At 36.9% G+C, this 272,174-nt stretch overlaps 13 protein-coding genes and 1 pseudogene across 33 annotated transcripts in view; 5 read left to right on the forward strand and 9 right to left on the reverse strand.

Moving 5' to 3' along the window:
- The first annotated feature begins 21,473 nt into the window (after window positions 1–21,473).
- Window positions 21,474–23,268, forward strand: LOC113061572 (uncharacterized). Of its 5 annotated transcripts, none has more exons than XM_026230769.1 (7): window positions 21,474–21,876; window positions 21,987–22,057; window positions 22,154–22,330; window positions 22,495–22,535; window positions 22,596–22,667; window positions 22,750–22,800; window positions 22,872–23,268. In XM_026230769.1, the coding sequence occupies exons 1-7, from the start codon at window positions 21,707–21,709 to the stop codon at window positions 23,121–23,123; spliced, it is 834 nt and encodes a 277-aa protein (XP_026086554.1). In that variant the 5' UTR covers window positions 21,474–21,706; the 3' UTR covers window positions 23,124–23,268. The 5 variants fall into 5 exon arrangements, with proteins under 5 accessions (XP_026086554.1, XP_026086556.1, XP_026086557.1 ...); XM_026230771.1 differs by having other exon boundaries at window positions 22,605–22,667; XM_026230772.1 differs by having other exon boundaries at window positions 22,154–22,315.
- LOC113061571 (putative nuclease HARBI1) lies at window positions 23,204–24,721 on the reverse strand. The gene is made up of 4 exons (XM_026230768.1): window positions 24,132–24,721; window positions 23,932–24,047; window positions 23,693–23,804; window positions 23,204–23,602 (listed from the first exon to the last, which is right to left on the reverse strand). Exons 1-4 carry the CDS (start codon window positions 24,562–24,564, stop codon window positions 23,229–23,231), a joined length of 1,035 nt encoding a protein of 344 aa, XP_026086553.1. The 5' UTR covers window positions 24,565–24,721; the 3' UTR covers window positions 23,204–23,228.
- Window positions 24,722–27,937: 3,216 nt separating this feature from the next.
- LOC113061573 (transmembrane protein 263-like) lies at window positions 27,938–31,887 on the reverse strand. Its single transcript, XM_026230775.1, has 3 exons — window positions 31,641–31,887; window positions 30,187–30,257; window positions 27,938–29,031 (listed from the first exon to the last, which is right to left on the reverse strand). The coding sequence occupies exons 2-3, from the start codon at window positions 30,248–30,250 to the stop codon at window positions 28,733–28,735; spliced, it is 363 nt and encodes a 120-aa protein (XP_026086560.1). The 5' UTR covers window positions 30,251–30,257; window positions 31,641–31,887; the 3' UTR covers window positions 27,938–28,732.
- Window positions 31,888–38,657: 6,770 nt separating this feature from the next.
- LOC113061574 (synembryn-B-like) lies at window positions 38,658–49,496 on the reverse strand. Its single transcript, XM_026230776.1, has 10 exons — window positions 49,321–49,496; window positions 48,057–48,104; window positions 47,301–47,918; window positions 46,086–46,180; window positions 44,574–44,724; window positions 44,389–44,484; window positions 43,433–43,577; window positions 43,169–43,313; window positions 42,926–43,045; window positions 38,658–39,657 (listed from the first exon to the last, which is right to left on the reverse strand). The coding sequence occupies exons 1-10, from the start codon at window positions 49,402–49,404 to the stop codon at window positions 39,546–39,548; spliced, it is 1,614 nt and encodes a 537-aa protein (XP_026086561.1). The 5' UTR covers window positions 49,405–49,496; the 3' UTR covers window positions 38,658–39,545.
- Window positions 49,497–50,092: 596 nt separating this feature from the next.
- LOC113061575 (transcription factor RFX4-like) lies at window positions 50,093–68,529 on the reverse strand. Of its 4 annotated transcripts, none has more exons than XM_026230778.1 (18): window positions 67,751–68,529; window positions 65,039–65,125; window positions 64,642–64,702; window positions 63,629–63,752; window positions 62,731–62,792; window positions 61,953–62,166; window positions 61,378–61,455; window positions 61,118–61,281; window positions 60,100–60,200; window positions 59,948–60,006; window positions 59,657–59,801; window positions 58,945–59,039; window positions 58,139–58,256; window positions 56,948–57,067; window positions 55,342–55,500; window positions 54,997–55,162; window positions 54,748–54,886; window positions 50,093–51,308 (listed from the first exon to the last, which is right to left on the reverse strand). In XM_026230778.1, exons 1-18 carry the CDS (start codon window positions 67,791–67,793, stop codon window positions 51,039–51,041), a joined length of 2,205 nt encoding a protein of 734 aa, XP_026086563.1. In that variant the 5' UTR covers window positions 67,794–68,529; the 3' UTR covers window positions 50,093–51,038. The 4 variants fall into 4 exon arrangements, with proteins under 4 accessions (XP_026086563.1, XP_026086564.1, XP_026086562.1 ...); XM_026230779.1 differs by having other exon boundaries at window positions 54,997–55,123; window positions 55,342–55,503; window positions 67,751–68,519; XM_026230777.1 differs by having other exon boundaries at window positions 55,342–55,503; window positions 67,751–68,515.
- Window positions 68,530–70,295: 1,766 nt separating this feature from the next.
- LOC113061223 (DNA-directed RNA polymerase III subunit RPC2-like) lies at window positions 70,296–82,320 on the reverse strand (annotated as a pseudogene).
- Window positions 82,321–85,573: 3,253 nt separating this feature from the next.
- LOC113061576 (liprin-beta-1-like) lies at window positions 85,574–108,534 on the reverse strand. Of its 11 annotated transcripts, none has more exons than XM_026230784.1 (29): window positions 108,387–108,534; window positions 103,113–103,196; window positions 102,240–102,445; window positions 101,491–101,577; window positions 100,881–100,994; window positions 100,550–100,681; window positions 98,171–98,263; window positions 97,916–98,008; window positions 96,952–97,069; window positions 96,420–96,464; window positions 95,718–95,779; window positions 95,543–95,627; window positions 94,734–94,873; window positions 93,464–93,570; window positions 92,959–93,018; window positions 92,681–92,741; window positions 92,541–92,570; window positions 92,124–92,295; window positions 90,786–90,927; window positions 90,028–90,159; window positions 89,648–89,798; window positions 89,400–89,511; window positions 89,199–89,287; window positions 88,770–88,892; window positions 88,552–88,677; window positions 88,026–88,214; window positions 87,752–87,919; window positions 86,748–86,813; window positions 85,574–86,651 (listed from the first exon to the last, which is right to left on the reverse strand). In XM_026230784.1, exons 2-29 carry the CDS (start codon window positions 103,174–103,176, stop codon window positions 86,565–86,567), a joined length of 3,054 nt encoding a protein of 1,017 aa, XP_026086569.1. In that variant the 5' UTR covers window positions 103,177–103,196; window positions 108,387–108,534; the 3' UTR covers window positions 85,574–86,564. The 11 variants fall into 11 exon arrangements, with proteins under 11 accessions (XP_026086569.1, XP_026086566.1, XP_026086568.1 ...); XM_026230781.1 differs by having other exon boundaries at window positions 96,420–96,467; XM_026230783.1 differs by having other exon boundaries at window positions 96,420–96,467; window positions 103,113–103,213; window positions 108,387–108,532.
- Window positions 108,535–110,141: 1,607 nt separating this feature from the next.
- Window positions 110,142–112,851, reverse strand: LOC113061264 (guanylyl cyclase inhibitory protein). Its single transcript, XM_026230301.1, has 5 exons — window positions 112,588–112,851; window positions 111,591–111,723; window positions 110,738–110,887; window positions 110,475–110,580; window positions 110,142–110,360 (listed from the first exon to the last, which is right to left on the reverse strand). The coding sequence occupies exons 1-5, from the start codon at window positions 112,662–112,664 to the stop codon at window positions 110,236–110,238; spliced, it is 591 nt and encodes a 196-aa protein (XP_026086086.1). The 5' UTR covers window positions 112,665–112,851; the 3' UTR covers window positions 110,142–110,235.
- A 1,195-nt stretch (window positions 112,852–114,046) lies between these two features.
- On the reverse strand, window positions 114,047–139,453 carry LOC113061577 (aryl hydrocarbon receptor nuclear translocator-like protein 1). 2 transcript variants are annotated; one of them, XM_026230794.1, is made up of 17 exons: window positions 138,904–139,452; window positions 127,045–127,174; window positions 125,684–125,737; window positions 125,551–125,592; window positions 125,244–125,401; window positions 124,997–125,076; window positions 124,722–124,814; window positions 124,262–124,379; window positions 123,240–123,386; window positions 122,208–122,448; window positions 121,199–121,305; window positions 120,737–120,887; window positions 120,540–120,607; window positions 119,984–120,101; window positions 119,544–119,634; window positions 119,338–119,437; window positions 114,047–118,802 (listed from the first exon to the last, which is right to left on the reverse strand). In XM_026230794.1, exons 1-17 carry the CDS (start codon window positions 138,959–138,961, stop codon window positions 118,651–118,653), a joined length of 1,908 nt encoding a protein of 635 aa, XP_026086579.1. In that variant the 5' UTR covers window positions 138,962–139,452; the 3' UTR covers window positions 114,047–118,650. The 2 variants fall into 2 exon arrangements, with proteins under 2 accessions (XP_026086579.1, XP_026086580.1); XM_026230795.1 differs by lacking the exon at window positions 124,722–124,814 and having other exon boundaries at window positions 138,904–139,453.
- Window positions 139,454–142,384: 2,931 nt separating this feature from the next.
- LOC113061265 (vesicular glutamate transporter 3-like) lies at window positions 142,385–152,969 on the forward strand. Its single transcript, XM_026230302.1, has 12 exons — window positions 142,385–143,170; window positions 145,173–145,428; window positions 146,357–146,475; window positions 147,846–147,960; window positions 148,327–148,414; window positions 149,779–149,865; window positions 149,993–150,135; window positions 150,245–150,394; window positions 150,503–150,635; window positions 150,883–150,993; window positions 151,237–151,364; window positions 152,277–152,969. The coding sequence occupies exons 1-12, from the start codon at window positions 143,073–143,075 to the stop codon at window positions 152,619–152,621; spliced, it is 1,773 nt and encodes a 590-aa protein (XP_026086087.1). The 5' UTR covers window positions 142,385–143,072; the 3' UTR covers window positions 152,622–152,969.
- Window positions 152,970–158,024: 5,055 nt separating this feature from the next.
- On the forward strand, window positions 158,025–171,253 carry LOC113061578 (bile acid receptor-like). Of its 3 annotated transcripts, XM_026230796.1 has the most exons (10): window positions 158,025–158,137; window positions 160,006–160,177; window positions 162,100–162,477; window positions 165,853–165,993; window positions 166,487–166,623; window positions 167,069–167,167; window positions 167,392–167,491; window positions 167,694–167,840; window positions 169,990–170,103; window positions 170,421–171,253. In XM_026230796.1, exons 2-10 carry the CDS (start codon window positions 160,081–160,083, stop codon window positions 170,657–170,659), a joined length of 1,452 nt encoding a protein of 483 aa, XP_026086581.1. In that variant the 5' UTR covers window positions 158,025–158,137; window positions 160,006–160,080; the 3' UTR covers window positions 170,660–171,253. The 3 variants fall into 3 exon arrangements, with proteins under 3 accessions (XP_026086581.1, XP_026086582.1, XP_026086583.1); XM_026230797.1 differs by lacking the exons at window positions 158,025–158,137; window positions 160,006–160,177 and adding an exon at window positions 160,230–160,641; XM_026230798.1 differs by lacking the exons at window positions 158,025–158,137; window positions 160,006–160,177 and adding an exon at window positions 161,916–161,938.
- Window positions 171,254–176,555: 5,302 nt separating this feature from the next.
- Window positions 176,556–182,464, forward strand: LOC113061224 (chitin synthase chs-1-like). The gene is given in 4 exon segments (XM_026230263.1): window positions 176,556–176,766; window positions 176,850–177,010; window positions 177,013–177,094; window positions 182,418–182,464. Coding segments are annotated over 4 exon segments (501 nt in total).
- A 24,151-nt stretch (window positions 182,465–206,615) lies between these two features.
- LOC113061225 (chitin synthase chs-1-like) lies at window positions 206,616–215,666 on the forward strand. Its single transcript, XM_026230264.1, has 11 exons — window positions 206,616–206,726; window positions 206,992–207,998; window positions 208,516–208,605; window positions 208,700–208,849; window positions 208,924–209,098; window positions 209,180–209,281; window positions 209,382–209,523; window positions 213,209–213,409; window positions 213,493–213,777; window positions 214,377–214,556; window positions 215,311–215,666. The coding sequence occupies exons 1-11, from the start codon at window positions 206,700–206,702 to the stop codon at window positions 215,664–215,666; spliced, it is 2,715 nt and encodes a 904-aa protein (XP_026086049.1). The 5' UTR covers window positions 206,616–206,699.
- Window positions 215,667–272,019: 56,353 nt separating this feature from the next.
- Window positions 272,020–272,174, reverse strand: part of LOC113061226 (C-Maf-inducing protein-like) — a 19,873-nt gene continuing 19,718 nt past the window's right edge. The window contains exon 10 of the mRNA XM_026230265.1: window positions 272,020–272,051. Coding sequence (XP_026086050.1) covers window positions 272,020–272,051 — 32 coding nt within the window. The remainder of the gene's footprint in view (window positions 272,052–272,174) is intronic.

Genomic DNA, 272,174 nt, shown 5'->3' on the forward strand with positions numbered 1-272,174 from the left:
CGGTTCGTTTGCGTCATCAAGGCGGCACAGGAGAAGGCGGCAAATGCATAACATTGCTCTCTACACTTTTATATATTTACATTTTTGAACCATTAGTTTTGTTTACAAAGCTTCAGTAACATAACAACACTTACGTCTGTCTTACGAATGTACTGCAAATGATCTGAAGTACACTGAAGGTGAACAGAAATGAGACATACAGCATGTCAGTCATGCTTGTCCGGAAAGTGAGTGAAACACACACAAACACAATCTGATAAAACGTCATTAATAGCGGTTCACTTCCGCGATTTGGTACGATTGCGTTCACACCAGCAGCAACTGTACCAGAGTTCACATGAACCGTACCCCAGACCACCCTTTTTTAAGAGGACTCTGGTACGGTTCACGGGTGCGCACCTGAGTTCGGAAGACAGCGTTCACATCATCCAAACGAACTGAACTATGACGTCAATCGAACCCGGGTGCGCACCAAAAGTGCTAGTGTGAAAGTACCCTAAAATACATATATTTTGAAAATGACCACACAATGGAAGTCAAAGATTACCAAAATGGTCTGATTACTAAAATTCTTAAAAATAATTTATTTTGTGTCCTGCGGAAGAAAGTAAGTCCGGTTTGGAACAGTGTGAGGGTGACATTTTTTTTTGGATGAACTATCCTTTTAAGCATACTGTATAAAGTTCTTAAAATCCATGAGCCAGGCATCTAGAATAGTATGATGCTAAATAAGCACACAGGCCCACAATATTTAGCCTGTAAATGTGCATTTATGTGACCCCCAACTTAAAAAAATATCTCCCTTTGATGGCTTACTGAGTGTTTATTTCAGTGCAGAGTCAACATTGAGAAAGGCACTTTGGCGCTATGCATCCACTGCAATTTGTGGATAACAGATATGAAACTACACAAATAAAAATCCTCATTTAATTAATATGCTATCTCTTGTTCACATGGCCCCCTTGAGGTTGAGCATTTGGCTGCAGCCCATGTGATCCCTTGGGTTAAAGTGGCCCTGCTAATTTCTGTTTTAATTCATATCATGGACAAAATTACTAAACCCATGAACACAGCACATTTTGGAAGTCTGAGCTCAAATACCTGCCGATATGTAATCACAATTGCATTTCATTGCCTACATGTGTTGCATACTTCATAGAAATGCAGCGATTATGAGTCTTGGGTATATTGAATTGTGTCAGTCTTTAGCCTTAAAATACTCATCCATGCTGTCATTTACATTAAGAAATGTATTACTTCTCTGTAAAACATGCCCTTAAACCTTAACACTAACACATATTGGAAATATGCTGTGTAAACAGTTCCTCATCTCAGGTATATGATGACAATTCTTCAGCCGCACTGCCAGTTAATAAATATGCAGAGAAAAGACGAAAACTATATGGTTGAATAAATTATTCCTCTTCATATTATTTCAGTCCCTCGGAATCAGTGGTTCACAATGATATAATGAGTTTTATTCATTCAATTATTTATTTATGGCAAATTATTTATTTATGGAAAAGGTACAGAATTATGTGAGACACTGTGCAACTGGTATTTTGTAGCAGTATTAATGATAGGTTCTGAGTGCTTATTTATCTATATGAAAGCTTTCTATTTTACACATGAACACACTGACCTGTGTTATTAATATTTAAGCATGAGTGGTGGCAAATGGAAATGAATCTGATGCACTAGGTTAGATATAGGTGTTTGTTGCTGTATGGTATTCTCTATGGTCTGCTATTCTCAACAGTTTTCCCCCTTTCTTTTAATACTTGACATTTGTGGTGTTCTGCTGAGGCTGGAGCATTTGGTGAAGTGCTAAACATCTTCTCAATGTCAGCAGTCCAGCGTTAGCTTGAAATCGAAAAAGTGACTACCAAGGGACATGGCCATAATTCAGACTTTCTTCTTGTCGGTTCCTTTTGTTTTTAAAGCAAGGATGCCTGACGTTAACATATTTAATGGATGTTAAGCTTTGGATTGATGAGTGGCCTACCATTTCCTCAGATATTGTCATTAAGCACATAAATACAAATTCATCAAAAATATTTTATTGATTTTGAAAAGATATATAGTGAAAGCAGCTGGATTTAGCATAACAGATACTGCGCATACAACATAACTGCTACGGATATAGGAGGTATTGCGCAATGAAGTGTGAATTGTGATTCATTCATTGACATGCAGCAGTTAAAATGAACTCATTCATTAAAATGATTAAGACTTCATGAAAACACAATACAGCTCAAGTGAGATTAGTTTATGATTAACTAGCTCTCTTGGTTCTTCTAATGCTTTGGGAGCTGCTTTTCAGAGACACTGTTATGAACGGAGAGAACCAGCTGCTGAACAATGCCATTTATTAGCTAGTATTAGTTGCTATTTTTAGTTTGTTACTCTCCAGCGTAGTCTACTTTTGTAAGTGGCAGAAAAAAAATATTTATCATGAGAAATGTTATTACTTCCAGTTTTGGAAAGAAAGAGGCATTGGCATGGCATGTTCAAGAGAGGCATTATGAGTAAATGGTTGCAAAACACCTTACCACACGGATACTGTGAGATGAGTCCCTATCTTCTAAAGAAAGCACAAGTAAATGTAACCACTGGGTTCTATGCCAGGACACACCTTCTACCCAGAATCCTAGGGGTTAAAAGCACCCTGAACGAGTAATCCTCCCTCATTTACAATCACTCTCTGCCCTGCAGCTGCTGACTGCAGGGTTATTTCTCAGAGGTCCTGAGAATATATCCATAGAAGAAATTCAATAGAAACGGGATTTAAGATGGAGGGAGAAGAGAAGCCATCTCTCTTTGAACTTAATCTGCAAAGGCAACACAAACCGGCAATAAAGCAGAGTTTATGACACCCTCTGAGAACTGTTTCATTGGCTTTTCCATCGCACCCTGACATACAAAGACACCAGCAGCCTGAGTCAGCCACACAGTTAATCGCCCATCTCTTCACAGCCAATATCAGCCCCCTCTGTCCCTCTTAACCCCGCTGACAAATTTAGACCTCCGAGGATGGTGGTAACTTATGTTCAGAGCAAATCCACAATGTGTGGGGGTGTACAGTGTGCTTTCGTACATGTGAGTAATGTATTAGCATGAAGAGATGGTGAAGTGAAGTGGCCACAGGTCAAGAGTCTAACATATGCTCAGCTGCCAAGAGAGAAACAAAAGGGGGAAAAAAACCAACCTGCTCTCTACGAATGACCCCTTTTATCTTAGAAAATGGTCACATAAAGGCCAGACACAGACTTGTGGGAAATAAAAATGAGTCTACTGCAGAAATCAAGAATACGAGAGCTGGGTGCAGGAAACGTTATGGAGATAAATATTGTTTCTTTTAAACAGGTCTGCTGTCACTGCTCAAAATATGAGTTACTATATTTACATTTTCCTTTACATCTACATCTTTCCTTATCACTATGGCTGCTAAAAGATATGTTTTTTGTATTTTTTTATTTACTTGTACAGTAGCGTGATTTAATAGTTTAAGGCTGTCGACTCTTATATCAAATATTGATCATCATTTGAAATCATTTTTAGTCAGTTCCAAAGGTGTGAAACCAACAATGAAAATATTTATAGTTTTTTATTTTTTATTTATTTAATACAATATTCTATATTACAGAATCTCTTCTTAGCATTTGAATAAATTTAACTGAACTGAACTCTCTAATTTGAAAATAAATTAGTCAATGTGGTTTAAGGCTTTTGGACCCCAATGCAGTCTTCAAATACATAAATAAATGGCAGCCAGGTTTTACTGAAATAAGCGATGAATAAATATACTCATCCTTAAAAATTTACATAAATCCTATATTTTCTGTCCCCCTCCATCGTACCAGTCTGAAAATGCATCTCCATCCATCTCACTCTCAGATTTTCAATATCCACAGTAAAACTTAAGATGAATCACTCTCCTAGCTAACTGTGTTTAACACTGTGATTCACCAAGACTGATTTGACAAGTACTGTGCAGGCAATAATCTATACGAGTAGGGTACAAATAAAAATCTGTATAATTTATGAATGGCCCAAGACATAATCTTTAAATTTCTCTGTATAATGACGTTGCTTTGAGAAAAAAAAAAAAAAAATTTGTTTTATCTATCTCGCTTGTCTCCTTTACAGAACAGACAGATACATCTGGAAAGCTTTACAAAATGTATTCAGTACCCTTGAGGAAAGCAAAGCCTAACGAAAGACTTTCAAATCGCCTTGTTCTCTCCGTCTGCAAAGGTAAATCATAAGTCCACATAATTAAAATAATGAAATGCTCAATTGACTCCCCTCAGGTGCCATTTGCTTGAAATTTCGTCTGATGGGGCCATGAGACAATTGCTGAAGCAATCCTACACGGCGAGGAGTAATTAGCCATATTACAATTTGCAGTAATGGGCACCATAAAATTGAATCCCGAACACTCTCTATATTTCATGAGCCTGTATCTTTTTATAGTCTCTGGTGGGCCCAGGGCCATAGGAGGAGGGCATGATGTTTCACTGCCAAAAAAGTAGAGAATCTGAGTGCTGCAATGGAAGAAATGCAGCTTGAGTGGACTGAGTGGTAAAAGGGTGTGTGGGTGTATGTATGTGTGCATGTGTGAGTTTGCATGTGCATATACGACTATGCAAACTTAGCATCTGTTCTGTCAGTGTTCTTCAGCAAACCCGGTATTTTCACTCCTCCCACACTTTATTTTCTCTAAAACTCACATTCCAGTCATTTCAAGACAATTTTTCCTTCATGGAAAAGATGATTACCCGCAAGTCAACTATACAAACTGTAATATTCTCCAAAGTGCAAATACAGTAGTGGGTTAGTAAATGTGTTCCACTCTGACTGTCAGTGTATTGGTAACTTAAGTAATGTGCATTTGTTACAGTAAATTGCATTGTTTAGCAGGAACTCATGCTTCATTTTGACCATTATACCATGAACACTGTGTCAAAAATAGCTATGCTGCAAGCATTATATGCTTGTGAACCATATCATGCAGTGAGGCAATGCATTCTGACAGCATACCAGTCAGTCTGTTTCCAATATTACCCCCTTTTCCACAGTTCATGTTGTTTAAATATTCTTGGGTTTCTTTGTTGATGTTGTTTTGTACAGAACACTTAAAATAACCAGGATTTTATATTGCCAGTAGATTAAAAAGTTATTTCTTGCGACTATGTATTGTAATCAGAGTTTTACTGTAAGGCTAGTTCATTATGTGTCATAAGTAGTATAAAAACAATTATATTATGCTGCATTGTTGGATAATACTGTGAAGAGTTTAGTTTGAAGTCACCATTATGGTGATTAGTGTTATCTCTGGCTGGGAAGTTTGTATTTACTTTTAATTAATTGAGCCCAGCAGACGTGTAACAGAACAAAAATAGTTACACTTGTTACATGGATAAAATAAATCAAGTCACCTTTATTTATATAGCGCTTTTAACAATACCGTTAAAATGGCAATAGTAAACACTACATTTTCAGTTAAAAGCGTTTTAAAAAGCAGTAAAATTCATCATTGAATTCAGTGATGTCATCATCCAGCTCAGTTCAGTTTCAATAGTATCTGTGCAGTCAAGTCAATGATATCGCTGGATATTAAGTGTCCAAAACTAAGCAAGCCAGAGGCGACAACGACAAGGACACAAAAGTCCAACGGTGACAGAATGGAGAAAAAACTTTGGGAGAAACCAGACTCAGTCAGGGGGCCTGTTCTCCTCTGGCCATAAGCTCTGATTATAGGCTAGCTTGCAGTCTACAATGTTACAGAAACAATATTATCTTTTTGAAATAATTTAGGGTTGCTGAGGTGTTTACAATGCTGTACTAGTGTGGTGAGCTGAGTGGTAGGTTTTTTTTTTTTGTTTTTTTTTTTGTATTTTAGTATGTATTGTCAACCAGGAATACAAAGATCAACAGTTGACAGTTGACAGATGACCTGTATCAACAATGATTTTAGATAAAAAAAAAAAAAAATCAACATTACAAAGAAAGTCACTTAAAGTAACAAAAACAGAAGCAAAATAAACAATCAAATAGCCTAGTTAATTTTAAAGTATTAATTTATAAAGACATCTGTGTGAAATTATTAAATGTCACATTCAGCAAGCAAGCAGTCAAGTGTCACAACGTGCCACACAAATATTTATGTAATGCCAGTTTTTATGATAGATCTGTGATATGTAAATCTGTAATATATAAATAATATTAGTATTTTTCATGCTTGATCATGCTAATGTCTAAGAAAAGTGAATGAACAGCTTAATGCTGCTATGTTTACCTTATCTGGCGAACACAATTTATGTTTATTATAGCGTCTATTTTGATGACAGGCAGAAACACATACTGTGACATACTTTCAAAATTACTGGATCAATTGAAAACTGTTGTTGAAATATATATGCACTTGTATTAAGTTAATCTGTGTTAATAGCCAAAAATTCAGATTGTTATTGCAATATATGTACAGTACATTATTGGTCAAAATTGAAGGTAGATAACTACTTTCAATGAATATACCCAACTGTAAACTCTTACAGTACATTTTTTAGACTGTACATTCTAGTATGTACTTCAGTTGTATATGAAAATGAATGTGGAGAAATGGCAGGATCCCAGAGGCTGGTATGTAGTGGGAGAAGATCACGTTCATTTGTGTTTTTTATTTATTCCTCTTCATTATCAGATTATTTTATCCACCAAACATATGCACCACAGGGGATGAAACGATTGGACGGACTAGTGAAGGGTTTGCACTATATCGCAGTGACTATTGTATGATGAAGGGGAGAGGATTTACAGTACTTCTCTTCCCAAATGTTCTCTCTTTCTCTCTCGCTCTCTCCCACTGGATCAAGGTGCACTAGAACTGTCAGCAAATCCACAATGAATTCAATACAGCGCTCATTTTTTGAGTGAACTCATCCATAATTCAGCCTCAACGTCAACACACAACTTCACTCACAGAAGTCATTCGTCCACATATACCTTGTGTCTGTTAGCCCAGATGATACACACATGAGAAAGGAAAGCTCTCGGACTGAAATGTGTCTCTGGGGGAGTGATGGGTGATGTGAAATATTTGGAATGATTATAAAGGACATGTTTTATGGTTAAAGGAGCCCATGAAATCAGAACTGGAGTTTTCAGTGTCTCATTGTCTTTGAGGCCATATGCCAAAAATGAAGCATATACTGTATGCATTTTGCAGACTTTGTCTTTCATGTAGCATATTTTTGTTCCCATCAACCTTCTGCCCTTAAGAAGGATATGCTAATGAATGTCTCTCTCCAGGAATGCCTTGCAACTAAACACAATTATGGTTTACTGTAATATGTATATATAGTGATGGTGATAAAACTGTCAAGGATTATTCCTGAGCCTTTTAGAGGACAGTAAATTTCACTAATAATTTATAATCAAGCCCAATAGGACTTTTTTATGGGAATGTTTATTTTTGGTGTCCTCAAGCACCTGCTATTAGCTGCATCTAGTAAATGGTGATGACCTCCGGTGAGCAGGAAGGCAAGCCAGTAATTGTTCTGCGCTTGAATGCTGTTTAGTGTAAGCTAAATTGTTCACTGTGCTTACAAATCTAACTTTGAGTTAAAAAAAAAGTGCTTTTTCATTTATAGACTCATTTTAAGAAGATAGCCTATCTAAGGGGGCATTTAAACTGTACATTTACATCAGCTAATAACAGCAAAGGTTTTATGAGCTTTTGCTATTCATTGTTGATTCAGTTCTATCCAAGAATTGTCAAGTCAAAATGATATTTATATTTTTTTCTTATAGCGTGAGGAGGACAATTGTGTCATTATCCAGCCTCAAGTTTTTATGTTCTCATCCCAGTGTAGTTCAGTCAGATCTATAATAAAGGTATCAAGGTTTGACAAGCATTCTTCCTCCCTTTTAAACATTGATACATTTATTTTGCTATTCTAACTGCATGATTACATGAATTACATTACATGATTACATGCGTTGTTGCATTTTATTGAGAATTTAGCCACTTTCAAAAGAGATCTGCAACTCATTTCTGGCTCTCCTGCAGTTGAGATCCAGTAAATAATACATTTGTAACATTAATTATCATGAACTATTAGACATCACAGGGAAGACTTTCATAAATACAGTAAATATGAGCTTATTATGTAAGTATAATAACAGTGCATCAGTTAGCAATTTGATTAGAACAATTTGAAAGAACTTTATGTTCATTTGCAGCCACAGAAGTTGAGTTTCAGAAGCCCTTCAGCCTGACACAACTGTTGACGGTAACAAATGACAGGCCTCTCTTGGACAAGGAGTCCATCTGTCTTTGTCAGAATAATTGAATTCCGTAAATATAATCAGAGAGCTCTGTTGTGATACATTTAGAATGATTCCTATCTTTGTAGTCTGTTTTATGAAGGGTATGACACATATATGATTCAGACAGATATAAAGATATGAAACAGCCTTGTGGTAAAAATAGGCCAGTAATCTTTCACAGCCACAGTCATGTCTCTATTTGTTCACAGTGATTACCAGATTGAGTATAGGGTCATTTTATCTAAGAACTTCTGTGTATGTTTATATCTGAGATGATCTGCTATTGGCCAAACACTTGGTTCTTCAAATTTGATTGGGCGAGAGGCATTTCCAGAGTGCTGATATAAAGTATGATATAGGCTATGAAGTAGATAACAGTTGCATTCTCTGAAAAGAGTTTGCTTGTGAACTAAAGCTGCTTATAAGTATATTCAGTTAAATATATCAAGCTGAAGGCAGTAACAGAGAGAAGAAAATATGATGTTTGTTTAGATCTATGGCTAATTAGATCATCTGAATATCTGTCCATTTTCAGGCAGATTCCGGTGAATATTTATACTCCATCTGCTTTAGACTTAATTTCATTAGTTGTAGCTTCCAGCTTCACATACAGCTTTTTTCTGATACATTTTCTCAAACCATGATAAACATTAGTGCTAATTGTGCACCTTTATTATAATTAAGCTTACAGCCTTAGCAAATGAGTTTGAAGCCATGCTATAAAAAAATTACTTAAAAGTTCAAATTAGTTCATTTTACTTTGCATTAACCATAATACCCTCTGTATCTGACCATTTCTGACCATCATTCATTTTCATTGTTTAAAAGCCAGCCCATTAATTAGGGTTTACTCTAGGCTGGCTCAAAGCAAGTCCCAACACTGATAATCCCATCTGATGCATCTAAGCTAGATAGCTCATTGATTGAGAAGCCCAGCTTTTGTACATGGGAACACAATCGACCAGACTACCAGAGCTTCAATGCAGTTAGTTGGTGAGGACAGACTGACAACAAAGGCACAATTGATGTTCTGTGGAGCTTCTACAGTGGTGTTTAATTAGCCTATGTTGAAAGACGAGTGAAAGCATGCTTTACTTGGTGAGATATTTTCACAAAAATCTCAAGTGATCTAGATTTCTTTACACTCTGCTTTTAGTTTTAGCATTGAATGCATGTCATGTTAAGATCAATCTAGTGCATTCATTTTCATTGTTTTGTTTTTTTCAGTATGTGATGTGTGGGCGTTATCTAAAACAAACCTCTGATGTAAGCCATAAACTCAATCTGTGATCTGTTCCCAGTGGAGCTTCATTGGCTCAACCATCATCACAGCTCCTCGGTTTTTCTCCTTCAAACCTAGTTAAACCAGAAGCACATCATATAAACGAAATCCCCCAATACATCAGTGTGCATAGTTATGTGTTACATTATCAAAGAAAGTGTTTCTCTGAGCCTGTATGCCATTTTAGGAGCACAGGAGCATATGGCACATTTAATTAGTGCAAGCTCATTTAATTTACAGACACACCTTGGTCTATGGGACCCAGTTTTTTGTGCTCTGGTTCTTTTGTGCTCGATAACAGGGCTTCAGTGGGGTTTTCAGACTAGTGAACCAGCTTTGTCTTTGTGATATTGCATTAATTTGAGCCACCTGAGCTAGTCTCACACTCACAGTTCCTGCTCAGTTTTTTATCTCAATGTCTGTTTAGGTCGGGAGACACTAGGAGTAAAGGTTTGATTGGTTAGCTCGGTCCAGTTTAATATGGCTGCAAAAAACAAACAAACATATTTTATGACCATTAGAAAGAATAAGTGTTTTGATTGCAATGTTTTGTCAAGCAACACACAAATCCTAAATATTTCTGTATTACAGTTGATGTTTTAGAGGTGTCATATTTTTTGAAAGACCCTTAAAAGAGCAAAATGGAACAGTCAGCGCTATCTTGCATCATTTTCCTTCAGCTCTGGAGTAATTCAGCACAGGGCAATTTTTAGGGTGCCGTAGTACTGTAGTTATCACATGACATAAGAGTTTTTAATATATTTAGGTATTTGTTGATATTGAATATGACATTCTGAAAATGGCATTTTAATTACTTCAAATTAATTTACAACATTACAATGATTTTGCTTCACGACATTGTAATGTATAATATATAAAAAAATATATAATATGCATTTTTAGATATACTATGTTAATGTTAAGAAACTGCCCTTGTTAATATTACAAATGACTTGCTTCTTGTGTCAGACCAAGGCTGCATCTCATTGCTATTTTTACTTGATCTTAGTGCTATGTTCGACATAATAGATTATTTCAGGGGCAGGCTTTAAGATGGTTTAGATCCTACCTGTTCAATCACTACAACTATGTTTATTTAAACGGGGAGTCATCTCTATTATCTCCTGTAAAGTATGGAGTGCAAGGATCTGTCCTAGGTTCTCTGCTGTTTTCAGTATACATGTTTCCTGTCTGTAATATTATTAGAAAATATGGGATTAGTTTTTTTTACTATTATACTGATGATACTCAACTATATCTCGACAAAACCAGATTAATTATCTAAATTATCTAAGCTATTAGAGTGTGTTAAAAATGTAAAAGATTGAATGACCAAACAAATTTTCTCCTATTAACTTTGGATAAGAAAGAGATATTAATTATTGGACCAAAAAACTGTACACAGAATCTTTTGGATTACAGTTTGCAACTAGACGGATGTATTGTTACTTCCTCTACAGTCAAAAATCTGGGTGTTATATTAGACAGCAAATTGTCTTTTGAAAATCATATTTCTCATGTTATGTAAAAAAAAAACGGCATTCTTCCATCTTAGAAAAACTGCCAAGCTACAATACACGTTATCTGTTTCTGATGCAGAAAAGCTAGTTTATGCATTCATGACCTCTAGACTGGACTATCCTAATGCTCTGCTAGGTGGTTGTCCTGCTTCTTCAATAAACAAGCTACAGATGTGCAAAATGCAGCTGCTAGACTCTTTTCCAGGTCAAGGAAATATGATCATATTACCCCAATTTTACAGTCTCTGCACTGGCTACCTATTAAGTACCGTATCAGTTACAAAATATTAACCTAAACCCTTAATGGGTTAGCTCCAGCATACCTTTTTTGCATTTGGTTCCCAAACTCTGGAATAGCCTTCCTTATAACGTTTGGGGTTCAGACACACTCTCTGTTTAAATCTAGATTAAAAACTCTTTGGCCAAGCATTCAAATAATGCATCTCATAATCTTGGGTTAAACAAATAAATTTTAGCTCGGTTTGAACAGCAGCTAAGCTAATTATGTCTCTGTGTGTTTCTCTGTTTCTGCCACAGGATTCACATCCCATGGTGACTAGGATTTACACAAGCTTCAGTCTGGATCCAGAACACCTGAGAAGAGATGGTGCAAACCCCTCAGAGGACCTCAGATGATGTCAACCCTGAAACAACATATACTATCAAAATTTGCTTTAAGTTTGATTGCAACATATAATAATTGATGTTAATAGTGTTCACAGTCTGATTTATTACATCTTTAATTGATTTTTCTGTAAAATCTCTGCCATATGTACATTTACTAACAGTTACCACTGATAAACTGCTATTTTGTCGAAACATATATTGTACATCTGTTTTGTAACTATTTGTATTGTGAAACGTGCTATACAAATAAACTTAAATTTAGTAAATTGATTCCAGAAAATTGAATAAATTGAATAAAAATCTCTAAGTGACAGATAACTGATATGGTATAGTGATTGTCTTAGTATCTAGATGTGTTTTACATATCACTCAATTCTTTTTAAACAATAATTTTCAAATGAAAGTATTGACTTAAGTGTTATATTGTTGTAGTGACTTTTTTGGATAATGAAAGAAGCAACAGTCCCTTACTATCTATTCAATCCTATTCTAGCCTCATACTCTAATCTTCAGATGAAAACAAATACAAACACATCTGTTATCCTTTTACATTACTTGATAGTGCTGTGAGATGGACATGCTATCTGCTTTTTTAAAGGGCATCTTTTTCCAGGAGCTCAGTAATGGATCTAAATAGATCAAGGGAAGTTTATTGGATTAACTAAGCACATATTTGGCTGAAAGCATGTGTATATGAAAGGGGTCTTAAAACAGTTATAGTTATCTTTAATGGGAAAGATTAAATGGTCCTGCCCCATTCTGACAATTTGATATAGGCAAAGTCAATGGAAAGATATGGCAAAAAAAGCAAAACACAACTGCAGGCTTCCTCCCAAGCTTTTATGTAATCAATTTGTGTGTGATTCCGTTTTGTCACTTTTTCACACAATTTGTCAGAAAGTGTTGCGAGAGGCAGGTGACCAGGCAGCTCAACTGTCTTAATTGGGAGGAACAGCTAACAGCTCCTGACTTTACTCCTAAAGTAAAATCAGGAGAGAACAAAAGAAAGACAGTTGGAGACTGACACATGAATGACAGAATCATGAGTGTAAAAAGCCATTCATTAAGCCTACATAAGGCTTGATGAAACAAAAGTGGCTGCGAAGATGCACCAACTGTTCAATGGCCCTATGTTTAATCATAAAAATGATAGAAATATTTGTTATTTTTAACCAGACAATGATAAAAAAAAATCAAATAGTTAACAGGTAATTGTAGTCTTCTGTCATGACTCAATTCAACTAACCAGCTTATTGCTTTTTATAGGAGGTTTAGGGACAGTTTCTTTTTCTTTAGTGAATATTAATATATTACAATTATAGACTGACATGAAAAAAATATTTGCATAATGGCAAGGCAGTCTCCTTGAACAAACTTGTAGAAAACAGCAGAAAAATGGCAGAAAAAGTGAATTTTTTTTTCATAATTTAATCAAATAAATCTGAAAAAGTACACTGTTCAAAGGTTTTCGGGACTGTAAGATTTTTTTAAAATGTTTTTGGAATAAATCTTTTTTGCATTAAAATTAAGGAGCCCCCCAAAAAAATATAAAGCTAAATCATGTGCACGATTTACTAATTCGTTCCCTCAATGCTAAAACGTGCAATACATTGAGGGAACAAATTAGTAAATCGTGTGCACAGTTTATTTATTTTTCTCTTGCATGTCATGTGCGGGGCTCCGTAAAAAATATAGTAAAAACATAATTGTAAAATAATATTACAATTTGCAATAACTGTTTTATATATGAGTATATTTAAATAAAATCAGCAGCCATTACCCCAGTCTTCAGTATCACATCTGAAAGACTGGAGTGTTTTATAACCTTACATAAATCTCTTTACTGTCACTTTTGATCAGTTTGATGCATCCTTGCAGAATTTATTCCTTTAAAAATATATACATTTAAAAGGTAGTGTACATATACATAAATCAACATTATAGAGCTATTTAAATGACATTTATCACATACCACCACAGAATAATACAGAATGGGTGTAATGAATGTAAAAACCATATATTTATATGGGTAGATGCAAATTCGACCGCTCAAGACATGTTGGCGTGTCCACCATCTTGGAACATGAATGTGTCATCACTCACAATTAAAATCAATGAGTTTTCCCAGATGCAACAACACTGTGGAGCGTCTGGTTGAAAAAGCTGTCGAAATTTAAATTCCCCCCAAAAAAGGAGATAAACTTTCATTGATGATATTGAGGTTTAAATGCCTGACCCACATTTCCATCATGTAGCTGTTTTCAGATGTGGAGAATCAAATATGCCAAAAGCAAGTTTGTCAGTCTCTTGTCACGCTAGACACACTTCCCTGGAGAATCAAAAGACACTGTAGCCTGTGAGCGATGGTCTTTGATCTTTCATTCAATATTTTAAATTTAGATGAACTCTTACGTTTAAATCAAGAAATTGATTAATAAAACAACAACAAAAATTGGGGGGATAAATCACATAAACATTTACATAATAGACCTTTCCAGAAACTTTGGAGCTCAGAATTTTACACCTATCCATATTGACTTAGACCATTGATTCTGAGTATTGATTAGGATCCTGCTTTCCCTCAAATATGCTGTGGAAGCACAAAGAATCAGATGTGTAAATAATATATTTCAACAATCTTTCATTCATTATTATTATTATTTTAATTAATTTATTTTCTGCCTGTGCAAGATTTTATTCAGTATTACCAGAACAATTTATTATTTGTTCCTTGTATTAAACAATTCAAATTTCCATTGATTTTAAGCAATAAAAACAGTAAAATACGCAGCAGCATTGAATGCAATGCTCAAGGGTGCAGAGCTCTAGCTTGAATATGGATTGTAGCATCAGGGCTATGTCTCCCAATGGAAGAAAGTAGCTTTAGCATTTTTGTGACAAAAAAAGCATATTCTGCAGTACTTATGTATTCTTCACATTCAACTTCTGTATATATAATGACCACTATGCTTTCATACGCAAATCATCAGTCTCTTTTTGGGTTGAAATGACTAGATAATGGCTACCCATAGGAAAGAAAAATCAAAAGTGAGATCTCTTTAACATTTAAAAACATTTCTTCAAGAGAGAAATGAGGTTACTTTAAGATCGAATGGAGATTATTGCTTGAGGCTCCTGCTTCTCAAACTCTAACAGTATCACAGTGGTCTCTTTTAAAGCTTTAGAATAGATCTGAAACAACATCACAAACTGTACTCATATATTTTTCTTTAGTTTAATAATCTGGGGGTCACATGTTTGTCTCCTGTAATCCTTAAGAAGAGATCGCAACTACTTTACAAAGTGTGCATCAAGTACTAGAAAGGCACTAAATAAGGGGGGTTATATCGAGAGAGAAAGTATGCAGGAATAAGGATAATGTTACTTTTTATAAGACAATGTTAATGTACTTAGGCACATCATTTATCGTTGGAAATAGTAATGTACCGGATGCCTTAACCAAAACTGATCTACAGAAAATGTAACCCTGGAGCTTTCTTTGCTGAAATGGACATAAATGGCTAAAAGTCTTGATTATTAATTGACTAATTTGATTATTAATACGTATTATATGGAAGAAATGTTGGAGCTCATTATGAAGCATTTGAGTTGGTGCACATTTCATCACTTCTGAAAATTAGAGGAGACAAATGTGAGAGCTCTCAAGCCTTTAGGAGCAAAATCTGAGCACATTGTGTGATGTTGTCGAGATCTCTTCTAAAGCTTTAAAGAAGACCATTGTGAGAGTGTTAGAGGTTTTTTCTCAGGAGACAAGTTTAAGAAGCAGGAGACTCAAGCAAAAGTTTCAATTCAATCTTAAGATAACCTCATTTCTGTCTAGGAGAAAGTTTTAAAATGGGCTTTTTCACTTTTTTTCCCCTTTGCTCTGGTAAGCTTCATTGCCATTTATCTATACCATTTCAATCAAAGACAATACATGCATTGTCATATTTGACGTTTTTTAAACAGTGTTTTATTGCATAGTGATTTAACAGAGGAAACCATAACGCGCTCCCGTATAGCTGAGCACTGAGAGGCTGAGCACAGACTCACTGATCAGAGGGAGAGCGTCGCCAAAAGTCACAAAACAAGTGTGTTTTTGGTTGCCAGGGCAAGACAACCCTGCACAGATTACCAAAAGAGAAACAGCATTAAGGGACCAGTGGATGGAGTTTATTTTTACAGAGCATCAACGGAGTTGTGCAAGTGTTTTTGTTTGTTCCCTGCATTTCGAAGATGCTTGTTTTAGAAACAAGGCCCAGTTTGATGCTGGATTTGCACATCGTTTATTTCTTAAGGATAATGCAGTACCAATGAAAAAGGGTCACGATCGTGTATTGGAACCGCATGCGGTGAGTAAAACTGCTTCAAACATCTCTGTGTTGTTAACTTAGCTATCCACGTGTAAGCACATCAAGTAAACAACATGCGATGTTGGCATCAAACTGCACTTTCCACATGTACAGCTTAAAAAAAAAAAAAAAAAGACGACATAAAGTGGAACTTAGTCATTTTCCAAAACCGCTAAGCAAACATATAGAGTTTCAGTACATACCACATAGAGACGCCTTGGCTGATACTGCTCTTGTTAAATTTCAGCCTCTGGATCTGTGTCACAGCTTCCAAACGCTCTCAACGCAAAAGCCTACTGGCGCTCGTGATTCTTTAGCTCCGCCCACACTTCACGCCCCCAGGCGCTCGTGTTTTTCCGGAAAAGTCAGTACAGACTATCTTTCTCTTATAAATATAATAAAAATAAAGACTCTTTGGAGTTATGAAGGATGCAGTACTACTCTATAGGTACTCGAGATTAACAGGATTAACCCCCCCCCCCCCCAGGATTAACAAGATTAACCCCTGCACCGGTGCACGCCTTTCCAGGAAACATGACGTTCAACACAGAAACCGTAGCAAAACGTTGCGCACCGTTTTGAACTTGAACATGCCCGTTTTCTACTTCCACTCCCAGAGTGATGCGGGAAGGAGACATGGAATAATTCAATTCAATTCAAGTTTATTTATATAGCACTTTTTTTTTTTACGATAAAAATCATTGCAAATCAACTTTACAGAAAATTTAGTTTTTTTACAAAAAGAAACTAATAAAGATTTCTTGACCTGCTGTCCATGAATATATATGATTCATCCATGATGTTTGGAGGAATTCAGCATTTCATCACCAATGGATCCTCTGAAGTAAATGGGTGCCATCAGAATGAGAGTCCAAACAGCTGATAAAAACATCACAATAATCCACAAGTGATTCACACATCCTTAGTCAATCAATTAATGTCTTGTTAAGTGAAAAGTATGTTCAGATATGTTCAGATTAAAAATATATATTTTCATTATATATTTATTTATTTATTTGACATTTTGGAGCTTGACAAACCCAGTTTTGATTCACATTCATTATACTGATATTATCATTATTACCTGTAGATGGGGACATTCATTATCAGATTAATGCAGAAAACTACATGTGTATATTTTTATAAACTATTCGCATTCAAGACCTCAAAGCTTAAAGCATTAATCTGTATATGCAGATTATAAGATACTATATATAAACTAGTATATGCAGAGATGTTTTCCAAAAGATCTGGCAGAGTTTTTCTTTTCCTTCATAGTGATGACCCCAACAAAATCATATTTCGCTCCAGACTTTTGTGTGTTGCATAAGTAGCCTAAATGCATTAGTGCTAAGAGAATTTCTTTTTCAGAGCTCTGTTCATAAGCAAGCCCAACAGATCTCAAGGATGTGATGCTTTTCAAAGCACCTTTCATCTCTTAAGAGTTAATGTAAAATGACAAAAAACATCACGAGATTGCTAAAAGCCACATGGGAGCTGGTGGATGCTCATGAGAGCATTTAGATGGAATAGGTCTAAAGTAGCTATGGAATACGCTTAATGACTTGTGTATGGTATGAATACAGCATAGAAAAACAACAATTTGCCAAAAATACATCAGTGAAGTTGTATTCAGGTTAATCCTGTTCTTTGAATAATTAGTACATGGCTCTATAGACTTATAGGTACATCCTGAACTTTGATAAGCTTGAGTCGCTGATGTAACATATAGTATTTAATGAGAGAAAGGGGAAAAGTTGCGTAAAAGAAGCCTGGGGAAAAAGGTGACCACTCCATGACACTGTAGATTAAAGATCTGCCAAAATGATTGTCAAGTTATTATTATATATTAGGACTTTGATTGAGAAATGAAATCACAGTTGTCGTCATTTGTTTAAAACATTATGTGAATCCTATTGACAAATACATTTTTCAATAATAGTTTTAGAAATGTATGTATGTTTATGATCAGTTGTAATATTTTAAAACTGAAAGTCTATTTAATGTGATCTTCATAAAACAAAAAGTAAAGACCGTGTTAGATCAACTCATGGGACATAAAAGTGGCTGAAACCGAAGAAACACTTAGAAACAGACTGTGAACTCAACCGGAGAAGCCAAATTGGATAAGCTAAAAATGTATTACAAGAACGACAAAAAGAGAAAATAACAGGGAGGCACCTTGAAATACAGAAAATTGGTCTCTGAAACTCAGTTACTATGCAGATGTCAAAAATCTCATATCCATAAATAAAATTAGTCAAATACGTCTGTACATTACTATACCTTTGGGTTTCACATGTATCCATGAATCTTCTTGTTGTATTACTGTTGGAGGCAATAGAGAGAATCTTGCTAACAAGATTTGGCCTTTTATATTTATTTCAGATCAGTCCTTGGATCATGTATTCAGACAAACTAAAGTATCAGGTCCTTTGGAGTATCCATTTGGCAAACTAAAATTACAGTGACCCCAAAGATTCCTCCAAGGCTAGAAAACAAAGAAATGTATATTACACCATACTGTTGTGAATGGATTGTAACAAGTTACAACAGCTGTCACTTGGGTGGTACACTTTTGTTCTAATATGTACACTTTAAGTATAAATATGTACCAAGGTACCGCCATAGTGACAGCTATTGTACCTTTATTTCTAATATATAATGTATATATATTTATATATCAGTAACGTGTAATATGCACATAACAATATAAATACAGACACATTAGCATATTTATGTTAAGACACACTTAAACATAATTTCCTTTTGGTTTGACCAATGTAGAAATGTCCACACTAACATTCTAACCTAGACTTTATATTATACACGAGTAATTTCAAGTAATGGACTCGATTGGATAATTTTTTCCAGACATAATATCAGTAAAGGTTTTTGTTCTCACCTTATCGTTACAATGTTTACAACCCCCAAACCTAAAATTACCTGTTGACAACAAAGCCGTGTTTTATTCTGAAGGGCAGGAAGATAACTACGTACCACCTTATTTCTTATCCACTATTTCTTCTGGAAAAACTTTCCTAGGAGTGCGGTCACTTGAGCTGGCTATGTGGCATATTCTCAATCAGCCAAGGTGGATGAAAACTGTTAGCTCTAAGAATGGTGTTTCCGTTTAATTTCTTAAAAATCAAAGTGTGTAACACAGCATTAAAATTAATTATTTTTAGATCAAGGATATTCATTTCGGACCCTGAGTACTCCAGGCTCAATTTCAAATTATGATTTATGCCATTGATATATTCATGAAACGTGTAATTCAGACTCTGAACCACAACGTCCTCAAGTCCTTCTGTATGATCAATGTTAGTGTACAAAGATTGAACATCTATTGTTACCATCAGCAGTTCCCCTACATTTTTATGTCATTAATATTATTACGCACATGAGCACTGTCTTGAAGATAAGAAGGTTTAATATATATATATAAAAAAGTCAACATACTGTTATGCCAGTTCTTTCAATGAAGCATTTCCACTGATTATGGGCCAACCTGGTGGAGTCTCTAAATTCTTGTGTATCTTTGGCAACATATAAAATGATGGAATATGAGGGTCTTTGCAGAGTAGAAAATCATATTCCTTCTGGGACATCCAATTGTTGTCCTTAGCAAGATTGACATCATTACAAACATGCTGTTTTTTTGTTGTTGTTTTTTCACTTCACAAGAAGTTAATTGATGGGCTGGAGTCATGTGGATTACTTGTGGATTATTTAGAAGTTTTTATCAGCTGTTGTGACGGCACCCATTCACTGGAGAGGATCTACTGGTGAGCAAGTGATGAAATTAAACATTTCTCCCAATTCGAAACAAACTCATCTCCATCTTGAATGGCCATAGGGTGTGTAAATTAGGACAGGAAAAAGCCATTTAATTTCTCACACTGTTATACTGTCATTGTTAGCAGAGGATGTTCCTTTAAATGAGGAAAAATGACCTTCTTCTAGTTTCTCACATTAACATTGTAATTATTTGCATTGTAAACAGTTACGCTGCCATCTCATTATGGTTCTAAATTATTAGAAGTTAAGAACAAACAAGGCAGCAACATAAAATTGATAATCTCCTTTCTTCGGGGCAATTAAACATATCACTCTACGACAGCCATGCTCCGATCAGAAAACATGACATGTATTTTCTAGATCAAAGCCAAGCAAACTCTTTGATTGTTTCTTGTGCTGTTGGTTGAAAAGAGAAATTATAAAAAAAAAAATCACTTCCCTATTGTCTGTTGTTTTAGACTACTTTAATCAAAGAGCAGACATGTAAATAAATTATGTTTTCCTCAATTTCATGTGTAGTGTTTCGCAGGCCCACTGTAACTGATTCAAGACTATGATGCATCTCGGTGGAATGGGTGGATGTGTATGTCGACAGAGCTTGTATGTCTTGTGAGTCTGATGCTAAACATGGCTGACAATGTGATAAATCCTTTAACAGTCTCTTTCACAAGAGGCAACTCACATATAAATCATATATCATTGTTATTGAAGTATGTATTTTGATATTTTGTCAATTATGGTGCATGTTTTATATATTTGTTGTTGTTTTGTCTATATCTCTCAGCGCAGATCTTTTGCATCAAAAGTTTTTATCTTAAAAAAGAATTTGATTAAATACCTTTCAAAGCCTAAAGGATTTAAACTTCCAATCTGTCTGTCAAAGTGTGACAATGGGAAGAAAGCAAGCTTTTATACATTAAGACATGGGTATTAAAGCTAAAGAACAGAGTGAAATGCCAGTGATGAATTATGCAGAGGTTTTTACAAGCAACAAGAATTGTTTTATTCTGATTTTGTTTGTCTGGTGATCTGATAAGCAAGGTTTCTTTGAGGAACCTGTTTTCTTTTTTTATTCTTATTCAAAACTTAAAACTATTGAAAAACTTTTTTGTTTACTTAAATACAACTGAATTAAAATAAACATTTAAATAATAGAAGAAGAAGAATACACAAACTAAATGAAAATTCAAAATGTTGATTTGGCAACTACCCAAAATAAAATAAGTATTCACGTATTGTACAAGAACCACTAAAACTAGAACAAAACAAATTTAAACTAAAATAAAATAAAATCGAATTCAAAATATTAATAAAAGCTACCTAAATGTTAAATAGAAATATTGAATATAATATTTAAAGAATATTATTTAATTTAGGAAGAAATACTATTTAAAAAGTTTATAATACTAAAAAAACACTGTAACATGGAAAATTATTCTCCTAATTTATGATAATTTATTTTTTAACAACATCTCACTATTACGGCGTCACAAATTCAGGCATAGAAATAATTAATGCACCTCTCAAGGGAAATGTGGATGCTTGTAGATGTACCTGGGGGCTGTTCCATAAAAGCAGCTTAGAAAAGCGGGGATTAAAATCCAAAACCTGACTTGAATGAGCCGAGCTAAACATCCGCGCTTAAATTGGTTCCATAACAGTAAGTTGAGGATCATGTGATTTTACTAATTTGAGTCAGGTTTAAATAGTCTAGATAATTGCGCGTGCACGCCATTGTTTAAAAGTCCTGAAAAGTCGAGCATGGGTCAATCGATTTACTGTGGGCTACCATGGCAACAAAAGGAAAAGATAGAGCAGCGATGTTCACGGCAACGGAACAGCGTTTGCTATTGGAAACATATGAAGAATTTAAAGATGTCATCACCAAAAAAGGCAATACAGCGGCAATAAATAAAGCAAGAGAGAAAGGTTGGCAGGAAATTGCTGATCGTCTCAATGCGTAAGTAGCGGTGTAAGTTATTTAAAATAATTTATCAACATTGAATGTGTGTCACAATACATTGCAAAGTTTGTGTGTGAATAACAGTAACGTTAATTGCTTTCACGCAGCAGCAACTTAAGTGAAGGAAAAAGAACCTGGCAGCAGGTGAAAATAAAATATAAAAATATAGTTCAGAATGGTAAGTAAATCTAATGGGATGTATAGATGTAATCAATGTCAGCTTGAAGTTACAACTATTCAGGGTTTTTTTTTATGTATTTTTTTTTAATTGCAGCGACCAAAAAGAAGACTGAGGTTGCTGGCACTGGGGGAGGGCCACCACCAGCCAGCTTCACTCCTGCAGAGGAGCTGGCTTTGGAAATTAATAAAGGGAGGCCCGTCCTTGAGGGAATAGAGGGGGGGACATCATCTAAAATGATATCACGTAGTATAAGGAGTGAGTATATAAAAGGTGTGTGTGTGTTTTATTAGCATTATTCCTTCCTGACTAACTGATTTCCTCCTTCCTTAAGCATTGTAAACCTAAGTACATCATAGCAGTAATGTCACGTAGAAGTACTTGTGCTACTGTAATGGTGCATTTTGGTAAAAAAAATATATATTTTTTCTATCAAGATTCTGTATGCTGTATGGATCCACCAGACATCATGTTGCCTGTGAGTATGAGACCTTTTAAAAAGACATGTAAGCTAATGATTTTAACTGAGTTTAATCAGTGGTCACAGGGAGAAGTGATGGGAGTTGAGGAGGATGAGGAGACTGTGTCTGTATGTTCAAGGAGGCCTGAGGTAGTCACAGGTTCCATGTGATACTTTATTGAATATAAAAAAAGTGTACTTGTGTGATAAAATGATCATAATGTGTTTTCAGGATGCTGACACTGTTCTAGAGCCCTCTCAGTCTGGGACCACATGTGACAAAGTGAGTATTAAGAAATGAAAACAATGTGACAAGAGTATTCAATGAAATAACTTAAATCTATGTTGCTACAGAACCCAGAAAACATAAAAGGAGTGTATAAACGCTACCTCCTTAAACAAATGGAAGCGATTGATATCGACATCCAGTATAAAAAACTGAAGATGAGGAAGTTGGAGTTGGAAATTCAACAGCTACAGAAAAATGCAAGTAGAACTACCATTTTTAAAAAAGGAAAAGGAAAAAAAAAAAAGACCTTTTTGATCACTTTCCACAACATTTATTTGTGTGTTTTCACCCCTAACAGGCAGATTCACTCTGAATAAAGACAAATCACATTATATACTTTGACTTCTGTGTGTTTGTTCAACTAAGGAGAAAGTTGAGGGGCCAGTGGAACATTTTAAAGGCTACACATGGTTTAGATCATATTAAGCAAAATAATTATTTGCATATGTGTCTCGTATAAGTCTGCCTGTTTCGTTTTCTTCCAATACTGCCTCATTGCCCCAGTCTTCCTCTTCAGCAATCCTTGGTTGCCTCTCTCTCCTCAGACAAGCAATGTCATGGAGCACTACACAAGCAACTACAATGTCACATGCCCTAGGTGGAGTCACTCTGAGGTGCTTCAGGCACTGAAACCTTGACTTTATCAGCCCAAATGCCATCTCTATACGACCTCTTGTGCGTGCATGGGCAATGTTGTAGTGGTCCTGTGCCTCTGTCTGGGGCTCCTGATAGGGAGTCAAGAGGTAAGGCAGGCATGGGTATCCCTTGTCTCCCAGCAAAACTCCTGAGAATTCTCCTGCATAGACAGAATGAATATATAGATATATAATGTTTTTTTTTTTCTTTTTATAAGACTTTTTGCAATTTTAAGTGATTACTAGCATACCTCTTGCTAGTTGCTGGTAGAGAGATGAGGCTCTAAAGATTCTGGAGTCATGCACAGAGCCTGGCCATTTGGCCTCTACATTTGTGATGATGCAATCTGCATCACTAATCATCTAAAATAAATTTAAACCTGTAGGTCACTACATTTTAATTGCAATGAACTAAACACTGGTGCCCAGCTTACTACAGAACACTCAGTGCTAGAGCATAGCCTTCAATATCATCTCAGTGGGACAGTACCTGTACATTGATGCTGTGTACTGATTTCCTATTCACAAAGTCCGCTTCATGTGGACCAGACGGACACTTAATACGCACATGGGTGCAGTCCAATGCACCGATAACATTTGGGAAACCTAGGAAAATTATTTTTTTAAATTTTCCCATGTAAAATCAACAGTCAAGAAATATTTCCATGTTTTATAGTTATTTGAACTTACCAGCTATTCCATAAAAGGTATGTTTAATGGTACGAATAGCTTTGTGGCCAGGGAATGTGATGAACACATTGAGTAGTCTTTTTAAAGAAAGGTACACAGTTCGTACAGAGCGGCAAACTGATGCTTTGCTGATATTCTCTGCATCTCCAACTGTGTACAAAAATGTTCCACTGGCAAAAAAGCGAAGTGCAATGCACACCATCTGTGGGACTGTGAGCGCTCTGTTGCGGTGTGTATTATTTGCAATGTATGGGCTTAGTAATCTACAAATATACGCAATCCCATCTCTTGAGAACCTATATCGCTCATACAGGTAGCTGTCATTAAAAGCCAATGGGTCTGACCTGTCTCTGAAAGTTCTCTCTCTTTGAAATGCCCTCCGCAAGACTATAGCTCCCTCATCCACCACCTCTTCTATGAAAGGACATGCCATGATTAAGTTTGGAGACGAGTTCAGCTCCCTATTTATATACTTTTAATTAATTACCAAACTCATTAACCAAACTCACCAATTAAACACACAAGTTTTGAACATTTCTTAGTGTATTTATACCTTATAATTTCTTACATTTATTAGTAAAGTACATTTCCTTATTTATTTATATTTTAAAAAAAAATATTAATAGTGGTTAAGTAAAATAAAATGACATCGAAATACCAGCAGGTGAGTATAAATGGTATGCTCGTTAAGTCTGAACTCAGACTTAGCCTGACAGTTAGCCTGCCCCGGACCAGGTTAATTTGCCAGCATAAGTTGCCGGGGGAACTGAGTTTGAACTTTTTTAAGTTTGATTTATGAAACCGAATCTACCAAAAATAAGCCTGACTAACCGAAATAAGCCTGGCTTATACTCTAATCTTGGTTTATGGAACAGCCCCCTGGTCTCCTTTTTTTTTGCCCTCCTATACCAGACTAAACTAAAGAAACCATAGAACTTGGCCAGGCACACATAGCTTGGAAAAAGTAGCAATTTACTGTCTAATTTAATGCTGTTGTTATGTATGCACACTATCCTGTGTGGGAGTGTGCTTCCCTGTGTGTGTGTGTGCTATTATTGTTAAAAATCAATAAACGTAAAAAAAAAAAAAACTAAGCAAATTCAGGCATAAGAAGCAAAAGTCCCTCATCTAAAGGTGGATTATAGCATGTATTTGTCTAATGGGAATGATACAGGAAAAAGCAACATTCATTCTCTTCTCACATACATTTTTAATTAGCCTACAAGTTTTTATAAGTAACAAAAAACACACAGTATTCTGAACTGTGCATTTTTTTTAGCCAAAGCATATATAATAGTTTTTTAAAACAGTCAGCGTGTTTTATTTATTTATTTAAAGTACAGAAAGCACTTACACCACCTCCTGTAAAAACTCAAACACTTATATTTGGTTTTTGAAGTGTAAAGCCCCTTCAGTTCATGGTGAGTTACATATAGGCTCACTATTGATTTGCCTGAATCATGGAGGATTGTAAGTGGATGTGGGGAAAAAGAAAATAAAAATTGGGACCTGAATGTCTCATTCTTTCCCTCTGCACACTGTCACCATTGATTCACACTTGCCGGCTCAAGCTCACGGCTCTTTTTTGGACATGGCCCTATATTTTTTAAGACTATAGCAACAAATAGCTACAAGGCCTTCTCTGAATCTGGGTGCATCGGATTTCCCTTTAACCTTCGTTGCCCTAGCTAGACAAGCTCTAAAATCTTTCATCAACACTGACATGCATATGTACAGCCTACGAATAAGTAAAAACATACACTATGTATCCTTCACAGGGTATTCATAACTCAGTTAAGAAGAATGAGCACCGTCTACCATTCCAGTATCAAAAGGCTAAAGTCAATGATTGTGGCTCCTCCAGAGTGAGTTTCACTGTCTACTTTTGATTTAAAGTGTTTACTGAAAGAGAAGCTGCAGGAGTGTGAGGAATTAATTTGTTCCAGGAGGTGACAGAGTGGGGAAGACCCCTGTCGCCTCATTCCCTAAGCATTAGACACTGACATCCAGCATGACCTTGGGACTGGAACTTGATTGCAAGTGTTTTTTCACCACTGACAGGCTTTACCGCCACCTCTCCCTGTAAGGTACAGACACCCATATAAGGAAAAATCACTTTTCCTGCACAAAAGGGACATATTGTGCTCTAAATTGTTTTATTCGATTTTTCTTTTTTTTTTTTTTTTCAACTGATGCATTGGTTAAGGTTTACTCTGTAGACAAAACCCTTTAGGAAGGCCATGGATCTGTCCATTGTTCATATACTCCACGGCCACAAAAATAAATACCCCACATTGTTTAATCAATAGGTTTGTTTATATTAGCTACATCCATTACTAATAGGTTAGACAAACATTTTAAGTAAAGTGGGGCCTTTTCTGTTCCAGCATTACAATTGGCCATGTGCACAAAGCCAAGCAGGTCCGTAAAACAATAGAGGACCCCTTCCTCAACTCTTTATCCTGCTTTAAACATCAACAGCCAAATTGACAAAAAATAAACGACTGAATGAATTAATGACTTGACTGGCTGACATTTAATGCAAAAAAAAAAAAAATCTGGGTACCAATTTCTAATCAAATGAGGCAGTGGATGCCATGGGGCAATGGCACAGTCAATAATCTAGTGGTATTTAACTTCATACACAGGATAAATCAGAACAGTAACTACAAACTGGACTAGATTACACTAAGAATTAAATGATGAAAGTGTAACAATAACGATAACTTTACAAGTATCCACACCAGCAGACAAGAATGTTTATTCTAAGAGCACTTCAGTTATGGTCTGTGAGCATAATTTCAGTGCATGCCTTAAAGTAGGAAGGATTTTGATTAGCTATCAGTGTCAGCTTATAAAGCTGGGGAAGTTGTGGCCTAGTGGTTAGAGAGTTTGACACCTAACCCTTGTGAGTTGTGGGTTTGAATCTCGGGCCGACAATACCACGATTTAGGTGCCCTTGAGCAAGGCACTGAACCCCCAACTGCTCCCTGGGCGCCGCAGCATAAATGGCTGCCCACTGCTCCGGATGTGTGTGTGTGTGTGTGTGTTCACTGCTGAGTGTGTGCACTTCGGATGGGTTAAATGCAGAGCACGGATTCTGAGTATGGGTCACCATACTTGGCTGAATGTCACCTTCACTTCAGCTGCTATATTAGTATTTTAATTATCTTTTTGCATTTTTATTTACCATTATAGTTTTTATTAATACTAATATTATTATTTAGAATGAGCTTTTTTCATATAGTAGTACATCTAATATATTTCGGTTTAGATTTTTTTTCTTTTTAATCCTTCTTGGTGTGACTGGACCTTAAATTTCATTTGGCCATTTTGTGCATTTTGTTCAAATTCAGCTACTGTACTTTCCACAAGAGTTAGAATTGGAAGCAACTGTGGTGTCTCTTTATTCAGGTCCTTGGAATTCACATTAATGCACTGAAATATGGATTGTCTCAAATCAAAAAAACAACACCACATTAATATATATATATATATATATATATATATATATATATATATATATATATATATATATATATATATATATATATATATTTGATAACTATCTATCTAAAAATAGCATAAAGTATACTGCATATTAACATTAACAAAACAAAAACAGTCTGCAAATGATTTTTCCAATCTTAATCTTTGGTAAACGGAACACAAATATTTGACAGAAGAAAATACTATATTACACTTTTCCACTTAATGTGGTTCTTTGTTGGCCCATAAAACAAAACAAATTCACATTAAATATTTAAAAGAGCAAACGGGATAAAGAAGCAAAAGCACAGATAGAATGACTTACAGAAAAGAAAATGTAATTGGGTATTGCAATACAGCTATTGTCATCAAAACAGAAAGACTTGCATTTTGATGGAGATAATCATGCATGTTTCCCTAAAACAAACAAACAGAAAAAAAAAACGAACGCAGTTCTATCAGCATTCAGATTTGTGGCTCACAATTGTAATTTTGGAGTTGTTTGGTGAATTCTAAACACACCAGCCCTTAATGTGTGAGTTTATATGTGTGGGATTGTGCTTTCTCTGTTTTTCAGGGAGACACAGAGAGTGATCGCTAGAGTTCAGCATGGACCAAAGAGGCTCAAAGTAAGTAATCTCACAAACAATCAATCGGATGGAGCACCACAGTCTGAGATCTCCCCCCACAGCACCTAAAGGGACACTTGATTGATCTTCATCCCTACAACTGGCTTGGAGCAATTCAACTGTAAGGTCTATTTAAAGCATGTGATTCTTTGTGTGTACAGTGAGGCACAAGTGTGTGCCTTTGTGTGCTCAGTAAAGCATTAACGGAACATTTAGAGGTCCACGTATCCAACTCTAGTCAGATATTTAATACTTCATACATAAACAATTCAACTTAATGTCGTATTCCAATAGAACACGAAAACAAAGGTTCTTGCGTGGAGGACCCAGCTTGCGAATGTCGTCTTGTTGGTCCGGTCAGGCACACGGATATGGTCCAAATATGCTGTTAACACAAGCAGGATCTCCACAATCAACTCACTCTGGAGTCTAAGAAGACATGATGCAGACGCCTCTGACAAAAGTACCTTCGAGTCACGTGATTCAATCAGACTTATCCTTCTTCTTGCCTCCGCCAATGGGAACTTTACTGGCGACAGCGGAGCCGACGGCGGTCACACCACCAGCCACGGCAGACACACTGCCCTTCACGAGCCCTACTCCCATTGCTGGAACAGCTGCAACTGAGCTTACAGCGGTTTTTGTGAGATCCAGGCTTTTCCCTCCGACCCAGGCGACTCCACCCACTGTGGCCCCAACGGCTCCCTTTGTGACACTGAACAGACCACCGGCCACCCTGGAGAATATGCCAGGCTGGGGTTGAGGATGATCTTTGCTGGTATCTACAGGTTATAAAATGAAATGTTAATATTGCAAATATTAAACCGATAAGATAATGGTGCAGCTGTCTAAAATGAAATAAAATTCTAATAAAAGGTGAAAAACTATACAATTAAAAACACTAGCCATATTTTTATTAAAAGTAATTATTCAATGGATTAGCTTCATAGTTCATTTAAAGCATTCACTTACAATTAAAACTAAATAAAAACAAATGTATAAAGTGAAGAACTCATATTTTAGTAATTATTATTTCATTTAATTTTATAAGTCAATTAAAGATTTTGCTTTAATTAGATTAAAATAAAACCGTATTAGGTCAAGAACTCTGTCTGTACAATTAAAAATACTAACCACTTTTTAAAAGTAATTATTAATTAGAATAATTAATAATCCTGCTTCAATTGAAGTGTTCACTTTCAGTTAATAAAATAAAAAAAAATATATTAGGCAAAGACCTTCCAACAATTAAAAATACTAGCCACATTTAATTGTTAATTAATAATTAAAATGAATTACGATTTAATTTGATGTTATACTTTAAAGGCTTTACTTTCAATGAGCAGAACAGAGTATCTGACAAAAGAATTGCAAATGAGCTACTCCATTTAATTTATTTCTGGATATAACTATTGTGGATATTTTTCATAATTTACCTTTTTTTTTGTTTGTTTGTTTTTTGTATCATTTTATTAATTAAAATTCAAAATGACAGTATTGAGTGAAATTTTTATCTTGAAAAGTGTGCTTTTGCATTTAGCTTTAAAATAACTGCCACTTGATTAGAATTGTTATCATCTACATTGGTGCCAGTCATACATTTTTTAAGTGTCTTAAACACTTTTTGAGGAACAATTTTACAACCAATATCTACTAATATAACCACATTTACAATTTTATAGCCAAATCTAGTAAGTTGGATAATTAAGAGTGGGAAATAAGTAGGGCAATGGCCTAGTGTCAGTCTTGGATTGTGCAAGAGCACCACTTTGTGGCACAAACCGTTATCATTCTCTTGCATGAAGATGTACCAATGACAGCTGTATAAAATTATTCATTTGGCATGACTGAACTAAAATAAAAAGCTTGATTGTTGTAAAAAGGAATAACTGTTGCAAGTCACTTTCACAATGAAATGTCAGCATTAATTGCAGTACCTGCTGGGGGCTCATCCTTCAAGTATTCAGGCAACTCATCCCGTTGCTGATTGTTTTCACTCATTTCAACTCTACATAAAAAAATACAAACAATACATGGCAGTTAGAATACCTTTCTTGGTTTTTCACAGAAGAATTTTTAAGAATTTGGGAAGGAGACGACACATAAAAGAAGGGGAAAGACTGGGACTAAAAATGGGCTTTAACCCAACAAGCACTGATAGAACAAGGCAGACCGGTTTACTCTGTAAACAAAAAGAAACCTGCAACACCCTGCCAACATTGCGAACAGGTAGACTGGACTATTTAAGGACAAATCAAATTATTACATATCAGACCTTCCATACCAAAGTTCATAAATTTGAAGCAATAATTTGGACAAAATGACTATTACACTTAAATTATAAATCTTTATTTGAGTGGAATTAAGAAATAATTAAATATTAACGCACAGCAGATGCAATATGAAATGCTGTGATGCAATATTTCAATTTAATCATTTATTATCCTTTAGTCATACCTAAAGGGACATTTACTAAGGACAATAAAGATAAACAGTTACACGTAAGCAATCATTGAGTGCAACGAATCAGGGTTTTGAATCAACTTTATGACGTAACAAACAAGTGCATCATTAATATCAAGTTTTTCTAAAGCGAACTTTGGTAAAGGGTGGTCAGATTCATATCATTGAATCGACTCTTTAGCATTTTAAAGATCCGGTTCAAAAGAAGAAGAAGAAAAAAAACGACTTAAATACATTTATTTAATGAACTATTACGTGTAAAACTAAAATAAACATTTCCAGTGTGTGTATTTGTAATATTTCTACTAATACTATTTCACACATGTTAAAGACGGTTGAGGGGAATCGTTAACTTGAGGACGACTCGAGAATCGATTAATCCGAATTTGTGAACGGTTTTAAACGATTCATTAAAACGACTCAAACGAATGATTCAATTGTGAATCGAACATCGTTATAAACCTTAGCTGTTTTTGAATCTGACGTGGCACTTTTGTGAAAAGTATTTTCTTTCCATAGCAATATATAATAATTATCTGCACTTAAATTAATTGCATTTTATAGGCCTACTATATTTAAGCGTTAGGTGAGAAAGTCATAATTATAAATAGCCTAGTCATTTTTTGTAACGTTAGTCACCTTTACGAAATAAACAAGTTAACCAAGCGGATAAAACTTCGACTTGGGAAACTGTAATTTGCCAGAAGCAGATCCAGCTTTGAAGACATTTATAAGAAAACAGGACAGCAGCTCATCAAACGACAGTTACAGTTACATGACGTTAGCTTAGAGATGCTTAGACAATCCAGCCATTGTCTCAATAAAGCTCTATTCATCCCATAATATAACTTATATAATAAATCAACAACTCCCCGGAAAACATGCAAGAGGAAAACGTTGCCAGCTGTCTTGTATATTGGCTACTTACTGTGTTACAAGTTTGCTTCTCTAAACTCCTGCAGATCAAGTTGGAAACTTCTGTCTCCACCCCTTGTTTCAAATGAAAAATGTGCTGCTCCCTTCGGCGATTTTAGAAAGACACGCTAAAATGACGCTGGATCTGCGACTTGAGGAGACTTTTCTTTAAAAGACCTACGGTATCTTTTCATAATGTGTACGTGGCGCCCTTGCTGTTTTTAACCACGTACCAATGTAGCCACATAGAAGAGGAAGTGACGTTTCTGGTTACCCCTCTGTGTGAAATGACTTCACTATACTCTGCCTGTGTGTGGAGTATGATAAAAGGAGTATTTGTGCTCGATCCACCTGAGTTCTTTGATTTTTTTTATCGACTGGGACCTGATAATGGATATGGCAGCACAGATCAAGTGCAAAGCAATTTTCACTTGATAACTAAACATGACTTCAGTGCCTTTTAAAATATACTGTAAGAAATGTCAGTAAAAATAGAGCCCAATGTAGGCTACTGTGTTAATAAGGAATTGTCCCTATTGATTTTCCCTGTGTGTTTTATGCGAATCTCGATATAAGCATTGCATTGTGTTGTATTTTAGGGTTTAAAAAAATGCACTTTACGAATAATGTCCTGGAAGAATATTACAGCAGCTTATAACAGTCGATTTTTTTTTCTATGTGTAGGTGATCCATAAAGCATTAAATGATTGTTAGCAAAATGGTTGTGTGCAATTATGAGTTTGAACGTGGTGCAGAATTGTAGGCTAATTTCTATTTACATTTTGGGGGAAATTGAATGAAATTCAAAGAAATCAATATCACTGCTTTAAAATGTAGTTTTCAAATAATTAATTTTATTTCCAGTTACCCATACACTATACACGTTTATTTTTGTTATCATACACACAACATGGTATTTCTGAAAATATTATGACATTAATAATTCATCACAACACAATTAATCACAACAGTGAAATATTTCAATATATTTTTCTTATTGTCCAAGACAACACTGTGTAACTATAAATTGTGTAAATGACTGCGTATTCCTACATGGTCGATCTCTATGCTAATACAATAATTTCATATTAATATTTAATGTCTATATATTTAAGTAGCTTTGTAAAAAGTGGGATAATGTACATATATAATGAGCTGTTCATTATTTTGAAATTAACACCTTCAGCATGATAGATGATGGATGATGACTTTGTCATGGATGCATTTCCACTGTCATTCATTTTTAATAGGTTAAGTCCTTAACATTTTCTTACTTAATAATCAATATTTGAAATTCCACATTTGTATATTTATGTTGTAAAAAAACACATGCTCTAATTTACCCAAAAGTCTTAAGTATGAACCTACTGGATTGTCGGTTGTTGTAACTCCTCTGTTGTGCGACTGTGTTGAATTTCTTGATTTGCTGTTCTGTAAATTCCACTTCATCCTGTGACATGTGGCCAGTTTACTCATTAAATGAAATCAATACTTAAATCTGAAATTTGCCCCACTGTGTAAAGCAAAAGCTGTTATATGTTTTACACAGGGATCCTGCCCTGTACTCTTCAATATAGAGACTTTAACTGTGTTTAGGCCTAGTTAGTACATTACAGTAACTCCAGTAAACTGTGGATTGTATGTGAAGAGGTGTTTTAATTATTAATACAAATTAAGCTATAGCATATTGGCTGTTAATCTGCAGCAGCTGTAACAGGGGTGTTTCCCGCTCTTATTACTTTTATGTTCTGTTTACTCAATGCTCGTAACCTTTGAAAAGCTTTTTCCAAGTTATTAACCAATATCAGAATATGGTTTTGATGCGAGGTCATGTATTTAATGCAGTGTTTTATCATTGGCAGATCTGTAGCCAGATAATAAAATATAATATTTACTTGCAACTCATCACTTAATGTATGAATGTGCAGATTATTGTGTAAAAAAGGGACATGGGGTTATTATTACGATATAAAGAACACGCCTTGGAGCGATGATCTGCTTATGTAGTAATGCACCATGTTATTATTATTATTCACTTATTTATTTAGATTGAAAACACATCAGACTTTAAGGCTTATGCTTATGGGATTCACTTGACTTTACATTAGCAATTAGGTATTTCGTCCCCCAACACATTCCAAATGTTTAAATCACAAGTATTTAATAAATTGGGGTCATAAAACTTGGTTCCAATATTATACCCTTTTCCCTCATTCACTGTACTTAGGCAAATGGGTGGCAGCATTTAATAACACTGCCTACACAGTGTGCTGATAGTTATTGGTATTAGTTTGTGACATATTTACTGCACTGCAATATAAATTTAATTGAATGTGGTGAAAAAAAATACACATTTAGACATTGCATAAAAGATTTGCATGAGTCTGTTTTTGTATGACTTATTAAAAAGAACGGCCCAAAGTTATGGGTTTGAATCAATCAGTCTATGAATGAACTATTGAATCATAGGGATAACTGTAACTTTTGCTGATGTTTTAATGATAGTAAAAAAAAGAAACATGCTATATGTAGACTAGTTTTCAAACATTTGGGGCTGGTAAGATTTTTAAATGTTTTTTAAAAAAGTATTTTATGGCTTCTAACCATGTCATTTTCTTTTCCTTTAATGGCAATGAAATTTTAGCAGCCATATATTTCTCCTATCACATGATCATTTTATCTTATATGCTAATTTGGTGCTATGATCACATCTATGGTAACAATGATGAAAACTTTTGTGCTTATTAATATTTTTTCTCAAGTAGATTTTTTGATTAATAGAAAGTGTAAAATATTTTATGAATTGGTTTCCTTGTCTTTTACAGCTATGACCAAAAGGGGGCGCTAAAACACAGGCCCTTATCCATGAGGTGGAGAAACTGCTCTTTGGATGAGGTCCACATTAACTCATGTAACTGTAACTGTGTGTCCTCATCATCTATAGGGGGCAGCAGACATCAAAAACTAGCTGTATACAATACAAGAGTGTATTATTTCCCTTTCATGTATAGTTTTATAGCTGCTTCTGAACAAACAGCTGAACTAATTAAGCTCAATTTGTCAGCAGTGAGAGGTCAGAGATGTGAGACTCTGTGCTGTCTTACGATGTCTGACAGCCAGCTCATTCCTGCCCTGACTGCCGTTGCTAGCCTCTTCTCCATGGTTTCAGTCACACCATGCTCATGTTGGTTTTTGCCTCCTCTTTGGCGTGAAGCCCCTGTGTCTATGATCAGTGAAGTGAAGAATTGTTTATATTTAATATTATTATATTTTTAATATTTTACAATAATTATTTACACAAATGATTTAATATTAAAGCATTTAAATGAAGAGTTTTCTGAATTCAACAAAATACTTTGTCAAGTTTGTCCAATTTTGCTCATTTGGAGGGAAAAGCAACTAGTGTTGAATCATTACAATATTTATTATTGCTCAGAACATTAAAACAAGAAGAGCAATGCAAAGTGAGACCAATGCTCTGAGCAATATCACTATCACAAACTAAGAGGGATGTTTCTTTTTTGTGTTTAAACATCCATCCTTTGAAATTAATGTTTCATGAGTGCCTCCTGAAATTCACCCTTTCTAGAGCTTGCTGTTTATTTGTTAAAAAAAAAAAAAATATATATATATATATATATATATATATATATATATAAGTTTTCATGCATTTAGAGTCCCTGATTGTGACTGAACAGAGAAACACTTTGTAATGTAGACTTCTCCATGCTGTTAGTGCGAGTCTTAATAAGCTCAGCTGTGAAATATTGGATGTGCGCAGCAGTGTGTCTGTGGTTAGCAGGGAGACAAAAGCAGTGACCTCCCATCCCCTGTAGTTTTTAATAGTTCTGTGGGAGTAGACAATACGGCAGTGGAGGTGAGGGGGGATCTCATAAGGACCAGCCTTGATGTGCTTAAAAAGATTAAACCAACAACAAATGCCTAATTCAGTTTCATCTGCAGCTCGTTTGTCTGTTAAGACACCGGTGAGTTGAAATGAGTTCTAGACGCTTATTGTTTTGGTTTGCAGGTTGCCAGATTTTGTTCACACCATCTGCATCCTACAGACTCTGGTAGTTGTGTTATCACTTCACACACTGACCCATTATCACATTTGTATGCTGTGACGCAGGCCTTGTTTTATTGTATGTATCTCTTTGTATCCACTCCTCTCACCTTTTATTATCTTTCCCTCCTTTTCTGTCTCAGTTGTTGTCCGTCATTCATCCTTAGAAGACGTCAAAGGCTTGAGAAATGGCCTCTCTTGGCTCCAGGCATCTTCCTCACCTCTTGCTTCCCACAAACTCTTTATTGGATTCTACCTCTGCATCATCTATCTCTATTCACTCTCCCTTTTTTAGGTCTAAATGGCCTCCTCCTTTCTCCTCCAGCTGGGTTTGTTGACACACAGTCAATCCTGGACACTTTCAGCCCAACACCCCGTTACGTTCCCCTTCCCTGCGTCGTAAAGCTGCCACAGCTGTGGGCTGTTGAACCAAAGTGGAGGGACACATTAAATGTATTACAACCATTAGCTTTGTTGGGGCTTGGCTGTTTTAATACGCTGAAATTTTACGCCAGCCAAAGGCAGGACACAGCAGAGCTCTGCTGCTGATTTGAATTACTCTTAAATGCTGCATTGAACCTAAACTGGAAATGAATATTAAAAATGGCAACAAGCAATAATGTCATCTTGATTTACCAAAAAAAAAAAAAAAAAGACGTGTAACTTTATTAATTAATATTATTATTATTATTAGCATTCGTTCTTTAGCATTTTCTGCAAATAATTTCACTCAAATTGCTTAACATTACTGTATCAGTTTTATTCAACTTTGTGATTATAAAAGTAATGTTTTTTTTAGATCTTTAAAAAGTGTCTTGTATCCCAGCTTTAAGACATTTATAATTTTAATTGTGCTCAAGACACATTTCTTATATCAGCGTTAAAAGCGGTTGTGCTGCTTCATATTTTTGTGGAAACTGTGATGCATTTTTCAGGATTCCCTAAAGAATATAAAGTCAAAAACATCATTTATTTGAAATAAAGACTTTGCTACAAAAGATTTCTATAGTCACTTTTAATAAATTAAATGCATCATTGCATTATTTCTGTATGATATAGTTAAATATATTTACCTTACCGCTATCGAGGGAAATCTCTTGCGTCATGCTTAATTTTGTAAGTCTTCTTGCTTTGTGGCAGATCGAGCCCTTCTCCAGTCTGGTAGACACAGTGAAGTCTACAGTGCCTCGTCTGCTGCTGAACCGGGATCCAGTTGGGCCCTTTGAACAGTGGCCCCTGAAGAGGGGTGACTACCTGGAGCTGGGAGATCTCTCAGATTCAGTCCAAAAACTTGCTGAGATCCTGAGGTGGCATACTGAGATCCAAGACCTTATGAACAGCCATGAAAATGGGCATTGTTCTTATCCTGACCCCAGCAATAGCAGCGGTGAGGACAGTTACTCCTCTGAGACTGACAGCATTCACTAATGTCAGCCACAGACATGCTCTGTATTTTAAAATTTTCACTGGATAAAGCAATGAAGGCCTGGCAAGGGTTCAGATCTCAGAGTGATGTTTATGCATATCATATCATTCATCTGAATGTTTTATGCATGTCATTGTTCTTAGTAACAGCCAGTTTGACAGTATCTGGGCAGTCTTTCCTGATCAGATAAACAGCAGCCATGGCTGATCAGACCATGGTGGGTTTAGACTCCAACAGAAATGATATGCATACTGTCTGCTGCTCATTTTGACTGAAAACCTACATCTGGATATCTTAAATTCTGGCCCTCATGCTTTCCACAGAAAGGTCGTAATGAATAAGCAGTGAATTGTGATTACGTCACATCTGCATATCCTGATTCAAACATATGGATGATTTAGTATGCCAAAATGTCTACTCTTGGCAGATAAATTCCTGTAGTTTTACATTTTTATCAGGAATTGTTACTGCAGGGAAAAGAAACTAGAGACATGGCACTTTTGGACAAGATTAAATGTGTTATATTAAGGCTCCTTTTCCATTCTACAAACTGTAGTCAAGATTTTAACCTTTGTTTGGAAAGGTTGGTAGAATATATGGAGTCAATGTGTAAGACTGGTTTGGGAATAATGTTAATTTGTATATAAATGTGTGTCTATTTATTTGTTTGCTAGTTCATTTGGTTTCCAGCGAGTCATGATTTGGCCCCAGTGAGTGAACGGTGCTAAATTAGCATGGAAGCCGTGACCTCCCAAGTGTGCAGTGCCCCCACTGTGTGTTTTCACAGGCACTGCAGCCTCTGAGCTGGAGCTCCAACCCCCCAACACTCTAATAAATGTCTTTGGTCAGCAACAAAGAACCCCAATATCCTGCTGTGTGTGTGTGTTTGTGAGGTTCTGCGTATGAGAGCGGCTGTGAAGGCTATTTGATTTTGCACAGGATCAGTGAAGTAGCTGGTAATTACCACACTGCTGTGATCATATCTCTTCATGTCCCTCAGGGAATTTGGCATATTTTTGAGAAATATGGACAAAAAGCCAGAATGTCTATTAAATGTTTCAGTTCATCTAATTTATTTTATTCATATGTGCAGTGTGGCATGTTTGTGTTTGTTAGAGTTTGGTTGAAACAAACCAGCTCTTTTAAATCAGTTTTTTCTGATTCATGGAACGGTTGCAGAATATTAAAATGCTATTTTTATGAAGTTGTGCAAGGTTTTTATTATTATTATTATTTTATCCCATTAATAAAAATAGCATCTTATGGTTTTTATTCAATAAATTCATATCGGTCTCGTTTTTGTTTGAGATGTTTTTACACCACATCTGTTCAGTTAGGGAATATGTAATTTTCCCATTTTAATTGAAAACAAAATTCAATATTTAATACAACTACTTGATCATCTAATATCTTTTCTTTTTTTCGTTTGTGATATCTTGCAGTATTATACTCAACATTAGTTGTGTGATTAGCATTTTTCTAGATTTTTATAGACAACATTTTATATTTTTTTCTGCATGCAATAAGCAAATGAGACATTAAGGTTGTTGTTTTTTATTGCAAGTGATTGTCTGAAACAAAAATGTAAGAAAATAAAAATGAAAAAGATTTTACAAAGCCCCTTAATTCTGCTGATCCCAGTGGTTATAGAAGATGAGTTCTGGGGATTGTGAAAGATATTCTCGAGCTATTAAATCAATGATAGTAACCAGAAATATTTAGAAAATAAAAGAGTTTCTCACATGCTTTACTTTATCATTTCTTATAAAAAGGAAACAAAAAAAAAAGGGGGGGGGGGCTATTTATAGACAATCGTGTAGCTAAAAATAACATAGAGCATTAGAAAAGACCCTAGTTTGAGACTCCAGGCATAAGTGGTGGAGAAAAAGATTTCAATGCACATTTTGCAAAAACAATTAAGTGCAAGACAAATAATTTCTTAACATAACTGATCTCATGGCATTTATCATTTCAAAAGACACTTGAGTATTTTGAAGAAATTGTGGAACTGGTTTCTTTAATCTGTGAACCAGCAACAGACGGTTTAATAAATACAAACTAGATCAACAGCTTTTCTTAAGGGGGAATCTCATCAAGCCTTTATACTTCATTTTTGAAGACCAAGTGCATTGATTGTTCACAGAGTGTCGAAGACATGTGAAAAAGTTGTGTAACTTCCTACTTAACATTACCATCTTATACAGTCATTGTGATCATATCTGATGCCCAATGACAATTGTATATCTATTTAAACATTTGCTTCCTCTTCTTCTTCTCACTCTATAGTTTACCACACATGTCCCAATTAGAAAGACATGCCTTCGTGCAACAAAAGAACCCCCTGTGCAAGGGACAGTTGGTAAGACAGTGGCAGTCAGCCAGCAGCAGCAGCGGTGCCTGAAGGATTCGAGTGAACTAAACTCCTGCTAGTCTGAGTCCGAGTCACTGCTGGGTGGAGGGCTGCACTCATGGATAGCTTCTCCTAGGGGCGCTAGAGTGCCATCCTTCCTCACTCCCATTGGTCTGATCAGTTGTTTCCTGAAAGTGAGAGCAGAACACAGCTCAGTACTTTTGCATGTTGTGTCAGACTACTGCTTTGCTTGCTCACAATGTCACATGCAAATAATGCGATAGGGAGATACAACCAGCAGAAAGGACCAACCTCAGTAGAAACTTCTATTCTTTTTGTACACATAAAAGGAAATGACAATCTATTTGTGTACTCTCTATGCATGTTTGTAACATAATATAGAACTACATATAAAATAATATTTTTATAACAAAAATGTAAACATTTTAAAAGCCTTGGGTCAGACAGCCCCATCCGCAGAAATTCTGTTCTGCAAGGATGCCTTAAACTGATCAAATATGACAGTAAAAATTCAATAATAATAATAATAAATATATATAAATAATAATAATATTGAAAATAATAATAATATCATATATATATATATAGATATATATAGATATATATATATGTTTTTTTTTTTTTTCATTGAAGTATCCTGAAAAAAAAAAATGATGCAGCACAACTGGTTTCAACACTGATAAAGAATCACGTGACACTGAAGACTGGAGAAATGACTGCAGATAATTCACAGGAACACAAATATATTCAAACATAAATGGTTCTTTAAAAAAATAAAATAAAAGTCTGAAGGCTTATTAATTGCAAAAGTGGTATTAAACGTGAAATTAGTAAAATAAGCACAAACTCCAGAATCCAGTGACAATCAATTCCACTATTTCATGTCTTGTCGATCACCACAATCCACCTGTCCTTTGAAAGAAACCCTTTGCACTGATCATTATAGCTGCATTCAGTTCTGTTCTCTAAAGAGGCCTGTTGATGTGTAGAACATCTTTCTTAGCCTTTACATCTGGCCACATAAGAGCCCTTGGAATCACAACCCTAAGAACCCCAATCCTCCCGTCCCTCCACCCCCACCAAGAGCCTGCAGTTTAATTACAGGATCAGTGCTCATTCTAATCTCGTCAAAGCCTCGGCAGCTCCTCCACGCTAATCCAATTATACCTGCACTGTGTGTCACCAGCGCACCCTGAGATGATTCATCAGAGAATCATCCAATCAAAGCACAGCCAATGATGATTTATAAGAGCATGATCCAATCAAAGCCGTAGAAAGCTCATTTGCATTAATTTATGTCATTCATTAACACATACATTTGAACTTTCATAAAGAGCTACTACATGGTAAAACAACTTATATAAGTTCCCAACAAAAGCACAAGGAAACATATGACATTTCCAAGAGGGCTGTAACGGTTCACATATTCATACTGACATTTTCAGTATAGGTCTTTCGGTTCTCCAGTCCAATAATTGCTGTCATGAAAACAAGCTGTGTAAATTATTATATTTCAATAATTAATCGGAGAAATGTAATTTTATTAGATTTATAAAGATAATGTATAAATGGACTTATGTGCAATTTACGCTTGCATAACATTTTTTTATTGGAGTGTTGATTATTATATCTAAAAAATAAAATAAATCTGAAATATAAACTAAATAAAAAAATAAATGAAAATAAACTTAAATATAAAAATATCAAATATAGTAATAGGGTTCCCTATATAGTTCACAGCATTAGCTGAGAGATGTTTTTATTCTTTCAGAAAATTTGAAATTAGAATTCAGTTTATTTTAATATATGATATATTGTATATTAAGACAAAGCATGTGTTCAGTAAACCACTGTTTAGTAAATAAAAGTAAAAGGCAGCAATTGTATGTTCAATTTCTCTCTCACCTGCTACACCAAAAAAAAAAGCACAGAACCGTGACTTTAACATTAACTGTTAGATCTCTAATTTCCAACTATTTTTTTTCCCAGGCATTGACTGCATTTCTGTCTGCCATAGAACTCCTTGATGACAAACGCAGGTCATGATGAGTGTAAACAAAGATATTTAGTTGACAAGAAGGAAACAAAGACATTTCCTCTGAATCCCTTGAAAATGCAAACCAAAATCCAAGACAGTCTCTTATCTAATCAAAAGCACATGTGCTGATAGCAGCCAGAGCAATTGTGAGTTTACTTAGGGTTTTGTGTGTGTGTGTGTGTGTGTGTGTAATATACAGGGTGGAGAGTCAGTACTAATTGGACTGCAAGTCAAGCAGCAGACATAGGGAGGGACATTCCTCCATGGACGTGTTGCGTCTCCCAGCAGCCGTAGTGGGGAGCACCAGTGCCCTCCCTCTCCCACACAACACCTCCTTCATCCTGATGAAAAGAATAGGAGGAAAACAGAAGGAACGAGGATCCATTCTCAAAGAGAGGAATCTGCCTCTCCTGGGCACACGCTTCTCATTACGACTCAGACACCCAATGGACGGACAATGGCGCGTCCTCTTGTGTTTGCAAACTTATTTAACATCGCCCGGCAGCTAACGTACATACCCACACCACTAATTGAGCCAGTGTCTCAAACCACTTCACGCCAAGGACAATGTCTGGCACCCCGGCTTAATAAAACTGCTGGCGTATGAAAGAGGACCACGTATATGTATTATAAAACCTCAGTGTATTGTACAAAAGAGCCTGAGCCTGCGACCCCACTGTGTGCACCAATTAGCTGGTAATTAATGCAGCGGGGCTGCGGTGGCTGGTTGGTGTGCATTGACTCCTGCTGAATGTGGAAGGCCAGCTGTAAATGAGGCACAGGATTGTGGAGGATTCTTGTCTTAATGAAGCGGTTGGTAAGGAGCGCGAACAGAGCAACGGCGCTACACCTCTTACTGGTGTCTCGCTAGTTTACGCCACCGGAAAAGGTCAATGTGAACGCGGCCCCACACATATCGAGCCTCTAAAGAGGGTGATGAGAAAGCAACCACAATGCATCTAGAGGATGGAGTCAACTATGAGAGCATTATGAACAGGCTCAAACAAGATAATGAAAGACAGAAAGAGAAACGGACTGATATTAGTGCGCAAGACTAAAAACACAAAGCTTAGAATTAACACTGCAGTAAATACAATGGAAAAGGCATGCATTAAAATAAAAATGTGAAAGAGCCAATTGGAGGAGCCAAACAATATCTGCATGTCTAAACGACCAAAGTAATGGAATTCACCTGAATAAAAATCTTAATTTCAGTGCTTAAATTCAATTATTTAAACCAAATTAAATCTGATAGCCAAAAAATCTGATAGCCAAGTTAAAACATAAGTAAAACACTATAAGAAAAAACAATTATTAAAAATAATTATCATGTATTTGTTAAAAATATTTCCCCAATATTTACATACTTTTAAATATTTAAATATATAAAAACCCACCTTGATAATTCATCAATCATACTGACAAGCTTCTGAGCTTCATATTCCTTTTGCTCCTCTGTCATCTCCTCCATAGGGTTTGGCACTGGGTGCTCGATGTGACCTGTGATGGGGTTAATGCTGAAAAACACAAATGACTATCAACACAAATGAGAAAACCATAATGCTACACAAAATGATAAAAAAATATTAACTTTGTTAAGAAAATAAGAACAGCAGTTCTGCATTCATAAAGACACTTACAATGGTTTGACTGACTTGTATTCCTCTGTGTCAGAGTCCTCATCAGATGAGTACTGCGTCTCTCCTCTGCCTCCGGCCAGCAACCCTCGTGCCATCAGCAGTCCCGCAGCATTACCATATCCAGTGTACTTCAACAGATTATCCACTGCATCACATGAACAACAGGAGAAAAAGATGTGCAACATTTTTTTGCTCAATATTAATTCTTGTATTTTGAACAGTTTCATATACTTTAGAAACATTAAAAACAAGCAGAACTCTCACCGCTCTCCTTGCAGAGCACAAAGAGAAACTCAGCTGCCCCCTGTTTCACTGCCATGTCTACATGCGTCATGAGACGCACCAGTTTGTTTCGAACGGTGCCGCCGATTTCTGGCCTTTCCTTCACGTCCTTCAGTGGAGGCAACACCTGTACAAAAAAGAAAAGCTTTAATCAGCAAATAAAATTTACTTTAAAAGAATAGTTCACTAAAAATGAAAATATACTCGCCCTCAGGCCATCCAATATATAGATGAGTTTGTTTTGTCATTGGAAAAGATTTGGAGAAATTTAGCATTATGTCACTTGCTCACCAGTGGATCCTATGCAGTGAATGGGTGCCGTCAGACTGCAAGTTTAAACAGCTGATAAAAACATCAGAATAATTCACAACTAATCGACACGCCTCCATTCCACATCAACACCATGCCAAGTGAAAAGTTGTGCATTTGTAAGAAACAAATCGATCATTAAGATGTTATTAACTTTAAACCGTTGTTACTGGCTAAAATTTAAGTTCTCTATTCATAATATTGTTTCCTCCAGTGCAAAAGTCATCTCGTCTGATTCCGAAGATGAATATGCACAGATTAAGCACAGTTTACAAGTGAAAACAGTCTTAATAGTTCTAAACAAATACGTTAGTGGAGTTTGATGTGAGAAGACAACTTGGACAAGTGTTACTATGGATTATGGACTTTTTAATTTGGGCAGAAAGGACCTTAATTTTAGATTAGTTTCTTACAAATACACACTTTTTCTCTCACAAGGATTACTGCAATTTTTATTGGATTAGAGCTGTTTGGTCTCTCATTCTGATGGCACCCATTCATTGCAAGAGGATCCATTTCTCCATATCTTTTCAGATGAAGAAAGAAACTCATCTTCATCTTGAATGGCCTGAGGGGGAGTTGAATATAAGCAAAAGTAAATTGGACTGAGAATGGACTCAACCCTGCACCTGGGCCTTGAGGTATCTGCGGATTTCCCTGTGGTATCTAGAGCTCTCGGTCATCAGACTCAGCACAGGTGTCAAGCTTTCTTTATAGTTGATCCCCTGAGTGGATAAATACACAAAGCATGAACAAATGCAACAATTGGAATGGCTGAGTACCAGCTTGCAGGTGTTCATCTGAAGCGTAATACCTTGTCTATCCTCTTTTCCATAAAATCTAGCAGCATCTGCACGGTGTCCATGTTCTTCCCACCATACGTTTCCATCCCACCTTGGACAGGGACGTCTATCAGAACATCCAGGCACCGCACAGGAAGGTTACTCAGGAGATTTATGGCATGACTAGAAGAAATGACAAATGATAAAGGTTCAGCACACAATGCATGAACATAGTATGCAACTCCTGGAATGAGGTATTTTTCTGTGAAGTTGGTTGTTGACTGCACAGTTTCACATAGAAATTAATATTGTCTGATAACCAATATGCAGAACCTATTTAAATTAATTCAATAAATTAATATTTGTACTTTTTTTTAATAGCTTCATGATCACTGCAGTATGTCAATAAACTACTAAACAACTACTATTAAATGAAAATAATATTCATTTATTTAAAAACATTTTTACAAATAATAATAATTGTTGTTTTTAAGCAACATTTTGCAATCTAAATATTTAATCTAAATTATTGTATAAATTAAAATGAAATACTTTACAGATTAATAGTATTAGAGTGAGATTTCTTGATTGATTTATTTTTCATAATAAATAAATAAATGTGTTTTCCCAGTGTGTTTTTCTTGTTTTCATTTAATAATGCACATAGTTTCATGGCCAGTAAAAAAAAAAAAAAAAAGGCCCTGTATGAGAATGACTTATTTAGAAAAATGAAACCAAATTTAAATCAATTGCTTGACCTGTTAACATAATTGCTGGGTTTTTTTTTTCTTACAAACCCACCAAATTGTGCCAAATGAAAATTCTAAATAACCAATAACTGATTGAACATCATTTAAAAAAATGGTCAAACTGATTATTGGTCTGTCAGTAGGTCTCCCATGTGCATGGATGCAATTTTGTGTCATTAAAACAAACTGCTTCTCACATGGAGGCACCTAATACAAAAGGATATTACATATTTGTATGCTACTTTCATTTGTTCATTTTATAATCTTCTCTGGTGCAAAAGAACATTCAGCATACACACGTCACAATTCAGGAATGTGATGTTGACGGACAAACATGAGGAGGCATTCTGAAAACACTGAAGAGGTGGGGGGACCTTCAGTCCGTGGGCATTATTAGAATAACAAAGACACATCTACTGACTGGTTCAGCACATTCACTGCACTTTGTTAAAGGGGGAGCATAGAGTTAGTCATTTCAGAGTGCTGTAGAATGCATAGAGAGGGGGTAGCATTCCAAAAGCGTGAAAGGGCTGGTGACGGCACAACTGCGGACACAATGAGTCAAGCCCAAATAAACGGGTGGGAGTTTCAGAATGCGTTGAGCTGCCTCTTCAGGGCAAAGAGGTGTGTCATTAATCACTTGGAGAAGACATCTCATCATTCAAATTCACTGCACTTGCATTTCTTTTGCTTTCTGGCTCACTGGAATACTGGTTTTGAAGCAAATATAATAGACACAGGCCTAGTATACAGAGTGGACTAGATTCAGCTGTCAATTTTCAAGTGTTGAAGTACCTGTGAGCCTCCTCTGTTTTATCTTCACTGTTTGTCTTGAGCATTAGGAGATGTCTCATGATGCCTGCAATCAGCCGAAGCTGGTGGTCATTGTCCTATCAAAATAAAAGGAAAAAATGTGTTAGTGTTAAACTAAAAGGCTTTTTTCACAACAACTGCAGTAAAGAAAGCGTCTTATGACATGATTGGGCTTTATTTACAAATAAACGAAGTGAAAGCTTGGAACCAATGGAGAGATTTAGAACCACTGGCTTGAGAAAATAAAGTCCATCTTACGTCAAGGTGATCCTGACCATACTGAGACCAACAAAAGTTCAGGCAATTGAGACACACTTAGTCTTACTTCAATGATCATTCAAAGCGCTGAGAACACTGGAATGCACACAAGTTGGAATGCACCTAACCCCAACCCTAACCCTAACTCTATTTGATGAAATGGTGGGAGTAGGAGCTTTTAGCATTTAAAATATAGTAAACCTCTCCATCAAAAAGCAAAATTACTTGAGGTATAATTAAAGCACATTTTAAGGAAAAAAAAGAATAAAAGAAAAGAAGAATCCAAAGAAGGCAGCTGGGGTGATGCACTGACTTTATCAATTAGCTATTAAAACTTTTATTTAGAACGCAGGACTTATGACCATATTACGCATAAACCGAGAGTTTGTAGATGTCAAACAACAGTGATCATAATGATGCAGAGACATAAGATTCTTGTCAAAGAATAAGAAAAAGAGGACAAAGGACTACCGAAGATATTATAAAGCTAGATAGTCTGTTAAAATAATGCCAATGAACCGATGACCTATTTAAGAGAAAGAAACCTCTCTTCCTTCACTGTGATGGGGGCAAAAGCACTGGCTCCACTCAACATCAATTATTCAACAGAAGTATAACAGGAAACCAATTTTCTGTCTAAATTGCATGCATGCACTTCTAATGTAAGAACTTATATGCCATTTTATTTTAAATGCAAAGCCATTTGATTGAATTCTAGTAAATGTGAAATAATTGCATGCTCGGGCAAACAGCTATAGAGTTAGTGTCGCCATAGGGTTAGAACTGGTGACTGCCATTTACAGGTTTCATAGAATGTGTGCTAAATGAGTCACTGTAGAAATTGAATACTTTAATGTTTGAGGTCGAAATAGCTCAACACGCGAGCCAGTCAAATGCAATGACATGTGAAATAAAACATCACTGTACTGTTACTCTCACCTCACCGCTGGAATCAGACATAGTGATGTTGAAAAGAACTTTAAGGGCTTCCATGGCAAGCTCGTTGTTTTCTCGGGAAAGGGGCAGGGATTCTGGTTTAGGGGGTGTGGCCTCATATGGCCCCACCCATTGGACGTCAAGGGTGCGTTCCAGTATGTCAGTCAGTAGCCTCACTGCCCCCGCCTCCTTCCGAAGCATGCCACGCACATCTGTCCGCAGGGCGGAAAGCAGAAACAGCAGCCGAAGGGAGAACAGGCCCACCTCGTGATGGGACGAGCTGACCAAATGTAAGTGGGCACACAGGCCCTCCGCCAACTTCACGTCTGTGCCCACCTGCTGTGCCGGCACACTGTTAAACACCAGGTTGCACAGGCACTTGAGGGCTTCCACCACAACCCTTTCCTCCTCTGCTGACTGTGGCTCATCTAACAGCTCACCGTTGTGTCCCGCCACATGGATCCGGGCCAGTCCAGCTAGAGTTAGGATGCCCTCTTTGGTGGCTACGGGTCCGAGTACACGTTTGTCTCTGGACAGGATGCGCAGGGTTTCCAGGCAGGTGCTTTGGCAAAGTGGATGATCTGATCGACGGAGGACTGTAAGAAGACCCTGACACAATTTCTGCAGAAGGGAACACAAAGCAAAAGGGGTCGTTGATCTTTTTCAATAAAACACTGGAGGCACTGAAATGACAATAAACATATTAAACTGAGATCGCTTTGAAATACAAAACAAAAAAACTTTAAATCTGTTACTCACAATTCGTGCATCCTCCTCTTTGTGGTCAAAGGCAAACGTGTGGCTGTTCTGAAATGAAATGTCAACAGGACATGAGACAATATAAATCTGAGATAAACAGATCCCATGCTTGGATCCATCTCAAAACAGCGGAGTAAAACAGTTCACTTAAATTCTGTGCTGGTAGCTGGTTTCTGTCTTGTCAGTGCTGGTTGATCAGCTATAATGTTCCATAAACCAGCTTAGCCACTTTAAGGAAAGCCATTGCAGGCTTTTTTTATGCACAGACTCAGAATTAACCAATTCAGTAGGAATTATGCCTACATATACAAAAATTTGCTCTGAGACTTTTAAACAGGGAGGTTTGTTAATATATGATTTGATTTCACTCCTAAAAACTTCTCTCTCTCTCTCTCTCTCTAGCTGTTGACAGTGTTATCTGATGTATGAAATGATAAAAAGATATCCAAAATTAAACAGTATTATATTTGGCTATTATATTATTGTATGGATTCGATAGACCGTGATGAATTTCACTTAGTAACAGTACCAGCCTCTTTCTGAAAACAGTTAACTACAACTTAACTATCAATGGTTTACTTTACCAAAGGCTGTTCGTAACGTTGCAAGACAATCTTGTTCTCTTGAGATTTCATCCAATAAAACATTCAGCATCATTAAAATCATAAGGTAAAATCTAATGGGTGTCTAAAATTGCTGTTCATATCAGATAAATTCTTAAAGACGTTGATAACCCTGTTATAACAACATTATTTCCATCAGTATTTTCTGCTTTTAACGTTATGTAGTGTATCTGACAGCTGTCAAGCTTAAATAATTTAGCCTTTCATAACTATTAACATCCAAAACAACAGTTAATTTATACTCTATTCGTCTGCAATTACCATTTTTCTTAACAGATTTCACACACGGGTCATTCATGGGGCAAAATATGGCATGTTTGTTTGAAATAGTCAAGCTGGGTGTTTCAAATTGGTATTATGGCTAACAGCTGGAAGATGCTAACATAGTTTACGATCCCAATGCGAGTTCCTCTGTTTTAATCAAGTACGAAGCAAATACACATTTAAAGTTCAGAAGCAAATACACATTTAAAGTTCAGAAGCAAATCATTTTTGCACAGAGATCATCTATCTTTTTGTAGGTTCATACACACACCGGGTAAGTTATAGTGAGATCAACGAGCGGCTAACTCGCTAATATCTCCACTGCTAGCGCGCATGAAAACAACAGGAAAAAGTATGCTAACAGCAGCCTTTTTTACCTCCGTGTTATACTTCTGCAAAAGCTTTTCAGCTGCCTTGTCATCTCCACCGTCGATCTCTGACAGAATAGTAGTCAAACTCATCTCTGAATGTTGCTTTTGCCGTCCACTTACAAACACTGGCAGCCCCTCTTACAACAACAGTAAGGATGAGCGTTACACACCTCCGTTTGTCTCAGCTGTTCAACTTTCACCCGACAAACGTCACGTTTCTCGACAACACGCTTTTACAAGAGTCCTTAAAGGGTAAGTTAACCCAAAAATGAAAATTAGCCCATAAATTACTCACCCTCAAGTCATCCCAGGTGTATATGACTTTCTTCTTTCAGATGAATATATATAAAAAATTGTCTTTTAACTTTCAAGCTGTTTAATGCCACTCAGCGGGTGTTGCGCTGCATCTGTCCAAAATAAGTTAAATAAAAAAGCACCAATCCATAAAAAGAAAAAAAAGAGGGGGGGGGGGGGGTGCTATAATTACTCATGGGGGTGAACAAAGACCTCCTGTAGCAAAATGATGCATTTTTGTAAGAAAAATATCCATATTCAAAACGTAATAATCACTTTAATGTAGCTTGCACCAACAGTTGTACACTGAAACAGCTCCGGATGAGGTCTGCATTGCGGCGTTGTGTCCATGTAAGTATTTTATTGCTGTATATATAGCTATAGCAGTATGTGTACAATTAAATTCTTATATATTCCAAACATAGACATACAGAGTAAAATAATAATAATAATAATAATAATAATAATGAGATATAATATGTACTGAGTTTAAAAAATCTTTATGTGGCAACAAATAAATCCACATATATCATTTACATGGTAACAGCTGTCCCCACAGAAGTTACTGAGTGCTTTTATTTACAAGAGAAAGTGACTAAAGATAATAAATGTTACATTTTCATATTCTTTCCTTTTTATTCCTACCCATAGGGTAATAGGTCCACAGTACCTTTGAGTGCATTCAAGAACACACAAACCTAGGTTAACACTTTTCGGTTCCTAAAATCATACGAAACTGGATATACAGTTCAGACACAGATAAACAATTCAAAGGGACACAATGTTACAAAGCTACAGAAAAGATTTCTAATATTTTCTCAGCTTCGCACTGAAGTAATTCTGCATTTGTGTAAAATGAGAGGTCTTTATTTGTTTTTAACTCCTATGATGAACGTATTGTGGCAGCTGACCAAGAGGGCGTTCTGAGATAAAATATTAAGGCATTTCTTCCTGGTGCTGAGAATGTGGTGTGCTTATGCTAGGAAAGTAGCAAACTTTGATGTTGAAAAGAAACCCTACTGTGGTCTCATTAATATCACTGACGTCAAAAACCCAGTCTGTGGTAACAGAACACTGTAGGATGCATACATATTTACTTTTAAATAAGGTAAGCAACCAAAGTTTTTGCACAGTAAATTACTGAGTGGCCTATAATGACCACGAGAGATAAATGAGAAACAGGCAGGGAAAGGCACAACTGGGACACTGCCTTTTGCACTCTCACAATGATCGCAATTCCAAAAGAGTTTCGTTGGCAGCTTGCACTGTAAACACAGACCACACCAATAAAAACATCTCTGAAACAATGTCATTCCCACTCAAATACATTCTCTGTAATTATGTTAAATATGGGCTGCTGCTGGTTTTATCTGTCCAGCTTTGCACATGCAGACATCGCCTCTTGGACGGAGACTCTCGGAAGGGTACAATCATTTTGCCCACCCAGTCGTTGCCTCCCCATTAATATAGGCAAATCCTGGAAAATGTTGTGCATGCTCATATTCAGAGTTCCTGCGTGGGGCGAGAGGGGAGTACATGTCTCCGGTGGAGTAGCGTGACGTGTGGACAGTGGGGCTGGTGTAACAGCTGTTGGCCGCGGACATATCCGGCCATCGTGGGGTAACCGCGCTCGAGTGTAAAAGCGGAGACCCACTCATCAAACAGGACTCCATTCTGGACATCTGGCTGTTGAGTGGATACTAAAGACAGAAAGAAACATGGATAATATCAGAAGTGGCTCATGTGGTGCATTTCCTAAACAAACCTCATTTTCTTTGTGTATATTGTGGAATGCCTAAAACACCCTTAACCACTGTCAAATCACTGTATCAAATGTTTTCTTTATTAATAAATATTTATAATTATAACAATACTTATAATAATAATTTGACACAACATAAATATGCAATAATAAAGTGATGAAAATGATTATAATATAATTAATAATAATGACTAACAGTAACAGCAAATAAAAAACAATTAGCTGTAATAACAATAATTTTATATATAAGTAGTAGTAATAATAAATAGTATTAATGTTAGTATTAGTAGTATAGCATTTCTATAGCATTCTTTTTATTAATAATAATAATAATAATAATAATAATAATAATAATAATAATAATAATATCAGCAATATCAGTAAAATAAACAACAATAAAAACATTAACAACAACACTACTACTAGTAATAATAATAGTATGGCATTTCTTTATTTTTTATTTAATATATAATAAGACGACAATGAATTATAAGTATTTATTAACATTATTATTTTATTTTATTTTTGCTATTATTATTATTATCATCATCATAAATCAAAATTAAGGAATGCCATACTACTACTACTAATAGCAATAATCAATAATATATTTGCTGCTAATGTTATTATTATAATTATTATTTAAATGTAGAAACTTCTGACAGGACCAACTGACCTAACAGGACATAAATTCTTCCCCAAAGTTATGTTATTCAATCACATTTTTTAACTGTTTAAATGATCATGCCAGACTATCTAGTGATTAACTAGAAATACAAAAATTCAGCATAATTTGAACATCTGTTCTTGATGCATAGAAGAAAAAGGCCTTTTAAGTTAACATGGCACTATTTCTTAAAAGACCCCCAAAAAGGCATTTTTGTTACTGTGTGTAAAAGACCAAAAACAAAACTGAGCACAAGATATGTGTCTATCTAAAACACTCTGTTCTCTCATTGGAAGTCAGCATAATCTTCATTTGTCTCCTCTACACTGATTCCTTCAGTGTAGCTATATCAAACAAAGCATGGGCATTGTATCTATTTTAAGTTTATGGAAAATAAGTGGAAGTCAAAATCTATAAGTGTTCTCTAAATAGAAACAATCTACAGTTAGAGCTTTTATGAATGACTATGGCATGGAAAAAAGTCAGACGGGGTCAGAGACCAAGATGTGCTGCTTGGTGACCTCTTGTTCATGCAGAGAGAAGAAACCATTGAATAACAATATTTTAATAAACGCCTTTCCATCTGGATCTCTAGTCATGTCAGACTCTGTTTCTGTCTTGTGTTGTGTTCTCCTCCCCTACGTGCTCCATGACCCAGTTTTCCCTCATGTCTGATGATGTTCATTTGTCCCAGGTGTTTCCTATGTTTATTATGTAATTGATTTCAGGTGATCTTCACTGTGTCCCTCCTTTTGCCTTGTGTATTTATAATGAGCCCTTTTCTGAGCTTCTTTGTCCGGTTTTGAATATCGTCTTACCCGCTACTTGTGTGATTTCCTGATTCCTTGGATGTTCATTAAAGTCTGTTCGTGTGAAGTTTACACCTCGTCTCCTCGTTCCCTCAAAGAAGCGAACGTGACAAAAAATCGGACCAAAACATTAAGCGGCGCCCCCTCTCCCTGTATTTGTTTTCCTTTTTGAAAAGTCTTTTGTTTTCCCGTTTTTTCTGAAACTCTGAGGCCCAGCTGATCCCCAATTACAAAGGCAGACTAGGCCAGAGAGCTCCTGACAGGAAATTACCATCACACCCGCTTTGACTTTCAATATATGTAATGCAGATCCCTGCCTCTCCATCCACAGAAAAATAGTTGAATCCAACCTTGCACGCTCCCTCTATCTCAAGTACTATACAGGATACTTCAACTATGCACTCAGTTTCTGAGCTAGTACTATGCAGCATGAATATTTTGTATACACTAGGTATATCTAAAATGAACATTTCACACACTGATAAACCATCGTGCTTGTCCACAATTCTGTAAACCACTGCAAATATTTTTGTATCTCCTAGAGCTTTCAGGCCACATCCACTAAACTTGGCACAGGCCTACAGACTGTTCGTAGAGTACCATATTTTTCCTAACTGAACAGACTAATGGTTTTCCTGTACCTAATAATCAAATCAAAGGCCATAAACATGTAATAAAAAAGGTTACCTACAATCCAGAACACTAAAGCAACCACAAATAGCTTTTAAACTTCAACTCTCTCTTAAAAATGAATCAGTTATTCAAACTACATACTGTTCTAACATATCCTTTAAATTTCATATATTCAAACATTCTAAGTTCTCCAACTACATAACATCTAAATAAACTTATCAAGGAAATGTTAACTACTTAAAGCTTTTCCAAGCCAGCATTCAAAATTTTCAAAAAATCTTAATGGAAAATGTTGCTTTTGCTAATTTATAATAAAGCAATAAGAGCATTTTGAGATTTAGCAATTGTTTTTTTCAATAAACTTTAACCAGAGGGCTCTCTAGAGGTTTAACAAAGACAATTAACTAAGCTTTTTCTTTTTTACATATATATATATATATATATATATATATATATATATATATATATATATATATATATATATATATATATCTCATCCACTTTACATGGAAATGCTAAATGACCTGTCCTTCTGATCAGGAGTTCAGCCTATTACCTCAGTGTATACTGAGCTAAGCAAACATTATCTTTCCATAAACCTCAGTGGATAACAGTTACCAGAACATTTCAGATGCTAATGACTGTAATACATCAAGCACCATTCACATTCACACAAGTATTCTTCTCTCAGTTACAAACCCTGTAAAAGAGACAAGGCTGGAATACACTTCCACTCTAAAAACTGGGGAATACACAACTATTTACATCTGTTATAAGGTTTATTTAGTTAATGTTCATTCCTGGCCTCTTTGTACATGATTCATCTTTGATTAAAATAGTTTGCTTTGGTTTTCGCTTTAATCAAAATAGATTTTCTTAACTTTACTCTTATATTTTTAAGTCCAGTCCAAAATGTGTTTTTTTTTCATGTTAGTTAATAATAATAATAATTTCTCATTATTTTTTATTTTATATCACATAATTGTGGCTTAGTATGTAATAATTTTGATTGCAATTATGAAAATTGACAACAAGTTGATTTTTTGTTACAATTTTGACTTTACCTCAGAATTATGCCAGTTTCTGATTTGCATCATAATTATGATTTATCATAACTGTGATAAAACTTTATTTCAGACCAAGTGACCAAATTGTGAAACTATATTCTATAATCATGTGTTTTAGAAGTAGTTCAGAGCTTGTGGATAAATAGTATCATATTAAAATAGTACTGTATGATTTTACAATTTTGGTGGGAGGAGCCTAACCTGTGCTGAGGTCCGGTGGTATGATGAATAGTGCAGAGGGGTGGGCAGCCCTGGTTCGTGGGTCAAACTGGAGTACTGACTCTGGATTGCATGATGGTGCTGGTTTGCGTAGCTGCTGTAATTATAGCTGCCAGTATAGCTAGAAAAAAAAGGTACTCAGTAAAAATCTCTCAAAACATTTCATAATCCATACTGTAATGTCATATTCAGTACATCATTTAATGTCATATCATTCATTTGGGAGCTTACCCATGCTCATCCCGATGTGGGTAAACTGGCATCCTGTGGACAGATGAGGAGCTATGTAGAGGGGGTCCGTCTCTCATGCAGGAAAGCTGGGATCCAGTTTCGGGTGGGCTGCCACCTGATGTTGTCACTGTGTATGTAAGGGACCAGGTATATGACTGAACAGCTCCTGGCACATACACAGACATACATGTACAGAGAAACGTGTTTGGCTTATTAATTAATTGATCTTACTGTGAGATTTAATGGATGCATGAAATGGGCTGTGCCAAATGTACAGTTGAATGTGATACTGTGTTGTGTGGATTGAGATTTAGAATCAGTTTAGAGTCAATCTACACTATTTACCTGTGGTAGCTGATATGCTGGTGTACTCTGGAGACTGGGCTGAATTGGGGGATACTACTGCCGGTACACCCACTGAGTTAACAGACTTGGCAGGAGAGTAGGGTCCAGGTGACGTAGATGTGGGGGTGGAACCCATAAGCATCAGCTCTTCCCCAGAATCTGCTATAGTAGTACAAAATAAAAGTCAAAAGTTAAGACATTTTCGTGATTCTTTGTTGCAATCTTTGTGGGCTGTTGTGGCCTAATGGTTAGAGAGTTGGACTTGTAACCTGAAGGTTGCAGGTTCGAGTCTCAGGTCTGGTGGGAATTGTTGCTGGGGGGAGTGTATGTACAGCGATCTCTTCCACCCTCAATACCACGACTGAGGTGAGACCCATTGAGCAAGGTGAGTGAGTGAGCGTCACAGTGTGTGTATGTGTGCACATGGATTGGTTAAATGCAGAGCAAAAATACAGAGTATAAGTCACCACACTTCACTTCAACCACAATTTTTTGCATGCTGGTGTAAGATTCCCCAGCAGATCGGATGTGACGTTCCCGGTCAACCAGCTTAGACAACCTCTTCCACCAGTTAGATCAGCACTAAACCAAGACTAACTACCATAAGATACACAAATGATCTTTCATATGAAACAATAGTCAGAAATATCTTTATATTGAACCTATAGACAAAATATAAATCTTTTAAAAAAGAAATGTTTCCATAGGTGTTTTTGCAGCTTTTGTGGCTCATATAGTAGGATATTAGAAAATATGGAGCTCATACTCAAAGAGCTGCTGATATTCATATAGACAAAAATTAAGATGAAACTGATCCTTTGTAATTTAAATCCATAAGATCAGTTTAGCAGACTACTTCTATATAATTAATATGAATATCATTTGTCACTCCATATGTCCCAAGGCCAATTTAGACTCCACCAACAGACACAAACTATTTCTGACAGCTGACCGAGTACAGCACTTCACTTTCAAAACCCGATGTTCAACAATGAATCTAGTTTTACAATCAAAGCTCTGTTTGTTTCCAAAAGCTTGATGTGTCATATTTGATACTTGCATGGATAATCAGGTAAACATAGGTTGCTTCAAACCAGTTACCAGGAAGTGTACATTCTGAAATATCACTAATAATATAAACTTATTTATATTTTAAATTATAAAAATCTTTACATTTCATAGTGAACCTGCATACAAACCTCGACCTGAAAGAGTACATTTATAGAATTATACTAAAAGGCCTTTTACTTGCTGAAAAAGTATGAACTATAAATCACACAACAGAAGATATGTAGAATGTGTATTACAATGTACAGAGTTGTATACATAAGGAAGGTATATGTACAACCATTTTGTTTTTATCGTTTTGATCATTTATAAAGGCCTTATAGAAGTTTGTGTATCAAATTTAAAATAATAGGCTCTATAGGCTTAATTTTATCTGAGGTTTGACTGTGCCATTTATGTTGTAGAATCTCCCTTCAAGTGAAGTCACCCACAGAACTAATGAAAACTATTATTTTAATGACAAATTAGCTTTCTGTTTTAGTCTCCAAACTGATGCCATGGGTGATCAGCTCTATTTCTTCTTTCAAATGGATCTCACCTGGTGTCCCCTCTGCTTTCATAGCCCTCATGAGTTCATTGGCTCTCTCCTGGCAGTGCAGAGACTCAAGCAGGTATAGTATGTAGTCATCAAACATGAGGTGGATCAGATGGAATGAGCCTATAAATACAAAAAAAATCCATTTACCATAAAAAGTTAAAGTGAAGTGACATACAGCCAAGTATGGTGATCCATACTCAGAATTCGTGCTCTGCATTTAACCCGTCCAAAGTGCACACACACAGCAGTGAACACACACACACACACACTGTGAACACACACCGGGAGCAGTGGGCAGCCATTTATGCAGTGACACCCGGGGAGCAGTTGGGGGTTCGGTGCCTTGCTCAAGGACACCTAAGTCATGGTATTGCCGGCTGAAACTCGAACCCACAACCCTAGGGTTAGGAATCAAACTCTTTAACCACTAGGCCACGACTTCCCTTTCTACCAATTCAAGTCTCCTGCCCAATTAATAAATGTAGTTTTTGTGGACCATAAAGCATTAACCATCAAATGCAATTCAATTTGAATCTTGAATCGAAGCCTCAAGTGAACAAAATGATTCGATGTTGTTAATTAGAGCAAAACTGAACCACATTTAAATGGTAAAAGTCCAAAACCAAGTCAGAACCAATCTAACAGTCCAACCATAAACTCTACAGAGTTACTAAAGCATATGATGCTTTGAGTTGATGTTCTGAATCAGATGGGGGAAAGAATTCATAAGGAGCATGGCACAATCCTTGCATTGTGTTAGCAACTCCAGCCACTATGTGCATAATAAACATTGTGGCTTTTCAGAGGACTGGGCGCAATACTGCCCGGTCATAAAATGGGAAGAAGGGGGAAAGACTTGGTGGGGGTTAGCCTTTGTTAATTAGCTGTTTTGTACAGAGAGCTGCATTATCAAAACACTATAACCAACTGTGCCTTTGATATTCACAGACAGTGCTGACAAGGAGGGGGCCTTTACCTCTTTTATGGCCCTTCTTTCAATTACTTTGCTATAGACAGCTAGGTGGTGTAAGCCAAGAGTTAGCAAAGCTGCCATTTTAGTTCAAAGTTGACAGTTGGTGTTGTGGGTTGAGAAACTTTTAGTTAACATGACAAACCAAATCAATTAAAAGAAGATTCATATCTACTTTCCCAAATAGGATGATTTTGAAAAAATGGTGCAGCCTGACTCACCGAAGCTGGGTGCGCTATGCAGCGTCATATCCCGGATAACTCTGGTCCCGAAACACGACCACATGAGGAGGAACTGCTGAGCTACTCTCTTCAGACATCCGGGTCTCTTCCCTGCCACCTAAATGGAGAATTACCATGAGAAAAGCCTGGGGGAGGGCACAGGGGCCTTAACCTTCAGGTCCAAACTGGGGTCTAACCCCCAAGAATGAAAAACATGTCAACAAGTCAACTTTTGATTTGCCCCTGAGGAAACACCCTCCCATTGAACTATTGTTTGGTAGGTAGTAGAAGTTCCCATGGAAACCAGATTTACAAGCCCATTTCTGGACTATAATGGGCATGAAAAGGGGCAATGAAGACATTATTAAGTTGGGGAATTGCATCACGAGAGGTCTTAAGTATGTTGTGACGGCATTTAGAGTTGCATGGGTTGGACACCTGCAGTTTGGATTTGAAGAACATAAACAGGGCTTGAAAAGGGCTATGAAAATCTACTGCTATTTACATCTCTATAATGAATAAATCTAATTGTAATGATACAAATTACAATATTAGATTATTAATAACAAAAATAAATAATTTAGCAATAATTCATATATATTTTTAAATGGCAAAATGTCAATAACATTTTGTTAAATAAATTATTACTTTTATTCAGCAAGGACTCATTAAATGAATCAAAAGTGTCAGTTAAGACATTTATAACATATATATATATATAACAAAATATCTAGTTTTATAATCATCATACAGCAAATTAAGTGTAAATTAAGCATAAAATGAATTTTCATGGCCTGTACACTTACCCTCACGACACATCTCTCCACCATAGAGTCCAGCCATTCGATGTAGGCTTCAATGGGTGACTGGTCCTCCAGCAGTCTGTCAAATTCTTGATAGACTTAAAAAAAGAAAGAAAACGAAAAGAAAACAGATAGATAGACAGATTAACAATACATTTGAGTAGAAAGAAAAAAAAAAAAAAAATCACATGCACCCAAAATTTTAATTCTTTTTTTTTTTTGAAGCATTAATTTCACAATATCAGTTTTTATTTCTTGAAAAAGTTGCAAAAATACGACTGGCAAAGACTTGAGATCTCGGTATGAAACATAGAGAGAGAGAGAGAGAGAGAGAGAGGAGCTCAGAATCCTCTTTCGAAGATGACATGACAGAATCTTTGAACTTTGACCTGATCAGTCATGTGAGAGGTTGACGCTGAAATGAATTTGAAATGCTCTTCAGGGTGTCAAACTGTGAGTGTTAACCTCTCAGTGTCTGTGGTTAAAGCTCGACTCTCATGGTCGTGGGAATGATTCAGCGCCGGTTGACAGCTACTGTGTGAAATCTGAATCATAATCCAGCAGGGCTTTGAACACAGCGCTGCATGTGATTCTGCTGCAATAACACTACGGTACAAGCAAACTACTCTAAACTAGTACAACACAGAAACACTAATAAATCATTCTGAATGAAACCGGCTAGGTCTCATCTAAAACCTTTTCATTGAAATCTTACACTGGATGATAAGTCTCCTCTGGTCCTCTCTGGAGTCTTCCATTGTATAAAGAGTCTGTTTAGTGATGCTGTTAAGGTCTACGTTCCTCCAATCCTCAAGCATCTGAAAGGTGATGTCTGCACTGTGGATCACAGTTCGAGAAGCCTGCAAGAGAAAGTATATAACTAAAATTTCAGCTTGCACTGTGACTAATCATATGTATTTGTGAAAACATGATTCAAACATGATGGAGAATTGGAGACAAAGAGAAAAATGTTAAATATTAAAAACAAAGTTGCTGTATAAGCTACCTGACAGAGATGGTTTAATGATGTCTGTCGTTTAAGTATCTGGGAAAATCTTCTTGACACTGAGAATAAAACATATTTATTCAAAAATAGCCTTAGAATACCAGCGAGATTAATTTTGTTGTTTTTTTATTCTTGAATATCTTAGCACATACATTCAAACTTTATGTTGCGCAAGTTCTCAGGCAGGTCATGTAATGCCACTTTCAGCCACTCGTCCAGCTGCTTGGCAAACTTTCTGATCACCTGAGTGAGGCTGCATTATCCAAAACACACAAACAAGGATATAGTGTAGTACAGTATGCATAAGTACATTACACAGTACAAAGGATGCTCTGACGCATTAAAATTTTTGACCTTTTACCTGGGGCAATACAAACAGGAGTCATGCGTCATTTATGGGAAATCTTCCCAAACCCTTAACCATCAGTTAATTACACTGATGTAAATGTTTGATATGCAAATGCCAGCAATGATCCCACAGTATTAAGGGTATTTATTTAGCTTGAAGACAAAATTCCATTTGACCAATGTTGATGGGTGTTTTAATGCCATGCCAGCTTTCTTGTCTATTTTCAAGACAATGCCGCACGTTCAATTTAAAAACCTACTAAAGGACTCTACTCTGGCATGAGGATCTTCATTTGATATGAAGAATTTGTGTGTGATACTGTAATGTCTATTCGGCATTGTGTATATATGATCTGATTCCAGCTATTACTGAAAATAAAGTTGTGGCTTTTACCACCAGTAGGGTTAATTTCATACAGTTTGTTGTTCTTACTGAGGCAGTTCTGATTATGTTAAATGTGAGATATAATGTTCAAATATGCACATAAAAAATATTTATAAGCTTGAAAAATCTTTGTTATCCTATTAATATGTGCTTTTACTTGACTTTAACTTTCTACTGTCACCAAGCCCTATTATTTTGTCAAATTCTCCTTTTACTTTCCAATTTTCCGTATAGGTACAACTTTTCAAAATCAAACCCTGTCATAGTGTTATGGTTTTTTTCTAAATATCCAATTTCACTCAGAATTATGTCACAACAAGGAAATAAAAAAGGTTGCATTTAGTTCTAGGTACTGCAGAACTTTCCAAAACTGCAAGTGCATAAATTGTGATATGCACTTTAAAAAAAAAATCTAAATAGACAGGAATGGGACTCACCTGTCAGGCAGAGCCTGTAGGACGGAGGGCATGAGGACTCCTGAGATGGCCTTGTACAATATGGAGTCACACACACCAACTATATTAACCACTGTAGAAGAGCCCAAGACAGGGAGCATGTGTGGCGGCATGCCTTGCCAAAAGTGCAACAGGAAGCTCTGGACCTAGGCATATACACAAACACAAATAAACAATGCGATAACGCATAATGCCAACAGATGAAAAAGCTTGAAAAAAACAAAACAATTCAGAATGCAGACCTCATCAAAGTTGGCTCGTATGACCGTATCCAGTATCCTCTGGCAATGAGTTCTGTACATCATGATAAAGGTTGAGACCTTGTAGTGGAAAAAAGCTAATTTAAATGACTTTTTGTAATACTTTCCCTCAGAGAACAATTCACTTAGTGTTAATGATGCCATACCAAATTCATTCCTGACTCATGGTCATGCATTAATAAGACACTAAAAGACTCTAACACTAAAGAAGGAGGATACAAATACCAAACAACCAAGCTGCTTTCATGAACAATGCCTATTTACAAGGTCTTGCCAAAGCAGTGTATAAAAAGAGGCTTTAAAGATCAGAAACTCACAAACCATTTAAAATTACAGGCACCTTTTTAAAGCGAGACAGCTAGTGCCCATCCTTTGTCCAATGCGAGATCTTATTATCTACTCGAAAGATTAAGAGTTCGCTAGGAACCAACACATAAATCCTCCAGGTCCTCATCTAATTCAGGCCCAGGGTCTGACACATGAAAGCAGGAGGGGTGGGGAGCAGGCAGGAGGAGAGAGAGGGAGGTTAGCAGTTAAAGTTTTAGGGATCTGTTTACCTTCTCCTCTGGCAGACTGGCGGGCAGATTTAAGTCTTTGACATTTGGAAAGTCTGGCAGGAGAGTGCCCAGCTTGGAGCGCGGTGAATACGCCACTGTCTGTTTGGTGACCTCTTTCTTCCCCGTCTCGTTCACCCACGCAGCGCCCTTTTTAGAGTACATCACATCATAGTACTGAGAGCTCTCTTTCACAGCGATTCCATAGTAGTGATACCTAAGAGGGACAAGCGCGTGCCAAGTTGAAAATTATACATGAGTTGCAGTTTGTTTGCTGACTAAAACGTTTTTACTGAAAAAGTGTTCACAATCTCTGCACCGGTACTTTTTTATACACAAGAATAACATTTTGTCACATCATCTATGGAGCGTAAACGGATAACTGCATTTTGGGCCGTAGGTGAGATAAAGCATGAACAAATGTACTTTTTGTTTGGAATGAAATAATACAATTTCATACATTATAAATAATATAATCTCTCTCTCTCTCTCTCTCTATCTATCTATCTATCTATCTATCTATCTATCTATATATATATATATATATATATATATATATTTGAAAAAGTATCATATATTTTGTTGTAAATTTAAAAGTAATGCGTTACTTTACAAGTTACTTGAAAAAAAGTAATCTGATTATGTTACTCGAGTTGTAATAAATTACCCCCAACACTGCTTGTGGACTTCTGACTGTGACCTTCTTGACAAAACATATTTAAAGTGACATGACAAATGTAAAAAGTTAGAAATGTTTTCGGAAATTGAATAAGGAACTTACTTTGACTGGCCTCTGGTTCCTAGCCTCCGTGTAGTTAATTGAGGAAACTGTTGTCTTATTATCTGTTTGGATCAGGTAAAAAGAAAAATAAATACTCATGTATTAAGCTTTTCTGGGCACATATTTAGCGACATCAGTGTGTTATCTGTTACAACTATCACAAAAATATCTTCTCAATCATCTTGTTAGATTCATACACGTCCAAAGACATTTCTTTTCTCGCCAATCTCTCGTTCTCTCTCTACTTTTTGTCCATGAGCTCCTTGGTCCAGCTCCCGGTGCAGAAAACTTTGCAAACAGTGAAACTCTCTATTGTGTGGGATGAAAAAAAGAGGCCAAGCTGTGAAGTTTCTGTCAGGCTTGGCTTGATAAATGAGCAGACAGGGAGGCAGGTCCAACTCTCTCTCTCTTTTTTGTCCCGAATCAATGAAGCCTTCCTAAAGGACACCCCACGCTGCTCCAGCCACTGATCTAACATTCCGCAACATCTCACCCTTCCAAATTTCCTTTAATTACACATTAATCCAGGCCCCTTCTCTTTTTCAATATCCTCCGACAGGACCCGGGGGAGCAGGGTAAGGGTGTGTCGGGGGGGTGGCTATATGAGTAGTTGGGTTGAAGGGTTGTGGGAACAAGGGTGAACATGTTCATTGTTTATATTGTCCAGCTATGAGTTTGCAGAAGAGGTGTAAGAAAAGGCCACTGGCTGTGGCTCTTTATAATACCCAGTATTATGTCATGCTTTTTTTTTGTAACAGATGTTTTCCTTCCTCTTTCATGTGAACATGCATGTTTATAGGATCTTTGATGAGAGAAAACTCCATGATTACCTCATCAAAACTTGACTATCAGAAAAGGTGGAATATTTTACTTAATCACTGAAGCGTTGAATATTTACCTTCCCGAAGCTTGCAGCGTTGACCGGCTGAGAATCAAGTTTCTCACAGAAGTCCAAATAATGCATGTACAGTGCACTGCGAGGAATACAAACACCCTCTGCGATCTCATAGTTCTCCTCCAACCTGATGAAAACACAGTTCAGTCAGTGCACATGGAAGCTAGTGACTAGAAAACACTTCTCAAAAAATCATAAGTCAATACTAAACTCTGTAATTAAACATGGAGAAAACATAATAGTAGTTCTAAAACAAATATCATTGCCTTATCATCCAGTTACACAATTCAAGAATTGGCCAACATGAAATTTTAGTTTATTTTACATACTTTCAAGTAGTGCTTTCATAATTATATGCCAAATGTTCTTGCACTTACAATTTTGTTGTGATATGTGACCTTGGACCACAAAAGCATTCATAAGGGCAAATGTCTTGAATTGAGATGTATACATAATCTGAAAGTGGAATAAATAAGTGTTGCATTGATGTATGGTTTGTTATGATGGGACAATATTTGGACGAGATACAGCTATTTGGAAATCTGGAATCTAATAAAAAAGTGTGGTTTAGTGAATATTTCAAAAGAGAGAAACAAGTCAGACAAAAAGGGCTTGAAAATAAACATATAAACTGTTTGCGTGTGTGTGTGTGTGTGTGTGTGTTTTGCTAGTAAACTAGATTGAAAAACATGATTTTTTGAAGAAGCAATTTCTCTGTGAGGTTGTAAGTCTGTTTTCCTTTCTGATACTTGAATGCTGACAAATTAACAAACTGTTTATTACTGTTTATTAAACTAACAAGCTATGTGACATTTTACAAAATTGAGCCCTGAAACTATACACTGATAGTTAAATTTCTCAAAAACATTTTATTTCACAGACTGAAGTCAATTGTTGCTACTGGATGTAACTTAAAATATCAAAGCTAATTAAATTAAATATATATATATACACACACACACACATACACACACACACACACACAATTATATGATTAAGTGACATTTCTGACTCACCATTGTAATGTGGCAGGTGTTGAATGTGGCTTGGATGCTCGGTTGTTTTCCTTCTCCTCGTCTTATATAAGAAGAAAAACACAACAATCAGGTTCATAATTTCTATTTAATAAAGATTACATATAAATGTCTTAAATATTATATAATAAATTTAGCATTATATATATATATATATATATATATATATATATATATATATATATATATATATATATATATATATATATATATATATATACACACACATGTACATAAAATTGTATGTCGGAGTTTTACAAAGGTGCCCTTTAAAGACATGTTCTATCATAATACTCACATTACCTATGAAATAGTTGTTCATGTTTCATGTTGTTATATAGTTTCATTTCATTTATTCATGAATATTCCTTATACTTACTTTCGTCGTTGGACATATTTCCAGTAGAAGAGTGGCTGGAGAACCGTTTGCTTTCGTTTTCGTTCAGACATCTTTCAATCCAGCTCTCTGCAAAAGTAAAACATATACTAGACTTTTGTTTTAGAAGTTATTTGACAGCCATCAGACAACTAACTCAAACGGCAGGTGAGAAGCACTTTCGACTTGATTCAAATATTATTTTAGGGATGATTTGATGAAATTATTAACACTTAAATCTACATGGAGAACTGCTTGCTCTCGCATTCGCTAAGACATCTTTCAATCCAGCGCTCTGAACAATTAAGGCGTAATGTAGGCTATATACATATTTATACACACACACACACACACACACACACACACACACACATATATACGCCTTATTTATTGTAGGCATATATGGCTGTCTTCACAGTATTTGTTAAGACCAATCTTTTTCTTCTGCAAAGAAACAATATAACAATTAAACGTTTTAAACCACAAGTGTTTCATTTAGCTTGTTTTAATTGAATATATTTTTTTCTGTTCCATTCTATTTGTATTTATTTAAACATCGCCTACATTTCAACGCCATTTATCTTATTCTTCCCCATCAGCAGAAGCAACAGGTGCATGACCTCGCTATTTCTAAACTTAACTATTGTTTTTCTCCCCACAGCTTAGAAAAAAAAATTGAGAAGGGTTGAACTGTAATTGTTCATTTGTAAATTCTATATAACGTGAATTATTCTTGTTCACACGTTATTGCAGCCGCTGTCTATGGAGTTGAGGGCCATAATAATGACGGTGCAATTCAATTACAATCGATTGTGCGGATCTTTGGGCAGCTCGGATTCTATTTGAAATGTTTTCAGCAGAACTACAGGAATCCAGCATTGTCCCCGAGGCGAATTACAAGCGCGCGCACGCTCAATTTATTCCGCGCGCTCCTCCATAGTGGTGTCGTCATAATCGAACCTTTTTAGCGGGTTTTCGTTTCTGCTATGTAAGTAAACCTGCTCGTGTCCTTACATCACGAAACAGAAACACTTATAATATAATTCGATTCGAACTTATGTCAGTCATGTTGTCCTGCACTGGCCATGGCAACGGTCACTATAGCATCGGTTGCCAAGACTGCGAGTCGATTGGGAAACCAAATGGCGGCTGAAGTTATAGTGATAGTTATCAGACTTAAAACTTCTGTTGTTGAAGTCATTTGACAGCCATTAGACAACTAACTACTCAAACGGCAGGTGTAAAGTGAGAGGCAGCTTCGACTTGATTCAAATATTATTGCAGGTCTTAATTTTGGGAGCTAAAAAATACTTGAATGTGGCCTAGCTTTAATGCGTCATAATAATCAAATCCTCATGATCAGTTTCATCAGGAGACAAACAAGCAGAATTAATAATAATAATAATAATAATAATAATTCCTCACAGTAGCCTATTAGCCTACAAGGCATCTAATAAGTGGGTTAAGGCCAATTATTATTATTATTTATTCAAGTTCTTGAAGTTGATTTATTTTTTACAAACTAGAAAACTAATTTTCCACAGTTATTGAGAGGCAAAATAAAGCTGAAGTGAGATAAACTAGTTAAATTGACTTAAAACGTGAAATATCCCTCACATTAAAAAATATATTTTATGAGGTAGCCTAGTTTTTTAAAGGTCACTATCAGTGATGACACAAGATAATAAAAGGCTGTCTAAACGATTTATTTGACTTTTGAAATAGTATTAACATGCTTTGAAATGCCACCAATGGTTATTTTTACTTTTAACAACATAGTCAAGTTTATTTTTGCTGACATTTTATTTTAAATGTATTATTATAATATAATTATTATTATTATTATGCAGCTGTTAATATGAAGTAGCCTATATTTAAAAAAAAATCTCAGAAACTAATCTCTGTTAAGATTGGCCCAGTCAATTGAAATCAGATTTTCTGTCTGTAATTTAATTTTTTGCCCTCTGAACAGTTCTCTAAATAATTGGATTAAATCCAATTTAAAAGCGAGACTGATCCGAGATCATTTATAATCATGCATTGAATATATGCGTGTAAATATATATAAGCGTGTAAAAGTGTCATCTGAATATGGCAACTATTCAATAATTAACTTCTTTTTTTTTCATAAAAAATTGCATTGAACAGAATTGAACAGAGTAACTGCTTTTTTAGGCCACATGGAACACTTTTAAAAACAAAATTAGTAAAAAAAAAAATTTGGATCAAAACACTACAGCAAGACATCTGTTTTCTAAATATTTTGTATGAATTATCACGTTTTCTTCAGAGTTTACGTATATCTTCAGAAGAAGCCATTTTATAGTTACCAGCAGTATAGTGCGGTTTCACTCAAGTCAAAACTTGGCTTGAGCAGGTGCATCATTTTCAGAAAACTGCGACAAACTCAGTACCTTATGCAAGTTTAGTTAAATTTAGGACTAACTTGCCATCAGTCCAATTGACCGAATCCCAAAACGGTATAAAACAATAATCTCAGCAAAAGAACACCCATCCCGAGCAATTAAAAACGAGGCCAAAAAAACATGCCAACTTATCTCTTGGTGAACTAGATTAAAGAGCTTCCCTTACGGAAGGTTAAAAAACTTTTTCTGATGCCAATCTCGGGTCACACAATCCCAAGGCCTGTTTCATGTTCCAAAAGAGCCCAGATCCCAAGCGTCTCAATGTCACAGCGGTACACCAGGAACCAACCTGTGGAATCCATGTCAGGCTCTTCCAGCAGCCCACAATGCATCCTCTTCCCAAGTACGTTCCAGGGGCTCCTCTGAGAAAATGGCTCCGTGCAGGACTCCCCCTCCTCAGCTCCCTCTGTCTCTCCGAGAGAACTGCCCGGCGCTGAGATGCATAAGATGTGAGGTCCGTGGAGAGGGTGGCGGTGGTGATGGAGGTGGGGGTTGTAGGAGCGGGTGGGGTGGAGACAGGGTCACAGACTCCAGAGATCCAGCGGGGGAAAAGCCAGAGCCGTCAAAATGTTTGCTGATGTTTCATGGGAAAGGGGCTGATTTTATAGGAGCCCTGATGGGGGACATGTCATTGATAGGCTCGGCAGGCTGATGAATGGCTTCGAGTCAGATGGGGATGTGGCAAGGCTCACTGGAAGTCTTTTGTGGGGCTGTTTTGAATAAGAAAAGCTCCCTTCCCAGAAAAAAAAGAGGCTTAGATCTACGCAATCCCAGCACTGTGGCCTCCCCGTCTCCCATTATAGCATTTAATACATTTTCGTACCCTCTTCGTACACACACACACACACACACTGCCCCCACTGCTTCAGTTTTAAAGTTCTCCATCCAAAGGCCACTTTCTGGCCCATTGCAGATTTTTTTGCTGTCTTTGATGCCGTTAATTGATCTCAAAATGGCAATGTCAAAGTTGCGTTCATTTAAAATCAGTGCAAAAAAAACAAAACACTGAACTCTCACACAAATGTTCATCATCATTTTGGATGCTTTTGACATCAAATGCCCATTAAGGCCATTGGCAAAACTGGAAAGAGAAAGTTTGGTGGACCCCCCTCCCCTTCTTGCTCTCTCCTTGAAGCAACCTTATTTTAGTGTGCCGGGAGGAGAGTGCGGCCACAAAAGCGGGAAGTAAAAGTGTAGAGCCTGAGGCTGGGAGGGCTCTGATGGAGTGCCTACAAACTGCAGAAGGGAAAGCTGTGATTAGAATATGAATGGAACCACGGGGGAAAGAGAGAGCAAGTAGGAGAAAGGGGGATTATGGTGGAACTGCTCCCCACTTGCTGGATGGCAGAGGAACGCTCGATACTACACCTATAACGATGCCAGGATGGGGTCCTCACTGCGAGGTGGTCAGACTTCAGCTAGAGATATTTGTCATTTGAGGTTTAGATGGAACTAGAGTACGGTGTCCCTCAAAACATGTTTGAACACCTAATTTAAGATTTGATCATTGCATTACATACAAAATATAAAACCAACTTGAGCAAATCATTGTTAAAAAGGCTTTCTGGTTGTCAAATATGAATGCAGAATGTCCACAGAGGATAGTTCGTTTAATTAAATTACTGAGAAAACTTGACAATTGACTACCTAATTGCAGAAAATTACTCTTCTAATTGATTTCAAAGTAGTTAAATTAAGTTTGCAGATGCCATTGTTTTGATATTTTATTGACCAATGCAATGCAATTTTGGGAGGAGCAAACTAAGTCGGGGGCAATGGCTGCTGACAGTTCAGCTTTTCCTTCACAGGAATAAATGCTATTATAAAATATATAAAAATAGAAAACAGTTATTTTTGACTTGTAATATTATATAGAATTATTTTGGGAAAAAAATAAAAATAAATAATAATAAAAATTTTTAAAAAAATATATATATATATATAAACAGAACAGTAGTGTCCCTTTCATATTAAAAAAAAAGGAAACAATAAATAAATAACAGAACTAATACTACAAACCATCAAAGAAACAGAACAAAATAACAATATCCCAGCTTTCATTAGAAGCTGTATGGATTATCCAGCACCTCTAACAAGCTGGGAAGTGGATGGCAAGAGAGAGCCAAACATCAATGTAAATTTCCGTAATTACAGTTTTAAAGATGAAGGCTGTGAAGGAAAAGGAGGAAGAGAATCTTTGCATCCTCTCCTCAGAAGACTTCCTTTTTCTGTTCATTTACTCTAAGTCTCATTAGCCCCTCATTAGCTAGGACAGGTGCAGCTGGCCAAAAGAGACACCCTCAGACCCCTATTCCACCCCGCCTCCCCCCAACCAGCGAGTGAGTGAGCCGCACTGTCAGTGCCCATTCTACCGATGTGAGATGCATTCTTCCAATCAAAGCCTTCCCCGGTTGCTTGGTGGGCGGGAATTCAATCTTTGAATAGTGGATGATTTAGTGTACAAAAAAAAAAAAAAAAACAGCAAAGTGGGAAGGTGGTGTCAATGTTAAAACAAGCTCCTTCCTACTGTCAGTGTTGTCAGATTAACAGTTCATCAAGATTGATATATATATATATATATATATATCAATAAGATATATATATATATATATATATATATATATATATATATATATATCAATAAGATAGATATATATATATATATATATATATATATATATATATATATATATATATATATATATATATATATATATAATTATCTTATTGATAAGATAGAAGATGTTTAATAAAAATGAAATGAAGACCTTTCAAGTAAGGCTTAATCAATGTTGTATATGTAGTCCTTAATAATACTGTACCGCTCCTCTGTGTGTAAGCTTTGGTGAAATGCTGTAATCACTCGCCTTCACTCATTATATCGAGCCAGTTTGAGGCAGGGGATGATGGTCATGGACTGTAGTTCTTGGAAGAGCAGTTTGCAGGCATATGGAATTCGTAGAGGTGACACATAGCACAAAGACTTGCAGTAATGACACCTGCAATAAACAGACATTAAAATTTATCATTAATCATTAAATCATAAAATCATTTTATTGCCCATCCTGAATATCCCAGCAAGCCACACTGGCTGGACACACATCCACCTCAAAAGCATCACTGGAGATCATCAGTCGCTTGAGCAGCAGCATGCTGGCTCTGTAGCAAATGAGACAGTCTCATTCCATCTCTCCCAGACAGAGACCACCATCTCTGGAATGACCCTCAGGGGGCTGCACGTTCCTGCATTATGATAATAATATAAAATAAAAATAAAAAATAGCATTGAATTGCAATAAAGATAAAAGCCAGAATAATAAACTATTTATTATCGCAAAGAATAAATATAATAAAGCAAATTTCAGAGAATATTTTCGCCTTTTTACCTAGTACTGCACTCAGACCATATGCTCTGGCATGCATTTTATCCAGCACCATGTGCTTTAATTTCTGATAACAGACTGGACAGAAGCAGATGTAAGCCTCCAGAGGTTCCCTAAGAGCAAATTACCCCAAAAACGAATTAATTAATTAAAGTAATGTGCAACAGAGAAAACACTCTCTGGTGGTTCTTTTGATTTTTGCAATATATAGAAATTCTAAATCAATGTACAGTAGCTATTCATTTTAAAGGTATTTAAATCTTCATAAGTTGACACTTTATAGGGTTCCATTAGTAAACATGCGTTAATGCATTAACTAAAATGAACTAACGGTGAGAAATTTGTTATTTTAGTTCTTCATCTTTGTTAATGTTGGTTAATATAAATACAACTGTTCATTGTTAGTTCATGTTAGATTACGTCCATTAAATAATAGTAAACAGATTAACATTAAATGCGTTAGAAGTATTGTTCATTGTTAGTTAGTGTTAACTAGTTAGCTAATGTGTTAACATGAAAGCTTATTGTAATGTGTAACTTAAAGCTATAAAACAAACTTGTATTGATGAAATAGAAATATGCAAATGAACAAAAGTGATGCAAAAGAACAGTTTTTACCCAATGATGCCTGAGGTGGCATAATTCTTGCCCTGGTAATTGGTAGTCCTCACACACATCCTTCACTTTACTGCCCCCGAAAGCAGTCCCATAGTGAAAACGTCCATCCAGCGCCCCTGTTTTACCAGCCAACAGCTCAATCAGCTTCCCAACCTGAAACAAATCAAAGCAGAGCTCATTTTATTAATTTGATTTCTCGTTTTCTAAGATTGACACACATCCTAAAAATGTATGTGTTGCAAGCTCAATGGCTCCTTGATGGAAACTAATAACTTTTCCCCCCTGCAGCAGTGTAGATGCCCCTGTTTCCCAGTCCTAACAGTGCAGCTGGTGAATGTGAGTGACATCATGTTGAGGTCACACACCGCTGCACGACAGAAACCTTTAGTGAATTCACTCGCAGAAAGAGCCAAAAGATCTTTGACTCCTTGTCACTGAGAGAAATCTATTCCTCAATTCAAAAGATTTCCTATATGACGGCCTGCTGTTTGCACCAAAACACAGAGTTCAGAATTAGAAAGCATGGGGGAATTAAGGTCTCTGAAAACTGAAATTGTGAGATTTGCATAAACTCCACTGTATAAGACAACCTTAGGTAAACAAGAGCATCCATTATATAAATGTACTACCATTCAAATATATGTATGTTTTTGTAACTTTCATCATCCAAAGGCCTATAAAGCAAACGTATTCAGGTCTGCTGAAGTGGAACCATTGGATATTCAGACTGCAGGACAGAGTGAAAGTGGTCCAAAGCAGTCAGTGAGAGTGTAAATGTTTGCAGTGGAGTTCCTCACTCTTCCCGCAGCCAGAGCAAACACATTATTGGGTCATTTGCAAGTGATAAAAGAGAGAAGAACAGGAGCAGGAAGTGAGGAGAGGTGCTTAGCTGGACAGTGAGAAGAGGATTATACACCAATAGTTTCCCCTTTACCATGGAGCGCACAAAGTAAGGTTCAACTAAGGTGAGCGATAGAGAAAAAAAAATCTGGGCTCTTCGGAAGAACTCTCTCTCTCTCTATATATATACATAAGCTTTTCAGAATAGAAATCTCTGAATCAATTTAAAAGATCATAATGATTATATATCAATGTAAAAATAATTCACAAATAATATATGCACATATTGAATCAAACTACTCAATATTTTGGTTAAATGTTTAATACCACCAAAATAAGTACCTAAAGCAATGCAGCAATGAATCAGCACAGATCAATAATGAAAATAGAAAACTACATTTATTATCAGTTAATCAGGGAACCTCTTTTAGTGATGTCACCTTAGAATAGTGAATGTCACATTTTTCTCTGTTTAAAAAAGAAAGAAAAAAGGAAATTAGCTTTTTATCTAAAAAACAACAACAACAACAGTTTTGATTATGCTGCCCCAATTGTAACATTTACACTTCTGTTCAAGTGTTTGAAGTTTAGATTTTTTTTTCTCTTATGCTCACCAAGGCTGCAGTTAATCAATGTTGATCTGATTGCTGCTAAATGTTTTTTTTTGAAACCATGACACATTTTTCCAGGATTCTTTGATGAACAGAAAGATCTAAATAATTTTTTTTTTTTTTTTTTTTTGCAACCAGGTTAATCTCTTTACTCTCACTTTTGGTAAATTTACTGCCTCCTTGCTGATTTAATCTTCCAAACGGTGGTGTATGTTTTAACACGGAATTTCCATATTTGAATACAGAACAAGTAGACAAATATTATTTTAAGTTAAGAAAATAATTGATAATCCAATAAATCTAGGCATTAAATAAATGATCAAAACAGTTGTTAGTAGCACTAGCAGCCGCGTAGGTAAAAGGATTTCCTGGTGCAAGAAGTGAGAAAGTGAGCAAGAGTGCAACAGAAGCAGAGAGGTAAGTGAGAGCGGTTCCCATAGCACACATCCTCTGTGTTGTTTGTTTTGTGTGAGAGGGAATGATAAAAGAGGCATGAAATCAGCAAAGAAAAGCAGGACAGCAGTAAGAGTCCATGGCCCTCCATCACTGGCTATACAGCCCCACTGTGGCGGCTCGCACAATGGACCCTGCCAAGACAGCTGTGTGTGTGTGTGTGTGCTCCGGTGTGTGTTTGGGTCAGCGGTAAATAATTAACCTATCGTTCTCCGGTGACCGGATCTTATGAGGGTGGTAGAGGCTGGTCAGAATGGGGCCGCAGGATGAGGGAGGGGTTTAAAATGAGTCAGACAAAACTCCCGTGAAAGCCAACGACTCCAAACCATAGTGGGACATCTTTAATAGGCTTTCTTTTGCCCCAAAAGGTAGCTAAATCGCTTTCTTTGATGTACAACGTTCTCTCAAACTAATTTTCCAACAAAAAGCACCTAAAGTGCCCGTTTAGTGTGCACACAGGCGATTATAATAAAACCACCACGAAGAAATATAGAAACGTAAATGAATTCCTGATGAATGTTATTGTGTGGTTGGCTGCACAGTCGCGCACCTCTGGAAAACACAGCTCAATTTCTCCAAGTGGGACTGTCCAATAAAAGCCCGCCTCTAAATGCACAAAAGACATTCAAGAGAACGGCACTATCCTTCACAACAACAATTAGCTGCCCTGTGTTATCCTGATCCACCGACACTTGCCTGCTCCTTTAAATACAAAAAGCTTCTTTAAAAAGAGCAGTAAATACCATCTAGTGCGGTTAGCGGCTAACCCGTCCCTGACCCCTCCTCACTGTCACGTCCCATGATGAGTGCCAGTGGACGACCTCCACTAATGAAATGAGTGAATTATGCATGGCGCCAGTTAACGCTCTGATTAAAACATCGTACTGACCAGCTCTCTCAGCGGAGGTGCTCAGAAACAATGGGGGCTGTAAACACTTTCCCAGGACTGAGCTGCTGTAATAAATTTGCATAGTCTGGCATGGGACAAAAAGCTAATTAATTGAAAAACAGGCAAAAAAAGTTGAAGAGAATGGGAGGGCCAGCTGAGACGATATAACTTGGGCATTGAAAATAAAATTGGACATCAAGTTTAGAAACATCTCTGCCCACTTGTTAATGAGAGGTTTATTGTCTTCTTTTTGGCACGGTGCTGGAGTGTCATTTCATATGTTGGGATCTACTAAAGCAGAGGAAAAGATGCCAGTCTAGAAAAGGACAGAAAGGTTGAATCTGTACCATGTCGACTGCTGAACTTGTCTCCGATCTCTGGGCTTCGTGTCTGCCTGAGCAGGAGCTTGACCAAAAAGACATCTTCAGCTTTGGAGGAGATCGTCACCTTCTCATTGTAGGAGTCTGTTGCTCCTTTGTATCTATAGAATGAAGAAATTAGGCATTAGGCAAAAAAAACTTCTGTAACTACAGTATAGAACGAAGAAAGTGTGGATTTTAGAAGACTAACTCAATTATCTCAAATAAAACTATTGGAAGTTGTGGCCTAAAGGTTAGAGAGTCGGACTCCCAATCAAAAGGTTGTGAGTTCGAGTCCCGGGCCGGCAGGATTTGTGGGTGGGGGGAGTGCATGTACAGTTCTCTCTCCACCTTCAATACCACGACTTAGGTGCCCTTGAGCAAGGCACCGAACCCCAACTGCTCCCTGGGCGCCGCAGCATAAATGGCTGCCCAATGCTCTGGGTGTGTGTTCACAGTGTGTGTGTGTGTGTTCACTGCTCTGTGTGTGTGCACTTCGGATGGGTTAAATGCAGATCACAAATTCTGAGTATGGGTCACCATACTTGGCTGAATGTCATGTCACTTTCACTTTCACCAGCACCTGCTTGCTCTCAAACCTCTCACTTGTGAGGAATGTGACATAAAAAAAATCAATACATATTCTTAGATCAGCACATTCAAGGTTGAAATGTCTTACCAGGCAAGCAGAAGATGTCAGCATCCAGAAAACTGTGTCTCCAGGTTGGCTTGTGTGTTTCTGTGTCCAGCATTGGACCCTTCACTTTGTAGAAAGTCGGGTTAGTGTAACGCACGATGGTGATTGTTGTCTTCACCGTAGGCTTCTGTGGGCACACCAGCAGGTACATCAGGTTATCTATTTTGTAAATATGTTTTTATTTTTCATCATTAATAAATGTATTCATGTATTAACCAATGCTAACTTGTACAGCTTAAATGTTAATTTCTACAAATTCAAATAGATTTTTAAAACGATCCGAGAATAATAAATATTGCAAAAGTATTGTTCTTTATTTCATGATAGCCCCTGCATTATAAAATGTGAACATTTAAAGCTTCGTTCTTACTAGTAAGGCCTTTACAATTACCACTAAGGGTTTTCTTAACTTAAGATGTTGGTTACAACACAATTCAATGCGTTTCAAACAATATGAAACAGCTAATGCACATCTGATCACATTTAACCAACGGTCTGGGAGGAGTGTTGATGTGTAGGCTGGTGTTGGTAGTGATAAAATCTCTGGGGTGGTGGTTTAGCAATAGCAAGGATGGAGGGGTGGGGGTTGAGGTTAAAGCATAATAGCCGCTGTCCCTTGAGGCCTTGACATTTGTCAGATGCTATTACTCTACAATCAGGGTACAAGCACACAGTGTGTGATAATAGAGCTGGGGCCACACAACTGGATTTGCACATGTATGGGGCTGTCCGTCCACAAAAAAAGAAGACAAGGCCTGGGATATGGGGCCGAATATAGTTGCAGTCTCAGTGGATTTGTAATGTGGGTGGTGGCCAGGAGAGGTTTAAGTAGTTTTGGTAACCAGGGCAGCGGAGTGTGCTCTTTCCCTATTGCACAGCTGAGCACACTAACCCTGCTCCACACACTGAGCTCAGGACACAATGAATGCCTAATGACACTCACAGACAGTGGCAGGGAAAGTCCTCCACACACACACACACACACACAAAAGCAAGTCTACGAAAGCAGGCAATGTTTGATGTCCACATACATACAGAATGTGGAGTGTGTGTCAAAAGTTTTGAATGCCAGTGCGAAAGTGAGTGTGTCTGTGAGTGAATAGGAGTGTGTGTGTGTGTGGATGTAAGCGTTTAGAAGTGGATGTTTGGAGATGGAGACTGTAGTAGTCTTACCCATAGCACACTGGTAGGCGTTTCTGGGGGACTGGTTATGATGAGGGTAAGGAATCTAACCAGCACAGGCCCCCAGCAGCATGAACGGTTCGATCTCCAAATGGGTTGTATCCCTGAATAAAACACACATAGGGTTTTTTATTTTTTTATTTATGAGAACTCTTTATTTGGGTCTAAATGGATGCCATATATAGTGGCTCTATATGGACTCTAGATATATAAATGTACAAATGTAATATTATTATATTATGTTTGGCCAATATACAATAATAAATTCTAAAATTATTATGGCTAATAATTATTTTTGTTTTGGCTGATTATAAAATGATTTACTATTTTCCCTAGAAACATTTTTCTGGCCAATACTAATAATAACCAAATGATTATTATTTTCATGATGTTGCTGTTATTATCCATCTAAAAATAAATACAAAACTCTAACAATAAAATCATTTTAAATGAAATTCAGGCATCACAGCATTATGATGTACAATATGAAAAACACATATTCCCAGTGGCATTTGCTAATTCACATTTAAGAGCATTAATAATTCAATTATTAGCAATAGTAATTAAAGATTAAGTGAACAATTTATGATGATAAAGGCATATCCAGGATCAACAGATAGATCTAAATTAAAATATAGTTACATTAAATATATATATATATATATATATATATATATATATACATTATATTGACAATGAATATAGTACAATGCCCGGGATGGGATGGGATGTCGTCATGCTTCCCACAAGGCTATTGGTGCCAACTTAAAAAATTTTTTAAGCTAAACACTTTGCAAATATGTTTTCTATGGCAATGACAATTACAAATTAGTGTTTAGGTGTCCAAATTTTTTAAGGGCCTGAGTTATGTGGCTTAAATTAAGAACTCACTTGGCGATCATGTTCTCATATAAAGCAATGTTACAGTCATTTTCCACATTTACATCAAAATAGTCCACCAGACTCTCATGAAGGAAGTCCTCAAATGTTCAACAGGGAAAAGTGGGTGTTAAGAACACAATGAAAAAGGCATGCATAAGACTCTCGAATCTGCATACTGGACTCTCCATTCAGATGTAATTTTTAAATATTGATTGGCTTCAAACGCACCTGTAGCCCTGAGACAATTCCTCAGTGTGTTTGTTCTTTACAGCTGCTTGTCTATTCTTCACAATGATGTAGGGTCTATCAGGAGCACACCGAATGCAATTCAAATGTGTCTGTGCAACATACGGCAACTAACAACATTGGGCACTGGTTTTAAACCATTTATATTCCAAATATATTGTAATTATGTGATTTAAAGAAACACTGACCAGTACCTGCACAAACAACCCCCATCAGAAGAAATATATACACAGCGGTCGGTCAATTTGGTTGAAATGGACACAAACTCATTTATAAAACCAGCTCTACGCATCACTCTGAAGGTGTAGACCAATATGCAATAGGTCATTTAGGTCAGATTTATATCAGATGTGTAAATGTGCAAGTATTAATTCACTTTCAATAGAAAAAGTTTTAGCTTTTTGTTTGAACGATAAGAGAGACCCACTATGGTGCCACCCGGGCTCATACAATGCCTTAGTGTTGTGTGAGTCACTTTGTGGGCAAGTATGTTTGTGGATTAACTTGGGAGGGATTGTATTTATTTATGCATTGACACCTGCTGTGTTTGCTAATTAATTAGCCACAGTGACGGCCTGTGTAATTTGTAACTTATCAGCGCTGGGAAAAACATATACATGAATTAATTAGTAGGGTGAGTTTTCTGTGACATGACATTAAAAGGTAATCAATAGCACACCCTTTTGTAGTATGAACAGCAGACGTTCATTTGAATATTATTCAAATGCCTGCAGCCTGTCTATGTGCTTGAAAAATAAAAGGTGGAACAACGTGCTGTTTGGCTTCTGTTCTGCCTGTGTGTGAAGATACCATTGAGGAAGACGAGGAAGACAGTGGGGTAGGACAACTCCTCTTCACACAGAAGGATGACGTCCTTCACTTTCAGGTTGAAGGCCAGCTTGGTGATGGGGCCGTTCTCTATGTCAGTAGTGATGTGGGTCATCAGAGCCAGATTTTTTTACCAGACCACAAGCCTAGAAAACAATCAAAACAGCTTTGATTATCTAAATGATTTTAATAAGCACAATAAATCAGTGGTAAACCAATATGGCTTTTCCAGTGGTCATTACTGCTCTTTTCCATAAAAATAAATCATTAAATTAACTGTATAAATGCTTGCACTCTCACTGCATGGAAATAAGCAGTGTGAACATACTTCAAAACATGCATCCACTGATGATGTTGACAAGATGATGGTGTTTCGTAAATGAGGAACACTGTCCTCCTTCAGGGAGTCTGGGAGGGCTGGAGAGAGCGGGAACCGTTAATTTTTCTGGTTTTCTCAAACTGAGAGGAGATCCTGGTCATCATGCTCTGAGCTGAGATGTAAGAGAAGCGGGTTAGAACCTGAGTCACACCCTGCCTGTCCATCTTAAAAAAACAGGACAGCCAACGGATGACTTCATCTCTTCTTTTGAATCGCAAGTGTTGTCTTCTCCAGATAACTTGTTTTTATTAGCTTCATCTGGCTCTACCCCCCCCCCCATCCTATTATCCAGATTTAATAAACAGGTGTTTCCACGCCGTGATAAATTTGACCTCTCATTCTCAGATTTTCTTCAATAGAAGCCCCTCCCCTTCTGTTCTACATTTGCATATGCAAAAATAAACATCCTCACTGAAAATTAATAAAGAAATTAAGCTTCCACAACCCAGCCAGGCCAATTAGTTGAATGTCAGGGAATTGTAAATGAGGAGAAAGGGGATTGGAGGTGCTGGAAAGCATGCATGTGCGTGTAAAGCTCCGCTGAAAGGGTTCCTGTCACTCACTAACTCCCAATTGCTCACACACTATCATAAGCAAGCGCGTACACACATAAACACACCCCACCTCGGAGCAGGCGGAGGGAAATTAAAGGACTTAAGACGGCGGTAATTACATTATCACAGTCGGGCTGGTGGATTAACTCAATCGCTCCAGTCAAGGCGGCTATTCTTTTGTCATAGACAGGCTAAATTATAATAAAGTGGAGAAATCCCTGAGTTTGGCTGCGCTGCAGTCGGGTGTTGCTGCCACATATCTCGCCCGCAAACAAAAGCAGGCCGGCTGGGAATGAAGGGGAAGGCAGAAGCATAGGGGGTGCGGATGAAACAAAGCACTGGGAAAATAATGACGGTATTATAATGACAAGCAGAATAGAAACAAAAGGGAAGGTAAGGGATTGGGTGCTAGCCAAGTCTGAATCTGTTGGTTTTGGCTTCTGATCAGTTTCATAAGAGGCCAACAGTGTGTTTAATCAGAGGAAAAGAGATCAGTTATGTTAGACGAGAGCACAAAAAATGTTTGTGCGCACAAGCGAGACAGCGCCCGTGTCCAGGATGTAATATGAAATCTGCCGTACAGGAGGAACAATCTCAAAAGAGATACTAACAAACATTACACACACTAATCTTCAGCTCCCAAATACATGTCTGTGCCACGCAGGACAAAAACAGATAAATACACACTAGCATTATCATAATTAACAGCCTGAGCGTGGAGGGGTTGTCAGTCATTCCTAATAAAAGAGATGTGAATGGAAAAGAAGAGATGGATGTATGGATGAAAAAGGGTGCTGCACATTGTACTTTATTCTACGGTGAATATTTCATGAGCCTTGCATTCATCTGTGTGGATGCCAAGAAGTTAGAAACATTAGACATGACAAGGGCAGCTGAGGTTTGAGCAGGATGTGATACTGAGCATCACATTTTTCAATTTCTTTTTTGACAGTTACGAAAGGGGCAAGATACTTTTCAGACCAGATTCGAGCCTACTTCACTCATATGAACAACAGAGCTCAATAGACCTACCAAATGCCATTTCTGAACCCATAAACATTCTGAAGAGCAGGGTTGCAGGATAACCACCGTAAAATGGCATTCAAAAGCTTGAGGTTTTTGAAAGTACACTCTTTTGCTCACCAGGGCTGCATTTATTGGATTAAAGTTACAGTAACAACAGTAACATTGAAAACATCATTACAATTAAAAGTAACTCTGAATAAATCTGCTGTAGAACTGAGCACTTTATGCATGTGTCGCTGTAGCTGTATTTGAGAAAGCAAATAATTTATGCATAATACTAAATGATTATGTGCAGAGGTAATAGAAGAGCTGTTATTAAACCCTCTACGAGGCAGATACCTGGCCAGCCAACTCCAGACGTTTGTTTTCATAGTAACTGTGATCGTCCACTTTGCTGTCCCCTTGAGCGAGAATCACTCTATACACCATCACAGCTTAGCATACACTTACCTCGAAAGTTAAACTCTTTTCCCTGGAGACACCAAAAATTTGACAGGTCCAACAAACACTTTATTACCGATGTATTTTAGAGCCTGAAAGGAAAACTAAAAGATGCAACATTTCGAATTGTCTTTTACAAATATTTTCACTATTCTTTTGTATTTAGACTCGATGGCAGTTTTGCATTTCAAAGTATGTTATGAAGAATTATGTTACAAAGAATAAAAAGCATAATTGCTTTAGAGCCTCAATTAATAAGATTAAACACATCAAATCAAAGCATTTAATCTGGAGTGACCGAGCTGCTGCAGGGTTCACTGGCTTTCTAAAGGGGTATCAGAGAAATGGACCCCTCCATTCTCTGCAGACACATGCAGAGACACACACACCTGAGCCAGAAACTTGTTTTGCTCCAGAGGTCAAAGGTCACACAGACTAGGCTTCTCCTTTAGACCACCCACTTTGAGCCATGGAATGATGTGCAATTGACAAGTACCACTCCTCAAAGTTGTACCAAACTACTTCAAATGTTTCCTGTGTATATTGCGAGAAATGCATTAGCTGCTATTACAATTGTAATATATGTACATACACTCATGCAAAATATAAATTATATATAAACATGCATACTTTCAAAGGTGGAGCCTGTAATATTTGTTTTCCAAAGAAGTACAACAATTTTAAAAGTGAAAAAGAACAGCATTTATTTAAACAGAAATGTTTTGTAAAATTATAAATGTATTTGCTGTAAATTGAGCGATTTAATGCATCCTTGCCAAATAAAAGTAAACACAAGAAGAAAATCTTGCTGACCCCAGCTTAAATGTGCTGTAATCTCAAAAATGCCACTAGTCCAATAACTTTCAAATCGATCAAATTTTGTGGCTGCCCTTCATTTTCAATCTAGATTAAAACTCTTGACTGATTCTCAGTCCTAATAACACATCATATCTAACGGAGGTCTGCTCTGGTCAATCGGTACACACATGTAGGCTCATTAGCAGACCTTTGATGAGGCTCACACAATGTCACGACCACGTAAACAGACATTCACATCCGCTCACACACAGGTTGCTAGGAAGCAGATATGGCCCTTGCTGACCCATTGTTGAGTCTTGCAATGAATAATACATCTCAGATTCTTCAAACTCTGCCTCAACAGTGGGATCCTTGGTTTTTGAAAGCTTGAAGGTTTTAAACATTATTCAGTGGTCTGATCTTTAATCAAAAGCATCTGGTAATACTTCTAGTAACATTCAGCTTAATATTGTTTTGTATGTGTTGAACATTTACAGGCAATGCAAACCACTCTTATAAATTATAGCAGCGATTTAGTCAGCGGTACCTGAGTTTGGGAGAATATTTGGGCCTTCTGACACTCCTCCAAACTGAGAGCAAATGCAGCCATATGTTCCTCCGTGCCAGTCGTCTGAACTATCTCCTGATCACTCTCCACTCCCGTAGCCTGATGAATGACATAGTTATTAAAAGTGAAATAATCGAGTAAAATAAGAAATACAATGTATACAGTTGTGTATTTACAGCAAAGAGATTGCAATTGTTTTAAAAAACAAAACAAAAAACCAGAGCATGTAGGATCCTGCCCTAATGCAAAGGTGAATCTGGTGCCACAGGCCTCGATGACATTTATTTATGCTAATAGGGGACTGTGGGAACAGGACTGGGTGGATCACAATGCTTAAAGGTCTCCACCGTTTGGCAAGGCTGCTGTGAGTTGCAAGGAATTCCCGCTGGAATGTGCTGTGGATGGACAAGTGCAAAGCTAACAAGCTCGACAGTTGATTTACTCTTCGGCCTATCCCTAACCCATCCGACCCATATGTTTAGAGAGAGCCTGGGATCATGAGGGATTTAGGAAAGACACCGGTGATAGTACAAGCTGGTCCCCTGATATGAACTCTAATTAAATATCTGTTTCAACTGTCAGGTGATATTTAACACAGTGTCAAAGAACAGAAGAAACATAATAAAAAATGCATAGAAAGCAAGCATAAATACTAAAACAATTTAAATGCTATCAAATGCTTTAGGAAAGATCTTGTAAAAGATTTGGTCATTTTAAATGACAAAAGTATCATAACAATGACATTTCAATAAATGCTTAGAATATAACAAAAGCAAGTAACAGTAAAATATTAGAGTATAACATCACCAGATTTGTTTAATATTATTAAACAGATGCTGATGGGTCATTAAAGCGGTTCTAATTCCAGCATACAGTATGAATACAGTCACAGCAATTTCATTAACTAAAGAGACGGTATCATTTAAGTTGGGGATTTGTAAGAAATGTTAATGTCTTGTGCTCACCAAGGCTGCAATTATTTATCAGAATTAGAGTTAAAACAGTAATAGTGAAATGAAATATCACTAAAGTTTATATTACAAATATATATTTTTAAATAACTTATTCCTGTGATTCAAACCTGAATTTTCAGCAGACATTAATCCAGTCTTCAGTGCCACATGATCCTTCAGAAATCATTCTAATATGCTGATTTGCTGCTCAAGAAACATTTCTTATTACTATCAGTGTTGCAAATAGTTTAGTTATTTTCCGTCAATTTAATGCACACTTGCTGGAAAAAAAAAATATTACACCAAATTTTTCAACAGTACTGATATAATACCATTTAGCAATACTTTTAAATATGTGTAAATGGTTTTCAGCCAAGTTGCACTGTATTCTTTGTTGACGTGCGCCATCTACTGGTTGGAAACAGCATATGGCCTGAATCATGAAACTGTGCAATTACCTAAACCAGTGGTTCTCAATACCAGTTCTCATTTACCACTGCTCTGCACATCTCTTATCACTTCAGACAGTTGTTCTATTCCACCGTAAGTGCCCTGCGAAGTGGACATCACAGGATATTTTTTATTTACAGAGGTATATTACGTCACACTTCTCAAGTACGTTTCATTTAGCGTATTGTGACGTAGCACAAATCGAAGTATGGACTTCCTGCGCTGAGGGAGTAAGAAGCAAAGGTAGGGACCATGACAATAAAATAATACTAACTTATCATGCTAAATTAAAAATTAGCAAATTTGTCTAATTGGACAATATCCTTATTTCAGATACCACACTGGGTCAGCATCACTTGATCTTCTCATTCGTTTCATTATCTTTTTTATCTGGAGAGATTAGTAGACATTATGTGTATGCCACTAAAGTTTTTTGTCAGTATCAAATTGTTTTGCTGGTACAAAAAGAAATTAAAACAAAAATATAATGTCATGGAAACCACAACTATTTACAGTATATGTAGAGAAGTCTGTGAATGGTACCATCCTTAATAAGTCAACAAACCTCTACACTGATGAAGTAACTGAAGGAATCGATGTGCTGCTTAACTAAGAAACTAAAACAAAAAACACTAATATATAATATATAATAATAATAATAATTTGAATTAGAGGCTGTAAATGCAACATCATTCAACATAATTCTTGCTGGATCATAAGAATGAATCATATGTATAAGAAGAAAGCATGACAGAGAAAGACATCTCCGCAGCATTCGATCCTGCACTAGCCAACTGAGGGATAGCTTTTTCCTTCAGGCTATCAAAGTAATGAAAAGTCAGAAGAACTAATACACCCTACAGCATACTCCCAACACAGATTTTGTGTGAATTTGTAAAGTTTCAAATACTTAAAAAACAAAGTAGAAAGCCTGAAATACTCCTATATGTAAAATAATTTAATATTGATCTGATTTTTCATGCTCCCGACTTACCTTTACCTACCTTCTATTTTATATCTGTTTCATGATTCTATTCAACTCATATTCATACTCATACTAATATGTGATGTGATTTAAGTTTACATGCATGAATGTTTCAGATCAGCATTTCAGATTCAAATATTTCTGGTAACATGTTATCAGGCAACCATGTGGTTTCTTTCATAAATCAAAAGGAGAGACTGAATGCAGCATAAAACAGCATTTAGAATTCCACAAATCGACTTTAAGATTAACGGCCTGCCTAAACTACATTTTATAAAAGATTTTGGTCTGTCCATGTTAACTGCAAGTTTCAGCACAGCTCCGTGGATAAATAAGCTTTAGTGCAAACTAATGAAATGTCATTATTGAAGTGTAAACTATGAACTTTGCTGAAGCAGCACACGGAACAAGTTGTCACAATATAATCGTTTCTTTTCTCCGCGCTGGTCAGGGTTTACCAATCTCACTAAAGCATGCATGATTACTTTAAGGATTTGTTATAATAGTTTTCATAGAGATGACAGAGGAGGACTTCCATCTGTATAACAGATAGTAATAATTTGCACGAAAACGATAATAGATTTCTGTACACAAATGTATTCAATAAGCCAAAAGACTTGTTGAGATTTGAATGCTGTTCAACAGAAGATTTCTTAATTGCCTGGTTTGACAAGGGTTTCACCACAAAATGTTCTTACTTTTATTTTAATGTAAATATTTTTAATGTATTTTGTATGCCTGTGGTGGCAATGCCACAGCTGTACTGTGAAAACAATTCTTATGATAACTAGTATTTTTTTTGCGACAGCAATATTACTCTTTGTAAAAGGGTATCTTACAAATTTACGTTCATTGACAATCTTCATAATATAAAAAATTTCTGCTCTGACAAGTGACAAGTCATACACCTTTGGTTGTGGAATTAACCAACTGTGTAATTAATTGAAATGAATACACCAAACAATTAAAGCCTGCTTGCTTTCAGTATTTTATTCACCTTTAAAAATGAGTAAAAGTCAACAAAGTACAAACACGTAACTCTGAAATGTTTATGAGTTTCAATATATTTTCAATATAATTTTCAGCTGCTTACAATTTTGTGTACATGCCAGAATCGCATTAAAGATTAATGCTACATGATAGCCTTTACATAAACGAGAACATTATTGCTATCCTTAATTACTGCAGCAGAGGAAAAATAATTCATAATGAACAATATTTTGCTAATATTTTATCCAAATGAGACTTAAATAACATGCACACCTTTACAAACCAGATGTAAAGTATATTGTTCTGCATGCAAATGCACAAAGCATAATGTATGTATTGGTTTGATAAACCAAAATGTACAGGTCAAAATACAACAAAAAAATCCTTTTAGCTCTATTATATGTTTAAGACTGCAGCTGGATATATCATTAAAAAATATTGATGATCATTGCTAATTTAATTATTGGCAGTGTACAACTTTAATTTATCAACAATTTAATAAAATATATCTTTGATTTTGACTAAAAGTGTCCTTGTGCTCTTCTGCCACTATAATAACTGGCAAAAACAATCGGTCACAAATTTAGGCAGGCAGATGAAAAATAATGCAAGAATGCATACTGTATCTATCCAATAACCAGCAAATTACAGTAGGACTGCTACTCTTTTTAGTTCAGTTTAGTTCAAATCATATCACTTCGATCCACAAAAATGACCACTAACAATCTATAACACACACATAGGGAAGACATTCTTCCATCTACCTTTTTGAGACATTATTAAACAAAATGTTCTTAAAAGGCAATTGAAATACTTTAAATTGGTGTTTTGATGAGCTGAGACGTGGTTCTGTTTGATATATTTGGCATTCAGATGGAGGTGCGTGTTATGGAGGTGTTGGCAGAGGGATTGGCACAGTCACTTCCGATTAAAGCAGCAGCACTAGGGGCGAGAGTGTCCCTGCAGTGCCCTCAAACATTGGAGTCATCATCCTTCACACTGGCATTGGGGAACGACGAGGAGATCTCCTTGAAGAACTCATCCTCCTTCAGCATACTCTGATCACAAAAAACAGGATGCACAGTTTAGGCTCAAGCACACTACTGTATATATAAAGCAACTCAAGTCAGATCAGATGCGCAGCTGCTGGTTACCGTTAAGTTGTTGATGCCCTCTGAGAAAGCACCAATCTGCCTTACTGTCCCTTCAGAGTCCTCCATCTGGGGATTGTGAAGAGGAACAATTTCATACAGGTGTTAATGATTAATCAATGGTCAATTTATTGTTTTTAATGATTTGATGTAAGGTTACTGACTTTTGAATAATTAAATGGACATATGGAATAATTGAGGTTTTTTTTTAAAATGTAAAAGAAGTCACTTATGCTAACTAAGGCTGCAATCATATGACCGAAAATACAGTAAAATTGCAAAATATTATGTTATATAAAATATTATTTCCTATTGTAATAAATTCTAAAATGTAATTTTTTTGCTGTGATGGCAGAGCTGAATTTTCATCTGCCATTACTCTAGTCTTCAATGTCACATAATCCTTCAGAAATCAAAATTATTCTTTGCTATCACAGTAATAAATTACATTTAAAAACGTAGTACAATAAAAAAAATCATTCTATTAAATTGTAAAAATATTTCACAGTATCACTGTTTTTATTTTATCAAATGAATGCAAATTTTGTGAGCATAAAGATACTGCTTACAAAAACTTTTATTACTGCTTTAAAATATATTAAAAATAAATATTGGTAAATATTAGAAAAATATAAATTTAGGTAATTATTGATAATTAAAAATTTTTACTTATATAAAACTTAAATAAATTAAATGTTATTACATTTTTTACATTAAATTCTGTTGGCTAAAACTTAAGGTGAAAACTAAATATTACATAAATATACAAGTAATAAATGTATTACATATTTAGATACATTAAATATGTAAAATATTTTAGTTAAATTATTATTGAGCAAAACTATCACGTGACTTTTGTGGTATTAAACGTTAACGATTAACCTGTCTATCAGACAGCCAGGTCGATCAGTGCCAGTGGTCACTGCTTTTCACACTGTAGCATAGTGAAGCATCATGCACCAAAATGCACCATCATCCATCATGCACCACAAAGCTTCTATCACTACCTGGTCGAATCGATCTAGGTCATCATCATAGATCTGGAGCTCCATGCCTCTGTAGCCTTTCTGGAAGCTGCGTCCTTTGGGCATCTCCACATCCATGGGACAGACATACTCTTCATTATCCTCTTGCTTCTTCTTCCTACCAAACCCTCCAAACGCCAGCTTGTGTGGCTATATTTGACACAGACAGCATTTAAAATAAAAATATGTCAGCATTTGAACTACAAAATGAATGAAACATAAGCAAGTTCTGCAGTAGATGGTCTGGAGATCATACCTTGACTTTAGCCGTGGCGGTGAGTAAGGTGTAGTCTGGATTCTCTAAACACTCCTGTTTGAGTTGCTGAGCCTCAGAACCCACCAGCAGGTTGAAGTGAGTAGCCAGATGCCTCCGCAGCAGAGTCTTGTTGGGGGGAATATTCAGCAGCAAAGCCATTGTCTCCACATTGAAGCGAGGTTCCAGCACCTGAAACCACAAACAAAATTATGCCCATTTGATAAGAAAAAAATTGCACTTTTGCAGATGCTTTTATCTCAGCTATATTTCCACTTTAGCAACCTGGGGTTAACTCCTATGATATAAATGCATTTCACAGATGCTTTTATCCAATGTGACTAACATTGCATTCAAGGCACACATTTAATCACTTCTTGCTTTCCCTGGGAATCAAACCTATGACCTTGCTAGCATCCTGGTTTATGGATCAACCCTTTCAAGCGATTAACTTACAACTTTTCAGGTTTCTAGTACAAATTTGAACCATTCCAACCAATAACCTTAACTAGCACAGTCATTCACTCACCATCAGTCCTCCATGTACTCCACTGCCCCTCAAGTTGGGTGCATATTCAGCCAGGTCAGCAGACCGCAGCCATTCCATCACACGGTGGTTGGTCCACTGAGAGACCTCAGCAGGACTTATGTTGTTCTGAAATAAGGATTGCTAAAATAAGTTAAAAAAACAAACAAAAAGAAAAAACAACAGGATGGCACAGATTAGAGTTTGGTCTCTTTTCCTACCTCATCTGAAGGTCTTCGCCGCAGACAGTTGGGGTCGTAGCTGTTGAGTCGGAGCACCTGGATGGCTCTCTTAATACTGAGGTGATGAAGAACACTGCCCACTTTCAGAGACAACAGGTCATCCTGTTCAGCATGGACAGGAGAGAGTGGACTTGAAGCAGTTTACAATTCTCAAGGATCACGTGACACTGACTAATGACTGGAATTCGGCTTTGCCATCACAAAAAATTATTACATTTGAAAATTTATTAAAAGAGAAAACACACATTTGAAATTGTACTAATTTTTCACAATATTAAAGTTTTTACTTTTAATCACATAAATACAGCCTTTTTTCAAAAACATTAAAAGCTAGTTTAACCTTTTATTCACAGATTTAAACTTTCATTTATATGTCAAAATGCAATATTAACCAGGAAAAAGACTAACCACAGTCATATAGTGAAGCATCCGTCCATCCACACGTCCCTCGTCAAACTGAGTCTTGTACTGCGGGAGGCCAATGTCATCAAGCCATCCTAGAACAGAAGGTAAGGGGTTAAGAGATTCAACCGGATACATTCAGTCTTAGTTTTATAACAATTTTACAACAAATCTGATACTGCGGATAAAAAAACATCCATTGCTTACTTGTCACCCATTGGTAGTCTAGTTTGCTTCTGTTGTCATCTTCCTCTGAGCCCAATGCCTGCAGGGCCAGCTGCAGTTTCTTCCTGTGCAGAGGGTGTTTTATTCCCAGCTCCTGCATAGAGAGGGCAGAACAGTCCTTAAACATGAATTTCAGACAGAAAACTGATTATTACCAGAATTAAATGTGGTCTTAAACATTTCGACACCACTATATGCTCTCATTCTGATTGTGAGTAATAAGAGCTCACTCTTTCCAGATCCTGCTGGGATGCCTGCAGGAGCGTCTGGCCTGAGGCGACCCACTGCCTTGCCAAACTCACGTACAACCCCAGTCCCTGCTCCTGCATCCAATCACACACCTGCTCCCGGGACCAGCGAGCAAACGGTGTATCCAGCTCACTGAAAAACACAAACAAGCAGATCTTAAAAGGTACAATCACCATACAGTGACTGCTGGAGATATTTGCCACAAAAATGTCACACTGGCAACATAATAAATGAGATTTTAATCAGGAACTGAAACTCTGGATCAATAAGCAACCTGTAACTCTGTCACCAGGGTGTTTCCCAAAAGCAGATCTTTCCATTTTGAGAAGGAGCTTTATCCTGTGTCAATGTGATTACTGACCTGTTGGTGTTCTGCAGGTCACGTGACCAACCCAGCCTGGGTCCAGCTGTGGCTCTGACTCCACCCCGTTTAAACTCATTTTCTGATAAGTTATCATCCAGGTTGAATGTGGTTGATTGACTTCTTCTGAGCCTTTAAAGAAGAAAGAAAAAGTCAAAGAATGTCATCAGTTCATTTATTGATACTGCATGCTTTAAATGTCCGACAAATTTGTCCACATTAGCTAAAAAAGTTTGCAACATGTAGGGTGATTTTGAATACATTTTAAAATTTTGTTCATGTAAAGAAAAAAGAAAAAAAAAACTTACATAGAGGTTTATATTAAGTAAATCAGAACATTCATAATAATATTGCAATATGATACTTATTTTTTTGAATAATATCACTTATAATATTTCTTTGAAATTAAAGTATTACAATAATATATTCTTTAAATATTCAGTATACAGTATTTTTTTTTTTTACTTTTATAGCATTTATTATATTTATTATAATTGAATTGGACAGTTTTTTTCATTTTAATACTTTTTTTAGTTAGTTTTAGTTTTTAATTTCATTGTTTTTTCTATTCAGCTTTAATTTATATTTCAGATTTAATAATTTTAGTACTTTTTAATTAAGCCTTTTTCAATTAATAAAACCAATGTTTAATAGTTTTAGGCTTAGTTAACAATAACAATGAGGGACATAAAATATGCTAGATAAGGAAAGACGCCAAGTGTCTGAAACGTCCAACCCTGCAGCTGTTTTAGACTCACTTTCCAAAGAGTGCTTTGATTCCTTTTGACTTCTTCTTGCCCTCTGGAGAAATGGGGAGAGTGTGTGTGCTGTCACTGTCAGCTGACCTCTGCGGCATGCCTGCCAGATCCAGATGGTCAGTGCCATCCCTCTCTGTCTCAGCTGTGCAAACAAACACATACACAAGAACAGAAAATGTCCTGTTGTCACCACAGCAAACTACGTTACCCATAATACCACAGGCAGTCGAGCATCAAATAAACTAAAGATTATGGGAAGGGAGAAAAAACAGGGCAGTTGTTAAGTTGGAGACCAGAGCAGTAAAAATGTCATGAATAACAGGAAGTTTAAAAGAAATAAAGCCCAAAAATGACAGCGTCTTCCTTGAACTACTGGAATCAGCATCATGCGGCAAGATTGCAGATGACTTCTCGTCTGGACTGAAGAACAAATGGATTTGGTTTATTTTAGGAGTGGAACCATGGAACAAAGTCACATGCTGACATGCAAGTGAACACAATGGAAGAAATATCATCTCTGTTATTGAATGAAACTAAATCCAGCCAGAACGTTCTTTCTTATGTTAGTTTGCATTTGAGGGGAACATATAGAGTTGTGAGAACATGGTCAGAATATTTGAGTGCTGGGTAATGTGGTCGAAAAATAACATGCGATGACGACAGAACCTCTATATTCTTCCTCTCGAAGGACTCACGTTGGCTACCACATGAGCCCAATTTTAAAACAAATCTATTTTGACTATTATTTTGACAAGAGGACTTCAAAAAAAAATCATTTAATATCCCCTCCTGCTATGAAGAAAAGAAATGAAAATAAACCATCTTTGCTCCAAAATGTCTTCCTTTCTAAAGACTTCTGAATAAGGCTTAAAACTAAAATAACATTTGAAAAAATTAGTTCCTTCCTACAATATTATGTTGTATACTGATTTTGATCATTTGGGTTTTCAGAATTAGTAAAATATTTATTGTATCTGTGTGTTTTGACTTTACATGTATTTAATATACTGACATTGAGCAGGAGCAGAGTTAGAAATGGTAAAACATGGTCAGAGAACCAACTGATTATGTGTGGAAATACATCAAGGTAAGGGATTTTTCCTTGAAGGAAAGAACGAAATGAAAACACATCCAGGTTCTTTTCTCTCCTTCCTCAGAGAGGCCATTTGGCAGGTCTAGCCTGTAAATGGGTGTTTGTACTAAATTTGGGCACTCTTGACTCATGATGTTTTTATCTAAATTTATTTTTGGATGTTTTTTTTTGTTTGGTAATTTTAGCTTTTTTAAATCAACTGTAACTGACCATGGGCATATCGATTTAGAAGAAAGAAGTCGTACCCAAATTAGGGGCACTAGCAGTCCTCTTCCCTCCCTTAATCTTGAAGAATCCCCGTCCAAAAGAAGATCTCATTTTCCTGGTGCCGAAGCTGTCATCCTCAGCAGTACGAGAAGAGCTTGGGGATCTGGGTGGAAGAGTTGTGATCTTCTTGAACTCATCAAGTTCATCGCTCTAAAAGTTCAGGAATTAAATATTTCAGATTATTTTATAAGCTTTCATGTCAAATAAGCTTATGTATGTAATATGAAGAACATTCCAATAATATAATGTAAATTAAAATAGATTTATTATAATAAATTCAAATTTAATATAACAACAGCAATTCATAATAATAATTGTAACAATAATTATGATTAATGGGAGTATTACTAAAAAAAGAGAGAGAGAGAGAGAGAGAGAGAGAGAGAGAGAATTACCTCAGGCTTCTGATCTACTGTTAACGGCTTCTGGAATTTAAAATTGCACAGACTAAATCACTTTAAATATTCAATATATTGCATAACCCTAATAAAAACCTTAAAGATAAATACACTTTTACTGAAAATTTGAAATTCACCTTTTCACCGGCTCTTTCATCAAGGTTGCCCTGGTTTGCTGAATTTGTGACCTCTGAAGTTCTAAAGAATGAAAAGACATTATAACCATCACTCTTTCCAACATTCAGATGCTCATAACCACTTTGTAGCATCAAACCACTTTAAGGTTTCTGACTCACACTTTGAGACACAAAGTGGCATGAGTAGCATTTCAGGTTACCACATTTTTTTTTAAAATACCTGGCAAATCAAAATGTGCCATTTTTGTGAATGAACTCCACCTGACACACATACTCACTCGGGACTATCATCTAATGGGGTCTTCAGGGACTGAGTTGGCTCCTGACACTCTTTCTCACTACAAAGGACAAACACACGAGCATTGGGATGCAGAGGTGGTGGCAAAGCATGATGGGTAAGCAGTGGGGTGTATAGACGGACATGCACTGATGTGTTAACAGTGAGAGAATGACACTTTAAACACCATAGAAATGATGGGATAGTATAAATACGGTGACATGGTCATGAACTCTGATATAGATAACAGGCATTTCAAAGACTAGAAAGGATGAAAAGAGGATATGAACATGAAACACACGAATGGAAAATCCTTTAGAGGTGCTAACGCTGAGGATGGGATGCTTGAATGCTGTAACATAGGTGGGACGCTTTGGGACATAAATCTTGAGCCACAGATATGATTTAAAATAATGTTGGAGTGTCCAGATTTTATTAGATGATGATCCTGCATGAAAAAACAACTCAGCAGACAAAAAGATGTGTTTTAATGTCCTAAAGTGTACCTTGATGACTGCATGTGTTCCAGGCCTGAATCGTTGTCTGCTTTGTCCGGGGATGTTATATGTACTGTGAGCGATGGCACTTGGAGTGTACTGACAAATGTAGTCGCCTACAGAAGAAGAGAACATACAAAGATAATTCAGACCAGTGTATTCTCTACACCAGTATTTTTCAAAATGCAAACCCCTGGAGGTCCACCTTTCTAGCATACAAATATAATATTTAATATAATATAATATCTAAAACAAGCCTTTTTATTAGGGATTTTTGTTTGTTTGTTTGTTTGTTTTATTTATTGAGCACATTTGAAAACAACCATGGGTTGACAAAAGTGCTGTATTGAACATACATTTACCAATAAGGATATTAAAGTACATTAATATAAAAAAAGGAAACGTTTTAAGTCATCGTCACCTGTTCAGGTAAAAATTTAGATCTGTAAGCATAGATTGAAAAATGGAAAGAGAAGGTGTTGTTTAAAACACACAAATAATTTACAATTTAGAATGCAGATTTATTTTGTAATACAGGTATTGTTACAATTCACAAACTATATAAAAAAAAATTGTTCGGTGAAAAACATCTGAAATAAAATCTAAATATTAAATAAAAAAACTTTGCAAATAATTGCAAATCAAAACTGGTCACCTTGGTTTAAGTACTAATACCACTAAAACTAAAGCTGAAATAAATAAAACCAAGCTAAAGAAGATTTTTTTATAAATCTAATAAAAATGACAGAAACACATTAATAAAATTTAAATGCAATATTAAAACAATATAAAAAATGCTATACTAGCAAAAAAAAATAAAAAAAATAGAATAACACTGATTACATAAATTGATTTTATTCACTCAGTTATCAGAGTCCTTGGCTCAAAACGTTCGAGTGCATTCATCATATTCCAAGGATCCATCACCTCTGAACAGTAATATCTGAAGATATTCAGTCACTCCCTGACAAGTGACTATCTGCGTCTTGGATCATCGGTGACAGTATGAGCCATAGGCTGACAAGCTGTGTGTCCTGCAAGTGTTCAATTTAGCCTTTAGCTTGAAAAAACAGAAGCAACACAACTTTGCGGAACTGTCAATCAGCCTGTGTTGCTCTAAATTAAGGATAATTCTAGTTTGCAGTGCAGTGATTTCAGATTATGCAAGCCAAAACAAAACATAGGTTTTTAACAAAGATGCAAACTAGCCACAAACGGTGAACTGTATAACTTTGTGGGAAATATTATATGAATTTTTGGTCTGAAAAGAAAATTGTACCTCATTTTGACCCCTCACAGCAACTTCCTCTGCGTAAGAGAGCACAGACTTCTCCGTGTCCATGGAGACAGAGAGGGGGGTGGACATGGAGAGGGAGCTGTCACTATTGCTCCCATCACTGTCTCCTTCTTTGACTTTATCTGATGACAAACACAGGAGAGGAAGGAGATTTGATCATTAGCTCGGAAAACGGCACACAACAAGTACAGCCTGTCACTTAACAGCAACACATTAAAGGATTCAAATAAGTGGGTGAATGTATAATATAATATAATATATTAATTTCTCATTATTGCATTAGTTTTTTTTACACTTTTGTTTTTACATCACCATGTACACCTTCCACAACATTTAATTTACAATTTAAATAATGCATTTTTTGTATTAAAGTGTTGTTACAGTTCACTAATTATTAAAATAATTTTGATTAATGAAATAAGGCTAAGATAAAATAAAATTATAATATAAATATTAGATGAAAACTTCAGCTTAAACAAAACTTTAAAAAATTTAATGAAAGTTAGAAATGTTGCCTGACAACTAACTGAAATAAAATGAAGTGCTAAAATTACTAAAACTGAAATAAAATAAAGGTTATTTTGTTTTTATTATAAAAGGACAAAGGCACATAAAATTAATAAAACTAAATAGTATTCAAATAAAAACAAAATAAAACTAGTTCAATTGTATATAAATTCAAAGCTAGTTCAATTGTATATAAATAATACAAATAATACTAATTACAGGAATGACAAACACATTTCATTGACAACACTTTGGAACTTTTATTAAAAAGCTAAATAAATCACCTTTTCTTCCTTGTGCTGACATGACCATCTCTTGTACTTTCTTGTAACGCATCAGTGACTGTCGCAACTCTTCAATCTTGTGATCCTACACAAAGCATCATTAACAGCATTAAATGCCTGGTTCCTTCATGATTTTCAAAAGCAATGGGAAAGGAAGCTTATGACTTAAAACTACCTTCTCCTCATTTGCAGCCATCAACGACTCCATTGCTTTCTTCATCTTCTGTACTTCCATATCTGCAAAGCACAGGCTTAGTAAACTAAAGACTATTTCATAAACTCTAAAGGGCAAAGAAACATCAAGACTCAAGTCTGACATTAAGCATCACAAACTGTAGACAGACACATTGAAACTGAAATACAACAGTGACCTTCTGTGACAAATGTGAGAAATGTACACAACGGAAGCGAGGGGGAGCTTGTGGAGAATAAATGTGAGCGTATGCAACCACAGATAAGAGTAGATGTCCAGCCTGTTATGAGAAATATGAACATGGGCAATGCACTATAATGGATGGAAGGGGTGAAGAAATTAACTTTGGGGAACAGGAGGTGTTACAGTACGAGGTGACAGGCAAAAAACAAACAATAATGTAAATGTGACATGCCAGATGGTGACCACAATCTGACTTTTGTCAGGGCTACAGCATAAGAAAGGATTGTTATTCATTACATCTTTCCCTTTCCTATAACTAATATATTGTATTTTTAAATCCATTAACTTCCTGTAATTTGCACTACTTTGTTTCATAGAAAAGCAAGCTTCATGAGTACGATGCCTAAACATGCAGGCACAAAAAGTAAAAAAAAATAGTACAAAGATTAAAAAGCTGACAAAGGGATGTATGTGTAGAAGGTAGACATGGAGTCCCCTTACGTTTCTCTTTGAGCCTCTTTTTTAATGTTTCCTCAGTATGGAAAACTGCTTAAGACAGAGTAATAATATTAAACGTGTATATATCAAATAAAAATACATAAGAGAAAACAAAAAAATCTAAATAATAAACCAAAATCAAAATAAACCAAAACTAAATAACAAGAGAAAACAATGTAATACATTTAATCAAAACAAACAATAAAAAAAGGCAAAAACAATGAACATAAATAAAGACACATTGAAATAAACAAAAACAACAACAACAAAAATACTAAGCAAAAACTTAAAATATCAAGTAAAAAACAAAACAAACATCAAAAGCATATCAAATCAAATAACAAAATAAACTTTAAAAAAAATAGCAACTGACTGAGCTTGATCTACTACGGATTTTATATTAAATTATTTAGTACATCATCACAGAAACATAATGCATAATGACAAGACAAAACTAGACCCCTCTAGAGCATGCTGGGACAGGCAATACTGTGATTACTAAAAGTGTGAATAACAACAGCTATGCATGACCCACCTCTCTCTGTGCTGTCTAGGCCTGCAGGCGTTGGGGATCTGGACCCTGTCTCATCCTGCAGCCTCCTCAGATCACCATCTCTGCCATCCAGCTGCCTTTTCAACGTAACCAGCTCCTCCTAAACATTAAACACACATCTCACAACTCTGATCCAAAGTCTGGACGACGTCTGAAATTAACAGGTTAAACACCCAGTAATACCAAACCATGCAGTTACTAATTACTATCAGAGAGTTCAGTACATGGCACTTGCAAAATGAAAGTTAGACATAATTACTTGTTTTTTTTTTTTAATAGTACAAGCATGCAGATTTATCGGATTATGTCGCAAATAGGCAAATATTAAATTAATCAATTACATAGGTGAATACCACTTCATCATCAAGATCACATTCAAGAACTTCATTCAAGAGTTCAATACATTGCCAGGGTGGTAGAGAAAACTACAGTAACACAATCATGCAAACCTCACACTGAGCTTTTCAAACCTTGTGACTTAACTATATATGCTACAGTAAGAAGCAGTAACAGAAATAGCTTCTTGTGCATTATAAAGCAGTCTGAAATTTAGCTCTCCAGGCTTAAACATCACATAGAGCCTAACACTAAAGCAGATCTTATACTGGTGCCACTGCTTAGAGAGGAGGGCAGATTTAATGAGTAGCTTCCAAATCATGATGAGAACTTTGTCTGTACATCATTGTGCAAAATGGAGGGCTATGGAGCTCACAGTCAAGCTGAGACAGTTAAAGGTTTGATACTGTAGTGAGTGACATGAGATAATAGGCTCATTAACAGTGGTCTCAGACTGTATTTTGACTCTATATGTAAAATGTTTAAACCTTAAACTAAATCTAAATACAACATGCCAAAAAGCAAAGTTACAGAGCAAAAAATAATAATAATTAAAAAAAAAATCTCTGGATCACAACCAGAAGCAGTAACCACCCTGAGGTATTCCAACCTTGAGCGCCTGGATTTTTTGTTCCTTCCTCTGTTTCTCATACTGCATCTGGCCCATTTTGAGTTTCAGGCTAGAGAGTTTGGCCATTAGCGACTAGCGGCAGAGAGGTTAGCCAAGGAGGAAAAGGAAAATAGACACTTAAAGATAACAAGAAAGATAACAAGAGAGACAAAAGAAGAAGAGAATCCCTATGCAAGCTTAAAGATAGTAACATGTAGATGTTTTCACTTGTAAGAAACTAGCGTTGAAACTCACCTTAGTGGATTTCAGTTTCTTCTCATACTGTAACCGTTCATTCTCCAACTCAGAAATGCGATATCTCAGTTCATTAATCTCCAAAATCAAACCCTAAAAACGAAAAAGGCAAAAAATCTCCATAGAATTTCACAAAGTGTCTCAAGCATTTTAGCAACAACTTGTTTTTCTAAAAAAAAAAAATATTATTAGTATTTGTTTAATAATGTGAAATATACTGTTGAATGGGTTAAAGTTAAACTGGCATATGTATGCTGTCGATTACCACACACACACACGTTACAATAAAAAAAAAAAAAAAAAAAAAAAACAGGGTCATTAATGTACAGAATCTAAAAATATTAATAATCTTTTCTAAACACTCACAGATTATCATGGCAATATTCTAGAAACTATTTTGCTTCAAAGGGCTTCAAAGAGAAGCCAATTCTTAAATTTGAAATGGTTTGTTTAACAAACTGATTAGGTATTCAATATTTATTTACAAGCATAAAAAAAAACAAGAATATAGTGAAAACCATCCATTCAGCACTCAGGCCTTTCAGGGCCAAACTCTTTGTGAGGATGTCTAGCATTCAAGCGTGGATTTATGATTCAATAAACAACAGCCAGTTGTAAACCCTCATTAAAATACAGACGCTTGGAGCTGTGATCCGGAAAACTCAAAGGACAAATCAGAATACACTACAGTTCAAATTTTTGGGTCAGTACAACGGTTTTCAACTGTGATAAGAAATGTTATAATAATAATAATAATAATAATAATAATAATAAGCATTTTATAATGATTTCTGAAGGATCATGAAACACTGACAACTGAAGTAATGAATCACTGCTTAAAATTCAGCTTTGCCATCTAAGAAATTACATTTTAAAATATATTTATTTCTATATACATATACAATATATTTATTCAAAAAATGAGTTATTTTAATTTGCAATAATATCTATCAAAAATACTGTTTTATTGCATTTTTGATCAATTAAATGCAGGCTTGGTAAACATAAGAGACCTCTTTTTAAAACATTTTTAAAAAATCTTACCAGCCACAAACTTTTGAACAGTAGTGTAGATATAAAATATTTAAAGCTACAGTAGTTCGGATTCAGTTCAAAATCTAAAAAGACATATTATACTTTAAGTCTTAACAGGATAAAAAGACGACATTTTGGGAAACAAACTGGAGACTCGCTGAGACAGTAAATTATGTGGCAGCAAAATAACAGGAAAGAGCAGAAATTATTTTTATCTTTGAAGAATGTGTTGACCGACCTAGACCAAACACACTTGCCAGTGCACAGTTTAAACCATAAATAATTTGTCTATATGTTCAATAATACTCTAAGAAGAATGAAAAACACAATCACAAAGAAATGCCTGAAATGGAACGTTTGTCTCAATGGAAAGCTTTTCTGTGGCAGACTGTGAACACACAGGTGCAAAGACTGGTTCATCTTCATGACCCTAATCTGAAAACATCCTCTTGCTTTTCATCATTTTTGGATGTTGTCTGACTCAAAAACACCTGCTAAAGTGATAACAGCATTTCCCAAGCCTAAATAAAACATGTTATGGACAAGAACCGAGACAAGCTGGTCTGGAGTTCTTAAGATAATAGCCTGCTTTGCATCTAGCATGAAATGATTAGATTTGAATGAACACGTAAAAAAAAAAACCTTTCCGGTTTGCAGTTAATTTGTGCCAAGAAACACCCACTTTGACAGGAAGTGTAATTGTGAACTAAATGTCAGTGGCCAAACATGGTTTAGGACAAGTTTATCTGAAATGGTAGAAACCACCAATGTGTAAAACGATTCCAATGGATCCCAACACCCTCTTGCTGAGGACCCTTCCTACACCCATTCATCCCCATAGTCCATTCATAGTCCTTAGTGGCAATGACTGCTTTCTAGAGAGAAAAGAGGCCACCTAAACCAATCTTTGGAGAGGAAATGGTATCTGGTAAAGGCTGTTTTTGCATTTACCATTTTGCCGAGACAGCAAACAAAGCTGAGAATAGTTAAAAGCCCAACATTCCAGTGCACTGGAACGGACCACTGTACCACAACATGACGTGATCGGTAGATGTCTGAGCGCAAACAGATCGTGTTGTTGAATGCATGTCTTTCTACTTCAGGCTTGTACAAAAACAAACGGTTGACTATAGGGCAGAATCACAGTTCCAAACAAATATTCAAGTAGATTTCCAGCAAACTACAATATGTTAAAGCAGTCAAAACAAAAGAGCTCTGTGCACCAAAGGCAGAGTCACAAATTAACCATTGAATGGCATTACAATTAAAAGCAAAGCCACTGACATTTTCAAATAAAGATATCATTACACGATTATTTCCCTCTTGCATGTGTATGTTTCTTACCTCACTATCTCCAAATCTGTCGTCAAAATCTAGTCTCTCTTTCTCAATGGCTGTTAACTTCAGCTTCAATTTGGAAACCTCTGCCATAAGCTCCAGCTTCTGAGTCTCAAGGGCTGATCTGCACAAGAGTTCCTAGGAACAAGAGATAAAAAAGGAACATGAACAAGGAAAATCCACCTTATGAATACATTTAATGAGCTTTTGCTTGTGGACAGTATAGTGAAGAAGTTATAGAAAACTACAGGCTGAAAATAAGCTTTCCTGTGCCAAATGCACTTGACCCAACTGCCATACCATGTCTCTAATATAAAAGAAATCTCTTTAAACCCACCTGTTGCAACATTTCTTCAGTTGCATTAAGTTTATCACGGTGTTCATCAAGGCACAGGTCTAGGTCCCTTATCTTTTCACCCTGTGCCTCCACTTGATCCGTCAAAACACTTACCTGCAAAGAAAGATCATTTTATTTAATTAAAATATTATTTTATTCACAAGAATGCATTAAATTGATCGAAGGTGACAGTAAACACATTTATAATTTTTTTTTATTATTACAAATAAATGCTGTTCTTTTAAACTTTTTATTTACCAAAGAATCCTGAAAAAAAAAAATTTCAGGGTTTCTATAAAAATATTAAGCAGTTTTCAACACTGATAATTATAAGCAATGTTTCTTGAGCAGCACATAAGCATATTAGAATGATTTCTGTAGGATCATGTGACACTAAAGACAAGTGCTGCTGAAAATTCAGCTTTGTCATAATATGAATAAATTGCATTTTAAAATATATTTAAAAAGAAGACAGTTATTTTAAATTGTAATAATATTTTAACAATATTTCCGTATTTATGACATTTATGACAATATGCAGCTTGTGCTCCCCTCAAAAATATTTAAAAAATCTTGTGGACTTTGTATGTGCATGTATATACAACGTTACCTGAAGCACAAGCGATTCTTTATCACTTTCAAGACGATTAAGTCTGTCCTGGTAAACATCACCGGTGATTGAAATGTGTCCATTTGACTGCCCAAAAAATATATATTGAAAAATTATTTATTATTAAAGACTTCTGGAATCCACCACAACATGTCCTGAAACAGTTAATTTTATGCTTTTAAAAGCAAGTAATTCTGAGAAACACAGTGTCTCTTCAGATTCAGGGTTTTCATGAACCATGTATCGTGCCAACAAAATGTAAACATTCAGTGAACGAACATAATCCAGATAAACCAACTAAATATGGTACTATGTGTTGTCTTTCCCTTGGCAGTTGTTCAATTTGTCTCAAGACACACACAAAAAAATAATTATGTAACTAATATCTTGAGGCAATGATGAAGCTAAACTGCACTGATGTCTTATTTATGAATAGAACTACTGAACATGATACACTAATAACTCATAATATTAATTTAAAACACTGAACCCTTATTACGTCAGAATGAAATTTTATATAAAGCATTAAACTGAAAATACTTCCAACAAGCACAAACCTACACAAAACAGTTTTGACTGTCACTGAAAATAGACTATGGGCTAACGGGAATATATACTTCCTATAAATAAAAGGAAATATAAATAACCACGTACTACCTTACAACATGGCAACACATAGTATGTTAGCTCATGTTCAAATCTAGAGTAGACACTGTGAATTCCAGAGTTCTGGAATGTGGTGTATGTACCAGGTGACCATGCAGCCACTCCACCAGACTGTCTGCAGTAGAGTCTGGGATCTGACAACGCAAGCTCTCTCTTTCCTCAGTGTCCATGAGCTCCAGAATGCCCCTGAGGTCCTCCAGTAAGTTGAGGGCTCGCAAGCTGCCCATGAACGGCGATGTTGGGGACTGACAATCAAAGATGCCATTGGAGTAGTCCAGAGCTTTGGAGCCTGAGTGCCAAAGACAAAGATAAATAAAAGCAGTTATAGGTATAGTTAGGTCATGCTTTTTTATTAAAACAATAATATGTGCCAAACATTTTGTAGAGCAATACATTAAATGCTTATGAGAGTCAAACAATACAAAAATAAGAAAATATTTTACACATTTAGCACAATGTATGGGATTTAGGAATTGAGAAATCATTATAAAAAACAGAAGTATCATGTAGTGTGGAATTAAAGTTAGTATGACCTTATCATAAAGCATGCTGTGGGCGAATATCCACTCAAGTTCTAAAGTCACAACCAGGGCAGGATAAATGCTTTAATTGCTAAAACCTCAGGAAATCATGTGATCTGACAGGCGACTCCAACTTGAAATGTCAGCCTTGTAATAAGCTAGTAATAACTTATTGCCAGACCATTTGGTCAGGGTGCTAATATCGGTCCAATCTTACTCTATGTAAAACTTAGTGAGGTTTCATGAATGAGTTGTAACATTTTTGTAGAACTGCAGAATATTTCCAATGTGGATAGAATGAACATATTTACAAATGAAGTTAATTATTTTGTCAGGTTTAAATGTGGAGGGACCGTTGGATTTGGGATAGAGGTTTCAATTCACTTTTAACAGAAATGTTGAAAAAGCTACATGAGTCATTGGTAACAATTTTACCTGCTATAATACCATCCATTTGCTCCAAGGCTGCTGCCAACATGTCACTGGCATCAGACATCATCTTGTTCAGCTCTGTTAATCCTGAATAAAAAAAAGAACTAACAAAATAAATATAGTAAACAGCACAAAATGCATTTTGGACAATCTCTTAACACAATAGCAGCCTTTTGCAGGCTTGGGCACTAAAGTCGTCAAAACTACATATCTGAATGAAGAAATAGATACAATTGTCTTTTGTGTTTGACACATGACTAATGTAATTTAGAAAAGTATTACACAGTCACCAAAACTTTGGGTAGAACTGAACAGAATTTAGAGACCGATCAGAATAACATACACAGAGGCCGAATATACACAAAAAAGTGACCTACTGTTATTTTACTATTGTTTATATACTTTTATAATATTTATTATATATATTTTTTTTTCAGTTTTCATTTTAATTTCAGTATAAGTTTACTCTTGTTATATGATTTTGTCATTTATGTTCTTTCCACTCATTTATATTTAGCTTTTATTTTCATTTTCTAAATTTATTTTTGTTATCTGCCATGGCAGCTTTTTGAATTTTCAGTAATTTTGTTTAACTTAATTTGAGTTAATGTTAGCAACACTGATGTGAGCACACAAACTATAATGCATGAAAGTATATTTCTCAACCCTTCCTACTCATCTTCATATCTAACTGCACATTCATCTGGACAGGGTCTCCCTGTGATAGTCCCAGAGAGAAGAGCACATCCTTTGGGTGAAAGGTTGGCTGGTTCTCAGCTCTCTACTGTTCCCTGGGTAACACAGTCAAGCTCCAACCATTACCCACAGATTTTAAAGAATAACTGAGCCATTTATTTCAATTATTGGCACAGTGCTTGTGCTGCTGGGGACACTGGGTACTTTGTCGGGGGACTAGCAGGGACACATTGTGAGACCCTTTTGGCTCACGGTCCGATAGCACATCGGCGGCATTCTCTCAGTTTTAATCCTCGAAACAAGGAGGTGAAGAGACACCCCGTCATGTTCTGATATCCCATCCACCAATGTTAATACATTTCTCTGCCGTAATGCACAAACACAACATAGGCCAAAGGTTAATTTACAGATCTGAAAGAAGGGAAAGTGTGCTATGCTAAGTGGTTATTCGGTTTTTCTGTATAGAAATGCCTTGTGATCTAAATAAGAGGAGCTACTCAACCATTTGAACTCATTTAAAGAAATATGTAAAGCATAAAATCACAAAGCACCACTCTGAATTTATGTGTTCTGGTAAAGAACTATCCTAAAGGCATTATACAGTGAATAAGCAGTTAATAATGCTTTCAAATGTGTACACAGGGATTATCAGAGAAAATTTGCTTGACAGCAAGCCATTATAAGGATCTCAAAACATTGGGATTACATTGACCATGATCTTACAGCACCAAACCTGTTGTCATAGTGCTAAATATTGTCAGAGACAGGTTTCTAATGGAAAACAAACTACTTTTACTTCATTATGTTGGGTGAGTTTCCTCTAGTAAGGCCAATGCAAGTTATAAAAGGGGACTGAGTCCAAATACATGTATGCACAGGCTTATTTGAGAGTGACATCTGTTAGTAAACAAGTTTGTAAATCCCAAACACTGACTGTGTTAATGGAGCCATTCTGTTAGAAGAAAAGTGGATCAAACACTTTCCTCTGAAGAGTTTTCAGAAGATAGATACTATGAAATCAAGGTCAGAGTAAACTAACGTGCTTCACTAGTGTGTTATTTTTTCAACAATTCTCTGATCCAGTCAACTATTATGGAACATTTCAATCTGGTACCTTAACTATGTAAATAACAAATCAAAACCTTGTGTGGAGACTCCTGTTATGTCTACAAATGCTGTGCTATACAAACATCACATGGGTCACATGTTCACTCAGCACGATTTGGGTCATTTTTCTTCCTGCACATTTCTAAATAGTTCTGTTGATCTACATTATGTTATTACTATTTAAAGTTAACAAAGCAGCAAACAAGAACTAATTGGAGATCCTCTCTCTGTCTGGAAAGCCTTTTATTATGAGCCAACAAGCATACAGCATAGACTCAAGCTAAGGAAGCTTTGCATTGCAGATTATTTTCAGGGCTGGAATTTCCTCTCATGGTGGGAACATGGTGGCTTCCAGCCTATGAAAAGCGATAACATGTTCTTCATGAAGCTCGTATTTCCTCTCTGAATTGTGTGAAGTCAAACAGAGAAGACTTTGGGTTCAGGCCTATAAACATCAAAACAGTTTATGTACATGCAAAATCATCATGCAGTATTTTTCTAAAAGCACAGACAAAGGAAAATCTTCAAGTATTTGTTTCAACAATCCCTGGAACAGATCTTATGAGAAGACATGCCAATAATGACATTAAGTGGGAAGAAACTGATTGTGAGACATGAAGCCGATCCTTTGTTTGGAAATATTTTCTTGAACACAAGCCTGTAGGAGAAATTGACAATAGGAATCAGTTGACTTTGAACGTGAATAAATATCACTAAAACTGTTCCCTAAAAAGGGCTCAAGATAGCATAAAAAAAGTGTTATGAATATGAACATGAGAATAAGGGAAAAAACCCTAATGGCTTCTCAAATACATCACTCGGGTCACTTTAGGGCATCGTGTGTATGAACTTTATCTGCTCCACACTGCGAGTCGTATTAGCTACTATCCCTCTCTGAAGATCTGTGACTGACTGACAGAAAAACCTCTGCTGGCACATGATGATGCTGGGGAAAAATAACAGCCTTCGGGTCATTCATCTCAAAAGAAATAAAAGCATTTATGGCAGACGAGCCGTGTAAGCCAGCAAATTTGCCTCAAGTCAAGCTAAAGCAAGCACAGAAGCATGCCGGAGTCATGGGAAAGACATCATTAATGGACCTGTAAGCACATGTTCATCAGATAAATAAATATGTAAGCAAGCTTTCTAGTAAATTGCTGATAGTAATATTAAAATTTTTAAATGTATGCATTCAGCAGACGCTTTTATCCAAAGCGACTTACAGTACATTCAGGCTATCAATTTTTACATATCATGTGTTCCCGGGGAATCGAACCCCCAACCTTGCACTTGCTTGCTTGCTAGCGCAGTGCTCTACCAGTTGAGCTATTATATTGTTCCCCGAGCACTGCTCCAGGTGTATTTTCACTATTCACTTCTGTGTAGGTGCACTTGGATGGGTTAAATGCAGAGCACCAATTCCAAATGTCATGACTTTCACTTTCACTTTCAATAAGTTATCATATACAAAATCTTTCAACACTGATAAATGCAATGCCTGGTTTCAGGTGGATGCAGTCAGAGGTGATTGCAGCGTTTGAGCCAAGCAGAGAGTTATAAAAGATGTTTGAAACACAAATGTGCACAAGCCTTCAGCCCAGCCTGTGCATGTGGGAGGAGGACAGCCCCTGCTTACAACAGGCTCATTTTCTTACACATGTCAGAAATAGAAATTTTGTTTTTGCTTAAACTTAACTCCACATATTTGTGGCTATTTTAGGCATCCCTAAGCAGAGTTTTATACAGCAGTCAATGAAACACTACCACTGATTGTTCTCACCCTCGAAACTTCTAAAGTGGCACCCATCTGACACTGATCTGAAATCACCAAGCCAAGACATCGAAGTCAATATGATGCATTTTACTTAACATAACCACACGGTACAGAGAAGGGATCCCTGCCTGCCTGTATTGAGGGGCCTTTCATATGCTAACTATAAACATAAAAAGAATTCCACACCGCTTAGGTAAATGCACAGATGTGTTCGCAAATATCATAGAGGATGAAGGAAAAACACACGTGTGTTTTAGCCCTTCAAGATGGTAACTAATTTGTTACACGACAAATAAAGATGGCTGATGAAACCTGCAGGCTTACTCCTGGGCTGCCAACACAAGAAAATATTGCTCTTTGAAGTCTTTCAATGGAGGCAGTTACTGTAAACATTTCATTTCATAATTTCACAGATGTGTGACTGACATGGACCTAAATTAAATATTCAGAACAGTTACAAGGACAAAGCTTAAAACTACAAAAACTACAGAAACGGCATGTAACAAGGAATTAAATGTGCAATTTTGAAGTAAAAGGTAAATCACACTTATTTGTTTTATTTACAAGTTTGAAAAAATGTTTTTTTTTTTTTTACAGCGTAGTGGAGTTAACTCACACTTCTTGTCTTTACTATAATATTTCTGAGAGGCGGTTTATTTTATACCTTAAAATGCTGGCAACAAAAATAAACACCTTTATTAGTATAAAAAGGCTAAAGCTGACTGAAAGACCTAACGATTCAAGAAACAGCAAACGTGTAAAAAAATATCAAAACATGCATTGGCCAAAAAATAACTGGTGAAATATTTAACTATTAATTATAATATTATTTAGATTTTTTTTTCGTAGGGTTCACAAAAGTTGTTTGAAAAAACATACAAACCACACAATTCTCTATTTGTTACTGACTTGATTGATTATTGATATATAACTTTTTTAACAACGTCGAGTGTGACAACTTGCCCCGCTCTCCCTATGCTCATCCAAAAACGTACATGTTGCTGCACACACAACAAACTATTAAAAATATCGTTTAAAAAGAGCAAGTAACAGGACGTCAAACCTATTTCCATAGACTGTACAGCTGAAAATTAACAATTAAGTTCTGTAAAACTTTGTATCAGTCCAGATCACAGGTGAGGATGCGGTTAAAGAAATGAAACTCGTGTAACAGCAGCTCTTGTTCTTCTGTGGCTACGTGGAATGTGTGAATCACTTGAAACCACAGCTGTGACTTAAATACCAAGTTCTGCTCTTCAAGTTACACATTATTTATTAAATTAATAAAAATAAAAATAAAAAGTTTCAAATATAGCTTGGGTTTGGTCTTAAATATTGCACACAATCACTACAAACAACTTTATCGATGCGGATTGCCGAGTATTAGCTACCTCATACACGTACATACATAAATGCTGTCTGTATTCCATCCCTTAGGCAATGAAAAAAATATCACTAACTTAAGTGTGAAGTGATGAGAATATACGATCATAACTACGCACAAAAACAACTTTTAGGTTTTTTTTATATTTCTGTCATCTACTTTAAACAACAACAACAACAACAACAACAATACATTTGTGCACAATTAACGTTACAAGCAAGTTTCCCCACTCGGGCAAGTTTAGGAAGCCAAGTAAATTAACAAAGCACAAATATTTATCAGCTGTTCTGACAAGAAGTATGCTGCGATTTCTTACCGAATCTGGACCGCCGTCTAAAAGTGTGAAATATTAATCCGTGGACGCTTTTCCTAGGCTTTTAATGTCTTTACGAGATTTGCTCTTTCCGTAGTTGGTGCTCCCACCTCGCCAGCGCCATGTCGACAATGAAAGTGGGAATGTTGGACGTCACGCCACAGGCAGGGACTATCCTACTACGTCGAAGGCGGGCTGCTTAATATTCATAAGCCATGTCTTCACCATTGGATGGTCACTGAGCTATCTAATTAATATTCAAACATCGTTTTTCGCCATAGGAAGTGTATATATTGCGTCACCGCTATCTAATTAATATTCACACTATGAGCGATCACCGTAGTAGCATTATTAACGCATAAAAGATGTTTGTTTGAGTAAATTTGGAAATACTTCACTCATAAATATGGTGAAATGTCAAAAAAAAAAAAAAAAAAAAAAGGTACTTTGAAAGTGTTCGTCATAAATCAGCCACATTGTGTTGATATGCGGATATTTGTGTGAGGGTTATAGGTAAATGTATAAAAACAATTACCCATATTAATGTATTAAACATTTTTGTCTGTGAGATAGCCTCACTGATGTAGTAAAACCAACAAGTGTGTGGCACTAAAGTAGAGAATGAATAATGAATTTTTGCTCAGATCTCTTTATTAGCCTGTCGTTTAATCTTTTTTAATCAAGCACACTATTGCCACCAAAGCTACATCTTTATGTCATAAGCGTTCCTCTGAAGTCAGACTCAGTTGTCAGTAAACAGCTGCTGGAATAAGGCATGCAAATACCAACTGCAATTTGACCAGACCAAAAGTTTTCTGAAGATTCTCATGAGAAATGCAGAAGAATGCTGCAGAACACAATTTTACAATTATTCATTGTAGAATACAGACAGTAGGGAACTGAAACTGAGACATCAAGTATATTATATTGTTTCTGTACATTTAGCTTAATATGTTAAAAAAATATTGCATGTAAATTAACTCCAAATAAAGCTATAACATGACACAAACATCGTTATTTCAGTATTTTGTAATCAATGGGCTAATCAAACTCAAACTCAAAAGAATATTGCTTATCCAAATACATTACACGACTTAAGGAGGTGAAACTAATATTTAAATAATAATTGTTTTTTCAGTAAATGGTCTGTAACTTTTGTGCTTGGCAGTGAAGTATAACATCCTAAAAAAAGCGTTATAAGAACTTAATAAAAACAATTTACGCTAGCTATTTAGATGTATTTTGTAAACTCACATGGAAAGGATAAAAAAATCTGATAAATAAAAAGATACATGACTTGAGGTGTTCAGAAATTATTTCAGAAGAATCAATCAGTCAGTATAAATATACATGAAATATGCACCTATAACATCAGAAGTAAAATTAATTTGAGTGTCATTGATCGCATCAATATATAGGACTACATTACAGCACTAGTTCACCCAAATATAAAAATGAGCTGAAAATGGATTCACCCTCAGATCATCCAAGATGTAGATGAGTTTGTTTCTTTATCAGAAAATATTTGGAGAAACCTAGCATAACATCATTTGCTCACCAATAGATCCTTAGCAGTGATTGATAGATTTGTTTCTTGCAAACACACAGCTGTTTGCTGCACAAGATGTTAACTGATGGACTGGAGTGGTGTGGATTAGATTATCGTGATGCTTTTATCAGCTGTTTGGACTCTCTTTCTGACGGCACCCATTGACTGCAAAGGATCCATTGGTGAGCAGGTGATTTCTGTGGGTGAAACATTTTTCATTTTTGTGGTGAACTGTTCCTTAAATTCAATATAATCATACTGACTAATGCATGAACTTCTCATCTTTAAGGTTATAATACAGCTTTATAGTACTGCATGGCCTTTGGGAGGCCTCTCCATCTTCACTGTGTTTGGATCACACTCCAACATCTCTCTGATCCATTCATCATTCAGCGCGCCTTCAATGAACTCCTCCTGACTGATAACGGCTATAGAGACGGAATGAAAAAGAATGACATAAGGAGACTGTGCTTTCTAGTGCAGTTTAGTGTTTCAAGAGTGGTTGAAATAACTTTGGTACTTTAGATAGCAATGTAGTTTACCATTGTTATCTTTGTCCAACCGTACAAATATCCTGTTGGTGCATTCTTCAGCAGTCAGTGGATCAGGTTTGGTCAGTGATGCTGCAACGCTCATCTTGTACACAGCCTGAGTGAGAACAGGCATGAGAGAATATTAATTTGTGATTATATATTGCCCTCTAGTGGAGCAATCCAGAATCACGTAATCAAACTGCATTTATAATTCCAGAGGAAAACGCTACAATCAGTTTAGAACGGTAAGAGTTCTTCAACAATAGTCTTACCTGCATGATTTCAAGCATCTCTGAGCGTGTGATGGCTCCATCTTTGTCTTTATCATAGAGTTTGAAGGACCAGCGCAGCTTCTCCACTGTCGTGCCCTCAATCAACATGCTGATGGCTGTCACATATTCTCTGAAGTCCACAACTCCATCCTGTCAAATGGCATTCACATAACACTTTTTATATCAAATCACATCACCAATCCCGATTTTGTTTTGATCTGGATCCAGTATTGTTTTACTAGATACTATTATAATTTAAATTTTAAAATGTAACTATATCTACAGTATACAGTGTGTGTATATGTGTGTGTGTGTGTATATATATATATATATATATATATATATATACTGTTTCCATTTTCATTTTTGTTATCGTTTTCATACTGTAATTATGAGTTGTAATTATATATATATATATATATATATATATATATATATATATATATATATATATATATATATATATATATATAGTTTTTATTATTAAAATTGTAAGGTTTTTATATTTTATTTTTAGTAATGGATTTTTTTTTTATGGTTTTAGTTAATTTAACTATAATAACCTTGTTAGGACTTATCTTAGGGATCAAAATCTCAAAAGATCATGTTTCAGAATAATGACAATGTAATTTCAAGCCTCTTAAACCACTGATAATTATTCATTGACCTTGAGGTTAGTGTAATGTCACCACATATGGAACATGTTTCCCACTGTTAGGGCAGTGTCTTTTGTTATTCCTCCACCTTTTACAAGTCAGCATATGTTTTGTAAAGCCAGTGTTCATTAACTGCAGGTTTAAAACATCATATGTGTCAGGCATCAAAGCTTGTTTGGTTTTGAGCTTTGTAATACCCCATTGTTATCTAGTGTGCGGAATATCTGCTCTGCATACTCCGCTGACTCTTTTCCCACGGTTCCATTGCAGAAGTGACGTCTGAACTCATGGAGGGTGATCAGTCCACTGGGGCATTCATTCAGGAACTTCCTGCCAGGCACAAGCACAAAAGTGGACACATTTTATAAAATACTCTGATGAGTTTTTATCTCATGAGGTATTTAATCATTTATCTTAAAACAATGATAAATATTCATTGACATGGGTTATAGTGTTATATTATAGATAGATCCTGATAATTGTCCATTAAATGCACATTACATAAAAATACACGTTGAAATGTTATTATATATATATATATAATATATATATATATATATATATATATATATATATATATATATAAAAGATAATTGTCTTAAACATGATTAATTCAATGTGTTATACATTACATTTATTGACATCCATGAACCATGTTTTTTAATATCTAAAAATTTGTTACTGAAAGAAAAAAATCCATCCACCAATGTCTTTAAGGTATGTTAATAATATTAATACATGTATATTAATTAAAAGCTACCGATACTAATACTTGATAACTATAAGACTTTGTGTTTCCAGAGCAGTTACTGTATGAATGCTTACTGAAAAAGGCAATTGTCTTATCATGCACATCATTAAATGAAAAGTTCCAGGAACAAGACTACAGTAAAAGGTCAAGTGAAAAAAAGATGACCTACTTATCCTGAAATAGTTTATATGGTTTTTCAGTCATGGTTGGCATTTTATGGTCTATAATAAAAATCTTCAGTAGCTAAGGCATGACCCTTTCTTGACACATTTTATGGTTATAATTACTCTCCAATAATAAAGATCCAGAATGAGGTTTGTTTTGCATAAAAACATCTATCAGATGACACGTAACTATGCTTATGTATCCTATTTTTACTACCCACTTCCCTAAATCCCAGATCTAGTCATAGTAGTCACCTAATTAATATTTTGTAAACTTACCTGAACCATTCATAAAGCTCGGTGACATAGGTGCCACCTTTTCTGCAGGGTAAGGTTGCTGCCTGTCCCATCTTCATCAGTGCAACGAAATCAACTGTGGGAGAGATGCATATATAGCAAACCCCAGCTTACTTCTCTCTCACTTAATCATTCTTACCCAGACCCTTTTACATCTGTGAAATTAAACTACAGTAATCTCCCCACAGGAGGCCGACATGTAGGCAAGTGACACAAACTAATTACCTCAAAGACGCATGAGTGATACTTGAAATCCTCTGGCTTCTCTGGTCCCAGCAGCAGACTAGGACTCTATGTTATATTATATAAATTGATGGTTGCAGCTCTATATTTTCCTTTTGCAGTAAAATAAAAAAAGTGTGTAATTTTGCTTTCAGAGCGGACTTGTTCTGGTGACCTAAGTTTACTATTAGTGTAAACGATTTTGGGCAAAGGATGTGAATATTCGCAGAAATGGGTACACAAAAGCCATCAAAGATGCTCACGGAAAACTGTGGTTTAGCTAGATTCATCATTTGAGTAAGCATTGTTCTCATTACTGATTTAACCACTGAATGCACTCAACAGCTTAAAGAATTTGCGTGAAGGTGAACGGTGAAGTTTTATTGATTTCCTGTCTTGATGAGAATTGGAGGAATTTACTGAAATAGAGCTGAAAGAAACTGGAGGAATTTCATTAAATCAACAAGTTCTGATCCAATTTTGATTAGTTAATGGTATTCATTAGCTGATTTGCATAATACAATAAGTGTACATTAATTTAATTAAATAAAATATAGTTTATGTTTAATATATTAAAACTAATATGTTTTTTCCCCCAATGAATTTGAAAACAACTAAGTCATATATTTTTTTTTTCCAGTGAGCCTTCTGATCTAAAAAAAAAATATAAGAAGCATTTATGTCTACAAATATCAAATCCTCCTCCTCCTACACAAAAAAACAAACAAAAAAAAAAACAGGTAAAATAATTTCATGCTTCACTAACATTCAAATGTTTGGTAATATTTTTGGTTAAATAATTTGGTAAAACAATTGTAAATGCTTAAAAAATATATATACATAAAAACTAATATTGCACAATATTACTGCAATTTAAAATAACCTGCAGATCCTTCAGAAATCATTGTAATATGATGATTTAGTGCTCAAGAAACATTTCTTATCATCAATGTTGAAAACGGCTTTGCTGCTCATTATTCTGTGGAAAATGTGATACATTTCTTTCAGGATTCTTTCATGAACATTTATTCATAAACAGAAATGATTTGTAACATCTCAAATGTCTTTACTGCCACTTCTGAACTATTTAACACTTCCTTGGTGCACAAAAGTATTTTAAACACACACGCACACCCCACCACCCCCCAAACCTTTGAATGGTGGTGTATGAACATTTATGGGCAAGTGTGCTAATAAAAAATAAAAATAAGATAAAAAATACACTTGAAGCAATTTATTCAAATCTTTCAATTTCCCTATATTCAATTTACAATTTCCTACTTGCTACCTCCAGGAAATTAATTGAAATTTAAGATCTCAACATCTCTGAACAGTTGTATGTTGACATATGACAGACGGAGACAGATGTACAGGAAACTAATGTTGTTTATTTAAGAATCGTTTTACATGTCAGCCTGGACAGACAGATCCTTTGCTAGTAACCAGACCTGTTGATAGTAGCAGCGATGGCATTGACAAACAGAGGAGAGAGCAAAAAAAAACAGTAAAGGGGCCTGTGTGCCTGAACAAGACACCCCGTTCAATAACAGCCCTGGTCAAAGCGACGAGGAGGTGCAAGCAGATCTGGAGGCTCGACCCAACAGCTGCTCCCCGACTGTGATATTCACAGAAATGAAGAACAGTCTTCAGGATATCCAAACCACTCACTCAAGACAGACAGAAACAAAGGGAAATAGAACAATGAGCAAGTCTTTGTCTCTTTTATAAGGCAAAAACCTTTATCCAATACCCTTAGATAGCTAACAGAACAAAAAAAGTAGTAAAGAAAAGCAAAGGGGACACAAAAAGGCATGCATGAATGAATATTAACGGAACAATATAAAATCAAGAAATGTTCAGTCTACATAGAGTGAGAGCTGAAATTAGGACAAAAGAGAGATAAGAAAAGGTTTCTAACCTACTTACAGTACTTGATTTTTGCCATGTGCAACTGCAGAATGACACTCCAAACAGAACAGTCACAAAGGAATGGGGCACTCAAAAAATTTACATTTGCTGAAAATGTACTCACCCCTCAGAGCTCATTTCTTCATCGGAAAAGATTTGGAGAGTTTGGCATTACATCATTGGCTCACCAATGGATCCTCTGAATGGGTGCCATCAAAATGAGATGATGAAACATCACAATAATCCATAAGAAATTTACATGACTCCAGTCCATCAACTAACATCTTGTGAAGTGAAAAGCTGCATGTTTGTAATAACTCATGTAATAATCCAATAATCTTCTATAAATAACGTTGTCTTCCCCAGTGAAAGAGTCAATCTCATCTGAATCAGGAGAGAAATGTGCACAGATGAAGCACAGTTTACAGTACAGTCCAAAAACTGTTCTAAACGAATATGTTGGTATGTTTTACTGAGGGAGGACAACAGGAGATGGACTTTTTCCACCATAAGGAAGCATTATTATTGATTATGGACTCGCATCGTGTTCTGAAGCAAGAGTTTAAAGTTAAAACACCTTAATTAAATATTTTTTTAAACATTCACACAACTTTTTACTTCACAAGACGCCGAATCTCTGACTGGAGTTGTATCAATTATTTGATGATTATTTTGATGCTTTTATCAGCTGTTTGGACTTTCTGACGGCACCCATTCAGTGCAGAAGACCCATTGGTGAGCAGGTAATGTGATGCAAAATTTCTGATGAATGACCTCTTGGGTGGCCTGAGGGTGAGTGAATTAAGGAATTTTTCATTCTAGGGTAAAAAAAACGAACAGTGAAGCTATGTGGGGGAGAGGGAAACGGAATCAGAAGTCTTTGTACATATTTTAGGACCAGCCTGCAGTTATGGCACAGGTCAACGTTTGTACATTGGGGTAAACAAAGAAGCTGTTCCCGTGCTTAAGGTTACAACTGCCCAATCAAAATCTATAACTGGACATCTTAGCCCAATTATGATTGGCTAACACATCTAACCACCTGTGTGACAAGCACTTGCAGTTGATCCCATGAAATTTCAGTTAGGTTTAAAGAAATACCCCACCTATATTTCTAGGTAGTATGTTACGTTTGCAAAGCCAAGCGTTGGATGAATAATGAATCATGGCAAGATTATTTTTACACTAAAAACCATTAATGTGCATATCATCCAGCAGTATTTCAGTTGATTGGGTCGGTGGCATCCTCCCTTCAAGTAAGCTCTTGGAAGCATGTGACAGCAGACAATGATATGAAAACATTTTTTAAAAGCGGCTCACACCACAGTCACAGAATTACAGAACATCTGACAGCATAGGGTTATGGGTACTTTAAATATGTCTGCGGTCAATGTGCTTTGGTACAATTGGTCAAAATTGTCCGTTACCATCACGCATGACCATGAGACAATTGTGGCACGTGTGCACGGTCACAATAAAGCAGTTCAATACACTGATCATCTGTATGAAAGGTCACCAGTATAAAGGGAAGCAACATTTTGGAAGAAAATTTGCTAAATTAGATACAAAGCCATGTTGAAATGAGGTGAATTATTACCCAGAGGATTCAGATGACTTGTTTTAAGAGAGTGAGAAATTTAGAAAGAGAAAAACAGAGAACCAGTATACCAGGGATGTGCACATAGAATAAAATCTCAATTATATAAAATAGGGAATCATTTCAAGAAATGGCATCTGATAGCATAATTTTAACAGCCTATGAAGTTCATTTTCCCAAAAAGAGGTGATGTTTCTAAGATTTTAGCCCTTTAAAAAAACTGGCTTAAAACTACATTGGACGTTACCTTTTGATTTATCTATTCAAAAGCTCATTTAACAGCATTTAAAATTATTAAAATCTGTTCTTCAGTTAAAGTTATAGTTCAGCCAAAAATACAATTTACAGTATTATTTTCTCATGTTGTTCAAAACCTGTATGACTTACTTTCTTCCTTATGACTGAAATGCACCGGAAGACTTTTAAACTTATGACAAGTTAAAACGATGTATTCTAAAATGTTCAATATCTTCCAAATGCATGGAATCATAGCCTGATGATGCTAGATAATCTATATCTGTATCATATAACACATGATTTCATGTGAATCTACAAAATCTGCAACTAGAATAGACTCATTGAAACTGTAAATCAGAGTAAAAATCTGGGAAAAAGTCTATTAGTAGTGTATTCCAGCCTTAAGGTGAAACGCAACACTGAAACCGAGAAAATGGAGTAAAATAAATTGGAGATCTATGAAACTGGAATTGCAAAATAGCACACAAATCTTATGAACTACTTCTAAGGTGCTTTTTAGTCCTTACTGCAGCTTGAAAGCCCATATGGTCACCATTGACTTTCATTACACGGAAAAGAACAGCGTGAACATTCTTTTAAACATCTCCATTTGTGTGTTCCATGAGACACAATCATACAGGTTTGGAAAGACATGAGGGTGAGTAAATCATAAACAGACTGTTCACTTTAGGTCACATTATACAGTATATTTAAAAGTGACTTCATGGTTGGATTTGTATTAAATACCTTCATTAAGCAGGAAGAAAGTTAAAATACATCTCCCCATTACTTTGGTAATGTTTTACTTTATAAAAAGTGATTTTGTTAGTATTTTGAAGTGGAGTAGAGATTAACTTATTACACAATTCCAAAATACAGTTTAAACAACAATCATCTACTAGATGTTGATCACATAAGCATGTTATACTTCTTGCACATAACTGAACAAGAAGAACTAATGAAAGAATGGAGCCCTGAACAATGTATAAGTCTTAAACACCACCTTAACTTGAGTGTCTAAAAAGTGGTACTTTGCTGATCCGCTAAAGGATATTGAGAAGGGGTTTCCACAAATTGTTCCCTGAGAGACCCTGCCCTTATTAGTTTCCAATCACCATAATACATGTCGCTGATCTCCATCCAGAAAATCTTTAAGAACAGCAGATCCAATACATCTAACTAAGGGGGCAAAAACCAGGAACATTGTCCCAGGACCTCTATAATACAGCTTACTCAACGGTAAAAATGTTGTCCCAGGAGTTGTAAATCTTAATGACAGCCCAGTTTCAAGAGAAGCACAGAATGTGTCTGAAGGAAAAGTACACATTCACACAGGTTTGTAGACTAGAGAGAGAGAAAAAAAAAACTAATGTCAGGCCTAACTGTGATCCTCTATTTTCTGATTTTTCCAGTCTTTTCAAGTAATTCTGTTTGACAACTGACCACAAGCGCTTTTACCAATACCCCTCCCTGTTGTTCCACTCTTGAAAAAAAACAACAACATTGAACTCCAGACGATTTCTGCTCTAAAAGGGTAAAATAACTATCAGGCTTCCCTTGCCAAAGGAATCCCTTTACCTTTTTATTAAAAAAAATTTGAGTCCAGCTTTGCCTCAAAGCATCAGTTCAAGTGTTGAATGACTGAGGAATAGTTTTGAAATCCTTATGCCACTGGATCACAGTGGACCATTTGGGTTCTTGCCTTATGCCCTGGCTGAGGCATGTGTTTCTCAACATGGCAAAGCAGGCCAAGAACGTCTCTCTGTTCTGATCCATGCCAAGGATAAAGAAATGCACACCAGACCATATAAAACCTGGTCCTGTTGCTTAAGGTACTCAGCTTAAGGTACTAAGAGAGACGGCCATCCCCTTCGGTTCTCCTTCACCAAGGGCAGACATCAGATAATATGCCATGCAGCTTGTCCAAATGCATTTAAAAACACTAATAAATTAAAAACATAAAATACAAAGATTTGTCAAAGGCTTACGGCCCCTTTGAAAATGAATGGATGGTTCATTTTAAAAAGCTCCAGATAAGATGGGTCTTTAAAAAAAAAACTAAAAAATTAATTGAAGTATGTTCAAAGAGACCAGTGCAACTCGTCAAAATCCACGGCCTCACCCAGGTTGGCATCTGTTTCCAGTAAGCTCATAATGACTGCCATGGCTGCCTCGTCGGTGCTCAGAGCACCCAAACCAGGAACACTCTCTAGATCCAACTGAGAGCTCCCCTCTGAAGGGCAGGAAGAGAGGCAGAGAATGAACAAAAATATTACAATATTTAAAAAAAATAAAATAATAATAATAATAAAAATATAAATAAATACAATAATAAAAGGACAAAAATATTTAAATTTAAGAAAAATAACAGAACATGGAAGTATAGATTTTAGTTGAATTAAAATGGATTTATTTTTAGAAAAATAACATTACATCTGTTATTAAATAATTATCATAATTTACTAATTAAATTAAGTATACTTAATAATAATAATATTAATAATACATGCATGACTCTTGACTCTTGTAATCCATATATTTCTGTATTATAAAAAGTAAAATACAAGTTTAAACAATGTAGAAAATGTCTGGACAAATTTTTTTTACGAAAATAATGTCACAATACAAAAAGACTTTAACGTTCCAAAAGCAGGCTTAATTTTCAATATTCACATTTTTTTTCCCAGGAAAAAACCCAGACATGAACTTGACAAGGTTTAGCATCTTACTACGGCATGGTCAATGTAATATAATGCTTTGACATCTACCCATCAGATTTTCTCCCACTGTGAAGGCCCCACCCCTCGTTTCCTCCACTGAGCCTGACTTGCCAGTCATCTCCACATCTGTTGCTTCCCCATTTGGCACCTGAAAGCATGAGGAGTGCTGTTAGAACGCAAGTTAGAATGCAAGAAACCACAAAACTAGTAAACTAATTTCTAAACACACAGACATCGTTTTTTGACAGACTCACGTTGCTGCTGGCCTGCGCAAGGGCCAGTGGAGACTTATCCTGCGGCACACTGAATGGACTTGTATTACCGCTGGATGGTGAGGAGTTCATTCTTAAGAAAACAGCAGATATTCAGAATTCAAAAGTCTTTGCTTTAGGAATGCGCAGAACTACATATTTTCAAAATCAACTAAATAACACAATGTTTCCAAGAACATTCTGTCATGCAAACTGTCTGACAGCTAAAGCAGAGCAGGATAAAACACAGCTGCTAACAATATCAAAAGTAATATTTGAAAGAAAAATGGTAAACTAGCCAACATCACTAATTAACTAGTAGTTTGTTGGATGACAACTCATCCTAAATCTAAATTACATTTCTTAATTTTCTTCATTTGTGATACTTCACTGTAAATAACACCAAATATAATAACAGAAAGGAAGCAACATAATTGGTTTACCTATTATAGTCCATAATCTCATTAGCAATTTGGGTCCCTATGCACCCAGCGTAAATCATTCCTGATGCACTGGAGATTCCTGGGATGATAGGAACTTGTTGGGAATTCTTAGCATCATCTACAAAACGAAATATACAAAATTACTTAAAAGAGTTGGAAATATTTAGAATTCCTGACAACAGATTTTGGTTGATATCCTTAGCAAGTGGACAGTGATAGTGAGTCAAATCTGACAGTGATTTTGCACATTTTATCGATTTTAAGATAAATCATGTATACAAAATTCAGGTGGTTTCAGCTGATGCACAAAAAAAAAAAAAAACATACCAAAATAAACCACCAAACCAAAAGGAGGAAACAAAACAAAAAATAAAAGGACATGCATCCATATCAAACACAAACATAACACCCCAACCAAGCATAAACAAACACTGAATAATGAGTTTCTCCTGTCCTGTCTTTTCCTCTATATGTGGTTTCACAATACAGTATGCAAATATAGGCACATGCCTAGAAACAAAACATATTTATAACATTCGTAAATCTCAATACTCACCCTCCGAGGCCTTGGAACTGCTTGGCTGCTCAGCTTTATCCCCTGATCCACCTGGATTACTTTTACCACTGAGTCAGGCAGAAAGAGTGTCGAGAAATAATCTATCATCTCATTGATCACAGAATTTGTGTGCGACAGGTTGAATTATGACATTGATATGCAGTAGTAGAAAAACAAGATGAAATGCTGGTACTTACGATATAACAGTGTTGGTTGACACTATGTATTCTACTTCTTTGGTCCAGGGATTTATAAAACTAAACCACTGACTTTGTAAGGTGACGAAAGAGCCATATTTCGTTTTAAACTTATAGCAGTTTGTCTCAATCTTCTCTTTACTTCTCAACACTGTGAAAAGAGGTGATCAAGATAAAAAAAATAAGAAAATGTGCACACAACAATTTTTTTCACATTCATTTGCATGCAATCTAATAGAACTCTCTGAGGCACTGGCCTTGTGCGTCTTCCACTGAAAGCTGTGCTAATGTTCTTTAGAAGTAAGACTAATGATTAATGATGGATGATGAGTATTTGGCTACTCGTGTCCTTCTTTGTGCAAATGTCTCGGGGCAATCTGCCCAGTTTCTTGGAATCTGCTTTCAACAAAACCTGTATAGAGCTCCAGTGCTCCTTAAAATAAGAATCTGGATGCACTGTACCTTTCCGGTGTCTATCTGCCAAATGAGGCAGGTCATCCAGATGGAAGTATTCATAGCAGGATGTGCCTAGCAGCTCCTGGGGTAAGTAACCCAGAATGGTGGTGGCTCTGTATGCACAATATAAATAGAAAGCAGTATTTAAAAAATAGCTTTTCTTACTATGAAACTTACAAGATGGTAATTTTTTTTGAGAAAACTAAGTAAGCCATTGATAAGTTGATTTCCCAGACAAAGTAATTACCAAAACTTTACTCTTTTTATTTGAACATCCAGGCTATCCTGACATGACAACTTCGGCTATACCAGTGGTAAGATTTAGTGGCAAATCTGCACCAATGCCTGACCAATGGGAGATTAAATAATGATATTTGTCATTATATATATATATATATATATAACATTTTATAAAATAATGTAAATAATAATTATTTTTATGTAATTTATATAGACTACTAAAGAAATCCTTTTTGAAGTTAATTACTGCCCATCAGAATACTGACAAATAGTTAACTACTATCTGAACAACAAATTTTGTCCTCACTCCCATAACAAGTGGTAAACTAAATACAAGTTTTGAAAAGAAAACCCATGCTGCCCTCTAGTGAGAATGAAGTGTCCATGTACAATTAACTTACTACCGAATGGTACTGGAAGAAGTTATATGAGGGTAATTTCATGTTGAGCTAGTTTGCATAAATGACTATGACTACAGAAAAGAATGATTGTAATGTGCTACAAAAGTTATTGAAATTAGAGACACATATTCCTGTATGTACATTTAAAAAAATTACTAGTAAGTGCTCTGACCTCGACCTGTAACTGAGATTTTTCTTTTATTGTAGTATATGTTTGTATGTTTCTCAGGAGATATTAATTCTCCTGCCAGGCTGTTATTGAAATAAGAACTTGAACTTAATTAATTTGCCTGATTAAATAAAAATTAATGCATACAAAATAATTGTGAATAACAAAAATTCACATATAGTTATTCCCAAAAAAGTCAACTTACCGTTGATCCACAAAGGTGAATTTGCCGTCCATGGCGTAGCGGGTGACAAATTCGGTGGGCTTGACTTTGATCTCTCCGTTGGCCTGCGGGAGGGTGTGGGGGTGCATGCGGCCCACTGCTACCAGGCAGCTGAAGTGGGAGCTCTCTTTATCCGCCTCAGCCTCCCCCTCCGTGCCCAGCTGGCGCTTGGGCCAGGTACGCATGTAGCCCGTGCAGTGCACAGTACAGTACCGCTGTGACTCTGGTGGGACAGTCAATCAAAACAGAGTCAATTTACAGGTGAGCTGCAAGCCAAATGTTCCACCATATGCTGTTAAAGAGGAACACAAAGGTGCACGTTTCATTCCTTTTTCGTTTTTTTTTGCTTGATTTAATCTAAAAACGTGCTTTGACAAACACCTCACAAACTGTGCCAAATGTGATATGCAGCAAAGCTTGAATACAAGCTTTTGCTCAACATGCTGAACATACTGTAATTTTGAAAAACTAGCTTATAATGAATGTTCAATGCATAAAAATCAATGCATGGCTTGCCTGAACAACTAACTGCTCTGGGCAGTTTGGAAAAGGCCATGCTCACCAAGAACAGAAACGTCAATGCTGTCCAAGTCCAGACAGCACAGCAAAACACTTTCCAAAGTGAAGTCACTATCCAACAACTTTGTAGGAATAAAGCTGTTGGAATGAAATCCCACAAGCTGAGCTTAAACCACTGCATGTGGCGAGAAGAAAGAAGAAGAGATGACATGTGTAATGGAGTAAATATGCAGACCACGTCACAAATGAATCTTGGACCTTTGGTTCTCTGCCAGATGAGAGACATTGCCAGTCTGAAGCCAAGGAAATAGAACTTTTAGTTAACTTCTATTTTCTTTTTTTGTTACAGAGCAATCGTAACAAATGTCAGTAATAGGTTCCATCACAGTGCATTTGATTGCATGAACACAAGGCTCTTCTGATTCACTTAATGTCATCATTAGAATTTGAGAAGCATCTTTAGCAACTTAATTAAGCTCTTGACTGTATCCTGACCTTTCTTTTTTGAGGCCCCAGCCTGAAAGACTTTCTCCTCTTTGATGGTAACTTTGTTGTACTTCATTCGGCAGAAGAATGAACGCCGGGCTCCAGAGCAAAGTCGAGCTGCTCCGACGGGGATCTCAGCCTGCACCTGCAATCCCGCTACACACAAACACCAGAGAAAGTCAGACTGGTTGAAGACATGTTTTTTTTTTATTTATTTTTTTAACAAAAGCAATTCTATGGTTTCAGAAAACCTGGACTACATTTATTGTGCTTTGTGCTAGGAAATGGTTTTGAAACATTTGGGAGAGTAAATAATCAACTAGCAATGAATAATAATAATAATAAAAAAAAGTTTTGGGGTTGGTAAGATTTTCTTTTAAAGAAATGAATACTTGTATTAAACAAAGACACAACAAACTGATCAAATGTGACAGTAAAGACATTTATAATGTTACGGAAGATTATATTATTTTACATATTACATTATATTACTCAAGAATGTATCACGGTTTCCACAGAAATATTAAGCAGAACCATTATTTTCAACATTGTTCATCATAATAATAATAAATGTTATTTGAACACCATATGATTTCTTCAGAAACCGCTGACACTGACTAGAGTAATGGCTGCTGACAATTCAGCTTTGCATCACAGGAATATATATATATATATATATATATATATATATATATATATATATATATATATATATATATATATATATATATATATATATATATATATATATATATATATATAAATAAAATAAAAAGCAGTCATTTAAAATATTAATAATATTACAGGAATATTACCGTTTCTAATTTATTTTTGAACAAATAAATGGTGATAATACGATACTTCTTTCAGAATTTAAAAATCTTACAAACCCCAAACATTTGAACTGTATTGTATATTTATTAAGCAGACTGAGTACATTGTGCACACTTCAGAAAAGCATTCAACACGCACACAAACTTAACACTGAAAAAAAAAAAAAAAAACTTATATTACAGTCGAAATGTGTTTACTTTTGGCGTCGATGAGGCGCTCCCGTGGGTAGAGTTCAGTGGCGGACAGCTGTTCCTTCACTTTACCAATGTCCTTTGGATGAACATAATCAAACAGGCTCTGTCCAATTAACTCCGTCTGCGGAGAAAACAATTCAAATGAGGCATGATTGAACTAATATGGTATGCTAACAAGTCACATTATAAACCTAATCGTTTATCACCAAGTAAACAAATGCAGCTTTTGAAACAGCCCTTAAAATACTCCAAAATATATGAACAGTAATGTTTGGACATCCAAGACTGATTTATCCTAAAACCTACTATTAACTGGAAATAGTATGCTTACAAGGCTTGACTTTAGTTTTGTAGACAACATAATGCAAGTAATACGAAGCCTAATTTTCATTTTTGGCTGAACTGTCCCTTTAATATAAAACATTCTCTGTTTAGTTTTTTTTATATAGTCGAACTGTCCTACCCGACTGTAGCTCAGGATTTTTGAAACTGATTCTGATGCAAAGATTATTTTTCCACGGTCACAGCCAACCACAAAGAGAAATCCATCCGCAGCCTGGACAAGAGGGTTGATGTTGTAAATTCAAAAATCGCAAACAGTGAAGCTGCCCCGTTTAAACAAAAGCTACAGTATTTTTGGAGCCTCTTCTACCCACATCATCAATAATTTGTTTTGATGTTTATTCTGCTATGTAACAAATAGCTTTAAGTCACAATGCTGTAAATGATCTGATTTACCTTTAGGACAAGGTGTTTGAGCTCATCGTCTGGGAGGAAAGCAGGTTTGTAATTGGCTTCTGCAAATGAGCTGGTCGCTCCTGAAAAACAGGCACTCCATTACCCAACATACATTAAGGAACATTCATCACTGTTTATTTAGACCTAATGAAGAAATTAATTCATGAAGAAAAGACCATTTACAAGTCCAAAATTAGTCTTTGTGCATGCTAGCTAATTGTTAAGGCATTTGCGAGGTGTCCGGTACCTTTGAGTGATTTGAGGTGCTGGACAGCCATTCGTAACACAGTGAGTTTGTCAAGTTTGCGGGACATGGGGTTACAGGTGGGTATCATCGCTGCCAACTCGTCAATCAAGTTATTCATCTTATCTCGCCGCCGTTTCTCAATCTGACTGTGAGGTTCTCTACAAGATGAAATTGAAGATGAAACTTGCGTTTGTTTCAGTTTCAATGACAGTGTAAACTTCAGATTTAATTAAATCAAATGAAATAATAAATGTACATTTAAACTTAAATTTTAATAAATTAAATTACATTTAGTGACAATAAGTACCTGATACACTTAATTTTTAATTGCTGGTCATCTCCTTCCGATCTAAGAAAACATAATAATAAAATACATACAGATGTGTTAGAAGTAATAAATATAAGGAGAGCCATACGGAGTATAGTAATGGGCTCAGTACCTTCCCTTATCGTCCTCCATATCCTCCTCTAGATTTGATGCAGATTTTGTTTCCCTGGAAACAAAGCGGCGAGATGATTAAAGTGACGAATGAAATGCTGCCATGATTCTAACAGGACATTAAACACAGACCACGCACTTTCCTTCCCAACGCATCTTGACTCATTCAGAAAAGCAGCACATGGGCCTACAGGCCAAACAAGAGGATATTAGTCATACAAACGAGCTATGAAATACCAATATCAACTATTTATGTGCTACATTCTCTTACCCACACACAAACTTTTTCAAGACACTAGGGCTGGGTGGTATGAGGACATATAGCATACATAGACATTTATGTGGGAAGGATTTTACTTTAATCACAAAGAAACATGGAATTAATGCAAAAATCAAAGCAGCAAAGACAGGCAAATAATACGGCTGTACAAAATCACTTGTCACATCAATAAGAATTAAGCCTAGGTGGTCACAGGCAAGTGTGTGTATATATATATATATATTAATATATATATAGAAATAAAATCACACTTATTCAATACTCTGACTTATTTAGAATAAAATATCACTTTTGATTTGTGTCAAACAGGTTCCAAATAAAAAGAGAAAATAAATGATTTCTGAGAATAATCATTTCAATTTTAGATAATAATGAAAAACCTAAAATTTTAAAGCTGCATTTATTTCAGTAAAAACAGTAATTGTGAAATATTATTAATTTAAAATGATTTTTCTATTTTATATTATAGTATATTCCTGTAATGCCAAAGCTGAATTTTCAGCAGTCATAACGCCAGTCTTCAGTTTCATATAATCCATCAGAAATCATTCAAATGTGCTGATTTGGTCCTAAAGAATGATTTCTTATTTTTCTTAATATACATTTTGTGATATATTTTTCCAGGATTCTTTGATGTAAAGTTCAAAATAACAGGATTTATTTGAAAGAAATCTTTTGAACATTAGAAATGTCAATTTTGACTAATTTAACATTCTTGTCTTTGGCAAATAACAGTATTAATTTTACAAACACACACACACACACACACACACACACACACACTCTTGAACAAATAAATCGAAATAACTTAAATCATTTAAGTAATTATTTTTAATTTCTCTGAATAATTATTTAAAAAAATAGTTTTTTTATTCTTTAGAATAAGATTTATGTATATAAATAGATTATGTACAAATATGCATTACCAAACTGTTGTTTAATATATAAACCATTCAATCTTTAATTTATTCTTACTACAAAAACAACAATATTGTGATATTTACAGTTACTGTCTTTTTTTTTTGTCAACCAGCCAGCTTCTAGAGACAAATGTTAATATGTAAACGTATAAATATACTCACAGGTTGTCCATGCTGCCTTTCCGTTTCCTGGGCATCTCTATGCCCGAGGCCATGCCGGCGGCTGAGGAGGGGGTCATCAAACCAAACAGAGAGACAGAGAGGCCCTGGGGTTCTTCCTCTAATGCGTCTCCTGCCAATGGTGGGAGGGATTTATTAGAGTAAAGTGACAAAAAGAAACGTGCCAAAACACAACAATGTGCTACATATTGGAACCAGGGCACCGTGGAATAGATTTCATAACAGACATCTGAAGAATCAGACCATCTGTAATCGGCGCACAAACAAAGGATTTTTGTGTGAATTCAGAGTGATACTACAGGAAATTATGTCTTATCTTGTGAAAGTAGTCTTAAAAGTGTAATCTTAAAACCCAGAAACCCAGTTTACACCTGGTTCTTTACGGTGAACTACTTGCCTCATTAAGGCTTTCTGACCACGAGCACAATACAGAAAACCTAATTCACCTTCGCAAGAACTTCCTTTATGCACATCTATAGGCCTGCTCAGACAAGGAGGAGTACAAGACTTCGTTTTAATATACGGTATGGTCTTCGGCTTTCTGTACAAACAAAGCTTTAAAAGAAGCCTTTGTAGAGGTGTATCTATTTATATTTACATAATATCCAGCCTCCATTATTGAGGACAAAACAGCACTGTCAAAAACTAAGATCAGATCATGCATCCATTTGGTTAAAAAGGCTTTTGGTTTTTGGCAAAAATCACTGAACCGCATTCATAGTTATTGTTGCATATAAAGGCAAATGACTTTGGCAAATGAATGATGGAAGAAAAATTGTCAGTTCAATTTCAGTTTTGGTTTATATTAATCATCAGGCCCTTTACTGGATCTGCACATCCTCCTCTGACTGCCGTGTGTACACACATTAGTGCTCGGCCATATCCTAACATAGTGATAGTGGACCAACATCTGGGTAAGACTAAAAGCAGCCTAATGTATGTTAGAGTTATTTGTTAACAACACATTAGCCAAGCAGAATATGGATGTCATGTCAATTATTTTTATATTAGTGAATTTGTATTTAACGTAACTTAATAAAAACATTGTAAGTTACTAATTATAATATATGCTTACTTGGTTATTCAAAAAGCAGCTACACAAAACAAGCAAATAACATTTAAAGTTACATTGTCACAGAACAACACTAAATTCAGTCTAGAGTGACTTAATGCATTTAAAAAAAAAACACTCCTATTATAATCAGTGAAACGGTCTACACATTATGATGAATAAACCTATATTTAAATCACATGTACATCGGCACCTTGTTGTTTAGATGCCATTTTTTCACAAGAAACCCAGCCCCAAAACCAGCCAAATTGTGTTTCCGGGGTAGATGGTGGGTTTCCATCTATAAAAATCCCGTAGGGGCTAAATACCACGTTATTGAAGTTGCTTCAACCCGCGGACAAGAAAAACAACCCACGGCAGAAGTGTTAAAGTAGGCAAATGTCAGGGGAAAACATTGGACCTGGCAACACTGCTCAGGTGTTTCAACGATGACTAATCTGAATGCCTCTGATTGGCCACTGCATTCATAAACCCAACGTAATTGTGTGTAATTGGTTATAACATGCAACACTGTAAAAACGCAGGAAAAAATATGGAATAAAAATGGCCACAATATTTATTATTAGATTATAATATTAGCCTGGTGATAAGAATAATAATAATAATCATCTTGCTATCGTCAAAGGCGATACACGATACTACTGTCTATCTGCACAATCCTAGTGTGTTTAGATCCTAGTTTAGAAACAAAAGAGTGGAATAAGAACCAGAGGCACAGCAAGTGGAAACTGTATAGCCGCAAAACGTAGAACAACATTTGGTCAGACATCATTTTCAGCAGAAATTAAAACACTGGCAGAACTCAAGGTTTTTAATACACATTTAAAGCAATGGCTGAAACTGAAACAACTCTGTGAACATTTTGTTTTATCCTGTACAGTCAATGCATACAAACATAGAGTTGCATATGTTAGCGTGCACAGACATAGCATGCACAGAGATATATATATATATATATATATATATATATATATATAGTTAAATGTGTCTAGACTCTGTTTTATAGAGATTTCTACATCTATTTAAGCCCATATCTTATTTTATGTATGGGATGTATTTATTGTATGTACAGTATTTTAATAGTTATAATTTTTAATTCAATTACTCTGTAATTTCTGTTTGAATTTTACATGCCTAAACAGGTACGGGGGTTGCAAATTAGTCATGGCTATAAACCTGTATGCATGGCATCTACTTTGTATTTTATTAAGCAATGTTCTAAGCGTTTGTCCCCGTCAAATAAACTTTAAATAAAATAAAAAATAAATAATAAATAAGTAGGCTACACTAGTCTATGGGTTAGAGAATGAAATTAAATGTGCAAACACTAGTCATGAAGAACTTAAGTCTATGCTATTGCATTCAGTATAGTAGTTACATTTTTACAAAGTCAGGCATTCATAAGTGCACTAGATAAAGTTATTATCTATATAGCAATGATTATTGATGAAAACGATTACAGTTATATGTACTGTTGCATGAATAATAAACAACTGATAAAATGATCCACCCCATCCTATAAAGTATAAACTAATTTTGATGCAATAAATATGGTATAATTGTGGTACAATGTTCATCCCCCCAATACAGATAAAAGGTATTTCACAAACATCTACATGTTTGTCTCTAAAGTATTTTGTGGATATAATGAGTTGTATTTGTACCCCACCCCTCACTAATTTCCAAACCCTGGCTACAGCCATGCACTCATCACCTGAACCTTACCTACTTCGTGCATTTAAAGTGTAATTATACGCTTTAAATGTCTTTGAAAGCAATACGCACCCACATGTTAATAGATAATCTGTCTAAATAACTTGGAAAGACAGTTGATGTGAGCACTACTTGTTATCACAGAGATGAATTATCATGTCATTGGGTGAGGTAAATATTCATGACACTTTGCGCTGTTACCATAGAGCAGCACGAGAAACATGTCCAAACTCAATTTATTTACGTCAAACGCTGTGCAATAAAAAAACGTGACAAAAGAGTGTGAAAGTAGGTCAGTGATTCCACTGAATTTAGCTTTTGCACACTTGTGGCACAACACTTTAATTGTATTTTACATCTCTTTGTTAAGTATTAAATTTATTGTTAAGTGAAATGTTGGACAAATAGTTGAATACAGGGTTTAATTGTAACTACTGATGTCACAATTTCTTATGTCTCCTGTAAAATTATAAGAGCGTTTTCTGTGATCTATTGCATGCTCTAGCAAATTCTATTCTTTAAATGTCTCACCAAGGCATATATGAGGTTTGCGAGTAGAGAATGATTTATGATATGCAGCCTGACCTTAAACAGCCCATAACGCCATGCTATAAGTCCTCTTCTCTATCTTCAAAATGGGACATCACGATAGCAGTTACATCGCCTCAGCTGCTGTAACTTATTTTAAAATAAGTATTTTATCATCTGTGACACAAAAACTTAAGTATGAAATTGCATACAATCATTCAGTCACTAAACTAAAGACGTCAACATAAAGCAGAGGGTCTGGTTTCAGCCTGGATAGGTTTATTTTTGCCTGGCTGACTGCAGATTATTCTAATTATTAAAGCTGCAGTAGGTAACTTTTGTAAATATATATTTTTTTACATATTTGTTAAACCTGTCATTATGTCCTGACAGTAGAATATGAGACCGATAATCTGTGAAAAAAAATCCTCCCCCCAGTGGTCATATTGCCGTTTGTAGTTACAGACCGCTCCCGGTAAGAAACAACCAATCAGAGCTGCGGTCCGTAACTTTGTTAGTGTTCAAAATGTAGAAAAATTTATATAATAAGCGAGTACACCATGAATCCATTTTCCAAACCGTGTTTTTGGCTTGTCCTGAATCACTAGGGTGCACCTATAATAAGTGTTTATATTCGGACTATTTTAGATTGCTTCGGGGGTACCGTGGCGGATTAACCCAGTACCTTTGTGATTCTTCATAGACATAAACAGAGAGAAGTAGTTCCGGCTACGATGTTCTTCTGCAAGACGCAAGCAGTTCTGTTTATTAACCGCTAAAGCGTCAAAAGTTCCCTACCGCACCTTTAAATTGCTACTTACAAAAACAAATATATAATAAATAAATGAAATATAGAGTAAATAGACATCAAATATTGATTTCAGCTGAAATTATGTTAAAAACAAGTTTGGCACTTATCATACAAAAATATTGTGCGATTGGCCAATCACAATCAATTTTTCCAAAAAGACAACCAATATATACTACATTTATTATGTCTGCATTTACATTATTGGTTTAAGCTCAAAAAAGAAATGGCTATGGTTGCTAATAAATTGTGCAGCTGACAATGGCATTGTGTCTTTTTAAAAATTCACATTAAATGATTGATGATTCAGATGAAAAACCATGTTCATTCTTCCCATAGTTAAACACTGGTACTGTCCTTTTACTAAAGCATGAATGTCAATTACTAATGTCTAGGTTGTTAAAAACCACAAATGATTTCGGTTGAAGCATCTTGGCATTGAATGGTGGATTTTCTGTACAACAAAAGCAACGCAGCAATAATGTTAATTTCAGACTTCTCCATATTAATGTAGTGAAAATGACTCAATTTCATGATAAGTTCTATTTTTCAGTTCAGTTTTAGACTGAATCACTCAAGAAATTTGTCTTAAATATGAAAATCTCTAGCCATGACAAATTAGCAAAAAAAAAAAAAAAAAAACAAAAAAAAAAACAAACAAGTGACCTCATTTTTCCAACAAATTACAAAAGTGCCTTGCCCCAACAGCTGGCAATTTATCAACTGACTGCTTTAAAAGAACACTTAATTATTTTGATAATTAGGCAATTAATTAATGGCTATAACCACTACAAACATAAGCTATAAACTTATAATTCTCCCATTTAAAATGCCCCTATTATACCATTTCACTTTCATGCAGAGTATAATGTGGCTACATGTGAATGTAAATAATCTGCAAAGTTGCACAATAAACACAATTGTCTCCTAAAAAAAAGAATCGACCCTAAACAGCCTAAATGAGTCATCAGTACTTTAAATCCCACTTCTGTGATGGCTAAACATCACAGGGCAACGTTGTTTTACACAATGTTTTACGTTGGAGGGCTGCGAACAGCTTGACCCTCCCTAAAACACAGTTTCCTGTTTGTGTGGTTAACATTATGTGGAGAAGAAGCTGTTTCCCATGCTCTGAAAGTAAATTTGCTTTATTTTCACTTTCGAAAGATGAGGGTGTAAAGAATCAGTGGTTAAAACTCATTTTTTCCATTGTACCTCAGCAGAACCTCCTCAATCTTTCTTGTGTTCCCATCATTTTACTCGAGGAGTTCAACGCAGAATTCACAAAACACTTGCTCTTGAAAGACGGTTCAGCCTGAGTTTATTTGGCCCAGCTGGCTCCACTGGGGCGAAAAACGGAACTATGGCAATGGGCGACAAATGCTTTAAGCAGTAGACCAATCACAACAGACTGGGCCATCTGACCAATCAGAGCAGAGTAGGCTCACAGAAAGGATAGGATTAGAGAGATTGAATCTTTGAACTGCTTTGAACGAGTCGTTTAAGAATTGTTGGAAAACTAGGTGATATTAAATGCATATTCTGAGAAAATAAGTGTTTTTTGACCTTGCATGCATGTAAACGTATTGTACTCCCAAAACAATATTATGAATCTTAGAAATGGCATAATAGTGGCACTTTACAGAACAAAAATACTTGGTGTTAATTAATTCAATATATGTGTCTCTTGATTTTTATAAAAATGTAAAAATAAAATGATAAAAATCACATAAGTTTCAATCTAGTGCAACAAACTATCTTCGTTTATTTACCACTCATAAGCAAAACTGGCATAGACTTTTGAATTTCATTCAATGTTTTTATTATTGCTTTTACTCCATTTTTAACATTTTAATAGCAATTGATAAACTTTATAATCTCCGTTATAAACATATATTTATATCGGAGGTAAGACTCACATTAATAAATAAATGAAGAACGTGTTAACATACAATGCTGTCTTTTCCCACCTACAAATAATTTCCACAGATAATTTACCAGGACAAGTGCATTTTATTTATCAGTTTTGCCAGAATTTACCAGACGGGTCAGAAAGTAAATAATTGACCTGAAAAAACACCTATCACTGAATGGACTGGAATCTGTAACCCAAAAGGCCAGTTACCTAAGAGACATACTTTCCAGATGAGTCCATAAATTCCAGTCACGTTTTTCAGTGTTGGGGGGAGGGGGGAGTCTGTCACGAGACGAACCAAACTGACAGCAGATTTAGGTTACACACTTTAACAAAAATTAAAAGCACAACTACCCCTATAACAGTGAACAGCTTTGTTTCAGAGTGTTTATAGGCTAGTTATGCAAAGGTTGACTGATTGAGTTAGGCTGAAGAGAGAAAGGAACGCCGAGCAAGAGGAGGCCATCACAGCTCTGGCCTACAAGTGTGCCGAGTTTGACCTACATATTACACAACAGTCACGTTACAAGAAATCAGACTAGATCAGGCAGCACTATGACCTCACAATGCTTATGATTCCCATTTACGTCACAGCAGGCAGTTTCACTCATTAAAAACGAGGCTGAATTCACGAAGGAAAAGGCATCTGTACTAGACAATGTATTTGTAACCTCCAAAAAAAAAAAACACTGACTGTCACATACAATACATACAGTAAAGTTAATACATAGAATAAACTTTCTGAAGTAGAACAATAGAGTTTATATTAATATATATATTAAAAGAACAAATTATGATTTATTCTGCTAAATGCATAAATTAAAAGTTTGTCATTCTTTAATGTATACATGTCTGAGAACCAAAAACTTCTGATTTCCGAACGAATTACTTGTGAACCGATGTTTTGGAAATTTAAAGCACTTATGATCTGATCAATTGATTATTAATGAATTAATTTGACTCGCTTACCTGAAATCACAAGTTGTTCAATTTGTCAGGTCTTAAAATACTTGTTCTGATAAGTTGGTCATTGCAATGTGTTAAAGATACACATTAAGATTTGTGGTAATACATAAATTATAGGAGTAATTTGATTAAATATCTTAAATAACATTTCATGTTGGTTTACTATTTTTATTCATGTTTTGGCTCCTATATGTTTTGGAGGTGTACTAGAACAGGCTCTCATACTAGGTTGTTCGAAAAACACATTATTTTTCACATATTTTACATTATTACAATACCTCTCTCCCCTGTCTGGCATGAAAGGCTCAAATAGTTCCTGTATCAAATGAAGGCCCGGATTCTGGAATACGAGATGTGTCGTGATTGGTTAGCTGGGCCAGTCTGTGCTGTGATTGGCTAGCTGGGTCAGTCAGTTTTGTGATTGACAGCACCCGGGAGACTTAAGTCTCTGCAGAGCAAAAGTGGGCGTTTATGACCTTGTGGGTGTTTTCAAACTGCTGGGTGTTTCTAAATCATGCAATCAAAATGATCCCCCTTACCTTACCCCACCCCTAAACCTACCATCACTATTACATCAGCCAATCAGGTATCATGGTCTAAAAAACACCCTGATCTGGTAACTCCCATTATTTTCCTGCAGAGACCTATACTTGGCACTAGACACCAGGTTGGGAAATGTTCTGCCTCTTACCAAAGCAGCCTGCTGCAAGCTTCAGTGTAAATATTGCCTCATAATCAAATCAATTTGAGCATGATTTAAAGCAGGCGATTGTAACAACTCTAAGCTCGTCTGTCTTGGAAAGACTTGTGGTCTCCGACATAGTCAAGACACCCGTTGCCTTCTCTAGTGCAGCTCAACCAGGTCGCATCTCATTCGTCGATCTTTGTGAGATCACAAATCCAGGAAAATATGCGTTGTAGTCCAAATTAGTCGTTCATTGTAGTTTTTGAAAAGTGATTTCTGTCAAATTAAATCTCTCCTTTTAAATTGGACTGAGTTTTGTAACTTTGCTGATCTGTTTATGCTCAAACAGCAACATTACAGGCTAACTAAAGTTGAAAAAGTGAAAAAGCATAATAGCACCCCTTTAATATACAGGTATGCCAAACAGCATTTAGGTATTATCTAAATAGTCACTACAATTGTAATGAATAATTCCTGCGTTTTTGTGTTGAACAAAATTCTGAGAGCATACCGTACATACAATAAATATTTAATTTTATTTCTATATATTTTACACTCAAAATTACCAAAAGCATGGCTAACTTTGTTAAGGAACTGGAACAACCAAAAAAATTAAATCGCAAACAGAACATTTATATTCTTTATCATTTCCACCATTATACACAAGTATACAGTCACAGGCAAAATTGACAAATGACAAATTTTGTGATTTGCAAAGTTTGCTGCTTCAGTATTCGTAGAATATTTTTCCACGTGTTTATGGTACTAAAAAGAAATGATATAAGCATATAAGCATTATTATATATAATAAATCCTGACTGATGGCCACCCATTCTTGCCTTATTAAATGACGGAGTTGATCACAATTTGTTGGCTTATGCTTGTCCACTCGACTTTTGAATACTGACCACAGGTTCACTATGGGAATGAGATCCGGGGAGTTGCCTGGCCACAGATCCAAAAATTCAATGTAATGATCTTCGAGCCACTTCTTTATCACTCTTGCTATGTGACATGGTGCTCCATAATGCTGGAAATTGCACGGATCACCACCAAATTGATCATGGATTGTTGGAGGAAGTTCCTCTTGCAGGACGTTTTTATAACATTATTTATTCATGGCAGTGTTTTGGAACAGAATTATGAGAGAGCCCAATCCCTTGGTTGAAAAGCAACCCCACACATGGATGGTCTCAGGATGCTTCAATGTTGGCATGTCACAGTAGCATTAAACTTTTCTCCGAACAATCGATTTTCCAGATGTCCCAAACAGTCATAAGGAAGCCTCATGAGAGAAAATAACTTTGCACCAGTCTTCTAGGCCGGATTCACATTCTTGAAGAAATTTATTCTCAACTGCTTATTCATTTTTAACTTGAGAAAAAAAAAAAGTTACGAATATTTTGTATTCCTATAAAATCTTCTTAAGAATATTCTTATCTTTTTTTTTCTCTTAAGATTGCCCTTAAGACAAAACTTGAGAAGAATTCAAATTCTTGAAAAGAATCTTCTTAAAAATCATCGTAAATAACTTCAAAACTTAAGGACAGCCCCAGATTTGTCTTAAATCCCAAACAGTAATAATTATTTAATGAATGCATTGTGTTATTTCAAATGAATTGTTATATTTAAGCATTACAACAACACTAGCTACGCAACACATAATAGGACTAGTGATGTGCACCAGTATTCTGAAGCGTTCACTCGGATGAGAGCACAAAAATGAGTGGAAACATATAGCTGAGTGCCAGTAAACCTCATGAGGAAAATAATGTGCATGCTTATTTTAATTATGAGGGTAATCTGCAGGAAGTCCCAAAAGACAATAATGTGCGAGTTTATCAGTGCATCATGTATTCACTCAGATAATGACTGTTATTATCTTCTTAAGAATATATTTGAGAACTTAAGAATTTTTCAAGAACTGCACTTAAGAACTTTCTTACAAACTTAGTGGAATTTATTTGTGAATCCGTCCCCTGCTCTCCAATCCATGCTCTTCCTGCAGAATTTCAGTCTGACTTTGAGGTTTTTCTTGGAGAGAAGCGGCTTCTTTGCTGCACTTCTTCACACCAGGCTGTTGTCCAAAAGTCTTGGCATCACTGCGTGTGCAGATGCTTTCACACCAACCTGCTCCATTTCCTGAGCAAGATCTGCGCTGCTGGAGACACGATTGTGTAGCTGACCCCTCAGGAGAGACGGTCCTAGCATTTGCTAGACACACTGGGATGTACTGAAGATTTTATCACTGCAGTCGAACCGCTCTCCTCGAAGTTCTTGATGATCCGGTAAATGGTTCTTTCAGGTGCAATATTCTTTGTAGCATTTTCCTTGCATGTGAGGCCATTTTGATGCAAAGCGATGATGGCTGCACGTTTCTTTGGAGGTAATAATTGCTAACAAGAACACAATGACTAGAAGCCCTTCTTCCCTCCTTGTATAGCATTCAGTCTGCTCTTACAATCTAATTAGTATGTTAGTGATTTTACCTAATTAGTACTCATGCACACTTTCACATTTGCTGCTGATATTATTAGTGAATTAATGTTAGCTGGTCATTTTGTGTCAGGATCAAAAACAGTGAAATTATTTTTTTGTGCAAAGTTATTTTTTTTCAGCAGTAATTTAAAATCCATCTGATCACTCTACACAATCTCGAAGCAATGTGAATGAACACCACAACAGCTTAAGCAGCACACTTTGCAAAACACAAAATTTAAGTCACTGCCAAAACTTTTGGCCATGACGGTAAAAACAATAAACCATTGATTTGATGCATTTTTCGGAGATCAAATTTTATCTTGATCATCAGTGGAGGTTTAGAAAAATATATTTAACCCTGTGGTGTTGTTCTGTCATTTTAGATAAAAAAAAATTAAATAAAAATGTTTAGCTACTTCATCGGAGTGGTACGAAACTCAATTACTTATAGCTGTCTATGTGCTATGTCATACCTTTGTTGTTCATGGTCAGAAATGACCACCGTTGGAAATAAATGGGAAATATATAAAAATACAGATAATTTTCTGAGTGTACAATCTACAAATCATTATCGATGCAGAAAAATAGTGCACAGCAAAGAAAGGGTGACACTCTAAAATATCAAGATTGCAAAACAGACACACTCCAGAAGCCTCAAATAAGAGTTTGAAATCAGTTTGATTATCCTCTGATAAAGCATTCCAGTTCATTTTGTTACATGTTTGTTTAATTTTTATGCTGTGTGTAATAAAATGTTTTTCTCTGCGTTCTGGTTCGACAGTATCGCAAAATGTTTTTGTAATGTAAAAGCAAAAACTGACATCTCAAACAGAAAAATCTAAACCTTTACAAAAAGTTAACTTTGAGAAAGTCTAAATTTCTGCTTTCAAAAATTGTCTCTATTTTAACATGAAATACTGCCATAATTGAAAAATAATACAAAAATATTATTAAAAAAAATTCTATGGGAAAACATTATCATTTAGCCTAATTATTGCATGAATATTAATTAGCATCATAAAATACTCTCAAAATCAAAACAAAAAAATATGATTGAACAAATTAGAAAAATAAACAGGTCAATTTTACTGTATAGATAGATAGATAGATAGATAGATAGATAGATCATATTTTAGGTGTTTGGTCACTTTTGACCAGGAACAACACGACACAAACAAAAATTAGCATGTCAAGACACAGTTTCCCCAAAACATACAAAAGAAAAAGTTAACAGTAGCAACGAATACACCAATAAAAACATATAAAGAAGTATCCTAGCATAGCTACATCTGACTGAATGTGACGGCAAACAATCCGCCAAAAGGCCTCCTAAAATAACTACACCTCAACATACTACATACTACGTCTTAAAAACGCGTTTGTCAGTCACATAAAAAACAGAATATAGGGTTAAATGCCGAGTTAAAGCCGCAAATATGCCACTGTGAGCGGTTCCAACGCGCCTCTGCTCGTGTTTGCTAGAGTTCGCTCTACTGAACTACTGACCTAGTTTCGCTGCGAACGCGAGTGTGCAAACCAATCAGCGGGGAACACCGAGAGCTCCCTCTCCTCCACCGGCACTCAGCGCAATCTGCAGCAGCTCTCTCCGCTTCAAGCGGACCCGTCGAGGGTGGGCTAACTTGTTTATTCTATTGTTCTAAGCGGCGAGTTACCTGTCTTTTCCCCTATCGCTCCGTCACCGCCGCCAGCCGCTGTATTCCTCGCCGACATGGCTGGAGCCGGTGCGCCGGGGCCCTGGACTCCGATGCTGCATGTGGAGAACGAAGGCGGTGGTAATGTTAGTTATTTGCGAAGTGGGGAGAGAAAGAGGAGAGGTGAAGGGAAAGGGGGGCGTTGAGTCCTGTATAATTTATTTAATTGTTTTTTTTTTTCTTTACAACTAACTCAATTGGGAGGGTGGGCTGAGCGTAAAACGTGCAAGGAGAAGACACGATGGAATCAGGACAGTGGTTGAAATCCGGGGAAACGCGGAAGACGTCGAAGCACAATCTCCTCCTACCATCAACACCGCCTTCTCTGTTGTCCGTTCCCTCACGTTACTAACCTAGTAAGTCACGCGATATGTTATGCAAGCCGAGAAAAATGCGGTCACCGATGCGATGGCGGTATGCGGTACTGAACGGAACGGCTGCTGGTCAGTCACCTTCTCGATTGCAGCAATGTAATGCGACCAGATCGCATTCAGTTCTTGCACCATCATATATATATATATATATATAGAGCTGTGTCTTATAATGAGGCATGAGCTATGTAACTGATTTGTTGAGGTAAGTAAATTATATATATATAAAAAAAAACATACCAAAAACTATTAGGCTATTTGATTTGTTTAAAAGTGTCAAAATATTTGATATATTTTAAATAGATTTAGTCTTAATAATTTTGTTTCAGTATCTCTAAAATTCCCATATTTGTCTGTCTTCAACAATTTCAGATAGTTTAGAAATACTTGCAGTTGCAGTCTAGGCTACACATACCGTGTAAATGTGTGTCAAGTAGACTACAAAAAAAAAAAAAAAAATTTATATATATATATATATATATATATATATATATATATATATATATATATATATATATATATATATATATATATATATTTATATATATAACGTTATATAAAATAAATAAAATTCCAAAAGGAAGTCACAATGACGTTTTAAATTTCGTGAATGACTTTTCAAATATTATTTTATTCGTTGTGGCAATCAGTTTTACCGGTTTATTTTGAGTAAACCGATCATATTGTACAAATGAAACTACTTTTACTGGTAGCCTAAATATTTATTTTTAAGAAGCTTGCCAGTCAGACATGAACTCTTTCATGTTGTAACAGACTAAACTGAATTACGCTATCCTTCTTTTATCAATTTAATGATAATAACTTTTAAATAATAAGTATAATGGAATATTGGTCCATAAACCACAATGGCGGCCTTTATTTAATGCTATTTCAACTTTAATTATTTTGCTTAGAGAAACTGTATATGTAGCTATTTTTTGTCACGTGAAAAAAAAATAAAAAAACTGTTCTCAAAAGTGGCATTTGTTTTTATACTGACTTTAATCACCAATGTAAATGTATGGTCTCTTTTCTGTTTGATAGATTATGGATACATTTTATGAATGTGTCTTTGCATTTTTTTTATATATTTTTTATTTTATATATATATATATATATATATATATATATATATATATATACATATATATATATATATATATCGAAAACTTTTGAGTAACCAACTCTGAAAGAAAAAGACAAACACTATCGCCAGCTAGTGGACAAGACTTGCGCATCTTAATCATTTTTATTTTCCTATATTGGTGTTCAAAAATCGCAGGTAATCTAATCTCATTAATGTAGCTGCAACGGACTGTATTATAACAACACAACTGTGCTTTGAAAAGCAATGTTTTATTATTAACACTGTATTTCTATGAAAACACAGAAGTAGCCTATAAGTGATTTAAAAAAAGGATTATTTCCAGTTCTAGAGAAGTCATTGAAATGTTTTCAATATAAATTTGCTCAGCTTCCCTTATTTCTATACTAATTATTGTTATTTTTTAAAAAGCCCTCATAATGACGAATCATAAACCCTGAGAATCATACAACCATAAGCATAAGTTTTGGAAACTGAGAAACAGGAAAAGCAAACTCACACGGAAAGATATTACAAACAGAAAACATAATATTCAATAATGTAGTTGAATACTTTATGTGGCGACTGCTCCATTAATTTGACCTGTATGATGCATTAGCAAAGAGGAAAACAGGCTGGGCAGCAAAGATTTGATGTATTTTGATTTGAATATATATATACATGTGTGTGTGTGTGTGTGTCTCTGTGTGTGTGATGTTTACATTTTAAATCACATTGGCAGCTGCACATTGGCTCCTGTGATCCACTAGATGTCACTCTACTCTTTAAAAACAGAAGTGCCTTGGACCAGTCTTTGCTTTTAAGATACAATACTATCGATATGTAATATACAACTTTAATAAAAGTTTATGGGTCAGTGATGTGGCATGTTTTTTTTTTTTTTTTTTAAATCAGCAGATTAAAAAAAGTATGTGACTTGGTGGGATAAAATGCCCCTAGACTGACAAACAATTTGCTTTATACATTTACAGCAAAACCAGAGTACAGGCAGTTTTAGCTTAATATTAATAATATATACTATAATTATGAATTTCAAAATATTCTGAATTACAAAAAAATGTTAGCTTATGCTATCTGGCAAGCTAACTAGCTAACTGATGCTAACTTCGAGTAATTTATTAAATTCCAAATATTTGTATTCATCAAACTAGTTAAAATACATTTGATGGAAAAACAATGGCTTTGAAAAAAAATCTAATTTTTTAAATATTTTTTTTATAGTATCTAAACTTAATATCTACAGGCCTTACTATTCTCATATCATATAAACTGTGATATTCCACAGCATTTTTTCCTTCAGCTGAGAATGAGATAATTTACTGTGGAATCCATTTTCTCTCATGTATATATCAGCAGTGTAAGCTTCATGATGAATACTTCAACATCACTCTTGTTACAACAAAAATGTATCTTGACTTTATCCAGTGGTTATTTTGGGGAAAAACAGTAGGGGGCGTTTTCCCCCACTCTACCGTAAATTAAAATTGCAGGTGTTAAACCAACCCACAGTGTAGAGTTTATTCCAAACCAACAATTTAACATTACATTTTTATTATAATTATATTTTATATATTTTTTATTGTTATTAGTATAGTTATTATTATTTTGCTTCACATTTTGTAGGTCAAGAACCTTAATTTGCATGATGCATATCTTCATTTTGATTGTGGAAAATACCAAGTCCTTGTTTCTCTAAGTTATTCAGGCCCTTGCACCGAATGGCAGACCTTCATTGAGGAAGGTTCAGATTTTATTCAAACATACTATTGAGGCTCTATAACAGGCATCAGTGAAACACAGCCTGCGAGCCGTGCAGACTACCAATGAATTTTTTAGACCTCAATATCTGAATTTTTAAAGCACACTGCATTTTTGATGATTATTGCGTAAAAGAGGCTTTCACAGGGAAAAGGTGCAGCCCTTTACTTCTAAAAGCAATAGAATTAAATTGCAAGTGTGACTTTTGTGCATCAGCTACAGTGCAACGGCCCTCACAGTTTTAACCTTTATGTCAGTTTCTGGTTGTTGACGGTAATACGTTTGATCCATGAACCCCAAGAACTGTTCCTCGGGATAAGGGTTAGACTGGGACTAGAAGACGCAGTGTCTTGTTACACCTGCTCATATCATACAACCCTGAGCCTGCGATCCTTGACTTCGCTGTCAATATTTAATGAATTCTGCTAGTCACTCTCTTTGCCCTGCTTTCGTATGGGTAAGACCAAGAAGGGAGGGGTTGGAGAAGAGGCAGGTGTTTGGCATCTTCTGTCACTGTCTGTGAGGGAGCAGAGGAGAACGCCGGAGTTTCCATTATTGATGTATGCCAGCATAACTTTCCCAATGCCGATACACTGAACCAAAGACCGGATTCACCCCATTTTCAACTAGTGCCTTGTTTCTGGATGTTCTCAGCCCAAACCGCATGAAGTATTGTACCCAGACCGTCCAAACTAAAGTCCCTCCTCTTCATTCTCTCTGTTCCGTCTCTGGCTCAGCATCTCTCCTCCTCCCCTCCAGCACACCTAGACCATCTCAGTCCAGCACAGGAGAGGATGCACACCAGCGCCTAGTGGATATCCTGCTCCTTTTTTTCTGCAAAAGCAGAAGAGTGAGAAGACAAGTGTTTGAGGGACAGAAGAGCAAGGGAAGGAGAAATGCCACTGGGGGGGTTTGCGGGTCTAAAGGAGAGGTTTAAACCAGGGAAGGAGGAGTTGAAGAACAATGTTGGCGACTCTCTGGGGAACCTGCAGAAGTAAGTGTGAAGGCAGTTGAACTGGAGTCTAAGCACTAAGTGGAAGATATGAGGAGATTGCTTGCATATATGTGCTGCATCATGCTTTTGGTATTAAATTAAATTGAAATAAATTATGGGAAGTGATTTAGAATTGTGAAATCAACTTAAAATTTATTGAGCAGCTAATTTTTGGGAGAAATAATATTCCACATAAAGTATAATTGAAAAAGGAATGGCAAAGAATAGACTGTGATATATATATATATATATATATATATATATATATATATATATATATATATATATATATATATATATATATCACATGTGTGTATGTATTTATTTATTTATTATACATATAAAGTACAGAGAGTAACTACAAGACTATAAAATCGAATATATAGAACTATGCAGAGTTATATTATGTTTTCAAAGAATTGTGATGAAGGATGCTGGTATAATTTTATGAAAGATTGTATTATGTTTTAATGTTTGCAAACACAGTTTTCACAGTATTTCTACACACTGCAAACTTTTTCTCCAAGAAAGTAAAAACTCTTAAAATCTTACATGCATTTTTATATAAATATACATATCTAAATGTTGCCACAGGATATCATTGCTTGTATGGGCATCTTGAAATATCACTACATTAACAGGAACAAACCTAATATTTTCATTTTGTATCTTGGCCAGTAATTTAAAAATGTTATTTAGTTTTCTAGGTCTTTCCATACATATTTAATATCTAATACATCTGGAGAGAGTAAAAACCTTAAGATTTCACATTAGAGCCTAATACATGTCACATATTTCTTGCACATTAGACAGCTTTACATGTGAGATAATGTAAATAATTTCCTGTGTCTGTAATATTGACATGAAATCTTTTAGAGCTTGTAGAACTATAGAGAGGGAAAATTAATATATGGGTGCACACTAAATAATTTAACAAGTCATGCAATATTTATTCTCATTCCTACCTCTAAAAATGACTTAATTTTTCAGTGTTTAAATTGCAAATGATTTAATTTAGATTTGTGAATAAAAGCAGATATAAAATGCACCATCATTTGTTTAAGACAAAGTAGAGTATTATAATATTTGCTTAAGAGCAATGCCATTTCCAGAAGCAACAAATATTATTAAAAATAGATTTTATATTCATAAAATAGGAATTATTATTATTATTTTTTTACTTTTCTTGTGGTAAAAAGTGACATGACTGGGTCATTATTATGTAAAATCTTTAGTGGTTGATGTTAATCCTTGGCTTTGTGATGTTTAGGTGATAACATCTTTTATTTCATTGGTTATTTTTGACTTTAACCTTTTTTTTATCTTATGGAAATTTTAAACAAATCTATACAGTCTGGATTCATGCTGTTACTAAAATCAAAGATATGGAAAAGATAGACAACATATGGAAACAATGTTTTTTTCTAATCTGATTGTTTACAATAGAAAAAAAAATTATTTGTGTGATTTCAAGAGTGTACCAGACCAGGACTTCACCTCAAATGTGCAACAATAATGCTTCACAGAGATCAGGAACAGGCTCTTGAAATGATTCCTCTTGATCCTCCATTCACAAACCTCCAGTATACAGCTTTTAGTGGGCTCCTTCCTCTGTATGTGGAAGAACTCAGGTGTGCATTTCAAAATAGACAGATGAAAGTAATTCCTGTGAGGTGGAGGATGAGAGGAAAGATGCAGGTTCAGTAATGGAACAGGTGCGTGCAGTGAGATGGAGGGAGCACCAAACGCAAAGTGACCTTTTCAATGCCACACTCTGGCAACCTTTTCTGGCCCCCTTTCTAACTGAGTCCACCCATCACTCAGAAATATGAGTATATCACTTGCAAACAGCACTGAATCTAAATGAATCTAAAGATACATTTGCAATCCAAAAAGAGGTCCAGTTGTGGTTTATACATCAATTATGGAGTCATATAATTATTATTTTGTTCTTTTTGACCACTGCAAGCCATTTCTAAAGAAAATTCTTAACCTATGGTAGGAAAATCGATGGCTCTAATGTGGCTGAAGAGGACAACATTGAGCTGACAGAAGATGGTCAACCAGTGGCGGCCCCTAATCGCAGCCCACCTATTTTCGATTGTGGCTGCTTTGGCCTCCCCAAACGTTACATCATCGCCATCCTCAGCGGCCTTGGCTTTTGCATCTCGTTTGGCATCCGCTGCAACCTCGGTGTAGCCATTGTAGAAATGGTTAACAACAACACTGTCTACATCAATGGGACTGCCGTCATGCAGGTGAAACTTGGAACATATAAACTGAAAATGCCAAATGACCATTCTCATGCACTCATCTCTTTTTAAGTTAGAACAAGGGGTTTTCAAAATACCAAAGGTTAAGGGATAGTTTACCCAAAATTGAAAATGTTGGCATCATTTACTCACCCTCATGTTGTCCCAAACCTGTGTGATTGTCTTTCTTCTGTTGAACACACACACAAAAGATATTTTGAAGAACTGTTGCCAGTATCTATCGACTTCCACAATATGAAAAAAAAAAAAAAAAAAAAAAAAAAAAAAAGGAGGTTAATGGGAGTCATGGAACAACATGAGGGTGAGGACATGAGGACATGAGGACATGAGGACAACATTTTCATTTTGGAGTGGACTATCCCTTTAAGACTGTATATATGCAAATCTATACATTATAGATAATTTTTCATTTTACAACATACAACATTTAAAATATGCAACATGCAATACATTTAGAAATTATTATATTTATAAAATTACATAAATTATTATTGTATTAAATTATGGGCATATCTAAAGGTATATAGGTGTATATATATAACATAGTCCGTTTGACTTTCAAGGTCAAAGAGCCGATTATCTTCTTTTGTTCTGACTTGAATTGTCATCAGTGACATTTTTGGTAGTTGGCCAAAATTTTCTGTAATTTCCTGTTATAAGACATATTGGGAGGATTACACAACTCACACACATACACACAAACACACACACACACACACACACACACACACACACACACACACACACACACACACACACACATATTCAAAAGGTAATTTAACTATTCATGTCTTGTGATAAATAATTTATATTATGCACAGAAATGTGTCTACAAAAGTTTTTTGTATTATTATTATTTTCTTTCTTTTATAAATTATATAACGTGGTCTCCTCTAATTCTTGTCTCCTTCAGCCAGCGGAGTTTAATTGGGATCCAGAGACAGTGGGATTGATACATGGCTCTTTTTTCTGGGGCTACATTGTTACTCAAATCCCTGGAGGTTTCATCTCTAACAAACTAGCAGCTAACAGGTGAGGCTCCATGCCACGTTTGGAAGGCAGAAGTATGTGCCATATTATAGCTCTCATATCACATTCACTGTTGAAAGGTGTTTGAAGACCCAAGGGAACAGACGAGTGCAGCGGTCAGGGCTGTGAGGGTTAAATTTGTGCCTTGTGTTGATTAGAAGGGCGATAGCTGTCTTGTAATAAAAGCCTCACAGGAAAAGAGGACACGTGGCTGACAGAATTAATAATGAAAGATCCAGCAGTAGATCTCTCACTGAAACACCAGCCACTGGAATATTACAAGTGTCACTTACACACTGTTTTGAGGGAAAAAGGGGAAGTAGATTGATGGATTAAATGGAGATAAAGGACAACTGAATGAACCAAAATAACTCTTTTCTGTGTGATCCGGTGATGTAGCTACATTAGGTAGCATCATGCCTTTTCAAACTGATGGGGTTTTTCAGGGAAGTACATTTTGAATGAAAAAAAAATCTAGCATTTTCTTATCTATCAAATGTACCTTTGATCATTAATTAGCAAAAATGTATTTAAAAGGTAAAAATTTCTTATTTTGATTAGTCCAATCCAGTTGGATATCCAGTCAAATTTGCATATGCTTATGAAAGATCATAAATTGAACTCAGGCCACTGTAAATGCTAAATAAAAGCTGTACCATTAGAACAGTGTTGTTTTAGTATAATTGAGATACCACTGTGGATTGTATAAATATTTTATTATTAGTTTTTTGTGTGTGCATATTTTCTGTTTTCAATGTAATTTGAGTAAATGTTTTAGTAATTTTGTTGTGTGCTTTGACATTTTTGTTTTTTTATAAGTTGTTATTCATTTTTATTTCAGTTTAGTTATTTTAGTACATCACTAATATTCACTGAATGGGATGTTGCACTTGTGCAATTCTAATATATTTTGATTTTACATCATGGCTCTGTTGCATCATGTTTTAATGTCAGAATGAGGACTGATGTTAGTGTTATTCAATTCAGTTATTAAAATAACGGTAACACTTTATTTAAAGGTGTCCTTGTTACACGTTACATGTTCTTGCTATTATAATAATAATTAATTATGCATAATTACGTGCAAGTAACCCTAAGCCAAACCTAAATCGAAACCCAAACCATGTACAGTAGTTAATTAATATTACTCAGTACTTATATGTATGTATAATTACACTGTAACAAAGACACATTAAAATAAAGTGCATATAATAAAGTGCTATCCCGAGTGTGGAGTGTGTATGCTTTTCCACAAAACCTTGATTATGTAAACCTAAGTTATTTAAGACCGCATCGCTTTTATATTGCTTCAAATGGAATCTATGATAACAGAATTAACTAATATTACGAAATGTCTCTGAACTGTTTCTCAGGGTGTTCGGAGCAGCTATTTTCTTGACGTCACTCCTAAACATGTTTATTCCATCAGCTGCCAGGGTTCACTATGGCTGTGTCCTGTTTGTGCGAATCTTACAGGGACTGGTGGAGGTGAGCGGCCGCCAGTGACCTCATCTTCAAACATGTCATAAAATATTTACTTTTTGTGACATAACTTTACATTTTACATATTTATTTTCAATGGTATGCTAATGCTTAGTGTATTTAAAGCAGTAATCTGGTAATCTGTTGGCAATTCAGTCAATATTTACTAATTTGCATGTCATTACAAACCCATGACTTTATTCTTTAGTTAAAACGCAAAAGGAGAAAAGAATGCCTACACTGACTTGAACTGTTATGAGTGAACTATTCCTTTAAGTATTAATTGGTCACTATAGGATTACCCATTTTGATTAAAAAGAAAGAAAGAAAGAAAGCAGATACTAAGCTACTAACCGTGCATTATGTTCTCAGGGTGTCACATATCCAGCCTGCCATGGAATGTGGAGTAAATGGGCTCCTCCTTTGGAAAGAAGCCGTCTGGCTACTACCTCATTCTGTGGTGAGTAGGTTTGTGACCAAATATTTTGTTGAAAAGGTCAGGAGACGTAACAAAACAGACATTACAAAAAACACTTCATATATTTACTTTACCAATGTATTTATCTTTACCAGCAAAATAGCTTTAAAGAAAATCTGAAGCAGTGTTTGAACAAATCGTTCGAGTGAATGATTCAGTGAGTTATTCGCATAGAACCACATGCTGAATTTGCAACCGCATACTAGCTCTTACCATTTTACCATATATTTCTATAGCAGGAATAGTAAAAGTAGCGAGCAGTTCTGAATTAAGCTGGTTCACTTGTTTATTTATCAAATTAATCAGTTTTTTAATGAATCATTTTAATAAATGATAAAGTGATTCAATCATAAAAACGGACATAACAATATAACTTTCAGAAAATATGACTTAAAAATAAAAAAATATTTTACTTTCCTGATGTTCATCACTCACTGCTTTTCCTTTCAATACTAAATTGAATGCTTCCATATACAAATCTGTCTGTACCGGTGTCTGCAGTAGAAGTAAACACTCAAGACATAGATTCTTAAAAATCATTCTCAATTTAAGTTAATGTCCAATTGACCATTCGTCTGTTGCTCTATATTCCAATGCTCATTACCCCTCAAATGCATTAAAACAGCCATCTTTCACAACAAACAGGTGCCATGACAACCTGTGCTTCAAACAGCACTTGACGTGACCACTAAATGAAGACGCTCTGCACACAGCATCACCTTCTGTATGTGAAAGAGGCGTTCTTCTGTTGACACGAATGAAGCAGCACCCTCTTCTGTGTTCAAAACCTCACTCGAAAACCCTTGCCTACGCCAAACAGGAAGGTTTACAAGTGCACCGAGTAATAAAATATACATTAAGACACCTTTTCATTAAAATCTCATTTCCTGCAGCTGCCAGCCTGTCCTTCAGGCGGAGGCACATGTTGCGCTGAGGTCTGAAGTAGCTGCACTGAGCAGATTACGTTGTTACTCTGCAAGTTTGATGAAGGGCTTGAATCCTGGCATTGCTATTTACTGCTAAAAAGTCCTAATAGCTTGACAACTTGGGTGAATGACAGAATCTTTATTATTGGATTAAGCATTCCTTAAAAGTCCCCCAAATATATGAGAATCTGTAGGTTAATTTGTAAGTGACTACATTAAAATGAACAACACTGATTCTGCTCTCTCAAAGCTGAACCAAACCAATCATGCCAGTTTTCCACTGGCAGCTATGAGGCATCCCCCACAATGGCTTCAAATGATTGAACTGTCATGTAATGGGAATATTGCAGTTTGATTAATGTCCTCCCTCTCAATTTAACTTTCTTAATTACACCTGTGTGTGTGTGTTCTGGTTGACAGGGTCTTATGCAGGAGCTGTGATAGCCATGCCACTGGCTGGAATATTAGTGCAGTATGTAGGCTGGCCCTCTGTCTTCTATATATATGGTGAGTTTAGGATAGGCCTTTGAAATGTACTGGTGAAGAATGAATGAATGAAAGTGTTCATGTGTAAAGTGATCAGATCAGATGATCAGAAATGATCAGAGATGTGTGGTTCTGTGCTCATATCCAGGTGTGTTTGGCATAATATGGTATATTTTCTGGCTTCTGCTGGCTTATAACAGTCCAGCGATCCATCCCACCATCAGTGAGGAAGAAAGGACATACATTGAGACCTCTATTGGGGAAGGAGCCAGTTTAATGAGCACTACTGAGGTCGTCCAAAGTCTTCTTTCATGCATTTGATTCAATACATTTAATGTTAAAGATGGTCATGTAATATCCTAAACTACTTTGTGAAAACTTCTTCTTTCTCTCTTTGTAGAAATTTAAAACTCCATGGCGTGAATTCTTTACATCTATGCCTGTCTATGCCATTATTGTGGCAAACTTCTGCCGTAGTTGGACCTTTTACCTCCTGCTCATTAGTCAGCCAGCTTACTTTGAAGAGGTCTTTGGCTTCCCCATCAGCAAGGTGGGCTGTGATGGGATTTTGAGTTACAGAATCTGTGATTTTAACTACCAGTGCTTTACAGTACAATTCAATCTAATAGGCTAACTACATGATGTCGGGCTGTTACAGGTGGGCATTTTGTCAGCGGTGCCTCACATGGTGATGACGATCATTGTGCCAATAGGAGGCCAACTGGCCGACTATCTGAGGAGTAGGAAAATCCTCTCTACTACAACAGTGCGCAAAATCATGAACTGTGGAGGTATGCAAAGTCCCAAGCTCATGCCATTGATTTAGAGCCATCAGCTTAGTTATATGCATGTTAAATTAGGATAAGTGAAGGTATCCAAAATACACACATTAGGCTTAAAAAACAAAACAATTAGGTACAGTTTACACAAAAAATTATTGTATGTGAGAGGCATTTGTAAAAGTTTTAAAAGTTGTTTTTGAACTCTTTTTTATGTTTTTAAAGCACATCATGCATTAACTTCTCTCATGGTCCACAGGTTTTGGCATGGAGGCCACGTTGCTGCTGGTGGTCGGGTACTCACACACACGTGCAGTAGCCATCTCATTCCTCATCCTGGCAGTGGGCTTCAGTGGATTTGCGATATCAGGTGACACATGAGACAGGTGTCAGTCATCAGATTGTCAGTCAACATATTCCTGTGCCATTTGGCTTTGTTTGATTGTAATCTTTTTCTTTGTACTTATGCCACCTCTCCAGCTTCAATAATTATGTTACTCAGTTATAGTAAAAGAACAAAGTGGAAAGAATATGATGATACAACCTGGAAAATTAGTTTTTAAAATGACACAGGAAAATATCTATATATGTGAAATGTATTTCTGTGACACAGGATTCAACGTAAACCATTTGGACATAGCTCCTCGCTATGCCAGTATACTTATGGGCATCTCTAATGGAGTAGGTACCCTGTCTGGCATGGTTTGCCCCCTCATTGTTGGAGCACTTACCAAACACAAGGTATTCACTTCATCACCTTATTCTTGTACATAGAAAAACATAATACTATATGCACAAGGATTTTTTTTATGTATGAGATCCCATGCAGATAGCTTCCTTCTTGCAATATGAAGTCATTTTCCTAATATTAGATAAGGGGAATTTTTGACATGACATGAATATCTATAGCAGTGGTGCTCAACTAGGGGGCCTCAGCACACTTTTAAGGGGACCTCAAGATGACTAAAAACTATTTAAATTAATACATTATTATGTATTATACATTATAATGTATAATTGTTTTATAATATATTAAAATAAACTCTTAAATGCTAAAAGATGCAAATGAAAATGTATTTATAATAAAACACAATATTGAATATATTACTATAAATTTAATATAATTAAAATAATTAAATAAAACAATGTATTTCCCCCTATTCAATAGCTGTTGTTTTTAACTGAAGATCTTGAAAATTCCAAAAGTTAATAGTGGTTATATAATGTTATAAAGCGATACTCCTTCTTTCTGCTAAAAAACGAGCAGCTTTGTCATAATTTATGACAGAAATGCTGGAAATAGTCTATATCATGGAGTCTTTGAATATTGTTTTGATCAATGAGAGTCCTTTGAGTAAAAAAAAAATTAAAGAAAATAAAGAAAAAAAGTTGACAACCACTGATCTATAGTGATCAACTGTAGAAATGTTTTCACAGATAACCAAAATGATCATATTTTAGTAAATTTAATAATGTAAAAAAAAGGTTACAAAAGCAAAAATATTTCAATTTGTAAGATCAAGTAGAAATATATATTTAAGGTAACAGCTGCCTATGTGCAATTATGTATGTACAGTTTAGTGAAGTTATTATTATTATTATTTACACAAACATATATTGCATATCCTCATCGGTTTTCTCTGTCCTCAACAGACTCGACTAGAGTGGCAGCATGTCTTTGTGATTGCTTCCATGGTGCATTACACTGGCGTGATCTTCTATGCCATCTTTGCCTCTGGTGAGAAGCAGGACTGGGCTGATCCTGAGAACACCAGCGATGAGAAATGTGGCATCATCGGGGAAGATGAGCTGGCTGATGAGACCGAGCCCCAATGTGACAGTGCCCTGGCCACCAAGCAGAAGACCTATGGAACCACAGAAAGCTCCGCAAGCCGCAAGCAAGGCTGGAAGAAGAAGAGAGGGGTGACCATGCAAGCAGATGAAGATCACGGATCAAATCATTACGAAAATGGGGAATATCAGAATGAGTATCAATGACATTTTGGTGATCAAACACTCAAGACTGAGCGCTGAGGTGTAGCAGTATTTATTTAAGTAAGCCATCCTGGGACTACGACATTCCACCTGACATTTGACACAACAGTATATCTGAGTTGTGAAGACATCTTTTGGATGGTTTGCTTTATGATTTCATCCTGCTGTAGAAGCTGGAACAGTCACACCAGAATGATCTGTGAGTAGTTAATTTGACAGCTGTAGGCAGACATAATGAAGGAAGTTTCGACTGCAGTCTACACTGCCTGTTTAAAAGTTCAGAGTCAGTACATTATTTTTAAAGAAGTTCATGTTTTTATTCAGCAAGGATGCATTAAATAGGTCAAAAGTGACAGTAATGACATTTATAATGCTACAAAAGATTTCTATTTTATTAAACGCTGTTCTTTTAAACAAAATTTCTATTTACTAAAGAATGTTTTTCTTATTCACCATCAGCATATAAGAATGATTTCTGAAGGATTATGTGGCACTGAAGAGTGGAGTAATGGAGTTAAAAATCATAGGAGTAAACTCAGTAAAAAAAAAAAAAATATATATATATATATATATATAAAACACTTACTTTCTTTAAATTGCGATTTGTTATTTTTGCAAAATAATAGTTTTTACTGTATTTTTGATCAGATAAATGCAGCCTTGGTGATTACATTTTTACAGTATTCCCAAAGTACTGAGACTCGAACCCACAACCTTTGAGTCCAACTCTCTAACCATTAGGCCACGACTGCCCCGTATTGTCTGAATATCATTGCATTAATAAATATCAAACCATGTGGCATCTGCTAAAAAAAAAAAAAACGTTTCTAGACCTTTTTTCAAAACTGCAAATATTCTCATAAAGCTCATAAAGCTAATTTTTTTTTTGTTCTGTTAGATTCCTAAATATTTCTAAAATAAATTCCACTTGATTGGATATTTTGTGCCGATGCAATGACATTCATACACTTTTAAGACACTGAGGACACTGTAATTGATCTAGCAACAAAGAAAAAAACAAATAGAACAATGCATTGAAAAGCCTCACAGTAAAACAGACCATGCTAGAATAATTAGACTCAGTTTAAGTCATAATTTTGTCTACCATACTACTATAAGGCTGACAACAGAATATGCAGCAGTTCTTTATTTTATGATTTTATTTTTTGATTGTTGTCAGCTATGCAAAGAAAGCAGGCGTATAGTGCAGGTTAAAGAGTCAGAAACATTTTCAATGCCTCCATGGCTTTTCTTGCATGCAGTTGTGCAGCCTCCACAAACCTCTTGCTTTAACACATCTCAGAAAATATAGTTTTATCATGGAAATTAATATTGGTCTGAAAAGGGATATGTATTTAGTGGAATATCTTTGAAAAATGCAGTTTGTCCACCATTAATATCTCATAGTTAATTTATTGTTTACATATGTGTATGAAGAGAAGGTCGGATGGAGTTTCTATTTGGTTGGATATGTATAAATTAACCATTTAAGTACTTATAAAATTGAATATGGATATCATAAAAAAACTATCCACAATGTGCCTGATTCTTCCTTTTTTTTCTTTTTTGCATAATACCTGTTGAAAAACATATTTCAATGCTTACATGGATGTCAAGATGATTGTTTGAAATGTGCACCTTACCTGTAACTTATGTCTCTTTAAATGTTTATTTGGAGGAGAATAATAATAATAAAAAATCTTTCATTTGATCTTTTACTTAAACATTTATATGTGATAACAATATTGCTGACATAGTAGAGTTTTAATATAGCTCAGATAACATGCATAATTGATCCTCTCTGGCACATACATTAGATTACAGCAGTGGCTGCTCTTCTGTTTAAATAGCATCTTACACTATTAATGAGTAGAGTGTGGAACAAATGAAATCGAAGTAGATGTAACTGAGACTTCTGACTCACGAGATGTTCTTTCTCAGAAAGAACAGATGCATGTTTATGCTGGAATGCTTAAATTGGCTCACTTTGTCTATTATGGGAGCTGTTGACAGAAATCTCCTGGTTTCTGTCAGTTATGAGTAAACATCCCTCACGTTATCGCTATTCTATGTTCACAGCTGCATTTTACAATGTACCACAAATTAGCCAGACCACCCAAAGCTTTGTGAACTACTTGGCAACAAATATTCTCTTTATTGGGGCACGACATTGAAATGAAACACAAACACTTTGTCACAGAAAACTGAACAGTTTTCATAAAAAAGAAAAAAAAAGAAAGAAAAAAGAGAGAGAAATACACTTTACAATCGGTCCAGTTAAATATTAACAAAATATAATAATAATACAAAAATTATAATAATCATATATTCTTAAAAAAACAATGATATTATTATTTTATAACAATGATATACTATTATACTGCTAAATATACAAACCTGACGGGCTGAGTTGTTTTATTACTATACTAGTTTAATAATATTTTGAATGATCTTTTATTGTTTTATTTTTTCAGTTGTGTTTTACTTTTAATAAACTGTTTAGTCTTTTTTGTGCTTTTTGAAATTTTTATTAGTTTTATTTGTTAATTTATTTAATATTACTATTTAAGATTAATAACTATTTTAGTGCAGGTTTTAGTTCAGTTATATATTTATTTTTATTTTTCTTTCCAATTAGTAACTTGAACTTATTTCGATTAGTTGTCACGCAAGGCAACATTTCGATTTTTTGTTTAGGATAAGTCAAATTGAATCTAAAATATTAAGAATATTAATTCCCCCCCCCCCTTTTTATTTTAAGGAATTATTTTTTTTTAAATCAGTTTTACTCACACTAAATGACCCTGATGGGTTGCCATTTTTTATTAAAAAAAATATATATATTTAACGATCCTCAAATTTTATTTTATCCAGTTTAAAAAGAACATTTAATGTTATTGCCATTATAAAATGTACACTCCAGTGCCAAAATAATCAAGCATAAACTTTGTGTAGTTCTTATTCAGCCCCTCGAGTTGGTTGTAGACGTTGTTATGGTGTGTAATGGCATTTTTTGTGCCAGAATCCTTGGCAGCTCATGTTTAACATGCTGATATGAAGCCTCTTACCAGTTTGTACTACTGTTTGATGGTCTTATCTCTACATCTCGCTTTTATGATTTGATGTGTGGTTCTAAAACAGTAAGCACTTTTTATTTAAGGTTAACTACTAGATGTCAAAGAAAAGGGGCTTCAGGTGACAGCAACTCTCCATGAGCTTCTCCGAAATGCAATGTTTCATCTGTAATTACTCAGAATGTTTTAGATTTCAGACCTTTTAGTTTGCTTTGGCTTGGGTTTATCAAACCACATAGAGAAAGACTAAGCAGTGGACACTTCACTATGATGGTAAAATATATTGCAATATGACATTTCGTAAACAAATAATGGATGTCCTTTTAAAAAATGCACATACTGTAGTGCTGTGTGACCCACAAAATAGCTGAAGTGTTTGATAATAGTTTTTTAATGGAGCCATGAACGTGTCCTTCTTACAAGGCCATCCATACCTCCCCCACCCTCCAAACTCAGCATGTCTGCTCCACAAACAGCCGCCAGCCTACGGCAAAGGTTTTGTTTATTTCAGAGTGCTGTATGTTGACTCTCAGAAGGGCCCTTTGTGGATGGAGCAACAGCCGGTAAATGATTAAGAGCTTGTTTTTAGATACATCTGCAATGAGACGCTGGTCTTCATCATGTTTTGGTCAAATTACATCTTTTAAGTGGGGTGTGACTCATGTAAATGTCATGGCATAGAGAATACATTATATCATCTATGCATTTTTACGTTGGGGAAAAAATGGTGTAGGATTTTGAAACTATTTTCACTCAGAAATTGTGAGTGAAATTTCACAAATGATTACAAAGAAACAGCAAGTAAAACTGAATTTGACATGAAAATCTGAAGCAGACTGACTGAAAAAGTATTTACTTGTAAACTGTACTCCAATAATCTTTAACTTTGCAAAAACATTCTTATAGTGTTGTATTCATTTTTTCAACAAAATTAAACTAGGCTACTGTTTTAGAGGAGGAAATGGCAGGGGTTCTGTAAACAAACAAATTAAACATGCAATGTTCAATTTCAGTATATTTTTTAAGTCTGTTACTAATCATTTGTATTCAGTTATAAAAATTTTAAATATTAATTAAGGTGTGTGTTTTTCCTCGATAGGTACAAGAGTTGATATTAGTATCAGTTATTGTGATGTGACGTGACATGTTTTTACACATACATTTTTTTATATATTGAAATTATAGTAATTAGCTTTTATTTTTATATATTTCAGTTTAAACTTAATTTATTTGTCAATTTTTTTTTAATACTACTATTTAGATAGTTACTTCAGTTTTTGCTTATGTATTCCAAATAGTAATAAAATATATATATATTAAAAAACAAAAGTATTTAGTAACCAAGGCAACATTTCTAGAATTATATAATGTTCTTTAGGTTTATTCATCTAGATATTTAAATTAAATTTTATTTAAGTTTTTTTTTTTTCAGTGATTAAAAATATGTTTTTGTCAATTTTGTTTTTATTTATTTAGAGGATCCCACATAGCACAAAAAGTGCAAAACATTTTACGATTGCCAGTTCTACCCCCCTCCCCCCAAAAAATAAAAATTCATTAGAATGAACAAGTATTATAAGTTGTGTTATTACATTTTTTAAACCTAAAGATTTTAAACCTTTTATCTAAAATAACATACTCTTACAATTTCAAAGTTAGGAACACAAATGAGACAATCATATCTTTTAACTGTTTATTTTGGGAGTTTCTTTAAGTAGCACTCTATGCAACAGATAATTTAAAGCTTAATTCTAGGAACTGCCACTAATGTCAGCCTGCCATGTGTTGCAAAATGTGTCATCATCCCCGTTTATAACAACATGAGCCAGGTTGCAGGAACTGATTATTGGGCAATTCATCAGACCCTGAAGAAGGTTGCATTTCTTTTCAGCTCCACATTAAACACACTAATATCCCACAATATGTACTGTAACCAAAAGGCAATGCATAATTTTTGAACTAAACTAACAAAGATCAAGCTCATTATTCAAAGACAAGTATCAGATATCAAAGTTTTCAGTGATGAGCTAAAGCAGAGCTGGTGTATTTCTGTCCAAACGCTTTAAATCACACGAGAGACTAGCATCATTGAGTAATAATTATGTTTACATGAGTGTTAGGGTATGTGTGTGTGCATCTTTGGGGAATGCATTGGGAAGAAGGGTGTGCTGTACTGATATCTCTTACTAAGGAGGTAATGCTGCATTTGTAGGCCTGTAAGCTAAAGTTTGGAGCTGATGTGAGAGGGAGGGATGGCTAGTTCTCATGAAGAGAAACAGATAGATAGTTTAATTAATAACCACTGTCCCGTTTCCCAATGACCCCATCCACTCAGAGAACTGTCTAGTTGCTGCACGGACTCTGCTTGATGTCAGTTTCCTAATACTGATGGCTTCAAATATCAAGACCCAGTCAAAGAGTGTGCAGCGTCTGTTAGAGTAATAGGTAAGAAAATTATATTTCTAATACGTTACTAAAATAAATCATTTTTTTATTACTGTTGGTGATCAGGGCAGGTGTGGAGACTTATTGATTTGGAATGGCGCTATGTTCTGGGGACCCTCCGTGTGTACTAGCATTTAGGCTCATGGGAAATTTTGGGCTGTACTAATTATAGAAAAAGTCTTATATGGGAATCTTGTTGTTGTGACTGATGTATCAATCAATATCGCTAACAACTGAGACCTGGTTTCATAGTAGTTCATAACACTGAGGTCTAACATATCCTTAATCACAACACTGTGACTGTTCTTAAAAGAACCGGTGTTTCCTCCTGTATTATTTATGATTAAGGTGGGAATGTCTTAAACTGCGCTGTTGATAGAAAGAGAGCATTGCTGCTGTTTCTAGAATTGCTTTATACTGTTTCAAATAATGTAATGCAATTGTACATTTAGTATACTAAAAAAAGTCTGCTAAACTGAAACGACTAATATTGTACTTAATGCACTTTAATTGTGCAGAAGTAGTACTGATGTCCAGCTAAAGAAATTCTGAAGTACTGTATGATTGATTGTGCTAAAGTGGAACTATTGCAGGTATACTTCAGGTACAGTACACTATAAATATGTTGCATTTAAAGACCAATATTATTCAAAGATCACAAAATCTTCATCAGAAGATACTTTAAAACACATTTTAGGCTTAATAATAAGAAATGTGTATTGTGCACAAGTACTCCAGATAAAGTTTAATTATAATTTTTATGTCAGTTTTGTCAGTAAATATGTTAATAGAAGTATGAAGGTGTTCAGGAACAGAAAAGGAGACACATGGATGCTGAGGACTAATATATGAACTTTTGAGAACAAACCTTCCATGAATGCATAATAATCTGAAAATGAATAATTCAGTTTGTTTTTGTGGTGAATTAAATGAAAATGAATCATATATGTGGGTGATTAAATAAAACGTTCCATATATATATAAACATGCCATTGATGAGGCTTCACTTAATTTATATGATATGTGCATGAGTAGGGAAAACACATTATAAAACATAACGGACTGCAGCCTATACAAAAAACACATCCATTATGTTTTATTTCCTGGACAAGTTCATTGTGTGTAATATATGGTTTCTTAAAGTATTAGTACTGTGAAGTAAAGCAATTAAAACCCAGTTTCACTGTGCCAAAGCTGAAGTAATTAAAACCTTATTTAATGTTCTGGTGTTGTTGAAGTAATTTGACATTAGACTTCATTTTAGCACAGAATGATATAGACAAGCTCCCTCCATACCGGTTAGGTTTCAGAAACTAAAACTAAAGAGCTTGCTTGGTCTAAACTGGCATGTACAGAAACAATACATCTCAGATTACTGGATGAAATATCGTGGCATAATATCTAAACAGTTTGAATTATCTAAAAGGAGACTTTAGGTGTTTGAAAAAAATGGAAAAAGGAGACATCATGAAATCTAATGCCAGACTTTATAGTGTATGGAAAGAAACGGCTAGAGTTTTAACTGGAGCAAAGGTAACTGCTATCATCTATAGCATTTCATAGTTTAAAAAAAAAAACACACAATAATTGGTTAGAATGCTATGTTCTAGATTTATGACATGACTTCAGGACCTTGTCCTCCTAATCTCAAGGAAATCTAAATTGAACCGGAATGATATTGCTGTAGTATAAAAGTTCACTTGTTATTTTTTTTTTCTTTTTCTGAGAAGCAGTACTTAAATCAAAGTGTAACAATTTAAGGAACGTTTTTTACTGTATTGTGTCATTACCATATTGTTCCATAAAAACTGCCTATTTGTAAGTAAAAGACACCACTTCCTCCATTTGTTATTGTCTTGAAAACACAGGATTATCCCTATCATTCACTTCCATTCTGGACTGAGGGATCTTTGGGCAGTAAGACTCAACACAGAGGCTTCTGAATGAATGAGTGGGTGGGCCATGACGTCAATGTGGTGGGACCTTTACAGATCCCACCCAGTGATGTGTTCCCCCTATCAGAGAGCTCACACTTTTTTGGTGAGTATATTTGAAATCACATTCATTTCTTTCTTATGTTATGCTAATTATATTTTGTCATGGTGGGTGATGATATAAGACTATGAGTCAGAAACTATGATATAAACTATATACTTTTTTTTTTTATCTCATTAGCAGAAGCAAAAAAGTGAAACTGTCACCTTTAATTTTACAACCACGTGTCGGCATGTTTTGTCCTAGATGACATTTATAAAACATCCTGTAATGAGACAGGGAGTTGTGACTGTCAGGTTAATGAGCAACTATAGCAACCTTTGTTCACACTAGCATTTATGTATGAAGTATGAAGGTGTTCAGGAAGCATACTTTGTGAAAAGAGATACATAGACACAGGCTGAGGCATTGAAGATACAGCTGGATGTTTAGGAATCAATACAGCTAATGATCATCTGTACCCTTACTGGGTCGCACTGAAATGGCCATGGTTCAGGAGAAGGCTTCAGGTCAGTACCATCTCATGATACTGAAACAGTTTGTATATTATAGTATGTGTTATTGATTAAATTTAGTATAGATACAGTAGAAATGTTTTAAACATATTTTTTACTTTAAAGTTATTGAATTGCCAATGAGATATCAATGAGTCTTTCACAGTTCTGAAAAAGTTGTCACTGTTAACAAATGGACTACATTAGTTTTTTCATAATTGTTAATCATGAACACAAGTGGGAAAAGTGTGCATGACCTGATGGAGTTTGGCTTGAAACATGCAAATAACATAATATCAAAATATATACAATTTTTAGTCACTTTTAGGTATTCTAAGTTTATTTCCAATGCCACTGCATTCTAAAATAGGTCAGAACATAGTTTATAATCCAATACGTAACAGAAAGTGCAAGTTAAGTTCTCAGCATTGCCACAAGAGGTGCTGTAGTGGATATTAGAGCAAAGAGTTTTCTTTTATGGTCAGTTTTCTCTTTTACGTCAACTAATGTCAATGTGGACAAACAATGTTGCTAAGCAAGTTGCAAGTCAACAAGTTTATAGGAACAAACAGATCGCAATGTAACAGAAGTAGCAACAGATATTTTCTTCCATATTCTGTACATCCGAGAGAAATTACACTAAAAAAAATTCTAAATAGAAAATAAAAAAAGGTATAAATTGTAAGAAAGGGGCGGGGCTTATGTGAAAACAAGCTCTTAATCTTACTTCATTAAAGAGAAGTTGGTTGTTTCACTGGAAGACCGAGTTATGACATTTCGATAAAAACTAACGAGCTCAAAATAAAAAAAGGATCAAGCATTGATGAGTCATTTACAGAAAGATCTATAAGAGGCATTTAGAAAAAAATAGATGAATTTGCATTTTTATACTTTAACACCATGGGTATTTAAAGTCAAGTATAGTGCCCCCTGGAGTACAGATCAACACCATGACCAAGCACTTAAGTATGCATTTGTGTACTTGTGTAAAAGTATGTCTTTGGCCTTGTAAATAATAGAGACAAAAACAGTAAGTGAATGTCTTTAAACCTACCTCCCACTCTTTAGTCAAATTACAGTCAAATCTAAACTGTATAAAAGTCCCTCAGACAGTACTATTGTGTAAATCCAGAGCGTCCTTGGTTAATGATTTCTTTTTTATTATTTCTGGGTGTGTTCGACTTCTGTATTATGTACATTTCATACAGTCCACTGCTACTAGTTTGACAGGGGCTGATTATGTTCCTAGATGGATTTTAATACTCACTAATGAGGTAGTGGAGATCTTAATGGCCCTGATGATGTCTGCAAGGTAACAGTACCTTAGCGTGTTGTAGTATCTCTAATTGTTGTGTTGGCATAAGACCTATTAGCACAACGTGCTGGGCTAACAGTAAGATGAACTTGAGCTTTGCATCTCCATGACACATGTAAACTGACATGCTCTGCTCACTCCTGCCATCTTCTCCTCAGATATTCTGGCAGAGCATACCAGTCCTTTGCTACAGGACCAGGAAGTCATGCCCTTCACCAGCTATCCCAGCATGCAGTACACCTCAGTGGAGCCCTCCATGTCATCACCATCATTCTACTCCAGTCAGCATTGCTACCCACAGTACAGTGGGGAGGAGTGGTACTCTCCCTCCGCCGTGTTTGAGATGAGGAAAGGACCGTTGGAGGGGGGCTTTGATAATGAGCTGGACGAGTCTTGCCCTGTTGTCCCAACTGTATGTAAAAGGTCCAGACACGCAGCCCACCCTGGAAGGAGCAAAGGCGAGGAACTGTGTGTGGTCTGTGGAGATAAAGCATCAGGGTATCACTACAATGCGCTCACATGTGAAGGATGTAAAGGTGAATCCCATAATTTACAGTATTTTTCAGTCATGAAAACATGTATTTCTGAACAAGGTTTTAGTAGGGTCAGGAACAGAATTTGTTCTGTAAAAAAAAAAAAAAAAAAAAAAGTAGTGGGACCGATCTGACATTTGATACTGTTAAATTAAATGCTCCTGCACTACTTCCTAAATAAGGGTGTAAAGCAGACAGCGAATTCAACAATGAATCTTATAAGCTGATTCTTTTTGGGAATCAAAACCTTACAGCGTGACCAGTAGTTGATTTACATAAGAAATGAATCTTTGTGGATATTTTACTGAATCATACAGCATAACAATGAATCTAATGTGTTGAATGCCTTTAGTGAATTAAAAAATTCATACAGATTGAACAGTGCAGACTGATTCCAAGACAAATATATTTTAAGAGCACTTCCTTGTAGTGAATCAAATCCATACAATGCGACCATTGTAGCCTGATTCACGAATAGTTGACTCTAATGAGTCAGCTCTTTTTAGTGAATCAAAAAATACAGCGCAATCCGTGCATCCTTACCAAAAAAGAAGTTTACTTCAAGTTTATTTCATTAAGTATACTTAAGTAAAGTTCAAGTATATTTTAAAGTATACTTTATGTTGTAAGTATTCAAATATCAGTGCACAAGAAGTATACTTGTAAGTGTACTATTTCAATACTCCTTGGGACTAAATTGGCCCATTTTCTAGTATAGTCTTAAATTTTCTTTAAGTGAAATTTACATCACACTTTAAGTATTGCTATGTCCAAATTTAGGTATTAATCATTATCCATTTTGTTATATAAATATCTGAACATACAAAACATCAAAATAAAGAATAAAAAGCTCTGAGTAGGTCGACATTTCATTCCATAACGTTACACAGTTTTGTTGATGTTTTATGTCTTATGATCATGTTAGATTACATGTGGAAGCATCTGTGTTTCGGTTTCTTCTTTGGAAATTCTTTACACTAGATGTGTAATAGTGCCCCCTACAGTATAACAATGAAAACACGGATTCCCAGAGCACAAGTATAGCTCAAGTTCAAGTTCAAGTTCATGTTCCTTTATTTATACTCGAAGGTAGATTTAGTTTGCAGTAGAGTCCTCATACACACATATGAAACAGACCACATATCACACATAATCAAAAACTACAGCATCAAAAAGTTATTATCGGTCCAGAATAAATAATACATACATAAAAACGAAGAGAGAGAGAAAAAAAAAAAAAAAAAAAAAATATATATATAATATATATATATATATATATATATATATATATATATATATATATATATATGTATTAATATTAATAATAACAATAATAATAATAATTATAATTAATTTCAGTAGTCTCCACATACAAAAAATACATAAAAACCAAGTACACTATAAGCTATAACTTATTCCTCAAAGTAATGGCTGGTGTCTTTTTGTTCTAAACCTGGGTATTATAAACCTACGCTCAAATATATAGACTAAGTATAAGTTATTTTTGAAAACGCCTGCTTGGGTAAAGTCTTGCAAGAACTCTGGTTGCAGTGTTATCTGCAAAACTTGTGTTTTTGGCTTGTGACGTTGGAGCCAGCCTACTGGAAACATTTCCAGGCTTCTGATTGGCCAACGTCGCGTTTTCATGTGGACAGAGATTTTTTTTTTTAAAACAGAAAAAGGAAAAACTCAGTTTATAAAAATACTCATGTACGTGTGAACATGGCCTAAGTCTAGTATACTTAAATGTAATTTTAAGTATATTTCTGAGAAGTACAATAAAGCACATTTGTATAGAAGTATACTAATAGCACACTTAAAAAAAAGCTTATTTTTGTAAGGATAGTCTGATTCCCAAACAAATTTCACTAATGAGTCTTTTTAGTGAATCAAACAGATAGAGTTTACAACTATATATGTAAGATCAGTATACTTCCTGAAAAGTTTATATGACAACATATATAGTTAAAATAGTATAAAAATAGCAAATTAAATGTTGAAATGTGTTAAAATTTTGTTTTGGTGTTGTACATTTTTAGCAAATTATTGGATTGCATATATAACAGGTCTAATAAGACATTCAAATTCATATATATATAATAATAATTTACAGCTACATCTTTGTTCTGTGAACTCTTTGTTCACCCTTGAACTTTCATAGATCTCATAGTGTGCCTGGTCTTACATTGTATCCATGGCTACATAGCTTATGAAGGACGTAATAATTGACATGGAATCCCATGCGTCAAATTTAGCTCATTGGAAAATCATTGGCTGAATGACTGTAAGTGTAATTCCACCTGTGCATGGACAATGTCCAAAGGGCAGATGCTGGGCTATGTGTCCCAAGTCCAACAGACTTGGCTGGGTTCGGTGCTCCTTCACGTTCAGTTTGGATTGGGTTCCCTCTCAGCTTTCTGCTGAATAATGATGTAGGCAACCAGAGCCACATGCCACCATGCAAAGTTAATGTGTGTCATTGTGCTCATGCTGGAATAATTACCTGTTCCAAAAACAACTGCACATGTTTGTCTGCTGCCTAGAACTGAAAATCAAGCATCCAAGGGTATCAGTATTACAGTACAGAACGTAATGTCTTAAACATTACACCATATGTTACATGGGCTGCAATGAACCTATTCCTTGATCTGTGTTTACAAAGTGGCCTTCTTGTTTCTCCTAATAGTTTAGACTTGTATGGTGGCCACAGTTGCTTCTATTTTTCTTTATTATGGTTTTCAGAATTAGAGAATAGTTTGATTATAATCCCTGTAATGCTTTGGCAATACTGTACCTACAAAAGTAAGTCATGCAAATAAAGCAATTTGAATTTGAATGGTTATGGAGAAAATAATTAAGCAATGAAATCTGCTCCTGAATGCCTATAATGCCTATTCTTGCCATCTGATCTGCCACTCTCTGTGTCACTCACAAAAATGGATTTCAGGTCTGTTCTGATAAGGGTGCAATGCTAAATGACAGTGCAAAAAAACAAAGCTAAATGTCAATAATAAAATGCAAATTTGATCCACGTAAAACGATTAATAATGTAAAACGGTTGGGGGGGGGGGGGGGGGGGAGGTTGGGTTGACCTAGGCATAAAATGCAACTTAATTCAAGAGAATTTTTTTTTATGTTTTTCTGTGTAACCTATGTTAGAAATGCATACTGTTGGGCTTTGCAGTTCGTGGTAATATTAATACATTTCTATGTTTTGTCACTTTTAGCTTTTCAGTTTTTTTCTGTGTTGGGTCACTACATGACATTCTATCAAAAATCTGGATCCCGCTGGAACATTATAGTGTACTATATGTGAAATGTGTGGCATTTTGAACATTTTCAGTTATTCGGTTGTTGATGCTGTGCTATTCCTTCCAGGTTTCTTCAGAAGAAGCATCACAAAGAATGCTGTATATAAATGCAAGAGTGGAGGAAACTGTGAGATGGACATGTACATGCGCAGGAAATGCCAAGAGTGTCGACTCAGGAAATGCAAAGAGATGGGCATGCTGGCAGAGTGTGAGTAAGAACACTGCAAACATTGTAAAACGTATTCCTGTTCAACTAATATAACACGAGAGTCACGCACATTGTGAAATCAGATGAGACACTATAAACTCTAGAACAGCAGTTTTCAATAAAAGTTATTAACTGGAATAGTAAAAAAAAAATACTTAATTTATTTTTCAACGAGAATGTAACTAGCTGTTTTTTTGGGGGGCAATAAATTATATGAGATGGTTTGTGTTCAAATAATATTGATTTACTTGAGATTAGACTGTGGAAGAAAGGAAGAAGCTGTATTTTCTAAGCTTCTGTTGCTCATGAATAATGTATTGAGATTTACTTCTATATTGCTGAAAGAGATAAAATATAACAATTTTATTGTTTCCAATACTAATTCTTGTAGCACAAAACAGAGTCCAAAATATGTTGTGCATACAGTAAACCTTATAGAAAAATAGTTTGCATTTAAATAGTCAATCTGTCCAATATGTATTTGCATCCTCAGGCTTGTTAACTGAAATTCAGTGCAAATCCAAAAGACTGAGGAAAAACACCAAGGCCTCATCTGACGAAAGTACAGGGGATGATGTTGGTGACAGTCGAGATGCTAAACAAGTTGTATCTACCACTAAATCCTCCAAGGTAAGAACACAGGTGCTGTCTAATTGGCTGAATATTATAATTTTCTAGAAAATCTCCACTTTCAAAGCAAACAAAAATACTGTAATTTTTTTTTTTTTTTTTATGTTCAGTTTTTCAGTTTTCATGGCGTTGTGCTAACGTATAATGTTTCAGGCATAATTGCAAACTAACTTTTTATTTAAGTGCTATCAAAGTTTAAAGGTCAACCTCGATTCTCTTTACCATTGTTCTTCTCACTTTTGCTCACATATACGGTTAATTTTAAAAGATTATTTTATGAAGAAGGTTGTAAAATTGCTGTGCAGGATCAAAAGTTGTCTAGTTATGAAAGAATTACACCACTAATCTTTATTTCTTATTCCACATAGCTGGATGGTCCATGATCCAAATGCCTCCAAATCCAGTTTTATAAATGTATGATTTTTGGCACATTTTCTCATTTCAGGAGAATATAGAACTGAGCCAAGACCAGCAGGCTTTAATAAGTTATGTAGTTGACGCTCACAACAAACATCGCATCCCTCAGGATATGGCGAGAAAACTGGTATGTCTTCTCAAAAAAAAAACAAAAAAAACTTTTAAATCTTATTTTTCTTTTTATGATTCTTTAATACACAAAACATCCAAATACTACTGTTGAAAGTCAATTTACAACTTGGCCTGTTCTTATCGCTGTTAAATCATTACATAACTGAGGTTATCACCACCCCAATGTCACAAAACAGTGGCTTATTTGCATGATTTTTCCTCCTTCTATCCTGTCCAAAGCTACAAGAACAATTTAACGCAGAAGAAAACTTCCTTCTACTGACTGAAATGGCTACTAGTCATGTTCAGGTGCTGGTTGAGTTCACAAAAAATATACCAGGTAATGTTTTTCAAATTCTACATGAGCTATTTCTATTGCAATTTCAATACCACTTGTTTAAAAATAAAATACAATTAAATCACATAAGTTCAAGAAATGGTCATGTGACACTTTTTATATGACAGTGATGTGAAGAGGAGAATGCACTAACTCCAGTCCTCCAGTCCAAACATGCTTACCGGGGTTCTTGTATTCTGAGCAGGTTTTCAATCTCTGGATCATGAAGATCAGATCGCTTTATTAAAAGGTTCTGCCGTAGAGGCAATGTTTCTGCGTTCAGCCCAGGTCTTCTCCAAGAAGCTGCCCAACGGACACACAGAGGTACTAGAAGACAGGATCAGACAGAGTGGTGAGTTCATTATTTGGATTGCAGCATAATTTACAGCGCGACTCATGACCTTTATCTGCTTTTATGGCACGTTCAAATGAATGATGGCTCTGGGATTGGGTTTCAATCTAGTATGCCACATACTTGTTGAGATCCTCAGAGCCCAGAACAAAGTCCATAAAGTTCACTAGGCACGTTACATTAATAATGTATGTGTCCGCCCTAAATAACGACAGGAAATTTGCCATCTTGAAAATCCCGTGGTGTACATTACATGAGTAAAAGGACACTAAAGTCCAACTAGTTTCGGTTTCACAGAAGTCTAAGCACTGGATGACTGCCAGGAACAGCACAAAGAGGAAAGCCCTCATATAGCTGGACAATATTATATCTTCTGCTTTTGCTTTATGACATCTTTTTTGTAGAAGAGATGTGGTTAAAGAAGGATGCATGATCAATTCGGTCTCTTAAAAGCATCGTAATACAGCCCTCCTACGGTGCACACTGAATCACCTTTATTTCAAAATTGCTTTCAGCCTCTCAATATTTGAAAAGCCGTGACGGACCATCCAGTCAGTAATATTTCTAAACAGGCAGATAAATGCAGACTGTTTGAGTCCATCACTCTTCTTCTCTGCAGTATGGGCTCGGGAATATTCACGCAAAAGGCCAGTGTGGGAGAAATAGACACACTGTCTAAAGAGGCTATTGTTCTCTATCTAAACATCGAGAGGCCTATTGTCCCACTCTGTGGCTCTCAGCGCCTCTGACATTTCTCTGGCATGAAGCCTTCGTGATGTGTCTGTTTTTCAGTTATTTTTTTTTTGCTCCCTTCTTTTTTTGGAAAGTTATGACAAAGGTTATCCTTTCATCTGAAGGGAAATTAATGAAACTGTGAACGGAGTCCACATGCTGCAATCATTCTCTCTATCAGTGGTGGTGACTGTTTGTACCTATATACTGAGTTTTTGAAGAGTTTTTTACACTCTAGTGGCAATGTTTTTCTTTCATATAAACATTATGGTAAGCTGAGCTAAGAAATTTTCCCTACTGATGTCTTCAGTGTGTCATCTCCCACTGAGGGATTCCCTGATTGGTCGGTCTGTAAACCAAACCCTTATGGCTCTTCACACCGAATGCTTTACATCAGAAAAGAGCTCTCAGCTCACATAGCCAGTAAAGTATGATAATTATATCAATGATAATGATAAAGACAAAGGCCTCACACAAAACAGGAAAGCCCTTCAAAGACAGGCTTCAAATGAACTGCTGTTACTGGGATTTCCACTGAATGTGGAAACGCAACAGCTGTGGGGATCCGAGGCCAGAATCAGATCAGCTCTGACCTAACAGACAATAGAAAGCAAGAAGGTCACGACCCCTGATGATCTACCATTGCACACTGAGGGACTTTCAGAAAGTCTCTTCCAAAGCAGACAGTGAATACACAGCAAAATCATCTTCTTAAGATATATTTTGTCTTGTTTCTCATTTTTGTCCAGTGAGAATATATCTGTTCCCTAAAAAAGATGAATTTACTTGTGCAAGATATGAACAGTGTTCTTTAAAAGTGTATTTTAAATACATTTTCTCACATCACTGGCAAATTCATGAAAAAAAAAATCTTACACAATTTTGCTTAATTTATCTAGTTTTAAGGAGGTTTAGATTTTTTTTCCCCAGAGGCAACAAGATGAAAGTAGATTAAAAAGAGCATTATTTAAAATGCAATATGCCTACATTTTATATAATGGATGGAAAGATTCTTTCAAAGAGGAAATTGTGTGATTTAGTGAATTCATAGGACACTCCTAGTCACTTTTAAAAATAGGAAACACTGCCACCCTGAGGCCTCAGAATAATATAGGCCAGTTATAAAAACACACTTCATTTCAAACATTCAACAAAGACATTTTACTACTGAATACTTGGCGGTTGCCTATAAGATTTATTTATTGAAGCTCAAACGGAATTTATGGAAGTAAGATTACAATGCATTATGTAATGTGAGCTTTAGTCTAGTAAAGAAGGCATGGCATTTAACTTTAAATCATAGCTGGATTGTAAATGTGTGCCTTGGTCTCTTGGCTTCAAAGAAATATGTTTCGAAAGTGGTTACAGGTGGTAATAAATGACTATATCTATATGAAAATCGTTATTTCCTCCACAGGGATATCTGAAGAGTTTATCACACCCATGTTTAACTTCTATAAAAGCATTGGGGAGCTACAGATGATGCAAGAGGAACATGCTCTCCTCACTGCTATCACAATCCTCTCACCAGGTGAGATGCCATCTGTCACCTAATGTTTTAACATTTCAGAATGCGGATCATTTTATTTTTATTTTTTATACATTCTCTAGTCTCTAACGCTCACCAAGGCTAAAGCATCATGTGATGGAAACATTTTATCCCATTTAAAACCCAGTTTTGGTTTTTATGAAATCAGTTTGAACTGTTCAAATAATAAGGTATATGGTTAATGATTAATGGAGGTCACAACTGAAAAGCGCATTTTTTGTCATTGTTTCATGCTTCAGAAGGCCATAACGAAATCAAATTGTTTTCATGTGACTGAATCTGTTCTTTCTAAACAACAGACAGACCATATGTAAAGGACCAGGAGGCAGTAGAGCGTCTGCAGGAGCCAATGTTGGAGGTGCTGAGGAAGGTCTGTAAACTACAGCACCCCCACGAACCCCAGCACTTTGCACGGCTTCTCGGTCGTCTGACTGAGCTTCGCACCCTCAACCACCACCACGCTGAAGTGCTGGAGTCGTGGCGCATGAGCGACCACAAGTTCACCCCACTCCTCTGTGAGATCTGGGACGTTCAGTGACTTTGTGGAAGAGAAAATTTACACAAAATGGGGAAGTGAAGGAGAAATGCTAGAGACTTTTACTAAGCTGCCAAAGAGAGGAGTTCACACACTTTTCAGAGAAGAGGACTGTTAAAGTATGTAATGTAAACATAATATATTGTCAAACTTCATGTAAGATTTTAAAGACATTATCAGCTCTTCAAGAAAAGACTGATGTACACATTTTTATATTGTAATACCTTTGAAAATGTTTTCCTGGCCTTTGCTACTTGGCAACTTTGTTTTAAATCTGCTTTCTTTCATCTGGAAATTTTGTGGCTTTTTACATTTTATGTCTGTTTGTGTTTTGTCTGAAAATATTTTAAGATTCTCAAAATCTGTAGCCTACTGCCTGACCTGTGGTCACTCTTGTTTTGTGCCCAAATATATGTGTTTATCAGTAAACTGCATTGTGAAATTATTTATAAACAGTATATTTAGTATAACAGGCTAAATATTAAGAGGACACTTGAACAACAGGCCAAACCATGGGCATTAAATGAATAGTTCACCCAATAATGAAAATTGGCTGCAAATGTATTCACCTTCAGGCTATCTAGGAAGTAAATGATTTTGTTTCCTCATCTGAACACATTTGAAGAAATTTAGCATTACATCACTTACTCACCTCTGCAAACTGCTGATAAAATCATCACAATGATACATAAGGAACAGGGGCGGATCTACCGGGGTGGCATGGGGTGGCAAATGCCACCCTAGAAGAAAGCCTTGCCACCCCTGCTAGCAGCAACGAATTAAAAGTTATGGCCAATTAAAAAATTTACAAGCACAAATCTCCATTGGCCGACTGCAGTGAATGCAGCAGCGCGAGAGGGCGCCAGAGCGGCAAGAGACTGGTTTGTTTGGAAAAAAAAAAAAAAAAAAAGTGCGCGCGAAGCGAGGGAACCAGCCGCAAGGAGACACATGAGGACAGTGGTAAAATGGATTATCAATCTATCAAGAAATTAAGCTATAATGAAAGCACAGTGCTAGCCTAGTTGTGTAGTCTAATACATGATACACTTTTAAAAAGCGTGAGGATACGTAACAACTTCGTTTTGTCAGAAATTTCACACTTTCATTCATAAATTCACCCCGTCTGTGTTTGCGAAGCGACGGGGATTCAGTCACAAATGAACTTGCTGTATAAAGCAGAACGTCACGGAATTCGGACATTTTTGAAGGAATAAATCAAAAGTAGGCTGTACATTTAATCAAATCTCAAAATGGACTATGAGAATGAGCTCCTTTTACATTATACTCCTCTACGTTCGCTACGTTCTCAAAACTCAGGCAATTTGATAATACCTAGATAATCAAAATCAACTGCGGGTGGCAGGTCCTTTTCCTATTTGGCGCCTAAACTCTGGAATAACCTACCTAAAATTGTTCGGGAGGCAGACACACTCTTGCAGTTTAAATCTAGATTAAAGACCCATCTCTTTAAAGGGGGGGTGAAATGCTATTTAATGCATACTGAGTTTTTTACACTGTTAAAGAGTTGGATTCCCATGCTAAACATGGACAAAAAATTTTCAAAAATTAAGTTGTACGTTTGTAGGAGTATTTCTGTTCCAAAAATACTCCTTCCGGTTTGTCACAAGTTTCGGAAAGTTTTTTTCGAGTATTGGTCTGTGTGACGTTAGATGGAGCGGAATTTCCTTATATGGGTCCTAAGGCACTTCTCCTGGAAGAGCGCGCGCTCCCGTATAGCAGAGCACTGAGAGGCTGAGCACAGACAATCACTGATCAGAGCGAGAGCGTCGCGAAATGTCACAAAAGGAGTGTGTTTTTGGTTGCCAGGGCAAGACAACCCTGCACAGATTACCAAAGAAAAAACAGCATTAAGGGACCAGTGGATGGAGTTTATTTTTACAGAGGATCAACAGAGTTGTGCAAGTGTTTGTGATTGTTCCCTGCATTTCTAAAATGCTTTTTTTACAAACAAAGCCCAGTTTGACGACGGATTTGCGTATCGTTTATTTCTTAAGGATGATGCAATCCCAAGGAAAAAGGGTCACGATTGTGTGTTGGAACCACAGGCGGTGAGTAAAACTGCTTAAAATATCTCTGCCTCCTTGTTAGTGCGTCCGCCTCCCATCGGAGACCCGGGTTCGAGCCCCGCTCGGAGCGAGTCGTTGCTGCTGCTGCTCTCGTTCAGTTTCAGCCTTCACAGCTGTCACAGCTTCCAAACGCTCTCAACGCAAAAGCCTACTCGCGCTCATGATTCTTTAGCTCTGCCCACACGTCACGCCTCCAGACGCTCTTGTTTTTCCAGGAAAAATCGGTAAAGACTATCTTTCTCTTATGAATATAATAAAACTAAATACTTTTTGGAGTTATGAAGGATGCACTACTACTCTATAGGTACTCAAGATTAACAGGATTTTGAGTGAAAACGAGCATTTCACCCCCCCCCCCCCTCTAACCTGGCATACACATACATAACATACTAAAATGCTTTTAATATCCAAATCCGTTAAAGGATTTTTAGGCTGCATTAATAAGGTAAACCGGAACCGGAAACACTTCCACTTCACATAACATGTACCTTCTACATCATTAGAAGAATGGCATCTACGCTAATATTTGTCTGTTTCTCTCTTGTTCCGAGGTCACCGTGGCCACCAGATCCAGTATGTATCCAGACCAGAGGGTCACTGCAGTCACCCAGATCCAGTACGTATCCAGACCAGATGGTGGATCAGCACCTAGAAAGGACCTCTACTGCCCTGAAAGACAGCGGAGACCAGGACAACTAGAGCCCCAGATACAGATCCCCTGTAAATACCTTGTCTCAGAGGACCACCAGGACAAGACCACAGGAAACAGATGATTCTTCTGCACAATCTGACTTTGCTGCAGCCTGGAATTGAACTACTGGTTTCGTCTGGTCAGAGGAGAACTGGCCCCCCAACTGAGCCTGGTTTCTCCCAAGGTTTTTTTCTCCATTCTGTCACCGATGGAGTTTCGGTTCCTTGCCGCTGTCGCCTCTGGCTTGCTTAGTTGGGGCACTTCATCTACAGCGATATCATTGACTTAATTGCAAATAAATGCACAGACACTATTAAAACTGAACGGAGATGACATAACTGAAACTGATTTTCAAAGCCTGGCTACGGCCATGGACATGGTGTGAGTCTTTTAATGGGTTCTTTCATAACCCTGCTTGTTTTAATGTTTTTATGAAATATCTGTACTGACCTGTTGATCATATTATTTACTGCCATGAGAGCCACAAAAGTAAGACTGTTGTAGATTGCTTTTTGGCGGGTGTGCTTGCGCTGTCACGGTCTTGTTCATTTCCGATATTTTGTTGTGGCAAAAAAAAAGAAAAAAAAGATGGTGGCTCACGACAAATATTGGATTTACACCATTTGAATCTTGCACGCAGGACATGCAAATTCAAGATGCTGATGGTAAAACAAATTACAAGACAAAGGAAGTTCCTCAGATTTGATTTAGAGGCGTATAAATTCCGTGCTTCACGGCGTTCGTGTGCTAAATTACCTTGACTATTGTCTGGTATTAGTACAATCACAGACTCGAGGATGCTCTCATCGAGATCTTGTGCTGAATCATCTGAGCAGGACATCTGTTTGAGCCCTTGGAAATTGTCAAAAAACTAAAACAAATCCAAAGACAGTCCTAGTTTTAGCTTTATCCTCCCTCAAAAGAGTTGGGGATTTACAAGCTCTTTCTATTTCCTTTTCGTACATGGATTTTGCACCAGGATTTGTGAAAGTTTTGTTGTGACCAAGGCCTGACTATGTCCCTGAGGTTGATTCAAATCCTTTTTGCTTCCAGCAGGTGGTCTTGGAGGCTTTCTTCCCCACGAAGGCGGTGTTAGGAGATTTAAGCATTTGTCCTGTGAGGGCGCTAAGATCTATGTTGATTGTACAGCCCGATGGCGTGAGTCCGACCAGCTGTTCAGTTGTTTTGGGAGTAAAAATAAAGGTTGTGCTGTCACAAAGCAACACATGTCCCATTAGCTGGCGGAGGCTATATACTTAGCCTATGAGGCATGCGGCTTTGCTTTGCACTTAGGAATTCAAGCTCATTTTACGAGGACGGTGGCTTAATCACAAGCCTTCATTTGTGGGTCTTCTATGGATGATATATGTGCTGCAGCAGGATGGACCTCAACGTGCACTTTTGTCAAATTTTACAGCCTGTGTGTGAGGATGGCTCCTGGCTCTCAGGTTCTTTCCGTTTGAGCATATGCTTTCCTTGGATCCCAGCTATCTCAGGTACGTCAGACGTGATGGTATAGCATTTCCATACAGTGATGTCACCGCAGCATCGAAGTGACCTATGAAAGGGAATATGTCAGTTATGTATGTAACCACAGTTCCCTGAATAGGGAACAAGATGCTGTGGTTAGGGCCATTCCGTACCTTGTTAGCGTTTCCTTATTATCATTAAATAGTAGAGCATGGAGGTATACTATAACGCCTGCGTAAGGCGGTGCAAAGTGCTATTTGGCCAATAAGATTGGAGGGATGGTACAGGGCTTCAGACATTCATCACACCAAGAGGTTTTCCCATACGGTGATGTCACCGCAACATCTCGTTCCCTATTCCGGGTGGATATCTCGAAGAATGGAGGGGGAGAAGTCCAGGGCCTCCCTTACCAAAAAGTAGTATACTTTAAGTTTATTTTACTAAGTATACTTAAGTAAAGTTGAAGTATATTTTAAGTATACTTTATGTAGCAATTATACAAATATCAGTGTTCTAGTAGTATACAGTACTTGAAAGTGTGCTATTTTTAGAATATAAAAGTATACTTTTAAGTAAACTTTAAGTATAACAGTAGTTTAACTCTGTTTTGTAGTTTGTACTGCAATTATACTAAAAGTGAACTTATGTATACTGATAGTTTACTAATTAAATAATTTGTACACTTTGAAGTATAGTCCCAGTAAACTACTAATTTAGTAGTTTTATACTACAAGTATATTCATATTTTCTTTAAGTGAACTTTACATCATACTTTAAGTATACTACTATGTCCCTATTTACAGTAGGTTTGTATTTTGTACGTATTTTGTTGTATGAATATCTGAACATACAAAACATCCAAAGAAAGAACAGGTTATCTGCTTGTAAACAGAAACATTTTATTCTAGCTTCATGCTTTCTTTTTTTAAAAACACTTTAATGTGGGTAAGTTGAAAAAAAAAATAAAGGAATACAATTTTGAACAAAAAGCTGAAAAGGACTATGAATTGGATTCAGAATTATAATCAAAATGTAGATGGAGTCGATCAACACCCCAAAGCTTGAATGTAACTATTAACTCTTCATCGGTCGACTTCTATAAGGTTACAGTTTTGATGGTTTCATGTCAGATGATCGTGTTACATGTGCCAGTATCTGTTGTTTCTTTTTTCTTCTTCACTTGTGTTTTTTTTTTTTTCTGTACAGATGTTTACTAGCGCCATCTACGTATAATAATAAAAACTTGGATTCTATGAGTATAGCTCAAATATATTTAGAGTTATTGTAAGTATAAGTCAAGTATAAGTCATGTAATTTTAAGTATATTTCTGAGGAGTACATGAAGCCCATTTCTGAGAAGTACATAAAAAGTAAACTAAAAGCATACTTTCCTATTTTTAGTTGAAAAGAAATATACTAATAATACACTTGAATAAACTTCTTTTTCTTAAGGGTAGACATATACTCGTCTTTGAAAACCATGAAAACATGGTCTAGTCTATATTAAGTACACTACTAAATTCTACAATTAATAAATAAAATCTGACATCCACTATTCTGGAATCAGACAAAAGATCTATTCTAAAACTTCACAAGAGACTACTTATTTATAGATGAACAGGGATGAATTGACTGAGATAATTTCTTCACTATGCTTGAAGGGCCCATGGTGTGGTATCAGAAGTTTGAATATGCAGTAGGTCACTGGCTACAAAAGACTGCAGAGCACGTGTTCGGCTGTGTACTGTGCAGTCCTGGATGTTTCAGTCTTTTTAGAGGAGCCGCACTCATGGACGACAATGTCATGAAGAGATACACAACCAAAGCCAATGAAGCCAGCCAATACGTCCAGTGTGATCAAGGTCTGCTTGAATCTAACAACTGACAAATAATACCAATTAAACCTAGACTAACATAATTCCCCATCTGTTTGGTGTAATGTCAGGTGAGGACCGCTGGTTGTGCACTCTGCTGCTGCAGCAGGGCTGGAGGGTGGAGTATAACACAGCATCTGATGCATACACCAATGCTCCACAGGAATTTAAAGAGTTCTACAACTCTACCTTGGCCAACACCATTGACCTCTTGGGTTCAGGAGAACTGACCTCTCAGAGGAAGGAAGCTCTATCTCAAAACCTTACATCTTGTACCAGATTATCAGCATTGTCCCTTCCATCCTGGGCCCTGCCAGTATCTGTCTCATGATATCAGATAAGGTTTCCAGTAAATTTGTCCTTATTAGATGCATTATTTTGTTTTAGAAATATGGCATCATAGTGATGTTTTTACAGTAACATTTGTCCAAAATATTTATTAAAGTGCTTTATCTTGCAGGAAGCTTTGTGTTCAACTTGAATGTGGATGAAAATATAGCCCTAGATTTGGCCATAGTGCCCCCTACTGTCTACCTCATCCTGTGCTTTAAACTGAAATCTGACACACAGATTAAAATCGCAGCAATCATGAGTGTACTCTATGCATTTCTCATGGTGGGAACAATTCTTTCAATCATAGGTAACTTTTTTTTATTTTCCTTCCAGTGTTCCTTCCAGCGTTTTCTTTTTCAGTTGGCACAGTAAGACTTCAGCAAGGATGCATTAAAGAGATAAAATTTGATGATAAATTTGATGGTAAAAAACTTTGCAATGTTTCTTAAATAACCGAATATCCATGTTATAAAATAGAAATTCTAATATTCACACTTTAAATTTACCATTTGACCACACTAAACTACCATTTCAATACACTAAACTACAACAAATTTTTTTTTTTTACCATCTCGCTGATTAGAAATTAGCATTACATAAATATCAACTGATATGTTTTAATGCCTCTTTTCTCACACGTTGCAGGATGAAATCAATTTATAGAGGGAACTGCAGAAGAAACATCTGGAACCTCTTAAAGAGAATAAAAGAGCAACAGGAAAAAATTGCTAATGTTCTAAGATAACTTTGGGCCTGTATTCACAAAACATGTTATTCTATTCACAAAGATGCTGAGAAAAACATTTCCTAAAGAATAGAGAGAAGTCTTAATCTAAGGGAAAGGGCGGGGTTGACCTTGTTGCTATGGATGATGTCAGCGTGCTTATTAACTATTCACACAGTGATTGGCTAATAGTCTCCATCAGGGATTTATTCACAGAGATATTGTAGAGCAAGATGTTGCCATATATTAAGATTTAAAAATACACATTTTGTCACCTTCAAATTCAAAGATTTTAAAATGCAGCCTAAGTGTCACTAATTAAACAAGTATATTTTCAGCTAATTGTCAGCTTCTTGTATGCGTCTCATAAGCAATTAGTGAATATACATATAACAGCCTTTTAATTAACAGAGTAGAGTAATCATGGCTGATAGTAATACATAGAAACTTAAAAAAATAAAAATAAAAATAAATAAACTCCAAAGCCAAAGACGATACCTTTTTAAAAGGTTATTATCATCAAATGTGTCTAAACCGTTTACATTCATAGGCAGACGCCGGCAATGGCCATTTCAGGATAGTTTGTGGTTTGATCTTAGTGACTTGGGAGTCCTCTTCACAGCTCCTAACTTTCACAGATTTAGGAGCTAGTTTTAGAGCTAATACACGTTGTGAAATACTCTTAGAGTAAAAATGTAAGAACCCTACATTTAGAATTGACATGCCCATTATTTCTAAGATTTTCTCCTAAATCGGCAAGTTATGAGCTACTATTTTTGCCTAAAGATGTTTTGTGAATACAGGCCCATGTGAGCCAATTGATCACACACAAAACCATGCCATTATATATATAAACTATAACTTCAATATGTTTTGTATTGAATAATTAATGTTAATAGTCCGGTGGATACTAATATATTGAAAATAGAATGTTGTGAATATGTAGTGTATAAACCTGAATGTTCTGTTGTAGAGTAAAAAATCATTCCTGCCAATTAACTGATTTAATTATTTTTTTTATTGAATTAGTTGATATGCCAAGTAATAATCAAATAATCACAATCAATCACATAGTATTGAATATTAGCATTCAAAATGATAGACATGAAAAGAAATGGCCATATTCCATATACCATGCCTGTATGGAGCCAAAAGAGTCTCAATAAAGATAAATGCACACACTACATTCACATATGTACACATAGGATTCATACATGCACACACATGATTCATAATTATACACACAGGATACACAAATGCGCACAAAATTTACAAAAGCCCACACAAAAATTAAAAAGAACTGAAGATTCACAAATGCATACAAAATTCAGAAATGCACACAAAATTCAGAAACACAAACACAATTCAGAAATGCAAACAACATTTACAAATGCACTCAAGATTCACAAATGCACAGGACAAGATTCAGAAATATATTTCTGATGCACACACACATATATCTTGATTTACAAACTGCTTGCGGTCTGTGAACTTGACTGCATTTTTTTTTAAACAGGGAATGATCAGCAACCAATCAGATATCTCCCTTCTTTTAGCCAACCACAAGAACGCACTCCACGTGGGGGATTGTTTACTTATAAGCCAATCACATGAACGCATTCAAACAGCTGCAATATGCCTGTGGTGCAGCATATTACAGCCTACTTATTTATGAAATTGTAAGAAATAACATGTTTGTTTAGATTACAATTCAGGTTTATTTTTTATTATTTTTTACAAAATATAAATTAAACAATGTCTCAATACATATCAAAAGTTAACCATGGATTCATAAATTTGCAATAGGCAATTATTTCATTTTATTGAAATATTTTAATGAAAGTAAAAAAAAAATGTACACCTTTTTGAATATTTAAGTATATCTAAATATTCTTTTGGATGCAATATAGAAGTCACTTTATATTTTCCTTCACTTTACGTGAGGAAAGTGAATCGTTCGCTGAGGAAAGTGAGTCGCTCGCTGCGTGAGGAAAGTGAGTCGTTCGCTGCGTGACTCGTGAGGAAAGTGAGTCGTTCGCTGCGAGAGGAAAGTGACTCTCTGGCTGCGGAAAGTGAGTCTCCTGCTGCGCAAAGTGGGTGTCCGGCTGCACAAAGTGAGTCGCCGGTTGCCTGAGGTAATTGAGTCGTTCGCTGAGGAAAGTGAGTCGTTCGCTGCGTGGGGAAAGTGAATCGTTCGCTGAGGAAAGTGAGTCGTTCGCTGCGTGAGGAAAGTGAATCGTTCGCTGAGGAAAATGAGTCGTTCACTGATTGGCTTATAAGTAAACAATCCCCCATGTGGGGTGCATTCTTGTGATTGGCTAAAACAAGGGAGATATCTGATTGGTTGCAGATAATTCCCTGTTTAAAAAAAGGCATTTGTGTGTCGAGCCAAGTCAGGGGAGTCTCAAAATTCACACACAAATGCAGTGTCGCAGACCGCAAGCAGTTTGTAAATCAAGATATATGTGTGTGTGCTTCAGAAATACATTTCTGAATCTTGTCCTGTCCATTTGTGAATCTTTAGTGCATTTGTAAATGTTGTTTGCATTTCTGAATTGTGTGTGTATTTCTGAATTTTGTGTGCATTTCTGAATTTTGTATGCATTTGTAAATCTTCTGTGCTTTTTAAATTGTGTGTGTGCATTTGTGATTTTTGTGCGCATTTGTGTATCCTGTGCGTGTATTTATGGATTATGTGTGTGCATGTATGAATCCTATGTGTGCATATGTAAATGTAGTGTGTGCATTTATCTTTATTGAGACTCTTTTGGCTCCATATGCCTGTTACATGTATGAACTTAACAGAGGTGGAAGCAAGCAAAGGCTCGTTTTAAAAAGGGGGATATGTTGAAGCGTTACTTTGCACAAACGAGAGAAGAAAAATCACAGCAAAACTGCCGATTCAGCCCCTGGTCCAGTTCTCCTCCAGTAGCCAGTAAAAGTCCAGCAACTGCTTACAGCGTCATAACACCATTTATACAGCTCAGCTCAGGAGCGCAGGTGAATGAAATCGGTACCTAATAAATAAAGACACGTAACAAAACGTTTGGCCACTAGGGGGCAGCCATAATTAGTACAAGCCATTACTTGAGGAATGATATAAATGTCATGCATATGTAACAATGCCACTATATTTCTTTGTTTCTTTTTAAAAATGTACCACACTAAATTAATGTTAAATTGGCAGTCATTTATAATCTATGTATACTGGTAATTTGTGGCAGCATTATAGAAAGAGCAGCATGTAGAGACTTAATGTAGCTTATAATGATGGTATGAGATTGCTACTTAAGGTGCCACTATGGAGCAGTGCAAGCCAAATGTTTGTCACTGCTCTTTTTTTTTCTTTTTTTTTCTTCTTTAGCATACATTACATAAAATGTATTAACAATAACAGAATAACAGATTATTCTAAAGATTTGTTTGGGTTTAAAAAAAAAAACAACAACAAAAAAACATCCTTAATGTGTAAATTACAACTCATTTTAACTTTAGAAAAACAGTAGACACTCAAATCTTTCCAGAAAAGTGATGAAACATTACATGAGAGAATGTTTGTCAGTGCTCGTGTGCCAACTTGCGCTGCTTTGTTGCGTAATCTTACAGGTGTATGTTTAGGTTATCAGAATCTACAAACAGTATAATTGTAACACTGACGAACTTGGCACTAATTTCAGTCAAGCTTTTTTCAAATTTGTGGAATCATTGGCGTTCTATTACACTCGTAAATATGTTTTATTGTGGATTTTTGTCCTTGTGTGTGTTTTTGTATGTTGCTATTGTTGTGTCTGTTGGACCGAGTGTGTCGTTAATAAAGTTTTGAATTGAATTGTAGATAGAAATATTTTAAAACCTTTCTTTATATATGCCTTTTCAGTTTGTTTGAATACTTGTACACTTCTCTTTCTGAGACAGATGGAGCGCAACCTACAATATTAGCTATTTTTTTTTAAATGCTGAAAAAATTAGCTATGTAAATGCTATGGTAACCACGGCTAGGCTAGGAAATGATGTGATGCTACGATTACTATGAATGCACTGAATGCTATGAAACAAAACACTTAACGTTACAGATCTCAGTTTTGTGCTAAAAAATTTAATTAACAACTACAAACTTCTTTTTAAACCCACCAGCATACTTTTGAATTAAAGACTTTAGTAAAGCCATCCTTAGTTTTTGGAATGGGGTCATTTGGGGTCAGATATTTTTGTACATTCGTTCTAAAAAGTCTAAATAACAGTGAAGCTAAAAATTATGAGATAACTACAAACAAAACCCCATTCTATTATGCTCAACCCTCTTCAATGATATTCCCTGGGTATGATTCAGGCTCAAACTGATAAGATAATATTGACACCATTGTTTACCATACACTGGAGCACATGCAACTACCTGGACTGTAAAATGTAATAAGTTAAGAAAAAGTGAGGAAACCGATTGCCTTAAATTCATTAGTAATGTATCTAATTAGATAAAAATGTTGTCTCCTGTTACCCGTCTCTGATCATGTGAGTGTTCTCACTTGTTCCTCATGTTCTCAGCCTCTTTATATTGTGCTCCCTTTCTCTCTTGTGTTGTCAGTTCATTATTTCAACTTCAACCCGAAGGTTTCATCGTGTTTGGTTTAAGTTTCTTGCCTGTCTGCTATTCTCTCCTGGGGAATGAGCTACTGGTGACCTCCCTGTGTCTGCCAAGCTGCTAGGCCTGTGCAATGCCTGATGTATCACGAGTGTAGAGTGCTGAGGAGTGCCAGGCCACCGCTGCTTACCTCTGGCCTCCAGCTTCGCTGCCTTCACTGGTCTCTGGTGGTCAGCTATCCTGGACTGGACTCTGTGACCTTTCACCCAAGCTTGCCTGTCTTCAAGTCTTTCCAGCCTAGTGTTTGGACTTTATTCACTCCCCTCCTTTTCATCTTTGGTCTCTTCTCTGTTGTCCCTACCTTAACTCATATCACTGAGCATGACATTGACATTGGGGCCCAAATGGTAAAACAACATGCCTGTTGAGTGAATCCCATGAAAGGGGAATTGTGTAAGGAGGTGGACTATCTACTTACAATTTACCAGAACTGAGTTTTAGTTCTTGGCTTATTCAACCTTTAGAAAGAACAGGATATAATGCTTACTTGGACAATGTTGTTCTCTATAGTTCTTTGAGTCTCAGGTCTGGCAGGAGTTGTTGTGAGGGTGAGTGAATAACCAGTGCTCTTTTCCACCCTCAATAGCTCAACTGAGGTGAGAACCTTAAACAAGGCACTGAACCCCAAACTGCTCCCTGGGTGCTGCAGCAATATGGCCGCCCACTGCTCTAGGTGTGTGTTCACTACTGTATGTGTGCACACTTAGATTGGTTAAATGAAGAGCACAATTTCTGAGTACAGGTCACCATACATCACTTCGCTTTCACTTTCACCTTTGAATAATCAGATGAGCCCAGAGAGGCCTATGGTCAGAAAACCTGCCTTTGAAAATGCTATAGCTTTATTATGAAATTCTCCTGTGCTGAATACTTCTAAATTTGAGAAACTCCCATTTCAGTTGATTCTAGCAGTTGTAGTGAAAGCGCTGTCCTTTTACAGAAGGATACTGATAGAGTTTAGCACCAATTACTTATTTTTCATATTGCTCAAATGTTCCCTATGCTTGTTGATTATTTATTTTTATATTTTTCAAACATTTATATTACATTCCTTTTCCATCATAAGTTAATGAAAAAATATGAGGGGTAAGTGTTGATCATGATATTATCCACTTTTAAATGTCTATGTTAGAAAAAAGTTACGAGCATTATATCAATCTTTTTCCTTAATGCAGAAGTAAGCCTATAGGTGAGACTGTCACGTCCGGGAACACAGGAGACGGAAGATCCAAGAGCAGTGTGAGATTTTATTGGGCAATCCAAAATCAGAGTAAAAACAAGCCTGGGTCGTAACCAAACATCAGTCCAAACAGAAACAAACACACAAACAAACAGGAACAAGAACAGGAACTTGAAGACTAGGAATGCAAGGAAACTTGGTGACGGAAAGTAAGCACTCCATGCAGACAAACAGAAAAGGACTGGTTAATATAGGGAGGATAATGACTAACAAGTGAAGACACTAGTGAGACACCCAGGGAAACAGAGACCAGACAGTGTGACATTACCCCCTCCTCCATGGAGCAGCTACCAGATGCTCCACCCGAAACCAAGAAGAGACCAAGGAATACAGAGACCAGGAGGGAGGGGAAGTGGCGGAGGACCAGGGAGAGGGACGGAGGGCCAGGTAAAATGGGAACAGAGACAAGTGCAATTAACAAACACAAGGAACCCAGGTGGGAGGTGGATCGGCGGAGGACCAGGGGGAGGGACGGAGGGCCAGGTAATATAGGGAAACAGAGACAGGAAGTGCCAAAAAACAAAAACATAGACAACAACAAAACACAAGTCCAGGGGAGAACAGAAAGTTCAGTGGCCCAGGGCCGAATCGACAGGGCAGGAATCCAGGGTGGAGCAAGGTGGAACTAAGGCCATGCGGTTGAGTCAGAAACCCACCAGGGCAGCGCAGAAGACCACCACATCCGTGTGGTCGAAACAGAAGCCCACCAGGGTGGCGCAGAAGACCACCACAACCGTGCGCTCGAGACAGTAGCCCAGCAGGGCGGCACAGAAGACCACCACATCCGTGTGGTCGAGACAGAAGCTCACCAGGGCGGCGCAGAAGACCACCACATCCGTGCGTTCGAGACAGAAGCCCACCAGGGCGGCGCAGAAGACCACCACAACCGTGCGGTCGAGACAGGAGCCACCAGGGCGGCGCAGAAGACCACCACATCCGTGCGGTCGAGACAGAAGCTCACCAGGGTGGCGCAGAAGACCACCACATCCGTGCGGTTGAGACAGAAGCCCACCAGGGCGGCGCAGAAGACCACCACATCCGTGCGGTCGAGATGATACATGAGAGCAAGTCTGGATAGGCAAGTCTGAAACAGAGAACATGAACAAGTTAAGGGTGGCCTCCGTGGCCACGACAGGATCAGTCGAGCGCTGAGACGTGGAGAGGCTCTGGTAGTTCAGCAGAGACGTGGAGAGGCTTTGGTAGTTCAGCAGAGACGTGGAGAAGTTTTGGTAGTTCTGCAGAGTTTAAACTGGATTCAGGAAGATGACCTGACTCTGCTCAGGAAGATCATTGGTGACTTGACTCTGCTCATGAAGATCATTGGTGACCTGACTTTGCTCATGAAGATCAATGGTGACTCGCATTTGCTCATGAAGATCAATGGTGACTTGCCTTTGCCCATGAAGATAGTCGGTGACTTGACCTTGCCCATGAAGAACACTGGTGACTTGACTTTGTCCATGAAGATCATTGGTGACTTGCATTTGCTCATGAAGATAAATGGTGACTTGCCTTTGCCCATGAAGATAGTCGGTGACTTGACCTTGCCCATGAAGAACACTGGTGACTTGACTTTGCCCATGAAGATCATTGGTGACTTGACTTTGTCCATGAAGATAACTGGTGACTTGCCTTTGCACATGAAGATCAATGGTGACTTGAATCTGCCCATGAAGAACACCGGTGACTTGACTCTGTCCTTGAAGATCATTGGTGACTTGACTTTGTCCATGAAGATAACTGGTGACTTGCCTTTGCACATGAAGATCAATGGTGACTTGAATCGGCCCATGAAGAACACCGGTGACTTGACTCTGTCCTTGAAGATCACCAGTGATTTGATTTGACTCCTGAGGTCTAACTGTGGTAGTGCTTAACTCATGAGTATCAATGGTGACTTGACCTGACTCTGGAGTGTCAGCGGTGACTTGACCTGAGTCTGGAGTGGCAACGGTGAATTGACCTGACTCTGGAGTGTCAACGGTGACTTGCCCTGACTCTGGAGGGTCAACGGGAACCTGACTCGACTCTGGGGGGGTCAACGGGAACCTGACTCGACCCTGGAGGGTCAAAGGGAACCTGACTCGACCCTGCAGGGTCAACGGGAACCTGACTCGACCCTGCAGGGTCAACGGGAACCTGACTCGACCCTGCAGGGTCAACGGGAACCTGACTCGACCGTGGAGGGTCAATGGGAACCTGACTTGACTCTGGAGGGTCAACTGTGGCTGTCATCCCATGTAGTGGTGCTGGACAAGCGGCCATCTTGTGCCATTACTCTGGACCGGCGGCAATCTTGGGCAGTGGCGCTGGGCTGGCGGCCATATTGCATCGTGGCGCTGGGCTGGTGACCACCTTGTGCTGTGGCGCTGGGCTGGCGGCCATATTGTGCAGTGGTGCTGGGTTGGCGGTCCTATTGTCTGTAGACCCCAGTCTAGAGTCGGCCATCCCACCGAGAGACAGGTGTGGCTGAGTCATCCAACCGACATCGATGCTGTAGGTAACTGGTGAACCCCCAAAAATCCAGTATCTCCAGCCCCTTCATCTCCCACCCAGGCAAAGGGTCATCCAGGCAGTCCTTGAAAAGGTCCTTCAGGGTCTCATCATTATACCCCATCCCCACTGCCATTGTCCAGAACATTTGTGCCAAGCACCCCACCTCACTCCCCTTTTGACGAAGAGTGGTTAAGTTTCAAAGTCTCCCCATCCGCTACTCTATGTTGGCTGGGGAACGTATACGAAATCCCACACCACTAGATCTTGGCATGAAGGAGTCCTTCTGTCACGTCTGGGAACACAGGAGATGGAATATCCAAGTGCAGTGTGAGATTTTATTGGGCAATCCAAAATCAGAGTAAACACAAGCCGGGGTCGTAACCAAACATCGGTCCAAACAGAAACAAACAAACAAACAAACAGGAACTCGATGATTTGGAAAACGCGAGGAAACTTGGTGATGGAAAGTAAGGACTCCATGCAGACAAACAGAAAAGGACTGGTTAATATAAGGAGGACAATGACTAACAAGTGAAGACACCTGAGTGCAATTAACAGGAGTGCAATTACTCTGATAAAGGGACAAGGCTAGTGGGAATTGTAGTGCCCACGGTGAGGTGCCTATGGGGAAGTGAGACCACTAGTGGACACCCAGGGAAACAGAGACCAGACAGCGTGACAGAGACTTCCTCTCCATTAGCCACTATAGGTAAATACCGCGGAGAATAACAACATGCAGTAAACGGTAAAACTGCAGTACAAGCCAGTGTGTTCTTCATTAAGATAACAGATTAAAATAATATGATATGACACATCAATTGTCAATATCAAGCAGCATTTTGTTTTGTTTTGTACAGCTTGTTTTGTACAGCTAAACATAGCTGGATGCAAATGAGACCAGAAGCTAGACCCATAGAATTTACAAATGGCGGCAGCCATTTTTATGTCAGGAAAAAGGTGGATAGAACCCATTACTGGACAAAAAAACGGTGACTGGGGTGGTGGATTCCAACCTAAACACCTCTGATTGGCCATTGCGTTTTAGAAGTCAACACTCATGTCTGTGATTGGCTACATTGCCCACCTCTGTGAAAATTCGTTGTAAAATTATTTAACGCTTTCCAAAGGAGAAGATACACTGGATTGTTTGACAAATCTATTTAGTTATGCTATTATTTCGAAGAAAAAAGAGGTTGTGAGCAGCTTTTCCATCTAAAAGCAAGCCGATTCAATAGCAGGCAGTTGTATTAGTAAGGCTATAATACACTATAAACTCAAGCCCACCGGCAAACCCCCCTCCCCCGGCGCCGGGCCTGTAAGGATGAAATAGTTTTCTTTGTAGCAGCTAATAGAGCTGTATAATTAACTAAAATTACTATATAGACTATTTATATAGATAATCTGTAATTTTTTATCATCTTCTGATTGGTCAACTTCAGATGGATCGCCAAATCGTCTTGTTCAACTGCACATACGCCACGAATTTAAACTGACAGAGTCCGATTTCGTTTGACATGTTTGAAATTATCTGGAGGTCGGGAGGTGCTCGTAATGTTCTCGGATCGGCATTGTTCTTACACTGTACGAGTCATTACTCGTTTTACTACTTAAGTAAAACACAGTCTAATTTTCATTTTTGGGTGACTAACCCTTTAACGAGGATAATTGATGTGACACACCTGACATTATGACGCAATCAGACATAGACAGAGATATGTGCTGTGTTCGAAATGCCATACTATCATACTACTCTTACTGTTTCTGCAGTATCCAGTATGTATGATGTGCACAGTGTGTAAATTTTCTGTATGCATCAAATACCCAAATGACCTATTATATATTTACCAGAATCTGCTAAATATAATTCAAGCACACTGAAATCAGTACAGAAGCTGTGTTCAGAATGGCATACTACCAAACAACTCCTGCTATGCGTGTATACTGTGAATAGTAAGAGAATGTTTTGTATGCATGGAATGCCCAGATTACATGCTAAATTTGCTGAAATTTGATGTATGAATCTGAAGACACTGCATGGGATACTGTTTCCCAGAACGCAACGCGCTCAGTGTTTCATCTAGAAACCTGTGAGTGAAGTGAAGTCAGGGAATGGTAATTATAAAAACACTTTTATACATACAAGTTACTGTAAACTACAAACTAGTTTATCTAGTTTACCCTGTGTATCTAAAAACAATATTGTAAGTAGAACATAAATTGAACTTTAATCTATACAGCACGTTTCCGATCAAGTCAAATGATGTCACCTTTATCTCTATTGTACAGATACTGAATAATACAAATATTGAAGTAATATATAAATTTGTTGGAAGAGACAATTTACAATAACATCGCCCACCAATGCCTGACTGCGATAAACAGAACTGCAAAAGATGCCCATTTAACTGTAATATCAGTAGTGCAGCAAGTAAAATATGTGTGATAAAAGATTTTGACAAAAGCGACCCGAGTTTGAGGCCGCGCTTTACCAAAACTTGTTCTAGGCTACTCATTTTTCCCAACCCATATGAGATCAGAAAGGCATTTATTTTCAATAAAAATAAAGGAAATATTTGGAAATAAAACATAATAAAACATGTAATAATACAGTGTTATTATGTGGTTATCAGCATGTATAGGGAGGTTTTTGTGCCAGTCAACTTGAATTCATTTAATAATATTTTTAAGTCTGATAATTTAAAAACACTATGATATTGCATTCTGTTTTAAAATGTACTACAGTACTGAAATATAAATATCTACCACCTAACTACTATTTACACAATTATTATTAGCTCTGCTCAGTATGTAAAGCCCATTAATTATGAAATTAGTTCAATTAGGCAATTTAGCATTCTTAGTATGAATCCATAATTAACAAGCCTTTGCAAAAAATAATGGTTAGTACATTTATTTGATAGGTAACAACCTCAGCAGCTGTGCTGAATAAATATTTATTTATGTGACAACACTTTAGCACACTACTCTGAAACATTTGTTGCTTATTTTATACTGTTTGACACACTATTCTTTAAAAAATAGTAGGAAGTATACACTGTGTACTGGGCAGTAAGCAAGTGTGCCAATTTGAACACAGCCTAGATCACAGAGCACATGGGGAATAAAAAAAAAAAGAGTACTGGGGATGACACTTACATATATTGTTATACATTTATATTTTTAGCACATGCTCAGTGGGACTGAGGTCTGGACATTTTTGCATGTTGGAAACTAAGTTCCTTCACAACAGACACCATTTCTTCATGTATCTTGGTTGTAAGTGTATTGTCCCACAATAACATAAAATGGCCTAAACTATTCACTTTTTTTATTGTTTCTGATTCAACAAAACAAAATCCATTGAAACTAACAAAAAAAGGAAGGAGGGAGCAACAGACATTATTTTTACAATCTGAAAGAAGATAGAAAAAATAAACTTTATATAGTCATTCCTTTATATAATCCAAAAATCTGGAAGAAAAACATTGCCATGCATTGATGGTACAAGGTTTAGCCTTATTCGTGCTGTTGTATATTCACAAGTCATTATTTCAAGGAGGCTGTGAATCGAAACTGTTTTTGCACACATGCATGTCAGGAGTAAACCAGTTTTGTTTTATGGTGTTCTTTGCAGCTATAAAAACATTCCCTTCTGTAATTAACCTATACAGGAGTTAAAATCATAATTGAGAAGAAATACGGAAGCGCATGATTTTCTATTATTATGTTTCTGGTGAATCACTAGATAACAATTTGAGAAATCTTTTCATCATAAAAGCAGGGAGTATGCAAATTTGAAAAAAAAAAAGTGGAATAGCATCACTTTATATGAAGAACATGATTAATATATTGATCCCTCCCATCTAGTTCTAAAGATCTTGTTTGCTTTACAGATTATTAATCAAATGTTTTTGCTGTTCTGGAAGCATCAGTATGGAACAGCTACAGGGACATGAATTCAGGTACTTAAAAACTTTATAGAGAATACCCCAATTTAAAGATTATATGTTTAAATTTGAATACCTTATTTATCAAACTTCTTAATTTATTAATTCATAATCAGTTTTAATATTCCATTTTTGCCAAATTGTATTTAATTTGAAAAATTATTATTTACTTGTTTCTGTTACATTGCAATGATTTTAAAGTAAGGTAACCTCACACGGGGCACCAATAAAAGTATTGGTTTCAATGTCAGATAGCCTGACACGGGCACCATTAAATGTGGAGGTTTTAGATCTAAGTAGCATCATGAATGTAATGATTCTTGGGTTTAAATATTGATATTAATACTTAATTTTATTCAGGGATGGGCACAATGTGAAAAAAAAAAATCTGTAAAAAAAATGATGTAAAAAAAAAAAATAGTAATGTGCTGGCAGCAGAGTCATGCAGACGTACATTGTCTGCAGATATAAGGTATTTCATTGCACTTTAACAAGTAATCTGAACGGCCTATATGTGTGCAATATTTTAAACGAGCCCTCATTAATGCCACCGTTACGTTAGAATGCATCTCATTCTTGTTTCTGTGGTGGTGCGTCGGGCTTGTCATGGGGTGCGCGATCCGTAGCGCTGTATGTCTGATGCATCAGTTCAGTTGAACTTTACTCCAAATATATGAACTTACCTGTTTTGAATACTTTATTTGTAACATGTTCCTTCATGTCCAATATTAGTGTTAAACTGTTGGACTTTAAATGAAAGCTGCTATCGATTTTTTTTACTGTTGACTGATTTTGCAGAACATTTAGACTGATGTTCATTTCAATGATGACCATATCGCCCAACACTAGTATGTAATGTCAATTTATTATGAAATGAGTTCAATTGGGCAATTTAGGATTCTTTACTAGTATGAATCCTTAATTAACAAGCCTTTGTAAAAATAATGGTTATTCAATTTATTTGAGAGGTAACAACCTCAGCAACAGTGCTGAATTAATGTTTTGTCATGTGACAACACTTTAGCACACTACTCTGAAACATTTGTTGCTTATTGTATACTGTTTCACACCCTATTATTTATAAAATAGTAGGCCGTATACACTGTACTGGGAAGTAAGCAAGTATGCCATTTTGAACACAGGTCACAGAGCACATATGTAATAAAAAAACAGTACTGGGGTGTGACACTTACATATTTTGTTATACATGAATATTTTTAGCACTTGCTCAGTGGGGTTGAGGTCTGGACTTTTCTGCATGTTAGAAACTAAGTTCTTTCACATCAGACACCATTTCTTCTTGCATCTTGCAAGTGTACTGTCCAACAATAACATAAAATGGCATAAAACATAAAAGTAACATAAAAGTGGAAGCAGAGAATTCTTTTTTTTTTTATCAGATTCTTTTTTTCTTTTTTGATTCAACAAAACAAAATCCATTAAACAAAACTGGGCAACAGACATATCAATATATTTACAATCTGAAAGAAGAATAAAAATAACTTTTTATAGTCATTCCTTTATATTATCCAAAGATTTGGAAGAAAAACATTGCCATGCATTGATGGTACTAGGTTTAGCCTTATTCGTGCTGTTGTATATTCACAAGTCACTATTTTAAGGAGGTTGTGAATCCAAAATGTTTTTGCACACATGCATGTCAGGAGTAAACCAGTTTTGTTTTATTTTTTTCTTTGCAGCTATAAAAACATGAAACAACATTCCCTTCTATAGTTAAACTATTCAGAAGTTAGTATCATCGTTGAGAAGACATAGCAGTACCAAGAAAAACAATACTAGTAGCACAAATTAATTACACTTGATTGGCCACATATCTGGGCTTGATTCTGTTGAATCACTAGAAAACAATTTGAGAAATCTTTTCGTCATAAAAGCAAGTTATATGCAAATTTGAAAAAGTGGAAATAGCATCACTTCATATGAAGAACATGATTAAATAGTGTATTGATCCTTCCCATCTAGTTATAAAGCTGTTATTTGCTTTACAGATGATTAATCAGATGTTTTTACTGCTCTGGAAGCATCACTATAGAAAATCAACAGAGACATGAATTTGGGTACTTAAAGGGTTTGTTCACCCAATAATCAAAATTATGTAATTAATAACTCACCCTCATGTCGTTCAAAACCAGTGAGACCTCAGTTTATCTTCGGAACACAGTTTAAGATATTTTAGATTTAGTCAGAGAGCTCTCAGTCCTTCCATTGAAACTGTGTATGGTCTATTCTCCGTGTCCAGAAAGGTAAGAAAAACATCATCAAAGTAGTCCATGCGACATCATAGGGTCAGTTTGAATTTTTTGAAGCATTGAAAATACATTTTGGTCCAAAAATAGCAAAAACTATGACTTTATTCAGCATTGTCTTTTCTTCCGTGTCTGCTGTGAGAGAGTTCAAAACAAAGCAGTTTAGTGATATCCGGTTCGTGAACGAATCATTCGATGTAACCGGATCTTTTTGAACCAGTTCACCATATTGAACTGAATTGTTCTAAACGGTTCACGTATCAATCCACGTATCAATCCACAAATGATTTAAGCTGTTAACTTTTTTTTATGTGGCTGACACTCCCTCTGCGTTCAAACAAACCAATATCCCGGAGTAATTCATTTACTCAAACAGTAGAATGACTGAACTGCTGTGAAGAGAGAACTGAAGATGAACACCGAGCCGTGCCAGATAACGAACAAAAGATTGACTCATTCTGTGTGTACAGTATACCGTACACACAGTTTCAATGGAGGGTTTGAGAGCTCTCGGACTAAATCTAAAATATCTTAAACTGTGTTCCGAAGATAAACGGAGGTCTCACTGATTTGGAACGACATGAGGGTGAGTTATTAATTACATAATTTTGATAATTGGGTGAACTAACCATTTAACCTTTTCTAAAGAATACCCTAATTTAAAGATGAAATGGTTAAATTTGAATATTTTATTTATCAAACTTATTAATTTATTAATTCATAATCAGTTTTAATGTTCCATTATCCCCAAATTTTATTTGTTTTTGAAAATAAATATTTACTTATTTCTGTTACAGTAATGATTTTTAAGTAAGGTAACCTCACACAGGGCACCACTAAATGTACTGGTTTCAATGTAAGATAGACTCACATGGGCACCATTAAATGAAGTGATTTCGAACATGGCACCATTAAATGTGGAGGTTTTAGATCTAAGTAGCATCATGAATGTAATGTTTTTTTGGCTCAAATATTGATATAAATAAAATATAAAATCTTTTTTGTGCCAATGTAAATGCTGCCCTGAGGGGTATTGCACAAAAGTAGAATTAAGAAAGCCAGAATAAAAGAAAATACGCAGCTTGACCTAGTTTAATCAGCACATCCTGGCTTAGTCCGTTGCACGTTTGATGAGCCAGGATGATAGCGTGGAGCTATGTCAAGCCAGGTGTAGATAGTTGGGATAAGTGCACTTTCACAGCATTGACAGGATCGATCACAGAATCAGTGATGCAAAAATGGATAAAACCCATGCAGCATACTTCACGCCAACTGAGCAACAGCTTCTAATGGAAACATATGAAGGCGTGAAACATATATGTAAAAAGGGAAATACAGCTGCTATAATAAAACAAATGTCATTTAGATCTGAGTGTCATTTTGGTACAGGGGTGACAGCAGTAACTGTGCAACTGGTATGACACTGGTGCATAGAAAGCTATTGATAATTCTCAAAACAACAGTAGAGAGGGAATCAGAACATGATTTAAAAAAATGGTATCGGATCAACTCTGGAAGTTGAGGCTTTCAGTTTTGAGACCATATTACATACAGACTGGGAGTCATGAAAAGCAAAGTTAGAGAGAGAAATACCAGAAAATGCAGAAATATTTGAGGAGGCAGCAGTAATATGAGTGGTAACAATGTGGTTACGTATATTATCAATTTTGGTGCTAAAAAACTGAGTTGAAGCAGGATTATTAAAGAGGCTGTGATTTTTAAGCAGCTTGTTGATTGAGTGAAATTGTTGTTTATGGTTTCTCTGATTGCTGATGTTAAAATCCCCCAGGAGAAGAAATCTTTCAAATCTGAGGCAGAGAAAAACATATTTGATAATCCAGATAACAAGTCTTAATTTGTCTTATGAGGCCTGTAGACTGTAGTCACTGAAGTAGAGAGGGGGCAGAAACACTCAAAACAAGACATTCAAATGAGTCTGATTTGGGGACAGCCATTGGACACATGTTGAACTGTTTACTGTGCAACACAATGATACCCCCACCTCTACCAAAATAATGTGAACCAACTTTATATCAGTTAGGAGTTTAGCAGCAAATTAGTCAATCGGGGAACAAATTTTATTTTCGAACATGAAAAATGTACAGAGGTCCGGACCTTGATGACCTCATAGTTGGCTATAGCCATGCTTGTATGTTTTATATGTATGTATATATATATATATATATATATATATATATATATATATATATATATATATATATATATATATATATATATATATATATATATATATATACAGTACAGACCAAAAGTTTGGAAACATTACTATTTTTTATGTTTTTGAAAGAAGTTTCTTCTGCTCATCAAGCCTGCATTTATTTGATCAAAAATACAGAAAAACATGTAATATTGTGATATATTATTACAATTTAAAGTACTTGTTTTTACGTGATGCAAAACTGAATTTTTAGGATCATTATCACATGATCCTTTAGAAATCATTCTAATATGATGATTCATTATCAAAATTGGAAACAGTTCTGCTGCTTAATATTTTTTCAGAACATGTGATACTTTTTTAGGAAACTTTGATGAATAAAAAGAAAAGAAAAAGAAAAAAAAGAAGCTATGTTTTTAAAATATAAATATTTTGTAATAACAATATACACTACTCAGTAATTTGGGGTCAGTATTTTTTTTTCTTTTTTTTTTATAAAATCAATACTTTTATTCAGCAAGGATGTGTTAAATTGATAAAAAGTGATAGTAAAGAAAATATATTATTAGTATATATATTATTAGATTTTTTTTTTTAAATAAATTTAGTTCTTTTTAACCTTTTATTCATCAAATATATTAGACAGCAGAACTGTTTCCAACACTCATAATAAATCAGAATATTAGAATGATTTCTAAATGATCATGTGATAGACTGGATGTTACATGTGACACTGAAGGCTGGAGTAATGATGCTGAAAATTCAGCTTTGCATCACATGAATAAATATATATTTTTTAAGTATATTCAAATAGAAAACTATTATTTTAAGTTGTAATAATATTTCACAATATTACAGTTTTTTCTGTATTTTTGATCAAATAAATGCAGGCTTGATGAACAGAAGAAACTTCTTTCAAAAACCTTTAAAAGTAGTAATGTTTCAAAACTTTTGGTCTGTACTGTATATATATATATATATATATATATATATATATATATATATATATATATGAAATTAAAATAATTCTAAATGTATCACATATAGTCTGAAAAATATGTATTTATAAATATAGATAGACAACAAATATTTTCTTACAACCTCTCACATGAATACCACAATTTAGTTATCAATGAACATCTTAAACAATACTCGAGTGAATTTGAACTTTTCCATTAAGATATTCCCTTTTTTTTCTTCCAAAACAGTCAATCTTGGGACGTGTGCAGTGAAGTGCCAATCATTCAAGATGAGCAGAGGCCAAACAAACAAAAACAGTGTTTGAAATGGTTCCTGTATGCCATTGTTGGTGTACTTGTCTTCACCCTTGTGCTGCTCAGTAAGGTGAGCAGCTTTATTAAGCATTGGCTAATCATTTTTATTGATGATGATGGTTAACAGTTAAAGGAATAGTTCATATAAAGGTGAAAATTTGCTGTTAATTTACTCACCCTTAGACCACGAAAGATGTAGGTGACTTTTTTTTCTTCAGTACAACATTGAAGAAGGTTTTTATCTGAAACTGTGGTCCATGATGAAAAAAAAGCATATCACAGAACACAAAATGAATACCCGTGGCTCCTGACAATGTATTTATATATAAATGTTTAGCTTGTATACTAGTTTGTTTACACAATGATGCAATGACATAACGTATTACATTAATTATATATATTATATATATTTAATATATATATATATATATATATATATATATATATATATATATATATATATATATATATATATATATATATATATATATATATTAAACCACCAATGAATTAAGTGAAACCTGAATGTCTAAAGTAAGTCTTCATCAGCTCACCTTGTTACATAATTAATATCACCAGCACATCTGTCTTCAGTCCGAGTCAGAACAGTTTCCTCAGTTCAGCAAAAACTGGAGAGATTAAATGTTGCTCACAACCCCTGCTGAATGGGAATGGTGTGGGAAGTGAGACAAGGAGACAGCCTCACTGTCACTTACCTACTTGTACCCAACACATGGGAAGAGACCAGCTCAGCATGGATATTGTAGAACTTTGTGCCCAGCCACAGCTCTGCAGATTTCTGCTATAAAAGTGATCTAACACCTGCATCAAACACCAGGGCTCTGAACCGGTTCAAAGAACGAAAACGAAAACCGGATAACGAACGAAATTTTGACAGGAACAGAAACAGAAACGAAATCACATTTTATAGTTCCAACCAGAATCGAAAATTTTAAATGGCCATTAACTGGTTAATAGCGTTATTTTATCGTTCCATTTAATATTTGAAATTTGCTGTCAATGAATCACAAATTCCAGTAGAACAGCATATGCAAATGTTACGCTGAAGCCAACATGTGAAATGTCCGCTTAGCTGTGAACTCAGCATAGGTCAGTCTCAATGGCAATGCCTTAGAGTTTATCTGAGGATAGTGTGAGATGAATTCAACAGATCACACATCTGCAGCACTTCTGTGAATGGAGAAAACTGAAAAACGAACCATTATAGGTTTACATAAAAAGGATTATAGGCATATACACTAAATATATTTCACTTTAATCATATTGACGGATTTACGAAACGAAAGAAAAAGTGTGCTAAATTATGGTTCATTGTGACATGTTCCAAAGTTTTCGGAAAGGAAAACGAAACTGCAGAGATAATTTTTTATTATTTTGCAAAAGCTTTACAGTTTTAATTATTTTGCAAAAGCTGACAGCTTTGAATAATGTCTTGCTTCTATATAATCAACCAGCTTTGGTCTGACCATCGCGCTGCTGACACAACATCACTTTGCTTTATTAAAACCTGTAAATTAACAAAATAAAATAGAGTTAAAGAAACAAATAAAAAGTTAGACTGCTCCATTGTACAACATGTTGCGTTCAGAGTGACCGCACCTCACTGTGCTGATGAAGCCGATTTGAAGGAGGATGATGTTTTATGTAGATAAAAGTACAAACACTATATAATAAATAATATTTAAGCATTCAGATACGTCGGGAACATGGAAACATTTGGATTCGTGCAGGCATCAGCTTCATCTTAAATTAATTTGTTTTTGGATTGATGTTTTTATAGCCTAAACTTGTTTTGTTTCCGAGATAATTTAATAGCTGTTTTTATAATGTTTGTAAACATTTTGCTTTAGACTACAGGCATTTTAGCCTTCATTATTTTGTAAAGTAATAGGGCTAATAAAACGCAATGCAGCAACTTTAGTTTTTTTTTTTTTCACTTTCAAAACGCAATCTTTCATCCTTGTTTTTGTTTTTTACAATGCAGCAAATATTTTTTAATATTTATAAAAAAACTTTGATGTCTTTAAAGTGTTGATTTTTTTTTAGTAGCCTACATTTGGCCAAAATCTAGAAAAGATGACTAACCACAGCGGGTTATTGACTGACGTTAGATCTCTATTTTTTCTTTTTCTTTTTGAGTAACTAAAACGCTGACGCCGCGCTGACGCCACGCTGACGCCACGCTGACACCACGCTGACGCCGGAATGGCAGTGTGAAAGGGGCTGTAGATAGAGAGAGAGGGAGATGACGCACACTGTGTAATCAGATGTGGCTAATTCCTAATGTTCACCACTTCCTGTTTAATAAATCAAGTGTTATGATCTGCCAAGCTCCCTGTCGGTGTCCTCCTTCCGACAAAGCCAACGACCTAACGCACTGTAAGAACTTTAAAGCCTGCATATAGAAATGATGCGCGATACATTATTATTAGGCAAATTATAGACACATAATGTTGTTTTTATAAAATAATTTTATTAACCGGTATTTTTTCCACACAAACCGGTTTCGGAACGGTAATAATTCAGAGGAACGCAGGAACAGAAACGTTAAAATATCGATTCTGCTCGGAGTGAACCGATTGAATTTTCTTTTCATTTTCAAGCCCTGATCAACACCCTAAGAGGAGGCAATGCTCTGAGAGGAGTGAGCTCTAACAACTAGGGGACACAGCTCACCTTTTGGTATGCCAAGGTGATAGCATCCACTAGCCAGTGGGCCAGCCTCTGCTTGGAGACAACCTTCCCCTACTGCTCCAAAGCAAATAAAGAGCTGTTCAGAGTTTCTGAAGCTCTGTGTGCCTGCACACAAGCATAAAGAGCTCAAACAGACCACAGCAGTGCAAAGGTTGGTTCTGCCTCCTCTAGGGGCAGTGCTTGGAAGTTCACCACCTGGTCCTGGAAAGGAGTGGTGGAAACTTTGGGTAAGTATCCAGGCCAGGATCTCAGGACAACATCAAGGCATGTTTCGCTGACTGAAAATGCCTGCAGGTCCCCAACCCTTTTGATTGAAGTGAGCGTGGTCAGGAGCACTGAATGGCACTGAGATGGGTTCCAGCTGTGAGTCATGACCCATGCCCAGGAACCATCGTCCAGCCAATAATTCTTTGGGTTGGGTGGAGGCTTCAAATTCTTGGTTGCCCTGGAAAGCATAGCAGACAGTTTAGAGTCAGGAATTTATAGTCCTCCCCTAGGAAACTCAGCCGACCCTTTCCAAAAAGTAGTATACTTCAAGTTTATTTTACTAAATATACTTAAGTAAAGTTCAAGTATATTTTTAAGTATACTGTATGTAGCAAGTATACAAATATCAGTGTTCTAGTAGTATACTTGTACGTTTACTTTTTCAATACTGATTGGGACTAAATTGGCCCACTTTATAGTATATAAAAGTATACTTTAAGTATAACAGTAGCAAACTTTGAGTGCACAACTAGCTTATATGTATAGTGATAGTTTACTAATTGAATACTTTGTACACTTTGAAGTATATTCTCAGTAAACAGCTAGTTTAGTAGATTTATACTGCAAATATACTCATAAGTTTTGTTTAAGTGAACTTTACACCATACTTTAAGTATACTACTATGTCCCTATTTAGGATTTAATTTGTATAATTAATTTGTTAATTTCTGAACATACAAAACTTCCAAAGAAAGAACAGGTTATCTGCTTGTAAACGAAAACATTTTGTTCTAGCTTCATGCATTCTTTTTTTAAACACTTTAATGTCATATAAGTGTCATAAAAATAAAATAAAAATTATAAAAAAGAAATTTGAACAAAAAGATTAAAAAAAAAAACTCTGAGTTGGATTCAGAATGATAATCAAAACATAGATGGAGTCGATCAACACCCCAAAGCTTGAGTGTAATTATTACCTCTTTATTGGTCGACATTTTATTCCACAACGTTACAGTTTTGGTGTGACTATACATGTTAATTTAAACATTTTAATTGTATTAGTTTATTAAATATGATACACAAAGCATTTTGCAGGTGGACGCAAATCACAAATTTGAGAGGAACATTATGTGAAAGTTAGATATTTTAGGTGCCAAAGCAGGGGCGATTCTAAGATTTTCATTTTAGGGGGGCTCAGCCCCCAATAAGGGTATGATTAAAAAATATTATTTGACTATTAGGGTAGGGTTGTATACTACTAACCTTATTGCAATCCACTATTCCATTGTATTTCCTGTATTTCATATATGGGAGTAGGAGTACTGACTGAGCCATATACAACACTGTAAAAAAAAACTAATACAGTTTTTAGATGTGACCAGTCACTGGAAAATTTTGAATTGGGAATGTAGATTTTTTTTTTTTTTTTTTTACAATAAAGACTAACTGATTCAGTATTAGGACATTCATGTGTATCCTTTGATGATACCACTGCTTTTTCTTATGAAATGTACGTGGAAATCGGCAGAATATTAAAACAACATAAGGGTTCAATGACTGCAATGAATCTTGGGAACACAGTGGTATTGTGTGTGTGTGTGTGAGGCTGTCTGTTCTATTGTCACCTGACTGTTGCTCATTTACAGACCTACTCCCACACGACAAAAAAAATGTTGTATATCCATCTACAATGAAACATAAATTATTATATTTTATTATTATTATTATTATTATTATAAATTTTTAGCTTTTTAGCCTTTATAATCAACAATATGGTTGGTTATACATCAAGTCAGCCCCTGAAAATTTATTTCATTTCAAATCATTTAACTAACCAGCTAATATTCATTAAGAATATAGACAAAACATGTATTAATGTAATTGTCTATTGGCAATATGTTTAATCTGTTCTATATTTATTTATATTTATTAAAAATAACACCATTATCAATTTGCCACTTCTATAACTCAATTACTTAAAAAAAAAAAAAAATCACAGATCCCTTTACTCTTACTCTAATATATGTATCATGATACACTAATGATTCATTATTACTTAATACAAAATTATATTTAATAATAGAAAACAAAATATCTCCACATGATGTTTCTCTCTCTGTGCCATGTAGTGCTTTCAGACAATGATGTGTGTCGTTAATAATTTCTTTTGCATGGCTGCATAATGTAATGCCGAAATACACAATAATATGTTTTCAATTTTAAAAAGTAAATTAAAATAAATCATGATCGTTTTCTAAAGTATGTTTTCATGGGTGTTAATCGCTTCATTTTTGTTGGAAGAAAAAACAACTGTCACACTGTGATAAAGGCTGAAGGTGAACGCAGCGAAGACGTATTGGTATTGGATGCGAGAACACACACACGCACGCACACACACACACACACACACACACACACCTTGTACTCTCTGATGTTCGCTCTGCTCAGCGCCACTGTGGATTGAAAAACGCGCTGAATCCATGCAGACTCAGATCAGGGGAGGAGCCGGAACTTGATGCAGCTTGCCACCGTCTCAAATGAGTTTTTAAAGGGGACTGAAGCGATCACTAATTAATTAATCAAATAATTTTTTAGGGGGGCTGGGCATAAGTTTAGGGGGGCTGAAGCCCCCCTAAAAAGGGCCTAGCGACGCCCCTGTGCCAAAGACTGTTCAATATTTTCTTTATTCCTGTCCCACAATAACCCCCCCCCACCCCCCACCCCAAATCAGTGTAGTGTCATACAGCGCCAGTCAGAGAAATAGAGAATAGAGAACAAGAACCAAAATGGCGGCGCGTCCACACGCAGCAGCTGTTTTCTTGTTTTTTGTCTTGTGAGTCGCAGTCTTTTTTTACGTCGTCATCGCATCCGTCTGTCCATGTTGTTGGAGGTCACCCGCAATGACGTCAAGCCATCGGGTGCAGGGTTTACCTCATGGTCATCTCCAGCCTGCGACCCTCGAATCAAACTGGAGAATGGCTCTCGTTGGATTGTCAGGAGGAAGGCTGAGAACATGGCCGAAACCAGCGGGTGCGACATTCCGCAACTAGTTAGGATGCTCTGTGCTGGCACGTGCAGGCTCTAAGCACTTAATTGGAAATCCGCTGGAGCCACCTGATGTTCTCGATGGTTTTGAGAGCCCTGCTGTCATTGCCCTTCATCTTGCATGAGATGGTCTGGTGCCAACAGAGTGGTTTCCAGAGAGACTGCAGGGCTGACGCAGCCAGGGCTCTTCTGCGGGTAAACTCTGGTTTTAGGTCCCTGTTATCTGTCACTATGGATCCCAGATACACAAAATTCTTGATAGGCTCTACAATGTCATTCCCAAGCCGAAGGGAAGGTGGATGCGGTACTCAATGTATATGCCCAGGGTGTCTCTCATCTGGCTAAAGGACGTGCTGGGCAGGAGGGTGTCGACAGCGTACTCCAGGTCAGTCAGGTGGTAACTGCTGAAGGACACTCCGGGGACCCGATCACAAACCCTGGACATCAGATGATCAATGATACAGTTGAAGAGCTCAGAAGCAGCCACGCAGCCCTGGCGAATACTACTGGAGATAGGAAACCAGTCTGAGTCTCTGCCGTTGATGCGAACACAGCTCTGAGCATTGCTATAAAGCAACTTGAACAGGGTAATGATCTTGCTCCAATGTGCTCCAAGGGCGTGTAGGATACTACACAGTGAAGTGTGTCAGACGGTGTCAAAAGCTTCCTTTAGATCTATGAACCCAATTTAAAGATGGAATTTATAGGTCTTCTCTATCAGTAAGCGAAGGGTGGAGATTTGGTATGTTGTGGAGCGGTTAGGGATGAAGCCAGCCTGCTGGGGACGACAGCTGCTTCTGATGGCTGGGATAGCATGAGTGAGCAAAATCATGGTAAAGAGCTTGCCGGGGATGGAGAGAAGGGTGATTTATCTGTGGTTGCCACAGACTAGCCTGTCAAACTTACATTTCCAGAAGGGCAAGATGACTCCTCTGGTCCAGTCGCTGGGAAGCCTCTCTGTCTCCCATGTGTGGGTTTGAATATGTGGGTAAGCCAATCAATGATGCTTTCACTGCACCTTAGCATCTCAGCGGTTATTGCACAGATGCCGGGGGCTTTCCTGTTGTTAAGTTTTTCTAGAGCGGCTTCGAGTTCCTCAGGTGTGACAGGGTCTGTACTGCAGACAACAATAGGGGCTGCAGCGTTAACAGCCGATGAGATGGTGGGATCAGCTGGGGAGGCACTGTGCTGCAGAAGGAGGCTGAAGTGCTCTTTCTGGCGTTCGAGGCAGTTTGCTTCAGTTGCTATAAGGTTAACATAAGAATCTTTCACCAGGGCTGTCTTGATGCATGGGCCATTACGGGCTTGGCGCAGCAGACTAAAGACACAGATCATATTGTTGTTATTGGCTGTACCATGTCCAGTGATGGATTAGCTTCCGGGGAAACTAGGTATCAGCAACGCAGAGGATGTTGTGGGGGCAGAGAAGGAGTAGGTGGTTGCTGTTGTCATTTGAGGACCTGTCAGCAAAGGTTGTGCAGACAGGTGACCCTGTGGACTGATCACCAGCGCAGTGCAGTAGAAGTCAAACTATGGTATGTTGACAATGTTGACGTCAACAATGATTTTATGTAATGGACATTTTAAGACTCATAATAAATTATGTTCGCAATGGATACAGGCCTATTTATGAAGATGACTTTATGTGGTATCAGAACTAATATGGTGGTAATTAGCCTAGGCTTTTTCGTAATGTAATTAAAGCGAATTGGCAATCACTTTTGATAATTAAACTCTGGCAAACAATTTGGCTCTAAATGGCCAAGATCTAGGTATCATGTATTGAATCAAAGACAGAGCCTGATACGGAGCAGTTTAGTCCATGTAAATTTTTTTTATTCTGCAAAACTTAAGCCCTTTTGACATTTTACCTGACGTGGCTATATAAAAAAAATTGCCTCCCAAGACAGCTCATTGGAGCTGCTGGACCTTCTCAGACCTGCGCTTGCCAGGCAAACGCGGTGTAATTTTGCTTTAAGCCCTGAAGCCCAGCGCTATGTTTTGTTTTTTTTGCTACAGAGAGATTCATTGAGGTCGTGGGAGAGGGCTATGGCTTAATCAAGACCTTGGTGTGGAGGTGCGTTCACACTGTCAACAACACCCTTCTGCGCCATGCCGGGGATTACATCCTGGTGGATGGCACACTCATCCCTATCGCCAATTCATCAGTGATTGATCAGGCATAGGCTACTTATCGCGAAAGGGATACGCGGACATAAACGTGCAGGTTATAGTGGACCACAGAGGTGTGATCTCTGATCTGGTGGCAATGTCCAGCAAAACTTCAAATACCTCTGACGAGAGGCTTGATGCCCTTTTTTTTACGTTGCTTCCCCAGCATATTTTGTATCTAACTCTCTCTCTCTCTGTTCATTGTAGATAGGTTGCTTTTTATTGAAAACATAAACCAATTGCAGTCAATACCGCATTAAACAGAAGTAACTGCAGCTGCTTGCCAATCAATTCTGATTGTAAAGTACCTTACCATTAATATAAAAGTGTATTATATTTTTATAAGTCGTTAAACCCATGTCAAGAAATGGCACAATGGGATAAGGAGGGTGGATGATTAGCTAGGGATACCCGGTTCGTCTAACCGTCACAACATATCGTGTGAACATATTACTGACCATTTGATAATTTAATTTATAGTCTATATTCTACTGATAACTTAAACTATGTTAAAATAAATGTTACTGTAATAATTTGAGGAATGTTTCATTTATACTCCCGACAGTATCGCTCACCAGGGTCACTGGAACACGCAAGGCCAGAGCTGACAGAGTACTTGTATATAAATATAAATATGCATTATGATTCAATATCATAAAACACATTCTCACTTGTGAAATGTAATTCCCTGCTGCCTGATTTTAAGATTTCTTTAGTTTGAACATCCATATGCAGCACAAAAGTCCTAGTTACCTAGCTACGTCCTATGACAAGACCCCTGTTCCAAGATGGAGGCGGATTTGATGCATGGTTAGAGCCCCAAGGCGACATCTAGTGTATATATCTATGGTGTTAGATTAAATGTGTTAGTATCTGTTGTTTCTTTTTTCTTCTTCACTTGTGTTTTTTTGGAAATTCTGCGAAGAAGATGTACACTAGCATCCTCTACCATATAATAATGAAAACATGGATTCTAGGAGCATAGCTCAAATATATTTAGAATTTTTGTAAGCATAAGTAAAGTATACTTAAATGTAATTTTAAGTATATTTCTGAGGAGTACATGAAACCTATTTCTGAAAAGTACATAAAAAGTAAACTAAAAACATACGTTCCTATTTATAGTTTAAAAGAAGTTTACTAATAGCACACTTGAATAAACTTCTTTTTCATAAGGGAAGTCCTCACCATTTGAAGTGCCTGATCCCTCCAGTGCTAACATCAACATCTGATCCTCCTCTGAAATCCCAAATAAAATCATCTGACAACTGCAAGATGGCCTGGCAATCTCCTTCGGGAGCTTGGCAGGCATACAACATCATGGAGGAGTGAGAAGTCCGTAACAACTGGCCTGGCGGAAAATCTCCCACTGTAACACAAAGATCTTCCTGAGTGCTAACCAGTGAGCAGTGGCTAGGGAGCAGCTGAGGGGACTTTCCCCTCATGATGAGGGAGAGTTGTGATCTCAATGTTGCCATGGACATGCGCTTGCAGTGATGGTATGAGCCATCCACAAACAAAGCCTCAGCATGCTTACGGCCCAGACATGTGAGACATCAGAGGAGGATAGGAAATGACCACATCCAGAAATGCACGGATAAAGAGACATATTTAAAAAGGAAAACCCCAAATGTCAGTGTGGATGTAACGTTGAACGTGACTGAATGAAACGGGACTTTGTAGATCTGTGCTGCTTGAGTCACAAACTATTCCAGATGGTTCAGGCCAATTTGGTGTACTGGTTCAATTAGTTCACCAAAAATAAATGGTTCAACAGAATGATTCGTTCACAAACCGAATTTCACTCTGGACCATTTGCCTGAGGCTACGGATTATAGGTAATAATGTTGTAAAATTATGTTCAGTTTCTTGCATATATCGGCAGGAGCCATGGGTATCAATTTTGTGTTTATTGATGTCCTTTTTTTTTAAAATTCACAAAAACCATTAGCCACTGACTTGAATTAAATTAATCACCAAGCACCAGTTCCAGCTAAAAATCTTCTTTACTGTTCTACTGAATACTACTACTACTACTACTACTACTACTACTACTACTACTACTACTACTACTAATAATAATAATAATAATAAATGGTAAATGGACTGCATTTATATAGCGCTTTCAACAGACCACATGGCCATCCAAAGCGCTTTACAATTTGCCTCACATTCACCCATCCACTCACTCATTCACACACCGACGGCGGTGTCTGCCATACAAGGCGCCATCCAGCTCGTCGGGAGCAGCTGGGGTTAGGTGTCTTGCTCAAGGACACCTCGACACTTGGTCAGGTGGAGCCGGGGATCGAACCACCAACCTTCCGGTTTGTAGACAACCTACATGAACCACTGAGCCACTGCCGCCCCAAATAATAATACGTCTTAGCTATATCTTGGATGGAGGTTAAGTAAATTAACAGCAATTTTTCATTTTCAACTTTCCAATATACAGTTAGATATTGAATATATATATATAAAGATTGAAGACCTTTATTTTTTCTTTTTTTTTTCTTTATAGACATCATTTCTGATTTTGATATCATTTGGGAACAATCAAACTGATATTATATGTTCAGAACAAAAAACGACTGTCTTACTTGGCATTGGCTTCATTCTGGTTGGACCGAGTGTTCTTCTTCTGCTAAAGAGCACATGGAAGTTTATTTTCAAGAGTGCAAACATGCCCTCTAAAAAAACTATTTTTTGGGTAAGCAAACATAAGTGTTTAATGAACAGATGTGTACAATATAAAGACATTTTTGAAATTATAAATAAAATAGATTATTGGAGTATGTTTCTCTACCAATTTGATACTTGCCATATTTTTGTAATTGTTTGTTGTACTTACTAGCCATTTATAAGTTAAAATAATAGTTTTTACATACAGTTTTTTAGTTTTTTTCAGTCGAGTAGCATAGAATCTGATTATATTGTCTGGAACCTTTCTGACTTTGATTTGACCTTTCCCTTAGGTTCTGGGTTGTGAGTTCCTGGTAGGACTGGGAGCTGCAGTTCTAACAATAGTAGCCATGCCACACTTTGACATTGTCACCAATGTGATGATTCTAAACAGTGTGAGCATCCTGTCCGCAGTGTTCCAGGTGGTCGCTGATTGCCTTGCCAAAGAGAGAAAGTGCCTTATGGTCCCTGTATGCTCCATTTTCTTAATCGTCACAGGTTATGTGCTCTTTGTGATCAATTATTTGGCTTTCGAAAGTTCCTTAGAGACAAAAATATCAGTTGGCCTTGCCATTGGTGGAACCATCTGTGTTTCTGTGAACTGGTGGGAGAGCTATAGCACGCTCTTTAATGTGTCATTTCTAAAGGAAATTTCCAGAGACATTGCTCAGTCCCGTAACATGGTCAGCATCATCTCTAGTTTGATAAGAATCCTGATTACGTCAGCTGTGATTGCAGGTTATGTTCCTCTATCAGGTCAGGAATGGAAATCGGTAAAACTTGTCTTTGAAACAGTTGTCATTGCATTGGTGGCAATCCAGATTATATCCTCTGCCTTGTGCCGCTGGTTTGTGGTTTTGGCTTGTAAGATGCGCGCTGTGCGCTGCAGCTTCATTGTGCCCATGTACCTTGCCTCTATCACAGTTTTGGCTGGGTTTTTGGTTCCACATATAGTCAGGCTCCCAGAGTCCAATCAAACCTCTACCTGTTTTGAGAACTTTCAGCCGAAATCCAGTGACGAATGGTTACATTTGATATTGACTGATGTTATAAGAACTCTGAATGCCAGGGACATTGTGATACACATGAAGACAGGAGGACTGGCCTGTTTGGGCTGCTCTGCTCTGAGCTGGTGGCTGGGACTCATACTCAGTTCAATTTACATCTGGTACCTGAAGATCCATCGAATAGAAAGAACCCAAGATCTGTTTGTGCGACCTATGTATGAAGGAGCATTTATGGAACAGTCTATGTTGCTAAACACTCGTTTTGAAATCAGAAAGAGAATCAAGGAGAAACGGTGGTAAGTGTTTTAACTTTTTAAATATGGTTGCATATATTGCTGATATATCAGCAAATATTAGATTTTTTTTATTCATCCATATATATATATATATATATATATATATATATATATATATATATATATATATATATATATATATATATATATATATATATATAAAATTTTATATTTAATTTAATTTAAAACTTACATTAGATATCCAATTTAGCACTGTGTGTTCCCATTAAAAATTACAAATGGTATATGTTTAATGTCCAAGATGCTAGAGAGATTAAATCACCAATTTTTAAGATGTTTCATCTGAGAATAATTTTTTTTAAAGCACTTCAACACCTCGAACTTTGCCCACATTTACTAAAGTATCTGCAATAAAATTTCTGAATTAAAGGTTTTTTTCTGATTTCTCCAGACCAATAACTGAGAACTTTAAGTCTGTTAATATATAAAAGACCAACCTTTTCTTTGAATTTCTTAATACGAATTGACTTCATACATATAATGTACTCCTCAGTGCAAAAGAAATCATCAGAGTGTTTCTGTGTGCAACGATGTGGCATGAGAGCTACGATGAAATGATGAAGATAATCATCTCTATGTTTAGGTAAACAGACCTGAAATTTGTAAAAAAAAAAAAAAAAAAAAAAAAAAAATTGTAAATTGATTTGTAATTACAATAATATTTATTTTATTACCAGACTTGATAATTACAGTCCCAAACACAAAAACAGCGATGTCCAGTTTGAATTCCATATTTATTTTGATGACGCATTCAAGGATGTTGATAATGGAAGGCATGCAAATGAATATGCTGAAAGTATTGTGGATGTCATCAAAGAAGTCTACACGTAAGTATCCTTCTTATATAACTATATCTGTTTTTATGTGCAAAACTAATCTTCTAATACTTCACATACATTAGCATTTTCAGTGAAGAAGACCCATGCATATTCAAGCAGAAGGCAGCACTACCACCCCAGAAGATCATAAACACCCCTTATGGGGGGCGGCTAGAATACACCCTCCCTAAAGGCAATCTGATGATGATTCATTTCAAAGACAAGACACTTATTCGTCACAAAAAAAGATGGTCTCAGGTAAGATTCATTAAAGATCCAGATAAAATGCAGCTACAGATGTTATGTAACCACAATTTTACTAATAATGTGTGTTTGTAGATAATGTACTTGTATTACATTCTTGGCTGGAGACTTAACAGACAGTACTTCAAAGAGTTTGAGGAAGGTAAAGAACTGGAATCCATTGAGGAGAGACAGAAGGTTAGAGGATTAACATTAGCCTTGATTACTAGTTCTTCTAGAAAGTAATACAATATCAGCTAGGCTTTTGATGTTTTACTATGTTTTCAATGCTCCTTAGAAAGAAAGTGAGAACACTTATATCTTGGCCCTGGATGGGGACACTGATTTCCAGCCATCTGCAGTCATGCTGTTAATCGACAGACTTAAACTCTACCCAGATGTTGGGGCTGCCTGTGGCAGGATTCATCCAACAGGCACAGGTTGGGATAGATATTAAGCATTGTTTAGTAATTTTATTGTTTTTGATTATTTGGTCATTCCATTGTTTGATCATTTCCATTGTTCAGTAAAGCTAAGTTCAAACTGACAGGATGAGATGACAATTTTTCCTACATCTATTTTAAAAGCCTCGTCACATACATGGGTATGCAAACATTGATACCAAAGCAACCCATGCAGATTATTAGTGGATCACACAAAAATAAATTATTTACAAAAGGCAGAATGATGGCAGAATGATGTGTCAGCCAGTTATTATTTTCACACAGTTAATTAAATGGTAAATGACAATGTCTGTCATCTCATTTTGTGTGCCAAATATATTTATTCGTATTCTATTACAAAATTGTGATATAATTTGTCACAGTGTCTGGGTTGTGTTCCCTGGGTTTCCACTAGGTGTCCTCCTTTCCCATGGTGTCTGGCACTTTATTAACTGTCTGTTCCCTTTTTTGGTCACCTTCCTTCTTGTTTGAGTTAATTGATGATTCCCCACCTGTCTCCAGTTCCCTCATCACCGTCTGTGTATATATACCCGGTCTGTCTGAGTATGTGTCACGGAGTCCTTGTCTAATGTTTGATGCTATCCGTAGTCTTGCTCTTGCCGTGTGTTCTGTTCTGTTTCATGTTGTTTGGATACTCTGGTTTTGGCCCTGCCTGGATTGTTTACCCCTTTGGATTTGCCCTAAATAAAACAACATACCTGCACTTGGATCTCTCCTTGTTTCTTGTATCACCAAACGTGACAGAAGGACTCCGTCACAAACGAGATCCAGCGGTATGTCGATGAATGTTTCCTCCCCATCCACCAAGCGGGAGAGAAGCAATCGGTTTGAGGGATCTCGCCTGGTCGTGTTTCGCGGGACCAGGGGAGGTCGCCGAGGAGGACGTGGGCGAGAGGAAGCTCAGCATCGCTCCCCACCATGGCCCCCCTTTGACTCGGGGCTCAGGTGGGAGGGACCAGAGTCGCTGTCTCACCATGGCGGAGGGAGAAAAGCCAGCGCCACTGCCCAATATGGCCGCCAAACCAGCACCACGAAGCAAGACGGCCGCCAGCCCAGCGCCACAGCACAAGATGGCCGCCAACCCAGCGCCACAGGCAATATGGACGCCAGCACAACGCCACAGCACAAAGTGGTCACCAGTCCAGATCCACGGTGCAAGATGGCTGCCAGCTCAGCGCCAACGCCCAAGATGGCCGTTGACACATTTCTCGATTACTTCGATATGCTGTCAAAGATCCTAGAAATTCCCCAAATGGTTCACGTCATGGCTGCTGAGCCAGCGCCACAGCCCAAGATGGCCGCCAGCCCAGCATCACAGCACCGGGTGGTCGCCAGCCCAGCACCACATCACAAAAAGGCCGCTAACCCAGCGCCAATGCCCAAGATGGCCACCAGTCCAGCACCACAACCCAATATGGCCGCCAGCCCAGTACCACAGCACAAGATGGCCGCTAACCCAGCGCCACAGCACAAGATGGCCGCTAACCCAGTGCCAATGCCCAAATTGGCCACCGGTCCAGCGCCACAGCACAAGATGCTCGCCGGCCCAGCACCACAACCAAAGAGGGCCCCTTGTCCAGAGTCATGGCCCAAGATGGCTGCTTGCCCAGCGCCGCTGCACAGGATGACAGTCACAGCTGACCCTCTGGAGTCAAGTCAGGTTCCAGTGAACTCTCCAGAGTCGAGTCAGGTTCCAGTGAACTCTCCAGAGTCAGGGCTAGTCACCTCTGACCTTCCAGAGTCAGGGCTAGTCACCTCTGACCTTCCAGAGTCAGGGCTAGTCACCTCTGACCTTCCAGAGTCAGGGCTAGTCACTGATGACCTTCCAGAGTCAGGGCTAGTCACCGCTGACCTTCCAGAGTCAGGGCTAGGTACCATGGACTTTCCAGAGACAAGGCTGGTCACCGTTGACCTTTCAGAGTCAAGTCAAGTCACTGGTGATCTTCAAGGACTGAGTCAAGTCACTGGTGATCTTCAAGGACTGAGTCAAGTCACTGGCGATCTTCAAGGACAGAGTCAAGTCACCGGTGATCTTCAAGAAAGAAGGCAAGTCACCGGTGATCTTCATGAAAGAAGGCAAGTCACCATTGATCTTCATGAGCAAATACAAGTCACCAATGATCTTCAGGTACAAGTGCAAGTCACTGATGGTCTTCATGAACAAATGACAGTCACCAATGATCTTCACGCGCAGAGTCAGGCCAGCACTGATCTTCTGGAGTCCAGTAAAGAAACCAGGGGATTACCAGAGTTTCGTCGTCCCGTTGGTCCGGCCGCAAGGAGGTCTGCTCCACCCTGGGGGGTTTCCGCCCTGACCACATGGTTGTGGTGGTCTTCCGCTCCGCCCTGGGGGGATCTCGCCCTGACTACATGGTTGTGGTGGTCTTCTGCTCCGCCCTGGGGGACTCCGGCTTCAACCACAGGGGTGTGGTGGTCTTCTGCTCCGTCACCTGTCCGCCTCCCTCCTGGTCTCTGTTTTTTGTCTGTCGTGGAGTGTCTGGGAGCCGCTCCGTAGAGGGGGGGGGGGGGGTACTGTCACAGTGTCTGGGTTGTGTTCCCTGGGTTTCCAGTAGGTGTCCTCCTTTCCCACGGTGTCTGGCACTTTATTAACTGTCCCATCCCTTATTTGGTCACCTTCCTCCTTGTTTGAGTTAATTGATGATTCCCCACCTGTCTCCAGTTCCCTCATCACCGTTTGTGTATTTATACCCGGTCTGTCTGAGTATGTATCACGGAGTCCTTGTCTAATGTTTGATGCTATCCGTAGTCTTGCCCTTGCCGTGTGTTCTGTTCTGTTTCATGTTGTTTGGATACTCTGGTTTAGACCCTGCCTGGACTGTTTACCCCTTTGGATTTGCCCTAAATAAAACATCATACCTGCACTTGGATCTCTCCTTGTTTCTTGTATCACCAAACGTGACAGAATTATTATAATAGTATAATATTAAAATAATTGTTTGACATTTTTAGAAGCTGAGGTGATTACCTTGTTTTATTTATTTTTTAGAATATGCCAAACTTAATATTTTTACAAATTCAAAAAGCTGAATAATCAAAGCCAACTGAAAAGTTGGTAATTTAGTTGACAAATAGTAAATTATTCTTTGATAGATTAATCAATAATCAAAATAATTGCTTGTTGCAGTGATAGTTCTAGAGTGGTTTAGTATGATGCAGAGAAGGTCTGAAGAATAATTCACCAAATAAAACAAAACATTAATTAAATAAGAAAATAAATTAAAATAATGACCAAATATTTCTGATCTGTAGCACTGTCTTTGTATAGGGATAAATGCAAGCAAATTTCATTTACCATACATTCGCTCCTATGGGGACAAAAGAAACGAGCACAAGCAATTTAATATTTTTTGTTGTTGACAAACTGGTATTTTCAGCAAACTAATTTGTCACTTGGTAGAAACTAGTCAAATTAGGTAAATGCCAAGAAAGACATTCTTTGAAAACCATGAAAACAAATCTATGCACGGTAAAGAAAATACAGTCTTGTCTTCATTAAATATGGTACAATATTTAACTATTTTGCTGTTTGAAGTAATATTGTAAAATCTGAGAACCACTGCTCTAGAAGTAGATAAAAGCAACTATAGATTATAAAGGTGATAAAATGACTAATGAGATAATTTCTTCACTATGCTTGAAGGGCCCATGGTGTGGTATCAGAAGTTTGAATATGCAGTAGGCCACTGGCTACAAAAGACTGCAGAGCACGTGTTCGGCTGTGTACTGTGCAGTCCTGGATGTTTCAGTCTTTTTAGAGGAGCCGCACTCATGGACGACAACGTCATGAAGAGATACACAACCAAAGCCAGTGAAGCCAGCCAATACGTCCAGTATGATCAAGGTCTGCTTGAAGCTAACAACTGACAAATAATACCAATTAAACCTAGACTAACATAATTCCCCATCTGTTTGGTGTAATGTCAGGTGAGGACCGCTGGTTGTGCACTCTGCTGCTGCAGCAGGGCTGGAGGGTGGAGTATAACGCAGCATCTGATGCATACACCAAAGCTCCACAGGAATTTAAAGAGTTCTACAACCAGCGCAGACGCTGGGGACCCTCTACCTTGGCCAACACCATTGACCTCTTGGGTTCAGGAGCACTGACCTCTCAGAAGAACAGCTCTATCTCAAAACCTTTCCTCTTGTACCAGATTATCAGCATGGCCGCTTCCATCCTGGGCCCTGCCAGTATCTGTCTCATGATTGCAGGTAAAGGTTTGCATTAAAAAAAACTGAGATACACAGACTTTTGGCTCTTTATTCCAGATATGCACACAAACTGCATTCCAATCATTTCCCAAAATGTAATTTGTGTGGAAAAATTATGAAGTCTGTAAACGGCCAAAAACAGATGCCAGAAATTCTGTAGATGGATGCAAAGAGATAAAAATACTGTCGCTTGCAGAGCAAGATCACTGTTCACGATGCACAAAATATTGGAAGAAAAATATAAATAATGAACTGGGGGTAGGGAGGTTATTTGAATATTTCAATCAAGGGAACTGACCGTCTTCAGAAAAGTTTCGATTGGCATTTCCTTTTCCTTTTACCTCCATATAAAGTAGTGTTTGTAAGCACATATAATCAAGGAAAGGCTATGGAGCAAATAAACAACATATAAATTAGCTTAAATAAAGATACAAGACACAAATTTGCTATGAAAAATTATGGGTGTATCACTAAAAAAAATGTTTAAGAAACAGGGTTCTCTGGATTTATTGTCCTGTTTTTGCAGTATGCCAGAAAGATTTAACTTTTAAGTTACATTTGTCCAAAATCTATTTTAAAGTGCTTTGTTTATCTTGCAGGAAGCTTTGTGTTCATCTTTAATATGGATGTGAATGTAGCCCTTATTTTGGGCATAGTTCCCCCAACTGTCTTCCTCATCCTGTGCTTCAAACTGAAATCTGACACACAGATTACAATTGCAGCAATCATGAGTGTACTCTATGCATTTCTCATGGTGGGAACAGTTCTCTCAATCATAGGTAATGGTGGTTTTTTGTTGTGGTAGTTGTTATTTTAATGTCTAAAAAACAATTGTGATCTTATTTAAATTGCTTTTTGTCTTTTTTCTTCCCAATGTCATTATAATTCCTACTGACACAATGATTTGTTTTGAAAATAAATTAGTACTTCTCTTTAGGGTTATTCCAGTTAACAAAAATTAAAACTGATACCAAAATTAAACCATAAAAAATAAAACGTTTTTGTTACCTGAAATAAAAGGGGTTAACTGAAATAAAGTGAAGCATAAAAGGTTAATCTAGTTTTAGCTAGCTGCCAAGGAAAAACTTCTAGTTTTAGCACAAAGTGCTAAAGCAGTAGTATCGAAACTGATAATCATAAGAAATGTTTATTAAAGCAATAAGTCAACATTGAATAAATCGACAGAATTAACTCGCTTTTTTAAAAAAAATTTAATGGGTGCTGAAAATTCAGATTTCCCCTCAAAGTAATAAATTATATATATTTTTAATATATTAAAATAGATGACAGTTCTTTTAAATTGTAATAATATTTCAAAATAACCTTTTAGTCCATCAATATTTTTAGACTGTTTAAAGATGGCAGTATTATCTAAACTTGGACATTGATTAAAAGCCACAAAACTAAAAAAATTTTCTTCTAAATATCCATGTCAAGAGAGAAAACATATCAATTAGCTGAAGGACTTGACGGGTAACAAATGGGTGTAATATCTATCTATATAACTCGTTCTCCTCATGTCAACTTTCATAGGTGATCTAGTGAGGCAACAGACTTTTATGACTCCCAGTGGTCTGTTCCTCATTTGCATAGTGGCTTTGTACCTCATCACGGCAGCTTTACACCCCCAGGAGTTCTCACTGGTCATCTATGGACTGGTATATTTCCTCTGCATTCCCAGTGGGTATCTACTCTTAATTATTTACTCCATAGTCAACATGAACAATGTCACATGGGGCACCCGTGAATCCGGCAGCAAGGCTAAAGCTACAGCAGTCAATACCATCAAGAAGAAGTTCATGAATGCCATATGCTGCAAATGTCCATGCTTGGAATCTAAAGATCAGATTGAGGAGATGCTGCCAACAGAAACCATAACACAGAGGTAAAAACATGTCCACACTATAGGATAGTTTCACACTGAAACTTGGATCAATCTATGTAAAGTTTTATTTTGTAACTATTTATAAATATGGGTTTGTTTTTTAATACTACTACTAAAAATTATATTGCATTCCTACAATGTAGGGAACATGAGTTCCAGCTTAGTCCTCATCAAAGTAAGTATGACTTCCATTCTTAAAGGGGATAGTTGACCCAAAAATGAAAATTCTGTCATCATTTACTCGCCCTCAAGTTGTTCCAAACCTGTATGAGTTTATTTCTTATGTTGGACATAAAAGAAGAAGAATAAAGAAGAAATATAAATTATATGGAAGTCATCCAGAAACTGACTGGTTACCTTCATTATTCAAAATACCTTCTTTTGTGTTCAGAAGAAGAAATACATAGAGCTATGGAACAACTTAAGGGTGAGTAAGCCTAAGTGATCGACAGTATTTTCTTTTTTGGGTGAACTATCCTTTTAATATCCTAATATTCTACATAAAGTCATTGAATTTGACTACCATTAATGCTAATGTGTGTTTAATTCCAAAAGCTTGGATTGAACGACTGCAGATGAAATCTAACGACTTTCTCTTGGATGAATCTGAACTCCCTTATGTAAGTCTAACTGGTAAAGGATTGCTGGTTAAGGATTGCATGAGTGAGCTCCTGAGCGCTTTTGAAAAGAGGAGAAAGTGGCGAGCCGGCGTTTTCCATGTGTTTTTAGACAAGAATGTGTATGGCCTCTAAATCATGTATTATTGTCCCATATTACAGCTTGCATCTTTTTTTTTTTGTGTATGTCAGATATGTAATTTTCATATTAATACTTTAAATTTATAATTTGACCACACTAAAATACCGTTTCAATAAACTAAACTACAACAACAACTAAATTTTTTGACCATGTCATGCTTTATGCATTGTTGCTGATTAGATATTAGCATTATGTAAATTTACACTGATATGGTTTAATGCCTCTTTTTCTGTTGTAGGATGAAATCGATTTCTGGAGAGAACTGCAGAAGAAATATCTGGAACCTCTAAAAGAGAATAAAGAGCAACAGGAAAAAATCACTAATGACCTTAGAGAACTTCGAAATAAAGTAAGCCAGTATGCCATTATGCAGAAAGTACATTTTATGTGGTTTTGTTAAAATATTTGCTGTGGAACAGTAAATATATATATATTTTTTTTTCTATACAGGCTACATTTGTCTTTTTCTTCTGTAATGCACTTTGGCTGGTGGCAACTTTCTTCCTTCAGGCAATTGGCAGCACAGTCTCCATAAAGATCCCAAAAGTCTATCCAAATGGGAATCATGCCATGTCAGAAGACTTTTCTATAGATCCAATCGCAATGATGTTTCTACTGAGCTTCGCATTAATGCTGTTAATTCAGTTTGTTGCAATGCTTTATCAGAGGTAGCTAAACATGCACACAAGAATAAAATAATGATTACTGATGAAGAGACATTTTTGTTTTATATGCAAAAAATGATCAGACCTATTTTATTTTAGTATTTCAATAAAAAAAGTAAAAATAAAGTGTAATATTCATCATACTATTAATGTATATTATACATTATAAATGTAAAACCATATGGATTTTAATATGGGTATATATCATACTGATTTAATCCTATTTTATATATAATTTATATAAGTAATGGATTATGTTCTTTTGTTTCAGAATCTACACATTAATCCATTTTGTGGCATATGCTGACACAGAAATTAAATCTTATAGAAAGAAGTCACATCAGGTGAGCCAACAAATCATAAAAAAATTGATGATGTATTAAATTATATACCATGTCCACCATATGAACCATGTCCACCATGTTGCACAGATCCCGGACTCAAACCACCAGGCTGAGATGAATGACCCAGAGACAGCCTTATGTTTTGAGAACCCCTCTGCTATGCCTACAAATGCAGTATAATGTTTTGTAAATGTTTTTGTAGAAATGTTCATAGTCCGGGGGATACTAATACAGAGCAAATAATATATATAATGTTTACTTCCACTTTATTATTTCCATTCCATATACCATGCCACTATATTTCTTACTTTCTTTTTAAAAAATTAAGCACACTAAAATAAAATGTTAAATTGACAGTCACGTAGAAATATTTTAAATTTAGTTTGTACACATTTACTTTAGAGTGTAAGTATAAAAATATTAAATATGTTAAAATGACATGATGAAATGATATGCTCTTTTGAAAATGTCTGTCACTGTGACTCAGGAAGTATTAATGTTATTAAACAGTAGTTCAGTTTCTGTGAATACTTGTATACTTGCTTCTCTGTCTGAGAAGATAAACGGAGCGCCATCCATGACCACCACAGGAAATGAGAAATATAAAAATACAGATATATATAAAAATATAGAGCAATTTTCTGGTCTACAATCTTATCAGCCATTAAAAAAAAAATCTAATAAAAGTAAGGAATTATGTCTAAAAATACTCAAATAACTATGGAATATATTTTAACATTACTTTCATTTAAAAACAATTACACTTCAGTCTGTTTTGGATCACAAGTGTTAAATAAAGATTTTTCTCTAATCTAAAGTCTTTTTTTCACTTTTAATCATTCAGTAAACAACTTCAAAGCCCTGCTCTTCTGGTGTATGGAAATGTGTAATGATCTCGTTAAAATCCCATATAACCATGCTAGGAACTTAGCCCTGTCAGAATGGATCCCGCCACTCATATCAAGTGCTCAGTGGAAGCAGTAGTCCCACTTATTCAGCCATTGTCTGTTCACAATTTGCACAGGGAAAAGGAAATAGATTAGACATTGGTTCATCTGCTCCTATATGCTAGAATAAAGGCATATTTGGGAGGGAGGATTAAGATACAGATCCATGGGAGACTTCATGATCAGTTGAAGACCCAGTCAGTTAGTAACAGATGGAGAGCACTCTGAAGATAATAACGCGTTTAGTGTCAATTAGTCAACCAGAGGTCATTGGTAGTATTTCCCCTAGTTTTGACTTACTGTACTGCCAGAATGATTCAGGATGACAATCAGTAAAGGTTTAACCAAGAATTCCTACAACTACTTTTGGAGTATATTTAAAGATGGTTAATTTTACTCTTACTTGAGAAAAGTCTTGGGGAGAAATCTATACTTTTACTTACTGTGGGCAACGCTCCTCTCGTTTGAATGATAGTTCACAGTTCCCTGCCACATGCGCTGAGCCATCTGAAATGGTTCACTCAGTGTTGTAACAGAAAGTTTAAGAACATAAAGAGCACTGAAGACATGGCTTTGGATCTGCACTAAATTGAAAGCAAATCTTCAAAGGCTATTGTTTGTTAGCGATGAAGCTCTTTATTAGATAAACACAGCGTGTGCTATCTACTGTTCGACAGGTATAACTTAGGCTACATTCGATTACAGAGTACACAACACCACTATGACATTAGTTTGTTGTAGGGCTACCAAAAAAATAAAATAAAAATAAAATAGGTTAAAATGCGTTTATGTACACATTGATAACCTAAGACACGAAACGAGCGGTTTGTGTGAGAAATCAAACAGTATTTATACCGTTTTTACCTCTTGTACACAACCATGTCCAACTGATCTGAGGTGATCTAGTGGATATAGTCGGACCATTTGAAACAGCCACCCATGGCTGCAGATATGCTATAACGCTCACAGACTATGCTTCCAAGTGGCCTGAGCTTGCATTTGCTAGCAGTGCAACTACTGAAGATGTTCTCAAATTTCTGAACACTGTTTTTAGTCGTCATGGCAACCCAGAGTGTATCGTTATGGATAATGGTACACAGTTCACCTCAAACGTTCGCCATTTTTCAGTAGCCCACACACATGCCAGAGCCTCCTTCTCCACTATAGAATATTTTTTTTCAGCCTCATTGAGTGTGCGGGAAGCAAAAGCCACTGGTTTTTCTGTTCCGTCTAGTTGCACTTGGGTGAACACTGCACCCAACCTGTAGTCACTGGCATCTGTTGAAATGACTTAATGAAGTGTGGGGTCATAAATGGCAAGGACCAGACTGGACACAAGCATCTGTTTAATTTTCTCAAAACTATTTTGAGCTGCAAGCGTTCAAGAAAATTGTCCTTTTCCTTTAGCACACTCACGCATTGGAGCAACAACTGTCACAAATCCAGGCAGGAATTTTGAGTACCAGGACACTAATCCAAGGAAGGATTCTAGTTGCTCTTGATCAGGTAGGATTCCATGAGCGTTGATTATATGGCCCAGGAACCGCAATGAAGTCTGTTTGAAATTGCATTTTTTATCATTTAGCACCAGCCCAGAATCTTTCAATTTCTGCAACACAGTACTGAGGTTCGAGTCATGCTCTTCAGATGTCTTTCCATAGACGATAACATCAGCCAGGTAATTTTTGACGCCAGGTACGCCCTCCAGGATGGTAGCCATCATGTTTTGGAAAGTGGAGGGTGCCGACGCCAGGCCATAGGGAACCCTGAAGTATCTGAACAGGCCGTCATGAGTGATAAACGCTGTAATATCTCTACACTCCTCATGCAGGGGAAGCTGATAGTATGCATTAGCCAGATCAATAGTAGAAAATACTGTAGCACCCCTAAGGCTGGTAAGCATTTCATCAATGTGTGGTAATGGACAACAGTCAGTAATGACGGCTTTGTTAACTTCTCTTAAGTCGGCACACATTCGTATCCCACCTGTTTTCTTCCCAGTAACAACGATGGGGGACACCCAGGCTAAAGCATCCACACGTTCGATGATGCCTGTTCTCAGCAGACGCTCTAATTCAGCTGAAACAGATGCTCGGACTGCAAAAGGTAAGCGTCGCAGTTTCTGACGCACAGGTTTTACTGTGGGGTCAATTTTTCCCTTGTGGACAAAGTTTTTTACACATCCTATTTCAGTATCTGTCAGGGATGTGATATTGGTGGCCATGATTGAGGAGCAGACATTATCACCTTTTATTTGAAGTTTTAGGGCATAAATCAAGTCCATGCCTAACAAAGCAGTCCCTTTATCCACAACGAAGAATGTGGCAGCAGCTGACGCATTTGATACACACGCTTGTGCTTGCAGGCATCCGAGTACAGGTATGTATTCCTGTATGTAAGTCACAAGACGGACGGCAAGTGTTGATAATTGTGTGGCACTAAATGGTGTTTATAAATGTGAAGAGGCAATATAGACACAGAAGAGCCTGTATCCACAACGAATTGTACTTTGGTGCTAGGTGAAGCAGGAGTATTGACAGTCACTTCGCAATGTAGTTTCTTTTGTACTTCAGCAGAATTATCTAGATGCAGTACTGTGACGTCATGCACTTGCACGTGGCGCACTTCACTTGCTGGGGCTGAACGGCACACACGAGCAAAATGTCCCTTCTTGTTGCATAATTTACAAAACACCTTTGCAGCTGGGCACTGTGCTGAGTTGGCTAGGTGTTTGTCTGAACCGCATCTAAAACAGGACTTACGGTTCGACGAAGCGTGGGCAGTAGTCGGACGTGAATGGTGTTTCCCTCTCGCATAATTTGGCTTGACTTGTACGCCGCGCACTGGAGCATCTCTGTCGGTTGTCATTCTCTTGGCGTGCTCAGCCGCAGCTTCTAACTGTGTTGCAAGTGTAGTAGCTTCCTGTAATGTCAGGTCTGGCTCGAGTAACAGCCTCCGTCTAGTATCATCACTGTGCAAATGTTCCAGCAATTGATCGCGAATCATATCATCCACTTTATCACCGAAGTAACAGTTAGCGGCGAGTGCATGTAAAGCAGCAACGTACTGTTGTATGTTTTCGTGTGAAGCTTGTACTATTTTCTGAATGTATGCCACTCCACGACAACATTAACTTTGGGCATGACGTGTTTTTTTAAAGCATCGACATCAGAATCATATATCTCACTGGTGTCTGGCAGTGCATAAAAGATCCGTTGACCCTCTGTGCCTAAACAATGAAGTAGTGTAGCCCTCTTCCGAGCTTCAGGCCATGCATCGCCCACTGCGTTGATAACCGTTAAATAGTTATTGAACATGCGCAACCACATCGAATGGCATGGTAGGCTCTCCCGGGCAAGCCAGGAACACTGACGCTGCAGAAACATGCAGAGACATTGTTGATAAGTCAGTAACGTTATGCAAAACATAGTATCCTCTTCGCCAATTTTGTTAGATTTTGTATAAGTAATAAGCACGACGATTATCTTCCAGACCTAACTTTATTCCGAACAGTAACTTCACATGTCTTTTCACTAAGCCCCTTCTTCTCTTCTTTTTGTTGAACCCACTTCTTCTTCTTACAATACAACATCCCTAGAGCTAGCATTAGGAATTACCGTACATGATACAACAAGCTCCCTCTCGTCTCTGTAATGGTAATGTTTTCTCTTGGTTCTTGGGTCCAATAAATGCGACTTATAGTCCGGTGCGACATATATGTTTTTTTCCTCATCATGAAGTATTTTTGGACTGATGCGACTTATACTCAGGTGCGACTTATAGTCCGAAAAATACGGTGTATATATATATATATATATATATATATATATATATATATATATATATACGGTATATATAGGGTACAAAAAAGTACCTTATTCAAAGGGTACACTTCCTGTGGGGTACTAAGAAGTACTTATCAAGTTACAGGGTACAAAATCCTCTGGGGTAGCAGCTACTTATGCGTGCCTTTTCTAAGACGGATAGAGCCTTTGTCATAATTTGTAAATATGGTATGCTGAATAATCCTCTGCACAGCAAAATCTCCAGTTTTGAAATCCTAGTGTTGGTACTTTTAGAGTAAACTGTTAAAGTTGTGGTGTTGAATTAACAATAGCTAGTGTAAACAGCCCCCTCTGGTGGTATAAATACGCAGAGTTACCTTTATTAAAGGGGGGGTGAAATGCTCGTTTTCACTCAATATCCTGTTAATCTTGAGTACCTATAGAGTAGTACTGCATCCTTCATAACTCCAAAAAGTCTTTAGTTTTATTATATTCATAAGATAAAGATAGTCTGTATACGGGAGCACGCGCTCTTCTTCTTCTCTAGTAAAGAGCGCACGCTCTTCCGGTAGACGTGCCCTCTTGACCCATATAAGAAAATTCCGCTCCATCTAACGTCACACAGAGCCATACTCGAAAAAAACTTTCTGAAACTTGTGACAAACCGGAAGTAGTATTTTTGGAACAGAAATACTCCTTCAAACATACAACTTAATTTTTGAAACTTTGTCCATGTTTAGCATGGGAATCCAACTCTTTAACAGTGTAAAAAAACTCAGTATGCATGTGTGGCGATTGGGGCGGGGCCGAGAGGCGTGGGAACGAGGAGTGAGGCCAGGTGTAGTGATTGGAGATGAGCTACACCTGCGCCCCACCGCCGGTCTTGAGTCCCACGTAGGAGATGGAAGGATATAAAACTGGAGTGACGACAGTGAAGGACGAGAGAGGACCAGGCCTGGGACATTAGTTTATGTTTTGGTTTTTATTTATGCGCACCAGTCGTCCGTGAGGGGCTGGTGCGCCGTTTTGTATTTATTTTGAATATTAAAATTCTGATTTGATTGTGCGCTGGTTCCCGCCTCCTTCTTCCCGATGAATATGGAGATTTGTATCTTTACAGTGGTGCCGAAGCCCGGGAGAAGGAGGGACGCGCTGCTGAAGATCCCTCGCCACTGTGGTGAATCCGCGGTGCCCTCGAGCTGGCGAGGTATGTGCCGCCAGGGACGCTCGAGGCGGTGGGCTGGAGCGAGTTGCCGGGGACGGGCGAGCTCGCTGCTGGCCACCCACGATATGGAGGGGCGGCTGCCATCCGTGAGGGAGCGGAGGAGTCGGCGCCGTTCGCCAGGGGGCCGGAGCCTGCCGCCTCCGTGAAGGAATCCGGAGGGGCAGGGAACGGGGGACTCCTGCCGGCTGCCCAAAACCGGAGGAGCCGTCACCGTCCATCGGGCGGCGGAGGAGTGTCGCGCCGTCCGCCGAGGGCCGTCCAGTGCCACCGCCAGGCACCGCGGAGGAGATCACCCAGCTGGTGGAGGGCCGAGCAGCAGTGCGTCTGGGAACCGGATTTTTTTTTTTTTTCCTCTCTCCCCTCTCTCGTCCTTGTCGCTCCTCCTTCCATCTCCTTTTCTCTCGCCTCGTCTGTCCTACCCCCAGGTTCCTGCAGGTCCCCGTGAGCGGTCCCCCCCGGAGGGAAGGGGGGGGGGGTAGAGCGCAGTCTCGAGGGTACCCCCCGGCCTGCGAGGGGCGATGGGGGTATGTGGCGAGTGGGGCGGGGCCGAGAGGCGCCGGTCTTGAGTCCCACGTAGGAGATGGAAGGATATAAAACTGGAGTGACGACCGTGAAGGACGAGAGAGGACCAGGCCTGGGACATTATTTTATGTGTTTGGCTTTTATTTGCGCGCACCAGTCGTCCGCGAGGGGCTGGTGCGCCGTTTTGTATTTATTTATGAATTATTAAAATGTATTTTGATTGTGCGCCGGTTCCCGCCTCCTTCTTCCCGATGATTACAAAGGGAATATCTTTACAGCATGAAATAGCATTTCACCCCCCCTTTAACACTGTTGAGTGTTATTAGTTACATCCGGGACTCCTGTGCTCGTGTGCGCACGCCTGACCCGTCTGAAATATTTTTCACAGACGCCATTTTCTTTGCTCGCCATGCGGCACATATGAGGATGGAAAACGGCGAAATAAAGTATTTAATCTTATTCATAAAATGTGTTTTATAATATAATATCGTTTTATAACGATATTTATTTGCTGTGTGCGCATAAACTTTTCTCAAAGACATTTACTTTCAATCGCGAAGCGGAACAGACGAGGATGTCAGTTATTTTCTATGATGAAATTCTGAAAATAAGTGTTTTTATCTCATTTAAAATATGTATATTGATTTATAGCGATATTTATGTGCTGTTTTCCAAAACTTTTTCTCAAGAGAGATATTTTCTTTCACTCACGATGGGGATAAGACGGGGACTTTGGTTTTATCAAAGGAAAACACCATAAGTAAGTCTTTTACCTCGTTTACATGTATTTTATAAGATAATTTTACTTTATGATGATATTTAAATGCTGTGCGCGCCTAACGAGCCTAACCATCTCTCACAGATTTGAACTGCTGTGCACTGCAGACGCGGAGGCTGCTCAGAGAAGGGAGAGACCAGAAGTAAGTTAAGCGTATTACCTCATTTAAAACATCTATTTTATAACATTAGATAGATTTATAAGGAAATTAATATGTTATGTGCTCCTACACTTTACTCAGAGAGATATTTTCTTTCACTCGAAGCGGAGGTTTAGGGGAAGTTGGTTTTTAACAAGGAGAACACCGAAAGTAAGTGTTTTATCTGTATGTAACGTTACTGTATTTGCTGTATGTATTTCAGAAAATAATATAATTTAATAATGATATTGTTATGCTGTGCGTGCCTAGACGATCTGAAACATTCAAAATCTAAAATAGCAATATCATTACCGTAAGTTAGTTGTTTCTTGCATGTATATGTGTATATATATACGTATATATATGTATATATGTATATATATGTGTGTGTGTGTGTGTGTGTGTGTATATATTTATATATTTATATATTTATATATTTTCATATATATTCATGTATATATTTGTATATATTTGTATATAACTTTTCAATAAATGGTACTCAAACTCTATACTGCATGAGTTAAATTGTTCACCATTCAAAGTGAATTTGCGTCCTCACAAGACTTGGAGTATAACACATGGGTAGCATGAACTACAAATTAGATATGATTTTTTTGGTATGCTTGTAATGTCATTTATTTATGTGCTGTCCCATTTATGTGCATTTATTTGATAGACAGAGCCCTGCCTCAGCGCATTGAGATCAACTTGGAATTCAGGAATCACAACCTATTTTCCAGTAAGACGGACTTCTTTTTACAACAAAAATCCATATTTTTTATAATTATGTTTTTTGATAAAAATATTTCTGGATTTTTCTTCTAACAATGAACTTCATTGGTTACCATCGTTTTTAAGTCCAAATCAATGGAGTTTCAAAAGTCTTTGAAGTGTTTAAACGTGCTGTATGTGATCACAGCTGAAGAACTGGTTGTTATCTAGCGAAACGATTAATCACAAAATTATAGCCTTTTTACCTTCAATAGTTCAGATTGAGCTGATCAACAAACAGACAGGGAACTATGTCATCACATTGAAAGGTCACGCCAGCGCTGGCAATACTATTTAAACTACTATTCATATTCATCAGAATGTTATTCATATTCACTGAATACTATTACTATATATATATATATATATATATATATATATATATATATATATATATATATATATATATATATATATATATGTGTGTGTGTATATATGTATATTTGTATATATGTGTATATGTATGTTTGTGTGTGTGTGCGTGTATATGTATATGTATATATATATATATATATATATATATATATATATATATATATATATATATATATATATATATAATAGCAAACAATACTATTTGAACTATCATCCTATGCGCGGTCGCATTGTAAACTTCTGCCGGCACCGGCGTGACCTTTCATCGTGATGATGTAGTTCCCTGTCCGTTTGTTGATCAGCTCAATACGAACTATTGAAGGTAAAAAGTATCAATTATAAATTGTTTTTTTAAATTACCTATTGTTTCGCTAGACAACAACCTCTTCTTCAGCTGTGATCAGATACAGCCCATTTAAACACTTCAAAGACTTTTAAAACTGCATCAATTTGGATTTAAAAACTATGGTAACCAATGAAGTCCATTGTTAGAAGAAAAATCCAGAAATGTTTTCCTCAAAAAACATAATTTCTCTCCCACTGAGGAAAGGAAGACATGGATATCTTTGATGGCATTGGGTGAGTAAATTATTAGAAAATTTTCATTTTGGGGTGAAATAATCCTTTAAGCATACAATGAACACTCACAGTAGCTTTTAGTCAATATAAAGCATTATGTTATGTTATGTTATGTTCTTACACTGCAGTAAGTAATGCATTCATAAAGTGATTATCTATTAAAGTTGTTTAAATGTGAAAAACTTTGTTTATTAAAGTTTATTGTAAACGAAGATTGTGGTGTGTTGTCGTAATTTTCTTTCCAGTATTTTAATTTGTACAGTTTAAATCATTGATTTTGGGAAAACAAAACATTGCTTTCTTTTGCTCTCATTCTTTTCTTTTTATCAAGGACATTTTTGCCACTTTATAGGTACAATGGCATCGTCGCTGGGGTGGTACCCCTAATGAGAACAAATTGGTACCATCTAATGGGGTACATTTTTGTACCAGTGGATTAAGTTACAAATGTATTGTTAAGGTACCACATTGTCTCTCAAAAGGTACAGTATAAAAGGGTACAACTCTGTACCTATGGCAAGGGTACCATTGCTGTACCTCGGGGGTACCACCCCAGCGATGAGCTATTTGTACCCTCAAAAGTACATATTTGTACCTAAAAGGCACAAACTTTCGGGGTACTTCTTTTTACCCATTAATATGGTACAGGTTTGTTCCCCTTGGCGGTACTGCCCGAGCGACGAGCATTTGTACCTTTTTTTGGTCTTTTCTGTACCTTTATTTCTGAGAGTGTACGCCCACCTTAAATCCCCAAAAGGAAAAAAATTTAAAATAATAATATTAATAACAACTAGAAAAAAAAAGTTTGTTGAGACAAACTTTAAGTTGGCTTGAGAGAGCCTGACCAGAAAGTTTGCAGAAGTTTAAAGAAGTTTGAAGTTTAAAGTAGTTTAAAGTTAGACTGATAGATTAGTTGAAAGATAGAAAGATATATTAGTTAGAAAGAATTATAGATTAGTTCAAAAGAAAGACTTTATATTTAATATTACTTTTAACATGTTGTTAACATGTCGCTACAATGTTTCTAGCATAATTAGCATGCTGCTAGCATGTTTCTAGCATGATTAGCATGCGACTAGCATGTTTCTAGCGTTTCTAGCATGATTAACATGTCCCTGGCATGTTTCTAGCATGATTAGCATTTCGCTGGCATGTTGCTAGCATGATTAACATGTTGCTGACATGTTGCTAGCATGATTATCATGTTTCTAGCATGATTAGCATGTTTCTAGCATGATTAGCATGTTGTTAACCTGATTAATATGTTGTTAGCACAATTAGCATGTTGTTAACATGTTTCTAACATCATTAACATGTTGTTATCAAGTCTCTAGAATTATTAGCATTTCGCTAGCATGTTTCTAGCATGATTAGCATGCGACCAGGAAGTTAGTAACATTTTGTTATCATGACTAGCATTTCTAGCATGATTAGCATGTTGTTGGCATGTTTTTAGCATGATTAACATGTTGCTAGCATGATTAGCATGTCGGTAACCCCGTTTCTAGCATGATTATGTTGCTAGGATGTTTCTAGCATGATTAGCAAGTTGCTTGCATGTCACTATCATTTTTCTAGCATGATTAGCATGCAACTAGCATGTCGCTGGCATGTTTCTAGCATGATTATCATGTCGCAAGCATGTTTCTAGCATGATTAGCAATGTTGCTAGCATGTTTCTAACATGTTTAACATGCGTCTAGCATGTTGCTAACATGTTTCTAGCATGATTATCATGTTGCTACAATGTTTCTAGCATGATTAACATGTGACTAGCATGTTTTTAACATGATTAGCATGCAACTAGCATGTTGCTAGCATGTTTCTAGCATGATTATCATCTTGCTAACATGTTTCTAGCATTTCGCTAGCATGTTGCTATCAGTGTTAATTTTGACACAAAATTTTAATTTAGATTTAGTCTTTTGACTATAATTCTTTTTAGTTTTAGTCAAGTTTTAGTCATCTGATTTGTTTTCATTTTAGTCTTAGTTTAGTCGACTAAAATTGCTTGGTATTTTAGTCGACTAAAATAAGACTAAAATCAATAACCGATTTACTAGACTATTTTTCACTGCTGGTATAGGAAACAAACTTAACCAAAATATATAAAACACAAATTCAACTTTATTACAAAACAACTTTATTTCAATTCAAAAGCTTTTATGCAGCAACAACAAACACTGTCATGATAATGTAAACAATTACTAGCTGCCAATTGACCATCAATAAAAGAAAAATAAAGTTAGGTCCAGGACCTTAAAGCTTACAGCTGAGCTGAAAAATAAGTGCAAACATTTTTAATTTAAAGTAAATATTTAATAATTTGGCAGCTAGGTGGATAAAAAAAAGTACAAGATTTTATAAGGTATTCATTTGTCTAGCAATATTGTATGTTTTAAATACCACAATATTGCTAGATTAGTATGTATAATGATAGGATGTGAACAGTCACGTTTCACATGACTAATCTAGAAATATTTGTGATATTGTCAACAAGTAGAACATTATAAAATATACTAAACATTAGAATTAATCAAAATTATTAATCATAATTTTACGTATTAGTATGGTGCTCTCATCTAACTTGAAGCAGGGGCTATTTTACAGTACTTTTCAGTTCGTAATATTTACGTTAATGCTACAACATCTATGCACAGCAATAGTCTTCCAATTTTGCTTAGCTCAATAAACAAAATAATATCGTTGTGAATTTACCTTTGAGAAAATGTCAGAGTGGCTTGTCTATAAATGTATTTTCAAATTGGTTGTGTTCTTGCCACGAATGATCGCTTCGCATGCTTTACACTTTGTTTTGTTTTGTTCGTCGTCACATGTGAAGTGAGCCCACAAGTCTCCCCTTCTTTTACCTTCGCTTCACGTCTCAATAAGTCAGGCTCTGATTGGTTCTCTTCTCTCATGCAGTCTGTTCCGTTTTGCCGGTTCTTTTGTTGATTCCTCGCATCTCTCCAATCTGCTGATTAGATTTTCATCACATTCTATTTTCGTCTCGTCCTTTATTCGTTGACGACAATGTCAATCAATTTAGTCATAGTTTTAGTCTCCATCAGTGACTTATTTAGTTTTCGTTTTCGTCCGCAAAAATATATTTGTGACGAAAATAATGACAAAAATAATGACGAAAATAGTTAGTCAACGAAATTAACACTGGTTGCTATCATGTTTCTAGCATGATTAACATGTTTCTAATATGATTATCATGTTGTTAGCATGATTGACGTGACTAGCATGTTGTTAACATGATTAGCATGTCACTAGCATGTTTCTAGCATGTTAACATAATTAACATGTCGCTAGCATTTTCTAGCATAATTATCATGCGACTAGCAAGTTGCTAACATTTTGTTATCATGACTAGCATTTTGCTAGCCTGTTTCTAGCATGATTATGTTGCTAGCATGTTTCTAACATAAGCATGCTGCTAGCATGTTTCTTGAATGATTGGCATGCGACTAGCATGTTGTTAGCATGACTAGCATGTTGCTAGTGTATTTTTTTCATGATTAACATTCGACTAGCAAGTTTCTAGCATGATTAACATGTTGCTAACATGCTTCTAGTACTATTAGCATGTGACTAGCTTGTTTCTAGCATGATTTGCATGTTGCTAGCATGTTTCTAGCATTACTAGCATGTGACTACAGCGTCTAACACTTCAGTTTATCGCACCCAAAGATAAACTGCAGTGCTTTACAAATATAGGACAGGAAGAGCTAGATCCAAGTGAACTGGCAAATTATAGGCCTATTTCCAATCTTCCATTTATGTCTAAAATTTTAGAAAAAGTTGTGTCTGCTCAATTGAGCACCTTCCAGCACAAAAATGATCTGTATGAAGAATTTCAGTCAGGTTTCAGGCCACACCATAGCACAAAAACTGCACTTGTGAAAATTACAAATGACCTGCTTCTTGCGTCAGATCACGGCTGCATCTCATTTCTAGTTTTACTTGAACTTAGTGCTGCGTTTAACACCATAGATCATGACATACTCATAGATCGATTACAAAACTATACAGGGATTCAAGGGCAGGCTCTAAGATGGTTTAGATCCTATCTGTCCTATCGCTACCATTTTGTTTATTTAAATGGAGAGTCATCTCATTTATCACCAGTAAAATATGGAGTGTCACAAGGATCCGTCCTAGGTCCCCTTCTATTTTCAATATACATGTTGCCCCTTGGTAATATTATTAGAAAATATGGAATTAGCTTCCACTGTTATGCTGATGATACTCAGCTATATATCTCAACGAGACCAGATTCAACTTCTAAATTATCTAAGCTAACAGAGTGTGTTAAAAATCAGGGTACCCGCAGGGTCTTAAAAGCACTGAAAAAGTCTTAAATTTGATTATCTAAAATTAAGGCCTTGATAGCCTTGAATTTGGTATACAAAGTCTTGGATTTCATTACAAAGGTCTTTTTTAAATTTTATTTTATTTTGTACTTTTCCTAGGATTAAGTTCATACCATAACAAAATTAACTTTTCCTATTGTAGGCTAATTAAAAAAATTAATGCAGCGTAATGTCGAGTGCACCTCGCGCTCCACGTCATAGCAGTAAGCGCGAAAGCTCACGCACCCGTTACTATGGTTACTAGGCAAGTGAGGTAAATTACAGAACAAGATAGTAACTAGCCTAGTTTGTCGGCTAAAATGGGAAAGTGTCGGTTTAATCCTCTGTGGACAAGGAATCCGAAATTACGTTTGGGTCAAGCCTGTGCCAGGAAATGACCGCGAGGCCTATTGCTGTTGGTGCAGGGAATCTTTTAAGCTAGCAACAATGGGTGTTACGGCTATGGACTCCCATATGAAGGGTGCCAAACACACCGCGTGAGGCACTGCTCGCCAGCACCAACCACCTATTGGCCCGTTCTGTGCACCGCGGATCTCTTCGGTTACTGAAACAGCTCTGACTATCAATAATGAAGACATTTCTACAATAGAAATGCCACCACAGCCAAGGAACATTCTATCGTACTTTGGCTCGACACCAACTCTGCCGGCAGAGGTGATGTGGGTCCTTAAAACAGTCTCTGAGCACCACTCTCAACGTAACAGAGATTGCAGCTACATTCTCGTGTGAAAGCAACAAAACGGCATATATTACTAAATTCGGATTAGCTCCCTTTATAACGAAAGAACTGACTGACCATGTCAATATGTCCAACAGGTTTGTGATCATGTTTGAAAAGAGTCTCAATAAGATGAAGAAAAGTAAGCAGTTGGACCTTCATATTCGCTACTGGGTGGATGACCACGTCCAGTCACGATACTTCGGCTCGCAGTTCATGGGTCATGCAACGTCCGTGGACTTGCTCAAACATTTCAAAGTGAGTTTTTATTCTGAATTTTTTTATTTATAAATAATATATGATATAGTAAAGTAACATAACACGACCAAGTGAGCTGTTCTATAATATCATGATTGCAAATGTTACATTGAATGTACATTGAAAATAGTTACAAAAGAAAAGCAACACTAAAGTGCTATGTTTTGTAATTGAATGACTCAGCATTTTGAACAAATCGTTTTAATGAATGACTCAATGATTCATTTATTAAGACGGTCACTTGCTGCCACCTATTGGTTTATTGTTTAAAAGAATCATTGTTTTTATATTATTTGTTTAAACCTCAATCTCATAAAATTATTACAGTTGCAATTTTGCAGTGTAAATGACTTTATTTGATTGATAACTTTTTATTATCAAAATTATATTATTATTTAAACTGAATTTGATCAAATGTAAGAATTTGACAGGAAAGAGAGTGCATATATATATATATATTAGTAAGGTTTAAAAACTGTCCTTATAAAAGTAAATAACGCCCTGGTGTAAAAATCAGAATTATGCAGATTTAAGTATGTAAAGTCTGATGAGAATATTGCTTCAAAATAAATTTGATTTATTCATGACAGACATTATTTAAAAAGTAGAAAAATATGATGTCATGTATTCAAATCCAGAATTGTGTCAGGGCCAGATGAAGTGTCAAGTCAAAAGGTTTCTTCAAGACCAGCAGTTAGATAGGGTTGCTACAGGTACATAAGATTAAGTCCTGACGTTAGGCATACAATTTACAAAAGAAACACGTGTACATTTGATGTGAGTGCTTTTTCTTTCACTCTTTCTTTAGGTGATCTGATCATTCAGCAATTTTCACAATTGTTGTCCCTGGAGGTGAGGAATGAGAACTTCCTGTCTTTCAAGCCCCTCGAGAAGAGGCTGGATGTGTTTCTCCATCCTTATATAAGTCAGCCCTACCCACAGCTCTGGGCTTTCATCAGAAACCTTCTGCTCCTCTCCCATGGGCAGGCTACGGTGGAGAGGGGCTTCTCTATCAATAAACAAGAAGAAACTTGTAATATCCAAGAGGACACTGTCATTGCACAAAGAGTTGTGTGCGATTATGTGTCCATGCATGGGGGTGTTACCAAGGTGACCCTCACACCAGAACATCTCAAGACATTAGAACAAGTACTCACCAGACTGGAGGAATATGGTCTGAGATTGCAGCATGAAAAATGCGAATTTTTCAGACAGTCACTGGAGTATCTGGGTAACTACATTGACGCAGCTAGATTACACAAATCCCCAGAAAAGATCAAAGCCATTATGGAAGCACCTGCACCAACCAATGTAAGTCAATTACACTCTTTTCTTGGGATGATTAACTACTATGGCCATTTCATTCCAAATCTGGCATCTGTGCTGAACCCCCTCAATGCTCTTTTATGTAAAGGAATGAAATGGTGCTGGAGCATGTGAACAATCATTTCAGAAAGTGAAGGATCTCCTTACTTCACCAGCAGTACTCACACATTATGACCTAGAATTACCCATTTGTCTCGCCTGTGATGCTTCCCTATATGGGGTGGGAGCAGTGATATCACATGTGTGCCCCGATGGGGAGGAGAAGCGGATTGCTTTTGCATCCAGGACACTTAGTATAATTTTTGGAATTCGCAAATTCCATCAATACTTATACGGAAGAAGGTTTACCCTCTTAACAGATCATCAACCTCTAACGGCTATTCTCAGTCCCAACAAGAGCATTCCATCCATGGCAGCAGCTAGAATGCAACGATGGGCTCTGATATTAGCCGCCCATGACTATGTCCTTGAGTATAAGAGAGCAGCCTTACATGCCAATGCAGATGGACTGTCGCGGCTGCAATTACCAGTGACACACGCTGAGAAGACGGACACAGTGGATGTGTTCTATGCTGCCCAGATAGCCACTCTTCCTGGAAAAAATTGATCCCATTTTTTCACCTGTGCTGGACATGGTTTCAACCGGACGGATCCCAAAAGTTAAAGAGGTACCTCAAGGTTTGCTACCTTTAGTGACATGTCGAAATGAGCTCACAGTTGTTCAAGGATGTTTAATGTGAGGAAGGCGTGTCGTGGTTCCAATCAAGCTTTGCAACCGGGTGTTAGCTGATCTGCATTTGGGGCATCCTGGGGTGGTAAGGATGAAACACCTGGCCCGTAGCTATGTCTGGTGGCCGGGTATTGATGGACAGATTGAATCTCAATCAAAAGCATGCCAGTCTTGTCAGCGTTTCCAAAATGCCCCCTGTCCTGCGCCACTTCACCCATGGGATTGGCCAGCTCATCCTTGGGAGAGAATATAAGTTGATTTTGCCCGCCCTTTTGAAGGCCATATGTACTTCCTTGTAGTTGATGCGCACTCCAAATGGCCGGAAGTCTCAATTATGGATAGTACTACCACCAGCAAAACCATTCAAGTCTTACGAGGACTTTTCAGTCATTATGGAATCCCTAATGTCATTGTCAGTGACAACGGTCCACAGTTTTGTGCTGAGGAGTTTTCACTTTTCCTGAAGTCAAATGGGTGCAACATATTCGATCTGCCCCATATCACCCCTCTAGCAATGGACAAGCTGAACGTTTTGTCCAAACATTCAAACATGCTCTTAAAGGGGGGGTGAAATGCTCGTTTTCACTCAATATCCTGTTAATCTTGAGTACCTATAGAGTAGTACTGCATCCTTCATAACTCCAAAAAGTCTTTAGTTTTATTATATTCATAAGAGAAAGATAGTCTGTACTGATTTTTCCCGGAAAAACACGACCGGCTGGAGGCGTGACATGTGGGCGGAGCTAAAAAATCACGAGCACCAGTAGGCTTTTGCGTTGAGTGCATTTGGAAGCTGTCACACCGTGAGGACAAAACCAACCAAAACAAACTATGGCTAACAGTCAGATTCAGCGTATATTTATGATCCAGAATCAGATCCAGAGTCTGAAATTTAACAAGAGCAGCATCAACAACAACGTCTCTATGTGGTATGTACTGAAACTGTATATATTTGTTCCACTTTGTCGTCTTTTTAAATTTTATTTATTTTTTTAAGCTGTACATGTGGAAAGTGCACTAGTGCAGTTTGATGACAACATTGCATGTTGTTTACTTGATGTGCTTACGCGCCGATAGCTAAGTTAATAACACAGAGATATTTGAAGCAGTTTTACTCACCACATGCGGTTCTAACACACGATCGTGACCCTTTTTCGTTGGGACTGCATTATCCTTAAGAAATAAACGATGTGCAAATCCGGCGTCAAACTGGACCTTGTTTGTAAAACAAGCATCTTCGAAATGCAGGGGAAAAAACACAAACACTTGCACAACTCCGTTGATGCTCTGTAAAAATAAACTCCATCCACTGGTCCCTTAATGCTGTTTCTCTTTTGGTAATCTGTGCAGGGTTGTCTTGCCCTGGCAACCAAAAACACACTCCTTTTGTGACATTTCGTGACGCTCTCGCTCTGATCAGTGAAGTCTGTTGTGCTCTCAGTGCTGTGCTATAAGGGAGCATGCGCTCTTCCGGCAGACGTGCCCTCAGGACCCATATAAGGAAATTCCGCTCCATCTAACGTCACACAGAGCCATACTCGAAAAAAACTTTCCGAAACTTTTTTACTTTTTTACTACTTTTGGAACTATTTTTGGAACAGAAATACTCCTTCAAACGTACAACTTAATTTTTTAAACTTTGTCCATGTTTAGAATGGGAATCCAACTCTTTAACAGTGTAAAAAACTCAGTATGCATGAAATAGCATTTCACCCCCCCCCTTTAAAGCTTCAAAAGGGTCAGCTCCAATCCAACAGAAACTTGATGGATTCCTGTTAACATACAGAAACACTCCGCATGCTACTACAAAGGAGTCACCTGCAATGCTTTTTCTCAATCGCAAAATAAGAACCCGGCTGGATCTTCTAAAACCTAGTTTTGCCAAAACAGTGAGTCAGTCACAAGATGACCAGCAATTACGAAGTCAAAAACACTCTAAGTTCAGAGAATTTTGTGTTGGAGAGTCTGTTCTTGCTTGTGACTACGGAAAGGGGGGAAAATGGATACCTGGAGTGGTGATGTCCAAAACGGGACCTGTCTCCTATGTTGTCAACGTGGGTGCTTCTGGAATCTGGAAACGTCATGTACTGTAGATCAATTACTGAAACAAGGGACTGAATCCTCTGAAACCCAGATGGAACCAGAAGTTCCTGGTGCCCCTGATAACTTGCAGGCACCTCCCCTTCAGGAGAACATCGGGGAAAAGACGATTGACACACCAAAGTCAGGCAACATTGACCAATCACCCCCAGGGACTGTACAAACTGGAGAGACTATTAAGCGTTATCCTACCCGTCTCTCTAAACCAACGGACCATTATAAAGCATTCTAATATATATATGTATATGTATATAAAAGGAATAGATTCATGGAGATTAAGACGTGCTCACTAAGTTGTGGTTAAAGTTGGATTCAAGAAAAGAAAAAAATATTTTATTTTGTTTGACAACCCTTGATTTAAGTAGATTTAAGTAGGTTGGGACTGATAGTGGTCATGTAATCTTTATTTATTTATAATTTATTATTATTATTGTTAAGTTAGTGTTCATAAACAAGTTATGTATGGTCTTTCAAGAATTTCAAGTTAGTAATAAAACAATTTACGAAAAATATTTTTAAAGCTTGTGTCATGTGGTGCCCCCCTAGTAGGCACCACATGGAGGAGGTAATACCTGAGCTCCAGGACTGCCCACTTGACTGCCAACCCTTCCCTCTCCACCGTAGGGGTCAGCTTTCAGCTTATGAATATCATCGGGTGTTCCTCACCATCATGGCCCTGCGATAGGATGGCTCCCAACCCGGTGTCGAATGCATTCGTCTGCAGCAGGAAGTGACGGTTGAAGTCGGGGGCTCGGAGGACCAGCTCCGTCGTGAGGGCTGCCTTTATTTGGTGGAACGCTGCTTCCATCTCGGGGGTCCACGGGACCTTCTCCGGGTGCCCCTTCCTGGTCAGGTCTGTCAGGGGAGAGGCTAAGGATGAGAAGTTAGGGATAAAGCAGCGGTAATACCCCGCCAACCCCAAAAAGGCCCGTACTTGTGTCTTGGAGGTGGGCCATGGCGCGGAGAGGATAGCTGCCAGCTTCTTTTCTTGTGGTCTAAACGTTCTCAAAACATTCACCAGTCACTGGGTGCCCTCCGGCATGCAACGCTCCTGGACCACCCTTTGGGGAAATGGCAGCCACTCAACGAAAGTGGAGAAATCCTTTCTGGGACCATTCATTCCGCGAGGGGGGTAAACAAAACAAAAAAAAATTAAAGAAAAACACAGCTAAACTCACTTTTTCGGCCCGCTATTCTGTAATACGAGATGGGTGTGCAAATCAAGCACACAACGAAGATATATATATAAAGAGTTCTTTTAATGATCCATGGGAGGGAAAAAGGCATATCCAAACACAAATCCAAATAATTGACCACAACAACACATTAGAATATAACATCAATAGCAGACCAAAAAGGAACTGAACAGACAGGGTTTTTAAAGACAAGGAAAGTAATGAGGGGAATGGAGGAGATTTAATCAATTAACAACACGAGGAATGGAACATGACCACATATGGATAACACAAAAGGAACAGAAAGTCCATGACTGTGACAACTTTATTTCTTTCACTCTATTTAAAAATTTACCACACTAAATGAACATGTTAAATTGGCTTTCATGTATACTCTATGTATACTAGTCATTTGTGGCAACAGTATAGAAAGAGCAGCATGCAGAGACTTAATGTAGCTTATAATGATGGTACAGTATGCGATTGCTACTTAAAAACGTTAGTTCAGCCAAAAATGAAAATTATGTCATTAATGACTCACCCTCATGTTATTCCAAACCCAAAAGACCTCCGTTCATCTTTGATACATAGTTTAAAATATTTTAGATTTAGTGTGAGAGCTTTCTGTTCCTCCATTGAAAATGTATGTATGGTATACTGTCCATGTCCAGAAAGGTAATCAAAGTAGCCCGTGTGACATCAGTGGGTCAGGTAGAATTTGTTGAAGCATCAAAAATGCATCTTGGTCCAAAAATAACAAAAATTAGGACTTTATTTAGCATTGTCTTCTCTTCCAGGTCTGTTATGGGGACGTTCACGATGCTGCCGATGCATGACGCTACTGATGTGTTTTCTGGCATGCCCAATAACAAAGATAACACGTCAGCAGCATCGTATGTCAACTGTTACAGCAGTCGCACTCACAACAGACCCACTGATGTCACATGGACTAATTTGATGATGTTTTTATTACCTTTCTGAACATGGACAGTATACCGTACATGCATTTTCAATGGAGGGACAGAAAGCTCTCAGACTAAATCTAAAATATCTTTACTGTGTTCCAAAAATGAACAGATGTCTTCAGGTTTGGAAAGACATGAGGGTGAGTCATTAATGATATAATTTTCATTTTTGGCTGAACTAACCCTTTAATAGTGATGGGAAGTTTGGTTCTTTTCCGCGAACTGGTTCTTTCGGACAGTTTGATAAACTGGTCTAAAAACAGGTTCACCACTTCTTTTACGCTTAATGTAATAATGTCATTGGCAATGACATAATGGCTTCAAGTCTATCAAACATTCAAATATATAAAGTCAGTAATCATAACTTTAGTCCATTAAAAAACTCATAATCATGAAAAGCATCTAAAATACAGTAACAGCAATAATGTGCATACGATGATTTAAGTCTTGAAGATATAAAGTAGCCTAAATAAATTAGGTGTCATCAGCGCAGAAACCATGATCCACTTACTAAACATAATCCATTGTGATTTATTTGATATTAAATAAACTTATGTTTCACCAGATTGCCGTTCATTCAAGCCCTCGGTTTACCCGAGCTTATAACATTAGCACAGAATCAGTTCAGAATCTATCACCAAAAGAATAATTTCAGTTCAGATACACTGTGTGTCAGTACAGTATCATCAGCTCCTCGGTTCTCATATCGGACGCGTCAGACAAAAACGGTTCTCAGTTCAGTGTGCTGGTGATACAAAAACCGATGCAACCGGTTCTTGACTCAAGAACGAGAACCGCTCTAACCGGCATGCTGCAGTTCAGTATCATCAGCTGCCCTACTCATGTTCATGTTCTATTTACTATTTATGTTCTATGAATGTGTCATCGTTAACTATAAATACAGTACAGATATTTCATAAATCATCCCTTATTCCTATTTAACCTAGATTCTTAATTATTGTTCAACTTCCATGAAAACCCCTTTGGCCTATAATCTAACATAATCTACAAAATACACAGATTAGACACATTCATCTTTTTTAAAAAAGCGAAGTAAAATAGTTATTTTATCACACTTTCTGATGTTTAACAAAATACTTCAATATGCATTTTGTCTTGTTGAAAAATTACATGCATGCGCAGTATCATCAGCTCATTGGTTCTCAAATCGGACGTGTCCGACAGAAACGGTTCTTGGTTCAGTGTACCTGTGATCCAAAAACTGATGCAACTGGTTCTTGACTCGTGAACGAGAACCGCTTCCAGCAGTGGGCGTGTACATTCGTTACCTGGCTGTGCTCAGTGTCAGTGGCGGAGCCAGATAATTACTATGCTACTACTTTATTTTCTTTGTTTAATCGAACTGAAAGAAGCATTTGTAATAAATGTTGCCACTACTAGGGGCCACTGGCAAGCTTCTTTATTGTGGATTAACACCTATTCTGCCACCACCTTTCATTTTAAATGTAGTTTCATAACAAGGTTTGGGAGGAACATGTCAGATACTTAGCCTAATTAGCACAGGTGGAACCACTTAAGATAATCAACCTCAAGGTATAAATACAGCTTAATTATACCTTGACCCTACCTGTCTCCATTGACGGTTTATCAGCATACAGCTGCTCTTCTCGCCAAGCCACACGTCGTGGCCAATGGACCATGCAAAGCCCAAGCTCGCCTCGCTTGACACCACGATTGATCTGATCAAGACCGGGCTCTCCTTGAGTGCTGGGATTGCAGCAGCAGCATCAACCAGCCTGGCCTGCACCTCAGTTCTTACTGGAGCAAGCCTCTCTCACTTCCCGCCGCTGCTTAGCCTTTCGCCGAGGCGCAGTTTGAGGCCAGCGACAGACTGGATGCGTGGTGCAAGCGTCTCAGCTGCGTGGCGTGTCCATCTTTAATTCGGCTCCCATGTTTACAGGCTAGAGCTTGCAGACTGCCTGCGTGAGACAATGCATGCATGCTAGAAATAGAACCGAAGCCTATTTTCCACACGACACCCGAGCGTGTTGGAAGTATTTCCAGGCAAAATAGAATAGGAAATGTTTATATTCCATCATGTACACCAATACATATCAACGAGAACTTTCCCGGTAGAGCACTTATGTTTTCTCTTTCGTCCAGCGAGCATTGGGTCTTCCCACGCAGAGTGAGAAAATCACCCAGTCAAGCTCTCATTTTCCTCTTTCCTGTTTTCTCTTTCTGTCCAGCGAGCATTGGTCTCACAGCGGACGCAGCGAGAATTTAGCGGTAGAGCACTTACATTTTCTCTTTCGTCCAGTGAGCATTGGGTCTCACAGCGGACGCAGTGTGAGAAAATTTCCTGGTCAAGCTCTCATTTTCCTCTTTCCTGTTTTCTCTTTCTGACCAGCGAGCATTGGTCTCACAGCGGACGCATTGAGAACTTTCCCGGTAGAGGACTTACCTTTTCTCTTCCGTCCAGCGAGCATTGGGTCTCACAGCGAATGCAGTGTGAGAAAATCTCCCAGTCAAATGCTCAGTTCCCTCGTTCCTGTTTTCTCTTTCTGTCCAGCGAGCATTTGGTCTCACAGCGGAGAGCAGTCTGAGAAAATCTCCAGGTCAAGCTCTCATTTCCCTCTTTTACTGTTTTCTCTTTCTGTCCAGCGAGCATTTGGTCTCACAGCGGACACAGTGAGAACTTTCCCGGTAGATCACTTAATTTTTCTCTTTCGTCCAGGGAGCATTGGGTCTCACAGCGGACGCAGTGTGAGAAAATCTCCCGGTCAAGCTCTCATTTTCCTCTTTCCTGTTTTCTCTTTCTGTCCAGCGAGCATTTGTCTCACAGTGGAGAAAGGCACAAACTTGCCTGATCAGTCGCTCCAAATTAAAATTGCTCCCCATTGCAGGCCAGCAGGGCCTGTCAGTCCAGGTACAGTGAGCCGCCATCACGGGCCCACTGGCCAAACATTCAGACCCTTTCTCGAGATGCCAGCTCGCCAAACGCGGCACTTATTTGGGAGAGTGTTTAGTTCGGCCGCTGGGGGGTTACTCTAGGTTTGGGCTATTCCCGAGCTCAGAGCCCCTTCACCGGACAGCACGCCAAATATGTATTATAATACTTCAGCTAATTATATGTAAGTGTGAACTCGTGAACCCAATCTCACACCCAAAGCACACTTAATTAGAAACTCCAAGCATGCCCTATGTGTAATAACCAGCACAGGCAATCAACATATAATTCGGGAGGACAGTAATCACCAATGGCTGAGCACAACAACAAACAACTGTAATGATAAAATAATTTCGGACTTCATTGTCCACATACGACGACATCCTCTCGTCACTGTAAGGACTAAACCTTCCCCTCCATGGCAATACTGAGAAGGTTTCTTTGAAACAGCCTGCCAAGTCCACCTACACTCTCTTCTCTATCAATCTAAATTTTCTCAGAACTGTCTACCTCCGGGCGTATAAGTGGGACACTGGTTTTCTTCATGCCGGTGGTGCTAGTGTAAGAGTTAAAATGAAACCATTTTATTTTTGTGTTAGAAATGCCCCATGGTAAAGTGCCTGTTGTTATGAGGACTTTTATTCTGACAGGGCGGAAGGCGGAAGAAGTGAGGAGTTTGTGAACCAGAGAATAAAGTGGGGAAAAAGAGCTTGTCAGTATTCGAGGGTTTTATTTATATAAACATTCAATTAAATCCCCGAAAACACCCACAAGCACTCAAGCAAGCGTTACACTGGTGGCAGCGGTTGTTTTCATCGGATATTCAAGTTTCTTTTTTTATATACACTTTGTTTTCGCCGGCGCCTTGCATAAGCTCGGCGTGGACATCTGTGTGATACCAGCGGGACTCCGTTAAGGTCAGTGTGCCATTAATAAACTTGAGAGATGTCGGACGAGGAAGCCCAAGCGTCGCGGGAGAACAGTGCTCATACCTCGCGGTCGCGCCGCGCACAAACTTCCCCAAAAAACATTCCTTTACCATCGCCATTTCACAACGCAAGTCCTTTCAGCTGTGTGCTCGTCGTTAGGAGGTGATTCAAGAAGCTTGCTATAAAGATAGTGGTGTTGATTTGGATGCAGTGTTAGCAGCAGAGTTGCCTCCTAGACTGCCACCTGAACTCTTCATTGTTTGGGACAATTTTCCATCTGAAATTCAGCACTCGTTCAAAGCAGCGAAAAAAGAATTACAAGAAGCGGTTTGCCAAAAGGATGTCATGGCATAGTTTCAAACATTTCCAAATTTACGTCATAAATTGTTGCAGCAGACATATGTAGATTGGTCAAAGAAGCTTTTCCTGATTTCGAACAGAATGCATCAGAATACATGAAACTGTCACGATTTCTGGCGGGTTTAGATCAAGAACTCCAGATCAAATGCCATGAAAGGGGTGTGAAAACCTTCAAAGATGCATTCCAAGTCGCTACCCAAGCTGAATGGGCACACACAGCAGCCAGACTGGTACAGCCAGTTTCGTCTACAGTGAGACAGAATTCGATGGCACAGACGTTGAATGTTATTTCTGAAACTGACAGTCTTTTTTTGAAGCAAGCCATTGTTGATCTTACAAACACAGTCAAAGATTTAAGTAAGGATGTCTCAGCACTGAAACTGCAACTGCATGATCAACGCAGCCGATCTCGTCAAACCCCATCACCACATCGTCATAGTTCAACAAGGCATGTTAGTCCAAGAAGATAAGCCACGGAATGGGGTGCATCGTATGATTGTTTATCAACCAAACATCCTGAGGCTTGTCCTCCATCACCTGTCATTTACAGAAGATCTTTCAGCCGTCACAGAGACCTTTACAGACAACAAGACAACACATACCAACACAACGCATAATGCATGCATCGCAGGGAGAGGTTTGAGGATTACTAATCTCCAAAATACTCCACTGCAGCCAACACTGACCACTACGTGGATTACAGACAGCGACAACGTCGTGACACCATGGCTTCCAACAACTCTTCATTACAGCGATGCAGTCCAAGCCCTCATCACAGGCTTGTCACCTTTGACGACTACCAGGACTATAATTACAGACCTCAGAAGCACAGCCTGGATCATCGGAGTGGTTCACGTGATGTCTATCCAGATCATTGCAGTTATCATCAGGGAAACTGCAATGATCTAAATTGCGTTATTGATTTAAACTGCGTTCTTCATCACCAACTACTTCATCACCAGCCCCACACGACACCGTACAGATGACAACTACAGACACCAGCAATCCAGAGACTGAACACTGTCCTGCTACAAACAAGAAGGACATTTGTACAGCACACATCAATGGCATTGTTGAAGGTACTGACATGCACATCATGATAGATAGTGGTTCTAGCTTTTTATTCATTATTGAAACTACCCGTATGGCAATTCCTTCATTGTGCAAAAGACCACTAAAGGGTAATTTTATTCTGTCAATATCTGTAACTGGTCAGAATCTAGACACTCTGGGAACTGTGACTGTTAACCTGAGATTAGGTGCACTGACGTTACAGCATGACATGCAGGTAATCAGAAACGTGAGTAAGGGTATCATACTTGGTTGGGATTTTCTCTAGAAGCATGAGGTTATCTTGAATGTTGGTAAGGGGCTATTTTGTCTTTATGATCAGACTTTACAATTGTTAAGCACATCTCAACTTGCCCCTGCACATTGCACAGCTCAAATTACTGTGACTACTACCATTCCTCCCCAGTATGAGATGCATTGTACAGCTCAGCTTATACCATTTGCTGTTAATGCAGGTTTTGCAGACGGTTACAGTGGGTTGCTCAAGTCATATCTATCTAAGTTGGATGGTATTGCAGTTGCACGCACTCTTACAGTAGCTGAAAATGGTCAAACTGTAGTGCGAGTCTTGAATCCAACAAATAGCCCTTTTGTACTGCAACCAGGTATGCAGCTGGGGGAATTCACTCCAATAAACCAAGATGATGTCGTTCAGCACTCAGATTATGTATGTAATGTGTCCACCCCTTCTACACAGGCACCTCTTCCATTTTTCAAAATGCCTTTTGAAAAAGTTGCTGCTGATCTGACGGAGTTGCCCATTACACAGAAAGAGAATGCAGTTACTGATCAACGTGCAATGACTGTCGCCAAGTGCTTGTTTGAAGACTATGTGAGCCAACATGGCGTGCCCCAGAGTTTGCACACTGACCAACGCAGACAGTTAGATTCTGATTTGGTTAGAGAACTGTGTTCCCTGCTTGGGATTCGAAAAACATGGACATCTCCATATCATGCCAATGTCAGAAGGAATGGTAGAATGTGCCAATAGGTCCATAAAAGATCAGCTTGCAAAATATCTGTATACTAAAGGTGGGGAATGGGTTGACCACTTAAAACAGGTTGAATTTGCCTACAATACTAGTGTTCATTCCTCAACCAAACATACACCTTTCTTCTTGGCACATGGCCGAGAAGCTCGCCTTCCTGCTGATTTTCTTCTGGGTGTTCCCACAGCACCTTCTAGAGCTACCCCAGGAACCGCAAATGAATATGCACATTCTATGATTGGTCGATTACGTTCTGCTTTCTCCACTGTTGCAGACAATATCCAGACAGCTGGAGCACAGCAAAAGCATTACTATGACCGCCATATCTGCCATACAGCTTATCAGCCTGATGATCTCGTATGGGTTGATCTTCCAGCTATGTCAAGACACAAACTCTCTCCAAAATGTACTGGACTATACAGGGTCTTGAGCAAATTGGATTCATCCACAAGTGACATTGGAGTGACATATAAAGTGTTTGAGTCCATAACAGTGTTAACCTTGTCACTTCCTGTTACCAACAGGTGGCGCTATGACAATATTCTGTTTCGGAACAGAACACCTGTCACACATGTGAAGTTTGGGGAAGATCAGACATTGCTTGCCTGAGTTACAGCAGCTTCCTTTTTAACTACATTAGTAGCATGCTTTAGCACTTAACCAAATGTTGCTATCATGTATTAGTATGTATCTAGTATGTTGCCAGCCTATTTAACACTTGTTGATGCTTTTTAATATATATGTTCCTAGCAGTCCATAACAGTGTTAACCTTGTCACGTCCTGTTACCAGCAGGTGGCCCTATGACTATAACTGAATTTGGTCATGGGTGTTTGTTCAGGACAGAACACCTATCACACGTGTGAAGTTTGGGGAAGATCGGACATTGCTTAACTGAGTTAGCAACTTCACGGCGAAACATAAAAGGTTGTCAGGCCGCCAGGGACACAGCCCTTGACGAAAAATCAAAACCTTCGCAATTTAACATCACAAAGGTCTTATGATGACCCTCACCAAATTTTAAGATAATCCGATTAAAACTGTAGGAAGAGTTCGTCAAAGTACGAGGCTTGGAAATGGCAAAAACTGCACAAAAATCAAACATGAAATTCAAAATAACTTACTTCCTGTTGGGTTTTGGATTTTGTACCACGATACTTTTTTGTAGGTAATGGTGTGTTACATGTGTGTACCGATTTTCATGAATGTACGTGAAACACAGCTCGAGGCGCACTCCGTTGAAATTTAACAGGTGGTGATATCGAGCCATTTTGCCACACCCACTTCTGAAACCTATATCAGATGTAAATTTTCACCACTCCTGAAGCGTGTGCAATATTTCGTGAGTTTTGGAGCATGTTTAGGCCCTCAAAAATGCGATTAATTTCGGAGAAGAAGAAGAAGAAGAAACAGAGCAATTCCAATAGGGTCCTTGCACTGCAGTGCCCGGGCCCTAAATATAGCTGCAAGCAGCAATGGCGGACCCAAGCTTTCAGTGCAAACGCCACCCTGGTAGCATCAAGAAAGCTGTGCCTAGCGGGCACATACACCGTAACCCTCTGGTACAGGGTTGTCCAACCCTGTTAATGGCGATCAACTGTCATGCAAAGTTTTGCTCCAACCCTAATCAAACACACCTGAAGCAACTTAAAGTATTCAGGATTGCTTGAAAATTAAAGGTAGGCATGACTAATTAGATTTGGAGCTGAACATTGCAGGACAGTCGATCACCAGGAACAGGATTGGGCACACCTGATTTAGCAGTTTGGAATTAAGGGATACAGCAATGAAAGGGTTAATCCGAACCATCAAGAGACACACACAACACAATATATAAAACTTGAATAACACTTCCAATAAGGTTTCAGTTAATAACATTACAAACACACACACACACACATAAAATTATTGTAATGCTTTTCAATAAAAAACATATTTTTTACCATTATATAGTTAACATGCACATAATTTATATAGCATTTATGAATATTAGTTAATATTATGTTCAAAATGGATTAATTAAAATGTATAGTTAATTTACATCAGTTACAGTACCATAAATGTACTTTTTTTTTTTACTAACACAAATGCAGTAAAAAATATGTTGTTCATACACATATATACATATACTGTTAGGGTAAGAACGATGGAAGATCAGGGCGGGATGTCTTTAATGAATAAAGTTAATTGTCTTCACTGAATAATTAGAACACAAATCACAGGCATTAATCAGAGCCAGAACAGAAACTGCCAGACGACTGGATCTAAAAAAATCTGCATAAGCTTCCACGAGGACAGAGGCAGGGACCCCGAGATGTATACAGCCAGTCAGAAATAGTGAAGACAGCAGACAGGGTGAACATCCAAGGGCAGGCGCTGAACAGGTACTCTGCAAACAAGCACAGCTGGATAATACACAGTCCAATGGCAGTCTAACTCACAGAAGAAATTATTTAACTTTCCACAGACAAGACAGGACTAGAGAACAGACATTTCTCACAAGAGGTCACTGAATGATCTGACAACAAGACAGGGCTAGGAAGAGGGAATAAGAAGCAGAGACAATCAAGAGAAAAAGAGGGGACAGGTGAGGAGAAGGGAACGAAAGGGGAAACAGCTGAAAGAGATAATGAGCGGAGGGGTGGATGGGTGTGCATGATTGTGTGAGTGAGTGTGCGAGTGAGTGTGACCACAAGAGGGAGAAAGAGAAAGAGGAGAAGAAACCAGGATCATGACATATACATATATATATTAAAATATTTTAACTAAGCTTTAATTATTATATATATATATGAATGTTAATTAAAGCTTAGTTAAAATATATATATATATATATATATATATATATATATATATATATATATATATATATATATATATGTATATGTCATGATCCTGGTTTCTTCTCCTCTTTCTCTTTCTCCCTCTTGTGGTCACACACTCAAAAATTTGTTAAAATAGTTAAGTTTTAGTTAAGTTAAAATATTTTAATAAATTATTACTAATACATTTTTTTATTACAGTTTTATTTTAAGATTAGTTTATGTACTGCGAAATAACATAAACATTAATATTTTTAATGATAGGAATAACTAACATAAAAAGATTATTTTAAACATAGATTGTTCATTTTTAGTTCATGTTAGTTAATGCCTTAACTAATGTAAACCAAAGAGAGCTTATTATAAATTATTGCCAACACATTCCATGATTTATAACCATTTTTAAAAATCCTTTTAATGATCTATAAACATTTGAGAAATGATTAAAAAACTATATGACCAGTAAAATTAACTTTTTAAAATACATATTATTTTTCTTTGAAAGATTTTATAAATGATTTGAATGTTCTATACATATATATACATACTGTATACGCACTGCAGACAGAGTACGTGTGAACCTGTATATTGTATAACAAATATATTTCAAAACCTGAGGCACTACTAAAATGAGTTCTATGACCAATGTATGGGATCAAAGAAAAAACAAATCCCTGGATTTTTTTTTTTTTTTTGCCATATGTTTGACATTTTGTCACACCTTTACTTAGTGACTATTTTGAGTTGTCTGTTCTAGAGACATGTTATAACTTTTAGATGAAGTTCTAATTGGTTTTCTTTTGAAAATATGTTTAAAATTAATACTGAATGCATTTATTGTAAAGTATGTCTCCCCTGCCAGCAATGACATGTGGGGCCCAAATGGGTCTGACATGAATTGCCCAATTAAGACCCATGCAGTACCCTTACAGGTCCCACTTTTACGTCTGGGCTTCCACAGCTTGCCCCAATGTGGATCCCGGGTGCAAGCCCATAATGGGGCCCACATTTTCCGCCCATGAAGCCCTCATCTGGGCCCCACATGTCATTGCTGACTGGGACCTGTGTGTGTCAAAATTATCCCCCTCAAAGTTATCAGTGCTACTACACTATTAGCGAGACGGATCACAAAACTTATCACAGATCCATGGTTTGATTAAAGTCAATTTTATTTTATAATGCGCTACTTTGGCTGGCTCTGATATAGCTGCCACGCAGCCTCTCTGTATTCACCACTCTGTAGACTTGCTATGTCCCGCCCACGGCGCTATTAATTGGTTACACCTTACCAGTAAAAGCTCATCAACACTTGCGAGACGGTTGAAGCCGTGTCCGCTGGGCAGTGGAGTTGCTAACTTGGCGACTTTGTCGCTAGATTTAGCCCCTTTTTTTCCCCAAAAAAGCGACTAGCGACAAATCTAGCAACTTTTTGGACAATCATTAATTAGTCTCTGAGACTCTGTGGTGCTGCTGTACGAGCATGAGGTCTCTCTTTCCCAGCATGAGCCTCTCTCCCTATATCTGCTGTATTCAGCGAGCGCAGAGAGGAATACTTTCAGTAAAAAAATAAGATATTCTCTTGCTTCTAACTCTATTTACAAGCAAGTATTGCTGACATCAGTCACAGCACAACCACTGACCTTATTGTATGTGTATTTGATTTCATTAGTGCAGATTAATGTTTGAGAACTGGTTATGTAGCCTAGTCTTAGTGGACCGCGTATCAGTCAATTATACTATTCATTCCGTTGTCTGACAATAGAAACATTAAAATATAGTAATTAAAACAGTTTTATTGAGAATTAAATTAAATGGCTAAATTAAATAGCAGTATTTGAGCATACGATACGACACACTTACGTCATAAAAATGCTAATTAGCGCATGATGTCATATAGTTCATGTTCTCATGATTTATTTTTATTACATTTTAAATTACATTTATGCATTTAGCAGACGCTTTTATCCAAAGTGACTTACAGTGCATTCAGGCTATCAATTTTTACCCATCATGTGTTCCCGGGGAATCGAACCCCCAACTTTGCACTTGATAACACAATTCTCTACCAATTGAGCTACAGGAAAACATTTATGAACATAACATTTTATGAATTAAAATGTTTCAAAACATCCCCCCTGTTTTTTTCATAAACAGAGCAGATACAAGAGGGTCCCCACACCATTGGTGCTCGGACCCTAATAATATTAAACGGAGGAATTCCAATAGGGTCCTCGCACCATTGGTGCTCGGGCCCTAATAAACGGAGCAATTTCAATAGGGTAAGGTCCAATGAGACAGAACGTCCTTGGGATGACTGCAAGCCCAAATGGGAGAACTGTGAATTCATAACATGTGCTTTGATAGTCGAAATGAAGAGGCTTCCTGTATGGCAGATAAATGTGGAAAAAAGCATCTTTCAGATCGACTGATGTGAACCAGTCATTCTGTTTTATGACATACTAGGAACTGTGAAGACATTTTGAACACCGGGTGGGCACTCACTTGTAAAGGGGGGCTGAGTCCGCCAACAGAAACCTTCCATTTCTTTAACAGGTGAATATGAAGGGCAGAACAAGCATCTGGTGGGCAGTCAGACTGCGAACAGGTAACGCTAACGGATACAATAGGTGCCTCACACCATCGGTGCTCAGGCCCTAATAAACGGAGCAGATACAAGAGGGTCCTCACACCTTCGATGCTCGGGCCCTAATAATAATAAACGGAGCAATTTCAATAGGGTAAGGTCCAATAAGACAGAAGATCCTTGGGATGAATGCAAGCCCAAATGGGAGAACTGTGAATTCATAACATGTGCCTTGATAGTCGAAACGAAGAGACTTCCTGTGTGGCGGATAAATGCTTATGTGGAAAAAAGCATCTTTCAGATCGAATAACCCTGACAAAGGATGTTTTCCCCACTGTTATGCAGGCGGGGGGCAGTGCTGTGCTGGCAGTTTTCCGCGAGGTTTGAGTCTGACTGGACCCTGGAAATTGGGACCTGCAGCAGGTGGGTTAAACACCCATGGAGGGGGAACCTGGCACAGTGCCGATTTCCTGGAAGGACATAACTTAAGCGCCTCATCCTCTTTACTCTTGTTGTCACAGTGCTGCTGCATAAGGCAGATGGCAGGGCCAAAGAGGGATTGGCCAGCCTCCACTGGTGCTCCCGAGACTTGCCGCTTCTCAATATCAGTAAGACCTGATAGGTTGAGCCACAGCTCACACTCACCGATGACGGAAAGAACCATAGAATGCCCGCTGGCTTGGACGGTCTGGCGGGCTTTGCGAAGAACGAGATCACTGACAGTGACAATCTTCTTCCAGAGCGCAGTAGGGGCAGAGCCTTTCTCCAGTTGCTTACCCATGTCCTCGAGAAGTTTGTCCTGGTAAGCCGAGAGCAAAGACAAGACTTTTAAGGCTCTCAATGCTAATGATGATGCCTGTAGGAAGCCTGATGGAAGGACACAAAGAAACGGTCTGTTTTGCTAGGGAGAACAGTCTTGGGAGGGGCTGATCTGAATGATATGTCCCCCTAAAGACAAATTGAAATGTTCCAAAAATACCAACAAGCTTTGAGAATAACCAGAGGTCATGAGAAGTGAATGTCAGCAGGAAAATAATAGTGGGTGCAGGTCTTAAATGCTCTCAGGTAAGGGGTGGGGCCTTACCTGCCATTGGCTACGTGCTTCGGTCTGTTGGTGCAATTGGATGCTTCTGCAGAGGTCAGGTACGGAGGCCCTTGCCATAGGTGGATCTTGAACACGAGATGATGAAAGAGAACGAACAATCTACACCTGCTCCCTACCAAGTTTAAATGGTGTGTAAGTTCATTTGCCCTTGCCCTCTTCTCTTTTTTTTGAGTTGATAACTGTATAAACAGCTCTTGCCAGTCACTATTTAACCAACCATAAATAGAGGATGAGAAATAGAGAAAAGTCTTAAAGTATGTAATATTTATTGTACCTAAGTATCGAAAGTACGTAAATGCAAAACGGAAGAGAAGCATATATATATATATATATATATATATATATATATATATATATATATATATATATATAGACACACACACACACACACACACACATATATATATATATTTTTACACATACACATACAGTTTGAGTAGCAAGATTGTGTTCATTTTTAACTATTTCCTCCATTTGTATTTTTGGGTAAGAATAAGAAGCACTTCATCCAGTACTTAGTGTCTTTCTTTCCAACATAAGAAAACATTTCTTTCAGCAGTTCAACATTTCAACAGGCTACAGTTTAATGGATTTCAGCGGGGACACGGATGAATTTAACCTGCAGTTACAGATGCATGAATAGGCTTAATGTTTTGTTTTTAACATAAAAAGCTGAATACTGATATTTGAAGATTTTAAACATGAAAATAACTAGTCAAAATGTGAAATTAAAACCACCAGTAGGTGACAGCAAGTGAATGTCGACAAGTTATTTTATAACTATAACTTCTATATTTTATTTTACAAGTTATAACAATTTATTTCAGTGATTCAACTCAAATTGTGAAACTTGTGTATTAAATAAATTCAATGCACACAGACGGAATAAATTATTTGGTTCTTTTTTATTATGATGATTTTGTCTCACATAAAAAAAACCAAAAAAAAACTCAACTCATCTCAACAAATCAACTCTAAACAGGTGCAAAGGTTTCCAACACCTTCAAAATGGTCTCTCAGTTTGGTTAATCAGGCTACACAGTCATGGGGAAGACTGCTGATCTGAGTTGTCTAGAAGACAATCTTTGACACCCTTCACAAGGAGGGTAAGCCTAAAGCCTAAAATTACCATGGTGTTGTTGTGCTTGACTGGTCAGCAAACTCACCTGACCTGAACCCCATAGAGAATCTATGGGATATTGTCCAGAGTAAAATGAGAAACAAGAGACCAAAAAAAAAATAAAAAATGTAGATGAGCTGAAGGCCACTGTCAAAGAAACCTGGGCTTCCATACCACCTCATCAGTGCCACAGACTGATCACCTCCATGCCACACCGAATTAAGGCAGTAATTAAAGCAAAAGAAGCCCCTACAAAGTATTGAGTACATGTACAGTAAATGAAGGATAGTAATTCACAAAAACAAAAATAATAATAATATTGGTTTTATGAAGTATTTTTATTTGCTGAGATAGTGAAATGGTGGGGTTTTGTTAAATGTGAGCCAATAACCAGAATTAAAAGAACCAAAGACTTAAAGTTCTTCTGTCTGTGTGCATTGAATTTATTTAATGCACTAGTTTCACAATTTGAGCAACTTGTAAGTCCAAAATGAATTATTTTCTGCAGCCTTATGTAGAGGAAGGAACCCTCAGCTAGAGGAAGAAGGTCCAACAGTAATGTACAGAGGACAAAGTTTGAATGTCCTTGTTTTAAATCTTGTAAAGTATGTGTGTGTGACTCAGTTGACCGCTGCATTCTCCAAAACATAAACAATTTAATGAGGAACACAGATGTAACTGGTGTTGAAAGAAGGGTGAAACTGTTGCCAAAGAAATAGTTTCACAAGAGCACACATTCTGGAAAGTGGAGATTCAAGCAGACACACCCACAACCAGCATTTCAATGATGTCAGAACAGTAATTATAACAGGCACATGTGCTCGTGGACTTAAAAGTCCATCGCCTTTAATGCTATAAAACATTTTCATATCATACCGGGATTTAGTTTTGACTATATGCATGGGATTTTACTTGATGTATGTCGGCAACTGACAACACTATGGTTTAATTCAAAGTATCATTGAGAGAACTGGCATATTGGAAGCAAAGCCATGGCCACTGATAAACGGCTACTTGAAATCAAGCCATCAGTCCATAATATCAATCAATCACTCAATCACCTTTATTTATATAGTGCTTTAAACAAAATACATTGCGTCAAAGCACTGAACAACATTCATTTGGAAAACAGTGTCTCAATAATGCAAAATGATAGTTAAAGGCAGTTCATCATTGAATTCAGTTATGTCATCTCCGTTCAGTTTAAATAGTGTCTGTGCATTTATTTGCAATCAAGTCAATGATATCGCTGTAGATGGAGTGACCCCAACTAAGCAAGCCAGAGGCGACAGCGGCAAGGAACCGAAACTCCATCGGTGACAGAATGGAGAAAAAAAAAAAAAAAACCTTGGGAGAAACCAGGCTCAGTTGGGGGGCCAGTTCTCCTCTGACCAGACGAAACCAGTAGTTCAATTCCAGGCTGCAGCAAAGTCAGATTGTGCAGAAGAATCATCTGTTTCCTGTGGTCTTGTCCTGGTGGTCCTCTGAGACAAGGTCTTTACAGGGGATCTGTATCTGGGGCTCTAGTTGTCCTGGTCTCCGCTGTCTTTCAGGGCAGTAGAGGTCCTTTCTAGGTGCTGATCCACCATCTGGTCTGGATACGTACTGGATCTGGGTGACTGCAGTGAACCTCTGATCTGGATACAGACTGGATCTGGTGGCCACGATGACCTGTGAACAAGAGAGAAACAGACAAATATTAGCGTAGATGCCATTCTTCTAATGATGTAGAAAATACGGTGTTATGTGAAGTGTTTCCGGTTCCGGTTTACCTAATTAATGCAGGTTAAAAATCCTTTTAACGGATTTGGATATTAAAAGCATATTAGTATGTTATGTGTATGCCAGGCTAAAGAGATGGGTCTTTAATCTAGATTTAAACTGCAAGAGTGTGTCTGCCTCCCGAACAATGTTAGGTAGCTTATTCCAGAGTTTAGGCGCCAAATAGGAAAAGGATCTGCCGCCCGCAGTTGATTTTGATATTCTAGGTATTATCAAATTGCCTGAGTTTTGAGAACGTAGCGGACGAAGAGGAGTATAATGTAAAAGGAGCTCATTCAAATACTGAGGTGTTAAACCATTCAGGGCTTTATAAGTAATAAGCAATATTTTAAAATCTATACAATGTTTGATAGGGAGCCAGTGCAGTGTGGACAGGACCGGGCTAATATGGTCATACTTCCTGGTTCTAGTAAGAACTCTTGCTGCTGCATTTTGGACTAGCTGTAGTTTGTTTACCAAGCGTGCAGAACAACCACCCAATAAAGGATTACAATAGTCTAACCTTGAAGTCATAAATGCATGGATTAACATTTCTGCATTTGACATTGAGAGCATAGGCCGTAATTTAGATATATTTTTGAGATGGAAAAATGCAGTTTTATAAATGCTAGAAACGTGGCTTTCTAAGGAAAGATTGCGATCAAGTAGCACACCTAGGTTTCCTAACTGATGACGAAGAATTGACAGAGCAACCATCAAGTCTTAGACAGTGTTCTTGAGGTACTCCATACTGCACTTGTGATCGATAAGATACATCTTCATTCAGTGCTACGAACTGATGGCGGTCATATAAGTACGATTTAAACCATGCTAATGCACTTCCACTGATGCCAACAAAGTGTTCAAGTCTATGCAGAAGAATGTTGTGGTCAATTGTGTCAAACGCAGCACTAAGATCCAATAAAACTAATAGAGAGATACACCCACGATCAGATGATAAGAGCAGATCATTTGTAACTCTAAGGAGAGCAGTCTCAGTACTATGATACGGTCTAAATCCTGACTGGAAATCCTCACATATACCATTTTTCTCTAAGAAGGAATATAATTGTGAGGATACCACCTTTTCTAGTATCTTGGACAGAAAAGGGAGATTCGAGATTGGTCTAGAATTAACAAGTTCTCTGGGGTCAAGTTGTGGTTTTTTTTTTATGAGAGGCTTAATAACAGCCAGTTTGAAGGTTTTTGGGGACATATCCTAATGACAATGAGGAATTAATAATAGTCAGAAGAGGACCTATGACTTCTGGAAGCACCTCTTTTAGGAGCTTAGATGGTATAGGTCTAACATACATGTTGTTGGTTTAGATGATTTAACAAGTTTATACAATTCTTCCTCTCCTATAGTAGAGAATGAGTTTGACTGTTCCTCAGGGGGTCTATAGTGCACTGTCTGATGTGATACTGTAGCTGACGGCTGAATGGTTGCAATTTATCTCTAATAGTATCGATTTTAGAAGTAAAGTAGTTCATAAAGTCATTACTGTTGTGGTGTTGGGAAATGTCAACACTTGTTGAGGCTTTATTTTTCGTTAATTTAGCCACTGTATTTGAATAAATACCTGGGGTTATGTTTGTTTTCTTCTAAAAGAGAAGAAAAGTAATCAGATCTAGCAGTTTTTAATGCTTTTCTATAGGATATGCTACTTTCCCGCCAAGCAATACGAAATACCTCTAGTTTTGTTTTCCTCCAGCTGCGCTCCATTTTTCGGGCTGCTCTCTTTAGGGTGCGAGTATGCTCATTATACCATGGTGTCAAACTGTTTCCTTAACCTTTCCTTAAAGCGTAAAGGAGCAACTGTATTTAAAGTGCTTAGAAAAGAGAGAGTCCATAGTTTCTGTTACATCATCAAGTTGTTCTGAGGTTTTGGATATGCTATACAAGACCTCCCATGATCTATAAAGATGTGCAAGTTCTGGAAAGCCTCAAAATACAGGAATTGTGTGTTGTTTTTATTGTCTTCAATACCTGAGTGGCACTTCCTTGAACAATTACTGCTACATTTACAAGGAACTTTCTGTCTGTTGAAATACAGTATTTGCCCACATGACATCGATGTAGCTGAATTTTTGTTCAAAAACTTTGTGAGCCATTTTGTGAGATTATAGGGCAAATGTCATGCTAGTTTCAATATGCACATTCTAGAGCATGCTGCACAGTATTAACCATGCAATTCTTACAGAAAATGGGCAGTGGTACTTGTGAGATCATTTGTCGATGGGGGGCTTGACATAGGCTAAAGCTTTACTGATCGAGTTAGTACTGCCAAACTTACCATGATTAAAGGCAGACAAACAGGGGCTAATTAATTAAATGCACTGAAATAAAACAACTTGTGTTTACTTAAAAATGTGCATGAAGTACATAATTTGCTCTGCATTCAACCGAAGAAATGGGAGGTTGATTGAATAGCGGTGTGAATGGTAATGCATGTATATAATTTTGTATTGTATACTGTGGTACAATAATTTGTAAATATCTGTCATATATTCATATGTTTATAAGTTATAACTTTTAGCAAGTACACTACAGTTACTTTATGACTTTGAAACTTACATGACATACAGCAGTCATACAGCAAGTATGGTGACCCATAATCAGAATTCATGCTCTGCATTTAACCCATCCAAAGTGCACACACAGAGCAACTATTTATGCTGCAGCACCTGGGGAGCACTTGGGGTCTAAGTCATGGCCCGAGACTCAAACCCACAACTTAAGGGTTAGGAATCAAACTCTCTAACCCCTAAGCCACAACTGCCCTCAACCACAAGAAGAACCATCAAATACCCAGAAATCAGTACAGAAGCTGTGTTCAGAATGGCATACCACCACACAGCTCCTCCTATATTGCAGTATGCTTTGTGTATATGGTGTATGTTCTGTATGCACAAAATGCCCGGATTACCTGCTACATTTGCTGAAATTTGATGTATGAAGATGCTGCATGGGATACTGTATTCTAGAACGTAAGGTACTCCATATAATGTTTCATCTGCAAACGAGTGAACTGGAGGCGGGGAATGGTAATTATAAAACACCTTTATACGTACATGTTGCTGTAAAACTACAAACTATCGCTGTGTATCAAAAATAATATCTTAAGTAGGACATAACTTTAATCTCTATACCATCTTTACGATTAAGTCAAATGACATCACCTTTATCTCTAGTGCTGTAACAAACATTATTTAAATATATGTCCGTCAAAACAGAACTCCATAACCAGTCGTTGTACCAAAGAAAAGAACACTTCCTTTATTACAATTGGAATAAATAAAGCTTCTAAAAAAGGCACAGGTGCGAGTATGAGGACAGAGGAAAAAGACACGGGAAAAAAAAAACAATCCCCCCCACATCAATTCATATCCACAAAACACACACAGTGAGTCTTCAAATTCAGTACATTAATACAGTGGTGCTCCCTGTTGAAAACATCACATCAACCTACACACCAAACAAACAATGCCATGAGGTAATGTTGACTCTAATAGTTAACACCCCCTTCTAACTTAACTCACTCACACACACACACACACGGAGTCTAACTAACTGTCTATCTATCTATCTATCTATCTATCTATCTATCTATCTATCTATCTATCTATCTATCTATCTATCTATTATCTATCTATTATCTATCTATTATCTATCTATCTATCTTCATCTCTGGAGAGCCCCGATAGACAGCAAAACGTAACCCCACAAGTCACCCACCTCGAAGACACTGCTTCATCTCATACACCAATTTTAATGAGTCCTTTGATGTGTCCACAGGTGAATACATTCAGAGCAATCAAATGATCACCAGATAACAACATTCTACAGTGCTTTATGCAGTACAGCTTATTTGAATGATATTGAATAATAATAATATTGATGTATATAAATAATTTATATATATATACATATATATAAATATGGGTGTAACGGTACGTGTATTCGTACCGGACCATTTCAGTACAGGGCTTTCGGTACATGGCACGTGTGTACCGAATGACCGAATGCAATTTTTTGTTTGCGGAACATAGGTACATTTTCGTATTTCCAAACGAACATATTTGACAGGTGCAATATGCCAGTGTGTCACCGGCCTAAGGTTTGAAAAGGCATCACGCGAGTGTGAACATCACCACAAACTGGGAAAAAAACGATTGTAATTCAAACGCAACTCCCGACAACAGACCTTTGCTCTTAATTCTGATTGGGCCAACGCAATAATGAAATCTAAGCAGGTCTAAAATCTAAAACTGTTGATGCTGCACTTTACACTTTGTAAAAGTTATATTTTTTTAAATATGAGCAGGCCTACAAGCTGGGATTGGTAATGCTGCACTGTAATCATAGTTATTTATTTATATTTTTCAGTATATTTTATTATATGATATTGGTTTGGGACTGAGAGTATTTTATTTAGTGGAGAACTTTGCAGCAGTATTTTTTTATTTTATTCTTTTTTTATTTTATATATATTTTATTAATAAGTATTTTAAAAAAAGCGTAAACAAATTGTTAAAAAAAAAGTTTATAGTAATAAACAACCTGCCGTTTAATGTTTGCATTTCTTTCCCTTACTGTACCAAAAATGAACCAAACCGTGACTTTAAAACCGAGGTACATACCGAACCGTACCGAATAGAAACAATTTTTTGCCAGAGACTATCTACAATAACTCCGCCTACCAATGCCTTCACTGTAAAAATTAATCCTCTATATTTACTCAATAAAATTGTCAAACAGATTACAAGCAATATTATTAATTAAATTTAACACATTCAAATTAATTAGAATTAATCAAATGAGATGCTTACAAGCTACTATTCAAAATGAGAAAAATAAAATTTTACACAAAAGTTTTGGTTTCGTTGGACAAAATTAAAAAAACACCTGGCTGCAGCCTGCAGTTAGAGGTGGGGTTGCTTGTGTCACACCACCACATACCTATAGTTGGTGATATAGAAAGAAACACAGATATAGAAAGAAACACATTGCAAAATTGTAATACACATGCAAATTCCTTTTTCACAAATTCATGTTTTTGCTGATTACATGGAAATGATACAGGCATCGTGTTCAAAAGCTTATGTTTCCAAGCCCCCAAAACAGAGTTTTTGAAGACACCTGATGTTAACAAACAGAATCACTGAAGGAGAAAAATCTAAAAAAAAAATTATTTGGGCTCTTGACCCTTAAACTTTTATATATATATTGGTTGCTCTAGTTATGATACTACAGCTAGAAAAGCTAGAAAAGAAATTAGATCAGGGGCCAGTTTTACAAAGGAGGTTAAGTGAAAACTCTGAGTATGTTAACCCTGAAATGAGGAAAACTCTAGGTTTTCTGTTTCAGAATGGGAGGTTTGTTAAAACCGAGAAAGCAGGGTAAGTCCATTTCTGAAAAAGAGTTAACTTGTACTCAGAATCAGTTACCATGGTAACTTACTCTATGAACCTAACCCGGTCAGGAGCAGGTTTCTTCGATAAACCCAGAGTTTTTTCTGTCTCCTCCCCTTTTTTAAACACTTCATTGATGCACGCCGGAAAAATGCTCTTCTTACTAAGTAGTTTTTTTTCCAAGTACAAATATATATATATATATATATATATATATATATATATATATATATATATATATATATATATATATATATAAAATAAAGATTGATTTTCTATATAAAAAAAACAATATAAGATACTTAGTCTTGTTTCCTGGGGGGATCTAAATTAAGTGCACTTTGCTTAAGTAAAATAATATGCCAGTGTGGTAATAAAAATTATCTTAATGCAAATGGAAAATAAGATTATTCTGAGTATCTATTGCTAAGCGCAAATCTACTGTAGCTCTGCCCTCCATTGACACATAAGCTTAAACACGACAAATGTTTATAACGGCTTCAGTGGTGTAGGAAGTAATATTTTGGTCACGGAAAACTAGCTTTCTAACGTGATTGATTGGGTTCGAGTCCGGCTTTTGCCAACCTCATTCTTTTTCACTTTTCCCATCACATGTCACATTAGAATTTATTTTCAATAAAAATTAACAAAATGATCTAAAAGTGGAAGTAAAGTGCCTAATGAGTGTTTAATAATGATAAATATTATATACACTTTATACATATATAAAGTATAACTAGCATCTAATTATTATTTACACATAGCCTGTTGCAAAGAACTGCTACTTTTACATGGTAAATAGAATATATCATGATTTTCACTGTACATTTTTCTGTAAATAGCATCTAGAGCTACAGTTCTTGCACTTAGCCTACTGTAAATAGGATCTATCGCTAAGAAAGTATGTTAATTCCACTTAGTGTAAATAGCCACTACCATATTATTCTATTGGCAGATCAATTCTAAAATAAGAAAAATGCACTTAAAATATGATTATTAATATTATTATTATTTTTATTTATTTTTTGCCCATGAGATACCATAAAATTGTTAGCTATTAGTTCATTAATCTAACGTTCTGCCAGTGTTCACCTGTAATATTATAACACTGAGAAGAATTACATTTGTATCAAGTCTGAAGTATGCAGATGGCTTTTTGGAGGGGGCTGTTGCCATGGTGAATCATAATATCAGCGCTCCATTGATAATGGCTTTTTATAGTTGTGGTGCACGCGCACCACAACTATAAAAGTGTTTGTGTTAGTGTTTGTTTTGACATCATTTGACCTGGATTTCTGTGTTGGGTGTGTCTTATCAACAACAGGCATCTTGTGGTTGTACAATATAATGTCTGGTATTTTAAGCATAATCGGCGATTCTTAAAAGCACTTCTGATCAAAGCATTGTTTAAAAGGAAAATACATCAAGAATAAGCCTGAGAACCTCAACTATGGTCACCATCAAAAAGCATTTTACACTGCATTCTGGGTGCCACCAATCAAAACTCATTTATGGCTCCCATCATGCTTTGCAGCATGAATACATTTTTAGTAGCTTGTTTTGTGATGCTTACAGTTCATCAGTTTATCTGAATATGCTGTTTGTCACAGTTCTTGATGTCACTGTGTGCCAAAAGAATGTTCCCCTCCCCCCTACATTTTTTTAATCAGAATTCTTAAACTCTGGATTGTACTGAAACTTCCAGGTGTTTTATTGTTGAATCACAGGGCTGCTATGATTAATGTTAATTTAACTAAGAGGCCGGGCTCTAAATGTGTTCAAATATTCAGGTAAAACAAAGATTATGTAAAAGCTTAAACACCACCACCTGATCATCTTTTCTCTTAGCTTGTCTAGCTGTTATAATAGAGTTAAACAGCAATAAAATATATAATATAAAAAATCAAGGGTCAAGACCCCAACTAAAGCAAATACTGACACTATAATGTTAACCAATAATTTATCTTTTTTTCCATCAGTGATTCTGTTTGTGAACTTTACATGTCTTCAATAACTCTGTTTTGGGGGCATTAAAACACCTTTTGAACATGATTCCTGTATCATATCTATGTTTGCAACAAAAATGTGAATTAGTAAAAAGGTTGACGTCATGTGCATGCATATAATACAACTTTAATGCTCTGCATGCTCTTCACCACCACCTCTGGAGTCAGGTGAGTATTCCAGTATGAAGTAGTACACTCAAATATCTGTAGATTACAACAGTGTTAGCCTCTTCTTATGTCTTAGAACATGACAGAAAACTCAGGTAAGTAGTGGACTCCCGGCGGGTTTAAGTTCACACTTCACACATCAAAACAGTGCATCACATCACTTCATCACTGCAATTCAACACTCAGTGGGAAATACATATATAGATGGCCATTGCCCATTTTCTGACCTGGTATTCACGTCAGGGAGTCCCATAAACAAGAGAGAGGATGGAGATCAATTGAACTACTCACAGTCTCTCAAAAACGATCTTACTGTCCAGCGATTTCCAGAGATGGGACCAAGTCACACATGTGCAAGTCTCAAGTAAGTCTCAAGTCTTAATCTTCAAGTCTCAAGTAAGTCCCAAGTATTTTTTTCTTGGGCAAGTCAAGTCAAGTCAAGTCACAAGCTATGTCAAGTCAAGTCCAAGTCAAGTCACCTTAATATTGTTATTTTACCTGCAGAATCTGATCTTAATAAAGTTAAAAGACAAGATATAAGTAACTGTCAGTAAATTAAAATAATTTGGATTTGTATTGTAAATACTCATGTTCAGTAAAATACATCATGGAATCAAACAAAATTGTAACTTCCTAAAATTATTTATTTTTCACTTCTGCCAACAGTGTTTGAAATGTTTTACATTTTCAACATTGAGTCCATAAAACTAAACATCCAACAGACTCCTCTCTGAACACCTCTCTCTCTCTCTCTCTCTCTCTCTCTCTCAAACACAGTTTACATACAACATTAAACTGTTACATTTCTCCCCTCTCTCTCTCTCTCTCATACACTCTCTCTCTCTCTCAGAGCATAGAATATAAATATGATGTATTTTCAGTTGCTTCATACTTTTTTGTTTTGTACAGTACAGACCAAAAGTTTGGACACACCTTCTCATTCAAAGAGTTTTCTTTATTTTCATGACTGAAAATTGTAGATTCACACTGAAGGCATCAAAACTATGAATTAACACATGTGGTATTATATACATAACAAAAAAGTGTGAAACAACCGAAAATATATCATATTCTTGGTTCTTCAAAGTAGCCACCTTTTGCTTTGATTACTGCTTTGCACACTCTTGGCATTCTCTTGATGAGCTTCAAGAGGTAGTCTCCTGAAATGGTCTTCCAACAGTCTTGAAGGAGTTCCCCGAGAGATGCTTAGCACTTGTTGGCCCTTTTGCCTTCTGTCTGCGGTCCAGCTCACCCCTAAACCATCTTGATTGGGTTCAGGTCCGGTGATTGTGGAGGCCAGGTCATCTGGCGCAGCACCCCATCACTCTCCTTCTTGCTCAAATAGCCCTTGATGCCATTGGTGTGACTCTACAATTTACATAGTCATGAAAATAAAGAAAACTCTTTGAATGAGAAGGTGTGTCCAAACTTTTGGTCTGTACTGTACATAACAAAAAAGTATGAAACAACTTAAAATACGTCATATTTATTTTCTGTACTATATATATATATATATATATATATATATATATATATATATATATATATATATAAATATATATATTTCTGTAATATGCACTTGTCATGATTGGGTAATCGCGGCAGCTACATTTGTTTTTCTGATTAATTGTTTTGCTCTATGAGAAAGACAAGGTAACAAAATATTCGGGGCATATGCCACCTTAGCCCAACCCTAGCGCCGCCCCTGGAATGCGTTTTTTTGACGGCCTGCTAGCGGATCATTAGGGGCTGTTCACATCACGTCTTTTGTGCGCGCAAGTTCGTTATTTCCAATGTAGGCGCGCGGTATGCGCGCTCATAATGGAAGCAACGCGCTCAACATCTAAACTTTTCAGAATGCCGCAAGCGCACCGCAGGTCATGTGACAATAACTAACCAATCAGCTTCATCCTTTCTCGTATCAACGTTGAAAGCTCAGCTAAGATGAAGAAACAGCTGTTCATAGCTGTATATGGATTTTGAAATGAATTTAGTAGCAGAGCTACTGCGAGCGATTTTTAGTGCTGCAAATCCATTTATCCTTTGCTGAAATTTCCGCATCTTCGTTGAGAGAGAGCGTGTCATGGATGCTTAGCAACGACAGACGCCCCAGGAGCACTTCTGTCCGAGCGCTTTGGAAAGAAGTAGAAAGCGGCGCAACTAGCGTTTTCCACGCGTTTTTAGGCGCGAACTATTGAAGACAAAAGCGATGACCCTGGGTACCTCTCAGGCTGACATGTTGATGTGATGTAATATCTGATTTAAGTGGGCGTGGTGTGTGTAAGGTAGAGAGGGCATGACTGATGATAGTGTCCTGATCCAGTCACGACGCTATTCTCAGCCTGCGCTCCAGCTGAGTAATCAACTTTATTTTAAAAAATAATTTATATATTTTATATTCAAAATGAAAACATGATGTGATTAACACTCAAGTCATTCAAGTCATCGTGTCTCAAGTCAAGTCAAGTCCCGAGTCTTTAACTTCCAAGTCCGAGTCAAGTCTCAAGTCCTAAAAATAGCGACTCGAGTCGACTCGAGTCCAAGTCACCAAGTCACAAGTCCCCATGTCTGGCGATTTCCTCCTTCCGGTTGATTCGGCGTGCTCTTTCTCCCAAACTCACAATGTCATGCCCGTTTGCCAGCCCCACTTCCTCTTCTCCACCGCTCACGCTTCCTCCGAGATTCAAAGTCCCCAAACACAGCCCCCTCTTTGGTGCATCCTCTCTCATTTTATCCTACACTAATGGCAACGTGTCCCAACGTGTAAAGCTGCCGGAGATTTCCGCTGATCACCCCATTCTCGGGGATTTTGCGCTAACCCGGAACTAGCCCGGTGTTTAGTTGTTATTGGTCCGGTGGGAGGCAATCGCGGCGAACATTAGTTCAGCCTTGACAGGTGGAATTTTGTCACCTCGTGACATAGGTTTTTGTCCCAATAAAGTTTCATTCAATTTTTAAGTATGATCATTTAAACACACTTTGTTATTACATTCTGTTTTATAATGTACTGAAGTACTGAAATATAAATATCTACCACCTAACTTCTATTTACACAACTCTCATTGCCCAACCTATTTTTTGAAGGACACAGATGTGCTGGCCCACAACTGGCCCAGACTCCTTCTTTACGCTTTTCCCCCGATCGCTCTGATCCTCCAGGTCATCAGACAAGTCAGGGAAGACAAGCACAGAGTCCTCCTGGTGGCCCCACTCTGGAGGAGCCAAGTTTGGTCCTCGGAGCTATTGAGGCTTTCCACGAAAGCCCCATGGCCAATCCCCCTGAAGTGGGACCTCCTCTCTCAGGCAAACAGGACAATCTGGCATCCACAGCCAGAACTCTGGGCTTTGCACTTAGGGACTTTAAGCCTCCCCAGGGATGTGCTAAACAGCATTGCTCAGGCAAAAGCAAACATAGGTTGGGGAATGAGAGTTGCTTTATGGGGCATAGAGGTCGACCTGCCTTCTCGAAGATCTTCCAGATATTGAGAACCGTCTGGGGATGGAGCATCCACTCATCCAAAGGGACATTGATCTGAGATAGCATGTCTGCTCCCAGATTTGTCTTGCCAGGTATATGCATCACGAGTGATCGCAGCCTGGGTAATGCCCATTCCAAGAGGCGAAATGCCAATGCACAGAGCCGGCTGGACAAAAGGCCGCCATGGTGATTAATGTAGGATACCACTGTCATGCTGTCCAATAAGACTAGGATGTGACGCCCCTTCAGGATCACCTGAAGGATTGAAGGGCTTGTTCCACTGCCAGCATCTCGAGGCAGTTGATATGGAGATGGCTCTCCTCATGTGACCATGTGTCAAGAGCACCGTCCTTCTGGAAACCGCCTGCAGGGGTACTACACGACTGAACCAAACATGGTTCATCCAAGGTTTCAGGTCTGCCAGATAGTCCTGGTTGACCCTGATGCAAAAGCAGCTGTGCCGCAAAGCGTGAGGTGGGACCCGGAGTTTCAGACAATATTGCAGGGGCCGCATTCGTAGGAGGCCGAGCTGTAAAACTGGGGAGGCGGAAGCCATCAGCCCTAGAATCCTCTGAAAGAATTTCAGAGGGAAACAGGCTTTGTTCCTGGCAGTAGCCGCAAGCTGCTGAATTACCAGAGCATGAGCTATTGGCAAAATTGACACTGAGTCCTAGGCACTCTAAGTGGCTCAGGAGCACGGATCTGTGATGGTCTAGCTTGATTCGCGACTGGGCTAGAATGAGGATTCCCATCTGCCTCAGAGGGGAAAGCGCCTAATTCGTGAAAGTGCGAGGAGCTAGAGACAGCCCGAAGGGAAGGACTGTATATTGGTAAGCCATGCCCTCAAACGTGAATCTCAAGAATCATCTTTGATGGGGGGCTATCTGGATGTGAAAGTAAGGTATAATCTTTCAGGTCCAGCAAGAGGAACCAGTCCTCGGTGCAAATCAGCGTAAGGATCTGTTTCAATGTCAACATCCTGAACTTCCATCTCATGAGGGAAAGGTTCAGGAGTCTGAGGTCTAAGATTGGTCTGAGACCACCATCTTTCTTGGGGACAAGGAAATAACAGCTGTAGAACCCCAATCAGCTTTCTTAGGGGGGAATTATGTCTAAGGCTCCCTTCCTTTGCAGAGTCATCACTTCAGTGCAGAGGACCTGAGCGTTGTCCGGTTCTACCAAAGTGGGAATCACCCCACGGAAATGCGGGGGTCTTCAGGGATCAACTACAGTGAGTAGACATGTTTTATTATCCCCAAAACCTTTGCAAAAGCAGCATGAAGTCTGTGAGCGCCGCCACATCGTGGGGTTTTCCTAGGCAAACTACGCACTCACTGTGGGCGTCATCTTCATGCAGTGGGGCTCAGCTGTGGCACAGCATTTGCTCGGATGCTGCCGCCGTGAGAACAGCATTTGAAATGCCCTTTAGAGTGGTGAAACCGCTGGAAACGGCACTTTTAGAATTGCAGTCGAAAGCGGAAGCAGGCAGCTCGAGAACCGCGCTAGAGAGCTGCAGTCTGCAAGATCGCTGGCACTGCAGGGGATCGGCAATCTCAGCTGGTCCACTGCGGTGCCACAAAATGGGATCCAGTGAAGTGAAATTGTTGCTGAAGGAGTGAGATCTGAATTCCTCTGGCAATTTGCCTGCTTATATAGCCATTTGCCCCACCCATTTTGGCAAGCTGCATCGCCACAGGCTCACGCAGCTACACAGCGCCATCAATGGTTTAAAGAGTTTAGATTAAACCAATGGCAGTGCAGTTGTACTGCACTATTGAAAAAAGGCTTCAGCATCTGGGAAAAAAGGAGCTTTTCCCTCATATGCAGTATGAGTGAAGTACTGAAAGGGAACTAAGTTCTTTCACATCAGACACCATTTCTTCATGCATCTTGGTTGCAAGCGTGCTGTCCCAATATAACATAAAATGGCCTAAACTATTTCCTTAAAGAGAAGTCTTGTTTTTGTTTCAACAAAACAAAATCCATTCAAACCAACAAGTGGGGAGCAACAGACATATCCATATTTTTACAATCTGATAGAAGAAAAAATTAACTTATATAGTCATTCTGTCACAAGTCGGTCAGGAACCATTCATCTTGCTTAACTACCTGCACTGACTCTCTACTAACCTCGCTACTTACCTCTTATTGATCCATTCTTCTTGACTCCTGTGTTTCTCTGGTGTCCCTCTATCATTCCTCCCGAGTGTCTCCTACAATCCCTTCTCCAAGCTCTCCTCTTCAGCGTGAACCCTGAGGTGTGTGCAATGTGCAGAGGTGTCAAGTAACGAAGTACAAATACTTTGTTACCGTACTTAAGTAGAAATTTGGGGTATCTATAGTTTACATGAGTAATTATTTTTCAGCCGACTTTTTACTTCTACTCCTTACATTTTCACGCAAGTATCTGTACTGTACGCAGGCTAACGCGGCGGAATTTTGCTTTAAGCCCTGAATGGATGATTAGCAAGGCATACCCGGTTCGTCTAACCGTCACAACATATCGTGTGAATGTTTCATTTGCATAGAACGTGTTGTCTTTCTTAACGCTGTATTGCACCATCGGAAAATCGATTAATGAGCAATCGATGCCAACTAATTCAGCACCTTCGCTTGGGACAGCGCTCTTGTAACATCGGACGTAAGAGGCAGCGTGCTAAGAAGCATCCTAAGTGACACAACGGGGAACACACTTAGGAACATAAACAACTTTGGGAAGATATATCTTTCGAGGTCTTCTTAGCACGCTAAGAGTGAGCGTTATCGGGAAACCGGGCCCATATGTCTATCTCTTTAATGTATTTGCACTGTACTAAAATGCGTTCATTTTCAATGGGCATATATGCGGCTGAAACAGGTAGCCTAGTGGATCCCAAATTTTTCAACATGAATGTTTTAATATAACATTATGGTCATTATGGCCTTTAGAAAAATGTTTTTTTGAGGAGATGGGGTAGTGCACAATAGGCCCCTGTGGCATGGCCCAAGCTTTTGTTCTTAATGGCATTTTTTCCCCTTACATTACTTTTACTTTTATACTTTTAGTAGTTTTTTTAAACCAGTACTTTTACACTTTTACTTGAGTAAAAAGCTTGAGATGATACTTCAACTTCCACAAAAGTATTTTTAAACCCTAGTATCTATACTTCTACTTGAGTAATGAATGCCAATACTTTTGACACCACTGGCAACGTGTCTGCTATCCTGGTCACCCCACCAGCGGCTCTGGAAATACCAATACCCCATCCTGTCATTCAAACCTGATTCAGCAATCTCACCAAACACTATCATCTCATCTCCTGTGCCCAATAACATCCAACTTGGAATAAAACTTAACAATTCTTACCTTCTGTCTCAGAGTCTGTGTGTAACATATTCCTTTATACAGTATAATCCAAAATTTTGGAAGAAAAACATTGCTATGCTTTGATGGTACTTAAATAATGCAATAAACTTTCATTAAACAACAGAAGATGTAATATAAAGCCCAATGTACATTATCTGATAACAAAAAAACTATTTAAAAACATGATTATTTAAACAAAATAATTTTAAACATGGAGTGTCCTGCAGGGAATTCTGGGAATATCACTTTATAGTTTTTGACTGGAAATTATATATTGATTTGTTCTTTTTTACTTCTAAAAGCTGTAGAATTTACAGCAGTTTACTGTAAAAGTACATGCAATCTTTTCCATCACAAACTAAGAATGTCCATCCTCCCAAGTCTCTCTTATGACGTCCAGCACCCCCCTGGACTTGCGACCATAGAGCAACTCGAAGGGGGAAAACCCCATGGAGGCTTGCAGGACCTCTTGCACAGTGAACAACAGGGGTTCCAACCATTTGTCCCAATTTTTTGTGTCTTCTTGAACAAATTTACGAATCATTGTCTTAAGCATGCGATTAAAAAGTTTGACCAGCCCGTCCGTTTTTGGGTGAAAGATGCTGATCCGAATCGATTTAATGCCCAATAATTTGTAAAGTTCGCATAACGTCCTTGACATAAACGCCACGCCCAGTGAGGATTTCCTTAGGAATGCCCACTCGGGAGATTAAAGAAAACAGTGTGTCAGCAACACTCTTAGCGGAAATGTTGTGGAGAGCCACTGCTTCTGGATATCGTGTTGCATAATCAATGACTAATGCAAAATTATGTCCTCGTGCTGATCTCTCTAATGGCCTGATGAGGTCCATGCCAATTCTCTCAAAGGGGACTTGCATTAATGGGAGGGGACGCAAAGGCGCTTTTGGGGGTGACTGGTGGGTTTACTAACTAAAATTCATGACAAGCAGCACACCACCTGTGCACATTCTCATGAATGCCCGGCAAAAAAAATTGGCTCATGAGGCAATTTAGTGTCGTTCCTTGTCCAAAATGACCAGCCATTGGATTAGAATAAGCCGCCTGTAAAAGCATTTTCCTGCGGCTCCTAGGAACTAATAACTGGGTTGTATCTTCTTTTGTCTGAGCATCTTGGGTCACTCGCATTGCCCTCCTGTGCATTCTTTCCCCAAGAGGCATCCGTACCTGTCCACAAAATGGTCCAGATCTCACCCCCATTCCAGTGGCAGGAAATGGGTTAACCGGTTGGCATGGAGAGAGCGGAGAAACAGAGTCAGGGTCCAATCTGGCCAATGCAACCCCCTGGGCGGGAATCGGGAGCAGCATAGTGATTGGAGGAGGAGGGCCGGGCGGACGGGACCTGGGTAAAGGGACAGGCCGAAAGAGAGAAGGAGCAGAAAAGAAGGATAGAGAGAAGCTGATGGAGAGGTTCGCGGGTTTCGGCACCTGTGTAAAGGCCCATTCTCACCAAGCAAGATAACTATAAAGATAACTAAAAAGATGTAGTTCTAAAAATCGTTTTCAATATTAAAGAATAGCAGAGTCCCACACTACAACTATAATGATAAAGGCATAGAGAAACGGTATCATTGGAATCATTTTCAGAACTATTTTTTCCAGCTGATGAACGATATAAACACTGACATCCAATCAGAATCCATTCTGCAGTAACAAGCTCAAGGATTTAAAGCGGCAGACGCATGTGCGCTCAGAATAAACAGACAATATAGTTCGCTGGTGTGGACGCTAATATCATTATCTTTATAGTTATCTTTATAGTTATCGTTCTTGGTGTGAACAGGGCTTAACAATGTTCATTGTATAGGAGGAAAGACAGCAGGGTCGACTTTGACTACTGGCTGCTTTTATTTGCAACTTAAATCAAAAGGTGTGCAGGGTTGTGTGCGCCCCCTTGCCACACTTACTGATAACCTATTAACAGTTTTTTTTTTCACAGCATTTTTATACAATTTTACTGTTAAAATTACACTTATTTTTTACAGTGTTGTTCATTTGTGCTGTTGTAATATTCACAAGTCACTATATTAAGGAGGTTATTAATCCAAAATGTTTTTGCACACGTCAGGAGTAAACCAGTTTTCTTTTGTCTTCTTTGCAGCTATAAAAACATCAAACAACATTCCCTTCTTTAATTAACTTAAACAGGAGTTAGAATCGTCATTAAGAAAACATAAGGAAGCACAGCATTTTCTAAAATGATACAGTTGGCATAGCATTACCAAGGAAAACATTACTAGTATCACGAGTTAATTAAAAAATGATTGGCCACATATTTGGCCATGTTTTTGGTGAATCATAAGGAAACAATTTGAGAAATCTTTTCATCATAAATCTTAATTCACTTTAAGAGCGTGATTAAATAATGTATTGATCCCTCCCATTTATATATAAAGGTCATGCTTTACAGATGATTAATCAAATTTTTTTGCTGTTCTGGAAGCATCACTATGGAAACCGCGACAGAGACATGAATTCAGGTACTTAAAAACTTTTTTAAAGAATACCCTAATTTAAAGATTACATTTTAAATGTGAATTACTGTTTTATTTATCAAACTTCTTGATTTATTAATTCATAATAAATTGTAATATTCTATTTTCCCCAAACCTTTTTTTTTTTTTTTAAATAATTATTTTATTAAATTAACTATTGAATTACTTATTTCTGTTACATTGTAATGATTTTAACAGTAAGGTAACCTCACACGAGATACCACTAAATGTAGTGGTTTCAATGTAAGATAGCCTCATAACAGGCACCATTAAATGAAGTGATTTCAGTCTTAGGGGGCATCAAAGCAGGGCCACCATTAATTGTGGAGGTTTTAGACCCAAGTAGCACCATGAAAGTAATGGTTTTTGGGGCTTAAATATTGATATACTGGCACAGTCACCAGCAGTTTACTGTAATTTTACAGTATTCATACTGTGATTTATTTAACAGCTTTTTTTATGTTAAAATTAAATGCAGTATATTTCTGTGATATTCAATTTACAGCATCATTATGGTTACTTTATATAGACTCTTTATTGTACAGAGGCATAAAAATAATGGATAGATTGAAGACTCAATTAGATTGAAACTCATTACTTATTTAATTTTATTTATAACCTTTTTTAGATTTATTTAAATCCAATGCTATTTTATGCCTATGAGAGTGAATTTAAAGTCATCCAGTGATGTTATAATTAGATTGGAAAGTAGAACATTATTGTTCTGTGGGCTACACACATCTATTAAAATATATTATTTTGAAAGATAAAAAAAAAAAAAAGAACTAGCAAACACTTGATAGATATAAATGAAAAAAAAAGCAGTGAACATTCAAAAAGGATTCAAAACTATAAAATGGTAACAATTGGAGAAACTCCAAACAAAAATTTTGGCTAACAAAATTTTTTTTATAAATAAATAAAAACAATGGCAATGGCAATAAAAAATAAATAAGACAAACATAACAAAATAAGTTACACACATGACAACCTGAGATTAAATACAATGAAAATATTTTGAATGTTTTGGGATTTTTTTTTTTTTTAATCTGCACTTCAAGAACACGCAACAAATTTAGTGAACATTTAGTGGAAAACATTTAGTGAGAAAAAGAAAAAAAAAACATTTGTTAAGAGTTTTTCTTCCACACCTTTTTTAAACTTTCCCAGTGAGGGAGGCATGTGTACCTTTCAAAAGAGTCTTAGTCCTAGGTTAATGACTTTGTCATTTTACACCCACTTAACCATGATGACCTGGCTGCATGTTGTCTCCTAAAGCAAACAAAATATTTTATCAAAATGACTCTAGAATTGTAATTGTAGAGAACAACCCAGATGATAAGGAAACAGCTGATAGTGTTGCCAAAACGCTTCGTGCATGTCTCAACTCAATTT

This window comes from Carassius auratus, chromosome 43, assembly GCF_003368295.1.
Source record: "Carassius auratus strain Wakin chromosome 43, ASM336829v1, whole genome shotgun sequence".
Classification (NCBI taxonomy): Eukaryota; Metazoa; Chordata; class Actinopteri; order Cypriniformes; family Cyprinidae; genus Carassius; species Carassius auratus.

Coding starts and splice junctions, on each gene's coding strand:
- LOC113061572 (XM_026230769.1), top strand. CDS start 21,707: ATGGCAACAAAAGGAAAAGATAGAGCAGCGATGTTCACGGCAACGGAA. Junction 21,877..21,986: donor ATTGCTGATCGTCTCAATGC/GTAAGTAGCGGT, acceptor GCTTTCACGCAG/CAGCAACTTAAGTGAAGGAA. Junction 22,331..22,494: donor AAGGAGTGAGTATATAAAAG/GTGTGTGTGTGT, acceptor TTTTCTATCAAG/ATTCTGTATGCTGTATGGAT.
- LOC113061571 (XM_026230768.1), bottom strand. CDS start 24,564: ATGGCATGTCCTTTCATAGAAGAGGTGGTGGATGAGGGAGCTATAGTC. Junction 24,048..24,131: donor TACCTTTTATGGAATAGCTG/GTAAGTTCAAAT, acceptor TAATTTTCCTAG/GTTTCCCAAATGTTATCGGT. Junction 23,603..23,692: donor CTACCAGCAACTAGCAAGAG/GTATGCTAGTAA, acceptor CTGTCTATGCAG/GAGAATTCTCAGGAGTTTTG.
- LOC113061573 (XM_026230775.1), bottom strand. CDS start 30,250: ATGAGTGAAAACAATCAGCAACGGGATGAGTTGCCTGAATACTTGAAG. Junction 29,032..30,186: donor GAAGGATGAGCCCCCAGCAG/GTACTGCAATTA, acceptor TATAACCTGTAG/ATACCAGCAAAGATCATCCT.
- LOC113061574 (XM_026230776.1), bottom strand. CDS start 49,404: ATGAGTTTGACTACTATTCTGTCAGAGATCGACGGTGGAGATGACAAG. Junction 44,725..46,085: donor AAAACAGAGGAGGCTCACAG/GTACTTCAACAC, acceptor CATTTCTTCTAG/TCATGCCATAAATCTCCTGA. Junction 43,046..43,168: donor TACAAGTCAGTCAAACCATT/GTAAGTGTCTTT, acceptor TGTGTTTTTCAG/CATTAACCCCATCACAGGTC.
- LOC113061575 (XM_026230777.1), bottom strand. CDS start 67,793: ATGCATTGTGGGCTGCTGGAAGAGCCTGACATGGATTCCACAG. Junction 61,456..61,952: donor CCAGTCTGCCAGAGGAGAAG/GTAAACAGATCC, acceptor TTCCACTACAAG/GTCTCAACCTTTATCATGAT. Junction 59,802..59,947: donor CATTAAACCATCTCTGTCAG/GTAGCTTATACA, acceptor TTTCTCTTGCAG/GCTTCTCGAACTGTGATCCA.
- LOC113061576 (XM_026230781.1), bottom strand. CDS start 103,176: ATGATGTCTGATGCCAGTGACATGTTGGCAGCAGCCTTGGAGCAAATG. Junction 96,468..96,951: donor CCTAGACAGCACAGAGAGAG/GTGGGTCATGCA, acceptor CTCTGTCTTAAG/CAGTTTTCCATACTGAGGAA. Junction 95,780..96,419: donor AAAGAGGCTCAAAGAGAAAC/GTAAGGGGACTC, acceptor TGTGCTTTGCAG/ATATGGAAGTACAGAAGATG.
- LOC113061264 (XM_026230301.1), bottom strand. CDS start 112,664: ATGAAGATGGGACAGGCAGCAACCTTACCCTGCAGAAAAGGTGGCACC. Junction 110,888..111,590: donor GCACACTAGATAACAATGGG/GTATTACAAAGC, acceptor GCCATTTGACAG/GATGGAGTTGTGGACTTCAG. Junction 110,581..110,737: donor AGATGCTTGAAATCATGCAG/GTAAGACTATTG, acceptor GTTCTCACTCAG/GCTGTGTACAAGATGAGCGT.
- LOC113061577 (XM_026230794.1), bottom strand. CDS start 138,961: ATGTCGGCGAGGAATACAGCGGCTGGCGGCGGTGACGGAGCGATAGGG. Junction 124,380..124,721: donor AAATCCTGAGCTACAGTCGG/GTAGGACAGTTC, acceptor TTTTCTCCGCAG/ACGGAGTTAATTGGACAGAG. Junction 120,102..120,539: donor CAGTTCCAAGGCCTCGGAGG/GTGAGTATTGAG, acceptor TTCGTTTTGTAG/ATGATGCTAAGAATTCCCAA.
- LOC113061265 (XM_026230302.1), top strand. CDS start 143,073: ATGCCACTGGGGGGGTTTGCGGGTCTAAAGGAGAGGTTTAAACCAGGG. Junction 146,476..147,845: donor AACAAACTAGCAGCTAACAG/GTGAGGCTCCAT, acceptor ACTGTTTCTCAG/GGTGTTCGGAGCAGCTATTT. Junction 150,636..150,882: donor CAAAATCATGAACTGTGGAG/GTATGCAAAGTC, acceptor CATGGTCCACAG/GTTTTGGCATGGAGGCCACG.
- LOC113061578 (XM_026230796.1), top strand. CDS start 160,081: ATGAATGAGTGGGTGGGCCATGACGTCAATGTGGTGGGACCTTTACAG. Junction 167,168..167,391: donor AGGATATGGCGAGAAAACTG/GTATGTCTTCTC, acceptor TCCTGTCCAAAG/CTACAAGAACAATTTAACGC. Junction 167,841..169,989: donor AGACAGGATCAGACAGAGTG/GTGAGTTCATTA, acceptor TTTCCTCCACAG/GGATATCTGAAGAGTTTATC.
- LOC113061225 (XM_026230264.1), top strand. CDS start 206,700: ATGCCCTCTAAAAAAACTATTTTTTGG. Junction 208,606..208,699: donor ATAATCATCTCTATGTTTAG/GTAAACAGACCT, acceptor TTTTATTACCAG/ACTTGATAATTACAGTCCCA. Junction 208,850..208,923: donor GTCATCAAAGAAGTCTACAC/GTAAGTATCCTT, acceptor CACATACATTAG/CATTTTCAGTGAAGAAGACC.